Raw genomic sequence first — 268,652 nt, 5'->3', positions numbered from 1 at the left:
AGGTGGGAATATATACAACACATTTTTAGGTACCCTGAGGCATAAGGAACACATGAAACAAGTTTTATGGTTCTATCTTTACAAAATCTACACAGTCCTGCACCTAAGATAAGCTGATTTGATTTTTAGGACGGTTTTTGCTTCTGTCACATTTTTACTCGATGTGGACTCAATTTTCACTGCAATATGAACTTCTATACTTCTATGAGGTCAGGAGAACCAGGGCTAAAGGCTAAAAACTGTGAGGAACTATGTACAAAACACTTTTTTCAAGTCTTGGATCAAAGAAAAGTGAAGTATTTTCAGTTTTACATGCTCTGAACACACAAACTGTTGCTGATTGGTGCAGAGCAGCCCCAAGCTGAAACATGACACCAGGAAGATGGAAGGAAATTTTCAAAGAATTCTTTAGACTTAAATACAGGATACATATCGATCATTCAGGGCTGGTTTAATGCAGTAAAGAGTGTAGAATTATCTTTTTTTTTACAGAATTGAGCTAGAGCAAACGGTTGATTTTCTGCAGATTTTCAAAAAGGACGTGTGAATAAACGAGATGTGGACGGCAGTCTCACAAATCACTCTTGCTTCCCCCCGGTTTAAAGAATGTTGCTGACTTCACGTGTGATACATTCAGGGACCGTCAGAAATTGAAAATCTGACGAGAACTCCTCTTTTTCCAATTAGGACAAATGGTTTGTTAATGCCAGACATTTGAAAAGTGCGTCTTTGAACGCCCCGCGGGTTTGGGATCCAGATTAATCTGCGTTAATTTTTATAACGCATTAATTTGCGGTGTAATTAATTAATCTAATTAATGTGTTAAAATGACAGCCCTATTTTTTTATATAAAGACAAATTTATCAGAAGATTTTTTTTACTGTAATTATCAGATATTTGAGGTTTTCTTGCTCAGACTTTGCTGGGACAGCAGCGCCACCTGTTGGCTCAGACTCTCACACACACACTGTTGTGAAGATGTCACTTTCAACAAGGCGTGTGTTTGTTTTGGAATAAAAGAGATCGGATCAAAACAAATTTTCTTTGTTCAAGTCAACTTTTTACCAGATCCAGCTCCACGAGGTAAGGTATTTATCAACAGTTAGGCAGAGCTACGCTTTGAAACGTGACAACAAGCTAACTTTGTCTAGTTTAGTTTAGTTTAGTGTCCGGCTATATTTCTCTCTCTTCACAGCCCGGTGCTCTGAGACGTGTCTGTAACGTTAGTGAATCCTGGTTCTGTCCTACCAGAGCTCATCTACCAACTCCAACCTCACCAAGCAGAGCTAACGTAACCTGGCTCTTCATTTTATTGATAGACTCTCAAGTTTGAACAGACCACTGCAGAATAACTGCTGACTGTGGGTTGGACTCAACATTAGCACAAACAGCTTAGCCCCTGTGTTAGCCTTAAACCTGGGTTTTAGTTTTAAGCTCTTGTTTTAGACTTTAGCCTTATTTAAGTCTGTTGCTTGTGTTTTAATCTTCAGCCCCACCTTATATTCCTGGACCCATGTTGACACCATTGGCTCATGTTTTAGACTTAAGTATGTGTTTTAGTTTTAAGCCCTTTTTTAGACTTTAGCCTGTGTTTTAGCCTCTAGCCCTTGTTTAGTCTGTAGCCTGTATTTTAGTCTGTAGCCCTTGTTTAAGACTCTAGTCTGTGATTTAGTCTGTAGCTTGCGTTTTAGCCATTAGCTCATGTTCTAGAGTCATTTCATAAAAATGTCACAATTTGCGTCCCTCTCACCTTAAAGGGTGTATTTCATCAATTGAGTCAGCAAACTATATTGAACAAGCTTTTTTTTTCATTTGACACCACCTATTTAGTCATGTCCCTCATGGCCTTGATGAAAGTTTACTTTGAAAATACCAATTAAAACTATTTAAAAGTCAATAAATTTTGATATCAATCTATATATTTATTTTTGCTCTTTTGTTGCTAATGTTTACTTTTTTCAAAATTAATGATTAATTATTTATTAAAGCCATAATTATTTTTGTCCTCGAGTAACCCCTCAACCACATTACACCAATGACCCCACCCCCATAAATACAATGCTGTGATTCAGAGTTGCATGTACAACAGTAGGTGACATCACTGGAGTCTTTTGAATGACAGGACCTTAGCCTTTAGCCTTTAGCCCTTATTCTAGACTTTAGCCTGTGTTTTAGTCTGTAGCTTGTGTATCATACTTTAGCTTGTGTTTTAGCCTGTGTGTTTGTTTTTAGATGTAGTTTTAGCCCTTAACTCGTGTTTTAGTCTTCAGGTTGTGTTTTAGCCTTTAGCCTGTGTGTTAGCCTTTAGCTCGTGCTCTATCTCTCTCCTGTTTCTCTTTCTTCTGCTCTTCTGTCCTTTTTCTGTCTGACAGTTAGGCTCCAGTGTCCACCATCACTACAAAATTAATCACAGAAATAATTTTCAGCAGAGAAAAAACACAGATCTCTCTTCTCTCTACTCAACTTCATCAGCTGGCGTGGTGTTGTCATGGAAACCGAGATGTGCTGTAAATCAATCCAGTCTTGCTTGATCCAATCAGGAAGCCAAGAAGTAGCATTTAGGTGTAATTTATACTGGCTCTGATAATCTCATATCTAACAGAGTATAAACTTTTATTATTAATGTGAGAAAAATGTTCATGTTGAACCATTTTCAGAGAGAAAATGTTTGAACGTGTATCAACACAGCTGAGTATCTGAACCTCTAAGTTTCATGTTTGAGCCATTAGATTACTCTAATCTGAGATTTCCTCCAAACACGCTCCTCCTGCTCGGCCTGATGGGGGCAGTTAAGGAGAGGAGATGGTCTTACTGTGGCTGAGCGGTTTTTGCTGAGCTTTTCTTCTTCAGTCTAAGTTTCTGTATGTGTGTGTGTGTGTGTTTGCACACATGACGTAGAAATGATGAGAATAACACGAGTCCTGTTGCTGCTTTAATCCCGCCCGGCTTGTGCTGTAATCTGGGGAGAGAAGGGGGGATTTCTCCGAGCGGCAGATTGAGCATGAGGATGTTATTGAGAGGGATGAGGGGCGATTACAGGACTCCCCTTGTGGGAATCAGAAGACGGGGGATGGGGACTTTATTCTGATTTCTGGATCACTGAAGGAGACAATAGGACTCACGTTCAGTCTGGAAACCAGTGGATGCTGGGTTTAATCTCAGCTAACAACCAGTTCAGAAAGCAGAGACGTTAGAAACTGACTGATTTACATTCTGCTGACGCTCCAGCTGAGAGTATCTGACAGGAAGTGAGGAAAAGAAGGTCGAGTGTTTTACGCCAGGGCTTTAAAACCTGACACACGAGCTCAAAGTGTGACCTTTTTATTTACTGAACAGACTCTTTCTCTCTGCTGTCTGCGGACATGCTGACATGAGATGAGCACAGTGGAAATGTGACGTTCACTGAGCTTTAACCGTCTCTCCCCGTCATGTTTACATGACATGAGCGGAGCTGACAGCAGAGTTAAATGATTGACGTGTGTCTGTTGAAATCTGTGATGAGGGGAAATCAGGATCTAATTTTTCTCTTTTTCTGTCGCTGTGAGTCGCTCATACAGGCAGGAAAAATATGACTCTCTATGTTATGATAGAGTATAGTTATAGTATAGTTAGCCATGTCTGTGAATAGCATGATGCCACTCTCCCTTCTGGTATTCCCTCTGTTGCTGGGTTAGCACAGCTAGCTCGTCCATCTTATTGGAGATAGATCTTACGTTCCCAATAACAATGGATGGAAGGACAGGTCCATGTCGTCACTTCTTAGCTCACACCTGAGAACCAACACTTCGTCCTCACCTCCTTCTCCTCACCTTGTGGGGAAACATTCGGCCTTGCACCAGTTAGCATTGACATGTTACAGACTGCTAACAGCTGATTTCACATGTAAACAATGCAGCCATGGTTACATGTAGGATCTCCAGACAAACACAGGAGAAAAATAGTAAAAATATCACTGAAGACAAAACCAGTTTGGTGTCCACGACCAACAAATGAGCCATACAAAGTGATGATCCACTCCAAATACAAAGATGAAGAAAAAGAGACGAAAAAAACAATACAGACAAAGAAGAGAGAGCTGCAGCAACAGGCAGCCACAACCAACAGGGCGGCGCCTAGCAACTGTTGTGTTGTTGCTTTTGCAAATCATGACACCTACCAGCCACCATAAGAAGCTCGCAATTCTGATTTTCAATCTCATATTTCTGATTAAGTGTCTTTTAATTTAACTGTTTAATCCTTTAGTTCGACTTATCTCGTCATTTCTACTTTTAATCTCATATTTTTGGCGTCGTTTTCACTCATCGTCACATAATTTCACCTTTTCAACTCAATACTCCTCACTGTTTATCTCACAACTCTTATTTATCTTATAATTTTGAATTTTTATCTCATAGTTTTGACCTAGTGTCTTGTAATTCGTTTTTTGGACTAATCATGTAATTGTGATTTTCACGATTCATAATTCCAATTTTTTTTCGCCCCACAATTTAAACTTTGTCCTGTGTTTATTTTTTTTTAATTTTTGATTTTTATTAAGTTTCTCATCGTTTTGAGTAAGAATGTTATAATTTAGACTTTTAATCAAAAAATTATACGTTTTATCTCATTATTTTGCTGTTTTTTTAATCTTCCTTTTTGTTTTTTGTTTTTTTTTTTACCTGGCAGAACAAGTAAACAAAGCAAACAGGCCAGCGTACATTAGTGTCAGTAATTAATATGTAAATCATTCTTTTTTTCTCAGATTCATCCATGACTTGTGGTTGTAGCCATTTGTCAGCGCCCCCTTCAGCTGTTGGCAGCACAGAAATAAAAAAGCGAAGCTGCAGACGGTTGGTGTGATAATTGGGAGCACAAGAACAGAAATAGCTAAAAGAGTGTCCTCCAGTAAAAAGAATAAGACTTTTTGTTTTTAACTTGTCAAATTAAGACAATTTAAAAAAAAATTTATAGAGACTTTCAATTTTTTCTTAATTTTGAAGATTTCAAAAGCTTTTGAATTTCTACAAATTTTTGCAAATTATTAAACCTCCTTTTTTAATTTTTTTTTTTTTTTGCAAATGTTAACATTTTTTTAAATTTAGCAATTTCTTAAAATTACATTTCTTAATTTTCATAAAATTTTGTCAAATTTTCAGGTTTTTTTTAAAGGGTAATTTTTTTAATTTCACAGTCTGTAAATATGTTGCAATTTTTTAAATTTTATAAATTTTGCAAATTAATGACATTTTCAACATTATGAATGTTTCATTTTTTATTTTCAAATTTGTTAAAAATAAAAACACAAGACTTCACATGTAAAATTTTTCAAAATTTCAATGTATTTGACTTTTGTAAAATTCTGAAACTTTTTGAAATTTTTTTCATTTCCTGAAATTTTTGAACCTTTGTTGCAAATTTCTTTGAAAAAAAAAACAAAACTATAAATAGATTTGACTAACTTATCCTGTAGATTAGTAGTCACTAGATCTTAACTACGTTTAGAATTTTATTCACTTATTTTTCTTTATCCTTAAATTAAGTTTCTCATCGTTTTGAGTTAGAATGTCACAATTTGGACTTTTAATCGAAGAAATTCGACAATTTATCTTATTATTTTGCTGTTTTTTAATCTCACTTCTTTATTTTTACTTGGCAGAATCAGGCCTCCGTACATTGGTGTCATCTAGCTTGTTCCCACCCGTCAGCGTCTCCTTCAGGTGTTGGCGGCACAGAAATAAAAAAGCGAAGCTACATACGGTTGGAGTAATAATTGGGAGCACAGGAACAGAAATAGCATAAAGAGCGTCTTCCTCAGCTGAAGATGTGAAGTCAATTCTGATGCAGCTCTGTGTGTTCACACTAAGCGTGTCAGAAAACACACACACACACTCACACACACACTCACACACTCACAGTTTCTCAGCATGTTTCATAATTAACTCGGTCGCTCCCTCCGGCCTCCCACATCTGCACTAAATCTGCCACAGCTGATGAGCTTTACACTTCACAACTCAACCGTTCTGCTCCTCGGTCTCTGTGTTTCATCCCTCAGATCTCCTCTCTCTGCTCCTCGCTACTCCTCTCTGCTCCTTGCTGCTCCTCTCACGTCTTCACACTTAAGCTCCAACATGTCACAGAGTCACATCGTCTCCAGACTCCTGGATGCTGAACAAACTCTGAGATTTTCACCACCAGAAGCTTTGGATGATCAGATCAGAGCATCTCTGTATCCTGATCAATAAAGTGGATGGATGTGTATCTGACGCCCTGCTCTTACCTCTACCAGAGCTGTCATGTGACACACACACACACACAGAGTCAACCTGCAAACCTCCAGCCTCTGAAATCTGAATCATCAGCCCGTGTTTCTCTGACTCTGTGTTTCTCATCCTGTCTTGAATCCTGCAGCAGCTGAAGCTCCAGGTCCTTGCCCTTTTGTTGGAGGAGCTTGTTGCTATAGCGATGGTCCCTTAGTAACAGTCGATGAGCCTGTGGCGCCCAGTGCAGCGTCTGGCAGTTAGGTGTGTGAGGGCGAAAGGCTCGGTGACAGTTGTAAATGTTTTCAGTGTCGTAACCTCGAACCAGCTGCAGCTCAGAGATCATTTCACAGGATTTCTGCTGCTTCACAAACGTTTGAAAAACTCTGCTCAGAGCTGAGCTGCTGGGTTCAGACACACTGCGCAGAAATATGGTTCATACACATTCAGACGTTAGAGATTTATCTTCCTTATTCCTGGGCCTGTGCTCACGCTAATACAAGGGTCTTCAACCTGTGGCTCTTTGACTCCTTTGCAGTGGCTCCTTGTAGCTTAAGAAAATATTACTAAAATAAAGATTTTTTTTTTTTCGTACAGAGAGTATTGATGATTAAAGACACTAAATAAAATCCTGTGTTAACATTTAGTTGAACTAACTCTTCATCCCATCTGTCAATAAAGCCTGCCACTGCTCTACTTCACCTCCTACAACATCAACAGCCCACCAACTTTCCATGCACCTGTGGCTAACCTCAAGTTTTACAGCCCTGGGAAGATAACTACATCTACAAAAAGACTCATCTGGAAGAAAATACTGATTTTAATTCTGTGTGGATGGATTCATTTAGCTTCCAACTTTGTATACATGTTTGATATGTGTGTACAACATAAGCAAAAAACAAAAAATGTAATCAGATTTGAGAATTATTTTTTTTCTGTAAGTTTTAAGTTTCATTTTCTTTTTTGAATTTTGAAATTGACGTTTTTGCAATTTTTTTTGAAATTGTAATTATTTTGAAATTGTTGCAAATTATTGAAATTTTAACATTTTTTAAAATTCTTGATGATTTTTGAATTAAAAAAAAAAAAGAAATATAAACTTTTGAGATCTAAAAGATGCTTTCTGCAAATTTCTAAAATTTCAACTTTTTTTTTTTTTTTTTACCAAAAAAACATTTTTTTTAATTCATTTTATCATTGTTTTTGAAGTTTCTATTTTTTATGTAAATTTTGTAAAATTGGAAACTTTTGAATTTTTTTGCAACTTTGAATTTTTTTGCAACTTTGAATTTTTTTGCAACTTCTGAAATTTTTTAGAATTTTTAAACCTTTAAGCAAATTTAAATATATAAAAAAACGTAAAACAAAACAAAAAAAGATATTTTTTTTACTTTTTCAAATGGAAAAAAAAATCAAATATTTTTGGGAGACTTTTGATTTAATTTTAATTTTTGCAGGTATAAAATAAAATTCAATTTCTACAAATTTTTGCAAATCATCAAAATCCCATTTTTCAAAAGTTTTTCTGCAAACTTTTTACAATTATTTTAATTGAGCAAATTTTTAAAATGACATTTCTTTATTTTTTCTGCCAATTTATGAAATTTTGGCAAATTTGTGCAATTTTTGCACAATTTTAATTTGATTGTTTTTTTAAAAAATAGAAAATTTTTGAAAATTCACAATCTTTTGAAAAAATTTGCATTTTTTTCAGATTCAAATTGTGCAAATTTATGAAATTTACAACATTACAATTTTTTTTTATTTTTTCAATATTTGCAAATTTGTTAAACAAAAAAACAAGATGTAACGTGCAATTTTATGAACACCACAAACTCCTTGTAGCTATAGATAATTATTCACAAGATCTTTACTATGTTCATAATTTTATACACTTGTTGTCTTTATTGTGTAGATAAAGTAGAATTTGTGGTTTCAGAATTACTTTAATCCAGGTGAGCTGAAGAAAAACGGCTCCTTCCCTGCTCTAGTAGGAACTCTATTAAAGCTTCAAAAATCGCTTTGCATCCTGGGAAATGTAGTCTTAAACAAAGAAAACTCATGTAAAAAAAAGATCTGCTCTGAAACAAACGCTCTCCTTCATCAGGTCGATCCGTCGCTCTGAACTGTCCGTAGGTGAGAGTGTGTTTCAGTCAGTGAGTGATCATGGATGCTAGCTAATTGTGAGTGTGTGTGTGTGTGTGTCACTCTGAGGCTTGTGTGCTGAGTGTGTGCATCAGTATTTATGAGTGTGTGTCATTAAATATGTAAAAGCTTAAAGTAGGGCAGCGGTTCACAGCTCCACAGGGCTCATGGGGTGACGGAGCCGAGCACAGACACCTCCTTCTCCTCCTCCACTCCTCTGCCTTCTTCATCTTATCTTCCTCTCCTCTTCTTCTCCTCTAATCACTCCTCTCTCCTTCCTCCTCGCCATCACGGCCGTTATTTCCTCTCTTTACTTTGTGTTTGTGTCTGTCACAGCTCGGCGCACGAGCTCAGAGTAAATGTGAGGAACAGGCAGAGTGATGAAGATGAAGAAGTGAGAAACAGACGTTGCTGGAGCTCTGCTGTTTGTGGTGAAGCCCTGAATCAGAGAGTGATCAATGAATTAATTTGACCGACACTACAGCCACAATTACGACCACCAAACATCTGTAGCAGGCGTCAAAATCATGAGGGATGAACAATGTTTGACGTCTAATTTCTTTCAACACAAACACGATGCTAATCATGGGATCTTATTGTTTAAATCATGTGTCTGTCACTGGCTGCCTTTTGCTGCAGCTCTCTCTTCTTTGTCCGTTTCTTGTAATTTTTTGTCTCTTTTTCGTAATATTTGTATTTAGAGTGGGTCATTACTTTGTATGGTTCATTTGTTGGTCACGGACACCAAACTTTTTGTGTCTTCAGTGATATTTTTACTACTTTTCTCCTGTGTTTGTCTGGAGATCCTACATGTAACCATGGCTGCATTGTTTACATGTGAAATCAGCTGTTAGCAGCATGTTGCATGTCAATGCTAACTGGTGCTAGGCCGGATGTTTCCCACAAAGTGAGGAGAAGGAGGTGAGGACGACGTGCATCATTATTGGGAACGTAAGATCTATCTCCAATAAGATGGACGAGCTAGCTGTGCTAACCTAGAGACAGAGGGAATACCAGAAGGCAGAGTAGCATCATGCTATTCACAGACAAGGCTAACAGAGCTAACACTGGATACCGACGCCACATTTGAAGAGCTTCACCTGCTGTGAGCAGACAGGATCCAGGAGACAGAGACTGAACAGACTGCTGAAGAAGCTCAGTCCTGGACCCTGTGGAGGTGGAGGCTGGCTGACTGGACAATGATGGACAAGCTGTCAGCATCTGTTTACTTATAGAGCTTTTTACACTTTCTATACACTTTCTTACTTTTGTTTTCTTGATTGCTCCTGTGATTCCTCCTGAATTTCCCATCGGGGATAAATAAAGTATTTTCTGTTCTATTCTATTCTAAAGAAATTAAAACAGATCAAACTCTTCCTGTTTGAATGGTTTTATATATGATTTAACCTCTTTTTCTGTTTCTATTGTCACTTTAAAGGGTGAAGTCTGTGTGAAGTGTTTGTAATGCTCCTTTAAACCTCTGATGCATAAAATGTGGAATTCTGTGTCAAGATTTTTGGAGTGATTTTATTCTTAAAGTATCAAAATAATGTTTTCAATTTCTTTTTTTCAAATACATGATTTGTTCAGAAAAGTAACAGACACGTCTACACCAGTAGACACCGTTCAGTATAAAACAGCACGACCCTTAATGTAAAAAAAAAAAATTAAAAAATATTTTTTTAAAATAATATTGTTTATTAATATATTTTTTTAAAAAATAATTAAAAATATTTTTATTTTATATATTTTTTTGGTAATTCCATAAAAAAATGTTATGCACTGCAAAAAAAAAAAAAAAAAAAAAAATCAATAATTTTCGACATTTTTTAACCATGCATAATTTAAATTTGATGAGCTTTTTCTCTAACATTCTGAAGAAATCAAGTCTTTAAAAACACTGACATTGCTTTTTTTTCATGGTTTATAAGAATACACAGACAGATACAGTTCCACCACAGAAACCATTGGCGTTTTGTAGAAACTTATTTTTTAAAAACGTCCGCTGCAGGGACCACAATGCACCAGAGGGTGAAACCTGAGGCTCCTGTTCTCTGAACATCACAGCTCCTCTGAAGGTGAGTAAACCTGGATTTTCACAGTGATTTCAAACAAAAACAGCAGGTTTCCACAGTCAGTGTGTGTTTCCAGTAAAGAGCGTTTTGTTATTGTTTGAACGTGAGAACGTTTGTGTCACAGAACGCTCAGCTGTGATGACACAACACGGGTCAGAACCCGACTCTAGAACCCTGAAGTTCACAGGCTTCACATTTGAACCACTTCACACTCTGATGTGAGGATCAGCAGAGACTTTTATCGATTTCAAGATTCAAGTTCAGATCGCACAGATTAATCAATGAAATGGTAAGATAAAAAAAAAACATTTTCAGCTGAAACAGGCAACACTTTTTCCGACAGCTCCAACTGTTTACATCCGTTTTCATAAGTTTTAATCCAACTTTATTAACATTTAAAGCACAAAACAGACATTTTATCAGTTTGTTTCTGCTGGTAACTGACTGATAAGTTGACTTTATGTGAAACAAAGTCTGAAACTTTTCCCGATACAAACTTTAAGAAACATTTCACACACTAAACACCTGCTTCAGTGATTTTAACTCTAACAAAGCCACATTAAAACTCTGAATCTCAGATAAGAGCACGCTCAGAGACGTTTTTATTCTACTTTAAGACACACAGGATCATAGAAGTTACAACATCAGGGGAAATTCTTTATTCCTGTTTCTATTTTAAGTTTGCAAAAGAAATAAAATAGGGAAACTTTTTTTGTTTTACTCAGGAAAAAAATCAATTCGGTCTCAACAGGATTACAAATATCTTGATCAGATTTATGAATTTATGAAGATTTAAGAGGTTTCTTCTCAGCGTTCAACAATAAATGAGTATGAAAATCCACTAGCTAAAAAAAATTGTTTTAAATTTGATTTTTGACACCAGAATGTGGGATGTTTTGACAACAAAGAAGAACACAAAGTGCTTGCTGGAAACAAAAAGTTTCATTACACATGTTAACAAAATAAACAGGAAGTAAAACTTTAACCCCAGTTAAATACGGTGGCTGGTGGGAGTCAGACGATTTGCAAAAGCTACAACACAACAGAAGTCGAAAGAGGTTAGTTAACCCAACAGGACAGAAAAGTTGTGAAATTCAGTAAATTATTTTCTTATTTAACTTCATGTGTGATAAATAAATATTCATAGAACTTAATTCTTTATTCTTTACTAATTCTTTATTTCCTGGTTATGAATCAATGACGTTTGCATTTAAGCTATATTTATCAGCTGAAGATAAAAAAAAACAGTTATTGACTTACTTTCACAACTTTTCTGTCTGTTAGGAAAACTGTTCTCTTAACTTCTGTTGTGTTGCATTCATGTTGTTGCTTTTGCAAACCGGCTGACACCTACAGGCCAGTAGAAGCCTGTTTCTGCCAGAGGAAAAAAAAAAAAACCTAAAACGAGCCTCAAAAATGACTTTTAATTCAAAGTTATGAGATATTAAGTCAAAGTTGTGAGATAAGATGTCAAAACTAAAGCTGCAGCCACACCGGACGCGAATTAGCAAATTTAAACGCGCATCACGCTTGAGTCTGGACGCTGGACTATTTTGAGAAGCTGAGGGGCTGACGCCGTCACCGTTCATTTCTCCTCCATCTTCCGGCGGAGTTGGAGTCGGAGCAGGTGGCGGTTCCCCCCCAACGTCATCAAATCAATGACGTCTTGGGGGAATGTCATCATTGATTGGCTGCTGCAGCACAGCCTTCACTCGAATTCGCGTCAAAAGTTCAACATTTTTAACTCGAGCGTAGAGGTGTTTGATGCTCCAAGCATGCTGCTGACACCCCACACTTCCCGACACGCCACACATGCGGACGCTCCAAACGCGCCGCGCACTGACTTTGTATGTTATCTCGATGCCGATTCGCGTCCGTGTGGCCATATCATAAAGGTTGATGATGGTGAAATCATGTGATAAAAAGTCAAAATTCCAAGTTACTCGAACACACGTCCTCTCGTGACGGTGACCTCTGCTTCTGACTTCCATCCCATATTTTCATGTTTTTATCTCATTTGACTAAAGTTTATCAAAACTGGGGCTTATCAAGTCATTTTGACAAACTATGCCATAATTTAGACTCTTTATCTCTTAGTTTTGTCTTTTTATATCAAAATGTTGATTTAGTATCTTACAATTTAGACCTGAACCACACGTATATGGATATTTTTTTGATCGGATATCTTTTCCCTCGTTTAAAAAAAAAATCTCCGTCCACACCACAGAAATATCTCTGTCCATACGAAGAGGCCAAACTGAAATCGCTTCTGAAGCCTGCAATGCCACGCCTGGGCGATAAGTGGCAGGTTAGCAAAATGTGAAAACCATAGAAGAAGAATGTTATGAGCATGCGCAGTCAAACACAGTAGCTGTGTCCCAATTCAGGGGCTGCAGCCTACGGAGGCTGTAGCCTTCGGAGGACCCGGCCTTGATAGCCTGCGAAGACCGCAAAGGCCGAACTGAATTGAGACGGTCTGGTCTACGAAGCATTTCCTGTTTGTCACCCTCGACGTCACACAGCACCGCCCTCACCTGTCAGGCTTACAATACTTTTAAACACAAGTAAACCAAAACCTCACATTTAAACAGGATGATTTTTACTATCTTTTAATTACTTTGCGTTGTTATTATTATTATTATTATCATCATTTTTATCATTATATCATTTGTATTATTATTATCCCTATTGATAGAGTATAGATCTACCATTTACATGAGAGTAAGGCAACAACGGACATTTTCAACATTTGATCAAGTGCTGGGGGGATGATAAATACATAAGTATAAAATAAAAGCTGCTGAAATGATTTAATGTCTTTTGTGAATTCCCTGTAAAAAATACATAAATAAATAAATAAAAACTCCAAGTAAGTTTTTTTCCCAAGAGAATTTACATTTATGGACATATTTTTATAAAATAATGAGAAGATTCATAAAGAACTGTTTTTCCACAGTATATTACTTAAAAAGAGCCCAAACAGCACATTTTCACACAGAAAAACAAATATTCTTTCACGTTTTAGAAACACAATCACATAGTTGTTGCCAGAAATCCTTCATATCTGTATAAATCAGGACTCCTTTTGGAGTTCGGCCGTGTCCATCATGTTCGGCATTCATACGCAATGAATCTTGGGATATGTGAGGCTATGAAGGATTCACCAAACCCGTCCTTCGCGGCTCCCGAAATGGAGGACAGATTCGTCGGCCGCATTTGGAGGAGCCTCCGTATTGGGACAGCCTCCGACGCACCGCTGTGACGTAATCGGTCTTCAAATCCAGCCTCCGTAGGCTGCAGCCCCTGAATTGGGACACAGCTAGTGACTTGTTGCTGGGCGCTTGACGTCATCATGTCAACACCAGCTCCGTTTAACACCGCTACACGGATCCACTCAACCGGATATTTTTTTATTTCTTCACTTTTTTATCCGTTTTTAAAAATCTCCGTTTACGTGGGTGAAATCTCCATGTTCGTGTGGTTGAGAGGCCCAATCAGACAGAAAAATGCGCGTTTAGGAATATATCCATATACGTGTGGTTCAGGCCTTTGACAGAGTATCTTCTAGTTATGACTTTTTTATTTCAAAACATTGACTACATATCTCTTTATTTGTTCACCTCTTACTTTGATTTCTTATATTATAATTTTGATTCTGTAGCTCATGGTTTGGACAAAATATCTTGTGATTATGTCATTTAGAGGCCGTTTACACAACAATGGTTTTAGGGTGAGATGCAAAAGTTTTGTTGCGTTTCAGCCTCACGTTTACACGGAAACGACGTTTCAGCCGACCCTAAACACAAACTTCTGAAAACGGCCTCCAGAGTGGGATTTTTCTGAAACGTCGTGCCGTGTAAACAGAAAGCTGGCGTTTGCAGTGGAAATGCTGACGTTACACTCCACTTCGCGCTTCACGCATACAACAGTCCAACGGTACGGTTGTTACAATCGTCGTGATCTACCGTGTTGTGCTTGTGTTTCTCAATCTGCTGAATCTGTGACTGTCTTTAACAAAATGAGCATCAGTTGCTCCACTTCTGCTCTTAGCATTCACCAATTACACCAGATGATCCATGCAAATCTGGACAAGACAGTTATAGCTCCATCTACAGGCCTGGCATGCTCACTACAGCGTTTTCAGTCCCTCAGCGTTTCCGTATAAATACTGATTTTTTTCACTGCTTTTTAGCGCTTTTAGATAAAACGTTGTTGTGTAAACAGGGCCTTAATCTCATAGTTTGGATTTAGCATCTCATAACTTCAGTTCATCTCATAATCTGATTTAGTAGCTCATAATTTCAGCTCTTAATCTCATATCATCAGTTTAGTTTTTTTTGGCGCTTTTTTTTGTAACTTCAACTTTGTTCTTCAACATTTTACTTCCTGTACAGCAGACTTCCTATTTCTGTGTCAGAGTAAGAAGCTACGGTGGCTGGGAGGTGTCACACTTCTGTTAACTTCTGTTGTGTTGTTGCTTTTGCAAATCATCTGACACCTACAGGCCACCGTAAGAAGCTCATAATTCTGTGTCTTTTAATTCAACAGTTTATCTTTTAGTTTGACTCATCTTGTGATTTCTACTTTTTATCTCATATTTTTGACTCAGTATATCATTGCTCTGACTTATTACATAATTTCACCTTTTTAACTCATTATTTTACGAACCAGCTGACACCTACAGGCTACCGTAGTCAAAAGAAAATTCCAAGCAAACAGAAATAAAACAGGAAAAACAAAGTAGAAACTAGAAAATAAAATGATAGTTTTCAAACACATCTACGAACAGATTTCTGACTCCTCTCTGTCCTCCTCCAGGATACTTACAGGGATCAACCACAGTACCCCTCAGTATCATCCAAAGAGGAGGACACCAGGAAGACCTCCTGCTCCTCCTCAGACGTGGAGACAAAGACCTTCCTGGGCGTCCTCTCCTCCCCGTCCTCCAGCTACCAGGTGCAGTCGTATCTGGGGGAGGGGACTTTTGGGAAAGTAGCAAAATGTTTGAAGACGTCCACCAATGAGACGGTGGCTGTGAAGATCATCAAGCACAGACACTTCACGCTGGAGGCGAAGAACGAGGTACGGACACAGAAATGATCAGATGATTACTTTTTGAAAGGTTTTAATCTGGCTTTCCAAAGAAGAAGGAAAAAGACGATTAAGTTGACTTTTTTTCAAAACTTAAAGCTCCTCTGAGGAGATTATTTTTCTCGTAAAACAGATTGAAATCAATGCTAAAACCAACAGCTAGCAGCTAAATGACTGAAAGTGCATTCACAGAGAGTGATGTTTCTGAAAGTTAAAATGGAGTAAAATGTGGTTTTATGGTAGAAAACACTCTTAGCATCAAAGCCTAACATTAGCATACAGCCAAGCTTTACATCTGCTTTGAGTCGCTAGCTAAAACAAGTATCTCTAAACAACTAAAATACGAAATAAAAAATAGATATAAATAGAAAAAATAAAAAAATAAAAAAATAGAAAATAAATAGAAATAAAAGTTTTGTGAATGTTCAATTTGAATTATGCAATGTTGAAATATGACTTCCTGTTTGAACATTTTTGTCAGAAAAGCTGAGTTTTCTTTAAATAACTGGAGAATGGAAACAACCACAGACGTTAATCACAGACTTAAGCTTTTTTGTGCTTCTGATGTTAAAAACATCGAGTAAAGGGGCATTCCACCAAATTGGTGCCATTTACTTGTTGCAACTTTCTAAAAAATAAAACATTTTTTTTCACTTTTCAACTCTAAATCTGATAACTCACATTTTAAACTGCTCAATATGTGTAGTGGCCCATCTCAGGCAGCTTTATTCATTTTTTGAAAAGGTTTTAAGACAAGGATGGTTGTTTTTTTCTCAGTCTTGTTACCAAACCTGATGTCTAAAATCCATGTTTAAAAGTTTGTCAGCTTCTTTCTGCTGCTTTCCTGCAGCACTTTTAAACAATTTAAGTCATTAAAACTCTAAAATGTAAAAATTCTAAAAATCAGCATAATGTCAAATAATATTCACACCAATAAATCAATTGATTAGAGGACTACAGCAAAAAATAAAATAAAATAAAATAATAATAATAATAATAATAATAATAATAATAATAATAACAATTTTATATATATATATATATATATATATATATATATATATATATATATATATATATATATATATATATTCGATTCAGTGACACAGCTCATATCTGTTCTCTTGAAGGGTCCACCCCATGTTAACCGAAAGTCTCACGCTGCGTCTCCTCCCTCAGGTAAACGTCCTGCGTCAGCTCGGAGTTTTTGACGGGGACCGACACAACTTCGTCAGATTCTTTGGCGCTTTTGTTGAGAACGGGAAGATTTGTCTGGAGTTTGAAATGCTCGACGTGAGTTTGTGGGATTACCTGGAGAACAGACCCGGGTACACTCTCACCTTAAAGGAAATCCGACCAATCCTGTACCAGGTTAGTTTAAGTCCACCTCTTCCACCTTTTGTTTCTTTAAATCATTTCTGTACAGATCAGTCATGAGGTGTCCTCGAACATCCTTACATGTTCTCCATTAGGGGGCGATGAAGGGGAAATGTACCAGTAGGTTTTTTGTGTCAGGGTAAGACCATTTCAAACTTCAGGCATAGAAGAAGAAGGAAGAAGGAAGAAAGAAAGAATGAAAGAAAGGAGGAGAGAAGAAGGGATACAAGTAGGATGAAGGAGAAGGAAAGATAGGGAGAAGATAGAAGGAAAGGAAGCAAAGAAGGATAGAGGCAGGAAAGGAAAGGACAGGAGAGAAAAACATAGAAGAAGGGGGAAAGGGAAGAGAGGGATGAGGGAAGGAAGGAAGGAAGGAAGAAAATGGGTTAGGAAATAAGGAAGGAAGGGAGAGAAGAAGGGAGAGAAGTGGGCAGGAAGAAAAAAGAAAGGCAGAAGGAAGCAAGGAAGGATAGAGGAAAGGAAAGGAAAGGAAAGGAGAGAAAACATAGAAGAGGGGGAAAAGGAGAGGATAAGGAAAGGAAGGAAGGAAGGAGGGAAGAAAATGGGTTCGGAAGGTAGGAAGGAAATGGGCAAGGAAAAAAGGGGGGAAAGGACAGAAGAATGGTTAGAAGTGGGCAGGAAGAAAAAAGGAAGGCAGAAGGAAGCGAGGAAGGATAGAGGCAGGAAAGGAAAGGAAATTATCAAAGGAAGAGGGAAGAAAGGAAGAAAGGAAGGAACAGAATGAGGAAAGAAGGAATGTAGGAAGGAATGAAAAGAAAGGAAGGGAGATGGTAGAAAGGAAGAAATTGGGGATCAATGAAGGTAAAGGAGGTGAAAAAGAAAAGAACACAAGAAAGGAAAACAAGGAAGGAGTGGAGAAAGGAAGGGAAAAGACGAAAGAAGGGAAAAAGAAAAGAAGGGGAGGGTTGTAAGAAGCAAGGAAAGGAAGGAAGGAAGGAAGGAAGGATGGGAAAGAAGGAACGAATAGGATGTTCTATGTCAGGATTAGGATCTCATTTTTGGGTTGTCTCATACTCAAACTAATTTGTCCCAAAAAAAATAACATTTCTGATCCTGCATCCTGAACTCTCTTTCTGCTCCATTTCATAACTTTCATCTGGTCTTGTGTCCTCTGATGTGTTTTTGACCCGTCACATTTTCACATCCTAAAAAAAACATTCATTTACAGTTGCCAGCTGTAGGAGTTGTAGAGTTCCTACAGAATGAACAAAGCTTTATCTTAAAACAAGGAAAAACTGACCAATGACGTTTTCTGTTTGGTTTCTTCAGATGGGGATAACTCTACAGCTCTTAAAGAGCCAGGGGATCGTGCACTCAGATTTAAAGCCAGACAACATCATGTTAGTGGACCACAGGAACCAGCCCATGAAGATTAAGATGATCGACTTTGGATTGGCGCGTGACGTGTCGAAGGTGGAGTGTGGCACGTACATGCAGCCTCGATATTACAGGTAAGCTAATGGCAACATCACGCAATCAGAGGTATTAAAAAAGTCATTATTAAAGACTTCATTTTAAACAAAACAACCTTAATCTGAACGTTGTTACTTTTCCTGAAGGGCTCCAGAAATTATCGTGGGATCATCCTTAACCACGGCTATCGACATGTGGTCTTTGGGCTGCGTGGCTGCAGAGCTGTTCCTGGGATATGCTCTGTACCCCGGGACATCCGAATATGATATGGTAATTTGTCCATCTGAGGAAAATGTCCAAACTAAGGGCCAATCCTAATTGTCACTTTTTCCCCTTTGTCTACTCCTTCCCCATTAGTCGTCTGTTCTAAGGGCCGAGGGGAAGAGGTGAAAACACATCTCTTAGAAACACAACGCCACTCGATTCCCGCCACATCATCACCTCATTGTCTGAACGACTGTTTCTTCTCTTCAAAGCGAACACAATTTTACAAAGTGATGATAAACTGATGTCAGATTTGGGGCGACACATTCACAGTTAACGGACTAGACTACCATGTATGGCATGACATGAGTGATGAGACAGCTAAGCTATGAAAAGCTAATGTTAAGCTAACATGACAGTATTCTGAAGCTATATTATTTCATGTCACTTTCTCAAACTCACTCCTACGCGAAATCCCTAATTTGACCCCCTAAACGTGCTCAAAAACTCAAATGTTGAATGTGAAATGTCAAAAAAAAAAAAAACTTGACCTTCTACATCCCATAATATGCTCTCTAGCGCCACCTAGGTACTTAAACACTAAAACGGCTCTAACCAGCAGTAGGAATGTTGTAGAGAGATCAAACCAACGTCAAAATGTTCATCTCATTGCGACACACAAATTACCTCCAGGCCTTTCGAAATAAGACTTTTCCACATTTTTGCCTTTTTTACAAAACTTACCTTCTCCAAAACCATAAGTGGTATGCGCTTAAAATTGGCTCACATTATAGACTAGTTGTTTGGGATTTTGATGTTTCAGACTGGGTTTTCGAATGACGAGCCTTAAAGTTTGTCAAATGAATGGGAGCAGAAGAAACAGCGTCACACAAGCTGCTGCATTTTGGCCTCTAGACGTAAAAGAAGAAGTAAAAGTCGTACAGCTTAAAAATGACACAGATGGATTCCCGACAAAATTTACTACAAAAATATCATATTTTTACTGCAATTTGGGTAAAATTGTGGCCTCTGTGAGGAGTTGTTTCCAAAACTTCTGTGAATTTAACTCCTCTCAGTGCAGCAGTTGGTGATGATGTCACACACTGATGAGGAGTTCCGTGCAGCTGGTCATGTGACTCACTGAAGGCGGGAAAATGGAATGTTTTTAAACACACACTGAAAAGGCATGGCAAGGCTAATATTTAGGTGGAGAAGCAAAGAATTGGATATGTGATAAAAAAAAATGTCATATCATGGGAAATTTGTCGTACCCCTTGGTTTGTCTTCGTTTTACGGGCTGTGTAGCTCTTCCCTTTCACCCTACTGAGAATTGGGACACCACTTCACTAGGCGAGCACATGCAAACCCAAGGGCTAAAGGGTTAGAATTGGGATTGGCCTTCACTCTTTACAATCTAAAATGTTGTTAGTGAATGAAAAGATAAACTAAATTTGTAACTTGTGTTGCTCTGACAGATACGACGTATGGTCCAGACTCAGGGTCAGCTCCCGCAGAAAGCTCTAGACTCTGGATTAAGAACACATTTGTTTTTCGAGAAGAGGAGGAAGGGCCAGCGATGGAGACTTAAAGTACGACTCTTTGTGTATCTTACTCTTTATTATTATCTCTGTTTCAGCTCATGTTGTGACAAATTAACCAAACCAAACATTTCCCTACAGTCGCTGCCTGGATACGGACACAGTTCACACACCCAGTTCAGCTCCCTGGATGACTTTAAGAAAGTTCGACCAATTCACCACCTGTCAGACGACGACACCATGGCCGAGGACGAGGACCTGGACAACTTTGTGGAGCTACTGAAGCAGATGCTTCATCTGGACCTGAACAAGCGGATAACACCCAGTCTGCTTCTGAAGGATCCGTTTGTCACCATGACGGACCTCACAAACAACTTCCCCGACAGCTTCTAGTAAGTCTGTGATGATTGATTCCTCTCGTTGAAAATCACTCAGTACAACACGTCCACCAGTGAATTAAAGACCCCGTCACTGTCAGGGCTGTGTCTGTGTTTTGGGAACAGAGTAGAAAAAGAAATCACCAAAAGACCAAAAAACTCAAGTTTTACAGAAAATATTTACTTCGAAGAACTTCTGACAACCAAGGGCTTGAACTACTAAGATCCCAAATAACCAAAGCTAATTTAAGTGCATAAGGAAAAAAAGATGCTCATGCTAATGAGGATTTAGCATGTGCTAACTGCTGGTAGATGCTGTGTCTTGGCTGACATTGATCGTAAATGCTCTGGCAACAACTGAGCTGCTAGTGGATAAAGAGAGAGGTTCATCTCCTGTGCTCTCCAGAGATCGCAGAAGATGGACGTTCATTACGTACGGGTGTAGACCAGCGCAGCCAGTGAAAACACAAAGCTACAGTTAAAAAAATCAAAGCTGAGAAATGCAGTTGTTGGATAGACCAGTGGTTCTCAAACTTTTTTCAGTGACGTACCCTCTATGACATGTATTTTTTTCTGCCAAGTACCCCTTTACAAGCGCAAATTAGTTTTGGTTGGAAATAAAATGTAAAACATCACTGTACTATTAGTGTTAACTGGATAGAGTACTCAGTTTAAGATCTTAAACTTATTTGGAATCAAATATTGAGTGAATAAATTGTGTTAAAGGGATTTTCCTTGGTTATTTTTTTTTAATATACATTTTTGAATCTTGCGTACCCCCTGGAGTGCCCTGGCATACCCCCAGGGGTACACGTACCCCCATTTGAGAACCACTGGGATAGACCATATATCTCACTGTTTTCACTATCAGAATGACTGAAGCCATTTGTGTCTAACCCTGTGCCGGTTTGCGCTTGCCTTTCACATGTGCTAAATATAGATGCAAAAAAGCGACTGATAAATCACTCGTCAGGCGCTAAATGATTATACTTGCATCTCCTCCCCCCAGAATTTTGCAGGTTCAGATTATCTGCGTTTATTCTGCAAATTCATGAAGGGAAACACGCTAAATTTTGCTCATTTGACAGATGCAAACCTCAGTGCACCTGGTTGGTAAATCAGCTTTGTATGTGCTATCAAGTTTGCACCTGTTTTTATACATGAAAAACCTTTAGATCAGGCCCCGGTTTGAGACCTGGGTCTTAATAAAGGATCCAGAAAACTAAGTCCAAAAAGGAACGATTTAGTTTTTTAGGATGGAATAATTATACTGTAGTTTTACTGTGAACATGAAATCTGTTTCCTTTAACCAAAATTCAAACTCAGATCCTCTCAGTTTTTACTCTTTATAGCCACAGATGTCTCTGGTGTTTCAGTTTAAAGTGTGACCCTGCTAACCGGTGACAGCAACAATCAATGGCTGCGTTTCCATCACACTTTGTGACAAAAAAAAAAGGAAAGAAAAATGATATTTCTCAAGTTTCCATACAGTACAGTTGAGTCTTGTCTGTGTTTCCATTGCGTTTCAATGTGCAACAGCATTTCGATGATGTTTGCTGATTAAAATTGTGCTCACGCCTCGATCTACAATAACATTTAGAAAAACATGGGTCTTGGTTTTTTGGGTACTGATTCGATTTAAATTACAATATTTCTGATTTTTGCAATTTTTTGTTTGATTTTTTTAACACCAAACAATGTAAAAAAGTTAAATGATGATGATGTCTACAGACTACACCAGGAGCCATATTTTCCCCAAAAATGCACATCAGGTGGGGTCAGTTTTTAGGATTTATTCAAGGGATCTGACATCTCAACTTTTTGCAACCTAGCTTACAAAGACTAAAGAAAGGATTTAAAATTTTTTGAAAAAAATTAAACCAAAAAATTAGGGTTTAAAATTGTTACACAAAAAATCCTGATATAATGATGCAACACTTTTTTTTCTCCCAACCCAAATTCGTGTCTAGTGATGTGTTTTTATGAAAAGTGTTTCCATGCACTTTTGGGATAAACTTAAGTATCGAAACTTCTGATAAACCACCTCATGAGGGCGTAAAAACTTTTATTAAAAGTGGAGAGGTTTTTCCAAATTTTGGTGAATCTAATAACATTTTTTATTGCGACATTTAGGTTTTGCACCATTCTAGGTGAAACAGAAATGTGACTGCTGACACTTTTGTCTGAAGGTCTCCAGTTAGCACGGTCACTCTTTGCTCTGAAACACCGGTTGCTCGACTTGAGTTTGTGGCAGAGTATCATTTCTGACAGCCGCCCACAGAACAACCAGACGTTTTTATGCTGCTAATAGTTTTAATTCAGAGTTTAAAGAACAAAAAAATGTCTTAAAAAATGCATCGGGGTCTTTTTTTGTCTTCACATCTGTTGCTCTACTGTTGTAGAAATTCAATTTAACAAAGTAGTTTATAAATAAAGTTTCTTACTTAATGACGGTTTCTCCCCTGCAGTGTGAAATCATCGTGTGAAATCATGGAGGTCTGTCAGGACTCGGAGTCGAACCAGCAACCTTCCACCAGCACCACCAGCTCCTCCGGCCAGACTACGCCAATTTGGCACAGTTACAAAGAACATCCGGCCATCCTGTCGACCGCATCGGACATGGGCAGCAGCCTCTCCTTCTCCGGTTCATCAGCAGAACATCGGCAGCTCAGTTTCTCCCAACCCAAAGAAAGTTCTCCAGAGACGCCCATGATGGTTGACAAGGATCTAAAGGAGGGTAGGTCTAGAGATGATCTTTGAAGAAGTCTAGACTTTCTAGATCTATGATAGGAAATGGTAGAAATGGAGGAAAAATGCTCAAAATGGTTTTAAACTTCAGAAATAATAGGAAAAGTTTATTTAATTTAAATTATAACCCAACAATCTTTAATTTTCGTCATTTAGACTCACCTCAGAGTTCCAACCAGCCTTCAACCAGCACAGCAGACACTCTGTCTCTGAACGAAGATGTAAAAAAAGACTCCAAAAAACCTAAAAGTTCCAATCCAACCATCCAAACTCGCCAGCAGAAAAGGAAAAGGGAGATTTTGGACGAAGTTGGAAGCACAAGTCTTGACACTGAACCAGGACAGAGGAGGAAGAGGAGCCAAGAAAGAGAGAAGACAGCTTCAGGTAGATTTGAGACCAACGTATACTTCTATGACATCACCACAGAGCTCCACATGAGGAGACTTTTTCCCTTTGTGACTGTTCTTACTTCATACTTTTATTTCAAACTGTTTTCAGATGCAACAGAAAAAGCAGAAGAGGCTCCTGTCAAAGCTCAGAGAGAGAGGAGCTGGGTGACCTCTGTAGACGAAGACAGCAAACTGAAGTGAGTATCTTAGTAAACTATAAAACCATCAAATTAATTAAACAAATCAAGTTCCAGACATGAATAACATTTAATTTGTACAGGGAACCAGACACAGGCTCACCAGAGAGAAGGAAAATGAAACTTAAGAATGACCTAAAGGAAGCCACGCCCACAGAGGCTCCCGTCAAAGCTCAGAGGAAGAGGAGCTGGGTGACTTCAGAAGGCGAAGGCAGCAAACTTAAGTACGTATCTGACTAAACTTTATACCCTTCATATTTATTAAAAGAAAAATCAAGTTCAAGACATTAAACCGTTGATTTGTACAGGGAACCAGACACCAGCTCACCAGAGAGAAAGAAAATGAAACTTAAGAATGAGCTGATTGAGGCCACGCCCAAAGAGGCTGAGGGGAAACCTCAGAGGAAGAGGACGTGGGGCACTTATGTAGCTTCACACAGTGAACTGAGGTATCAAACTTTTCTGAGCTAATCAAACTTTTAAATAGCTAGCTAGCTAGCTAGCTAGCTAGATAGATAGCTAGCTAGATAGATAGATAGATAGATAGATAGATAGATAGATAGATAGATAGATAGATAGATAGACACTTTATTCATCCCGATGGAAATTCAATTTACTCAGAATTGGTTTCAAGACAAACATTACATGATAAGAAAAAGTCTTACAAATGAACCCCAATGATTGATACCCCCTTCCATGTATCTGACTATCAAAAGAAAAAAACTGTACTTAAAATATAAATATAATATTCAAAACCCATGCAAAATGAGAACAGGAAATAAGAACATCATGTCAACATTATCAAACTTCAAGACATAAATGTGTGTTTGTTGGTGCAGGGGAACAGAAACTGGCTCACCAGAGAAGAAGAAAATAAAACTTAAGAATGAGCTGATTGAGGCCACGCCCACAGAGGCTCCTGTCAAAGCTCAGAGGAAGAGGACGTGGAACACTTACGAAGCTTCACACAGTGAACTAAGGTATTGAACTTTTACATAGATAGATAGATAGATAGATAGATAGATAGATAGATAGATAGATAGATAGATAGATAGATAGATTTATAGATAGATACTTTATTTATCCTAATGGAATTTCTAGGCATCCTGTGGTGTTTACAAGACAAACATAACATAATGAAAAAGTGTTACTAATAACCCCAAGGACTGATGCCACCCTCTTATACACCTGATTATCAATGAAATATACTTTGAATAAAAATTAAAAATGAAATATTCAAGAACATCACATCACATTATCAAACTTCAAGACATAAATGTGTGTTTGTTGGTGCAGGGGAACTGAAACTGGCTCACCAGAGAAGAAGAAAATGAAACTTAAGAATGACCTGATTGAGGCCACGCCCACAGAGGCTGACAATAAACCTCAGAGGAAGAGGACGTGGGGCACTTATGTGGCTACACACAGTGAACTAAGGTATTAAAATTTTTACATAGATAGATAGATAGATAGATAGATAGATAGATAGATAGAGTCAAACATAACATAATAAAAAACTGTTACAAATTTAGCCCAATGATGATTTATACCCCCGTCCGACTTACCTTACTTACCTGTTTTTAAATATGGCATACTTTGAATAAGAATGAAAATAAGAATATTTAAAACTCATGCAAAATAAGAACAGCAAATAAGAACAACATGTCACACTATCATGCTTAAAGAAACTAATGTGTTTGTTGATGCAGGGGAACAGAAACTGGCTCACCAGAGAGAAAGAAAATGAAACTTAAGAATGACCTGAAAAAGGCTGGGCCTACAGAGGCTGAGGGGAAACCTCAGAGGAAGAGGAGCTGGGTGACCTCTGAAGACGAAGACTGCAAACTTAAGTGAGTATCTTAATAAAATATAAAACCATCAAATCAATGAAACAAATCAAGTTCAAACATTTAACATTTGATTTGTACAGGGAACCAGACACCAGCTCACCACAGAGAAAGAAAGTGAAACTTAAGAATGAGCTGAAAGCGGCTACACCCACAGAGGCTGACAATAAACCTCAGAGGAAGAGGAGCTGGGGCACTTATGTAGCTACACACAGTGAACTAAGGTATCAAACTTTTCTAAGCACATCAAACTTTTACATCATTTCACATTATCAGATTTAAGGAGGTTAACCTGTTTATGTTGGTGCAGGGGATCAGAAACTGGCTCACCTAAGAGAAAGAAAATGAAACTTAAGAATGACCTGAAGGAGGCTCCACTCAGAGAGGCTGATGGGAAACCTCAGAGGAAGAGGAGCTGGGGCACTTTCAAAGCCTCACACTCTAAATCAAAGTTTGTATTTTAGGATTTTTTTTTGTTAAGTTAGAACAGAGCGGTAAAGATCGGTGAATTGATTTAATGTTTGGTTTATACAGAGAGCTTCAGAGTGACTCACCTGAGAAGAAAAAGATGAAGATGAGTCCAGAGGAAGAGGAAACAGATAAAAGTACGCCCAGCTTGACAGAGACCTCTGATGACTCTAAGAAGCGTTTGCCCAAAACCAAACCATCGTGCCATGCCATGACTCTGAGGCCGAGAAAACGCACCAGATAAAGATGGAGGAAGATCAGGAAAGGGGCAGTGAGTATGTATCACATCCTGTTTCTGTGAGAGCTGTGGTCTGTGTTTCCAGAAAATTTTGTTTTTTGTGCAGGAATTAAGAACGCTGCTCCGCCAGAAAAAAAAAACCAAAACAGGAGGTAGAGGACACAGAGGAGGAGAGGATAAAATAATCAGGTGAGCTCATCTGTGTTTAAAACAAAATTTCTCCCAGACATTGATATTAACTCAAATAATCCACACATGAAGAGAAATCACAACGTTCAGGTCCATAAATAATGATTATGGTGAATTAAGTACAATAACACAGGAAAAAAGTATTGAACACACCATGGAAAGGCTGAATACTTTGGCAAGGAAATGCACCATACCACCTGAAATCTGTCAGTAATTATTACTTGAACTTCCAATTAGTGCAAACCAACATCAGCTGGGCTAGAGCAAATTGATGGTCCTATAAAAAAGGTCGTTTTTTCACCAAGCAGTTAAATACCACACACCTCATGATGGGTAAAGGCAAAGAGCTCTCTGAAGACATTCACAACCTGATTGTTGCTCAGCATCAGAATGGAACTGGTTACAGACTTATATCAAAGCACCTGAATATTCCAGTCAGCACCGTTGGGGCCATTATTCACAAGTGGAAGAAGCACCACCTTACCATCAACAGGCCACGCACAGGAGCTCCTTGAAGATTTCTGACCAGGGAGTCAGAAAGATAGTCAGAAGAGTACTCAACCAGCCAAGGACCACCCTGAAAGTGCTCCAGAAAGACTTGGAGGCAGCAGGTACGATTGTTACAGAGAAAACGATAGGCAATGCACTCCACTGCCATGGCCTCTATGGACGCTCAGCCCGCAAGACTCCATTCCTCAAGAAAAGGCATGTTGAAGCTGGTTTAAAGTTTGCTAAACAGCATCTTGACAAGCCTGTAGAATACTGGGAGAATGTTGTCTGGTCAGATGAGACCAAAACTGAACTTTTGGGCTGTCATACTACAGACCATGTTTGGAGGAGAAATGGCTCTGCACATCAGCCAAAAAACACTACACCAACAGTGAAGTTTGGAGGTGGAAGCATCATGGCATGGGGTTGTTTCTCATCTCATGGTGTTGGCAAACTTCACATAACTGACGGAGCAATGAATGGAGCCATGTATGGGGAAATTCTTGATCTGAATCTGCTGCCATCCACCAGGATGATGAAGATGAGACGTGGCTGGACCTTCCAGCAGGACAACCATCCAAAGCACACGGCAAAGTTGACTCTCAAATGGTTTCAAAAAAAGAAAATCAATCTGTTAGAACGGCCTAGTCAATCACCTGACTTCAATCCAACTGAACATTTGTTAGTGTGTTCAATACTTTTTTCCTGTGTTATCGCACTTAATTCTACATAATCATTATTTATGGACCTGAACGTTGTGATTTCTTTTCTTTTTGTCAGTGTTAAACTACAAGATGCCATAGTTTCTGTTCTTACCTTGTCTTTGTTTTCACATCATCAGGGGAGGATTTGGACCAGCCATGACTCACCTGAGAGCATCACCTGAACAGGAAGAGGAAGCAGCGAGGGATGATGTTTCAGAAACCCCTGCACAGATTAGAAACTGAAAACACCTGCGTCTCCTCTTTAGCCCGCTCGACTCCTGAATAACTCTGGGAGGGAGTTTCCTCCTGTGCGTTCCTTCCCGAGGTTTCTTCCAGGCTCAGTTAAAGGGACAGTCTGGGAGTTTTTCCTCGCCCGCAGGACGGAGGTGTCGTAATCATGTGGGCTTCATATGAGCAGAATGGAAACAATCTGGCTTTAAAACGCTGTTTCCTGTAAAATATTCACTCTGTTTGAGTGTTTTAATGAAAATTATGTAAAATATACAAATATTTTTTTAAGAAAAAGACGAGAAGAGGAGACAAAAATGATGTACATAATGTCAATGACGATATAAATATGAATTAAATTTTTATGTATATTTTTAAACTGAATGTGTGTGTGATTTAATATAATAAATACCTAGATCAATATTTAAAAAATATTTTTTTATTTTCCATTTATTTAATAATATTTTTGGGGTGAGGGGAGGATAATGAAGTGGGGTCACAAACTGTTTATTTCTGCTCTGGTTAGCAAACACAGCAGGCTGCACCAGCTGAGCCTGAAAAAAGACAGACAAAAAAAAACAACAACAACAACAAAAAAAAAACAGACCAAGTATAGAGGAACCAGAGTTTCTTATGAAGGATCAAAAGAGTGAACAGGATTTTTTTTTCCTGATACAAGTCAAAAAGAAAAAGGTTCAAAGCTGCCTCAACTTTCTCAGGAAACCACCGACCAGCTAAAATTAGCACTTAGCGACAGTCTTCTTTGTGTTTTGGTGTAGTGCTGTTAGTATGACGTGTTCCAGCTCATAAATTGACGTCAAAGGTCAAAGGTCAAAGGAAAAGGAAAAGGAAGTCCTCCATTCGTCACCTTTTAACCATCAAAATACTAAGTCTTCTTCTTCTTCCACTCATGGAAGAATGAGTTAACTGGATCCACACAGTGGACAGTCGACTTGTGTAAAGCTGAAGCTGTGTATGTTCTGCAGAAACTCAGCAGCTCTTCCAGACGACGTCTTTAGAGAAATGTTTTTATCAGGATGTGAAAATGTAAGAGTTCAAAAAATACTTCAGAGAAAAAGAGATCAAATCAAAGTACTGACATCAAGGGGAAAAAAAGCAAAAAAAAAAAAAGAAAAGAAACAAATGCAGGTGCAGAAACGTCTATTTTTTTCCTTCATTCAATTTCCTTTAACCTGACCCTCCTTCTTTCTTTCTTTCTTTCTTTCTTTCTTTCTTTCTTTCTTTCTGTCTGTCTGTCTTTCTTTCTTTCTTTCATCTCTCCCCTTTTTTCTCCACTCCTTCCTTGTTTTCCTTTCTTGTGTTCCCTTCTTACTTTTCATTGTTTCCTCTATTTCTTTCTTCTTACCTTCGCCTTACCTTCCTTGTTTTCTGCCTACTTTCCTCCCATCCTCTCTCCCTCTCTCTTCCTTCTTTTCTTACTCTTTTTCTTCCCTTCTTCCTTCCTTCCTTCCTTCCTTACTCTCTCCCCCTCTTCCTTGTTTTCTTTCTTTTCTTTCCTCTATTTCATCCTTGCTTTATTCCTCCCCCTCCCTCCCATCCTTCCTTCCTACTTTCCTCCCATCCTCTCTCTTCCTTTTCTTTCTTACTCCTTTTCTTCCCTCCTTCATTCCTTTCTTACTCTCATCCTCCTTCATTTTTTCTTTCCTTTCTTTCTTAAATTCCTTTATTCTCCCTTCCTTTTTTCCTTTTATACAAATTTTCCCTCCCACCCTCCTTTTTATCCTTCGTTCCTTCCTCCATTTCTTTCCTTCCTTTCAACACTTCTTCCTTGTTGTCCTTTGTTGAGTTCCTTCCTCTTCTACCTCCTTTTCCTTTATTGCTTCCTCCATTCTCCCTCCTACCTTTGCCCTTTTTTTCCTTTTTCCTCCTTCCTACTTTCTCCCATCCTCTCTTCCTTCGTCTTTTCCTTTCCTTTCCTTTCCTTTCCTTTCCTTTCCTTTCACTTTTTTCTTCCTTTCTTCTTTCTCTCCTACCTTTTCCCCTCTTTTCTTATCATTTCCTTTCTATTTCTTCCTTCCTACTTTTATCTCTTCTTATCCTTCTTCCCTCCTTCCTTCCTTCCTTCCTTGCTTTGTTTACATTCCTTCGTCCTTTCCCTCCTTGCTTCCTTCTCTCCTACCTTTTCCCCTCCTTTTTCTTCTTCCTACTTGTATTCCTTCTTCTCTCCCTTCTTTCCTTCCTTCCTTCTCCCATGCCTGAAAGTTTAAACAGCCTAATCCTGCCATAAAACCATCCTGTCATGTTTCCCCCATATCGCCCCCTAGTGGAGAACATCTTCCTTGGTCAGAAGCAGAGTTTGTTGATGTTTGTGTTGTTTATAACTTTAACTGTCACTGAGGAGAAAAAGAAACGGTTATAAAAAGCCCCTCCACTCAGGAAAGCAGGCGATCACTCAGCTTCTCATTTCCATCTGTGCTGCTAACACCGTCCTTCATGGAAGGAGCTGGGAGGTGAGTTTCTCTCCTCGTTACCTTCTGTCCGTCAGAGAGCGCGATAATTAGACCTGATACAGCTCAACCTATGGAGGCAGATATAGGTCATGAAATGACCCCAGGTCTGCTGCGTACAAACATACGGGCTGCTCCTCTTCCCAGTAACAAATCAAACTGGAGGTTTGAATCACATCCTAGAGTCTTTGTCCAGTTTCATCTGATTGACAGAGAACACAAAATTGCTGGATGTCTTCCATCGTTGCTCTTTGTTTACTGTGTTACATTTTTCTTCTTTGTTGGATTTATTAACGGGGTACACCTTATCACACTGCCATGGTGTAACGCTATTTTGTTACTGATGTAGCTATCGACATCTGGCTTAAACACCGGCTACATGAGGGGACACAGTTGACTGTGGAAACACAAACAGGATCAGGCTTAACTGATCCAACCCATACCAAACTCTACACTGCAAAAGATTAAAAACTTATCAAGTGTTTTTGTCTTATTTTAGGTAAAAACCAAAACCGACTGTATAAAACATGGACGTAGTCTCGATGACGTCACCCGTCTGTTTCTGAAACGGAAAATGAAGCAGATCGGCTATAGCGGCCGTATTGGTAGCGACAAGGGTTTCACGTACAGCCATAGGGCCTTTTTCAAACCGCCCCCTACACTCTCTCCCTACCCACTAACCCTCCGTTTGCGCGTTCTCGCGGAGGGTCCGCCACATTAAGGGCCATCCCAAACTGATCCGCGGGGAGGGGTAGTGGGCTATAAAACCCTCCAAAAGCGAGTCTGCAGCGATGCCGACTCGCTGAACACGTGCAGCGCTAAATTGTGTCCGGTGTCAGCCATGGAGGAAGCAACATACGAATGTAAGTTCCACGCACATGTGCCTGCACAAATACCGTAAAACTAACAGAAATATTTAATGAGTGCAGATGTTCACAACTTTAGATGTTCATGTCATTGATTAAGGCCTGCCTTGCATTTGTTCAGACAGTTTGTGTGTATTTGAGTGTCTAATATTTAGTGGGACTTTCACAAAAACAAAAGAATTTATTCAAGTGAGAGTGAAACATAAAAAATTCTTCAATAAAAACATAAATGCAGTCAAAGAAGCGTGGGAGTAAGTGTCTTTTGTATTTTCTACGTTATATTTTCTTTTTTTTTCTTTGTCTGTTTCCGCCTGAGATCGAGTGAAGTTTCTGTCCCAAAGCTGTATTTATACCCTACACCCTGATGAAGTGAACTTCATTCAGCTGCGAGTGTGACTCCGTGACAGAGTGCACTCCGTCGTGGAGGGGGAGTGTGTAGGGGGCGGTTTGAAAAAGGGCCATAGGGTGCCTGTCGGTCACGTGACCCTCAGCTGTGCCTCTCATTGGTGGAGCTCGCGATCTTAATATCCTCTGAACAGCCAAGTTAGAAAAAAATACACCCCTTGTACAGTGGGAGCTGATAGTAAAATTAGCGACTCAGACAGGAGACGTTTTTTGAACCAGGCTGTATATGACTTAATTTCTGCTTTGAAAACAGCTTTTTTTGGCTTGGTGTGTTTGTGACTTCCGCTACTTCCGGAGCTAGCCTCAAGTGGACACTGGAGAAACAGCAGATTTTAGCACTTCAGCATTATCTCATATTCTTAGACCGGAGGTTGCTGCTTGGTAAACACTGTCTTATTATGCTCAGTATCAACCACATATATCTGATTGGTCCAGAAAAATGTCTTTTTTCAAGTTATGTAAAGACAAAAAATGAGGTCTGAATCGTGGGATGGGTACCTTTAGCATTTGAAACGATGCAGTACTTGCCCGGTACCTGGAAATCGGTATCGATACTCAACCATACCAATTTTTGCTACTTTTTTTTTTGTTTATGTGGTAAAAAATGTCAATTTGTTTAATATAAAGTCTTATTTTATTTCAGTTTACTCTTCCACTCCCTCACAGTCACAAGGATGCATTCAGGTACCTAAACATGGTACCTTTTGAGTTTTACGTAAATCAGTACCCGTTACTTTTGACAGAATTTGGTTGGTACCTATAAAAGTACCTGATTCAGGATCCATCCCAACTTGTAACAAGTAAAGAAAAAACAATCCGGCAGTGGGACGAGAAAAATTTGCTTGATGTCGGAATAACGACTAACTACAAGAAACTTTTCTCTTGTTCCATTAGCATTTTTTTTATTTGTTTTTTAAATAATTTAAAACAGGACATTTTTTTTTTACTGAAAATAAGCCAAAAACAACTGATAAGATTTCCTTTTTATTTGTTTGTTTGTTTTTATTGTAGTGTGTTGATCTTAACACGAAGAAGCAGCAATCAGCTTCTATGCTCCAAATATCTGGATCAAACTGCCAGAAAATATCAGGTCTGCTGAAACTCTGAGCTCCTTTAAACCCACCTTCAGCTGCCTTTTATCAGAGCATTTTAACAAATTATTTTAATAACTTTTCTTTAAAAAAGAAAAAAAAATACACAATTTTGCAACTCTGCACTGCAACTCTTATCTTAAAATCTGTTTTAACTTTTTTTTTTCTTTTAATTTAATTTTGTTTTTTATTTTAGAGGAAACAGGATTTAGTTTTTAAGCAGGTATGTATTTAGAATCTGAATCTGTTTCATCTTCTGTAATAAATAAAGTAAACTATGATTTAAATAAAGTTTGATTGATTGAATAAAAGAAATTAAAGTCTATCCAATGATCTCAAAGGTTGGCTCATAATTTTATTGGGACATTTTGAGGATTTTTCGTCTTTTTCCTGCAGAGAAATTTGAGACAGTTCATTTTATTTCTTCTGATCCACTTTTGAAAAATAATGAAACTCCACTCGAGGGAAAATCTTTCAGGAGAAATTACTGTTTGCTGTGAAGTATGACGGCTCCAGAAGGAGCCAAACCTCGGTCTCACTGTTTGTTTGACTTTATTGGATCTGATTTTTTTTCCTGTTGTGGTTATGAAAAAGAGAAGAGGAGGAAAGAGACAGAGAAGGGAGAGATGAACGAACTGTGTTATGTTTAGGATTCTGGTTTTCTATGATCTGGTAGAAACAGTAGAAACGGTCTCCTGTGGTCTTTGTGTTTTTGGAGGTGAACCTGAGATTAAACGCCTCTAATCTGCGTGTGTCCCCTATTTCATATCACTGCAGCAGTTGGCGTGGACTGTCACAACAACAGCACATGATACACGTAAGAGGAATTAACCCCGAAATACTGGAAAACACCGCGCTGCCAGACGGCATTAGGCCCAGGGCCAAGAGAGTGAATCTGTGTGTGTGTGTGTGAGAGTGTGTGTGTGTGTGAGTGTGTGTGTGGACATCAGCGTACAGTAGAGCTGTTACTACACAGACTTTAAACCTGAGTCCACCGTCTGCTTCCTGTCATCAGCTGTGAGCAGAGTCTGAAAATCACACCAGTTTTTTTATCATTCTGGAGAAAGTGTCTGTTGGTTTAAAGTCAGGTATCCTGGCAATCATGTGCTGAAATATCTAAAAGTTTGGGAGAAGTTCCTGTGCACCAAAAGCCACTAAGCGGATCAGCACAGTTTGGTGCGGGTCGGATCAGTAAAACCTGATCCAGTTCGCGTCTCCACAGCCAACCTGAACTTCTGCATACCCCACTAATAAATCCAACGAGGAAGAACAACCCGTCACAGTAAACAAAGAGCAACAATGGAAGACATCCAGCAGTTCGTCAGAAGGTCGTCTGGAGATCTAAACATGGCAGCGTTTTGTTGCACAGGAAGTGGCGATTCTTTCCACCAATCAACAGACAGCAGAGTTACTAGCTCCACCTTCTGGGGTTGGATCAGTAAGTCTGGCACCCCGATAGTAGGGTCCCAAAATGTGGGACGGTACTGGTCGGTCATTTGGAGACCTGACCCTGTTTTAGTCACAGGAAACACCACAAAATGTGGGTTGTACATAGACGAACTGAACCGAACCACTTGGTGGAAATGGAGTTAAAGAGGAGAAACCTCACCAGCTTAGGTGATGATGAGTTCGCCACCTTAAAGTGATACTCTGGGATGGAACAAGTTGGGTCCTATCACAAAGTTTAGGGCAGAAATTACCCCTACAGCAGTGTTTTTGTGCAGCAGAAGCCCAGAGCGCTCACACCAAACACCCCCTCCCTGCTCCTCTGCCTGTTTCCTCTGCACTCAGACGGGGCCATATTTTACTTGACCAAAAACACAAATAAACGGACTCCCACTGAAAAAATCTGATATGGGTCTGCATTCACGCTTTATTTAGAGAATTTTCAGTGTGTTACTTTCACACAAATACACCGCTAAATAAGGCTCTAGTTCTCATCGTGTCTTTTCGTCCTGGCAGACTACCTGCGTTTGTTTTTATCTGGCACGCCGCACGCGCGGATTGATACACTAAGTGGCGAGCGCCTCGTAGCCAGCTGTGGCTCTGCAGCGGAGGTAGCACTGTTTTACGACACGATGAGAACTGGAGCCTTATTAAGTGGTGTTTTTTGCGTCACTTTTGTGTTACTTTAAGTCCAAAGTACAAAGACATGTCTTAATAAACATGAGCTTTCATCCAATGAAAACTATCTCAGATATTGCTCTTTCTTGAAGAATGAATTTCTGTAACTTTGGTGACTCTTCATTATTTTTGTCCTGAGGTTAAATTCATCTTTCGTTGCGTTTCGACCAAAGGAACCAGAGTAGAAATTTAGTTTGGGGGATAAATTTACCTCTGAAAACAGCCCTAGCTGGTGAGTAGTACTCTGTTTTATACCTCCTAACCAACGGTCTTCTTTGAGCCTGATGGTGTGAATGTGTCTGAGCTCCTGGTGTTCCACTTTAAAGAGTGACCCTGTAAACTGGAGACCTTCAGCTGAACGTGTCAGTGGAGATCCAGATTACAGCAGCTGTTCAAACACAGGAGAAGTCTTGGGGAAGTCATCCTTGTTTATTTTTATATCTGTGTCATAATCTCCTCCTCATCAGATCAGTGTTTAATGATGATCTAAAGATGTTTGAGAAGGTATCAACCCACTTGAAGTCAGCTTTTTTTTTAAACAGCTTCAACCGGCGACAATTGTGCTACTAGCGCTCGTCTCCTTTCAAGTGTCAACAAATCCATTTAGAGTTCAATAAAGTACGATCAAATTAAATGATGCGGTCCATTTACATCAAAACTGGGAAAAGGGGATTGGGAATGACACCATCTCTGAGTTAAAGCGTTCCAGTTGCCAAGTCAGAAAAATTTGCTATAAGAGCAATATTTCTATACATAAACATTGATTAATACTATGTATAAGGCTGATTTATTGTGACAAACACAAGTCAGAAATGCTAAAATAAACAGAACATAACAGGAGCCTTATTACTGTTTACACTTGGGGCAGCCATCTTTGATTGTAAACTCGGGACTGGTGTGGATCCACCGACCTCAGGGGATGTTTCAGTTTAAAATTCCCACTGGGAACTGGTAAATTCTGACTTTCAAGTAGAAATGGGGTGCATCCGAATAGTCCTTTTTTGATAAGGAACCTTCCCAACTGAAGAAATGACCCGGAAGCATTTAAGCGTCGGCCATGATAAGTGCTGTTCGAATTCTCTAAAATTTAAGGAAAGGAGGGTCGTTGCTTCCTTTAATATCTCCTTTAGCTTAGGAAACACCGGACCACCCTTTTCAAAAGGAAAGGAGAAGAAAATGCCCCATAATGCCTTGCTGCATGTGACTTGTAAAAACACGGCTACTGCCGAAAGTTTACGGAAACTTACGATGGAGAAGAGACGGAAATTATGTGAGAGACTGTTGCTTTTCTAACATTCACCATCATGTGTCTGCCTGAATGTGTTTATTGTGTTCACGATGTATGAACCTCAAAAAGATTTATAACCCGAAACGTTTGGTTGCTATTCCGAACTGAAACAATGAATCACTAGTGAAAGAAGTAATAACGTTTATTAACATCAATAAAAGAAGGACAAATGAGGACTTTTACAATACTCCAAATATAATAAATTCAAACAATGTTCATAATGATATATGTGAATGAAACAGGGGGTATAGTGTTTCTGACAATCTGCTGTATTATCCACAGTCCTCTTGTGTTATCAGGCTTCAGACTGTCAACATTTATAGATGTTCTCACGAAGCTCACAGCTGTGAGCAGGAAACACACACTGCATGACCAAAGACAAAACACCGTCACAGGTAAATCCTCTGATCATGGATTGTTGATGTTAACCGGTGAAGACACGAAGCGACCCTGTGAGATAAGGCAGAGGACAAATGCGCTTCTTGTAGTTCATTTTCGAAACATTGTAGTTCGTCGTGGCTTACCTACGTCACAAGTAATTGTCGTCACATAAATGTGACATCAAAGTGAAAGTGCAGTCGAATTCCTCTTTGGCCGCAGTTCTCCTTTCCTCTCATCTTTCCCCCTCCTTCCCTTGACCCTGTGACGTTTTTTATCGGGGTTAAGGTAAAGTGGATAGGAAAGGACTAATGAAGGACTATTCGGATCCACCCATGGAATTCACCATTAGTTCTGGGGAATGTTTTAACAGGAACCAAAAAATTCCTGGACCATCTAATCAAAATGTAACATTTGTGAAAATCTTAATTTATGACCTAAGCCAGCAAAACTTACAACCATTAAGTCTCAGTTGTGCCTTGAGGAGATAAATTACTAAGATCATCTGTAGAAAGATTCATGCATCAAAGAATTCCAACAGTTATTGCTGTTGCTTTCATAATTTCCGATTTTCCACCATTTGAGGGTATGATTTTAATGGTAATATCTTGAGAAATATGGGACGGACTTCCTTCAAAAATGCTAAAAAATATAAATCTTTCTTTCATGATGAACTGTAGAAACTTTGGTGAACCTGCTAATGAACAGTACGTTGAGCTCAGTTGGCAACCTTGTCTGATACTACATTCAAATGTTGTCAAAATGATCCCAACATGATTTTTATCTTTTAAAAATATTCTGGTGAGAGAAAGATTAAGGTAGCAGAGAGCTGGTTTTTATCAGGGCTGAAGAAACGAGGCTCGGGTTCAACAAATCTGGGAAGATGGAGCCAATCAGCAGAGGCCGTCACATGATTTATGATGTGGTTTGGCTAAGTCCAGCTCCATAAAATATCTCTTCATGTCCAAAATAGTTTCCGAAATAGAGATCTTTAAAGGCAGTCAAAGAAAGACCTCCCAGTGCGGGTTGTAAAGCTAAAGGGCAGATAGTGCGGCAGCAGATTGAAGCGTTGATATTTAGCTCTGACTGTTCAGTCAAACAACGACCAGAGGACGTTAGCATACACATCGACAGCAGAGAGACGTATTAATAAAACGCTGGATGAGGAGGCACAGATCCTCTTTATTAGATTTCAGGAGATTGGAAGATGTGAGTGAAACGTGGCCAGATTTGAAGTTCATAACAGATGGAGGGCTTGGAGTTATTGTTCCCCGTCCAACGCTGCTGTCAGCTCATATTCAGATCACACAGCGGAGCAGATAAAACCAGTCGCCCGGTGAAATCAGATAAAAGCACAAATGAGCAGGAAGGTCGGCAGCGTGCTCGTAATGAGTAAACTGATGGTTGTGTGGATCCGTGCCCGCGGCGAGGGAGAGAAGTTACTGGAAACACAAAGACAGAGGTGATTGGTGCTGATTCAAGATCTGCTTTGACAGCGTACTTAGGAAGGATGGACGTGACGTTTGGAGGATGTTTCCATCATCTTCAAGAAATCACTACAAATGTTAGTCAACCGAAAATCCAGCAGCGTAAAACACAAACACAACAATCACATCTAAATACAAAACACTCAAAAAGTGTGAGTCCATACACCAATGGCTGACTTCACTGTTGCCATGACAACTCTTTATAATTTGGGTGGAACTTTTAGTCCCTGGTTCAACAGTCCCAGGAACTACATGGATCCTGTGGCCCACTATTTTCCAAGACCCACTACAGACCCAGGTAGATTATTGAATTCAGGCTAATGAAAAAAAAGGTAGTTGTAACACACTGCCAGACCAGTAGAGGGCGGCAAGACAACGACAAAGGCCATTCAGCAAAAGCGACACCAATATGCCTGTTAGCTAATGGAGGCTATTTAGCCTGTAGGATTTCAGTTTTGGGTGGGCCAGACAAATTTTATAAAATAAAAAAAAATTACAATATACTACTTTTACAATGTGTGGTTTGAAGCAGATTTGGTCGCTTTTTTCACCTTAAACTGCATTTTTATAACCTTTTTGTGCATCCAACGGATCAACCTGCAATCGCTCTTCATGGTACTGACCAAAGGGTGGCGCTCTAACACGCAAGTAGGCTGCACCACATATGGGGTTCCTACTATTATTATCATCTGTAAGAGCAGAGGCATTAACCATGGTTAAATAAAATAAATAAAATGATTTTCTGATCCTGCCCACATGACGCTACATGTTTCGTAACTCAGTTATTTTCCCCAACAGGCTAAAAAAGCAGCAGCTCTCTCTTCTTTCGTCTCTTTTTCGTAATCTTTGTATTTGGAGTGGATCATTACTTTGTTTGTTTCATTTGTTGGTCATGGACACCAAACTGGTTTTGTCTTCAGTGATATTTTTACTACTTTTTCTCCTGTGTTTGTCTGGAGATCCTACATCTAACCATGGCTGCATTGTTTACATGTGAAATCAGCTGTTAGCAGCCTGTAGCATGTCAATGCTAACTGGTGCTAGCCCGGATGTTTCCCACAAGGTGAAGAGAAGGAGGTGAGGACGACGTGCTGGTTCTCAGGTGTGAGCTAAGAAGTGACGACATCGACCTGTCCTTCCATCCATCGTTATTGGGAACGTAAGATCTATCTCCAATAAGATGGACGAGCTAGCCGTGCTAACCCAGCAACAGAGGGAATACCAGAAGGCAGAGTAGCATCATGCTATTCACAGACATGGCTAACAGAGCTAACAGCAGACACCAAGGCCACATTGGAAGAGCTTCACCTGCTGTGAGCAGACAGGATCCAGGAGACAGAGACTGAACAGACTGCTGAAGAAGCTCAGTCCTGGACCCTGTGGAGGTGGAGGCTGGCTGACTGGACAATGATGGACAAGCTGTCAGCATCGATTTTCTTCTTATGGAGCTTTTTGCACTTTCTATACACTTTCTTACTTTTGTTACCAAAAGTTCTTACTCTTACACCAAAAGTTATATTGTTAACTGAAAATAAATCTGAAAGTATTTTTTATTTTTTACAGCTGATGGAAAAACCACTTCTATATAATCCATGTATGGTTTAAAAGTGAATAAGTGGTTTATATGGACTCTAATGAATTTACAGAAGTAAACGCCTATTTTACGACTGGAAGTAACAAGATTTACTGATGGTTTTTTTTCATCATTTCACTTCTATCTCATGGATGGTCTAACGCTAGTGTTGTGTTGGAATTATAATTCCGACTTGTTCCAGTAGAAGGCACTAATTCACCAAAACCTGTCACCTACATAGACAAATAGCGTTAGCGCCATGCATTGTGGGAAACAGTATGCCAGGTAGACTGGTCGGTTGCATACTGAGAAATTGCACTGTAAGTGCAGTGGGCGGTTCGGAGAACAGCCAAAGTTTGTATTCTATTTAATCTTAAAGCTGCTGTGAGGAGGATCTGTTTTAGCATGACTGCAGCGCCACCTTCTGGCCTGGAGTCTCACTCACACTGTTGTAAAGATGCAACTTCTAATCAAGCGTGTGTTTGTTTTTGGAAAAGTTTTCTTTGTTCAAGTCAACTTTTTTCACTAGATACAACACGACAAGGTTAGGTGTTTATCAGTGCAGTTACACTGGCTATATGTAGTGCTATCGGCAGCCCAGTGCTTCGATGTATCTGTAGGCTAACGTGACAACAAGCTAACTGTCAGTTTGTAAGTAGTTTAGTAGCTGTTTATATTCAGCTCAGCTGGCAGCCCGGTGCTCAAAGACATGTCTGTAATGTGTAACGTTAGTGAATCCTGGGCTTTTATTTTGAAGGCTGGGTTTGTATTTCACTGACAGGAATCAATTTTAACAAATGTTCTTGGGTTTGTTCTTAGTTTTCTTTCTATGAACTGATTTGATGACATTAACGAGGCCCAGATGGTTCTTATATTAATAAAACAAATCCTACTTTATCCAGAGAAGACTTCACTGGCTCAGTGTTTTGATGGAAGTTGGTTTGTTTTTGGAGAGCGTGTGAGCAAAGAGTTCATGTTTGATATTATTTAAATAGAAGCTGACCTACTTTTCACATTTCACCAAACACGTTTTCTATCCCACTAAACATTTTGGAGTTCACCCTGGCAGTGCCACATGCGCACACACACACACACACACACACAAATCAACAACAAACCTCCACACACACACACACATTTACACACACAAACATCGCCTGTTGCCCAGCCCCTCTTTCTCTTTATGCTTTTTTTGTGTGGAAGAATGCCCACGACCCCCACCGCCATCATTACCCCGAGGCCCTTGGGCATTCATCACCATGTGCACCCCCCCATTTACCCCCCCTGTCACCCAGACACCCCCCCTAGTCCTCCTGCCCCTCTTCTTCTTCTTCTTCTCCCCCCTTTTGTTTGCTTCTCTGTGTCACACTGTTAGACAAAGCTGCTTGTTTTGACGGCATCACACACACACTTATTTTTTTTTTTTTATACATAATCTCAAAATGCTGCATCGTCTGACTCTCTCTCTCTCTCTCTCAGACACACACACACACACACACACACACACACACACACTGGGGAAGTTAAGCTCCTTCAAAACAGATCGAGATCCCTCTGAGAAAAGAAATAAAGGCGAGCAGAGCAGAGCGTGCACCATTGAGATCCAACACACTCTGATGAATGAGGAATAACTGAAAGCTTTGGGAAGCAGGCACAGGGAGGGGGAGGAGGGGTCGGGGTGGAAAAGTTTTGGGAAACAGAGATGGGAACAAGTGTAAAGGAGGAGGGGGGAGGAGGAGGAGGAAGTTTTGGGATGCAGCTGGAGGAAGGAAAAAGAATTAGAGAGAAGAGCGGGAGGAGGAGATGGAAAAAGAAAAACAAGTTGAGGAAAAAGGGAAAAGTAAACTTTTTAAAACAGGGTAAGGGCCATGGACACAAAACTTGTTGTGTCTTCAGTGATAATTTTACTACTTTTTTCTCCTGTATTTGTCTGGAGATCCTACATGTAACCATGGCTGTATTGTGTACATGTGGAATCAGCTGTAAGCAGCCTGTAGCATGTCAATGATAACTGGTGCTAGGCCGGATGTTTCCCACAAGGTGAGGAGAAGGAGGTGAGGATGACCTGTCCTTCCATCCATCATTATTGGGAACGTAAGATCTATCTCCAATAAGATGGACGAGCTAGCTGTGCTAACCCAGGAACAGAGGGAATACCAGAAGGCAGAGTAGCATCATGCTATTCACAGACATGGCTAACAGAGCTAACAGCAGACACCTACATCACATTGGAAGAGCTTCACCTGCTGTGAGCAGACAGGATCCAGGAGACAGAGACTGAACAGACTGCTGAAGAAGCTCAGTCCTGGACCCTGTGGAGGTGGAGGCTGGCTGACTGGACAATGATGGACAAGCTGTCAGCATCTATTTTCTTATGGAGCTTTTTACACTTTCTATACACTTTCTTACTTTTGTTTTCTTGATTGCTGCTGTGGCTCCTCCTGTATTTCCCCACCTAGCCCTGTGTTGTAGTTTCCTTGTGTTATTTCCTGTTTTATTTTGTAGTCCTTGCTCCCTGTCTGCCTGGTTCAGCTTCCTGCTCTTCTGTGTTTCCCTCCTTTTTTGATTTCACCTCATCAGTTTCACCTGTGTCTTGTTACTCGTTACACTTGTTGTGTTTATTTCCTCTTTTCTTTGTCAGGTTTTCACATTCCTCTGCAGCTCTTTGGACCAGGACTTTATTTATTTGAATTTACTAAGTTTTTGTTGATTAAACACTTTAATTTCATTCTGCAGTCAGGTCTTTCTCCCACTTTGTTTTTTGTCTCCTCTTTGTGGCAAAAAGAGGAAGCAGAAGAAAAAAGGATTTAATTATAGAATGAAAGAGCTCTGAAAATAAAGGTTGTTCTTTGTGGCCTAGACTGTTTTTTTTTTTCTCTTCCCATGTATATTTTATCATGGACACTGATGAGCATGATGTCTTTTTTGCCCCCCAAGCTCTGTAATATTATTTTGGTAAACTGTTAAACTTTAAACCAGGGGTCTGCAACCTTTACTTTCCAAAGAGCCGTTTCGCCTCACCTCACCTGGAAAAAAGTCATTCGTGAGCCACAAAATCTACTTTATCTTCACATTAAGACAAAAAAGTGTATAATCAGGTGAATAATTATCTAAACGAGAAGTTTTTGTGTTTGTAAATTTGCACATGTGATTTCTTAATTTTTTATTTTTAAATAATTTGCAAATTCATGAAAATGAAATATAAATTTGTAGTGTTATAGATTTTATAAATTTGCAAAATGTATGAAATTTCAATAAGTTGGAAATTAAAAAAAAATCAAAAATTTGCAAAATAAAAAAATAGTTTAAAAATGTGCAAAATTGTAAAAAAAAAAAGGCTGAAATGTCGTAAATTTGCAAAAAAAAAACTAAATAATGCAATTCCAAAATTTTGCTTGATTTAAAAAAAATGTAAAAACTTCCTCAAATTGCAAAAAAGAGGGATTTTTATTAAAATTTAAAAAAAAATGCCAAATCCAGAATTTACAAATTAAAAATAAATAAAAATGTGCAAAATTATTTTAAAAAATGCTGAAATTTCATAAATTTGCAAAGAAAACCTAAAAAAAAAAACTGAAAAAGATGCAATTATAAAGTTTTGCTTTAGTTTAAAAAAATTGTAAAAACTTCCTAAAATTGCAAAAAAAGGGATTTTTAAAAAAAAATAAAAAAATAAAAAAATGCTAAATCTTCAAAAATGTGGAACCCTTATTTTATATTAAAAAAAATTCCAAAGAAATTCAAAAAACTGCAAAAAAAAATCACAAAAAATTAAAGGCTTTGCTTCAAGAGGTGATGCATTTTTAGTTTAAAAAAAAATCTATTATGTTTTTACTTAGTGTCTGTGTCATTATCATTAATACCCTGTGTAAGAAAAATATTAAAAGACCTTTATTTTAATGATATTTTTAAAGCTACAAGGAGCCACTGCAAAGGAGTCAAAGAGCCACATAAGGCTTCAGAGCCACAGGTTGAAGACCCCTGCTTTAAATTAAAAGTTGATCATGAAAAAAGAAAAGAAATCTCTGGAAATAAAGGGAAAAGTGTGAAGGATAAAAAAAGGAAGAGAGAAGAAGAGTCTTGAGGAGGAAATGTTTGGGATGTTTTGATTTTAAGGAGAGGAAAAGAGGAGGAGCAGAGGGGAAAGGAGGATAAAAGTGTTTCACAAAGAAAGAAAAGATGAGGAACATCAAGGAAAAATTATTCTTAGTCTTGGGGAAGAATAAAGAAAAGGTGAAGAGGGAAAAACTTGAGAAAGTGTTTTGTGGTGAAGCCAGGAATCATTATTTAAAGATTAGAGTGTGAAAAAGGAAACAGGAGATTTATGGAGGAAAATATTTTCTGGATGCTTTGACCGGAAGTGAAAGACTCTGAGGTGACACAGGTGAAAAGGACAAAAAAAAGTCAAATCCAGGGAAAGATTTCAGGAAAGGATGGAAAGAGGAGAGGAGCTTCTTGGGAAAAAGGGGGGAGGATGTAGGAGGGAGGGGGTGAGGGACATTAACAGCCCCTCACCCCCTCCCTCCCCTGATGATGAGGAGGCTCCTCCGTGCGTTTTGTTCCCTCTCAGTCACAAAGTACCCAACAAGCACCGATCCGTTTCCGAGCCAAACCAAGCCAAGCCGAGCTCCGGCGTGCGTCTGCGCCCCTCCAGCACCACCCCCCGCCTCCAACACCACCACCACCACTACCACCACCCCACCCTCGCCTCCACCGTCTCCCACCGCCGTCTCTCTGGCAATGGAGCCGTGAGCAGCCTGTGTGTGCTGAAGTGAGCCGAGCGAGTGGACCCGGACACAGCTGAGACCGAGCGGCTATGGAGGAGCAGCGCAGGGAGCCTGGAGTCTAGACTGAGATCAACAAGAGCCGCTTCTCCGGATTACTTTCTGCAACATTTCTGAACTCTCTCCCTGAAAACCAGCTGCGGGATTTCATTTCTCCTCCGTCTGATCATCTTCTGTCGCTGCACGGTGAGGATGCAGGGGAAGGAGGCGAGCGGTTTCTGCACGGGATGCTGGAGACTAACGCTGCTGTCGTGCGTCCTGGCTCTGCACTTGATCCCGCTGAGTGTGCACGGTAAGAAACCTGCTCTTTACAGTGCTTCTCCATCATGCAATCACATTTACACACGGTTCGTCCGTGCAGCAGAGGCAGCGTGTCCTCTGTGGCTCCAGGGTACCTACACACACTCCCATGGAGCCGCCAGAAAGGAGGTCAGTGAGGCTCTGGATTGTGGGTTAGGAAATCACTTTACACTCCAGCAGCACCCTGGGAGCATTTCTGAGTGAAAATATCCTTTTCCTGTGACTGGAGATTGGAAATAAATTGGATTTTGGACAATCTGTCAGGAAAAAATGCGAGTGTTTAGAGAGAAAACTCGCATTAAAGGAATATTCCCACATTTTTTTTGACATTTCCATCGATGCCTTAGGGACAAAAATCTCCAAAACGCGTTTTTATCCAACCCTTTGTTCGTGTAGGACGATTCTGAGACAAAAAAGCGCATGAAGCGAAATTAGGTCACATTAAAGACACAAGTAGACAATCCTAAATCCTTATGAATATTATGGAGACACAAGAGGAGGCAGCATTTAGGTCACTTTAAATTCACAGGACACGCTGCAGAAGCAGAGATGATTGGATATTGATTCAAATATTACGAGATTTAGGTAATATGAAGATATTTTCGCACAATGAGGTCACTGTCAGCTCCACGCTGAGTGTGGCAGACATTGAAAGTCATCAGACAGCATGGGGGGTTAATGATGTCATTTAACTCCATCCAGACAGCCAGCAAACACCGATAAGACGCGATGGAGGGGACGCAGAGCAAAGACAGGTCACTGCGTGGACACCGTGGCGCGCTGTGTGTGATTTTTAAGGAGGAATCACAGAGATGTGTGAGGATGTGTGAGATGTGTGAGAGTGACAGCGGCCAGCCGATGCGGTAAACCGGATCCCCGGAGGCGCACTGGCACTACAGCGACACAAAGGCGAGGATTAGAGCCCGGGGACCTGATGAATAATTCATGAGCGGATCTGGACGCACATTCTGATACACACACACTCACACACACTCTGGTAAACATTAAAAAAAACCTCTCTTTGTTTGAGAGTCATCGCGCGCGTCACTGTCAGATTAATAATTCAGGAGCGTGCACGAGAAGGAATCACTGTGGCGTTATAATCCAATATAATCTGGCTGATTCCTGTCATTGCATTGGCTGAGATTCATGGAGTGTGATGGTAAGGTGTTGTCTCCTCCTTTGCTCCAAATTTACCCCCCAAATTCAAGATTTCCACCAAATTCACAAGAGCTTCATCCTCTTGTTCCGCCATAAAGGACACAAACTGATGGACCAGTTCTCCAAAACCTGTCCAGCAGAATTTCTCATGAGTTTAGAATAGAATAGAATAGAAAATACTTTATTTATCCCCGAGGGGAAATTCAGGAGTCACCGCAGCATTTAAGAAAACAAAAGTAAGAAAGAGTATAGAAAGTGCAAAAAAGTCCACAAGAAATTAGATGACGACATCCCGTCCACCACTCGTCCACCACTCTCCAGCCCAGCCAGTCTCCACCTCCACAGGGTCCAGGACTGAGCCTCCCCAGAAGTCCATTCAGTCTCTGTCTCCTGGATCCTGTCTGCTCACAGCAGGCGAAGCTCCTCCAATGTGGCGCCAGCGTCCGTGAACAGCTCGATGCCGCTGGGTTAGCACAGTTAGCTCGTCCATCCCCCGGGGCTAGATCCCACGTTCCCAACAACGATGGATGGAAGGACAGGTCCACGTCGTCACCTCCCAGCTCACATCCGAGAACCAGCACGTCGTCCTCACCTCCTCCTCCTCAGCTCGAGGGAAATCATCAAGCCCTACACTAGTTAGCATTGACATGCTACAGGCTGCTAACAGCTGATTTCGCATGTAAACAATGCAGCCATGGTTACATGTAGGATCTCCAGACAAACACAGGAGAAAAGTAGTAAAAAATATCGCCGAGGCCACAAAAAGTTTGGTGTCCGTGACCGACAATGAGCCATACAAAGTGATGATCCACTCCAAATACAAAGATGACGAAAAAGAGACAAAAAAATTACAAGAAACGGACAAAGACGAGAGAGCTGCTGCAACAGGCAGCTACTTGGGTAGCGCCTAGCAACGGAATTTAAGAACATCATGAAGAGAAATCAGCTTAATTTGGTGTCGCCCTGTTGCCAGAAGTTGAATTAAAGTCAAACAGTCGTGGGTCTGTTTGCAACCACTTAAGACAGTTACAAAGTCGGCCTACTGTCACTTAAAGAATGTGTCCAGGATTAAAGGACTGATGAGTCAGCAGGACTTGGAAAAACTGGTCCATGCTTTTATCTTCAGTAGGCTTGATGACTGTAACAGCGTCTTTACAGGTCTCCCTAAAAAATCAGTCAGACAGCTGCTGCTCGAGTCCTCACCAAGACCAAGAAAGTGGATCACATCAGTCCAGTTCTGAGGTCTTTACACTGGCTTCCTGTTTGTCAGAGGATAGAGTTTAAAACACTCCTGTTGGTTTACAAAGCTCTGAATGGACCAGGGCCAAAATACATCAATGATCTTCTGATCCCGTATGAACCACCAAGACCACTTAGGTCTTCTGGATCAGGTCTGCTTTCAGTCCCCAGAGTCAGAACTAAACATGGAAAGGTAGCATTCAGCTTCTATGCTCCACATATCTGGAACAAGCTGCCAGAAAATATCAGGTCTGCTGAAACTCTGAGCTCATATAACTCCAGGTTGAAGACCCACCTTTTTACAGCTGCCTTTTATTAGAGCATTTTAACAAATCATTTTAATATCTTGTCTTTAATTTTGCACTGCAAATTTTATCTTAAAATCTGTTTTTCAAATCTTTTTTAAAATCTGTTTTCATCTTTTTGTTGTTTGTTTTATTGTATCTTTTTAATTAATCTCATTTTTAATTGAATTTTAATTGTTTTCTATAATTTGTTCTGCCTGTAAAGCACTTTGAATTGCATTGCTGAAATGCGCTATAGAAATAGACTTGCCTTGCCACTGAGGTCTTTTTGGTCTCCTGATCCGGTTTGCAAGGAACACCTTCAGGCCTTGTCCATACTTAGCTGGATATTTCCAAAAACGAAAATCCCCCCTTGTTCGTTTTTAAAAATACTTTCTTCCAATTGGTCAGTGTGGCTTGAAGCATGCCAAACCCATAATGAGCAGCATTTTTCCAACGCATACCCGTGCCATCCAATCAGAACGAGCCCCCATCATTCAGCTGTGACGTTTGAGAACCAAAAACTCAGTTTTCCTGCGCCTACATGAAACCACAAAACTGAAGTTTTCCAAAATCTTCACTTTGTTTCAGGGAATATTGTTTTCAATGACGTAAAACTTCAGTTTAGTGCGGACATCAGGCCTAAACATATAAAAATACACGTGTGGACATGGCATATAGACTTAACGTCAATTTGGTGACACTGCACCAACTGGGAAAGTTCAGCAGTGAGAAGTAAAAGCAGTCATGGCGAACACTGAAGACCACGCCACAAACTGAGTCTACTTAAGCCTCGTTTCCACCAAGTGGTTCAGTTCCGTTCGTCTCGGTATAGAACGCATTTTGTGGTGTTTTCTTTGACTAAAAGTCGAACAGGTCCCCAAGTTACAGACCCCTACCATCCCACTTTTTGGTACCTTTCTGTTGGAGTGTCAGACATACCAATATGACCCCAGAAGGTGGAGCTAGAAACACTGCAGTCCGCTGATTGGTCGAAAGAAACGTCGCTTAATCTCCAGTCATGAAGAGAGATTTCTTTCTTTCTTTCTTTCTTTGGAAACATGAAAAGGATCAGGGTTTACTGTTCCAAAACTGTACCAAACTGTACTGATCCATACTGGACTGATTGGTGGAAACTGGGCTAAAGTTTGCTTGTTGTCACGTTTTAAACATTAGTGCTATGTCACTTTGTCACTTTGCATTCTGGGAAAAGTTGACGGTACAGCTTAGCAAGAGTCACATCTTTATTACAGCAGGTGATGGTGCTCATGGGAAACAGTGTCTTCATCCCTAATAGACAGTACCAGTGCTGGCCACAGGTGTCACTGTAATCAACAGATAGTCCTCACAGCGCCTTTAAAAACCAGTTCAACCGGCACTGAATGTAAGCTACATTTATTTAAAGTCTTTCATGATCACAAACAAATTTTTTTCCTTGAAAATGTAAATTTTCTTACATTTCCCCCTGTTTCAACTACATGCAAGAGAGAAAAAAATTAAACAGAGATAAAAAGCAAAGGAAAAAAATAAATATGTATCAATACTTATAATACTTGTAGTACAGCAAAGAAAAGTCATATGAAAAGAAGAAATATAGAAAATATTGGTAGAGAAGAGAAAACTTCAGAAAAAAACAGCTTCATAAAAAATAATTATCAACAAATAAAAACGGACAATTCAGACAAAAAAAAAAAAGACGGGTGCATGTGCAGTCACCAACAAGCTGCCTCCACAGATAAACTTGACATATAATAAATCTACATCCGCTCTAACACATACAAGAAAAAAAAATAGTAAAACAAAGAAACTTTTCGTATTTTTTAAAATGTGTCTCTGACCTAATGTTTGAATGAGACTGTACAGTTCCTTCGTCTGAGATTTTACATCGGGTTGAAGTCTCTTCTACTGATCCTGAGCCTCATATCACATCATTTTTGACTGTCGCACCCATTGAAACATCCTCTATTCCTGCAAAACCTTAAGTTGAAATGATCTAAAGATGCTATGAGGAGGATCTGTTTTAATTGCACTCCCTCGCCACCTAGTGGCCCGGAGTCTCTGCACACTGTCGTAAATTATTTTAAGTGAGGCGTGTGTTTGTTTTGGAATTAAATGGAGATCAGATCAAAACACATTTTCTTTGTTCAAGACAATTTTGTAATGGATACAACACGCCGAGGTAAGGTATTTATCAGTACAGTTACAAAGTTTTACGGTTTGAAACGTGACATCAAGCAAACGTTTTATATGTAGCGCTATCGGCAGCCCAGTGCTCTGACGTATCTGTAGGCTAACGTGACAACAAGTAAACACTGTCAGTTTGTAAATAGTTTAGTAGCCGTTTATGTTTAGCACAGCTGACAGCCCGGCACTCTAAGATATGTCCGTAATATGTAAGGTCAGTAAATCCTGGTTCTGTCCTGTCAGTCATCCACCAATCAGAGCTAACGTAACCTCACTCTTCATTTTATTGATAGACTCTCAAGTTTGAACAGACCACTGCAGAATAACTGCTGACTGTGGGTTGGAATCAACATTAGCACAAACAGGTTAGCTCCTGGGTTAGCATTTAGCTCGTGCTCTATCTCTATCCTGTTTATCACTACAAAATTAATCACAGAAATCGTTTTCAGAAGAGAAAAACACAGATCTCTCTTCTCTCTGCTAAACTTCATCAGCTGGCATGGTGTTGTCATGGAGACCTATTTAAAATAACCTGTAACCTGTAATATTGGTGCTGATAATCTCATTTTAAAGTGTGGATTATGATCAGGCATATATCTAGAAGGGAGACTTTTTCAAGATCACTTTAAAACTCCTCACAGCCGCTTTTAAATCTGTCGTCTTCATCAAGACACTAGAAGTAGCTGCTCTTTAAAAAACAAGCAATACCAAACTTCCGTCTGCAGAGGAGCAGGTTGGAAACCCTCTTCTCTGTGATGCTGTTCTCTGGCGCTTTGAGCTAAATGATGCTGAGCAGGTGTAATAAGCACCTAAATGTTTCTGGCTCCTGGCTTCACGTCGGTGGGATGGAGCTTTCTTGTTTCTCTCTCTGGCTCGGGCCGCGAGTCTTCACTTTGCCAACAGACACTGAGCCTGCTTCTTATGTCCCCACACAACCAGAAGCCTCACAGAGAGGTTTGCAGAAATGTGACTTTCTGCTGCTTCCTGTGGTCACTTTCACTTGGTTTTAATGCAGGAGGTGAAAATAGAGATCTGCTCTTTCAGATTCACCTTGAAGCATGAATAAGCAACGTTTCCAGCAACGTGCACTTCCCCCCTCAGGTGTGTTTTTGTCACCTTGCATCAGCGCACAGGTGGAGCTCACACAGAGAGATGTTGGCAGATCTGGTGCAGACGCTGTAAAACAACCTTGGGCTAACCCTCCGTCTCCACACACACACACACACACACACAGATGTACACACACACATTCTCGCTTCACTGGTGGAGTGTGGAGGCAGCAGCTTGCCCCACATCTGTGTGCGAAGCTCAGACGACAAAGACGACATCCAGCTGACCACAATTCTGTCGTTTTTCTGTTGATATTTTTCTCCGTTTGCATTTCATCCGTGTGTCTGATCATAATTAACTCCCTCATCTTCCCTTCCCTCCTCTCCTTCCTTCCTCCTCCTCCTCCTCTCTGTCTCTCTGGCCTGCTGACACATATCTGCTCGCTGGCAGATCATCTTTGATGTGCAGTGGGTTAATCTTCCAGCCAAATCCTCCCACCATGACTCCACTCACCCAATCTTTCTCATCGCAGAGTATGCAACAAAAAGAAAAAGAAAAAACACGTTTAGAAGAGAAAGAAAAGTCTGAAACGCATCCTGCTACGGCTCTGGTTATTTGTGAACAATGGCTCTGCACATTCCCCCTCCGCATCCTCTCTGTCGCCATGGAAACCACACACATCCTTCAGCGCCGGCTGGCAGAACAGCGCGTTCATATCTTCGCACTTTGAATTCCATTAAGGCTGAAACGTTGGTCGGATTTTGGCACACGCGAGGATTTCTCGCCTGAGTTTGGTGGATTAACGCCCACTGACCATGCATGTGTGTGTGTGTGTGTGTGTGTGTGTGTGTGTTTGTGTGTTTGTGTGTGTGTGCAGCCACCAGCGATGGGTGTAGTCCATCATTACCAGCTCCAATTTGTGGATGATATCAGTATTCATGCGGGCGTATTCATTATTTCTGCATAATGATCTCATGAGTCGCTGGTGGTGTTTGAGTTTCAGCAGATGCACGTTTTTACTGAGCAAATATTAACGCTGTGACTCAGACTGAAATACACGATAGAGGAGAGCGTTTTCAGATCCAGATCACAGATTATTCACCACATCAGCTGAGCTGGTGTCAAATCTGAACTGGGTGTGGTTACGCTTAGGTTTTCAGTAAAAATGTCTTTTCAAACAGGCTTTCAGACCTCATTTTTGTCTTCAAATAACTCAAAATACGACATTTTTCTATACTAGTCAGGTGAATGTGGCTCATACTAAGTCTAAAAAGACATTTTCTACTGGAAATAAGACAAAAACACTTTGTAAGATTTCATTTTTTTGCAGCCTAACTATTACTTTTTGCAATCGAATCAAAGGATTTGATCGTTCACAGTGGTTCAGGAAGCCACATCTGTCAGGAGCATCTATGGGAAAACAAGAGAAGAGGAGGACCCAAATGCAGATGTAACAAACATTTGATTTTTTCCAAACTTAAAACTCAAAACTTGAACAAAAGAAACAAAAACACTTGAAAATTTACACAAGAAACCAAGAGGATGCATCACATATATCTTTATACTAGTGCTGGGCAAGTTAACGCGTTATTTTTGCAATAACCCGTCAATCTACGCTGTTGAATATTTTATTGCACATTAGTGCGCTGAAAATTCTCTAAATAAAGCGTGAATGCAGACCGATATCAGAGTTTTTCGGTGGGAGTCCGTTTATTTGTGTTTTTTGGTCAAGTAAAATATGGCCCCGTCTGAGTGCAGAGGAAACCAGCAGAGGAGCAGGGAGGGGGTGTTTGGTGTGAGCGCTCTGGGCTTCTGCTGCACAAAAACACTGCTGTAGGGGTAATTTCTGCCCTAAACCTTGTGATAGGACCCAACTTGAGTATCACTTTAAGGCCCTGACAGTGACAATAAGCTTTAATTTTGTATTTACATTTTTTAAATTTGATTTGCACTAAATATGTGATTTAACTATTACTGTATAACAAGTACTGATTTAGTGTTTGCATGACAGATGTTATGGCACTTTCGTTCATACGGCAGAACATTCCAATAAAAGTGCACTATACACTGGTTTTGAATTCATTATTAGATTTTGAATTTACAATGCAATTAATTATGATTAATCAGGGAAATCATGCGATTAATTACAATCAAAAGTTTTAATCGTTGCCCAGCCCTACTTTATATATTGTTGCCTGTCATCCACATGAAACCGCAGCTTTACATCACTAAAACGATGTTTTCTCAAAACTCTGGCCAAAGTGAAGATTTTGGAAAACTTCGGTTCCGTAGCTTTGTGTAGACGCCAGTAAACACGGTTTTTGTTTCTCAAATGTCACCGCTGAATGATGGGGGCTCATTCTGATTGGCTGGCACAGGTTTCACATCTGAAAAACCCTGATAAATATGGGTTTAAAATGCCTCTATCTGCACTTGTTGACAGATTTGCCCACAGCGTGTGGACAAAAGTAGTTTTAAAAACAACCGTTAGGGATGGGTACCCAATTAGGTACTTTTATAGGTACCGACCAGATTCTGTCAAAGTACCAGGTACTGATTGATGTAAAATCAAAGGTTCCATGTTTAGATACCTGAACACGTCCTTGTGACTGTGAGGGAGTGGAAGAGAAGGAGATTTTCCATGCTAGACACGAACACAGCACTGCAAGTTTATTCATTGAAGAATAAATATGTTAAATTTAAAAGAATTTACATTTTATACAGCATAAACACATACAGTAGCACTGAAAATTGGTACTGTTAAGTACAGATACAGATTGCCAGGTACCAGGCATCAGTACCGTATCGTTTCAAATGTGAAAGGTACCCATCCCTAACGACCGCATGATTGAAGTTGCACAAAATGGTAAATTACTGCCGTTTTTTTGTTGCACTAATCGGTCAGATTGAGAAAAACACTTCATATGCTTTTCACAACCAAAAATGATCGCAGATCAGAGTGAGGGGTGTAAACAATCACCTGGAGAACGGAGAACGTTGTTGCTAGTTTAACTCCATCAGGCAATAATCTGTCATTAATCTCAACATTCAAGTCTGTTCACAGCATTTCCTGTCAGGTAGTTCATGTTCTCTGCCCACAGCATCTTAAAATCACACTTTAGTCCATCCATCCATTTTCTGAACCGCTTATCCTGTTAAGGGTCGCGGTTGACTGGAGCCTATCTCAGCTGTCATTGGGCGAGAGGCGGAGTACACCCTGGACTGGTCGCCAGCCAATCACAGGGCTGATACAGAGACAGACAACCATGCATGAACACACTCACACCTATGGACAATTTAGAGTGACCGAACACACAGAAAAGCCCATGGCCAAGCTGGGAATCGAACTGGTGACCTTCTTGCTGTGAGGCTACCCATTGCGCCTCACACTTTAGAAAAAGTAAATAAATTATGTACAGAATATAGTATAGTACAGAAGTCAAACTCAGTGTCTTTCAGAGGCTTTCATTAAAGTGAGCCTCTCCCGAAAGAAATCATTTATTCCATGAATCTCCTTTTCCATTAAATTAAAGCAGTAACATCTTTGTTTCCATACCTTTAGGTAGATGATGATAAGGATGCTAACTCCGAGCATTTTTCCACACTTGTTGGTGGATAAGACATCTTAAAGTCACATTTTACCGCGCACTTCTAACTCTGTCCTTTCAATATTTACATTTGTGTACCTCCAGTATGACCACATGTCAGGGTAACTACCCAAATCATGACGTCAGTGCAAACCCTCTGTTTGTTTTTGAAAACATCCGGCTACGTGTGCACAAGGCCTGAGACTAAATAGATACATGGCCAAGCAACACAGTCCTCTAACTTAAGACTCAAACTACCACAATGCCATGCAGACACTTAGGAGAACTTTCTGTTAAGGAGCACTTTTTGACTAACATACTACATTACCCAAAATTCCAGGGGTCATATTTGCATTATACGGAGTCTTAAAGGCTTTAAACTCTTTAAATGTCCAGCAGAATCAGAGAGAGTGTCGTGCAGATAAGGTGTTTGGCTGGAGTGACATCCAAAGCAGTCACAGTTACTCCCTGATGAATCACCAGATCCCGTCTCCAAACCGCTGAAGCCTTAAAGAGCCCGTTAGCAGAGCGATTAGCAGTAACAGGCGTCATGTTAGCAGAGCGACTGCAGACGGGAAAGCTGCAGCGACTGAGTCAGAGGTTTCACTCTGATGCTCTGTGACTCTAATGTGAGACAAACAGCAGTGTCAGGGAGTGTGGGAACGAATGACTGAAATGGAGAAAGATTGGTGCAGTTTTGTCTCCACAGATCACATAAGGACAGAAACTGGGATCTGTGAGCGGCTAATAAAACTAACCCCGCCCAGATAAAGTCATGATCCTAATCTCATTTGTGATATCCTCCCACCTGGATCTGCGTGCAGGCAAACGTTAGCATACGCAGGTTTGCCACAGGCTCGACCCCAACAGCTGCTGGATCCTCTGTGTGCCACTGTGTGCTGCAGCGTGCACGCTCACAGATGTTTGCACTCAAACTGAAGCTGCAGATTTACTCACACAACGTCTGAAATGCATGATTGTGTTATTATATTCTTCATTTCAGCAAGAAATGAGCATGTTAATACAGTAAAAGGTCGTTTACACGTAGGGAATCCAGAAAAGAGTTTAAACTTCAGTAATTTCCCTCCATGTTCTCCTTTCTGTTGATGTCTCTGTGTTGTGTCTTATTTGATGTTTTCCACCTCCAAGATTAACCATTCTTCATCCATGCTGTTGGATTACCTCTGGGTCTCTCTGACCTGCTGATGACACCTGGCCCTGAGCCACTGGTAGTGGTTAGTTTTGATTCACAAGGATGAGATTTACAAAACCTCCTCCTTAAAGTCACATTGATGTGATTTAGAGTCCTGATCTAATAAACTGAGAATCCATGGGCTAAATTTAAAACCACAGCAAGCCAGTTTGGGATCAAGAAAACTCTCCGTCCATGGTTATTTCAAAAAGAAGTTAAAGATCCTTTTGAGCTAAAGAGACTGTTTAGGAGACAGATACACATTGATTGCAGCGTCTCGTTGTGACCATCAGAAGGAACATAAACTATCAGTAATGTAAGAGCGTGCCTAGGTTTACAAAGTTCCCACATTTCTGAGATTTTGTTCCAAAACCTGGTTTTATTTGTCTGAAACATGGAAATGAAAACAAACGTTCAGCATTTATAGGATCTGCTTCAGCCCCAAACTTTTTCCATCAGCCGGCTTTAATTTTACTTGGAATGACTCTGATTGTGACAATTATTAGGCTGTAGGAACAAAGAGCTGTGGGAACATAGAGCTGTGGGAACATACAGCTGTGGGAACAAAGGGCTGTGGGAACATAGAGCTGTGGGAACATAGAGCTGTGGGAGTGAAGAGCTGTGGGAACATGGAGCTGTGGGAACATAGAGCTGTGGGAGTGAAGAGCTGTGGGAACATGGAGCTGTGGGAACATAGAGCTGTGGGAACATAGAGCTGTGGGAGTGAAGAGCTGTGGGAACTTTGGGCTGTGGGAACAATGCGTTGTAGGATGACATGGGCTTTAGAATGATAAGAATGTGGGAAAATTTGGCTGTGGGAACAAAGGGCTGTGGTAATGTAGAGCTAAGGGCACATTGGGGTACAGGGACAAAGAGTTGTGAGAAAACATTGTGCTGTTGAAACACTGGGCTGTAAGAACATATGTCTGTAAAAACACTGGGCTGTGGGAACAAAGAGCTGTGGGAACATTGGGCTGTACGAACAAAAAGCTGTGGGAACATATAGCTGTAAAAACATTGGGCTGTGGGAACATTGCGCTGCAAGATAAAATGGCTGGGGGAACATACGGCTGTGGGAACATTGGGCTGTAAGAACAAAGAGTTGTGGGAAAACATTGTGCTGTTGAAACACTGGGCTGTAAGAACATATGGCTGTGGGAACATATGTCTGTAAAAACACTGGGCTGTAAAAACAAAGAGCTGTGGGAAAATATGGCTGTGGGAACATTGGGCTGCAAGAACAAAGAGCTGTGGGAACATATGGCTGTGGGAACATATGGCTGTGGGAACATTGGGCTGTGGAAACATTGGGCTGTGGAAACATTGGGCTGTGGGAACATTGGGCTGTAAGAACATATGGCTGTTGGAACACAGAGCTGTGGGAACATTGGGCTGTGGGAACATTGGGCTGTGGGCATATTGGGTTGTGGAAATATTGGGTTGTGGAAACATTGGGCTGTGGGAACATGGGGCTGTGGAAACATTGGGCTGTGGGAACATTGGGCTGTAAGAACATATGGCTGTGGGAACATTGGGCTGTGGGAACATTGGGCTGTGGGAATATTGGGTTGTGGGAACTTTGGGCTGTGGGAACATTGGGCTGTGGGAACTTTGGGTTGTGGGAACATAGAGCTGTTGGAACACAGAGCTGTGGGAACTTTGGGCTTTGGGAACATTGGGCTGTGGGAACATAGAGCTGTGGGAACATTGGACTGTGGGAACTTTTGGCTGTGGGAACTTTGGGCTGTGGGAACTTTGGGTTGTGGGAACATAGAGCTGTTGGAACACAGAGCTGTGGGAACTTTGGGCTGTGGGAACATTGGGCTGTGGGAACTTTGGGTTGTGGGAACATTGGGCTGTGGGAACATAGAGCTGTGGGAACTTTGGGCTGTGGGAACATTGAGCTGTGGGAACATAGAGCTGTGGGAACATTGGGTTGTGGGAACATTGGGCTGTGGGAACATTGGGCTGTGGGAACTTTGGGTTGTGGGAACACAGGGCTGTGGTAACACAGAGCTGTGGGAACTTTGGGTTGTGGGAACACAGAGCTGTGGGAACATTGGGCTGTGGGAACATAGAGCTGTTGGAACACAGCGCTGTGGGAACACAGAGCTGTGGGAACTTTGGGCTGTGGGAACATTGGGCTGTGCGTAGTTATTTTTAATGTCTGTAATCAAAGTTTTTGCTTTGTGTAACGCAGCTTTGAAAGCGTTTTACATGAAAGATTTGAAACTTTTGATACTCACTGAAAGTGCTGTGTCATCCAGGAGCCCTTTGCTGTGTTTCTCCTCAATGTCATCAACCTTGTCAGTCTCCAGGTGTTATTCCTGAAGCTGTAGCTCTGACGCACAGGTGTAACAGCTGTTTTGGATGTCATTGTCATCGTCCTCTTCCATGTTTTGTCCAGAAGGTTGTTTTTTTTTCTCTCCTCACAGGTGGGAGAAGGTCACGGAAAGTAAAAGTGAAAGTGAACAAAGTTTCCTGAGTAGCCGGACAGTGACGTGCAGCTCTCTGTCCTTTTTCTGCTCAAAGTCGAAACAATTAGCGTACAGTAGGAGTGCTTTTTCCTTTAGCAGTGCTGAGTTGGCGTTGTTCTCAAACTCTGGCTGCCCTTGAACGGTAATTTACATGTTTGTGTGTGTGTGTGAGCTCCTGTCGGTGGTTTGTGTGGAAGGTAAGATGAAGGGAGAGCTCATCTTTTTGTTCATGCGTAGGCTTGCACCTGTCTCTGCGAGTGTGTGTGCTACAGTAAGCTTCTTTCTTCTGTCTACAACCATAAAATGTGTGTGTGTGTGTGTGTTAGTTAATGTGTTGTGTAGGTGTGAGTCTGTCTGTGTGTGTCCTTGCTGAAGCGAGTCATTGAGTTCACGCTCGTGCACACGCTCCTCTCTTCTCTCCTCCGTCTGGAGGCCGTGCACGCCGCTCGCGCTTCCTCAGCTCGCTTCCTCTGCAGACTGTCATATTAGCATTCAGCCTGCCCATCTCAGCTCTGTGTGACCACACACACACACGCGTACCAACACACACAAACCTGTCATCGTACGGCAGAAAACTGCTTGATACAAATGATTTCATCCAGATTCTGTCTTCTCAAATCTTACGCCTTCACTGCCTCGCAGATGTTTGTTCTTAAAGAGGAGGTAATCTACTCTCTGATGTTTTAAACACAGATCTAAAGAAGCGATCCTGGATGTTCAGACTGAGCATGTGCAGATTTTCAATGTTGTAGGAATCGCTGAATCCGTCTGTAAACTGATCAAACGCTTAACTCTGAAAATAACAGACCAGACAGATGTGGGTCCATTGAGTCTTAAAGAGACAGAAGCTGAGGCTGAAAGAAGAGTTTTCTAAAACACCAGGATGAAAACAAACAGGGGATTTTTTTTGAGCAGTAAACCATGTTAAGCCACTACGGGGTCACCAAAGGGACAGGGTAGAGCCTGAAAAAATGAGCACAACATCCCCTCATTCAACCAGCAGAGATAAAACACAGAAACAGCTTGAAACAAAATCAAATTCTAAATCTAAAGAGACTGTGAGAGTTTCTACGTGATCTTGAAAAAGTCTCCTTTTGATGTTTATACTTGATCATAATCCACACTTTAAAATTAGATTATCAGCATCAGTATGGGTTATTTCAAAATGCTACTTCTTAGCTGGACTGGATTGATTTACAGCACGTCTAGGTCTCTATGACAACACCACACCGGCTGATGAAGTTTAGAAGTGAGAAAAGAGGAAACACAGAGATCTGTGTTTTTTCTCTTCTGAAGATGATTTCTGTGATTTACACGGCAACTTTTCACCCCAAAATACTAGAACCACAGTGAAAAAAAAAATCTGTGTTAACACAGAAGAGGAACTGAAAACGCTGTAGTGCGCATGCCAGGCCTGTAGTTGGCGCTATAACTGTCTTGTCCAGAAGCCGCTTTTGGTAGATCTCCACCGAAGTAGAGTTGAGCCGATCATCTGGTGTTTTGGTGAATGCTAAGAGCAGAAGTGGAGAAACAGATACTAATTTTGTTAAAGACAGTCACAGATTCAGCAGATTGAGCAGCACAAGCACAACACAGTAGATCACCACGATTGTAACAACGGTACTATTGGACGGTTACTGTCGTATTTGCAAATGACCCCTAATTTTGTAGTGATGGTGGACACTGGAGCCTAACTGTCAGACAGAAAAAGGACAGAAGAGCAGAAGAAAGATAAACAGGAGAGAGATAGAGCCTGAGCTTAAGGCTAAAACACGTGCTAACCTGTTTGTGCTAATGTTGACTCCAACCCACAGTCAGCAGTTAATCTGCAGTGGTCTGTTCAAACTTGAGAGTCTATCAATAAAATGAAGAGTGAGGTTACGTTAGCTCTTATTGGTAGATGACTGGCAGGACATAACCAGGATTCACTAATGTTACACGTTACAGACACGTCTCAGAGCTCCGGGCTGTGAGGAGAGATAAATATAGCAGGCTACTAAACTACAGTACAAACTGACAAAGTTAGCTTGTTGACACGCTTCAAAGCATAGCTCTACCTAAATGTTGATAAATACCTTACCTTGTGGCGTTGTAGCTGGTAAAAACGGTCCTAAACAAAGAAAAGAAGAGTTAAAAAGAAGATCTGATCACACACCTTGTTCAGAGTCAAGTCTTCACGACAGTGTGCGTAAGACTCCAGGCCAAAAGGTGTCTCTGCAGTCCACTTGAAAAGTGCCTTTAAGGGCGTATTCAGACCTGGACTGTTTGGTCCACTTTAAACGGACCAGGCTTCGTTTCCCACGCTGGTGCAGACTTTTCATGCAGGTGTGAATAGACACAAACGAACCATGGTGCAGACCAAACAACCGGACCGAGACCCACTTTTTGAGGTGGTCTCCGTCCGCTTACAAACGAACTCTGGTGCGGTTCGTGGTTCTCCGGTGCAGGTCTGAATATAAACCAAGGTCCATCTGAACTAACTACAGGATACATGCGCCTTTTGGGCCTCTAAAGCCACCGTAACCTAACCGTCTTTGGTTCATACCTGATCCTCCGTCTTCTGTTTAGCCACGCTGTTGCTAGCATGTTGTGGGTCAGGACACGCAGCGTCTTCGCTGTTCCTAAATTGTAAACGGTGTTGTTAAGCTGCTTTGAAGGAGCTGCTCTTGAAACTGAAAATAATTTAGCAGCTCTAATAAGAGCACAAACACACGTTTACCTCCATTTCCAGGTCTGTACTCTGTGTGTCGCCCTTTGTCAGTGCTGTCCAATGAGAGCACTGATCGTCACACACGTGGATGTGTTTACAGAATATAGTCCACTTGCAAAAAGTACAATATGAAGACAAACTGCACCAAACGACAAAAATAAAGTCCGCTTTTGGTCTGGACCAAACAAGTGGACCAAAGGACTTTTCTGGTCTGAATACAGCCTTAATTATTAAAGGGATGAATTATCAAATTATTAACTACTAAAAAATACAATGCCTTAAATAAATCCCCACCAAAGAAGCGCAAACTCTCAACTTCAAGAATTTCTTTCACCTCATCCTTAAATTTCCAAATATGGAAATTTGCAATAATGATATTTATGACCATATGGAAAAACAAACAACTTATTATCAGCGGTTGCTGCTTCTGAATAACAGCATTTTATTGTACACACAGTATAGAAGCCACTTTTCCAATCATTTACTACAACTACACAAGCTTAAAATGTAAACATAGTGAGTGGGTCAGATCCAGAGGAAATCTGAGGTTTTGGAGGACGGAAAGTTCATCTTGGAGGTGAAAAACTTCATAATTCTATACGACACAATACATTCTTTCTGTAAAGACACCATCATCAAAAAAGTTAAACCGGTATTACCGTAAACATTATAATATGGCACACCCCTGATCCTCATAGTTTTTGAAACTAAGCCTTAAAGCTTCAAAAACTGATCACTAAGAGGAAAGTGGTCTCCATAAATCAGTTTTTGGTTCAGTAGATTTTTTTTCACAGCTGATGATCAAATTATCCCTGAGTTGTTGGATTCTGAGTATCAGCGTTTTTATCTCTGTCTTTCTGATAACACTGATCAGTTTTTCTGCACAAAGCTACTCCAAACTCACAGCGTGGAGGGATTTACAAAAATTGCGTGTGTGCAACATGTTGGAGGTTAAACTGACTGACCGCTGGAAAAACCAGGTCACTGGAAAAAAAAAAAAAAAAACGACTCTGGGTGAAGACGCATGGATGCACACATATAACATGCATGCACTTAACTGCATGCATGTGTATCATATGCATGACCGCACACACGTGTTCCCACACAAACACGGCGAAGAGGAGCATCGCATCACATCCTTCAACCTTTTAAAGGTGCAGTCCTTCAAACCCTGCGACCGTGTGGATGCAGATCTGGTTGCCATTTGCACAACGGGAGTGAGAGACCGGGAACGGTTTCCATGGCAACACATCCTTCCACCATCCCACCACCTGTGGAGTCAGAAATGAAAGGATTAATGTGACGGACGGAGATGTAAAAAATAAAAAAAGGAGAGGAGTACACAGAGCGGGGGAGACGGAGGGATGATGTTTTACAAAAAGGGAAGAAAAGAGCGGGAAAAAAAGGGCGGATGTTTGCAGAAAAGAAAGGAGAAAGAGGAGGACGGATAGAGGGAGGCTGGTCTGAAAAAAAAAAGATGAGTAAAAGAGGACAAGAATGAGGATGAGGGAGAGCGTCTGGTGTAAAATCGATGCAGAGGTTTTCAATTAGCGCCGAATGCAGAGCGATGCATTTCCTCCTTATATCGATATTAATGAGCGGCGTTAAGTAAAGATAAAAAGCCTCATGCGTTATTCATCAGTGAGTAAGTGTGGGAACGAGGAAAGACAGGCGTGTGTGTGTGTGTTAGTGTGTGTGTGGTTCTCCTGAGGTTTCGGCATTTGAAGCTAAAATCAATGGGAATGAGTTAAAGAGGCTTTTTCTCCTGCAGCTTCTTGTCGTTCATTCAGCATCATTACTCTGATCGGGCTGCAGCCGTGTTCATAAACAGTATTTAAATCATACAAACCAGAGACTAAAGCGTTTCTGCCAGTGGAGGGAGCCACAGGGGCTGTCTTAGAGGAAGAGGTTTAAAAAGCCTAAATTAGGCACATACCAAGAAAGGTGATTTAAGGGACTTTGAACGTGGCATGGTTGTTGGTCTGAGTATTTCAGAAACTGCTGATCTACTGGGATTTTAACCCACAACCATCTCTAGGGTTTACAGAGAATGGTCCCAAAAAGAGAAAATATCCAGTGAGCAGCAGTTCTGTGGGACAAAATGCCTTGTTGATGCCAGAGGTCAGAGGAGAATGGACAGACTGGTTGGAGCTGATAGAAAGGCAACAGTAACTCAAATAACCACTGGTTACAACCGAGGTCTGCAGAAGAGCATCTCTGAACACACAACACGTCCAACCTTGAGGCAGATGGGCTACAGCAGCAGAAGACCACACCGGGTGACCCTCCTGTCAGCTAAGAACAGGAAACTGAGGCTACAATTCACACAGCAACACCAAAAACTGGACAATAGAAGATTGGAGAAACGTTGCCTGGTCTGATGAGTCTGGATTTCTGCTCCACATTCAGATGGTAGGGTCAGAATTTGGCCTCAACAACATGAAAGCATGGATCCATCCTGCCTTGTTTCAACGGTTCAGGCTGCTGCTGCTGGTGTAATGGTGTGGGGGATATTTTCTTGGCTCACTTTGGGCCCCTTAGAACCAACTGAGCATGGTTCAAAGTCCACAGAAAAAAAAAAGAGAAAAAAAATTTAAAAAAAGAGAAAAAAAGAAAAACGGGGGGGGACAAAAGAAAAAAAAGAAAGAAAACAAGAAAAAGAAAGGGGAAAAAAAGGAAAAAAGAAAAAAAAGAAAAAAGGGAAAAAAGAAGAAATAAGATAAAAAGAAAAAAGAAAAAAGACAAAAAAGGAAAAAAGAAAAAAAAGGAAAAAAGAAAGAAAAATGGGAAATAAGGAGAAAAAACAAAAAAGTGAAAAGAGAAAAAAGAAAAAAAGAGTTACAAGAAAAAAAAAGAAAAAATTGGAAAAAAAGAAGAAAAAAGAAAAAGAAAAAAGAAAAAAAGAGCAAAAAGAAAAAAAAAGAAAAAAGACAAAAAAGAAAAAAAACAAAAAAAAGTCCACAGCCTACCTGAGTATTGTTGCTGACCATGTCCATCCCTTTATGAGCACAGTGTACCCATCTTCTGATGGCTACTTCCAGCAGGATAACGCTCCATGTCATAAAGCTGGAATCATCTCAGACTGCTTTCTTCAACATGACAATGAGTTCCCTGTACTCAAATGTCCTCCACAGTCCCCAGATCTCAATCCAATAGAGCACCTTTGGGATGTGGTGGAAACAGGAAGCTCCATGCAGGCTGGACATTTGGGCTTCTAGACAAAAAAGTAAAAGTCCTACAGCTTTAAAACTCTCATGGATGGATTCCTGATCAAATTTACTACAAAAATATTTCACTTTTGGAGAGATTTTGTCAAAATTGTGGCATCTATGAGGACTTGTTCCTCAGTCAGTTTCACTCCTCAGAGGGCAGCAGTTGGTGATGATGTCACGCACTGATGAGGAGTTCCGTGAGCTGGTCATGTGACCCACTGAAGGCGGGAAAATGCTGTGTGTAGCACACAGACATTAAAAAGGGACAAAACCTTGAAAGTGGAGGTGAAACAGGCATAAGGGACTTTATTTTTTAGTAAAGATTGTTTTATTGTACTTGATATGAGCCAGATTCAACCAACAAGTGCAGAAAAATGTCTTATTTTAAGATATTAAGAGGAGATATGAGGTCTAAACCTACCGGCCACCGTAGATGTAAGTCCATTAGTCAAACTGAATGGCAGTGATGAGACTTTGTTTTGAATTCTTCCACAGGAAAAATTGAGGATCGAAATATTTTATTTTGTCACCAATTTGTCGTGTAAATCTTGTCGTAGCCTCTTCTTGCTCCCATGACATTTTATGTGGTGTGAAAGAAGTTTAACCTCATTTAAATACATTTTCTCCTCATCTTAAAAAGTCTGTTGCCCATTTTGTGAACTGATACCTCTCATTGCATGTCAGTATTTTGTTTCACAGAAACACGTGTCAGTAATCACTCATACCTGATGTAACCAGTTAAAAAAATTAAAACATTTAAATAAAGATATCAGCCCCACAGTGATGATAAACCTCGGCATTGTTTCGAAAGGAGCCGTAAATCTTTTGTTCGTCTGCCATCCGCCGTCCTCGCCCCTCTCCCCCCTAGTCTGGGTCAGCAAACTGGCCGCCGGGTCTCAACTGTCACAACCAATCAGGTTCCTCTTTACAGTCTGTCACGGCCAATCAGAGCGCCCCAGGTCTGTGGGTGGTTTAGTGGCTTCCCCTCTCCAAACTGATCTGCAACAGACAAAAGCAGAAGCCTGAGGGCCGGCGGCTCGCCAGCGCAGGCCAACAGCACTTGGCCTTGAGGCGCCATCACCCCGGAACAATCAGTCTGACACACACACACACACACACACACACACACACACACACACACACACACACACACACACACTGTAGAAGAGCCAAAAATCTTCCCATTATGACCATCCACACCCTACACAAGAGGAGTTGGAAGCCACCCTAATTACCAGTGGGCTATACTGGCAGAGAGACAAACACACACACACTCACACACACACACACACACACACACACATACGGTCACTAACATAAACAAACTAACAGTCTCCTTATGCCATGCTGTTTGATTACCTCATGTAACGTGGGAGAAAAACAAACAAAGCCTCTTTTATTCCCTCCGTCTCGTCTCATTTGGGTCTCAGCTGCTCCGTCCTGGACCCAGACCGAGTCTGACACCCTGAACCGGTTCGTCCTGAGTCGACCCGGCTGCGACTCGGTTTCAGCTGCCAGCTCCGAGGCTCTAATTGGGAGAAAAACATGCTGGTCATTGTTGGTTTGGACAGGCTCTCTTTTTGGAGTAACTAATTGCAGAATCATGTTTTGTGAAGTTGAAAACTGAATTTTATCGACTCATTTAATCTTTTATTGAGTTCTGGAGTGTTATTTTTCCTGTAATGGTCAAAGACGCCGACACAAAGTTCAGTCCAGTTTCTGACGGTATTTAGGGTAAGTGATTACTGACTCAGTGAGCAACAACGCAGAAAAATATGTGGATCCAATGTGACGATGAGGTTCTCACCGGGACACTGAACTACGTTACAAACTGAGTTTACAAAGTTTGCTTGTTGTCACATTACCTGGTCGCGTTGCATTCTGGGAAAAGCTGCCTTGAACAAAGAAAAGTATTTTTAAAACTAGAAAAACTCTCAGAGCGCACGTATTGTGATTGTCACCAACACTTTAGTCCTACTTTAATGTTATACTCCCTTTCAGCAGACTGTCTGCTACAATTTGGTGTTAGCTGCAGGTTTGTACAATAATTTGTTTCCTGACAGTGTTGAAAATTATGATGAACCAGGACATATTTCATATTCCAGATCTTAGTATCCAGAATATTTCCAGGATCTGGATCGTACTTTTACATCTGTCAGAAATTATGGTGACCTTGTCTTGTATTGTTTTGCAAAGCAATCCGACCATTTATGGTGGAGTTATATACACATGTGTTGAAAATGGCCCTATCTCACAATGATAAAGAATCCTTTAAAAAAGTCCTGGATCCAGATGGTGATCCGGATCAACTCCAAAATTTAATCACTTCTTCCTTATCCCAGTTTGAACATTTCCTGAAAATTTAACAAAGATCCGTTTGTTAGTTTTTGAGTTATGTTGTTCACAAACAGACCAACAAACTCTCCCAAAAACACAACCCCCTTGGGGAACATAAAGATCTGCTCTCCAAAACAAATGCACACCTTGGTAAGAGCCACAACTTTACGACACGGGGTGGTGATGGGTGTCTTCATCCCGTTAAAAACACTACCAGTTATGGCCACAGGTGTCACTACAGCCAACACCAAAGGGATTGTCATCACAAAGGCTTTAATGGAGAAAGCTTAGGGGCCGTTTACACGACAACAGTTTAAGAGTGAAACGAAAAAGTTTTGTTGCATTTCAGCCTCGCGTTACACGGAAACGGCGTTACAGCCAACCTAAAATGCAAAGTTTTGACAACAGCCTCCAGAGTGGGAAATTTCTGAAATAACTGTGTTTCTTTGATATGTTTGTACGTGTTTGACTGTCTGGATCAATAAATCATGCAATACTTTAATATGTACAGCCCTGTTTCCACCAAGCAGTTCAGTTCCGTTTGTCTCAGTACAGTGCCCATTTTGTGGCGTTTCCACTGACTAATCCAGGGATAGATTCCAAAACAACCGAGACGAGCCGTCCCACTTTTTGGGATCCTTCTCTTTGGGTCCCGATCTGATCCTGGTTGGTGGAGCTACAACACTGAAGTTCGTTGATTGGTCAGAATTATCGTTACTTCCTGTGCGACAGTTGCTGTATTTCTCCCACCATCACACAGTCTTCTCTGAAACAAAACTAGATTGTGCTTTGTACCAAAGAGCTACATGCCAATCACAGAGAAGATGAATTACTGGATGTCTCCCACATTAGCTCTTTTTTTTACTGCGTTGCGTTTTTCTTCTTCATTGGATTTATTAGTGTTGTATACTGTGTCGCACTGCTATGGCATCACACTATTGTGTAACTGCTGTGGCTATCTAGATCTGGCTTACACCCCGCCTACCACAAGGGGCACCCTTGGCTGTGGAAACACAAACAGGACCAGGCTTAACCGAGCCAACCCATACCAAACCATACTGATCTAAACTGGACTGCTTGGTGGAAACGGGACTTAAAGGGACAGTTCAGTTTTTTTGAAGTGGGGTTGTATGAGCTCTATGTGACCACTAAGGACATTAGATACAGTAGAAAGTTGTCTCCTCTCCCTCAGTAAGACACAGACTGTAATCGATGGTGACGAGGAAATAGGCGCTAACAGGGAGAGACCGTACCAGATTCAAAGGCTATTTTCTCTGCCTACAAGAACTAAAACCAAAAAGTAAAACCACAGTTTAAGAGAACGCTACATAAAATATTTTTTAAGTGCATTAAGTCTTCGGAAATATAAACATTTATCTGGACCTAACTAACTGGTCATGTATCCTTCCGCGCAGCGCTAGTGCGCTCCGTCCCCCCTCCTTCTTTCAGCTGTAGGGAATGTAAACAAGCTATGCTTCGGGCGCCGGTTGTAGCCTCGTGTAAGTTTGATCAAGTATCGTAATTCTTTTGTTTGTACTCTAAGGATTGTGAGGCAGCGTATGAAATTCAAAATGAGTGACTATGACAGCGACGATGAAGTTTCATTCACTTTGGAACCAAAAGGATACCTGTATGAACCGGAGCACACAGAAGAAGAGCTGCTACAGATGGCGACTGAAAGGAATACAGAGGAAACATCCATGTATCTAATGTCCCTAGTGGTCACATAGAGCTCATACAACCCCACTTCAAAAAAACTGAACTATCCCTTTAAGTCAGTCTGACGTCTGCACAGTATATGTACTTTTATAGAAACAGTTTTGAACGTCATATATGGAAGATATCTTGATTCCTGCTCTTTCTCTTTGACGTCTTTTAAAAAGCATCTTTTCCAGTCCATAAGTTTTAGTTTGCTCTGTGATGACAACAATCGTGGCTCAGTGGATCTGTTACAGACTTAATGACTCATGTGTTTACAGTAGTTTCAGGATTTTATGGACTGTTTTGATACCATGATTGGACTTCTTGTCTTGTTTTCATCAAACAAAACTAAGAGGAAATAATTAGACATCAAAATGTTTGTCGTCTTGGACTCACATCTGTGCAATTATGCTTCATTTGGCATGACTCACAGCGAGATAAATCATTCAGAAAAGTTAGAAGACACAACATCATTCACTGTTACTGCAACTGAAAAACAAGGCGGCTGTGTACCGAAGTGTCTTTCTGGAGCCGTCACACTGCTCCTAAACCAGCTGTCCATCAAAAGGTTTCTCCTCGTTAATCCAATTAGGCTAACGAGGGAGTGAAAGAGAGACATCTCCACTTAACTGGAGCTCAGTCCAGAAGTGCACAGAGAGGACTTTGGCACAACGACACCACTGAGTCCTGGTAGAGTGTCTGACGATTAGGTCATTTTCTCAAACTGTCTCTGGTTAGTTTTGCGTTGTGAGTGTAGAGCTGCAGTGACAGAAAGGTGGGGTGTCCTGGGAAGACTCTGAAAGAAATGACTTAGTGGAGCATGACAACCTCAGTTCCCATAGATATTACAAACACATGAGCCAGAGCTGCCTCTCTCTGCTTCTGGCCTATTTCTAAGTTTGTACTTTTTTCTTCCTGTAATGGGAGTCTGCTGGTTTTTCCTGCTCCACCTCAAACTGGCTCGTTGTCAGTCAGGCCTCCAGCTGTCGCCAGAAAATGATACAATGGTAAAAACCAAACACACAGTAAAGATCTGCCAGGAATAAGACAGCAGGGTAAGAAAGTGATGTCAGTGATTTTCACCTGATGGTCAGGAAAATAAAGCAACAGGTCATTTCTTTACTGAAGGCTCAAAGGAAATGTGGTTTCAGAAGATTTAAAGGGGAATTACACACCACTGTCGTGTGTCAGCAGTCCAGTGGACGATAACTGATATTCGGGGCAGATAATCATTTGCAGTAAATGTGAAAATATTGGCATCAATATTTGGGATAATACGAAGTCCAACACTTAATTTTGCTGAAAGCTTTTAAGCATATGTTTATTGAAGAGCTCCCAGCTCCAATATGAAAACTTGGAAAAAAAAAAAACACTCCCCCAAGTTTTCAATCACGTGTTACTGTAGATGGGACAATGCTAGAGACAGAGTAAGGAGATAGAGAGGCGCGGCTGCATTGGAGCCAAAATACACTGTCTGAAATGTAATTTGAAGCATATCAGCCACTGGATTAGAAAAAGGCAGATGCCGATATGCTTCAAAATTCTAAATATTAGCCTGGTTAAAAAATAGGCAAGCCTTATTTTCTTTCTTCCTTTTTCTTGCTTTCTTTTTGTTTACAACCAAGAAATAAAAACCTGCTCACTACCGTTTAAACCTGATTACTGTCATAATCATGCTCATATTTTTCTCCTGTTGAATTTTATTAAATTATATAGTCATATCCAGTTGCATTTGATGTTATCCTATCTTATTGTAACGTGTTGTTACTTGTTTTATCTTATCCTATCTCATCCAATGGCGTCAAAGTGTCCGACTGTGTTATATAGTGACATATCGAGAAATGCAAAAAGCTCCATTAGAAAATAGATGCTGACAGCTTGTCCATCATTGTCCAGTCAGCCAGCCTCCACCTCCACAGGGTCCAGGACTGAGCTTCTTCAGCAGTCTGTTCAGTCTCTGTCTCCTGGATCCTGTCTGCTCACAGCAGGTGAAGCTCTTCACATGTGGCGTTGGTGTCTGGTGTTAGCTCTGTTAGCCATGTCTGTGAATAGCATGATGCTACTCTGCCCTCTGGTATTCCCTCTGTTGCTGGGTTAGCATGGTTAGCTCGTCCATCTTATTGGAGATAGATCTTGTGTTCACAATAACGATGGATGGAAGGACAGGTCAATGTCATCACTTCTTAGCTCACACCTGAGAACCAGCACGTTGTCCTCACCTCCTTTTACCCATCCTGTGGGAAACATCTGGCCTAGCACCACTTAGCAATGACATGCTACAGGCTGCTAACAGCTGAGTTCACATGTAAACAATGCAGCCATGGTTACATGTAGGATCTCCAGACAAACACAGGAGAGTAGTAGTAAAAACAAAAAGTTTAGTGTCCGTGACCAACAAATGAGCCACACAAAGTAATTATCCACTCCAAATACAAAGATTACGAAAAATAGATGAAAAAAATTACAAGAAACGGGCAAAAAAGAGAGAGCTACTGCAAAAGGCAGCCATAGCCAAAAGGTGCCTGGCATACTGTATCACATCACACCTCACTTTACTGTCCCATACTTTCGTTCATCTTATCAGAACAAATCTTATCTTATTACATTTGTATCGTGCTGTTTCATGTCTTATTTGTATCTTATTTATGTTTATATCTCATTGTATTGAGTGGGTTTAGCAACAGATCCTTTAGAAGCTGAAACGAGCAACAGTTCGACGTGTTTAATGCACTCACTGTTGCAGCTTTAGAGCCAATAAACTCAACAGACTCTCCTGCAGATAGATCATGTTTTTATGTCCGTGCCTGGTTTGAAGCCAACAGCAAACGCCCGCATTGAACCAGCATCAGAGTCCGGTATCACGGGCTGCCTCCTCCTCAAAATCATGACGTGTTATAACCCCGCTGCAGCCGTGTGAGATGAAGATCTCTGATGAAAAGGTCCAAAAACCCTGAAAGTGTCCCCCTTACTCTCTCTGTCATCATTTCTCTTCAGCTCCCACTCCGTCACATCCTTCACCTGTTTCTCCTCTTTCTGTCTTTCTTTTTCGTCTCTCCTCATCACCTCCTGTCATCCCCTGTGGGTGTGCATCAGCCATTTACGTGTGTTCCCCACTGTGTGTGTGTGTGTGTTTGTGTTCGTTGGACTGTTGCAGCATCAGGATGATGAGTGTCAGCTGTGTTTGTGGCGAACTGGTTTCCCCGTGGGATTCAGCCTAACTACATGACAAAGTGTCACTAAGTGAGTGTGTTTCTGGAGAGGTAAAGGAAGTGAAAGGGACTTTGTTTGTGCTGAATCCTGATTAATATCAATCACTGAGTGTGTAAAATCCTGTCACTCATACGAGTGTCTGTGTGTGTGTGATGTTGGCGTAGTACTCCAGGCTGCTCAGTTGATGTATTCAACAGCAGTGGATTGTGGGACTGCTGCAGGGATTAGCCCCAGCACGACCCCGTCATCAAAGACGCAGCTCGATGCTGCTCCAGAAAACAACTCCCTCATAAAACTGTCAAACAGCGCTGCAGGAAAATGACGGCTTCACGCCTAATGACCACGACGTACGGCTCGTGTTTCTCTCTGATCGTGATTCGGTGAAGAATAAATTCATACAGTAGGTGCAGGAAATGTCCTCCGTGCAAGAGCTGCACTAAGGCTGACATTTCTTGAGATATTGCAACTAAACCAACAGTTTTATAAATATTTGTTCTACCAGACGTTAATATTAACTCAAATAATCCACACATGAAAAGAAATCACAACGTTCAGGTCCATAAATAATGATTATGGTGAATTAAGTACGATAAGACAGGAAAAAAGTATTGAACACGCTAACTGAGACTCATCTAATACTTAGTGGAGAAGCCTTTGTTTGCAATGACAGCTTCCAGAAGCTTCTTGTCAGGTGATTGACTAGGCCATTCTAACAGATTGATTTTCTTTTTCTGAAACCATTTGAGAGCCAACTTTGCCGTGTGCTTTGGATGGTTGTCCTGCTGGAAGGTCCAGCCACGTCTCATCTTCATCATCCTGGTGGATGGCAGCAGATTCAGATCAAGAATTTCCCCATACATGGCTCCATTCATTGCTCCGTCAGTTATATGAAGTTTGCCAACACCATGAGATGAGAAACAACCCCATGCCATGATGCTTCCACCTCCAAACTTCACTGTTGGTGTCGTGTTTTTTGGCTGATGTGCAGAGCCATTTCTCCTCCAAACATGGTCTGTAGTATGACAGCCCAAAAGTTCAGTTTTGGTCTCATCTGACCAGACAACATTCTCCCAGTATTCTACAGGTTTGTCAAGATGCTGTTTAGCAAACTTTAAACCAGCTTCAACATGCCTTTTCTTGAGGAATGGAGTCTTGTGGGCTGAGCGTCCATAGAGGCCATGGTGGTGGAGTGCATTGCCTGTTGTTTTCTCTGTAACAATCGTACCTGCTGCCCCCAAGTCTTTCTGGAGCACTTTCAGGGTGGTCCTTGGCTTGTTGAGTACTCTTCTGACTATCTTTCTGACTCCCTGGTCAGAAATCTTCAAGGAGCTCCTGTGCGTGGCCTGTTGATGGTAAGGTGGTGCTTCTTCCACTTGTGAATAATGGCCCCAACGGTGCTGACTGGAATATTCAGGTGCTTTGATATAAGTCTGTAACCAGTTCCATTCTGATGCTGAGCAACAATCAGGTTGTGAATGTCTTCAGAGAGCTCTTTGCCTTTACCCATCATGAGGTGTGTGGTATTTAACTGCTTGGTGAAAAAAACACCTTTTTTATAGGACCATCAATTTGCTCTAGCCCAGCTGATGTTGGTTTGCACTAATTGGAAGTTCAAGTAATAATTACTGACAGATTTCAGGTGGTATGGTGCATTTCCTTACAAAGTATACAGCCTTTCCATGGTGTGTTCAATACTTTTTTCCTGTGTTATCGTACTTAATTCACCATAATCATTAGAATGCATCAGAATGAATGAAGTTCTTGAGGAAAGTTCCTGTGGTCAAAAAGCATCTGAAGATAGACAGATAAAGTTTGGCAGTGACCTTTTTCTTTATGTTAACAAATTGTGTAGAGTTTCCCTTGGTATTTCTGGTTTCCTGCCCTCTGCTCCAGTTTTTAATTAACGCTTTTATAACAGTGTGTCTCGTTACAGTCGGAGAGTCTGCACCTTTTATTTCTGCTCCTCTTTGATCAGACATCACGTCATGCACATTGTAACACTTTTTAGCTGCTGTAATAAAAGATACATTAAAGGCTGCATAAATGCAACCTCGCTGAGCGTTGAGGGGATGTTTTACGGACAAAGAGATTAAAATCCCAGAGGGTCAGAGCTTAACTGCAGCCAGGGAAGATCCCCAAAGATACCCTCACATACGTTATTAAGTGGAAGCTGTTTACCAAAGCTCCTTATTTGACCCCGAGTCCGGAGCAGTCGTTAATTTTCAGTGAGTGATGAGGGAGGAAACTAAACCCTGAAACGCTCAGACGAGACTGTTTGTTCTCTTGAATGTGGAGGTACACAGCGCTGATAGGTAATGATGGCGTAAATGGTTTTAATGAGAGGACTTGACCAGATCTCTGACCAGTATTGGGGCCTCGACTTGGATTATCCCTTTGTGACTCAGATTTGAGATTCAGTGACTTGATTACCACACCGGTATCAGTATCATCCCAGTGTAAAAGCAGGAGGAATAGCTTTTGTTTGGTGTGCTCTAAAATCACTTTTTGACATTTTGAGCCAAGGAGGCAAGACTTTCAGTTCCTCTTACGTGTCACTCAGTGTGGCACACAGTCTTTAAGGGAGTATTTTGACTGGCAAGCAAACAAAAACATTTCTACCTGCTGTAATGTAAACAAGAAGCAGGCTTGTAAAGGCAGGAAGTGCAAAAACACACTTTTCTTAACACTACTCCAGATACCTCATGCAATTTCTTCTTCAACAAAATGAGAAGCAAGTCTTCAAAACTACTGGATAGACACAAAATTACAGATATTTACAAATCCTGAAACATCAAATGGCTTTTTAAAGGATTTCTACGGTGGCCAGTGGGTGTGAGACGATTCGCAGAAGCCACAACATGAATGCTAACTCCAAAACAAACTGAAATACAGCCATAGTGGAAGTTAAACTAGGTTCGCTATCCCAACAGACACAGAAAAGATGTGAAAGTAAATAAATGATTATCTTTTTTAACTTCATCTGAGATAACGTCGGGGTCTCGCCTTTGAATATCCTTCGTAGTACTTATACTTTTTTATTTACTGTAAAAAATTGTCATCTTATATAAAGCCTTATTTACCAGTAGCGTTAGCATTGAAGCTATATTTATCATAGCTAAGGGTAACAAACATTTACTTAATTTCACAAATTTTCTGTGTCTGTTAGGAAAACTGTCCTCTAAAATTCTGTTGTGGCTGTAATTTTGTTGTGGTGTAATTTTTGCATTCATGTTGTGGCTTTTGCAATTGTGTTGCAGCTTTTTCATACATGTTGTAGCTTTTGCATTCATTGTGGTGTGATTTTTGCATTCCTTTTGTAGCTTTTGTATTCCTGTTGTAGCTTTTACAATCATGTTGTAGCTTTTGTATTCATTGTGGTGTGATTTTTGCACTCATGTAGTAGCTTTTGCATTCATTGAGGTGTGATTTTTGCGTTCATGTAGTAGCTTTTGCATTCATTGTGGTGTGATTTTTTGCATTCATGTAGTAGTTTTTGCATTCATTGTGGTGTGATTTTTGCATTCATGTAGTAGCTTTTGCATTCATCGTGGTGTGATTTTTTTGCATTCATGTTGTAGCTTTTGCATTCATTGTAGTGTGGTTTTTGCATTCATGTTGTAGCTTTTGCATTCATCGTGGTGTGATTTTTTTGCACTCATGTAGTAGCTTTTGCATTCATTGTGGTGTGTTTTTTTTGCATTCATGTTGTAGCTTTTGCATTCATTGTGGTGTGATTTTTTGCATTCCCGTTGTAGCTTTTGCATTCATTGTAGTGTGGTTTTTGCATTCATGTTGTAGCTTTTGCATTCATTGTGTTGTAATTTTTTTCCATTTATGTTGTAGCTTTTGCATTTATTGTGGTGTGGCTTTTTTATACATGTTGTAGTTTTTGCATTCATTGTAGTGTTACTTTTGCATTCCTTTTGTAGCTTTTGTATTCTTGTTGTAGCTTTTACATTCATGTGGTAGCTTTTGCATTCATTGTGGTGTGATTTTTGCATTCATGTAGTAGCTTTTGCATTCATTCTGGTGTGATTTTTGCACTCATGTAGTAGCTTTTGCATTCATTGTGGTGTGATTTTTTGCATTCCCGTTGTAGCTTTTGCATTCATTGTAGTGTGGCTTTTGCCTTCTTCTTGTGCATTTTGCATATGTGTTGTAGCTTTTACATTGGAGTTGTTGCTTTTGCATTCATCCTAATGTGCCTTTTACGTTGGTGTTTTAGCTTTTGCATTTTTATTGTAGCTTTTTCATTAATTGCAGTGTTGTTTTTGCGTTCAATGTAGTGTGGCTTTTGCATTCGTGTTGTAGGTTTTGCATTTATTGTAGTGTGGCTTTTGCATTTCTGTTGTACCTTTTGCATACATATTGTAGCTTTTGCATTCAATGTAGTCTGGCTTTTGCATGCATGTTGTCGCTTTTGCATTAATTATGGTGTGGTTTTTGCAATAGTGTAGTAGCTGTTGCATTCAATGTAGTCTGGCTTTTGCATTTGTGTCATATTTTTTGCATTTATTGTGGTGTGACTTTTGCATACATGTTGTAGCTTTTGCACCCGTGTTTAGCTTTTGAATTGATTGTAGTGTGGCTTTTTCACTAATGTTGTAACTGGTGCATTTGTGTTTTTGCTCTTGCGTTTGACTTGTTACATTTGCTTTTGTGTTTTAGCTTTTGCAAATGGGCTGACACCTACCAGCTACCGTAGATCTCACTGGAGCAAACCATTTTCCAGTTAGAGTTTTTTTTATCTCAATCCTTCGATGTAAGAGGTACATAATTACATCACCTCAATTTTCTTTTTCTTCTCTGGACTGAAACAATTTTGCAAGTTTTTTACTCCTCAAATAGTAAATTTTGAACATGTGACAACTGAAATAAATGTACAATATTCCCTTCGACTGCTCCAAACAGGGAGCAAACATGGGGAAACATACGTCTTTCCTGAGTCAGATGCTCGTCTGCTTCTGGAGAAACACTTCACAAGTTGTTTTTAGTGAACTGAAGGAGTTCTTTCCCAGTTACTTCCCAGCTCGTTATGTTAACCAAATTAAAGTTCACTGCACGCACAGCAGGGGTTACTGAGTCCAGTTGGAGTCCTGTCAATTGTGATCCTGCAGGAGGAGGCTTTACAAAGTCCTGAGACCCAGAAGTCTTGGAAATGAGAGACTGTCAGACTTCAGTTTATTTAAAAACTTGAAGCCTTGTTCCTACAGATGATAATCCCACTGTCATCAGATTATTTTACAGCTCAGGTGACTTTTTACATGAGAAACTTGATTTGACGCCAGACGTGTTCGTGCCATCAGAGCATCTTCACCTCTTTCTTCTGATTGTCCAGACTCTGTTTCGTCTGTCTCCTCAAGATCATCACTGCCCCCCCTGTAGAGAGACCCCCAAAGTCTCCCAAATCCCTCCTTCTCAAACCCCCATAATCCATAATCCCACTGCTCCGCACCATTCAAGTACATTAGTGAATTATTCCTTTAATCCAAAGGAGGGAGCGTCCGGACATGAGTCAACCAAGTCAACCAACCACCCGGGGACGGAGTAATCAACGGGGGGATAAGCACACAGCCAATCACGTCTTGTTTTAATTTGTTTCACCCGGTCAGTGGGGTCCAGTACCAGACCCCTTGAGCCCCCCTGGGTCTTCGTCATAATGCTGAAAGACCCGGGTCACTGTGGGGGCGTGGATCTCTGATGTGTGAGGCTGGACGCTGTCTTTGAAGAGAACCAGTGGTTGATCAGACACAAACAGCAGCAGATGGTGCGTTCAGCAGCTCAGACGTTCACGGCAAATATTTGATTTTCATTTTTAGCTCCTGTGTTCTCAGTCTGTACAGTTTAGGAGAAGAAACATCCCGATTCATTCACTGAGACAAACTCAAATATCCTGACTCCTGGAAGTGACAGCAAGACATCAGGTGGTGCTGCCAACGAGGCGACAAGGCGTTCATCTTACAATATATTAATTATGAATCAGAAATTCAACAACTCTTCCAGCTGACGTCTTTAAATGAATGTTTTTATCATGTTGGGAAAATGTGAGAGTCCAAAAAACACATTAGAGGACACAAAATGAGGTTAAAGTTGTGAAACGGAGTGGAAACATACGCAGGGTCAGAAACATCAGAGGCTAAAAATGTTTGCAGGCTAAAATAATCTGAATATGAAAAACAATCTGGAGAAAAATTAAGATCCTGATCCTGCCATAAATAAGTCAGACTTTCCTCAAATATCCTCGTCTCTGATGTGGGCTGTCAAAAAATTCTCGATCAAGTTGTCAAAATTAGTTAAAAAAGGCAAAATTCTTCACGTCTAAAGAATTTGTCTCAGCATAATCAAATTTAAAGTGTCCCTCCGGGATGAGGACAAACTAATTATCTGCAAGTCAGAGCTCTTATAATGTTGTTTTGAATATTTTCACAACTTGCTAATTTACTAAATTCCTAAAAGACACAGGCGGATTAATAACTCTTGTTGCAGCTCCACCAGACTGACTCTTTCTCATCCACAGTCTCTAAATAAAAGAAAGCAGTAAAATCTAAAAGTATGTTCACCCTCATGTCTGTCAGATTATGCAATCACCAAAACAAATATTTAAAAGACATTTTTTCCAGCTGGTGCCTAAAGAAGAGAGTCTGTGATGGAAAAACACCTGGGAACAAATCTGTACACAAACATCGACGTCCAAAGTAGTTAAATGATGTTTGTTGTGTTCAGAAAAACCTGATACACATGAAAACTTGTCTTCTGTCTGAATTACTTCCACTTTGCACCAAAATCATTATTAAATATCGACTTCTGTGTTTGTATGTGAAATAACGCTTGAACGTAAACGTAGACACACAGTTCACAGTTTAACCTTTTGAGTGTGTGTCTCTTCTGTGCAACAGCAGGCAGGAAATGCATAAAGAGTAATGAAGAGTACGAAACGATAAAGTGACAATCACCAGTCAACAGTGCAACTCAACTAAAGATGGGTACCTTTCACATTTGAAACGTCATGGTACCAGGTATGCCCGGTTCCTGGTACTCAACTGTACCAATTTTCAGTACTTTTTTGTGTTTAGGTGGTAATAAATATTAATTTATCTAATAATAAAATCTCAAAGTTTTTCAATTTAACATGTTAATTCTTCAATGTATAACCTTGCAATGCTGTGTTCATGTCCAGTATGGAAAATTTCCCACTCTTCCACTACCTCACAGTCACAAAGATGCATTTAGGTACAATAACATGATACCTTTTAATTTCATGTGATTTAGTACCTGGTACTACAGACTGAATTCGGTCTGTACCATAGACTGTATAAAACATTGACGTAGTCTCGCCGACGTCACTTGTTGTTTCTGAAACGGAAAATGAAGCAGATCAGCTATCGCGGCCATATTGGTAGTGGCAAGGGATTCCCCTACAGCTATAGGGCACCGGCCGTCACGTGACCCTCAGCTGTGCCTCTTATTGGGGGAGCTTGCGATCTTAATATCGTCTGAACGGCCGCGTTAGAAAAAAATTCGCCCCCCGTACAGTGGGAGCTGTTAGTAAAATTAGCGACTCAGACAGGAGACGTTTTCTGAACCAGGCTGTAAATATGTTAATTTCTGCTTTGAAAACAGCTTTTTTTTGGCTTGGTGTGTTTGTGACTTCCGCTACTTCCGGAGTCAGCCTCAAGCGAACACTCGAGAAACAGAAGATTTTAGCACTTCAGCATTGTCTCATATTCTCAGACCGGAGGTTGCTGCTTGGTCTGTCCCTATAAAAAGTGACTAACTTCGTACCTATCCCTAATCTCGACAATGTAAGAACCTGTACGGTAGTTTCTGATTCACTTCCAATGCAAAAAGAAGAACTGATTGATAGAAAATGTTTATTTTGAAAAATGTAAAAGGAAATGATAAGCAAAAGAAAAAAAAACTTGTCAAACAGAAGTTAGAACATAGAAGCTTTGCAATTTTGGAAACAATGTAAGATGTAAACAAAACAAAACAAAAAAAAGAATCACCAATCTAACTTGTTTTATATTTTAAAAAAGGAGTGGAGAGAAGTAAAACTTATTAAGAAACTTAAGAAGACTGGAAATATACGAGCCATCATTCTTCTTTTGTTTACGCTCCTAACTTTATGGTTTCGTTGGTCGACTTTTCTGACGGGGTGGGATGCATCTTCAAAATGAGGAAGAAAAATCAAACATTCACGACTTTTTATCGAGGCACGGTGTCCTACATGTTCGTTCCCTGATTTCTGAACCTCTGCACTTGCCGTAGCGGGCTAAAACTGAGCTAAAAACAAGTAGCACTGACAAACCCATGATTGTCAACCTTTGTGGGGATGTTTATGGGACACATTTGTCTTGTTTTTTTGTTGTGACCTTTTTGAGGGTCAATATTTCAAAACCCAAGTCCAGAACATTCAAAACAATCTTTTTAAAATCCATATTGACATTACACAGAAGCTGCAAAACTTCATGTCTGAATCTTGCTGAGTCTGTTGATATTTTAAGCAGATCTGTTGTAATTGAGTCAGTATGAGACAGAGCTGGAGCTTTAAGTCAAACCACATGCTCTACATCTACAGATGTCTCACTAACGAGCTCTGCGCTCCAGTAACTCGCCTGTTAGAGAGTGAAACGTCTCTCCTGAGCTCATCGGTGCAAACTGTGCTCCGTGTTTTACAGAGACCTTTACGCCTCTTTACATTTTTACTCTAGAAAGCTTCAAAACAAACTCAGCTAAGTTTTCTTTCCTTGTGTTTTTAGGGAACACTGTGGGGACCAACGCCACTGAGCCGGACAGCGTGGCCAATGTCACCTCGCTGCTTAACGAGGAGGAGGGGCCTGACAAAGTCAAGGAGGTGAGCGTCTCAGCCAATCCCGACCCAATCAGCACTGTGACCCCGAGGGCGGGCCGGATGCCGCGCGCAGGCGAGGAGGACGAGCAGAGCAGCGGCATGTTTGGGGAGCCGGTGGTCCCCGTCCCCGTGGAGGAAGTAGGCGTGGCCGCCCCGCCGCAGCTCAGCCCTGATTCTGCTGAGACAGAGCACCTGTTACCCAGCAGCCCCCGTGAAACCGAGGTGGTGGAGATAGAGGAAGAGGAGGAGGAGGAAGAGCGTCTGCCACACACTGACCCACCTTGGATTCACGCCAAGGATACGGCCGTGTTTGACCTGGATCGCCTCTTCACCACCACCCCTCCACCCGTCACCAACCCTTCCAACCCCGACATCCTCCACGTGGACTTCTTCGACCCCTCCTCCCGTGGACGCAACCTGGACCTGGCTCCGCCCTCTCCGTCATCACTGGCTCATGAGCTGCAGGGCGGAGACCCCACCTCCTGGGCCATGCCGGACAACTACGACTACCTCACCCCTTACGAGGACGGAGCGTCCCCCACGGCTGACGAGTACACCTACAGCACCACGACCGACGCCTACGAGACGGACGAAGACCTCCGTCTCTCCGCTGGGTCCCCGGCTCGCTCCAAGCCTCGGGCCCCGGGGTCCGGCTCCTTCGTCCCACAGGCTCCCCCTGCTGCTGCGCCTGTGGACGGGTCGGACGGGATGGGTGGGTGCCGTGTGGGCTACCAGATGGTGAATGGCAGCTGCCGCTCGCCCTGTGACATGTTGCCTAACTACTGCTTCAACGGGGGACAGTGCTACCTGCTGGAGGGCATGGGAGTCTTCTGCAGGTAGGAAACACAAACACACACACGTTCCGCACAAAACATGCTACAGCAAACTGTTTCCTGGTTGTAATCCAAGGGTCTGCAACCTGTGGCTCAGGAGCCTCATGCGGCCCTTTGACTCTTTTGCAGTGGCTCCTTGTAACTTTCATTGATATTTTTCAAACCAAATGTGGGTCACATCTGTCAATAAAGCCTGCCACCGCTCTACTTGACCTCCTACAACATCAACAGCCCACCAACTTTCCATGCACCTGTGGCTAACCTCAAGTTTTACAGCCCTGGGAAGATAACTTAATTATAAGTCTTTGATAATTCAAAATTTTCTTACATTTTTTTCTGCGAATTTACAATATAATTTTTTTTAAATTAAATTGGAATTTTAGTTTTTTAATTGAAAAAAAAAATAATTTATTCACTTTTTGAGATTTGAAAATTTTCTGAAATTTTTGCATATTTACTTCATTTTTTTTGAATATTTCAAAATTTGAGAAATTTCAAATTTTTTTTATTTTTTGTCAGTTTTTGAAAGTTTAAAATCTTCTAATTTTTTTGCACATTAACCACATTTATTAAAAAAAATGTTTTCAAATTTTAGAAATTTCAAAGTTTTTTAAAAAATATTTTGTCAATACTTGAAATAAGATTTTTTTTTTTTTTTTTTGCAATTTAACTAAATTTAATTGTGAATATTATTTTTTAAAAAATTAAGAAATTTCAAAGCTTTTCATTCTTTGTCAATTTTTAAAATTTGAAAATTTGTGTTTGGATATTTACTTTATTTAATTAAAAAAAATAAAACTTAGTAAACTTCAAAGTTTTTCCATTTTTGTCAATACTTGAATTTTCTTTTTTGCATATTTATTCATTTCATGTAAAAAAAAAGAAAATTTAAATAATTATTAGGTGTTTTTTTAATCAATTCATGAAATTTTAATTCTTCTTCTTTTTTTTTTTTTTTTTTTTTACAATTTTCTAGCCTAGGGTGAGAGTTAGGGTTAGGATTAGGATCACCCTGACCCTAACCCCTCACCTCTAACCCTCACCCTGTAAAAAAAAAAAGTCCCTTCAAAACAAAAGCCCAGGTTTTTTTCTCGCCCTGCCATAGGCCAGTGTCCCACTTTTAGAGACTGATACACAGTAAACATGAAGTGTCATTTATTCCTGATCATATCCTGAGACAAACTCTGACTTTAACTGAAGAAAGGAGAAAATCTGAGCATATATTGAAGGAACTAATGACACAAAAAAGGATTTAAAGTCTGCTACTCTCCCTGAAAGCATCCCCACATGCATCTTTAATCACTGATAAACACAGAACCCACTGTGGGTTCTCCAGAGCAGTCAGACGACGTATAAAATAAAACGCTCTGTCACATGACGTGCAAAGCTCCATGAAACTCCAGATTTATCCTCTTCTGCTCTGCTCGTCAGGAACATGTGGAACAGCTCAGCTCAGAATACAAACCAGCGCGTTATTGTTGCTTTAACGAGAGCGTTTTATGAGGAAATGTCCCGACTGCTGCCAGGCTGTGTGCTGACATTCGGTTTTATTGTGAAGGATTGGGTTTTCTTTTGTCAGGCAAAGTGGACACAAACATATATCAGAACACGTGCAGAGATACAGGAGCAAACATTGTCATTACTCTGATGAACTTACAGCCAGTCATCGCTACAACACCGCAGTCATGACTTCCTCATCCAATCAGGCCGCAGTGATGATGAATCTGGGTCAGGAGTCAAACGGATTAACAGAATTATTTATGAAAATATGGTGTAAGCCTCAGAGTATTTCCAGTCTGATGTGAATTCTCTGCCAATGCAAATAAAAGTTGACAACCACAGCGCATCTGTTGATCAAAACATCACGACGGCTGCGTTAAAGAGAAACACAGCCGGGGATTACAGCTGCAGCAGATGGAGGGAGGGTGATGTACGGGTCGTTGGATGGCTTTATACCATTCATTAGTGCAGTTTGTCATTTGATGTATTGTATGGAAAATGAAATAGTCAATCATAAACGTTAAGGATTATCAGAGTGAATCACTGCCTGCTTCAGCATTTTGCTTTCCTTTTCTAGTTTTTGCTCGTACAACTTTGAAATTTACCCAAAGTCTTTCTAATCCTGGTGTTTTGGTTGGTTGAACTTGAGCCCCGTTTCCACCAAGTGGTCTGGTATGGATTGGTTCAGTTTGGTGCGGTACAGGCAGGATTGGCAAAGCCTGAAAAAGAATCTGATGGGCTAAAAACTGGCGCAAAGTAAGAAGTAAAGACTGATTGAAACATAAAAGTATCGTCAATACTTTACAGTAACAATTGCTCAATAAATAAGTAAAAAGAAGCTTAAAATGTTTGTGTTTAGTTCACTGAGGTAGGCATTTTTGTTTGGATTGAGGTGAACCTGAACCTGTTGCAAAGTAATCTAAAAAAAAAAAATAATTAGGCAAATAATCAAATCTAATATATTATATTGCCTTTGTCATTTCATTTATTTTTTATTTTTATTTTTTTCCTTTATCATTCTGTTTTTTCTTCTTTTTTCTTTCAACATATATCATTATTCCTTTATGAAAATTCACAAGCACAATTATTGTTAATATGCATCTTGAAAATCTCGATTAAGAAAAAAAAATGTATAATTTCATGTATTTATTTTCAATAATTATTTCACTTTAAGTTTTATTTTTCAGCTTTAGTCACTTATTTTTCCTTTTTTTCTTTCTTCAGTTTTTTCTTTTTTCTTCTGTTTTTTCTTTCTTCTGTTTTTTCTTTCTTCTGTTTTTCTTTCTGTTGTTTTTCTTTTGTATTTTCTTTTTCTTTCTTCTGTTTTTTCTTTCTTCTGTTTTTTCTTTCTTCTGTTTTTCTTTCTGTTGTTTTTCTTTTGTATTTTCTTTTTTCTTTCTTCTGTTTTTCTTTCTGTTGTTTTTCTTTTGTATTTTCTTTTTTCTTTCTTCTGTTTTTTCCTCTTTTTTCTTTCTTCTGTTTTTTCTTTCTTTTGTTTTTTCTTTCTTCTGTTTTTTCTTTCTTCTGTTTTTCTTTCTGTTGTTTTTCTTTTGTATTTCCTTTTTTCTTTCTTCTGTTTTTTCCTCTTTTTTTCTTTCTTCTGTTTTTTCTTTCTTTTGTTTTTTCTTTCTTCTGTTTTTTCTTTCTTCTGTTTTAATCTTTTTTAATCTTTTTTCATTCTTCTGTTTTTCTTTTTTCTTCTATTTTTTCTTCTTTTTTCTTCTTTTTTTTCTTCTGTTTTACCTTTCTTTTATTTTTTCTCCTTTTTTCTTTCTTCTGTTTTTTCTTCTTTTTTCTTTTTTTCTTTCTCTTTTTTTGTCTTTCAACATGTATCATGTTTTCTAAATAAAAATTTATAATCACAATTATTTTTATTATGCATGTTGAAAATCTCAATAAAAAATAAATAAATAAACAAAAAAAATCTAGGTATTGCCTCAAAACTAAAAGAAAGGGAAAAATGGGAGCAGTAGTGGGAGTAGGATTCTTTTTTGCCAGGATTGGGACTGGACAGGGTTTTTTTTCTGTGGGAATGGGACAGGAACTGACGATTCTTTCAACCAATTTACAGACTGCAGTGTCTCTAGCTCCGCCTTCTGGGGTTGGATCAGTACGTCTGGCGCCCCAACAGGGTACTAAAAAGTGGGACGGTAGGGGTCGGTAATTTGGAGACCTGTCCCGTTTTTTTGTCAAAACAAACTCCACAAATACATCCCGTACCACCACAACTTTAAAACCCAACCGAGGGCTGGTGCTCCCATTTAACGAGTGCTCTTTAAATTACCGTTACTCCTCGATTGTTGGGGCCAGAGAGGATATTCAAACAGCTCCTTGGAGAAGAAAAGACAAACTACGTGATGATACTCAGGGTATTACGGTACTGCATAGGTATCCATGTGCAATAATGTTCCACTCACAGACAAATATTGATGCAGGCTCCTCTAATTACCGTAATTCTTAGACTATTTGGGCAAGAGGAAAAATTCAAAAGGTTCCTGAAGATGACCTCTCAGGAAGCGCCACAAATCACATTTATCTGTTCAAATTTCCTCAACAAAAGCAGGAAAACACTTCTCCACTGCTGACACGACTCATTCCAGTCTCCTCAAACTGATCAGGACAAAGTTTAGAGAAGTCACAGAATTTAAAGATAGAAATAAATGCTAAAAAATCAGAGATAAATGAACAACTTTTCTCCACCACCAACAGGATTTTATGTAGCTTTGTCTGAAAAACTGATGGTGGAGTTTTAAGACAGCTCCGTCACCTGTAAATACTCCATCTGCATCGTGATGAGATGAAAATGGAAAACGTCCGTCAGGTTTTATCTCCCTGTCAGATCAATCAGTCCCTCAGAAAGGAAAAGACTTCTTTCTACATCGGCCATTTTGTTCTGCAGGTCAACATCTGTACTGAAAGCAATCCATCAAAGCAGAGCAAGAAAGATCAATTTCTACACCCACACGCTCAAAGCGCCGGCTGGAAGAGCAATTTTACCTCCAAAAACACCCGAACGGGGCCTGATGAGATCCAGCCATGTTTGATCTGAGACAGGTTTTCCTCTCCGCTTGTGTGTGTGTGTGTGTGTGTGTGTGTGAGTGTGTGTATCCTTTACATAAACACAGGCTACAGATTTCAGCATGGTTTTACATACATTCCCCTATAATCATGAAACAAATTAACCGACCAATCAGTGAGCGGAGACTTCAATCAGAGAGCAGCTGCTCGCCTCAACATGCAGATTTATGCAGAGGTGACAACGATGGAGGAAAACATCTTCCTGACAACAGCTGCGTGTTTAACAACGGATCAGGGGGATTGTATCAACTTTGAAAAGGGCGATTGAGTTTTTGTAACCATGTTTAAAAGAAACAGCCTGTTGAACAAAACGACAGATAGGGTGCACGTGAGTATTAGGTCATAAAACTACAGTATAGCCTTAAAAATATGGAGTTTCTTCACTTAAGGAAAGTCTGATGGTTGGATGTGAAAAAAAGTGCTTTAAAAGTTGATGTAGATGTTTTATTAAATACTTAAAGATCCAAAATGATGACTTCTCTTTGATTGTAGGCAGAAAAACTCTCAACAAATGGCAGGAAATCATGAGCAGTAAGGCACATAGTTTAGTGTTAATGTCTTAATAAAAGACAAACATGTTATCTGAATTTTTTGTAAAGAATAAAAAAAATTCTGTAAGGTGTTTTTTTGACAAGATTCTTGAAATAAGAAAAATATCTTGCAACAAGAAACAACAATGGTACATTTTTTTAAATTTCATGGTAGATTTATTTTTCCTCTTCTCAGGGATTTCAGGCGTCATTTTTGTCCTTAAATGTCTTTTAATTAAACATTTTCTGGACTTGTCTGGTGAATGTGGCTCAAATTAAGTCTGAAAAGACAATTTTTATGTAACATAAGATGTAAACACTGCAAAATGGACCAGGATCTTTTAGAGCAGATGCATGTATTAGTTCTACCTACAGTGCCAGGAGATAGAAATAAACTGGGAAAAATTGGCAAAAAAATCCAAAAGTGGCTTAGGAAAATTGATTGTGGCAGCAGTATTGGGAATTAAGTTTTTAATTAAATTTCAAAAACCATGTAAAAATTCCAAAAATGGTCCTGACAGTGGCTGAAAAAAGATGAATTGCTGCAAAATAGGCCTAAAGTTGTAAAATTGGGTTTGAAAAATGTAAAAATGGTCCTAAAGTGGGAAAAAAGTGTTTATATTGAGGTAAAAAAAAAAGGCATGAAATAGTAAAAAATGGGTAAAAATGGTATGAAAGTAGAAAAAGGTTAATATATAGGTGCAAAATAGGTATGAAATTGCAAAAAAAAAAAAAAAAAAAAAATTGGCAAAAAATCCAAAAGTGGCTTAAGAAAAATGATTATAGCAGCAAAATTGGGAATTACATTTGATATTAAATTTCAAAACACAAGTGAAAATAGGCATAAATTTGTAAAAAATGGGGTCAAAAAGAAGGTAAAAAGTGATGTTTTATTTAAAAAAAAAACATGGGGTTAAAATTGCCAGGTAATTTATGAGATGGTTTTATTTGTTTGTTTTCTTTGTTTCAATTGTTCGTTGTTGAGTTGGTCTTAAATTTTTATTTCAAACGACTTTAAAAAAGTCTTAGAAAGTCTTGAATTTAACCTGGGTTGAGCTGTAGGAACCCTGAATTTATCCAACTGTTTTTAAGACATTCAAAGGTTACAGCATCCTCTTTCCCTCTTTGCACCCTTTGCACAAATTTTCTTATCAACAACAGCTTTTACATCCAGGTTTTCAGGGCGGCTCTTCAGAAAATGCGCTGACTTTTGTTCCTACTGAGCGAGAGGAAATCACGGCTTTCCTCGCACAGCTATTTCTCGCTAAACGGACCAACTTGATCCAGATATTTAGGGCACATTTTGGTCCTCAGTCAGCAGATATTAGCAGCGCTGAAGCTCCAGAGAGTGAGTCAGGCGAGGCTGAGGCGGAGGGACCAGGAGGCGTTTCACTGCTGGGCAGGAGAGCAATATGGGTCAGTGGAGCGCTGGCACAGATGAGCTCCAATATGCTCCTCTGTTTGAGCGTTGGGCCGTGATTTGTGAGTCTGCTTACACATGCCGCTGAGTTTTGCGTGCACATGTGGAGCTGTGAGGCGGTGCGGGTGTGTGCGTGCAGCTGAACTGGAGCCGCTTCATACATCAGACCAATTCAATTACAGCAGGATGGATGTGCAGGCCTTTCGCTCCACGCAGTAAAACACACGACCCTTTGAAGAGCTGTTCGCTGACCTCAGACCCGCCTGTCCGGTTTCTGTTCTGCAGGCAGAAATATGTACCTGCAGGGCCGAGGAGCTCACCTTGCTCTGTGGAGCCGTGGAGCTTTGAACAGGAAGTTATGACACATCCAGAAGATGGTTTTGGATTTATTGCTCCACCATCTTTGTTCCTCGACTCTGCTGCTTTCATTTCTAGCCAAAAAGTGTATCATGTCGCCTCTTAATGTTGGAATTTTGAATGAATTCACTGAATCACAAACTAAAATCTGCATTTCTCCTCACATGACACAGCTCAGCGCGACACGTCGGGTGTGTGTTTCACTCTAAGCCAGATTTGTGCCTGATGCTTGGTGTCAACTGCAAAGCTTTTCACAGAGCCAGCTGCCAAAAACACGGCCAAATACTCATTTATGTCCAGCCAGCTTCATCATCAGGCTAAGTTAGCACAAAATAGTTTGACTGAGAAGTCACAGTCCAGACCAAACACATTAAACTCTGTATCCGATGAAACTGCAATGGATTATATATTTTATTACTGTAATGCTACTGTACACTTCCCTTTGTGGGACATATCAAAGTTTCGATCTCATTTCACTGTATCATCTCCTATGATCATGGCAGTAAACCCCTCAGCTGAAGCGTAAATAAGAGTGATTGCTCAGGAAGGAGGTTTGGCAACTAAAAGGTGCTTTCCAACCACTGGAACTAGGGTCTTACTTTAGTTCTGGGTGATAAATTCATCTACTTGAGGGATAGTAATTGTCCAGGAAGCTGGACATTTCTGATTGGTGGATCATTCACAGTGTAATTTTTTCCCTGTCCCTCTGTCCAAAACAAGGCCCCCGTTTCCATGACAACATCTCACCTGGAGACGCTGAGGGACTGAAAATGCTGTAGTATGCATGCCAGACCTGTAGTTGGCGATGTAACTGTAGAGACACACCCCTGCAGAGACTGGAATAAGTCCAATCAATTTAGTACCTCCCAATCGATGGTCTTCTTCAAGCCTGTTAAGCCCCACTTCCACCAAGCAGTTTGGTTTAGATCAGTACGGTTTGGTATGGGTTGGTTCGGTTAAGCCTGGTCCTGTTTGCGTTCCCACAGCCAACCGTGCCCTCTCATGGTAGGCGGAGTTTAAGCTGGATGCTGACAGCCGCATCAGTAACAACAGCGTGACGCCATAGCAGCGTGACACAGTGTACCCCGCTAATAAAATCCAACAAAGAAGAAACTCGCGACACAGTAAACAAAGAGCAACGATGGAAGCGTCTAGCAATTTGTCTTCTTTGTGATTTCCATGTAGCTCTTTGATACAAAGATCAATTAAGCTTTGTTTCAGAGAAGACTGTGTGCCACCAGGAGAAATACAGCTGCTACTGTCGCACAGGAAGCGATGATTCTTTCCACCAATCAACAGTCTGCAGTGTTGTAGCTCCACCTTTCAAGATCCGATTGGTTTAGTCTGGTACCTCTGTGGAAGGGCACCACAAAGTGGGACAGCTCGTCTCGGTTATTTGGGGATCTGCCCCGGGATCAGTCAGTGGGAACGCTGTAAAATGCGTGCTGTACCAAGACGAACGGAACTGAACTGCTTGGTGGAAACGGGGCTATAGTGTTAATGTGTCTGAGCTCCTGGTGTTTCAGTTCAAAGAGTGACCCTGTAAACTGGAGACCCTCAGCTGAATGTGTCAGCGGAGATCCAGTTTACAACAGCTGATCAAACACAGAAGAAGTCGTCAGGAACGCTTCCTAGTTTAGATTTATATCTATGTCATAATGTCTTTATCAGATCGGTGTAAGGATGGGTGCTGAATTAGATACTTTTATAGGTATTGACCAAATTCTGTCAAAAGTACCGGGTACCATTCATGTAAAATGAAAAAGTACCATGTTTAGGTACCTAAATACATCCTTGTGACTTTGAGGGAGTGGAAGAGTAGGTGATTTTCCATGCTGGACATGAACACAGCATTACAAGGTTATATAATGAAGAATAAATATGTTAAATTGAAATATATATATATATATATATTGATATTAAAGAAATTGACATTTTTTACCAGGTACTGGGCATCAGAACCATATCGTTTCAAATGTGAAAGAAGATACCCATCCCTAGATCAGTGTTTAATGATGATCTAAAGCTGTTTGAGAAGGAATAAACCCACTAGAAGTCAGCTTTTTAAATTAGCACCAACTAGCAACAGTTTAGCCGCTAACACTTGGCTCAAATCCAGTGTCCTCCATGCTAAAAGGCTAAGTGCAGTGCTAAGGATGCTGGTCTGTCTTCTTTCTCCTTCTTTCAAGATTTATTTTGCTTAGCGGCCTTTGTTGTTGTCTTACTGCCCTCTACTGGTCTTGCAATGTGTTGCAATTACTTTTATTTTTTCCTCCATATGTCACTGATTACGTCACTTGTAGCTTTTTCAATTTGACCGGCGCGATCAAAACCATGAATTAGCCGGCGAAGCAGGTCTGGCGTTGCCACTGCCAGCTGATCAGAGCAGAGCTGACTGTGGGCGAGGCTTTGCCTTTCTCGGCGTGTCTTCACCAGCTCAGTTTACAACGCTAAAGATGCAAGGCTAACTTATGCTAACATCTATTGACTGAGCCGACCCGTTCCGACCAGCAGCGTTCAGCCATTAGCCAGTACAGGCTCAGACTAACCAGAGTTAATCAGCTGACATCTCCCACTGTGGTAAACAAAGTAATTACCTGTTCAACAGAAACTCAGCTGTCTCTGCGTCAGTCTTCAGTTGCAAATCCCTCTGCAGCTTTTTCCACTGGTCGTACATTTCTCCAATATTCAGTCTCCGTTTTCACCTGTATCGCACATAATTCTTCCTTGCTTCAGCCTTTTCCTTGAAACTTTTTCATTTTCTTCCCTTCCCTGTGGAGGGTAACAGTAACAGCTTCCTGGTTTCGGTCTCCTGCGGCTCCATGACGCTTCAGTAGCTGAGCAGCTAGCTGACGTGAGAGGGGTGGTGGGGAAGGACGAGGCGAGACTATGGGAAGACAGGGGATTGGATGGACTCAATCACAAACCCAAAATAAGGGGAATGATGGTTTGGATTGGTCAATTATTATGCTGTTTTGCAGCTGATGGATTTTTTTCACTCTTTTTTCTTTTTATATTGTGCAGATCTGACTGTTACGGCCTCATAAACAGGGTTATTAATAATTACCAAGCTTTCAAATTGTGGACCATAGCTTTAAAGGACACTCTGGATGCACTCAGGACCAAACTATCTGGATTTAAAGGGGGAGGAAATACTTTTCTGAGCTGTCTCTGAGTGTGTGACAGCAGAGAGTTAGTGATTTAAACCTCACAGAGTCTGCTCCTGGTTTACCCTCACGTCACGTGTTTCAAATCATCACTTCTTGACTTTATTTGTGTCTGCAGAGTTTTTCTGTTAAACTTCAGACGAGATGGAAACCACCTCTTTAAACTCAGTCTGAATAAACACACGGCTCTGTGATCTCCTCCCTTTTGTTTTTGAAGCTTTCTACGGTATCTCCTCCTCTGGCTCGCCTGTCCCTCTGAAGAAAGGCATCTGACGGCGTGAGCGTCGTAAATCGCTTCTTCCTCTTAAAGCTGCGGGACTGACGACCATATTCGGAGAAACAGATGAGGAAACTCAGAGAGGAGGAGGAGAAAGAGGAGAGTGTGTTTATATTCTGAGTGTTTATCAGATATTGAAAAGGAAAGGAGGAGAAATAAAGGAGGAGGTGGAGGAGGACTGAGAGAATGAGTCAGAACTTTAAAACGCCTGCCAGTATGGAAACGACTGGAGTGAGCCAGGTCCAGTTAAGAGTGTGTGTGTGTTCGGTGTGTGTGTGTGTGTGTGCTGCAGCTTGATGTAGTTAAGAGACGTTTTGAACACCAACAACAGTTTGTATCCATTTTGGATTTCATGACAACATCATGGAAACACATTCATACACACACCCACCATCACACACACACACACACACACACTCACAGGATTATGTGTGTATCAGGGATCACATCCAAGTCAAAGAGCGTGGGGTCAGGGAATCAGGCCAGAGGTCAAACGCAGATTTATGGGTGCCGGGAAGGACAAAAGACACACACACACACACAGTTTGTTATTGCCAGAGGTAGCCTGGCCTGTCATACTCAATTGTTGACACACACACACACACACGCACACACACACATGCACAAATTTGTTTTTGGCAGAGATCTTTTTGCTGCAGGGTGACCAAGTTTGGACTGCTAAGTTCACAACACAAACAAACACACACACATATAAAACCAAGATACACTTTGTAGGATCTTGATGTGGGCGGGGCTAAAAGGCTCTTGGATCTCACCTCCTATTGGCTCAACAAGGTTTCCTCCTGCTATCAAAGATGGTCTTTAAATCTGGAATATTCTTTGGTGCCCTCCGGTGAACCCTTTTCTTTACTTCTTTCCACAAATGTTCAGTTGGATTGAAGTCAGGTGATTGACTAGGCCATTTTAACAGATTGATTTTATTTTTTTGAAACCATTTGAGAGTCAACTTTGCCGTGTGCTTTGGATGGTTGTCCTGCTGGAAGGTCCAGCCACGTCTCATCTTCATCATCCTGGTGGATGGCAGCAGATTCAGATCAAGAATTTCCCCATACATGGCTCCATTCATTGCTCCGTCAGTTATGTGAAGTTTGCCAACACCATGAGATGAGAAACAACCCCATGCCATGATGCTTCCACCTCCAAACTTCACTGTTGGTGTAGTGTTTTTTGGCTGATGTGCAGAGCCATTTCTCCTCCAAACATGGTCTGTAGTATGACAGCCCAAAAGTTCAGTTTTGGTCTCATCTGACCAGACAACATTCTCCCAGTATTCTACAGGCTTGTCAAGATGCTGTTTAGCAAACTTTAAACCAGCTTCAACATGCCTTTTCTTGAGGAATGGAGTCTTGCGGGCTGAGCGTCCATAGAGGCCATGGCGGTGGAGTGCATTGCCTATTGTTTTCTCTGTAACAATTGTACCTGCTGCCTCCAAGTCTTTCTGGAGCACTTTCAGGGTGGTCCTTGGCTGGTTGAGTACTCCTCTGACTATCTTTCTGACTCCCTGGTCAGAAATCTTCAAGGAGCTCCTGTGCGTGGCCTGTTGATGGTAAGGTGGTGCTTCTTCCACTTATGAATAATGGCCCCAACGGTGCTGACTGGAATATTCAGGTGCTTTGATATAAATCTTGATTCTACATAATCATTATTTATGGACCTGAACGTTGTGATTTCTCTACACGTGTGGATTATTTGAATTAATACCAATGTCTGGTAGAAATTTTGTTTGAATTGCAGCTTTGGGAATAAATGTAATGAGAAAAAAGTTAACGCGTCAATACTTATTTTCCCCACTGTAAATGAAATGGACTGGCTCAGTTTGCACGGCAGCCAATCAATCATTAGCGTTAAACCCTATAGGGAGGTCAATCCACTTACTGCAGTCAGATCCTTAAAATATGATCCGGCTGTTTCTCTGAGCTCTGAGGCTTCGCTCTCTAAGCGTAGGAAACAGTCAGATTCAGAGCGAGGTTAAAGGTAACCATGTGTCAGCTGCCTACAGGGCTCCGTGAGCGTCTTGACGGCTCATAACCAGCCTGGTGATGGTCACAGTGAGTCAAAGTGGGGACACATCTGCAGACCACTAATTGGTTCACAGTTTATGGGATGGTGAGGGCTCTCTGGGGACTGCGAGGTTTGTCCTAATAGGTTTTTGGTCTCAGTCATGTCCAAACATCCTGAGCGTGATTGGATCGTGTTAGGCGTTAACCAGTTGTTGTAAATGATGATGGGGGTTTGTGCATCTCATGTGTAAGAGCACATAAGGAGGAAGTTCATTCTCTGTCTTTGCTTGTTTGGTGGAAACTGTGGTAAAAATATCAGCTTCTAAAACAAAATGTCTGAAAATAACCCACTATTATTACCGTGTTTGAAATCAGTCGTACTCTTCTGATGCCAAATGTAGTCCACAGATTACGCCGTAGTTTTTCCAGATTGGAGGATTTAGCATTACAGCCTGATTGGATTGAACAGTCTCCATCCACTGCAGATATTAATAAGGTTATACTGGATCCATCTGCATAATGAAGCCCAGGCACTGATGTTTTATTTAAGCTGGTTTGTTTGGAACGTGCAGCAGAGGGGCGGCTGCCTCGGGGAAATCTCAGCTTGTAGCTGATGAAAGACAAAAAGCATCTGACCTAAAATGAAAACATGAACGCTGTCAGACGGAGGCGGCCTGGTTTGTAGCGTCACTTTCTTTCTGCTCTGTTTTTCTTTACGGGGTTTGTTGAATTGCTGAGTCTTTCAGACATCCTGAACTCTCTGTGGCACAGACCTCCAGGGTTCATGATCCTTTTATAATGTTTCATCACCTCGTTTCTGTCTGATAAAGTCAAATTAGTTTTTAAGTTTCTTGTATTAAGACATTTTAATTTAAAAAAAACTTGACAGGCAATTTTTTTCTTAACTCATTTGTGCTTTTATTTATTTATTTTTTGAAGAAACTCAGGCCTCACTTTTAGCTTTTAATATCTTGAAATAAGATTTTTTTTCTGGACATGTCAGGTAAATGTGGCTCTAGGTCTGAGAGCCACAGAGACATTAACACTTCCTTAAGGCTGTGTTATGTTTTCCGCGCACATGACGTATGGAAATAAGATGCACAAGATCCACGTGAGACCCCACACGGCATCCATTGGTGTCCATTCCCAAACTGCAGGGGGCAGTGTATATTTGCTTTGTTTACAACATTTACATATCTGTCCTGGGGATTTTTCTACGTTCCTTGAAACCGATTTCTCTTCTCTGACGAGTGTGGCCGGAATTTCTTGGCATGAATTATATAGCACTCGGTTATCGCGATGATCTCTGTGTGAAGAGTCATACAGATGCCTGTATTTCTGCACTTCAACCACTAGGAGATCCTGTTCTTCCGTTATCTTGTCAGCATGTCTCTGTCCGGCAGGTTAGAAATTTTCGAGTGAGGGCGGCGCGGAAATTTTCCATGTGAAAGAGACCTTGCGAGGGGGTATAGGTGCGAAAATGACGTCATTTATCCACACAAAGCCATGCACACCCCGCAAACACGTCAAGCATAAATCAGCCTTCAAATTTCAGTTTTTGCAGTGTACTCTTATCCAGTAGCGGCTGGCCAATAGAGGGCGCTCACAACATTAACTTGAGTAAGAAAAAAAAAAAAAGCTGTAAGTCATGAAGTACGAGTGAGAATTGGCAAAAACCTCACAATATGTTGCATTCTATGATACTTGAGTCATGGTATGATAATATTACAATAAGGGATGGGTACCTTTCACATTTGAAATAATACGGTACCAATGCCCAGTATCTCGCAATCAGTACCGGTACTCAACAGTACTCATTTTCGGTACTTTTTTGTGTTTATGTACTAAAAAATATCATTTTTTATAATAAAATATTAATAAAATTGTAATTAAACTTATTCAATTGCTTGTATTTAGCCTTGCAATGCTGAGTTCATGTCCAGCATGGAAAATCACCTACTCTCCCACTCCCTCACAGACGCAAGGATGCATTTAGGTACCTGAACATAGTACCTTTTTGTTTTATGCGAATCAGTACCTGGTACTTTTGACAGAATTTGGTTGGTACCTATAGAAGTATCTAATTTGGTAACCATCTCTAATCAAGATATCACAGTATTGTAATATATTATTGTAGCACGTGCTGGTCTAATATACGTCTGGTATGTGGCAAGACATAAGCAAACAATAAGTGAGTTAAGCAATTATTAATATATGGCATTAAATTCAAGTTTTCTTTCAAAAATTTTAAAATTTTGTAATTTTTTTTTTAATTTCCAAAAAAAAAAAAAAAAATTGAAATTTTTTAAACATTTTTGAAAATTTTAATTTTTGGGGGGAATTTCAAAATATGTGTGAAATTTTCAAAGATGTCGGCAAATTTTTTAAAAATTCATTTTTTTTTTTTTTTTAATTTCGAATTTTTTTAAAAAAAATATTAAAATCTCAGACATCATGTAAAATTTCATTTATTCAAAAAAAAAAAGGTTTTCATTTTTCACTAGATTTTATCTTTGCACTGAATTTTATACACCTAGCGGTCTTTATTGTGAAGATGAAGTAGATTTTGTGGCTCCTGAATGACTTTAATCCAAGTGAGCTGAGGTAAAAAGTCTCCTGTGAAGTAAAGGTTGCAGACCCCTGCTTTAGAGTGATGAGAAACTTTGCTCGGATGAGTTTTTGTTCCAGATCCAGGATCACAGCTGACCCTTTATGATCCAGATTGTTATGGAAAAAGAGTTTCCAGTGACTCCAGCGTTTACTCTCCTGTCCCCTGCTGGCCTCAGATCCACCTCTGTGTTCAGTGTGTTCCCAGCTTTTCCCGCTCTCTGCAGAGATTGCATAAGAAAAACAGTCTTTGCTCCGAGGGGGAAACATTTAAAAATAGATTTGTTTCATGCAAATGGAATTTATGCTAAATTATTCTGTAAACGCGGTGACGTGTCCTCTGCTGTCGGTCCAGCTCTCACACTTTCAGGTCCGGTGTCCTGCTGCTCCTCCTGCAACCTTCCAAAGACCTCGGTGAAACTCATTTATCTGCTCGGCTTGATGTGCAGCTTTAATCAGCCCACATCTGTTGTTGGGAAAGTTTATTTTCTGTATTTTTAGAATGCACCGTCCGACATGTCTTCAGTTTGTTCAGGAGCTTGTCTCTGATTTTGCCTTTTTGCTGACGGTTGGACGTCTGCCCCTGGTGTTTTCTGTCTTTACAGTCAACATCTGACGTGAGGTTAGAGCTCAGAAACAACACCACAGAGTCGTCTGGATGCACAGATTTGTTTACGAGGATGAATAAAATCATCCAGGAGCTGTTTTTGTTCATTTTTCATAACAGATTTGTTTCTAAGACACCAGGACTTTTCCTCTCACCACAAACACCTCCTGCTGCGTGTCCTCTGCTGGCCTTAAACTAACCCAACTGTCTGTCCTGGATCAGCCTCCCCCCCTCCACTCCTCACCCTCCATTAGTCCTCATCAAAACCATCAGGGGGTCTTATTAGAGGACCACAACCCCATCTGCAGCACTGTCACCCCGAGCAGGAAGAATTAAAGCCTCTCTCTGTCCTCCTCCCCGCCTCGCGCCCCAGCAGGCCGGTCTAATCAGGTAAATATTGAGAGCGTTTGTTAGCTCTCTGTAACGCGGCCCACGGCTGACCTAATACTGAGTTTGCTGTGCTCCCGCCGGGCTACGACCACGCTTTGAACACGCCTGTGATGGAGATAATGACAGGTTGGGGAGGCACAACGGGGAGGCCTGAGGGACTCAGACTCAGGGATCAGGTCTTTGTGTGAAGAGAAGCGATCTGACAGGAAGAGGTTTCTGTCCCTGATGAGGAGTCGTTTCCAGCTCTGTGCGTCCGTCCAGGAACAGAGGCTGAGGATGGGAGGAAATTCAATCCTAATCTTTAAAATTCATCCAAGAACTGTTCCCAAAATGATGTTCCAAAGGATTTTAACAAATAAGAACGCTGTGATTCTTAGTTTGATATGAAACGTCCAAGAAGAAGAAGAACCAGCAGTGTGTTGGCACAAACACAACTCAGAGAGGAGCGTTTCAGCTACAGATTAACACAAACCGTGTCCCTCAAATCCTTTAACAGCCAAGAGGAAACTTTCAGTCTCAAACCAGCACAAGAATCGTTCTTTAAGAATAATGTTTAAACTTCAAACTCACAGACAGCAAGGCAGCAATCCTCGATGCAGGAGACGGTGGCGGGATTGATGCATATCCACTTGTTTGATCGCTGTTTTGAAGAAACATAGAAACAGTGCAATGATTCAACACAGGGTTTTGATATTTGTTCATTAGCTAAACACTTTGGTGCAGTTTTCCTGATCACCATGGCAAACATTGTTTGACATAAAAGTAGTTTGGAGATTTTTGAAGAATAACCATTCTCAGGTTTCCCAGATACTCAAACTTAGCAGAGTATCTGGGAAACCAGGTCTAATGCCGCGGCCACACCAAACGCGAACACGCGAATTTACTCGCGCGAATGGCCTGTCACGCGCCGCGTGAACGCCCGAGTCTCGCCGCTGGACTTTTTTGACAACCTGAGGCGCGAACACGCGAATGCGCGGTACTGCGCATGCGGAGTAGAGAGCTCATTCATTTAAAGACCGAAAGTCCAAAAGAGCATCTGAAAAACAATGAGCTGTGGTTTCCAAAGCATGACAGGAGAGTGTGTGAAAGCTTTGGAGATCACAATCAATGCCTGCTGCCTCTCCCTGGTAATCCACCAGCCCTGCTTGGCTGTTCCCTGCGATCTCATCCCCGATCCCCCGAACCTCCGACACCCCGTACCCCCGACCACCCGAACCCTCGACCCATGTTCCCGGAGGTCTCCCTGGGGATAATGAAGGGGTGGAGGAAAGAGAGGAGCACAGAGAACTTTCATCTTTTCCCTGGCTCTGCCCCTGCTCCACACTTTCCTCCTCTCTATCAGGCTTAAAACTCCGCTGAGGAAAACACAGTCAGACTTAGTGATAGCCCGTACAGGCAGATCCAGCTGGGAACGAATGTTTTCAGAACTTACATTCAAAACCTGTCTCCTCAGAGACTTTCAACCAAGCCTGCTCCTGTTTTTCTGGTCTCTGTAGAGTACACACGTCGTATCGTATAACTCTGGATGATGACACACCACACAGATTGTTTTCTCCTCCATCCTCCGGCGGAGTTGGAGCTGGAGCAGGCGGCAGTTGCCCCCCAACGTTGTCAAAACAATGACGTCGTGGGGGAATATTTTGAACTCGAGCGAATTCGCGTCTACCGCCCAAACGCGTGAACGCTCCAAACTCGCCGCGCCAAACGCGCGAATCGCGCCGCGAGAGGCGAATCGGCGGCTAAACGCGTCTTTGCATAGACTTTGTATGTAATCGCGCCGCAAATTCGCGTTTGGTGTGGCCACACCATAAGGCCTGTCATCCATACGAAACTGTTGTTTTGTGATAAAAAAAAAAAAGTGTTTTCTGAAAACTCTAGCCAAAGTGAAGAATGATAAGATAAGATAAGATAAGATAAACTTTATTGTCAATTGAAAAACTCAGTCCGATATGGGTTCAGCATGCGTCGAGCTGCACCCAACGGTGATTTTTCCTGGTGTGTGTGGACGTAAGAATTTTTAAAAACGAATGAGAGGGGGGGTTATTTGTTTTTGAAAATGCTCAACTTCACTGTATCTGCAAGGCCCCAGTTTTGTGCCTTAGCAGGAACAACTGGTAATCTCCTTAAACTGAGTTTTTATCCCAGTATCTTAGTCTCCGAAAACGATAAAAATTACTGAACAAATAAAAAAGGCAGCGTTAATCAAGCCCTTACTCTCACCCTGAAATGTCTCTGCTTTCACAGTCTGGTAAAACAAACAAACAAAAGAGTAAGTTTGCAAGGTTTGCTTGTGGTTTTTGTCTCTAATGTTTTGTCTTCATGCCTGATTCTGCAGGATTAGCAAAAAGATTTTCTGTAGAAGTTTTGGTTTCAGACAGAGAGACTGTACAATAAGGGCTTTGGTAAAAGATCAAAACATCTATGAGCAGGATTTAATGTTTTTTTTTTTTTCCAGCAGATAAATGCTCCACTGATTTAAAAAATAAATAAATGAATAAATAAAAATGAATAATAATAATATAAATTATAATTTACATAAAAGGATAAATAGGTAAAGCCCTGTGATTGGCTGGCCACCAGTGCAGGGTGTACCCTGCTTCTTGCTCCTTGACGGCTGGGACAGGCTCCAGCCACCCGGGACCTTATATGTGAGTGGTTCGCAAAATAAATTAACGAATAAATATAAAATAGAAATAAATAAACAAATCTAAAAATATGAGAATATATATAGGAAAAAAAATTATGAATTAAAAAAAAATTTTAAACCCTAAATTAATAAGAAATATAAATAAATAAATAAATAAATAGGAATTTAAATAAACAAATAAATACATAAATAATAATAAAAATTAAATTAAAAAACTAAATAAATTTGAATATAAATAAGTAAATATATAGTAGTATAAATAAATAAAAATGAATAAAAATAATAATAAAAAACCTTTATAAATTAGATTATAAATAAGTAAGTGTATAGGAATATAAATAAATAGATAAACACATAAATAAATAAATAGTTCCAAGCCCTTGGGTGCTTTGAAAGGAGCCTATAGAATAAATGAATATTTATGATTCATATTATATTTAACTTTAAATATATATATATTTTTCTTATCCCTCGTCTCAAAAAATAATAGTGAAAATGTGATTTAAGAAGTGCAGATGGTGAAGTAGCCTGTGAGGTTTGCTGGGCCTAAGGCTTGAATCCAGCCTACGACCTCTTTCCTTCCTGTTTCCTGCTTTAACCACTGTCTCTTCCTGTCTGATTAGAGGCATAATCCCCAAAAATAACTTTAAAAAAGAAAATGTGTGTTATTCTTTAAAGATCAAGTTTAATCTTCTTGTAAGTGCATTAATCAAACTATTATATCTATCGGAGTAGTTAAAAAATACATCCCCACATCTCTCCAGAAGCAGTTTTTAAAAAGATGGTCTTTGCAGCAGTGGGTGATGGTGCTCATGGGAAATGTAGTCTTCTTCCTGGGCCTTTTCAAAATGACCAAAACATGAAAACACCTCACAGCTTCCATGAGTTAACATTTCAGTTTGACCTTATTTTAGGAAAAGTTGCCGAGTTAAATCAGGATCCAGGTCAGAGCTGCTGGTCCGGCTGAAAACTGAAGCGTTCTCGCTCCGAGGAACTCTGCGTCAGGAATTATAAACACAGGCGGCTCGGTGGGTACGATCCAGCTCGATTGTTTGGTCATTCCTTTGCAATTACAAATGTAGCAGGACATTCACCCTGGGCTGCTGCTGCGTTTTTTTTTTTTCCCCAAATGTCAAAGAAAGAGGGGGAAAAAAATCAGCCGCACAATGTCAAAGCCAAGGCATGATTCAGCTGGAGGCGCTCGGCAAAGTGCAGGAGGAGGAGGAGGAGGAGGAGGAGGATGAAATGGGGAGGTAAAGAGCCAGTGAACAAGAAAAGAGATTTTAAAGAAGACAAGCAGCAGGAGAGGAGGAGGAGGAGGAGGGAGCAGAGAGGAAGAAAGACAAAGAAAATTGGAAGTAGCCTCCAAAGCACCGCCGTGTCCCCGTGGACGGCTGAGCCAGGATTCATGTGTGTGTGTCAGTGTGTGTGTGTGTGTGTGTGTGATGGAATGACATGTCAGCGCCGCATCTGCTCCGTTTACTGCTCAGCTGGGTTGCCATGACGACCAGCACCATCCTCGCTTGCCTTCTCCCTTTGTGCCCCCCTCCCTCCCTCCTTCCCTCCTCCTGACTCCGGCTTACATAAACCTCCTCTTTGTGTGAAGGCAGAGCGGCTCTCGGGTTGAGTGCATCGACGTCTCCTTCAACATGTGATATCAGGCATCATCTCTTTCTGTTTCACATAAACCGGCGCTCAAAATGTCTCCTGGCGTGTTTCCAGCTTTTTGATTCAGCTGACCGACTCAAAGGATAGAGCGTTCAGGAAGGATGGAGGAAAGTCGAGGCTGAAAAGGAGCCTGACTAGCATGGAGGGAGTGGCCTGACACCTCCGTTCATTAAAGGCCCTGTAAGGAGGTTATAAGTCATCTTCAAGTTATCTCTGTTTTAAAGTGGGGAAAATAAGAATTGAGGGCGTCAACTTTTTTCTCATCACATTTTTTTCCAAAGATGCAATTCAAACAAAATTTCTCCCAGACATTGGTATTAACTCAAATAATCCACACATGAAAAGAAATCACAACGTTCAGGTCCATAAATAATGATTATGGTGAATTAAGTACGATAACACAGGAAAAAAGTATTTAACACACCATGGAAAGGCTGTATACTTTGGCAAGGAAATGCACCATACCACCTGAAATCTGTCAGTAATTATTACGATAAAAAAGGTTGTTTTTTCACCAAGCAGTTAAATACCACACACCTCATGATGGGTAAAGGCAAAGAGCTCTCTGAAGACATTCACAACCTGATTGTTGCTCAGCATCAGAATGGAACTGGTTACAGACTTATATCAAAGCACCTGAATATTCCAGTCAGCACCGTTGGGGCCATTATTCACAAGTGGAAGAAGCACCACCTTACCATCAACAGGCCACGCACAGGAGCTCCTTGAAGATTTCTGACCAGGGAGTCAGAAAGATAGTCAGAAGAGGACTCAACCAGCCAAGGACCACCCTGAAAGTGCTCCAGAAAGACTTGGAGGCAGCAGGTACAATTGTTACAGAGAAAACAATAGGCAATGCACTCCACCACCATGGCCTCTATGGACGCTCAGCCTGCAAGACTCCATTCCTCAAGAAAAGGCATGTTGAAGCTGGTTTAAAGTTTGCTAAACAGCATCTTGACAAGCCTGTAGAATACTGGGAGAATGTTGTCTGGCCAGTATAAAGCTCCAGGCCAGAAGGTGGCGAGGCAGTCCGATTAAAACAGATCCTCCTTATAGCATCTTTAACCTGACTGAGTTTACAAAATTTGGTTGATGCCACAGTTCAAACAATAGCTCTTTGTAACTAGAAAAGCACTCAGAGAGCACAGACCTCCACCAAGCATATTGTGATTGTCACCAACACTTTAGTCCTACTTTAATGTTATACTCCCTTTCAGCAGACTGTCTGCTACAATTTGTTGTTAGTTGCAGGTTTGTACGATAATTTGTTTCCTGACAGGGTTGAAAACGATGATGACCCAGTACATATTTCATATTCTGGATCTTAGTATCCAGAATATTGTCAGGATCTGGATCGTACTTTTAAGTCTGTCAGAAATTATGGTGACCTTGTCTTGTATTGTTTTGCAAAGCAATCCGACCATTTATGGTGGAGTTATATACACATATGGTGAAAACAGCCCTATCTCACAATGATAAAGAATCCTTTAAAAGAGTCCTGGATCTAGGCAGTGATCCAGATCACCTCCAAAATTTAATCACTTCTTCTTTATCCCATTTTGGACATTTCCTGAAAATTTTATCAAGATCTGTTTGTTACTTTTTGAGTTATGTTGTTCACAAACAGACAAACTCTCCTTGGCGGAGATACTTTTCCTACAGTGTGAGAAGGTGCTCATGGGAAACTGAGTCTTCATCTCTAGGAAACACTACCCATTCCAGCCACAGGTATCACTGCAACCAACATCAAACAGATGCTTTGTGTGGTCTTCTTCAATTACAGCTGCTCTGTTTCTAGCATTCACCCACATCTCCATCAGGGGCTGGCTCATTAAGATTCTCTGTAGTCCTTTCTGTTACGCTGACACCAGCGAGCTCCGAACAGACGGAAGAAACATCTTTGATACGGATGAAAAATACATGAGACACTTTAGCCTTCACGCTCGAGATACTTTGAGCAGTGTGGTGTTTTCTCTTTGTGCGTGTTTCTGTCAGACACTTTGACAGCTTCATGGACGAAAAAAGAAAATATAACGCACCCATGAGGACGACCTCTGGCTGGATCTCCTCTTTCTTACAGCGACTGTCAGTTAGAAAATAATGTTTACAGAAGGCACGATGCACTAAAACTTCAGATGAAGGATTTAATTACACAGATAATTCATAGAAATGATGGGACAGTTGAACGTAAACCTTCACATGGTCTACTTTTTTAAAGCCGGGCATCAAAGCGCCGCAGATCCCCCCACATGTCCGTCTCCGTCTCATTAAGACCTGAGTTATATTTGCCGTTTTAGTCGCCGAACAGTGTGTAGACAAAGCCATCTGCTGCTGTCATGACGTCCCCGGGCGGACTCTGCATCCTGCCAAACGGCTGCAGAGAGCGTCTGGGACCCTGATGGCAGCTGTGTGTGTTTTACTGTGTCACATATGTACATCACATGGATGCTGAATGCATTGTGTGAGATCTTACTAACGCACATGTTTCATGATGGTGTGTATCTGTGACAGAGTGTGTGAGTGTGTGTGTAGCTAGAAAATCCCCTGGGCTCTGTTTTTTCTCTTCTTCTTCTTCATGTTTCTATTTCCAGACTCACAAAGTGCTGATGTTATCCCCTCTTTTGAATTCAGCGCTCGAAAAACCTGCCGTCCGCTCTTTCTCTCTGCTCACCAGCCGACAGTCGATGGATTCACAAAAACAATAATGATTTTATGTAACAGCCATAAAGCGGGAAGTTTTAAGAGCTAAATCTGAAGAGATCGAGGAGGTTAATCCTGGGTGTTGATTTACAGCACGTGAATGTCTCTATGACAACACCACGAGAGCAGAAGAAAGATAAACAGGAGACAGATAGAGCACGAGCTAAAGGCTAACACAGGAGCTAAACTGTTTGTGCTAATGTTCGTTCCAACCCACAGTCAGCAGTTATTCTGCAGTGGTCTGTTCAAACTTGAGAGTCTATCAATAAAATGAAGAGTGAGGGGCTGCTAATAGCGCTACACTTAGCCGGCTACCGACACATGGTGCAAACTTGTGTTAGCTTGTTATCATGTTTCAAACAACAGCACTACATAACTGTACTGATAAATACCTTATGTTGTCGCGTTGTTTCTGGTAAAAAGTTGTTTTGAGCAAAGAAAATTTGTTTCAAAACAAACACACCCCTGGTTAAAAGTCACACCTTTATGACAGTGTGTGTGAGACTCCAGGCCAGAAGGTGGCGCTGCAGTCCAAATAGAAGAGATCCTCCTCACAGCAGCTTTAAACAAATCTACATCTTAAAAATCTGAGACAGTTATCACAATTATTTATTCATCTTCAGTATCTACATCTTAAAAGGGGCATAAGTCCAGCGTAGTAGTCCAGGTTGGGTTCAAACCATAGACTGTATAAAACATGGACATAGTTTCTCCAACGTCACCCGTCTATTTCTGAAACGGAAAATGAAGCAGATCGGCTATAGCGGCCATATTGGTAGTGGCAAGGGCTTTGCTTACAGCCATAGGGCGCCTGTCGGTTACGTGATCCTGAGCTGTGCCTCAGACAGAAGATTCATTGTGAACCAGGCTGTAAATAGGTTAATTTCTGCTTTGAAAACAGCTTTTTTTGGCTTGGTGTGTTCGTGACTCCCACTACTTTTGGAGCCAGCCTCAAGCGAACGCTCGAGAAACAGCAGATTTTAGCACTTCAGCATTGTCTCATATTCTTAAACCGGAGGTAGCCGCTTGGTTCAAATCCTCTCCAGTTAAAGGTATAAAAAGCCCAAAAACAACTTGGAAAAAAGAAAATGCAAATAAACCATTAGCAAACTGTTAGCAAAATAACCTGGAAGTGTGTTTCTACCACCAACTGGACTCAGAGGGGCAGGGAGCGCTCATGGACAACTTAGTCCTACACTTTTAAAAACATATTTTGGGCTTTAATGCTGGTATTCAGAGAGGAGAGGACAGTGGAAAGAAAAGGAAATCGAAACTTCAACACTTTTAAAAATGGTCTTAAAACCCATTTTTATTCTTTGGCTTTTAACCTCGGCGAGGCTTAATTTCTTTTCCCGGTCTTATTCCCTTTTATTTTCTTTTATTCCCTTTTATCTGCTTTTATTTGCTTTTAGTTGTTTTAAAAATGTTTTGTTTGATGTGTCTGTTTTTCCTTATCTGTTTTTATCCTTCTAATTCAGTCTACCTGTACAGCACTGTGTTTACAGCTGTGGTTGTTTTTCAAAGTGCTTTATAAATAAAGTTGGCATTGTATGATATGGATACTGATTGCCAGGTACCAGGTATTGGAACAATATTGTTCAAATGTGAAAGTTACCAACCTTATTTCAGACCCCTTTAGCGACTCGTTGTAAAAAAAAAAAAAACTGACAAATGTAGTGTCTTATTCTGGAGTTGGGAGACTCTGGCATGTGAAAGCACGTATCTATCTTACTCTTCTTGATGAGCAGATTGCTAACACCTAGCCGTTTCTAGCGACTTCTGCTAGCCAGTAGCTGCATTGCTTCCTGAAGATTTGGTGACACTGTTTCCATGTTGCCCTGAACGGTTTGAGAAACGTTTCCTCACTAACTCCTGCTCCTCTGTCTCCGTCTCCTCTAGATGTAACGTCCAGGACTACATCTGGCACAAAGGCGCTCGCTGCGAGTCCGTGGTGACCGAGTTCCAGGTGATGTGTCTGGCCGTGGGCGCCTCAGCCCTGGTGGTCCTGCTGCTCTTCATGATCATCGTCTGCTTCGCTAAGAAGCTCCACGTGCTCAAGACGGAGAACAAGAAGCTGCGCAAACGCAGGTAAGGCTCCATCAAGGCGAGGTTTCCCTCAGGTCTTTTCCTCGGGCGTTTACTCCTCTGGTTTATTTGGAGCGAAGCTGATGAGTAATTTCTGCTCACATGCTTCTGATGATAAACAAACCAAAGTTGACTCCACCTCTAAAGATCCTGTTTCAGCCTTATCCCACCTCCAAGCTCCAGGCTCGGTGGATTCATTCAGCCAAGTTTAAAGGATCAATCCAGCAACAGGAAAAAGCCCAGTCTTTATTCTTTGCTCAAAGGCACGGAGCAGCAGCAGCACGTTTATTATCAGACATGCCGAGCCTCAGCTTCAGCACATTCCTCTCATCGATGTTAGAGAGTGACAGAGAGCGCTGTGTTTCTGGGACTGGAGCTGCCTCTGAGCCAGACCGCTGCCCCGCGTCGTGTTTAGTGTGAAGTTAATAAAATGACAGAGACTTACTGGTCCGTGGAGGGAGGGAGGAAGAGCAGAGGGGGAAAGGTTTAAAAAAAGAAGCTTGGCAGAAAAACTGAGGCTTCAGAAAGTGGAAAGAAAAATCAATTTGTCTTTAGTATCCAGAGATAAATCTTACAAAGAGACGCTCGTTTAGAAAATAAAGTAACTGGTGGCACTGATGTATTACACCTGGTTTGTTTTTCTGTTTTGATTCTGAGCACTTCTCTCGCTCTGCAGTACTCCTCCCAAACACAAGAGGGCAGTATGATTGGATCAGATTTGCTTTATCACAGCTTTATCATAAAGCAACTGATACAAGAGAGGATAGAGAGGAGACGCCAGAGGAGATGAAACGTATGTTTTGGCCCATGTGCAGAAATACTGGACATACAGGAAATACGTCTCACTCAGCTTCCATAGGTGGCGCTGTGTCCTTTTTGAGAAGTGAAGAGGAAACAGTATTCTAAGGATCATGGCTGACATGGATGCAGCTGACTGAGCTCATAGTCTGATTTCTTAATCAACATGTAAACGTACTGACAGTGACAGGAAAAGGAGAGGAAGAGAGGAGGATCCTTTACTTCCATAGGAGCCATTTTTCCTCAGCTTCATGTGGATTAAAGTCATTCAGGAGCTGCAAAATCTACTTAATCTTCACAATAAAGACAAAAAAGTATGTAAAACTAACACATAGTAAAAAATCTAGTGGAAAATGATCAGAGAAGTTTTTTGTGTTCGCAAATCCAATCCAATCCACTTAATTTTTATAGCACATTTTAAAACAATCAAGATTCCCAAAGTGCTACACAATTAAAATGTAACATAAAAATCAATAAAAGAAACAAATAAATAAAAAAATAAAAAAAGAAACCAATGGGAGATATCAAAAAAACAAAGAGGTTAAGACTATAGAAGACATAAAAGGACAGACATTGCACAACTCTCATGGTGAAAAAAGTTTTACATGTAATGTCTTACTTTTTTTTTTTTGGATCAATTCACAAATAATATTTATAATTTAAAAATGTCACAAATTTTCTTCTTTAAAAAAATAAATAAATCAATAAATGTGCAAAAAATTGCATAATTCAGAAAATTTGAAATTTTAATTATTTTCCAAAACTTCATTAATTTGAAAAAAATGAAAATAAAAAAGGTTGTAATTCTACAAAAAAATGCCAAATTTCAAAATAATTAAATTTTCAGAATTTTTTTTAAAATTCTTCAGACTTGAATTTAATTTATTTTCAAAATTTTGCAGAAGTTAAAATTTTCCAAAAATTAGAAAAAAAAATATCTTCAAAAATCTTTAGATTTTTTCCTTAATGTGGAAATATTGAATTAAAAAAAAATCTCCAAAATTAAAAAAAATATATATGCAAAAATCAGAAAAAAAATGATAGCTTTATTGCAAGTTTTGATGCATATTTAGTTCAATAAAATTGTTTTATTTAGTGTCAGTGTCTTTAATCACTAATATTTTTTTTTAAAGCACTGCAAAGGAGTCAAAGAGCTACAGGTTGAAGACTTTTGTGCTTAAGAGTTACGTGGGCTGGTGATTACATCACATTTGGCATAATAACAGTAATATTAGCAACAAAAGTGACTCAACCAATGATTCCAACATGATTGGTTAATTAAAGCTCTGATCATGAGCTGTTGAGTTGCGGATATCTTGGACAGATGCAGCTTTCCAAAAACATCAGCAGACTCATAAGAGATGGAGTCGCAAAATCTCAGAGTGAGTTTTACTCTGGTTTCCTTTTTTATCCAAAGATTATCTGAAAATACAACCCAGCTCATAACAGATGCTTTTTTTTTTCTTAGAAAGTCTCTGAAAGTCAGATACATTTTGGAGAACATCCTTTAAATTCTCACATCGATTCATCGCCTTCTCCCTGTTTCTCTTCTCCTTATTTAGAGGAGATGATATATGATAAAATATGTAATCTAGACCCCTGTCAGAGTTCATCTTTCGGCTAAAGGAGATCCATCGAGCGTTTATTTCTTACGACAGCTCATCCTGCTGAAAACAGCCTTTCTATTCTGGATGTTTCTTGTTAAATCTGGTGTTTATTCCGTCAGAATAATCTTGGTTTTTAAACTTAAACAAAGAGGTAAGATCGTGTCTTATCGGCTGTGGAAATGAGGTTTTAGTCATCTGGTAAAAATGAAGAGAACGTCTGAAATCCAGAGGAGGACACAGTCCTTCACAGGAGCTGAGGAAAAACAATCAGCTGATGCTTTTGTCTGATTTCTCTCTGAAATCACTTCTTTTCACGGCACCAATGACTCAGACTGACGGAGGCAGGTTAGAGCCTTCACTGAGGCTGGTGCTTTATATCTGTGGAGCAGTCACACACACACACACACACACACACACACACACACACCTTTAGCCTGATGCAGACTCACAAAGATGAAGAAGGCTGTTACGACGGGATATCAAGGTTAGAAAACTGCAGGGAGGAGGGAGGAGGAGGCGATAGAGGAGGATGAGGAGGGTCTATGAGACAGAGGAAGATGGGGATGGGGGGATGGGTGATGGAGGAAAGGAGGACAGTCTGAGGGAGGAGGAGGGATGGATCAGCTGGGATAGGAAGCAAACAAGTGAGGAAGACGATGGAGGAATGCAGGAGGCAGGTGGTGAACACCTCAGGAAAAAAAGGTTCAGCTCGGTTTCTTGTATCGAAACAGAAGCAAAGAGACGTTTTCACTCGAACAGCGTGAGTCAGGAAGAGGCAGACCTTGAAAAAGACTCTGAACAAAAACTCTTTGTGTCCATCGAAGGTGCAAAAAGGTTGTCGTGACCACCTGTGACGACTGTTTCTTCATGCAAGGAAAAATACACGATGAGCAGGTGATGATGCAGGAATCCAGACAGGGAGAGATCATCCACTTATTACGCAGCTACTCACTCAATACATAAACAATCCTACACAAAATAAAGATGTAATAAAGATTTTATGGATGTTTTTTTTTTTACCGGACACAACGTGACGAGGTAAGGTATTAATCAGTACAGTTACGTAGTTGTTTGAAGCGTGACAACAAGCAAACGTTGTAGGCTTGTACCGTATGTCAGTATATGTAGTGCTATCGGCAGCCCGGTGCTATGACGTATCTGTAGGCTAACGAGACAACAAGCTAACTGTCAGTTAGTTTAGTAGCCGTGAGGGTTTCCAACCGTCCCCTAAAGTATAGAATCGTCCTGTATTTCACACTTTAACGTTGCGACCCCTTTTGAATACAGGATGCTAAACTTGCTTCTGCCCACCAGTAGCGACAGTAGATTGGTTGATTTTAAACATGGAATAAGTGCTCCTCTTTAATTGTGTGAGAGAGGTATACAGAGCTGCTACCATTATATATATATATATTTTTTTGCAATTTTTTTAAAAGGTTAAAGTTAAAAAATGAAGTGAACTTTTTTTTAATTTTGAAAAAAATGAAATTTTGTGAAGCTTAAATTTTTTTTCTGACAATTTGCAAATTTCTTATTTTTGAAATTTTTTATTTTTTTGCAAATTCTTTAAATAAAAAAAATAAATCTTGCCAATTTATTAAATGCATTTAAAAAGAAATAATACTGCAAATATACTTGAAAAAAAAACAGTGAAATGTAATTTTTAATTAAAATTTTTGCAAATTTTTGCAATAACATTTTTTGAAACGACAAAGTTAAAAAATTCTGTGAACTATTTTCAAATTTGTAAAAAATAAATTAAAATTTATTGAACCTTCAAAACAAAAATGGAAATTTTGCATAATTTTTTTAATGTTTGAAATTTCACACTTTTTTATCAAATTTTTTAATAAAAAAAAATCCTTCCAATTCATAAAATATATATAAAAAATAATAATTCTGCAAATATGCTTGAAAATTTTTTTTTGTGAAATTCAATTTTTACTTGAAATTTTTGCAAATTTTTGCAATTACAAAATATTTATTTTGTGTTCCACTGTAGAGATAATTAAAAGCTGCCCACTGCAGCCACCACAATGCACCAGACGGTTAAACTTGTATTTTTAAAATTTTAAATGTCACAGTGATATGAGCTACTTTGATTTTCTTCTCTACGTCTACCAGAAGAATTAGAAAATGCAATTTCATGATTTTATGATGTAAATTGGAAGTGGGAAAAATTGCCCTCAGTTTTTCAAATGTGTCTTTTAAGGTTTGATCGATCATATGAGGCTCATTGTGAGGTAAAGAGCTGAAAATGTGATTTTTATTGACCTCGTTAATTTGAGCACAGCAGCAGACGATGGATGAGGATCTGCAAAAAGGTTTTAAACTGAAATGTTTGCATTTCAAAGAATCGATCCAAGAACCAGAAAGGAGCCGTCAACCAGGAGGTGAGCTGAGCAGTCATTAACTGACAGATTGAAGAGCAGAATATAAAGAGGAGTGAAGGATGGAGTGGAGGATGGAGGATGGAGGATGGGGGTGGGGGTGTTGCTCTGGCTTTGCTCCACCAGTGTTTCAGCGGCTATCTCCCTAGCAACAGAGCAGCCGCCCGGCGATGGAGCGAGCGCTGAGGATGCAAATGTGAGCCCAAGCACCAGATCCTCAACGCCGGATCCTACGCTAACAGGTCTATTTTTATCCGCACTGGGAGGGTGAGCGCGCTGGCGATGGTGGAGGAGATCATGGGCGATGAAGATGAGGGTGAGGAGGAGATAGACGACCAGCTCGCAGAAATAAAACGGGGAGAAAATGGTGATGTCATTGGTCCTCCGCATCCAGCTGAAAGTAGGGCAGTCTGAGCAGGAGGGGGGAGGAGGGGAGGCGCAGGGGGAGGAGGGGTTGACCTACATACAGCTGTGCGACCTGAGGGGTGTGTGTGTGCGTGTGTGTGTGTGTGTGCAGCAGCGGCGCAGCATGAAAGAGACAACACAGCCTCATCAAGTGGTCGGCAAAAGGAAATCGAAGAGGAGGAGGAGAGGGGAGATGAGAGGAGTGAAAAGGAGGGCAGGAGGAGGAGGGAGGAGAGAAAGAGAAAGTGAAAGAGGAGAAAAAAGCTCAGTGTGACACTTTCAGGGGTGTGTGTGTGTGTGCTGACAAGGCTCATGAATATATGAGACTCCCACACACACCCATCTGCTCTGTGTGTGGATGCAGTGTCAGAGCTTCGGTGCCGCAGTCGAATCAGGAAGAAAGGAAGAAGTTTAAAATCAAGAAAAGAAAGAAAAAGGGATGAAATGAGATTTGTGTCCGTGCACAGAAAGTCTGCAGAGTGAGAGGTCCAAAGCTGGTTTATAAAACCTGAGCTCACCAGGAGCCGACAGCTGATCAGAGTCCTGTCCCTCATCTCTGATTGTCCTGTCACTGAGATCATCAGTTTTAAACACAGACGCTCAGAAACTCACCGTCTCTTCAAACACACGACGAGAGGAAGAGGAGGGAGGAGGAGAGACATCAGAGCGTGAAATTTTAAGGTTGAAAGACGGCGTGCAGAGATGACAGCTCGCCGTGATAGACGCAGGATGAGATGAGAAGAGAAGAGCACAAATCTGTGACATTTTGACAAAGTCTCCTCTGAGGATTCAGTGAAACACTCCCAGAAAACTCAGATCCTCCGTCGTCTGACTGAAGAGCATCTCTGTGCTCTGAGGTTTCAGCCGTCAGGGTTAGGATCACCAAGTCTCTGAGCTGAAGTTTTCTGAGTGACAGCTGGCCAAACTCACTGTACAGATTAGTCCACAGCTGTGAGCAAACACTGGGACTGAGAAGACTAGATCAGGACGATAAGAATGGGGATAAGATAGAGATACAGACTCAGAAAGTTAGATCAGATATCTGCAACAAAAGGCCGATGCAAACAGCAGATCTACTCAACTCAGGTCTACGCTGCTCTGTCATTACCTTTACTGTCATAGGCGACATTTATCCTCAGCTCACCTGGATTAAAGTCAATCAGGAGCCACATTATCTACCTTATCTTTATAATAAAGACAAAAAGTGTATAATATGTATATGTGATGTCTCAGTTTTTGATTTTTAAAACAAATGTTAAATGTTAAAAAATAATTTTAAAAAATCTGCAAAGGATTCACATATTTTTGAAATTTGCAGATTTACATTTTTTTAAGTAAAAAAATTTGCAAATAAATATTTGTTTGAAATAATAAAATTCGCAAAAAATGATAAAAAGTTGCCAATCCCAAATTTTGTAATATGAAAAATTTAAAAAAAAAACTACAAAATTGTTATTATTGCAAAAATTTATAAAACCAACAAAATTGAAGAATTTCCAAAATAAAACATTAAAATGTTGAAATATTAAAAATTGCTGAATTATTTTTTAAGTTTTTTTTATTCATTTGCAAAGATTACATTTAAAAAAAAAGTGAGAAATGTAAATATAAAAAATACTAAAAATATTCCCAAAATTAAAACAATCTGAAATTTAATAAATTTAAATTTTTTTAATATAAAGAAATCCCCCCAAAAAAACACAAAATAGTTATTATTGCAAAAAAAATATAAAACCAATAAAATTGAGGAATTTGCAAAAAAAAAAAAAAAAAAATTGGAAATATTAATGCATATCTGAATTTTTTTTAATTTTCTTAATTCATTGGCAAATATTACATTTAAAAAAAGTGGAAAAAATTTAAATATAAAAAAAACTTAAATATTAAAAATATTCAAAAACTATAAAAATCTGAAATTTAATAATTTAAAAAAATCTACTCATCAGACTTAACTAATATATTCTTATATTGATAAATTAAGAATGTTAAATTATTTCTAGTATCAGATCAAATCAGTATTAGTATCAAATCTAAAGTGTCAGTTTGGGTATTATGACTGAATGCTCGATAGGTGCATCCATTTCCACAGATGATGATCTATTTTTAAATGTGCCTGAAGGAAACAAAAAAACAACTCATTGTTTTCTCACAATTTATCAAATGGAGTATATTTCACATTTTGTCATGATGGAAATGAGAAAAAAATAGCAGATTAAGGCGCCAAAATGACTTGAAGTTTTGCCTGAGGTCGAAAAGTTATTTTAAGGAAGCTTTGAAACAAAATGTGTGGATGTATGGATGTAGTAATTCCAGGGGAAAGTGGGATTAGCTTTTTCCACAGCTTAAAATTGACGAATGAAATGATATGCGTCAGTATTTTAACCGTTTGTGACCGAAGCCATCAGCTGTTTGACTTGTTTTAAACTCTTTGTTTTTAAATCTGATGAAAAGTTTGATTCTCCGTTTGTTGCATCACAGATTAAGTGTTTGTGTTTGTTTGCCAGCTGACAAACAGACCACCTGCTGTCCAACTAATGCTGCTTTCTCGCTTTTTTCTCCCCTCTTTCCTCCTCCTCCCCCTGTTGATCCTTTCTGTCTGTTGTTTTCTGACGATAAACTTTGTCCTTTCCTGTCCTCTGTCTCTCTCATCCTCCTCCTTCATCCTGTTTCACGTCTGTCTCCCCCTCCATCCTCCATCCTCCATCCTCCATCCTCCATCCTCCATCCTCGTCCCCCAGCAGTAAGTACCGGCCTACATCGGAGACGCACAATGATAATTTCTCGCTGTCCACCATCGCTGAGGGCTCCCACCCAAATGTAAGGAAACTGTGCGACACCCCTCCTAACGTCCCTCATGCCCGTGCATTGGCTTACTATGATAACATTATCTGTCAGGTAACGTGGTTCTCGCCTCTATCTCACCCCTTTTTCTGCATCTCCCCTGCAAACCCTGCCCGGGCCCCTGCTTCTCCAAACCCCTCCTGATGCATGGGCATGAGTGTTTTACTCCGAGGTGTGCTAAGCTGAGGAGGCGGGCGGGGAGGGGGCGGAGTCTCAAGGAAGGTGGGGGAGTTTTCTCACACAGGAGAAGATCTGAAAAATATCTGATGCTTAATTCATGGAGATGAGGATGATTAACGCCTGGTATAGAAGACAGCAAAGTTTGCACCAAGTCTTGTTTTTAATTTTAGTTCCTCCAAAACTTTTTGATGCTGCAAAAGTCTCACAGAGCCAACTGGCACCAACACTTTCTCATGTTTTTATTTCACCAGGGAGGTTTTTCTGTTGATAAATGGAAAAATCAAACAGTTTCAGATGCCCTACAAACACCATCTGGTGTGTTTTTTATTTCACTTTACAACCAGGAGCTGGTAAAAACAGTTGACTAAATACATTTTGTTGAAATACTTCTAAAAAAAGAGAAAAAGACCAAAGGAACCAATGACAGTGTTTGAATTTGTCATGTGACCCTCTGGAGGTCAAACAGAATCCGTTCGCTCATTTCCCGTCTCAAAACTGTCTATTAACTTTTTTACCGTGTCTTTCTCAGTCCAGAATAAAAATGTTCATATTAATCGACAAGTAAAGTTTAAACTTTGATAGTTTAATTTACTTTATTTGCCAATTAATTTAAGGAACGTGAAGTCTATCGTTAAATAGTTCATGTAAAGTTAGTTAAAATATTTTCAGACCCATTCATTTCAATGGGGCATTCCTCAATGGTACAGTGTTGCCTGCAGGCAACGTTCAGACATAAAAGCTTATTAAAAAAGGAGTTATTTTTTAAAAGTTTTTACACTTTTTGTGGCAGCCATTGTAAACTGTTGAGGCCATCAGGTATTATCCAAGTGTTTTTATTTATTTATTTATTTATTTATTTATTTATTTATTTATTTATTTATTTATTTGTATTTTTAATTAAATTCAATTTAAATCAATTTTTTTTTCATTAATTTTTTTTATTATTTTTTTTTAATTTCTTCAGATTTTGTTTATTTAATCTGTTTAAAGACAAAAAAACAAAAACAAAAACATTATTTTTTGAACTGGTATCACTATGAGTAACATAGAGGGTTAAATCATTAAACCTTTTCTTTAATAGTGTATATTACAACTCAACCAAATTATAGATAGCAACTGAAAAAGATGTTTCAAAGTGTTTCTTTTTATTTATTTATTTATTTATTATTTTGCAAGCACAAGATCATCAACATAAATCTATAAGTCAGTGTTTGTCACTGGGTCATGTCAGACTTCTTTAAAGCTCAGCTGGGGAACTTTCAGTTTGTCCTACACTCCAAAAAAACTGATATCTTAAGTGTGTTTGTCTTTATTTATTTATTTATTTATTTATTTATTTATTTATTTATTTATTTATTTTTTACAGTAAAAAGTGTCTTTTTATACTTAATTTGAGCCACATTCAAGAAAAAAGTCATATTTTAAGTTATTTTAAAACAAAAATGAGGGTTGGATTGCTTGCAATAACTAAATTGAAAAAAATCTGCCACTGAAATAAGAGAAAAGCTAAGTTTCAAGAAACTTAGTGAGCATGTTTTTCTTTTTTTCTGGACTGGTCGGGTGAATGTGGCTCATATCAAGTATAATAAGACAATATTTACTTTAATTAAGACAGAAACACTTGATAAGATTTCAGTTTTTTGCAGTGTATTGTCCCTAATGATCTAGGAATATTTCTTTTGATTAAAGAAAAAATCGTCCTGCTTCAGAAGAAAAGCTGAAAAGGGTTGAAAGTAGAGGAAAAAGAGATAAAATGAGATGGATTGATATTTCTCTGCTCTTTTAAGCCCAGTTTATTATTAGTAATTATTAGTTATTGTTGATCCAACACAGGCTAAAGAAACATCAGAGTGAAAACAGCCCAGAAGCTTCTTAAAATCCAGCCTCATGGAGTTATTTAAGCGCTGTAGACGGCGTCTCTCTGCTGTGTTTCAGCGCACGGCGTCGTCTCTCTGACAGACAGCAGACACAGCAGCTCACTGCATTAACCGCCCTGAGGTCAGAGGTCAAACTCCCCCTGAAACCACGCAGTCTGAACAGTAAAGCTCTCACTCTCCTCTCAGAGCGCTGACAGCAGCAGCCGGGCTTAACCCTGACCCCTTTAAGAGAAAACTCCCACAATCCACTGCTCTGCCCCCTGCCCGACCCGCCTCTTCCTAACCTGCTCTCTCTTTAATCACCTCTTGCATCGGTATGTCATGGCATTCCTGGGATGTCGCTAACATGCGCCACCTGGTGGACATGCTAGCTCCTGCAGCTTAGCTTTGCTGTGTGTTTACGACTGTGGGAAACGTTTGTTTATCCTGAAAACGGGGTTTTATGTTTGGGTCCGGATCACAGACAGGTAAGATCAACGTCCGGGACGTGGTGTGGGAAATATCGGGCTCAGGATAAACATCTGAGATGCAACACCTCGCTGCTGCCTGAGGGCGGCAGCAGCGAGCTAACAGACGCCTCACTAACCGAAGCATGGGTAGCTCGTAGCGGCTACGCTAACGTTGTAGCAGCATGGGTAGTTCTGTGCTACAACTGAGGTAGAAAGTGTTTTGTTTTTGTTTTTTAAGGTTGTGGTACCACCCTCTATCTACTCCATCAGTAGTTTTACTCACGTTGAAGCTAAAGACGCTAACTGTTCTTCTTCCTTTGATGCTAACTTGATCCTTTTAGATGAAGTGTCTCCTTTAATATCATCCAAAACCATTTTCACTTCCCTGAAAGACAAAAATTCCTTAAAGAGTGTTTCTTAAAACATCCATCATCCCCTCTTAACAACATTTCTAAAATCTAAACTTTCTAACTCAACACGATTTACGCCTCCTCAAACACCGCTCCTCCTCTGGACTGAACAGCTGCTGTGAATATTTCAGTGGAAGTTTTTCAACATTACTTTAAAGCCCCGCTATGATGAGGTATTTTTTTTAACCAACCAAACATTTATGCCCCTATTTTCATCCTCAGTATTTCAGTTTCTTCACATAAATCTCTGTATTAAACCGATTAACATGTTTGGTGAAGTTTGGAATCAGGTCAAAGTTACTGTCTCCTTCTTTTTCCTTCTTACTTTTCTATCTTTACCTAGACTTAGTTCATTTTATAGGTAAAAAGTCCTGATACAAGAGATAAAATATCTGTCCTTGACCGCTCTTATGAAGCAGAAGTAGACAGACAGCTAACAAACTCAGATGTGAAGGTGGTAAAACTGCGCGGAGCACCAGAGCTCAATTTAACTGCTTTATATTTGTGGCTCATCTAAAATCCAAAATTCACCAGGACAAAAACACTGTTTAAAAAGTAAACATTACATGACATTGAACAGAGCTGGTTACTCATCAACCATAGCTGTCACATCCAGTAAAAGACAAAACACAGCTTCCCAAAGTGTCTAATTAAAGGCTGTAATTATCTGTCTGCTGTGTAATTCATCAGTCAGAGAAAACGTCAAGAAATGACCGTCTCCTACTTAATCTGGATGCTTTATTGTGATTTCAGAAGTCTTAGAGGCAACTGAAGCCTCAGATATTTGGGGATAGTATGAGAAGAAATTCAGGATTTGATTCAGATTTAATTAAAGGGTTTACGACCAAAACTCATGAATATACGGTAAAAACTAAAAGCTAGACAAAAGTTTTAAAACTAGCTTGGTTAATACTTCCGTGTCGATGTGTTTGCACCACTCTGCAATATTCCTCCCAAACACATGGGGGCAGTGTGGTCTGTATGACCCGCAGATCTTCTTTTTTCTAGTCCTACTGCTTAAATTTTTTTTGGATTTCCAGAATATCACGTTAAATTTACATGTTTCCATTTATCATACAGCAAATTTTACAAGGACGGACAGAGAGGATGTGGAACGATTCTGAATAAGCTGTTTCTCATCATTATTATTTTTTATTTATTTATTTATTTATTTATTTATTTATTTATTTATGTTTTAATATTATTTATTATTATTCATTATTATTTATTATTTATTATTATTATTATTATTATTGTTATTATATTGGTGTTTTTTAAATTATTTTTTTAATATTCTTTATTATTTCTTTATATTTTGATTTTTTTATATCTTATCATTTTCTTTATTCTGTTTTACAGTGTAAAGCTTGTAGTTCTGTATTATGTAAGCAGTTGCTAATCTCGCATCATTCCCTTGTTAAATTGTTAGCACCAAAACACCAAGTCAAATTCCTTACACATGCAAATGTACTTGGCAATAAAACCTGGTTCTGATTCTGATATTGGCTTAAAAATAAAAATATCAGATATCGTCCGACTCTCCAAATTCTGCCGATATAATGAACGGATAAAATAATGTGCTGAAGCTACGGATATTTTTTGCTCCTTTTGTGATTTTTTTTGCAAAGTTCGAGGCAAGTTTGTTTATATAGCATATTTCAGGAAGGCAGTTCAAAGTGGTTTACAGACAGAACAAATTAAAAGAAAGCAATAAAAAATCAAGTAAAAAATAGATTTAAATTGATAAGATACAATGAAACAAAAAAGATTAAAAGAAGAAAAGAGTCGCAGTGCAGAGTTGCAAAATTGTGCAATTTTTCTTTTTCTTTTTTTTTTTTTAAGAAAAGTTATTAAGATGATTTGTTAAAATGCTTTAATAAAAGGCAGCTGTAAAAAGGTGAGTCTTCAACCTGGATTTAAAGGAGCAGAGCGTTTCAGCAGACCTGATATTTTCTGGCAGTTTGTTCCAGATATTTGGAGCATAGATGCTGAAGTCCCATATTTGGCTCTTGTTTTAAGTTAAACTTGATTTTCTCAGGGAGAGCATCGTCCAGCTCTCAAGTAGGATTTATCTTTAAGATTTTTTTTTTGTTCGATTGAAAGCAATTTTTATATCCAAATATACAGTTTTAAGTATATAACTTTCTCATTTTGCACATTACATGAATATTACATGTGACTAGAGTATGCAGCATAATACAATATGCTACTTCCAATACCAAGTTTGTGTGTGTGGATTATGTGTGCATAAAAAATATCAGTATCGGCTAAATGGGTTGTTAAATATTGGCATATCGGTAAAACAATCCAATATCATGCATTTCTGATTCTGATTCTGAAATACAGGAAGTATAATCCTACTCAGCCGGCCAATCAGAGGGCTTGCAGCCATGTGGTTGCATTTTGGAGAAAGTGTACGTCATGCTAGGCGTGCAGGTTTTACTCAGTCAGTGCAGATTTGACTAAGTTTAAACCAGGAAATTTCTCTTATTTATTATTATTTCAAGACCCATTTATTGAGATAAACTTGTGAATTAGTTTAGTCAGTCAGAGAAAGGTCACTGAAACCCACTTGTCTCTGAAAAATACACATTTCCAGCAGCTGTTCAGTCCAGATTTATTTCCTAACACTCACCCCGACCACATGCTCAACTCACCAAGTCAGTCGACCCTCCTAAACCAAAAATCATGACACCTCACCTTCTTCCTCCAATAAACCCACTAATAAAAAAAACAACCCTGACTCCTTCCCAAACCCTGAGATGGTAACGACCTCTCCAGAAAGATCCAGACCTCTCTGGGACCTGGGACACAGACTAACGTGGGTCTGCCTCAGATCCTGAATCCAGCTGGGAGTATCAGCTGACATCCTCCTGCTGTTCTCTGTTTAATCTGCTTCGTCTCCTGCTCTCAGTCCGCTCTTCTCTCTGTCTCTGTCCTCTTCCTTCGTCTGTCTCTCTGACGATGCCTGATGTGCTTTTTTGAGGAGGTTAACCCTTTGCCCCGTCCCCCTCCCCTCAGAAAACCATGAGCAGATACACCTGGGAGTGTAAGACCAAAGAGGAGTCCGACTGTGAGGTAAGACCAAGATCCCAAGCATCAGCTAGCCCCGCCCCCTTTTTCTCTTTCTCTCACCTTCCTGAACAGCTCTGTCATCGTTACTGTGGCCCCGTCAATCAGTCCGAATCTCATCCCCTTCACTAAAGAAAAACTTCATGAACTCTAAACTACAAACTGTCACTTTCTATAATATAAAAAGAAACTCTTCCTTCATCAAAGTCTGAGTTTGAAAACAGAATAAAAACAAAACATCTTCCTGTTTGCATCACATTAAAGGATTGATTCTGATCATTTGAAATGTTGAAGTGTTTATCTCTGCTACAGGCTGCAGAAAAACTGGATGCTGCATTATCTGCAGCTTACGTAACGCCTGCCCACCTACAGGGTCACAATGCAAAATGCATTCACTGGCAAAGGCTTCTGCTGCCTTTGTCTGACAGTTAATAAGTTGGTGGAAAAGCATTTAAAGGGTCTTCACCCAATTTTAGAAGTCAACCTGCAGGTTATACGGAGGCAAATGTGTCGCAGTAAATTTCTTCATCAGTGTTTGGTGAGTTACCCATCTGAGTAGCAGCTCTTCTGATTTGTTTTCAGAGGCGGGACCTTCAAAAAAAATCAGCAGCTGGTCATTGGATGACCGTTTTGGTTGTCACACTCACCACGGACCAATCCACATCAAGCCACAGTATGATGTAGCTTATGTACGCCGCTGCTGAGAAACAATAGGCGCACAACTACAGGAACATGAGAAACAGCTGTGATGGTTAGCTAGCTTAAGATTTAAAGGAACAATGACACGTGCAAAAGTCTGCTGACGTCACGTCTGCTCGTCACTCCCGCAGCTCCCGCCTCTCTTTCCTGATTGGGCCAGTTAGAATTTAGACGAGTGAATTCGTTGATCAATTGAGCCTGTTAAGATGGATCTGCAGGATTTCAGAAACTGGATCAGGCAGGTAACCTAACCCTAACCAGCCAATTAGGAACAAGCTATCCAATGGGACACAAAGTTCGTCTCGTCTGAGTAGAAGTGCCACAAAGGTCTAAAGGCTAATTTCTCCTCCCTTTATGTAACAATGTTACCATCACTGCTCACATACTTCCGTACGTCCGTTATGTTAGCGGCTGCTGTTAACTAGAGGTCGACCGATATGGGTTTTTTGGGGGCCGATGCCAATGCCGATGCTTTCCAAATTTTGGCAGCCGATGCCGATATGCATAGCCGATTTTTCCAATTTGATATTCAGGCCGATTGTTAAATAAATATATATTTATCACATTTTTGTGAAACGCAGCAATTTCTGAGCAACTAAAAGAAATCTATTACAACAAGTCGTGTCCAGTCCTCTGAACATTTATTCAGCTTTCAAAACAATGAAATATTTTGTCTGAGTAAACACACAATGTAACAAGCAGTAGTTAACATTCACACTCTTCTTAAAATGTCAAAAAAGAAATTTAAACTTATCAATATAATTTGAACAAAAGTATGTAATGTATCCAAGTGGTTCCACAAGTTTGAGGTGCTCATCTTTTTTGTGCCTGATCAAAAATTGCGTCATTTTATACAACGGATCAAAAATCGGCTTTTTAAAAGAAAATACGGCCGATGGCCGATAGAGACAAATGTCCAAATATCGGGCCGATATATCGGCCGGCCGATATATTGTTCTACCTCTACTGTTAACCAATGCATCCACCAGGGGGAGCAGCCCAAAGTCAAAACTTTATGACAACGAAACTCACAAACAAACAAATAAGGGGACTGTGGAGGAGGTGTTGCGAATGTACCGCTTGCATAAAAGACAAAAATGGAGGCAGTGTTGCTCCATTTTTAACCTTCTGCATGTCTCAGTAAAGTCTTGTATCAGGAAGTAACAGCAACACTGCCCCCACAGTTTCCGGTGGTACTGCACCGTTTGATCTGTATCCATAAACTTCATGGAAACATGCGGAAACATGGATGAAATGAGCGCAGAGCATGAACAGAAGGCTCCGTCTCTATCCGGATTCGTATGTAACGTTGAGCAGAAATGGGCCTTAACATGTTTACCTGAAGTTCATCCTGCTATGATTTACTCGGCGTGGTAGCATAACACAAACTTTGTTTGACTACAGCCAAAACAAAAAAGAGCACCAGCACGAGAGCGTTTCCTGCGGTGACGTCATCTCTATAAAATAAAGTGTGTACAATCTATAAGAGATAGACCTATTATCGGGGTTGATATTTGGCATTTTGGGGCATATCGGCCTTTTTTTAAATCTGACGGCTGATATGAAACCCATTCAAAACTGTGTTGTTTTGGCTCTGATGCTTTTCTGCACAGACTTTCTCCCTGTCTATACTTTGGCAGCACAAACTCAATTCTGTCCAGTTTTATTGCAGTTACATAGAAATTTTGGAAAACTTTATTTACTGTAGAAACTTTAGCTATTTGTTTTTTCAAGTTTTCATTTAACTTTATAAAACATGCGGCTGAGCCTGGGAGCTGTTTAATAACCATATGCTTGAAAGTATTAAACGCAGTTAAGTGTTGGAGTTTGAATTGTGCAAAATTTTTACGCCAATATTTTCACTTTGACGGCAAGTTAACCCTTGTGCACTGCTTAAATATACTGTACGCTTGTACTGTTAAGGCTGTTTTCAGCCAGTAATTTTTTGACTGCTCTAAAAACATATCAGATCAATATTTTCTTCTACTTTTTTCACACAAATCTCTTAATTCACTTCTGCCCTGCTCAAAACTACCAAGCATTGAAAAATAATTTACAAATTTTAATACCTTAAGGGCAATTAAACTGATAGAACATCACTGATTATGGGAGGGTTAAAGACGAAATGACCTATATTCTATATAAAAAGCCATCAGAAACCAGAGATTTTTTACTTTCTTAAAGTCTATATATAAGTCTATATAAAAAGCCATCAGAATACCCCGTAAAAAATCTCTGGTTTCTCATGGCTTTTTATATAGAATATAGGTCATTTCGTCTTTAACCTCCCATAATCAGTGATGTTCTATCAGTTTAATTGCCCTTAAGGTATTAAAATTTGTAAATTATTTTTCAATGCTTGGTAGTTTTGAGCAGGGCAGAAGTGGATTAAGAGATTTGTGTGAAAAAAGTAGAAGAAAATATTGATCTGATATGTTTTTAGAGCAGTCAAAAGTTAGTGGCTGAAAACAGCCTTAACGGTATGAGTGTACAGTAAAGTTGTCCACAGTGGCTTTTAACCCTTTGAAAATTTTTAAAATCGTATTTTCAAAAAGCATGTAAAAATAAGGTTCCTGCCAAAAATTCATTCAATTTGCTGTAATACAAGTAAAGTTATGGTCAAATAACTGATAAAATTTTACCCCAAGTGGCTGTTTTCAGCCATAGCAGTGCACTGGCTTCAAATATCGGTTATCGACCTCCTTGCCTACCAATAATCAGTACCGGTATCGACCCCAATAAATCCACATCGGTCTATCTCTATATCTATAAAACCACAGTAGCACAAACGAAAGGTGCCATTTCGAGTCTGTTTGGAGCAAATGGAGGCTGTATGAACTCTGGTTGAACTATTAAATAATACGTAAAAACTTAAAAACGTAGCTGCACAATCAACAATTTTTACGACACATACCAGCACAAATGAAACAGACTATCTTCCTGAAATTTTGCATAAGGTTGGGGGGTTTAATGCAGACATCCTGATGCATGAACAAACTGATACTAAAGACTAAGGAGAGGAGTTCACAGGAAGTACGACTGCAGTGGATGTAAGCAGATAGATATCCATAAAGTTGCGTTCGACCATAAAAATTCAGCCAGATTTCAAGTTTATCCCTCATTATTGAAATAAGTAAAGCCTTTAAATTCTCTGAGCTGACATTTTCTCAATCTTTGAGTTTGTGTTTGTGTTTTAGCCTGAAGCTTTAATGTGATGCATACAGAAAAATATTTCTTTATCTTCGTCTCTTTCAGCCTCGTGGTTTGTGTCCTGTTGTTCACGGTGCAGCCTCAGAGCTGAAATAAAACCATGAACATCTTGTAAAAATCACACTTTAACCCTGAACTGACATGAAAACTGCGTCAGACCTGCAGGGAGAGTCCGGAGAAGCATCGCCCCACCTCTCGCTGAAACACTCCCTAACATGCTTTCAGCAGGGACAGAAAAATCTCTGCAGTCGGTGGAAAAACACAGAATCCACAACATGTGCACGTCTAAAACAGGCGTGCAACGAGGACATCAAAACAGATATTTGTTTACAAACACACGCAGACCTCCTGTCTCTCTCGGTAACGGCGCTTTCTGCGCCCTCCGCTGAGGCAGATTGAACCCACTTGTCCTCAATCTTCCCTTCACAGTAATTTAACCGCGTCCAGCCGCACAGCTTCCTCTGCAGAAAACACCCAGATTTGTTTTTGTTTGTCAATACTAAATGAATTGGACACAGAGAATGAATGGACCGAGCAGAGCTGGCTGAAATTTCACACGAAATGTCGTTTCTATCGACTGAGCGGGCTGCGAGGTGACCTTAAAGCTCAGACGCAGCAGAACCGTGAGCTTCCTCCTCATCCTCAGCTCCTCACAGAAACACGGGGACGCAAACACACCTGACGCAAACACTCACACCTGTGCAAACACAAATATATGCTCAGGGAGAAGAGCCAGTCTGTAAACACAAACAAAACACCAGCAAGTGTACACACACCCTCACACACACACACACACACACACACAAACATATTCAAATATTTGAAACTTTATGTACCCAGACGTTAAAATAACCAAAGCTAACAGACGCACAGAGCAGCAAACAATCTTCATTTAAACACAAAACCAGAGTCCATAAAACAAACAGAAACTCTCAGAATACCTGCACACACACACTCACACACACACACACACACCTTGTTTTAACCTCGTGAATCAACACTTTATGACTTCAGAGAAGAACACTCTCCTAAGTGAACACCTCCTGTCCCCAAGGTAGGTCACTTCGAAGCCAAGGTGACGACTCTGGACTTGAGTTTAGACTTTAGAGTGATCAAAAGTGACAGACTAAATAGAATAGAATAGAATAGAATAGAATAGAATAGAATAGAACAGAATAGAATAGAAAATCCTTAATTAATCCCTGAGGGGAAATTCAGGAGGAGCCACAGCAGCAATCAAGAAAACAAAAGTAAGAAAGTGTATAGAAAGTGTAGAAAGCTCCATAAGAAAACAGATGCTGACAGCTTGTCCATCATTGTCCAGTCAGCCAGTCTCCACCTCCACAGGGTCCAGGACTGAGCTTCTTCAGCAGTCTGTTCAGTCTCTGTCTCCTGGATCCTGTCTGCTCACAGCAGGTGAAGTTCATGTCAAGTGTTAGCTCCATTAGCTCCGTCTGTAAATAGCATGATGCTACTCTGCCCTCTGGTATTCCCTCTGTTGCTGGGTTAGCACAGCTAGCTCGTCCATCTTATTGGAGATAGATCTTACGTTCCCAATAACGATGGATGGAAGGACAGGTCCATGTCGTCACTTCTTAGCTCACACCTGAGAACCAGCACGTCGTCCTCACCTCCTTCTCCTCACCTTGTGGGAAACATCTGGCCTTGCACCAGTTAGCATTGACATGCTACAGGCTGCTAACAGCTGATTTCTCATGTAAACAATGCAGCCATGGTTACATGTAGGATCTCCAGACAAACACAGGAGAAAAAGTAGCAAAAATATCACTGAAGACAAAACCAGTTTGGTTTCCATGACCAACAATGAACCATACAAAGTAATGATTCACTCCAAATACAGAGATGATGAAAAAGAGACGAAAAAATTACAAGAAACAGACAGAGAAGAGAGATCTGCTGCAACCAACAGGGCGGCGCCTAGCTCAAAGGACCTTAGGCTGCAAATAGGTTCGTTACAGTTTGTGTTATATGCTCTGTTTTCCAGAGTGAGGAGGTGAAGTTTAACCAGCAGCAGCAGAGTCTGAGTAGCAAAGGTGTAGCAGGGCTCAGTTAGAGTGAAGACTGGTGGTGTTTAAAGTGGCTGTGAGGAGTTTCTAAGTGATCCAGAAAAATGTCTCCCTTCTAGATAAATGCCGCTTTAGAGTGAGATTATCAGCACCAATATTGCTGGTTACAGGTTGATTTAAATTGCTACTTCTTAGCTTCCTAAATCTAAGTCTCTATGACAACACCGCATCAGCTGATGAAGTTTAGTAAAAAAAAAAAAAGAGAGAGATCTGTGTTTTTCTCTGCTGAAATCGATTTCTGTGATTAATTTTGTAGTGATAGTGGACACTGGAGCCTAACTGTCAGACAGAAAAAGGACAGAAGAGCAGAAGAAAGAGAAACAGGAGAGAGATAGAGCACGAGCTAAAGGCTAAAGGGGCTAAACTGTTTGTGCTAATGTTGACTCCAACCCACAGTCAGCAGTTATTCTGCAGTGGTCTGTTCAAACTTGAGAGTCTATCAATAAAATGAAGAGTGAGGTTACGTTAGCTCTGATTGGTAGATGACTGGCAGGACATAACCAGGATTTACTAACGTTACACGTTATGGACATGTCTGAGAGCATCAGGCTGCTAGTAGCGCTACTAGATCGCTACTAAACTACGGTACAAACTGATATTTGCTTGATATCATGTTTCAAATAATTTACGACAGTGTTCAGAGACTCCGGGCCACAAGGTGGCGAGAGAGTGCAATAAAATAGATCCTCCTCGGAGCATCTTTAAATTACTGAGATCTTGCTTTAGACCTGAAAGTGTCAACATGAAATCACAGCCTGAACATAGGAAACTACATGAAGCGTAGACGGCACATGAGCTATCGAACAGATGGAAACACTGAGGGTCGGGGATCACAATCACCAAGGCAGGAAGTGAAGTGACATGAAGCAGAAGGAGAGATTTGACCACAAAGTAAAACCAGAAATTGCAAAAAAAGACACGACTGAAGTAAAAAGTGAAAACTGAACGCACCAAACCCTTCAAAATTATCAAATAATGAACGAAACACTTTTGTCAACAAATTAAAAACATAAAGAAAAGTCAACGTTTAGACCCTGATATTATTTTATATCTATAAAATCCCCATAAACAAACTCAAAACCCCTCAAAGACAAAGTGTCCATGTGCCATCATCATCATCATCATCATCATCATCATCACCTTCTTTATCTCTGTTCCCAGCCCCCCCCAAACAACAACACCCGCTCTAAAGTCCTCGTGACTCCGTGTCCCCCTCCCTCTGCCCGCCCGCCCAGTCCCCCTCCACCAATGCTCTGCAATGAAATCCAACAAACAAACGTTTTCCAGTTTCACGCTGACGGGAGGACAGAGGGCCCCTACCCCGTAACCATGGAAGTGACGTATCCACACGTCCTGCCCGAAGTTACAATCTAGGCCAGCGACCAGCGGGTAAATGCTCTCACTGCTCTTAAATCCATTGATCCAGACAAAAACATTCAGTGAGGGTGTGTTTCTGTGGACGGCATCAGCCCTCAGGGTCAGGAATATGATGTGTGTGTGTGTGTGTGTGTGTGTGTGTGTGTGTGTGTGTGTGTGTGTGTGTGTGTGTGTGTGTGTGAGAGATGCCCTGGGACGCCCGGGCACAGCAGAGTCGATGACGCCTGCAGAGTTAATGGGCGATAAGAGGCTGGAAAAACACAACTAAAATCAATCAATTTATCTCCTGCTCTGACCTTAATGAAGTTCACATGAACCGACCCAAACCTCCTAAAACACACTGAAGCCCCGCCCCCCGTCCCCCAGAGACTGCTCGGGTATGTTCGACGGTGGTACCCACAGATAAAAAAGCCAGGATGGAGAGTTTTATCTGCATTTTCTCTTTGATTTTTAACAGTTAGAAAAACAAAAGCAGGAGGAGATTCTGCATGAGCGACTGTTTCTGACCGTTTGGGGGATTTTGTGTTTGCATGTGGACGTGCATGTGCTTCCTGCCTGAGGGGGAGGGGAGGGGAGGGGGGAGGTCAGATGGTGTCGCTCATGCAGCTCACCTCACTGCGCCCTGAACCAAACACGAGCCTCCAAAGATCGGATGCTTTAAGTAACAAAAAAAATGAAATTCATGAATTTTGCAGCATCCTGAAGAATCAGACCAAACTAATCCAGGTGAACACATTTCTGTACGATGTGATCTGATCCACGTCCAAACGATCTGAGTTATTCACACCGTACAGAAATTACACTCTTTGTGTCTGTAACAGTGAAGCTAGCCTTTAGCCACGGTAAGATGAAGGACAAAATATTTTACACCAAAGGAGCTCCAACTTTTAAAAAGCATGAAAGTCAAACTTGAAGAATTTTTCAAGTGCATGAATTAAGTGCAAGCAAACTGAGCCACAGGTCGTCTTTATCCTCTCTGATCCAATCACCAGACAAAAACATCGATATCGGAAAATTCTGCAGAAACAAGTCAACAAATCAACACCGATGTTAACAGCAACAACAATTTAGTGTAGGTTTAGCAAAATGTAGTCGAGGTAAACATGCGTTTTTTGAGAGCTAAACACCTTGAAATGTCTTCAAAAATAGATTCAGAAAGGTGCAAAAAGAAGATTTATTGATTGCAGGTTTGTTTACTGTTCTGCATGGAAATAATGGTACGGACCACTGAAAGAGAATTGACCCACAAGTGTCACCTTCTGTCAGCTTTTCTTCCTCAATGAGTTTAAAGATGATGGTTATCATTAACTTTAGTGATCACCAGCCACTGTGGCTAGTGGTTTCCCAAAGTAACTAGCCAATCAGCATTTTCACTAGCCACAATTTTGTTGTTGGATTATTATGTTTAATATGATTAAAGCAGATGATGACATACTTAAGTTTACTTGAAATAAGTATATATATAATAAGTCACTCTGGAGTATAATCATGCATTTTTTTGAAGTCGTATCAGTCAGAGAATGCGTCATGAAGAGGAAAACAACAGATATGAGTCACACTGGACCATAAGTTTCATTTATTTAAAACAACTTGGTTCGTTTACAGCATTCCCAGAGTGAACTTTTTACACTGGGGGCTGTCACGGTGTCCAAGACAGAGACCGGAGATAAGCGGGTCTGGGCGCCTGTCAGCAGAAGACTTCGCGAATGGACCAATGAGCTAGCAATGTGTGCAGGCAGTGCTCATGGGAGTTGTAGTGTCCTAGTCTCATATCGCAATGGGTTTAGTATTTCAGATGCCATTTCAGAAAAGTACAATTAAATAATTCAACCCGCCAAAGTGGCTAGTAGGAGTTACAGTGCTACCCACCACAGCTGGAATTCACCCACATTTGGTGGGTTGGCAGGTGTTAATGTCAAGCCCTGATGGTTATATATGGTTCCTTCCATCAGAGTCACAGTATGCTGCTTCAGGTATGATGTCAGCTTACGTTAAAACTAGGGCTGTCACTTAACTTGTTAATTAGATTACTTAATTACACCACAAATTAACATGTTATAAAAATTAACGCAAGATTAACTCATTGGTTTACCCCAATAATCTTGGTTTCTCTGATTATGTAAACACCAAAACTACCTAAGAAGTGTTTTTGATCCAAAAAATGACATTTCCAATAACGATGGATGGAAGGACAGGTCCATGTCGTCACTTCTTAGCTCACACCTGAGATCCAGCACGTCGTCCTCACCTCCTTCTCCTCACCTTGTGGGAATCATCTGGCCTTGCACCAGTTAGCATTGACATGCTACAGGCTGCTAACAGCTGAGTTCATATGTAAACAATGCAGCCATGGTTAAATGTAGGATCTCCAGACAAACACAGGAGCAAAAGTAGTAAAAATATCACTGAAGCCACAAAAAGTTTAGTGTCCATGACCAACAATGAGCCATACAAAGTAATGATCCACTCCTAATGCAAAGATTACAAAAAAGAGACAAAAAATTACAAGAAACGGACGAAGAAGAGGGAGCTGCTGCAAAAGGCAGCCATAGCCAACAGGGCGGCGCCTAGCAATTGAATGATTATGATTGTTATTATGAAAGAGTCTGGGGCTTAAAATGGGCGTTAGGCAGATTTTTTTGAGATGCAGAATTGTTCTTTATTGATGTTTTTCTTTGTTACTGCCTTTTTAAAAAATGAAATTTGTCTTTGAGGATAAAGATTTTATAATTTGCTCAGATTTAACTGAAAAAGAAAGACAGAAAGTTTCACCAGAGGCTCCAAAGAGGATGTAGACAGAGGAGTGATGTGTGTGTCATGTGGTGGTTCTAACTGTACTCTCTGCCCCCCCACCCTCCACCCTCCATCTCCGCCCCTCCCTGGGCAGGATGATCCTAATTCCCAGAACAAGCTGGAGGACCCGGTGAAGGCCCCGCCCAAGGAGGACGACTCCCTCAACATCCACAACTCTCTGACCCCCAAACACGAGAACCACAAGGTCCTGGGCGAGGAGAACTCCTCGGAGGTAAACTCACTGCAGAACAACATGATGTGAAACAAAAACAAACAACCCCAGCAACCTGGCAACACGACAACGAAATCGTCAAGGTGTGCCGGCGACGGAAGCCCCAGAATCCCCACCCCCTGCCCCCCCTGTCCGTCCGTCCGTCCGCCTAACCGGTCAACCAACAACCAGCCTGTCAACAAACCAGCCAACCAACCCAGTCTGCAACCGTCTCCGACACGGCAACACTGCCACCAAGCGGCTTCTACCGCTGCAAAAAAACGTACACCACCATCACCACCACAACCGCCGCCACTGCCCCGGCTGAGAGTCAAACCCTCCACCAGCCTCACCCCGCCGCCGCCTTGCAACCTCCCCCTCCCGTTTACATCCAATCACATCCCTGTTTCGCAGCCCCGCCCCCTTGTTGCTGTCACTCTTCTCTTCCTTTTCTCTTCCTTCCACACACACACACACACACACACACGAGCAGCATACACACACAGTAAAAAGATGACAACATGACCACGCTTATATGTAGACACACACAGACACACACACACACACACAGACACACACACACACACACACCTCCCCCTGCCTGCATTGGTGTATTTTGTAAAAAGAAAGAAATCATACAGAAGTTTAAAACGTACGTAAAACGTCATTGTAAAAAAAAAAAACAGAAAAAAACGTAAAGATAAAGCTACTGAGAGGTTTTGATGTTTGTCTGACTAATCCAGTGAGTATGTATAAATATTGGAAAAAAATTTGCTTGGATTGATTTAAAAGAAAAAAAAAGAAGCAACACAATGTGTCTTGGTTTTCATTGATGTGATTTCTAATCCTTTGATGTACTTGTTTTTTCTTTTTTTTTTTTTTGTACTTTTTTGGGACTATCGAACAGAGAATAAACAAACAAGATTCAGACAGTTGTTGAAATAAACCTTTTTAACATGATCTTCATGGATTCTGTGGTTTTCCTCTGTGTGGTGTCCCCCTTATTAACCCCCAATCCAGATCTGTCTGCATGGCTTCTAACGCTGCTGCTTAGACCTGTGTCCTAGAAACGCTCCCCTGCTTACACACACACACACACACACACACACACACACACACACACACACACACACACACACACACACACACACACACACACACACACATACCACCAAAATCTATGTTTCAAATTATGCCCAATGTGTTTTTCATGTTGTGAAAATGGGAGCTTTTAGAAAAGGAAACATGTCAGAGGACTTGAGGTGAGACTGAAATAATTGAATGGTTAAATAGTTCAGGGTCACCTGGGTCACCTGCACAACGGCAAACCTCATGGAGCACAACCTTTAACTCGAGGCCATCAGTACTCCAAAATAAAACAATTAAGATTAAATTAGATGAATAAATAAATGAATAAAATCAAAATAAAAAATATAAGATAAATAAAATAAAATTTTAAAGAAAAAAAATTATTAATTGATCCAAAAATTGTTGTTTTCTGGTTAAAATTATCTGAATAATAAAAATAATATGGAGCCCAAAGTTAAACACTATGCCATCTGCACTCCAAAATAAAAAAAATAAAATTAGATTAAGATAAATAAATAAATGAATAAAAATAAATAAATTAATTGAATTAAATAAATAAAATAAAATAAAATAAAAACACCTTTTAAATTAATCAAAAAATGGTTGTTTTCTGGTCGAAATTATCTGAATCATAAAAATAATATGGAGCACAACCTTAACCACTAGGCCATCTGCACACCAAAATAAATAAATAAAATATAAATAAATAAATAAATACATAAGTAAATAAAAGAAAATTAATATTATTATATGATTTAATATAATATAATATTAAATAAATAATAAAAAATAAATAAATGCACAAAAATTAACTCATTAATTAGAATAAATACATAGAAAATTAAAAAATACATACAATAAAATAAAACATTTAAATGAAAAATGTAATAGTACATAAATAATAAATAGATTAAAAATGTTTTTTTTCTGGCCAAAATAATCTGAATAATAATAATAATAATAATAATAATAATAATAATAATAATAATAATAATAATAATTATTATTATTATTATAATAATAATTATAATAATAATAATAATAATAATAATTTCATAGCACTTTTTAAACAAAATTACAAAGTGCTTTACAGTCACGTGCAACAACAAGGCTATTGATTTTCCAACAAAACAGTCAGTAAAACCTGATCAGATACAAAGAAAGAAATATAGATATTATATTAAGACAATATGGTAAAACAATATTTAAATAGTAGAAAATAAAAATCAACGTAAAACCACAAAGGCTCTTAAAAATGACACAATATCTCAAGCCCCGGGTTTTTGGCTGGTGTTCATTTTTTAATTTACCTTGATATTTGGGATTAGTAAGACCTAATAAGTTTTAAAACTGGTGAGTAGTTTTACTCAAATATGTTTTTTTTTTTTTACTTAAATGGTGTAATGTAGTTGTGCCCCATTCAAGTTTGAGGTCACTATCAAATAAAACTCCTGGATTTTTTTTTTGCAACAATAATCCTGATAAGATCCAGATTTCCTCATGGAGAACATGGAAAAAACGAACCACCTATCATCAGGTATCTGAGGACACCTCAGGAACAGGTGAGCTTTGATTTCATCAGACTGTGATGGTGGAATAAGGATGTTTAATGAATTCTTTGAAGTTTTAACGACAGAGTTCTGGTTTGTTGAGCTGCTGATTTTAGCAGAGGAGAAACTGTTAGTGATCAACTTTTTGGATAACAACACTCACATACATTTTGTTATTGTTGTTTGTGCTTCATGAAATCCACGGGGAACCTTTAACAACTACCTCCACTCTGCGAGTAATACGGGTCGAACAGGAACATGGAAAACCATGCAGCTGGCCCGGAGTCTGCCCACTATATTACCTTAATGAAAAACATTTGTTCTGCTCCATAAAAACACAGGATTAACTTATAGCATGTGGAGGAGGAGTTCTTGTATCAAGATGCATTTTTTAAAAGATCTTAATTAGTTTGGTGTCCTTTAAAGATCAGACAGGAAACTTTAGGCCAGGTTGGATCTCATCCTCAAAACCAGACAAAGACTGGTCCACGCTCAGCGGAGAGAAAGATACAAACCATGGTTTCTGAAAGGAGGAGGTTTGATTTTTACGCTGGCAGCTGGTTTACGGATAGAAAAATGTCCACACAGCACATAAATCACAAACAGGAAAACACACCAGGCACCAATCTGCTGCTTCTGCATGTTTCCTGACTCCAGAGACGCCTCCCTGCTTCCAGCTGGACACTCATCACACACACACGGCTCACACACGGCACACTTGCAGATTAGAAAACGCGTAAGGATGCATACAAAGAGTGAAAACTGTGTCGTCTTCTAGACGTTGAACTTATCCACACATGCATTCATACCTTATATGTTCCTTTAGAGTCAGCAACGGCACAAACTATGACACATTTTCCCATCATGCTTTGACTCCTGTTGGGTGATGAAGTTTCATTTATGAGAGCATCTTCGTTTGAGAATGTTTAAGGCAACAAACGCTGAAAATGATATTACTGACAAAATGGCAAAGATGAAACTGTAAGCTGCACAAACAGGTGAGTTTAACACTTAAATCATGTCTAATACAAATGCTGTGAGCACTGACCTTGAGACATCTTTGCGTCAATGAACCCAGACTGCAAGACTTCAAATAAGAGGGCAGCTGTGGACGGTTATGGTTGATCCTTCTAGAAATATTCCTGATCGTAATCCACACTTTAAAATGAGGTCATCAGCACCAATATTGCTGGTTACAGCTTATTTTAAATTGCTACTTCTTAGCTTCCAGTTTGACAACACCACGCCGGCTGATGAAGTTTAGTATAGAAAAGAGATTTGCTGAAAATGATTTCTGTGATTAATTTTGTAGTGATGGTGGACACTGGAGCCTAACTGTCAGACAGAAAAAGGACAGAAGAGCAGAAGAAAGATAAACAGGAGAGAGATAGAACACGAGCTAAAGGCTAACACAGGAGCTATTATGTTTGTGCTAATGTTGACTCCAACCCACAGTCAGCAGTTATTCTGCAGTGGTCTGTTCAAACTTGAGACTCTATCAATAAAATGAAGAGTGAGGTTACGTTAGCTCTGATTGGTAGATGACTGATAAGACATAACCAGGATTCACTAAGGTTTAGCTGTGCTAAACATAAACAGCTACTAAACTACTTACAAACTGACAGTGTTTACTTGTTGTCGTGTTAGCTTACAGATACATCCGAGCACCAGCTGCAGATAGCGCTACATATAGCTGGCTGTTGCAACATTTGCTTGATGTCACGTTTCAAACAGCAGCGCTACCTAACTGTACTGATAAATACCTTACCTTGGCGCATTGTATCCAGTAAAATATTGTCTTGAACAGACAAAATTTGTTTTGATCCGATCTCTGTTTAATTCCCAAACAAACACACGCCTCGCTAAAAGTAATTTACGAGTTCAACTGTACTCAGACTCAGGGTTGGTTTACTAGTGCACATGTGGGCTTAACTGGTAAAGCTAGTAACCCTTATATGCTAATAAGGGGGTGGGGAAAAACAACTCAGGCTTCCTGTTGGCTTTTGAAAATATCACAAACCAATCAGGGTGCTGTATTTGTTCAACAGCCCTCCAACTTTTTTTCACATTAGGTCTACTACTAGTGAGACATTTTGAGTTTACAAGCACTACTAGTAGGCAATTTTGTGTTTTGGGTTTTTAACATAGACTGTATATAGAGTGGACGGCATAGCTCCTCCATTTATCATCGTACGGTTTTGAAGCCATTTAAGCAGTTGTACCGCCAGAGTCTGCGCAGTAGAGACTGTGAGGGATTCTGGGGGAATCTGAGTGTAGCTGGGTGACAAAAATAATATTTTTTTTTCTTTCGAGAGTCTAATCACTTCCTGACTCTACCTCCAGACATATTTTACGATACCCTAAACAAATATACAAAAATGGCAGCTGTCAATTATTGTTAAACGTGACGAAAAACCTTGTTTTTAACCTCTAATAACTAATGAAAACGAAACTTTTCAGTAAAGAGAGGACTTGAATACAAGACAGTCAAATAATATCTTCAAATCACCACAACAATCGGACGTGAGAAACATTTCTACCAGGTGTATAAATTTTTTAAAGTTGGACCACAGCCCATCTGGAATGACTGGAGAGACAGATTTTTTGACCTATACTGCAGCCAGCCACCAGGGGGAGCAGTTTTTGTGGCGACCTCACTTTGAACAGAGCATTTGACATCCATTTTTTTACAGTCTTTGGTTACAGGTAACATTTCCTAAGTTCTGGCCTGTGGATCAGGTAGAGTCTGATCCTCCTGATGTTATAGAGGGCACATCCACAAGATGAAGGAATCAAGGTCACATGACCCTTAAAGGTCAGCTGGTTATCGATCAGGAAGCCCAGATTTCTGTCAGAGTTTGTGGCACAGGTTGACTGATGCTAGACGCTGATCTGTGGCTGAACTGACGGACACATTAACCACCTCGAAGCTGCTGTAAGTTTTTCCGTGGGAGGGCTACAGACACGATGAAGAGACTTTCCACCTCCTCATTCTCTGCGCTGCCAGGCTGGAGAATAACTAAAGTACGTCACAAGGACAAACTCTGAGCTTAGGTATGGGCTTTTATCACTTAAGTGCTGAATCCAGGAGCTTGTTGAAGAGTTTTCTCACACCGTGCTTCAGATTCTTCTGCTGATCTGATGTTTGATGTTTCAGAGGAATGTTTGACGTCAGAGCTGTCTGCGTTTGTGAGTCCAACTATTTCTCTTTAGGGATGGTAAAGAAATAACCTCTGCATATTCATCCTGCTTCCACTGAGAAACACACACACACACACACACACACACACACACACACACACACACACACACACACACACACACACACACACACACACACACACACACACACACACACACACCTCCCACGCATGTTTCAGCTCAGCTCTATACAACTTTTCCCCCTATTCAGGAGGCTTACAAAAGCACACACACACTCGGACACACACATATGCACACTTACATTCATGCATTCACAAAGCATCTGTCACTTTCCCATGCTCACTGCCACTCTCTTTCACACACTCACACACACACACACACATTCATAATGCTATTCATGTGAGGACATTCAGTAGAGTTATGTAGCGCTGAAACCTAAACCAAAGCTTTGTTTGAGTCATTCACAGATCTGTTCACACAGGTCTGATTAAAGTTTGAGTCAATGGATCCGATTTTTGAGTCAGTTTGAAAACATTTATGCTGAGTCTAAATCACTTAAGACATTTGCAAAACTTTTTTCAAGTCCTGTTACAAGTTTTCTTGAGACAATTTAAAATTAAGTCTAAGTGTAGCGCTCTAATGCACCAATGGGCTGCGCCGCGTCAACTTTCCCTGTATTACAGTCTGCAAGAGCAGCAACATTAACCACAGTTTAAAAAAAAAGACAAAAATCTACAATCATTCCCAAAATCACTCTCTAGTCCTATCAGTATAACATGAGGCTGAATGATTTATAACTTTTTACCAATAGGCTAAATTATTACCAAACTGGCTCATTTTAAACAGACAGGGCATCTAGCAATAACAAAAAAAATGTAAAGTGACAATATTTTATCATTTTTCTTTTGAAAAAAAAAAAAAAAATTCAAAGAAAAGTTTGGGGTGGGCCTGGGGCTGCTGGGCCCACCCATGACGCTGCCCCTGAATCTAAGTCTGGATACTTGTTTTGCTTGTTTGCTATTCACATGAACACCCTCATGTTCAACCAACCATTAAAGGTCCCATATTATGCAAAAATCCTTTTATTAAGTCTTTTAGTGAAATTTGTGGGTCTTTGTCTTTCCTCCCAGCCCATAAAATGTGATATTTAATGACCAAACCTGTTCTTAGTAGAGCTTGTGAATGTAAAATCCTGACCTAAAACGAGCTGTTTGGATTTTGGGGATTTGCCGACGTCAGCGATTCCCTTTTTTGACCAATCAGGAGCAAGTCTGACCTGATTGGTCAGACTTGAGGAGAATGCCAAAGTTGAAGAACCATCACTGCTCTGTTTTTGGCTGTAAACAGCCACATAGTTCCATGCACAAGCTTCCCATCTCTGAAGAAGACAGACTAAGTGTCTAGAGTTCATTTATCAAGGAAATCTTCCAGCTACACTCAGTAAAACTGTGCATGTGTGTGCTAGTCACCTCACGGCCGACTGCTTTTCCAACTTTGGACAGTCCAACAGAGGGCTAGCCAATAGACTGGTCCTGAATCCAGGTGCATTACCAACCATCCACCAACAAACCTGGGACCCTGGAAATGTGAGTATTTTAAATGCTGTGTGCTGTGGAGCAGATGGAGGAGCTTTTCCTCAGTGTCCCCCCGTCTCTGTGTTAGCTTCAGGATGCTAACTTTAGCTGCAGTTAGCCTGTTGTTTTAGTCTGTCATGTTACGGTAAACGAGCTTTGCTGTTTTCTAAACATTGTGCACTCAGAGCTCGTGGCACCGCTCTCAGTGACGTGGAAGAGCGGGGCGGTATCAGCGGTGGCTCATTTACATATGAAGGCCACGCCCACTAAATCAGAGCGTTCTGAACAGAGGGGCTATGAGAGCCTGGAAACAATGCTGCTGTGCTTGATCTATTGGCTTTTTGGACCAAAACATGTTACTACCATTTCATGAAGACATCAATGATCCAGATTAAACTGCAGGAAAGGAGCAGAATATGGGACCTTTAAGCTTGGTTGTTCACATTACGTTTTAAATGTGCCCTTTTTTTACAGTCCTCTGTGAACTGGACACAGTCCTGGAGTGTGACCCTGTTCATGGTTTCATGTTTTAACTTGTGTCTTTAATTTTACTTAATCCATGAAAAGTTTTTGTGTTTGATGGTCAAAGTATATTTTTTTCTCACTGATGTAACAGTATCAAACCCAAATTGGTTCCCACAAGGATGAAAGTGTAACATCCATGCACACACACACTCACACACACTCACACACACATGTCCCTCATGTGTCTGAAGTGTCTGCAGCTCTGCCAGCTCTTTGTCGGCTCTCCTCTTTGCTTTCCTGAAAGCAGCGGGTTAAACCGCGTCATTGTGGCCGATCCTTCCCAGGGTGGAGGGGCAGATGAGAGCAGGATGGGGGGAAGGTCTGAGTGCCCTCTGTTTTTTTTTTCTCCAGATAAATAAAGAGGAGGGGTTGGAGAGCGATTCAGAGCCCAAGGGACGAAGAGAAAAGACTTTAATTGAGAGTAAACATCAGGAGAGTCACGAAAACAGCAACAGCGGTGATTATCACCCTGTAACTCCTGTCAGACCTTTTTTTTTTTTACTCATACTCAAACGGAGACTTGTGAAAGTTGGCACAGGCAGAAGGACATGACTGCACATGCTCAGACACCTACACAGGCTCTGACAGAGGGAGGCAGGGAGTCATGGCAACAAGTGGGTATTAAGCAGCGAGAAGTGAAGCACAACGGGGGAGTTACTGTCATCCTCTGAGAGCAGCGCTGTGTCTATACGTCCGTTTTCATGAGGAGGAAACTCAGATTTATTTCACTCAGAGGGATGAAGCATTTCAACACAGCTTCAAGACAAAACACAGCTCTTTAAGTATCATCAGTCCAAGAAACACCTCATCTCTGTTTTTAAAGGTTTTCTTCAAACTCTAATCGATAGTTTCAGACATGATTATCTCCGGAAACAGAATGAAGAAAATGAGCTATTCAGACAAAAACTGTTTTTCAAACCAGGCTGTAAACATATTAATTTCTGCTGAAAAGACCAACTTTCTTTAATGGGTGTGTATGTGGTTTCTGGTGTTTCTGCAGCCAGCCTCTAGTGGACACTCCAGGAACTGCAGTTTGCAACACTTTCACATCCGCTTCATACTTCAAGACATGAGGGTGCTGCCTGGTTTCTGTCCATTTAGTTATTAAAAGAAAAAACGTGTGTACAGCCTTAAATAATGAGCTATTTTTTTTAAATGTATGAATTACACCTCAGTGTTTAGAGAGGGTAGTTAATAGAACAGAATAGAAAAGAATAGAATAGAATAGAAACTACTTTATTTATCCCTGAGGGGAAATTCAGGAGTCGTCACAGCAGCAATCAAGAAAACAAAAGTAAGAAAGTGTATAGCCATTTCTGTGAATAGCATGATGCTACTCTGCCTTCTGGTACTCCCTCTGTTGCTGGGTTAGCACAGCTAGCTCGTCCATCTTATTGGAGATAGAGCTTACGTTCCCAATAACGATGGATGGAAGGACAGGTCCATGTCGTCACTTCTTAGCTCACACCTGAGAATCAGCACGTCGTCCTCACCCCCTTCTCCTCACCCTTGTGGTAAACATCTGGCCTTGCACCCAGTAGTGTGGCATGGGGAATTTTTTTGAGGAAGCACACACTTACACACGCTTAGTCCTCTTAAATTCCCACTCAAATGGGCAACTGGCAGCTTCATGCACAATGCTAACGTGCTAATCCTGATTACATTCAGTGGCTTGATGATGATGATACCGGTATTTGATTGGTTTGAGGCCAAAGTCGGGGTAGCTTCCCTTGACACAGTCTTCGCCAATCACAGGTGAGCCATGTTGAGACAGCAGCCTCATCTGATTGATTAATCATTCTTGTTTTCTTTCATCAAGGGATGCCAATTCTACAAGCTTATCAAGATGCTGTTTAGCAAACTTTAAACCAGCTTCAACATGCCTTTTCTTGAGGAATGGAGTCTTGCAGGCTGAGCGTCCATAGAGGCCATGGCGGTGGAGTGCATTGCCTATTGTTTTCTCTGTAACAATTGTACCTGCGGCCTCCAAGTCTTTCTGGAGCACTTTCAGGGTGGTCCTTGGCTGGTTGAGTCCTCTTCTGACTATCTTTCTGACTCCCTGGTCAGAAATCTTCAAGGAGCTCCTGTGCGTGGCCTGTTGATGGTAAGGTGGTGCTTCTTCCACTTGTGAATAATGGCCCCAACGGTGCTGACTGGAATATTCAGGTGCTTTGATATAAGTCTGTAACCAGTTCCATTCTGATGCTGAGCAACAATCAGGTTGTGAATGTCTTCAGAGAGCTCTTTGCCTTTACCCATCATGAGGTGTGTGGTATTTAACTGCTTGGTGAAAAAACAACCTTTTTTATAGGACCATCAATTTGCTCTAGCCCAGCTGATGTTGGTTTGCACTAATTGGAAGTTCAAGTAATAATCACTGACAGATTTCAGGTGGTATGGTGCATTTCCTTGCCAAAGTATTCAGCCTTTCCATGGTGTGTTCAATACTTTTTTCCTGTGTTATCGTACTTAATTCCACATAATCATTATTTATGAACCTGAGCGTTGTGATTTCTTTTCATGTGTGGATTATTTGAGTTAATACCAATGTCTGGTAGAAATTTTGTTTGAATTGCAGCTTTGGAAATACATGTGATGAGATAAAAATGACGTGTTCAATACTTATTGTCCCCACTGTATTTTGCAATATTTCTCTGAATCTGCACAAACAGTGTTTTTTTAAAGCTAAATGTGGAGAAATGTTACTTGTAGTAGGTGCAACTTTACAATCAGCGCCCCATATGATGTCAGTCCACAGATATCCAGGATCAGATTAATTCAGATTACAGGGTTCAAGGACAGAGCTGGAAATATGTGACACAGCGTTCGTGAGAATGTTAAAGGGAGGATCGTTGATGAACGCCATGACACCTGATCCTCTGAGATAAGCAGCTGCAGTTGTCCCGTATCAGTCAGAGCAGCGAAAGGACACATTAGTGTGAGTGTGTGAGTGTGTTTAAGTGTGAGTGTGTGCATTTTCCACTGCTTACCACTGACCTTCCAAACATTTTAACTCCATCACCCTCTCTGTCTCTGCTTCACCCACTTATCGGCTGCTGGCGGCAATTTCATGCATCTTCAGACAGAGGGAGCGGTTTCCATGGAAACCCGCTCTGATGCTACAATCTCAGCAAACAAGATCCAAACTTAGTGACCTCCGGGCTCCTCCGCCTTCACACACACATACAGTAAAAAACACACTTATACGGGCTGTACGAGGCAGATTAAGAGTCTCTTCTGCAGCTTTACAGACGTCGAGTGATAAAGTGTCGCCTCTCTGAGCTTTAATGCTGCTCTTGACTCCACATCAGGTTAAAAGTTAAATCCTGCCATCTCTCCAGACGACCCTAATCCTCTCCTCCACAGCTGTGCGGCTGTCACTTACAGTTGTCTCACTGCGCTTACACACAAACACACGTATTTGCAAACACACAGGGACAGGTTTTAGCTTCCACAGAGTTTTCACTTTATTTAAGGCATTAATACTCAACACTGAGGATTATAGACTCTGAGAGTAGATGGACGACATGAGAGCCTTTCCAAAGTGAAGCCGAAACATGAAGAGCTCCCTCTACTGGCTGGGTGTAGTATGGGTTTTATGGAAAGTTGGCTTCTGTCTTCTGTTTGTACTTGTGCTGATTCATGTGGATTTTTTTAGAGATTGGTTTTATGTTTTTTTTTTAATTTAATAATAGGAAATGGGGAACTGGGCCGTGATTGGCTGCTTTGCCGCCAATTGAAACTCCTCTAGTCTCCAGTTTCTGCTTCATTCAACACATGAATCTGTTCTCTGCAGATTTTTGTGATGTGGTTACGCCTGCATGCTTCGCTCAAACTCAAAATACGTTAGCGATAGATAAATTGGAAGTAGTGTAGTGGTGCAGCAGGAAGCAGGAAGATGCTGCAGTGGCTTAACTACGGTGTGCTGAGGGGGACAAAATTATGGTCATTTCTGAGCTTAGTTCCACCATTATTTAGGTATTCATGCGAATATAAATACCTTCTAGGAAGTCGTTGGAGACGAAGATTAGCTCATGATGGCTTCGGGAAATCTAAATACAGTCTGTCCTTCAAGTGTGGTCACGTTTCTCAAAAAAAAAAAAGACTATACATTAAGGCCACATTTACACAATTTATCCAAAAACGCTTAAACTCAGCGAAAAAAAATCTGTGTTTATACAGAACTGAAAACACTGTAGTAAGCATGCCAGGCCTGTAGGTGGCGCTATAACTGTCTTGACCAGAAGCCACTTTTGGTAGATCTCCACTGAAGTAGAGTTGGGCCGATCATCTGGTGTATTGGTGAATGCTAAGAGCAGAAGTGGAGCAACAGATGCTCATTTGGTATAAAGACAGTCAGCAGATTGAGCAGCACAAGCACAACATGGTAGACCATGACAATCGTAACAACGGTACTGTTGAACTGTTGTATGCACACGCGTGGAGTGTGACGTCAGCATTCCCACTGAGAATGGCGGTTTACTGTTCACACAGCAACGGTGTCGGCAGCGTTTCAGAAAAATCCCACTCTGGCTGTTTTCAAAAGATTGCGTTTTAGGTCGGGTAAAACCCTGTCTCTGTGTAAACGCAAGGCTGAAACGCAACAAAACTTTTGGATTTTAGCCTAAAACTGTTGTAGTGTAAATACAATTTGACCTTTACTTACTGTTACCTTTACAGCATGGTTTACACCATTAAAGTGTTGAAGCCCCCCATGACCTCTGTGTAGGGGATGGATACCTTACACATTTTAAACCATACGGTACTGATGCCCGGTACCTGTCTTTCGGTAACGGTATCAACCTTGGGTACTAGTAATATTAAACTATATGTAATATAAATTCATTCATTCATTTCTGAACCTGTCCTGACCTATCCTGTTCAGGGTCGCGGGTGGCTGGAGCCTATCCTAGCTGTCATTGGGCGAGAGGCTGGGTACACCCTGGACTGGTCGCCAGCCAATCACTGGGTTGACATAGAGACAGACAACCATTCAAACACACACTCACACTTACGGACAATTTAGAGTGATCAATTAACCTGATGAGCATGTTTTTGGACTGTGGGAGGAAGCCAGAGTACCAGGGGAGAACCCACGCATGCACAGGGAGATGTAATATATTTCAATAAATATTTATTTGTTTAATGATAAAATCTCTTTTTCTTTTCATTTTAACATATTTATTTCTCAATACATAAAATTGCTTCGCTGTGTTCATGTCCAGCATGGAAAATCACCTACTCTTCCACTTCCTCTCAATCCTAGGGATGTGTTGAGGTACCGTTTGATAACTACAGTCAGAATTTGGTCATTACCAATAAATGTACCAAATTTGGTACCCATGGTGACAAATATGTCCCGTACAGTTTTAAGGTACCCCAAAACAACCCATGCGTGACCCAGGCTGGGGGATCCAAAACCTATTTCTGGACACTGAGTCAAATTTGACCCTAAAACAGTATGTATGGTTTAAAACAGCAAGATGTGCAGAATTGAATACACATCTTCACTCTTCATTCACCATTTTTAAGATTATAGATTTGTATATTATACTCATATAGGGCGTTAGGAAGAACTAGGGCTGCGACAATATGCTATTCTTGTGATTTGTTTCTGTCACGACTTTTGGAGCGCTGATTCGATTTACATTGTAATTCTTTGATAAATACGATTTTTGTGCATTTTTTTTTGCTTTTTTTAACACCAGATCATGAGAAAAAGTTAAATGATAATTATAATGTCTACAGACTATATCAGGAGCCATATTTTCCCATCAAATCCACATCCTGTGAGTCAGAGAGAAACATTTCGCCCTCTGCGGTAGCGGTAACTTTGTCCAATCAAGTTAATAAACAAAGACTGAAATGAAGAAGTTGAATTTGAAAAAAAAAGTTTTTTGAGAAAGAATCCTGATTTGATTCTGTCAAACAAAAAATCCTGATAGCTCGTATTTTGATGATTTCTTCAACTCCTAGGAAAAACCCATACATTTTGATCCAGGTCAGGGGTCCTCCTTAAGCATGTTGCGATCATAGACTGTAAAAAGATGGACGTCATCTTGCTCGGCTCAAAGTGAGGTCTCCACAAAAACTGCTCCCCCTGGTGGCTGGCTGCAGTATCAGTCAAAAAATTCATCTCCCCAGTCATTCCAGATGGGCTGTGGTCAAACTTTAGAAAATAAATACACCTGGTAGAAATTTTTCTCACGTTCGATTGTTGTGGTGATTTGAAGACATTATTTGACTGTCTTGAATTCAAGTCCTCTTTTCTTGAAGTTTCATTTTCATTTGTTATAAGAGAAAAATGAGGTTTTATGTCATGTTTAACAACAATCGACAAATGCTGTTCTTATGTATTTTTTTCGGGGATTGTAAAATAGAAGTAGAGTCAAGAAGAGATAGAAAGATGACTATTTATGCACACACTCACACCCACTGGAAACTCAGAGTCACCAACTGACCCGTCCAGCAATCTCCACACAGACAGGTAACCCACAAACCGGGGATTCAACCCCAGACTTACAGCACGGCATCTAGCAGTCTAGAGTTTGATAAATGTAGAAAAGTGTGATAGAAACTACAACATTTCAAGCTGTAGAAAAAAGAACTGTATTAAATTTCATTCATTTATTTCAGCCAAAACGAAGCATTGGTCTGCAGACAAAGAGTCCACTGAGGTAGAAAATGTGTCAAAGGAAACTAAGGGTATAAGGGAAGGAAATAGGAAGCAGAGAACATGGAGAAAGCATGACGAGATCTCTCCTTTTTTTTTCCATCTGCTGCTCCGAGTCAAACCTGCTGGGACTCGGGATTCATCAGCAGGCTGTGATTGGCTGACGGTGTGGTGGAATGATGGTGTTCGGATCTTGAAGGAGCCGCCGTGATTGGCTGATGCTGGCAGGCACACATGCATGTTGGAGCCACACACTCCAAACACACACACACACACACAGAATCATGCCTCTATGTGTGCTGAAACACACACATATGAAAGTGCTTAGATCAACACAAGCTGTGCCAACACAGAAATCTCCAGAAAACTGCGCCGTGCTCTTAATTTAGAAAGACATGCATGCACGCACACATGCACACAGTGTGTCTTACAAAGCCGCCTGAAAAGAAGGGACTGAAACCCAAAGGGAGGAGGAGGAGAGGAGCGAGGGGGTGGTGGTGGGGGGGTGAAGTCTAATGAATCGTTCTGGCAGCGTCTAGTTTACTAATGAGGCTCTGAGGAATGCTGATGATCAGAACAGGACCCTTTGGATTCTTTTCTGATGGAAATGCAGCGATATGTTACCCGTCTGAAGCAGAGTAACCCCCCCAGAGCCCTCTCTGCTGGGCTACGTGTTGAATGGGCGTCGGGTTTGGCAGCAGGACAGTTTGATGGCTGTGACTTCAGAGCGCTGAGAGTAATGTCAGAGTACTGTTCTCCTCAGGAAGACGAATGATACAGAGAAAGCTCGACTTCATGAAGTCTCACACTGTGATGGGAAAGGGTTGGTGCAAAGGTGGTGTTTGTTTACATCTAAGGTTTAATTTGGTCATTATCTACAGTAGCCCTTAAGATGACCATGAAGCTGGGGTCTGAAAACAGCAAGTCAGATCAGCCCTGCATAAAACCAGAACTTGAGCTCCATTTCACCTTAAACCAAAAGCCCCAAGTGGTCCGGTACGGATCAGTACAGTCTAGCCCCGCTTCTGCCAAGCTGTTCAGTTTGGCTTGTCTCGGACAGATCCTCAAATAACCAAGACAAGCTATCAAACTTTTTGGCACGCCTAAACAACACCACAGACCGTTGATTGGTCGAAAGAATGGTCACTTCCTGTGTGACAGCGGCTGCTAGATTGGGCTTTGTTCAAAGAGCCACATGCCAATCACAAAGGTCTTTGCTTACTGTGGTGCGTTTTTCCTCCTTGTTGGATTTATTAGTGGGGTACACTGTGTCGCGCTGGTATTTAACTGTTATTTAACTGATGCAGCTATCGGCATCCAGCGTACACACAGCCGACCACAAGGGGGCACTGTTGGCTGTGGAAATGCAAACAGGACCAGGCTTAATCGTACCAAACCGTACTGATCTGAACCATAAACTGTATATAGAGCGGACAGCGTGGCTCCGCCATTTATCATTCTACGGTTTTGAGGCCATTGAAGCAGTTTGGAGCCAGAGTCTGCTCAGTAGAGACGATGAGGGATTCTGAGAGAATCTGAGTGGAGCTGGGTGACAAAAATAATATATATTTTTTTTCTTTCAAGAGTCTAATCACTTCTTGACTCTACCTCCCGACATATTTTACGATCCCCGAAAAAAATACACAAGAACGTCAGCTGTTAATCATCGTTAGACGTTACGTAAAGCCTTGTTTTTAACCTCTAATAACTAATGAAAACAAAACTTTTCATCATCTTTTCCATCAGGAATGACCGGAAAGCTGTATTTTTAAACCTATACTGCAGCCAGCCACCAGGGGGAGCAGTTTTTGAGGAGACCTCACTTCGAGTCAAGCAAGCGGACGTCCATTTTTTTTTTTACAGTCTATGATCTGAACTGGACTGCTTGGTGGAAACAGGGCTTTTGGTACAGGTTGGATCAGTAAAGCCTGACGCTGCTTGTGTTTTTACAGCCAACCGTGCCCTTCATTGCAAAAAACTGAAATCTTATCAAGTGTTTTTGTCTTACTTTAAGCAAAATTGTCTAATAAGACTTAATATGAGCGAAATTCACCAGACCACTCAAGAATAATGTCTTATTTCAAGTTGTTTAAAGACAAAAAATGAGCGCTGAATTGTTTGTGTCAAGTAAAAATATAATTGCCAATGGAACAAGAAAAATTTGCTTAAAACTATGTCTTAATACAAGTAACTTTTCTTATATTCCATTAGCAGATTTCTTTTTACCCGTTACAAGCAATTCAGACCTCATTTTTGTCTTTCTATAACGAAAGAAATGAAAGAAGACTTTTTCTGGACTGAAAATAAGACAAAAACACTTGATTAGATTTTATTTTTGGAATCGGTATGTCTGGCACCCCAACGGAAGGGTACTAAAAAGTGGGATGTACTAGAGCCTTGTTTCCACCAAGCAGTCCAGTTTGGATCAGTATGGTTTGGTACAATTAAGTCTGATCCTGTTTGTGTTTCCACAGCCAACAGTGCCCCCTGGTGGTAGGCGGGGTGTAAGCTGGATGCCGATAGCTGCATCAGTTAGATAAGAGCGTGACGCCATAGCAGTGTGACTCAGTGTACCCAGCTAATAAATCCAACAAAGAAGAAAAACTCGACACAGTAAACAAAGAGCAACAATGAAAGACATCCTGAAATTCGTCTTCTTTTGTGATTTTCATGTGGCTCTTTGATACAAAGAACAATCAAGCTTTGTTTCCGGGTAGACAGTGAGAAATTGAGTAGCCACTGTCGCACAGGAAGTGACAATTCTCTCGACCAATCAACGGACTGCAGTGTTGTAGCTCCACCTTCTGGAATCAGATCGGTTTAGTTTGCAAAAGGGTCCCAAAAAGTATGACGGCTCATCTCGGTTATTTGGGGATCCGTCCCAGGATTAGTCTGTGGAAACACCGTAAAATACTTGCCGTGCCAAGACGAACGGAACTGAACCGTGTGGTTGAAACGTGGCTCTAGGGACCTGTCCCGGAAATGCCACAAAACAAGGCCAAGGTCTGACCCCCTCATTTCTTTTCCTCTCTACCCTTGAATCAAGGAATCAAAAACAGTCATTGAAAAAAAATTCATGGTGTCTCCAGTTGATCCAGTCTGTTTTTAGAGTAGCACACCTGTCCGTTTATTCTCCACCTGCATGCCGTTAACTCGTGATTTCTGCACTGCCAGGTGTCCATCGACCTGGAGATCCACCTCGTCAAGAGGACCAAGCTCCAGTCCTCCAAGGGTCCTTTGGCCCACTACGACGTCTACCTCAGCAGGCTGCCTCAAAGCAAACCTAAAATCAAAAACGGGCCTCGCACCAAAGCCGTGAACATCACCAGCAAAGCCAAGGGCCGAGTCCTGCGGTGGGAGGACGACGTGTTTCCTCCTTCTCCACCGTGCTCCATCTGCAGCCCCGTCAGTACCCGCTCCCTGCCTGCCTCCGTCATCTACGAGAGGCCCATACCCTGGACTATAGACCCCTACACGCCCTGATGACCTCATATCTAGTCCTGATGTCAGCTTGAATAGTGAAGGGAATGTAAACGTAGCACTTTGACGGCGTTCATGTGAAACAGAAAGAGTCCTGAACAAGTCTGGACGACGCTGGTTTGCACTTTGCTTTAGAAGAACGGTGACCTCCTCTGGCAGACGTCATACAAAATATATTTTACGAACTGTGGTATGTTTTGAAAACTGTGATGATATATTTTGTGTGAACTGAGTGATATATTTTACTGTGTGACTGCTCGGCCTGGAGGAGCGACCAACATTAAAGGATTTCTGTGCAAGAAATTTATGCTCTTTGCTTTTATTCTTATTTATTTGTTTTTTTCCAGATGTTTCATGAATTAAAGTTGGAATAAATAAATAAAGCCACAACAAACTGCAGTCAAAAAACCTGCACGACAATATGAATCTGAGTACGATCTGTCAACATAAATACCCTTACTACACTCGCTTGGACTGACCTGTGCATTGTGACGTTGTTCTTCCTTGGTGTTATGCTGGAGATCACTTCAGGGACCGTGGGAGTTTCCAACCCCAGCTGACCTTTGCAGAGACGAAAACACATGAATTCACTTATACATACATGTTTCTGTGCCAACACGTGCAGGGCAGGCAGTCTGCTCTCTCAAAGACTCAGGTCTGACTCAGTCACGTCTTCCACAGCCAAGTGAAATAAATCTGGCGTCTGGTGCTTAATGAATCTCTGCTGGAAGAGTTACAGACCCTGCACGTGTAGGAACTCAATAACTATATGATGCCTGTGTGCATGTCCTAATTAATAGCTTGGTATGTGTTTGGTAAAGCTAACAGGCTAACATGTAGACAAGGGGTCTGCAACCTTTACTTTCATTGGAGCCATTTTGCCTCAGCTCAAGTCGATTAAAGTAATTCAGGAGCAACAAAATCTACTTTATCCTCACAATAAAGACAATAACATGATTAAAATGCTATACAAAGTTAAAATCTAGTGAATAATTATCTTAATGAAAGTTCTTTGAATTTATGAAATTGTACATGCAAAGTCTTAGTTTCTTTGTTTTTATCATACCTGGAAAAATGTTGAAATTTTTTTAAATTTCAGAAATTAACAAAAAAATAAAATAAAATAAAAAATAAAATAAAAAAGTAAAAAAAATATATATATATAAAAATAAAAAAGACTGACATTTCAACGATTGCAAATATTAAAAAAAAAATCAAATTTAGTAAGTTTGCATAACTTAAAAGAAATGTCAAAAAAGACTGACATTTCAAAAATTGCAATTAATAAGTAAACCTGCAAAAATTAAAAAAAAAAATCAAATTGCAAAAATTGTCAAAAAATAAAGGACTTTGAAATTTCAAAAAATTGCAAACATTTTTTAATCAAATTTAGTAAATTTTCAAAAATTAAAGGAATGTTCAAATTAGAAAAATTGACCAAAAATAAAAAAAATGTAATTTCTTGAATCTGCAAAAACAAAAAACAAAAACTTGAATCAAGTTTTTTTTTAATTAAAAAAAAAACAATTTTTTTTCAAAAACAGGCAAAAATTAAAAAAAAACATTGAAATTTATACAATTTGCAATTTGAAAAAAAAAACTTTAGTTTAATTTGCAAATAATTTAAGAAAATTTTCAAATGTCAAAAATTTGCAAAAACCTAAAAGAAAATAAATTTTAATTATGATATAAAAAAAAAAATAACAGAACAAAACTTTCAGAATTTTTTCAAAGAATTTCAATCTCTATTTTCTTCCAGATGAGTCTTTTTGTAGATGTAGTTATCTCTCCAGGGCTGTAAAACTTGAGGTTAGCCACAGGTGCATGGAAAGTTGGTGGGCTGTTGATGTTGTAGGAGGTGAAGTAGAGCGGTGGCAGGGTTTGGATCTTTACATTTAACTCTCTAAAAACATATTTACCAGTGTCTCATATTTGATAATAGTTCAAACGCTTAGGTATAAAATGAAAGATGTTTGTCGTATAGATGACGTCTTCACTATACACCGCTCTAGTCTTTCAGCATCTTCCAGTTTTTTCATTCTCATCATTTTGTTTTTGAAGACTTAATTTTTGGTGTTTAGGTAAGACTCACCCCTCTCTAATGCTCAATATAACAGCTGAATATAACACACAAATGAATACTGATGTTGCTCTGAGGTCAAAAAATGTCAGTTGAATCATCTTATTTTACTTTTTTTCTCTGGTAATATGAGAACAGATGAAAAATTAACCTCTCATATTGCTGTGAAGATGATCAGGTGTAAATACTGAAGCATGATTCATGAGCTGCAGTGCAGCAGCTCAGAAATGCTATCACTATGTCTGAGACGTTTAGGAGAGCTCTGTTATTAGTAGGTCATCATGAAACATGGTTAAAGATTAAACTTCAGATTCACCGCAGCCACAGCCTTGGTGTGTCGCTGATAGGAAGCTGCTTCAGAGTGACACACTGCCATCTGCTGGCTCCAGAAAGGATCCTGTGTAAATGTTCTCCCCTGTTACCTTTGTGTGAATTATTCAGCTGTTAGAAATGGAGCTCCAGTGTAAGATGGATTAATACTAAACAATCAGAATCAGAGCAGCACATTTCTTTTGCACTAAATGTTTATAAAATATGCATTAAATATTTATAGAATATGTTACTAGATAGAAACTGCATCAACACAATGTCAGCATTTAAGCTGTTAAAACAAGCCTGGCAGCAGAAAGTTGCATAATAATACTAATAATCATAATCAACTTTTATACTTAGTCACATTTCTCTATGGTCGACTCATTTAAGCGTATTTCTGTGCCATTGTGCAAAATACTCAACTATAACATTAGAAATTTGATAACAGTGGCAGCTTTCTACAGATGAGCTTATACACAGCTGCTTTCAGTGTCTAAAAGTGAAATTATAAGATAGAAGAAGTTGTTGAATAGACAGCTTAACTATGAACCAGGTTCATATAAACTGAATACAGCTGCAGATTGAAGAAATTATCTTATTTAGGCTCACCACTGTGTCGTTTGTTAAAACAGATTTCCATATTAAAGATTGTCATAAGGAAGATAAATATTTATTGATTGTTTGTCCTCCAAGATATAAATCTGTTAACCTAAAAAAACGTACTTACTTGTGTTGTTTTATACACTCATATTGCGCAGCTTTTTCTATGTATAGTAAAAACTAAAAGTTTATGTTTATCACATGTTGGATGGTAAAGTTCACTGTAAAACCAGCAGGTGGCGGTGACGATTTGATTACAAGAACATAAACGCAACGAAGAAGTCGTAGATTGGCAACAAAGATTGTTTATTGAGAAAGACGAACCTTGGTGTCAGCGTTGCAATCAATCTCCAATAAAAGATCTTATTTAATATAAAAATTGCTTCTAGAAATTTCGTTTTAACTTACTTAAAAAAGATTAATAAAATTAATTATTTATGATAGCGAGTTTGGTAACGGCTTTCTTGTTACGCGACTTGTCTGAAAGATACAGAGTGAGACATCTTCTTGAGTATTTACTCATCTTGGTAAGCATGCTGCACCGCCTTAGCATAGCAGCTAGCATAGTAGAGAGGGAAATAGTCAAATAAACCTAAATTTGACGCCCTGGCGTGGATTTAAACATATTACATTTTTGACACCAACGTCTGCTGACACCTCCAGTGCTGACACGTAATTTCTGCTCACCTGTACACGATTTATATTGTTTTATGAGCAGTTGAATTAGCCATGTTTACAGAGCTAAACAGCATCCTGAACACTACTCCTGACAGCATCACACAGGTAAGGAGTGAAATTTCTTAATTTTTTGGAAAACATGATGTACAAAGCTTCATAAGACACATTTTGTTGATGAATCTTTGTAATTTATTTCTTACCTTCAGGGAGAATTCATCTTAATCTCAGACAGACAGAGTGATGCCTCTTTCCTCATACATCATTTCCTCTCATTTTACCTTCGAGGTGAGTCAGTAACACCTGTTTTTAATTATCACTAAGTACATGTTAACCAAATCTGATGTGTTGTTATCTATATTTTTATGTTAGCACGCTGCAAAGTGTGTTTCCTGGGTCTGGTACAGTCCTTCAACCACTACCATGCTGTCAGTCAGAGATTAGTGAGTCTAACATAATTTCTCATAAATGACTTATATTTACATTTTGTTTGAATTTGGGACCATAGTTCACAGGTTGAATGGTTGATATAGCTGGTCGCTTGTCTGGATAACTTTGCACTAACCTGTTTTGTATTGGTGTCCTCAGGGTGTGAGCTTACTACAAGCAAAGGAAAAGGGTCAGCTGGTCTTTCTGGAGGGCCTGAGTGAGTCCTTGTCGGTTTTGATCCCTCAAGAGAGCAACACAGGAAGTAAAGCCATGGACTTCCTCAGGTATTAATTGAGAATTCTGCTAATTAATTGATATTAAATTGTAAACTGGTGTTAAACTTGCATTAGTTAGTCTAACAGCTTGCTACCACTCTTTTCTCTGGTTGTCTGTTTTCCGTCAGGGATCCTGCTGCTGGCCTGAAGAGTCTGTATGAGTTCATCAGGTCCAGTTTGAGCAGTTCTGATGAGGCAGAGGAGTGGGGACCACCTGTTCTGCTAGTGGACGACCTCAGCGTGCTGCAAAGTTTGGGGGTCAGCGTTGGAGCTGTGCTTGACTTCAGCCACTACTGCAGAGCCACCGTCTGCTCACTGCTAAAGGTTAGATTACAGCATCCCAAACGTGCGTATATACCTGTCACGATAACAAATTTTGCTAGACGATAATTTTCCAAAATATTATTGCCAATAAACTTTATTATTGTTAATGATATTTAGATTTTTTTCCCATTTTTTCATTGATGTAATTATGATAAATGGGATAATAAAGTGAGTACACCATATCAAAAGCAAGAAACTCTAAAGAAAAAACGAAACTCCCCCCCAAAAAAACAACAATAAAAACTATAGCCTAAATAAAAGGGTGTTTATACAGTTCCTGAATTGTTTGTAACATGTACTTTTTCCCAGTCAATCCGTACTGTCTGTCAAACATTTTTAACATTTCTGGCTTTCAACCGTATTGAAGGGCTGCATTTCTTTGGCAATGTATCTGTCTTTGAGCGCCACCATTTGGCGCTTTTATTTCTATTTACTTTGCAGACCAAAAGCCTCGGTAAGAGCGGACTGTCAAAGAACAAGGCTCCGCTGCACCTCCCCTTCTTCTTCTTCGTTGCCACTATTTTCAAACAAATGCAACATATCAGCTCGTTGGTGTTCATGAGCTCACACTTTGTTCATTCTGATAAAAAACAAAATATTCCCACACTGGGACTGTGGCAGGCGGCTTAAGAACCGTATCTTTGGTGCCATCACTCATATTAGCGTGTGTTCCCTCCTTACCCCTCAGGACGCTTGCTTCAGCTCTCTCCGTGTGTACACGCCAGCAGCCCCGTCTTCACCCCAAAGATCGCATTTTTGCTGACACTGCATGTGTCAATTTATCGAGGCTGGCAAACTTACCGAGGACGTTTTTATTTATCGTTCCGATAATTGATTTATTGATTATCGTGACAGGCCTACATGCGTGCATTGTTTCACATCAGATTTTACTGAGATGTTTGGGGTTTGTTCTCAAACTGGATTTTTTTGTGGCTCCAGGGAAATGTGGTGATGCTAACGCGCTGTGATGTGGAAGAAGAGGAGGATGATGGCGACGATGAAGGCTCAGAGAGACTTCTAAAGGGTCTGACCCACCAGTGTAGCCTCACCCTACATGTACAGGGTCTCCCCACTGGCTACTGCAGGGACATACATGGGCAGGTGTGTTTTTGTCTGTGCAGTTCTTTTCATGTTGACTTCTTTTTCTTCCAGATACTTTTCTGGTCCCACTGTTTTTCTATTGTTAACATTTATGTACAGAAATGCAACTGAGACAAATATCAATATTCTCTTTTTCAGGTTGAGGTGTGCTGGAGGCGGAAACAAGATGTTGGGCAGCACACTCCAAAGAAACTCTTTCAGTATAAAGTCCATGATAAAGGAGCCTCCTTCTTTGCTCCTGGGACGTCCAGCGCCGTTCTTTAGTTGCACCATCAACATTACTGATTGTCTTTTACTTGCAAATGGACTTTTCATATTGCCACAAAATGCAACAGTTTGTTGATTTTGTTGTAAATGGCCCAGTTTGGACCCTGGGTTGACTATAGAGCGACACACAGACCCCTGAATTACTGCCTTTTTCTTCTTCTTTAAGAAAAACACAACATGTCATCTGATTGTCATGTTGATCTTTGGAAGGTGTGTGATGGCTATGGTGCATTAAAGGGAACAGTGCCTACTTTTAACCTTACTTTAACATTTCACAGTAAGGGTTTTACTGTAAATACAGCTGCAGGTCTTTAGTTTCATCTTGGCAAGGCTACAAAACCTGATGCTCCACTGTTAGCAACACTTTCTGTAAGGCTATATGTGTGTAGACGTATTTATTTGAGCAATAATATTGTTAGCTGGAATATGTGTTCATGAAGAGTTTTTACAACTAGTCTGAAAGATTTCAGGACAAAAAAAGATCATTCTTTTTAGTTTAAAGGCTAATTTTTGCAAAACCCAACCCTAAAACCACATAAAGAAAATAACATGAAAAGAAAACTAACAATGACAACCCAAGTGGCATGTAATTATTTGTTGCCTTAATCAAACACATTATCATTAAAGGGGACATATCATGCGTGTTTCTCCTTTTCACTATGCCAGACTAGGATGCCTGTGAAGCATTTCTGCCCTCAGTACAAGTCATTTAGTTCCTTCATTGCCCCACAATAGCGTTCTCAATATCCTCAGTTTAGGCCATTCTGAAGATCTCATAGAAACGCTCCGTATCCAGAATGACCTCCAGTAACCTCGCAACGTCACAGCCCTTTGTGCTCTGATTGGTCAGTTCTATCAGAGGGGCGGAGGGGGTAGAGCCAGGGGGGCGGTTTTTGCAGCATGGCAGTATTTACAAAATCGCCACATTGAATGGAGCAGACCGAGCGAGTTTGCTGTTTGCCAAAACTTCACCGTAAGGCATTGATAGCACTAATAAAATGGCAGAGTGTAGGAAACGTCCTTTTGTATTGGACCCCGAGTCAGACCTGGATGGTTCTGCAGCTCAGGAGGAAGAAAATCCACCTGGACACAGATCATCTCAGGACGCTTCAGTGTGGTGAGTTAAACCGTTAATGTAACATGTATTGTTTATACGTGGAAATATAGGCAGACTTCACCAATAAACTATTTCTACAACAGGGCTCCATCCTGCTCCTTCACCCTTCTCTGTCTGTTTTATCCATCATGCTGAAAGTGTAGTCTAAAGATCGCCTCTACCGTCAGTTGGTCACTATGTTATTACCACAGCATTATTGTGGTCCAGGTTCACAGTGCATGTCAGAACAAGCATGCAAATATCACAGTCTCACAAGTATTACGACGTCTGCTAAAACTACAGTGTTTTAACTGCTAATTCACCATGTAAAGCCGAGCTGCTAAGCAGAGCAGAGTCCCTGCATCCAGCACTCAGTCAGTCGGTTCTTGGTGGGTGTATCCCTCGGTGGCGGTTGTGTGACTAACTGACATCACAGAGGAGGAGCTGCTTTATCAGATTACTCCAATAAAAAGACAGGATCCTTGTGTCTTCATGAAGGTCGAAATCTCTCGGCCAAATGGCAATGACCTATTTTCAGAGGCATCAAATCTCGTTCTAGGATATCAGAAAAAATACATTATCTCATTTTTTGAAAATTCAGGGGGTGAAAGGTCTTGTTTTCAATTTTATTATATTATATGTAAGTATTAAATCAGGGGATCAGCATGATATGTCCCCTTTAACCCTTACAAGACAGCCACACAAAAGGATGTTGAGTTTTTTTTATGATAGACAGTGGGCTGAGTAATATACAGTAGATTAAAATGTGAAAAATCACTTTTTACACTAAAAGAATAATAACGACAAAACATGTAATTTCCCTGCTTATATGTATTATCACAAAGTCTGTATTTGTGTAATAAAGTCTCATTCAACCCGTTGTAATCGTCTGTATCGACACTAGAGGCCGCCCTGTCCCTGCTGTACTCGCTGCAGGGTGAGAGGTCGGAGTGGAGAGGTCCCTGAAGGATTTGACAACCAGTAGATTTGAAACGCTGCTCCTGCATGTCAGCATCATATTCGAGTTAGCTTCAGCTAATCTCCAAAGCAAAGGAATACTACAGCGGTCTCTCTTCGCTTGTTACCGAGAAAGGCTTGAACGGATCTACCTTTGAGGATCTCTTTTTGACGTTTGTTCAGGTAAGAGTGTAAACAGTTGATGTCTTTAGCATTAGCTGCCAAGCTAAAGCGAGCTAGCTGCCTGTGTTACGGAGGGAAGCATGGGGCTGTTGAATTATCTGGTGACATAACATTAGCCGCTTAGCGTTGTTACAGCCATGGCAACGAGATAACAGCGCTTTGGCTCGGGAACAGCACTTTTATTTCGTAAAATCAGACAACAGCTCTGGATTTGACTAACCATATTGTACAATTTAACGTCGTCACCATGCTAGTAAAGCTATCTCCAGAATATAAATTAACTTTAAACTATTTAGAGTGTCACATTAACTGCTTCGAGTACAGAGGCTTTCTCCTGTGGCACAATAAAGTTTTTTTCTGTACTTTTTTGCAACAAAATTCGTTAAACACTGTTTGGGATTCAGCTTTACTGGTGTTCTGTCAAATAGTGCTACCGTTTGAGAGGCGCTCCGGACATGCGCAGAGCCGCAAACCAGGGTACTGTAACCATACCCATAATTGATGCAACCCAGTTTAGCGACCTTAAAAACTATTATAAATTTCTTATTCAGCCTCTTAACATACCTTTAACTTTATATATAAACATTTAATTTTCTTATAATTTCGGAAGTGAGCGGATAATAGTGGGTTTTTTTTTTTAATTATTATTTTAGCCACAATGAAACGTTAATGTACTGGAAACATACATGAGAAAGCCTTCTTCTTGAATCTTAGCGTACGACTTTTTTTTTTGAATGGTTTCTTTTTATAAACTCAACGCTGTTTTTTTAATGAGAAAACATGAATAAATACACCATAATAATTCGAGTGTCGAATAGCTTTTGGTTGAGTAGCAAAACTCGGCAGAACATCAGGTTCACCAGGGGCATTAGCGAATGCTAGGCACCTGCTAACTAGCCGTGGACATTAGCCTTTAGCTGAAGTTGCAGGTATTAGGGAAAGTGACAAAAATGAGTGGTAACGTTGTAATCATATGTTTATAGTAAATTGTGGTTATTAAATACACAAATACAACTCATTACGGTATTTATTTGGTCTTGTAGCTATGATAATTGAGAGCTGTTTACTCAGTCATGTACCGTAGCAAGCAAGCTAACAGTTAGTGGGTTTGTTGTTAATCATACGGAAGCCCTGAACGGACATTTACCGTACTTTGCAATTAACTTGCTTTTGCCCTGATAATAAGTCCATTTCTGTTGTGAGATTGGGATCTGTATTGAATGTCAGTTGATCAAAACAAAAAAAATTGCAGAGTTGTAAATGCATGAAACCAACATTAAAGCAAACAAAGCAAAAAGAAAAGTGATTAAGATAATTGAGGGATGGAGAACCAATTAGAGCATTTTTATCTAGCAAAAATAGGACGAAATCTTTGAAAACAAGCAGGATTTATTACAGCAGAATGGGGTCCATACAAGTCAACAAAAGGAATTCAGTTATGAAAATGTCTTCCCATCATCAGGCTGCACAGTGAGGCTTATTTCCATGTTATCTTCAAATATTTAAATTGCATTAAAATATAATAAACTAGAATATCTTTTGCATGTTCCAGCTCAGTGGTATTGTTCACTTTCACGTCAACCTTTGACGTGAGAATTGACTCCTTGTTAGTCTAGGTGTTCCTGGACAGAGAGCAGCATATCTAACGTTTCCATCCTAACACAAACCTTAAGTACATAATTTCTTCTTTAGGACACAAATTCTCGGAGAATGTTCATCTCTTTTGCCGTGTACTTTGGTTAAAATCTCATAACCCTGCATTGAAATTAAAACTTAAATCATTTGATGACAGAGGCTTGTTTGTCACTGCTGTACTAGCGTGTTCCTGGCAGGTGATGTTGCGACATTGTTGCGTCACCCCCCTTACATCCCTGCACGTGTTCACTGTCTTATGAAAGTGATTTCACCATTTTGGCTTGTGGACTAGATTTTTAAAAGCAGTTTCTTGGCACCTTTCGACCCTTAACCAACCTAGGGGATAATATAAATATGATGATAGATAGTTAGATAGAAGTGATAGTTTTTAGATTGGGACAGAATAAATTTAGCTTCATTTGAACCCTGAAATATCATAGGGAATAGTAAGAATGTAAACAAAGAAGACATAATGTAATCAGATATGAGTGAAATAAGAAGATATAAAGTAAGGCATCATCAATAAATGCGTCTAAAGTCGAATAAAAGAGCTGTGAAGTTGTGCAAGATGTTGCACATTGAGTGAGCCTGAGTTTAAAGTGTGAAAGTTCTGTCCTGATGAAACATCTGAAACGCTCTCACTGTCTCACATCCTTATTATTGCAATATAGTTACTCATTGACAGGACGTTTCCCTCCTTTCTCAACAGCTGTGGTTGTAAAAGGCTGCGTTTCTCTAATCAGCCCATCCGCATGGAGCTCGTCTCTGCGTTTACAGCTCCACTAATGGGAGTAACTGATCAAAGGAGCATGCCTCCACATTATGCAACTATGGGACCGAATGGTGATGCAGTAACGCTACAGAAAGTGGACACAGCCTGGCCTGACGCTCTCAGGAATGTTTGAGGACATGTTTGGGGATTTTGTCCCACAGGTTTTCACTTGAGGGTAATTCATTTGGCGTGTAGATGACAGGGAAAGTTATAGAGCATGACGTTTGAATCTATTAGCCCCGGGGATGCCTTCAAGCTGGGCATTTTAGGGAGCGTGGAAAAGAGGTAAGCTGCTACTTCTTCCAAAATCCTCTAAATCAGTGTAACTTATTTCCCGAACCTGTTCAGTCAAGCTCCATTTTAATCTGCGAGCCCTATAACTAAGCTGCAGTGACCCACACTGATCTGCCTAACTTAATTTGTGCTCGCAATGTGACACACTGTCATGCTGGTGGCCGTATTTTTGTTTGCAAGCGATTCCTCACATGGGAGCTGTATAGACTGGTCTTTGTTTGGCTGTTAGTTGTGTAGCATGTGTAGGCCAAAGCGTGGAGACATTTTGCATGCTTTGTCATAAAGATTTGTTTGTGGTTTGTTGCATTAAAAAAAAATCATAATAGTTGACTAAACTCAAAAAATTATGGAAATTTGTTGCCTCAAAAAATGAAGTTTTGCTGACTTTAATAAAACAAGGAAATACAACTAGATTAGTTTAAGGTCAAGCTTTGTGATAACTTTGCTAAAACCTTTTTCTGCTCATCTGACTTTTATTTATTTTTTGTTAGTCCAGCTTAAAACATTATTTTTTTGGAAAAAAATTGTGTGAGTTGGACTGAGTTTTTTTCAGTGCATGTGGATAGGGATGGTACCAAATTAGGTACTGTTATAGGTACCAACTGAATTCAGTCAAAGTACCAAGTACTGATTCACGTTATATCAAAAGGTACCATGTTTAGGTACCTAAACACATCCTTGTGACTGTGAGGGAGTGGAAGAGTAGGCGATTTTCCATGCTGTGCATGAACACAGCATTGCAAGATTATATACTGAAGAATAAAGAATGATAGATTAAATATGATAGAATAAATATGATAGATTGAAAAAAATGAGATTTTATTATTAAACAAATTCATTTTTTACCATATAAACACAAAAAAAGTACAGAAAATTGGTACCGTTGGTAGGGATGTCCCGATATTACATTTTCACTTCCGATACGATACCGATACTGCAGCATTGAGTATTGGCCGATACCGATATTAATCTGATACGATATCAGCATTAAACATGCATACTTTTATTACTTATTTTGTAGTATGTCTGTCATGTTAGAAAAGGCTTGATTAAGTGATATTATTCAAACAAAGAACAGTAATCAGCAACAGTAGGTATGAAGAAAAACTGACCCATTTATTTTTAACCAATGGGTAACAGAAACTGCTTATATCGGAGATTTGACCACACCGATACTTGTTTTTTTTGCTGATATCGTACCGATATCCAATATCAATATCGCACTGGGACACCTCTAACTGTTGGGTACTGGTACTGATTGCCAGGTACCGGGCATCGGTATCGTGTTGTTTCAGATGTGAAAGGTTCCCATCCCCACATGTGGACTTGCCCACAAATGTTCCAGAGATGAATAAATCGCCAAGTAGATCAGGGCTTATTTCTGCATGTGTGAAGTGATCAATTAAAAACATCTTGTGGGGAAGTTTACTGTTCTATGTTGACCCAACTCAGAAAAACTAAGTCTCTCAACTTTTCTCAACTTGTTGAAAATGAGTGTTAACAACATTCTGATGAAAAGTGAGTTGGGTTTGTTTAATATTTTTGATATGCATTAATTAGATTAATTAATTACACCCCAAATTAATGCGTGAAAAAGATTAATGCGATTAGCTTATTTCCAGCGCATCTTCAACGATCTTTCAAGACACAAATAATCTTGTTTTTTGTGACTTTGTAAAAACCAAAACTACCTAAGAAGAGTGGACTCTCTTCTTTGATTCTCTCCATGATCTCCGTCGTCTTTTCTCACGATGGCGCCGCTCTTTCTCTCTGAACGACCGCTACACATCCTCAGTTGGAGCGTGAGCTGCCTGAAGTTTTCTGACTTGCAGCATCTCGTTATGTCTCTGTCATCTCACATCTTCTCCTCATATCCATGCTGAGCTCTCATCCAAAGAGCACACCGCTCTCACCCACAGTAGTTTACGAGCAGGATTTTGATTGACAAGCTGCACCAGACCCCACCTCCCCCTACTGAAAAACATAATTTACTTCCATACTCTACAATTTTGTAATGAATTCAGATTCTTTATTTGGGGACCATGAGCAGATATAAGATTAAAATGTGATTAATTAGATTAATTAATTACAAATCTTGTAATTAATTAGCTTAATTTTTCTAGATTGTGCTTTACAGAGTGGGTTATGCAGAAATTTCCTTTTGCATGTCTCTTATCAAACACTTTTTGACCTGAGATAATAGTTGCTGATTTTTGCTCAGACTAATCATCAAAAAGCAACAGTTTACCTCCTCTCAGTGGGTGTTTGGTGTAAAGTTTTGCATGTAAAGCCTCCCTCAGCCTGTCATACTCCTGGCTGTCTGGGCATGCTGCGACACACAGAGCACAAACTGCCCACAGGCTGTGCACAGCGTTGGAGGGAGGCAGCAGGGGGTGGCCACAGGCCCTGAGCCCTGCATGTTGTGTTTCCGATCGGCTCAATCCCGGATTAGTTCACTGACGGAGATGCTGCTGAGCCCTTTGCCGAATCAGGTCTCATTGCTACACCCACCGAGCAGCGCGGCACGCAGCGGACTGGACCCACAGCGGAGAGATGGAGCCTTTCACTGAAACTTTTCCCTCTTTGGACACTGAGCAGGACCAGACCCTGGCTGAGAGCAGGAATGGAGATCAGAGAGGTTTTACTTCAAAGCCGTTTTTGACCGTTTTAGAAGCCATTGTGCGCGCCTGCCAGGAGTTTGCTGTATTTACTGTATAGGGTATTTATAACAGCAGATCAAGAGACTCCCGAGGTGAATTCCTCCCAGGGAATGTTTCCGTCGCTCCCCGGAGGACGAGACGAGCAGTCGCACACTCTGCCTGAGTCCAGAGGGGAGCTGTATGCAAACCACAAGGCACTGCTTCAGCCCAAAAAACCCAGCGCTGCTGCTTTCAAGGGACACAAATGGCTGCGAGGCAGAGACGTAACCTGGCCTCCCGTTAGCAGGTACGGTCTCTGAACAGTTCAGCGCTTGTATGGTGGATACAGCATGGTAACAGCTGATGGGACAGAGCGGCGTTGTTGTGTTTTTGGCGTCGTTAGCTCCTTACTGGCATCACATGAGAAGCTGTTAAAGAGGTAATGTTGGATAGGATTAGGTACAGGACAAATCCAGCAGCATGTGTGCCAGCAGGGCGGCCGGTTAAACATTGTAATAGAGCAGTGTGTAACTACAAACACTGATAGGCAGCGCTGAACCTGTCTGCTGAGCAAACAGAGACAAGAGCTGAGATTGGGCAGAAAAGTCAACAGGAGATTAAGTTGATATGAGGAACTGGAGGGGCTGATTTTGTTTGATGGAGCAGCCGGTGGGCACAGATTTCACAGTTTTCACATGTTTATCTTAAATCTGTGGCTAGACGAGTCGCAGAATTATGATTTAGATATAGTTTTAAATATGCCTCTTTTTGGTGAAGTCTTAATGTCGCAAATGAAAAAAAACTCTATTGTTGAGTCACAAAGTTTTAAAACTCAACCTTAATCAGATGAGCTTTTTACTTAGTTTTTAATTCACTTAAAGAAGGTATCAGGATAAAACCATGGAGAATGAGGTCAAAACTAAAAATGATCCAAGAAATAACAAGTTCAATGTCCACATTAAAACAAACAACAAAAGCTGTTTTGTTTTCTTGGCTCAGTCTTGTTTAGAATACATGATATTGTCAGCACATTATCGGTATCGGCCACTTGAAAATAAGATATCTGATATCAGCCAACTCTCCGAATTCTGCCAATATAATAAACCAAGAAAATAATGGGCTAAAGCTGCATTTTTTAACACTTTTTGTAATTTAGTTTGCACAGGTCTGATTGAAAAGTCCCCTATTTGGCTCCTGTTTTAAGTTAAACTTGAATTTGAGCAGCAGTCTTTAAGACACATGTATCTGACTCATTTAGGCACATTTACCAAAGTAAACCATTTTATTCAATTTGTGTTAAATAACTGTACAGTTGCACTTCTCAAACTGTCAATTGTGAAATTGGCATAAATTTTCTAGGTTGTAGGTAATGTTATGATTTTCTCAGGAAAAGCATCATCAAGTAGGGGTGGTAGAAAAATTGATAAATTAATAATAATAATAATAATTTATTATGAAATTTGTTATATATATATATATATATATATATATATATATATATATATATATATATATATATATATATATATATATATATATATATATACATATATATACATATATATATATATATATATATATATATATATATATATATATATATATATATATATATATATATATATATATATATGTGTGTGTGTGTGTGTGTGTGTGTGTGTGTGTGTGTATATATATATATATATATATATATATATATATATATACAGTTGTATAGGCAATATCAAAATCGAGATTCTTTGTCAAAAAAAAAAAAAAATCTAATTAAAATTCTTAGTTTCAGTCTTTGTTTATAAACTGGTTTGAAAAGAAGTTACCACTTTTCTCCAGTAGAGGGCGAAATGTTTCACTCTGACTCATCTGATGTGCATTTTATGGAAAAATATGACTCCTGATAGAGTCTGTAGACATCATCATTTAACTTTTTCACATGGTCTGGTGTTAAAAAAGCAAACTAATAATTGCAAAAATCGTCATTTTCGATGATTCGCAATTTAAATTGTATGCGCACACCAAAAATCGTAAATGAATCGAATCTCGACAATAGCATAACATCCCAGCCCTATCATCCAGCTTTCAAGTAGGATTTATCTTTTGTAGTTTTTTGTTTAAAAGCAACTTATATGAATAAATACACGACAACAAAACAAGCATATATTTTTCTGATTTTGGACAAGAAATGAATATTATGTAACAAATGTGACAAGAGTATGCATCATGATACAATATGCTGCTTCCAATACAGAAGAGAGTTGATGATCTCTGCAATTTTGTGCTCAGAAAAAAAGTATTAGTATTGGCTAAATGAGTTGAGGCATATCAGATATTTGCAAAAAATTGTTCTTTTAGTCCAAAAACTGAAAGTGTTCGGTTTACAATCACAAAGGTAAGTGAAATAAACCACATTTGAGCTAGCATCATCACCCTTCGTACCAAAATGCTGGCCATTTGTTGCGTCTAAGCCGCTGTAATGCTATAATGCTCTACTACCTGGATGTAATCGGGCACAGAAGATGAATGTTGTGTGTTTTAGCAGTATTTTGATCTCAAGCGTGTAGATGAAGTATGTAGGCCGGGTCAGGTTAAACTGACAGAGCAATGAGTGTGGATGTTAGCCTGCAAGGCTGGTGGAGCTAGCTCTGCTAATGTTAACCACACGCCAGGCAAACAACATGGCATTCCTCAACCCAGAGAATCTGTGATTCAACCATTGATGATGCTGAGTTCAGCTCTTTATCTGAGTGTTTTCTTACCTTTAGGCTAGCTCTAGTCGCAATATGTTTCAGTTTTTGATGATTTGGTGTCTTACTAGTCTTTTCTTTCCCACACAACAAATCTCATCCTGTTGTTTTTCAGTAAAATGCACTCCTTTTGTGAGTCTGTAATATTGAAATTTTAAGAATTACACCAGTTTCTCTTGGTTGAAGTTGATTTCTTGGTCAAACCTCACAGTTTGTGGCATTAAGTATAAAAATATAGCCTTCAGTAGAAACTCCAGTCTGTTTTATTCTCACTGTTTCAGAGATTTCTGGTGGAACCTGAATGTTTCCTGGGTTTAACGAGTTCATAAATGTGTTCATGTAAGAGCTGCATTACTTATTTAAAAGATGTCAGACGTCTACTTCAGAAGTCAGAGCAGCCAAAGATAATAAACTCTTACTTAAGAAGTCTTCATCAGGGATGTGATTTTTCTGTGTGTGTGTGTGTGTTCGTTATACTTACTCAATGTAGATTTAGTGTCATTCCATCATGAGTAAACAAACTTAGAGAACTTTTATTTAATGCTGCTGCTGTGGAGAGTTTGACCCTCCCTCCTGTAACAAAAGGCTCTTATCATGAGGAAGCCCGTGGTGTTTTTCTCTCTGAGCCAGGTGTGATCGATGAGACCGACGTGTGTTTGCTCGAGGGGAGCTGCTCAGCCGGAGTGGCTTGTTTCCTACTGGTGGGAATGTGTCCACACCTTTTTCTGCTGCTGAATGAGCTGTGTGTTTCAGTTCTGTTGGGCATGTGATCTCAGTATGAGCCAGTCTGAAGGAAAAACACACCATGCCTGCCGTCAGCAGTATGTGGATGGAGACGTGGAGTGTGTGGCTCATTAGGACTCTGGGACAGAGGCTTCCTATAAAACCTGGAGATGTCTGTCTGTGTGTTTTAACATGTTCTTTTATTTTTTAATTTATTTTAAACACTTAAAACCCATCCTAAAGTGATTGCTTTTGTAACGTATCTCCTCATTAACACCAGGTCGGCTTAAAACAGCCCAGAAATAAGACATAAGCAAAGATAATGAACTCAACCTCTTAGTTTAATTGCATCGTTCATGTATCAGTTAAATATGGCTCAAGTTTGATTTGAGAAATCCTAGAATTTTTTTTAAAAAATCTGGAAAACCGAGTCCTGAAATGACCTCCAGTGTTTATTGTTCTGACTTTTTTTTTTTTTTTACTATCAGTAATTTTAACCACGAGAAACTCTGAATGAAGCAGCGTCTTGTTGAGCGTTCTGATGGTCTGTCATTCAGACAGAGCTTTATTAGAATTATGTCATTAAATATGATGCTTTACACTTAACAATAAGTGGTGGACGAACTTGTCGAGACTTGCAGTCGTACAGAAAAGGTGTCTGTGTTTATTACTGCATCTTCTGAGTTGGACAACATCAGGGGTCTTCAGAGCTGAAGTGGATAACAACACATTACCTTCGTGTCTGATGATCCAAATATTTAAGTAACTGTCTCATGCAAGGAAAAGCAACAAGTTTTCTGGCATTGTTTGAAAAAAATAAACTAGAAAAGCACTCAGAGAGCGCAGACCTTCGCAGACTTTGGTGTCAGTTGCAGGTTTGTACGATAATTTGTTTCCGGACAGTGTTGAAAATGATGATGACCCAGTTCATATTTCATATTCTGGATCTTAGTATCCAGAATTTGCCAGGATCTGGATCATACTTTTACATCTGTCAGAAATTATGGTGACCTTGTCTTGTTTTGTTTCGCAAAGCAATCCGACCATTTATGGTGGAGATATATACACATATGGTGAAAACAGCCCTATCTCACAATGATAAGGAATCCTTTAAAAGAAGTCCTAGATCCAGACGGTGATCCAGATCACCTCCAAAATTTAATCACTTCTTCCTTATCTCATTTCGAACATTTCCTGAAAATTTCATCAAAAACATAACCTCCTTGGCTGAGTTGATAATAAATAAAAATAAACAGATTTTTGCTGAAAGTGAATGTTTCCTTCAGAATTATTTATTTTGATTTTATTTTTTTTTACCTCCTATTCAGAAAACTTTTTTCCCTTTTGAAATATTGGTTATGCAACTTCTATTTTTAACTTTAAAACAAATTTGTCATATTAAAAAGACTGAGTTTGAAGCATTAGGGCCTATTTTCTGCTAGAAATAAAACCTGAAATAAGAATTTTCATTCTTGTATTTACTTAAATATATTTTATATTTTTGTTTGTGGATTTTTTTATAAGAGTAAATTTAAAACAAAATCATTTCTAAAGCTGAGACAGTGTAGATGGTTTGTATTTCATCATTATTTAAACGTTAAAGGCTGTTGAGGTTTATCCTTTACATCACCTGAGGATTATTGACCAGCATAACAAAGTTTTGACAACCAACTTTTGGCCTTTACTAAAGAAAAACAAAAAGTTGATAACAAGAGTGATAGTTTCTTTCTGAGTTTCAAAACCAGATACTCCACAGTTTCCCCTTTGGATGAAACTTTTAGCAGAATAAGTGATGTTTGTGAGTGCGTGGAGGATTATTTCACTGATTTTTTATAAACCTCCTGTCTTCCTCTCCAGGTCCTTGGATGCTCCGCGGCGCACCGTCCACGGCCGCGCAGTGCTTCCCAATGGCCGGGAGTTGACCCCGCCCACCAGGATGACGCTGCGCGAGCAGCTGAGAGAGAAGATCTCGGCGGCCTTCTACCGCCACGGGCTGCTGTGTGCCTCCTACCCAGTACCCATCATCCTCTTCACCTCCGCCAGCATCCTCACCTGCTGGTAGGCGTCTTGTCTTTGCTTGTTCGCCTGTTTTCAAAGTTTGATGATGACTTCTGAGATTTCAAACACCAGCAAGAAAAAAACAAGAAATTACATGTCGAAACGGTTTCAATTTCAGAGGCAGCTTTGAGTATCTGTCACGTCAGATGTATGTGTGTATTCTTTCTTATAGATACTTTTTTTTAGATTACTAAGCTAAAACTGCAAATCATGTGTTGGAATTTGCAGTTTTTGTCCCATTTCTCAAATGTCAAGTTTACTCTTTAAAGTTAAGGCTAGAATACATGTTTGTGATTAATATTTTCAGTAATATTTGTTTGAAATAATCATTAAAATATGACAAAGGTTTTTTAAAAACTATTTTAATAATTTATATGGATAAAATAATTCATTTTGTGTGTGTCTGAGAAATCAGCGTCAACCGTGTTACCTGTTGTAAAAAAAACCTATAAATCAACAATGGTTTGCTCCAAAGTCACATGACCTAAATCAGCTGAGGTCCCATCCTTTTTGATGGGAACCTTGAAGAAAGTGTGTCATGTTTCAGCTCCTCCTCATCAATATTTCATCAGAATGATTGTCTGTACATGGGGTGCAGTAATTGATAGAAATGTTGAATAACTCTAAATTCAGTATAATATGGGTTTATGTTGAAAAAATAGTGTCAACCCCAAATTTTTTTTGTTACTTAGATATTTAAGAATTCATTAGAGCTTAAACTTGCTAATTAATGAATTATTATGGTTAATTATGAAACAAAAAGCACAGATTTTTATCACTTTTTTGTACACCTGAAATGTTCCCCTGAACAGAATCACTCAGGTGGATTTTTGGCCTCTGTTGTGTCGTATTTTTGGTGCAACTTTCATTTAAATCAGAGAGAAAGGAAGTCATGTTTCCAATACAGACTGAACTGTAGACTTCTTGGAAAGAGGAAACCATACCCCAGCTCAGCTCAGCTCGTCTGAACTGGAGCCATCTGTGCACGCACAACAGCCCCCCAACAGCTCCCTGACACAAACATTCACTTAACAGACGCACACATCTCCACTCGGTCAAAAGAGAGAACAGAGGTCGCGGAGTTGGCCCGGCTTCGTCTGTAAAGGCATTGTAAAACAATCCGCATGCACCTGCTGCGTGCTGTCCTCGAAGCACCTTCCAGCAGGGGTGCTGACCACATGGACCACTGACCACCACCCAGGGGGGGAGTGAAAGAAAAGGGCCTGACGAAGGGGATGTTTAAGGCCGGACCAGAGCAGAGGGCTGTGAGAAAATGGCCCTGTGAGAATAGGAGGTCTGTCCCTCCATCTGCCTGACAGGAGGGGGCCCGGCCGTGCACAAAAGAGGCCTTTGTGGAGGTACAGTGACCTTGGAGAGGAGGCGGTGTAAACGGAGGGAGGGAAAGAGGGAAAGAAAGGAGAGGACGACTTACAGGCACAGTTTTCAAAAGGATACAAGTCAATTTTTGTCAAACGGTGGACGTGGAAGCTGAGGTTGTCAGGGATCAATAGCATGACTCAGCACTTACTCTTTACATGCACTTTTAAAACCCTCAGCCTCAAACAAAACTGCATTTTAACTCTATCAGATTTGGATTTTTTTCAAGTGTGCAGACAGAAAATATAACACAGAAACACAGAAGGTGTTTGTGATAATTCCCCTCTGGAGTAATTCACTGTCTCGTAATACAGTGACCTTCTCCTGTCTGTGTTAGCAAACCACTCTCACTACTCCTACTGTTCTCATTGATTCAGGCTGTCTTTCCCATAAAGGCATAAAACGTCTTTTACAAGACTCTGACCAATAAATGTGAGAGCGAATAAGAAGTTTCCAGTCACGGAAAATGAGCATTTACTGGTCCAATAATCCTCAATCCTATTTTTATAATCCTCCACGCTTACAAATAACCTAGTTTTATCTACTCTGACTAATATTTTGGAGGGGAAAAACTTTGAGAGCACAAACAGCAAAGGTTTGAGGAATGACATACAAAATTAGAGTGCATGGCTGTAGCCTGCAGCTACTGTTAGGAGTCATTTGAGAACAGAGCAGATCATGCTGTACTCAGTTTAATAACTTCAGAAAAAATGTAAAAAATTATAAAAGAAAATTTGAAACTAATTCAAAAATTTAATTTAAGAAATAAGGAACTCAGATCCCCAAAATAGGCTCCATATTTCATGAACAATACAGGGTTGTCTCAAACCTGATCCCAACGATTGGATCTGAGCCAATCTTAGCATTTTTTAATTGTCTGGTCTCATGAGAGTTGCATTCAAAGCAGACTGTATAATTAATGGACGTAGTCTCCCTGACGTCATTTGTCTGTTTCTGACACGGAATTTTGAAGCAGATCAGCCGCTGCAGCGATATTGGAAGGGGTTAGGGTTTGAGTTTTTCCACACTGACAGTTTTAGGGCAACCGTCATTCACGGGAGCTGAGCTGTGCTTCTGATATGACAAATTAGGGATCTTAATATTACAGCTGTCTCAAATGATTATTTTTCAAACGATTAATCTGGCGACTATTTTTACGATTAATTGATTAATCTAATACCAATTTTCTGATTAATCGATTAATGTAGCGGCTATTTTTTCAATTAATCGATTAATCTAATACCAATTTTACGATTAATCGATTAATCTACTGGCTATGTTTTCGATTAATCAATTAATCTAACAACTATTTTGCAATTGATCGATTAATCTTATGACTATTTTTTGGATTAATGTTGCGAATATTTTTTTCATTTAACAATTATTTAGCATTACTTGATCAGGGTAGCTACTCACACAATAAGGATGTCAGATTGCGCTTATCATGATAGAAACTCTGGGACACGTTGTAGCTACAGCTGCCACTAATGATCACTTTATTTTGTGTTTTAACCTAATTTGGACTTTTACATCAGTGGCTAAAATTCAACCTGTGTGAATCAAACCATGGAGATGCATGCTAAAATTATTTCTCCTTCCTTTATAAGTCAAATGATTAAACAGATGACCCAGCAAATTACATGATAAATAATGACTTAAACCTTGGATTTAAGCCTGCTGTATGACTTGCACAGACATTTTAGGGCCTTATACCAGAGAGCCTGTTAAATAGAAGATTTTTGAAGCAACAGTAGCCGACTAATTTGACTGGAAGAAGCCCAAAACATATTTCAGTCATCATTTTTAAAATGTTGCTTCACTTTTTTTTTATTAACTTAGCAGACTCAAATATCAGATCAGGACTTGGTGTCTGCAGATATTCAGCTTTGAAAAATAGGATCATGATATTCTGTTTTTCAAGCATCTTAGCTGAAAAAGGGCAGACCAGAATCCCCAACATCCAAATCACCTTACATCCAATCCACTTTATTTGTATGGCACATTTAAAAAAACAGTCAAGTTTACCAAAGTGCTGCACAGTAAAAATCAAATAAGAACATCAATAAAACAAACAAAATTAAAATAAAAAACAAAGAAACAAGTGACTAGCATGATGCCACTCTGCCTTCTGGTATTCCCTCTGTTGCTGGGTTAGCACGGTGAGCTCGTCCATCTTATTGGAGATAGATCTTACGTTCCCAATAACGATGGATGGAAGGACAGGTCCAAGTCGTCACTTCTTAGCTCACACCTGAGAACCAGCACGTCGTCCTCACCTCCTTCTCCTCACCTTGTGGGGAAACATCCGGCCTTGCACCAGTTAGCATTGACGTGGCTACAGGCTGCTAAAAGCTGATTTCACATGTAAACAATGCAGCCATGGTTACATGTAGGATCTCCAGACAAACACAGGAGGAAAAATAGTAAAAATATCACTGAAGAGAAAACCAGTTTGGTATCTCTGACCAAAAAATGAGCCATACAAAGTAATGATCCACTGCAAATGCAAAGATGACCAAAAAGAGACAAAAAACACCAACTAAACTCTGTCAAACTATGGTGACAGTCCAAAAGAATAGCACAAGTTGTACAAGAGCAAATCAACAATTTTTGAAAACCAACCAACATAACATGACCTTGATTTAACTTTGCAAATCCATCATCAAAAGTTCCTCCTTTGATTTCTCAGACTTGTCATTTTTCCATGCATTTTCCAGTTGTATCGACACATCATGAACACGGTGTTAAACTTTAACCACCAGATAAACGGACTGGATTGTCCTGATGTGACGAGGCCGGACAGAAAGCTGCCTAAACTGAATGGAGACTCGAAGCATCTGCCAGAGCAAATAAAACACGACCCTGGAGGTTTTTCTGGTTCCCAGGCGGCTAGTGTTACTCAGCTGAAACACTCCTTTTTCAGAAATGCTGTTTTATAACACAGATTTGCAGAGGAAGCTTGGAGTATTGTTACAGTACTGTAGCTCTGGACTTAGTTTTTCAGTCCTTTTTCTCAGATCAGGCCCTTCAGGAGTTAATCTGTGAACTTTAGCTCGACTCGTCTTTGTCTTGTTGACAGCCCTGTGGCTAGCTTTTCTTCTGCTGTCCCGGATCGACCGCCTACTGTAGGAGCTGATAATGTCATCAGACTTGAATAACGCCGCTCTGACACCGAGGCTTAGTAACGCTTGAATGCTGAAGGTTTCTCTCCCACGATTTAAGGTTAAGAAGTGATTTTTACTTCCTTTCTGGGATGTGTGTAAACATTATCAGTAAGCAGAGGAAGAATGAAAGCACGGAGCTCGGTAACACACTCGTATCTCCATCATGAAAACACTGCGTGAGAATCTGCCTCGTTATCTTTCCATCTCTGCCGCCACTGAGAGATCAGTCTTTCAGCTATGTGTCAGGGTTGCTCAACACTTCTTCAAAATGAACCTGTTACCCCTTCACACACACACACACACACACTCTCGCAGAGGACAAGAAAGAAGCAGTTTCGAGCTTCAGGAGAACTTGTTTCATAACCACCTGTTTCCAGGAGAAAGAGGGAGGGGGTCTCTCCAGGTTTAACGCCTCGGGCCTTGGTGTCAGTTTTCAGAACACACACACAGTCTTACACACACTTACAGAAACACACAGCCCAGAGGTGACTTATAACTGTCCACCTGCACCTTTGTTCGTGGTCTTTATCTGTTTTAATGAATAAGATTAATTTTATCTGCTGGGTTTAAGCTGTTGTGAAGCTTCACATGCACTAACTCAGTGGTTTCCCAACTTTTCAGCCTGTGACCAACAAAACAGCAACTGGTGACCCCTGGCCCATGGGATTATAACAATAAGCAAATCCAAAAACAGATTAAGAAGACCAAAAAAATGCCTAAGATGCTTAATTTACCTGATCCCGGTAAGATTAGACTACCTATGTGTGCACTGTTTCCTACATCAAGCTGCGTCCATTGAAACCATCATTATCCCGGTTCAGTCACCTCAGAGCTCTTCAACACAGAAATGTGGAAACTGATCAAATATTTTCAATTTGCATGCTTTAAAATCAAATTTAACTCCTATTTTGTTTTTATTTTTACAATAATTAATAAAAAATGAAATTGTAAATAATTTGAGTCAAGTCAATGCTTGAATTTACCTTAACTTTTTTAATAGGGAACAGCATAATCAGGTTTGTTATCAAGTATGTCAGGTGAAGAGCTCAGAGTAACAACCAAATTAAAGTTTGTAAAGCCTGTGTACTGAATTTTCCGGACTATAAGTCGCATCATGAAGAGGAAAAAAAGCATAAATAAGTCACATTTATTTAGTTTACAGTTTTTCCAGAGAGACTTATTTGCATTTAAGTTTGATAAGTTTTTGTATATGAGGAGTAGGGCTGAACAATTTTGGAAAATAATCAAATTGCGTTTTGTTTTTTTTTCAACCAATATTGCGTTAACATGGATTTTTTTTTATTGCAGTCTTTGCCATTTGAAAACTGAATTGTAATATATTTCAATGACAGTTTAAATCCATTTCATTGTTCAGCCCTATTTAGGAGGTTTCAATATTTTTCCTACCATGACCATAGTTAAGTTTCAGTTTCTCTTCTCTACGTGCCCCCATCTCACTTGCTTCACTCATGAGCATTCCACCTTTCTCTTTATCGCCTGCTCTGCCATGAGTGTTGCTGGTTATGGTTGAACTGGTTCAATGTGAGCTTAACTGATCTCCATCAGATTCAGATAAACATCCTCATTTTTAATTTATGGGAGTTTGGACTCTAGTTTGTGACTCAAATCCTGAAAAACTGTCAACAACGGAGAGGGAAGATGCGAGTGACCTTTGACTTCTTTAAATCACGTTATCTGTGAGGCTGTGGAGCCGGAGATGCCGAGCCTCCGACAGTGTGTCAGTGGCGTCATAGCTGTAGAGATATTTCCTCATCAGTATTCTTTATTAATGAGTTTAGCAATCTGTTTCCATAAAAGTCAATCAATCAGTCACGTTTAATATAGCATATTTAAAAACAACCAAGGTTGACCAAAGTGCTGCACAGTCTTAAAACACAATCAAATAAAAGCAAGTTTTAAAAAGAATAATAATAATAATACAAATAGAAATTAAAAAATGTGTTAAAAGAGAATAAAAACAGTAAAAACAACAAAAAGACAATAAAAGTATCCAAGAATACAGCATCTCATTTATTTGAAATTGCGGGACCAGCCACACTGCAAAAAAAGTCTGACTTTTAGTCTGGAAGATACAGTAGTCTGTTTTTTCAGGTCATAAAAACATGAAAAATTGGCCACAAAACTTGGCAGGTGCTGCTTCCCAGGTTTGTTGATAGCTTATATTTCTGTTTTGCCGTCAGAGCGTTTTGATATTCTACGTCCTGCTGTCTGAGCTTCCATATTTTGTGATCTGTGTTTAGTGGGCGGAGTTATCCAAACATTCTGCAGATATTTTGATGAGGGGCAAGAGTGAATAGAAGTGGGTTATTTGGCAACACTCAGCGCTCTGTGAATGTTCACACGACAAGACTGGATACAGCTACACACACTCTTGGCCAGGCTTGAAACACTTGGTGTAACTTTGAGTGAAAGAGTTGGTTGTAGCAAAAAAGAAATTTGACTTATTCAAGATTCATGGGTTTGTGGTTCTGTATTTCAGACTGATACAGCGTTAATGACCCAGAACTGAACGCTCCTTCTTCATTCTCAAATGTGTGTTTTATGTCTGTGATGCACTCTCTGACCCCTCCTCCTCCTCCTCCTATTATCTCCCCTTTCTCCCAGCTATCCGTTATTGAGGCTCCCCCTGCCTGGGACGGGTCCTGTGGAGTTCACCACGGGGGTGCGAGACTACAGCGTCCCTTCCCATGAGCCTCAGGGAGACCTCGGTGAACGTCCCGACTGGGTACATCAACAGAAAGCACATTCAGAGAAATAATAAATAAAGATCTTTGCGGTTTTTATTTCTGTGACTTTGTTCCTGAGCGATAACCAGAAACACTGAAGTGTGTTCGGCCTCACAGCAGGGACTGAGGCACATTAATAATACAGATGAACACACAGCAGTTTTAATTTACCTTCAGTACCTGTTCATGGTGTTTACAGCACACCTGTGTAACATGAGAGCTAGTTTTCAAGCCGTCACGTTAGATTACCTGCCCGTGTGGCTGACTGTGTGATCGTGTTGTGTCTAAACGTGTCACCAACGTGTTTGTGTTGTAGTACCGAGGGCCTCCAGTCGCCTACATCCAGCAGGTGTTGGTGAAGGCGGCGGTGTCTCCGTGGGACAGCAGCCTGGTGCCGGTGGACGTGTTTCGGTCGCCGCTTGGTCGAGTCTTTACTTTGCTGGAGGAGATACGCAATCATGTCCAAACTGATAGGTAAACACACCCAAAGTGACAGAGACAAGGATTAAATCTCTGACACATGACCCTAAAAACTGAAGGAGGACAAATGTTTTTAAATCAGAGCTCATGGTTTTGACCATACGTCACGAAATCTGGCTTTTGTGTCTAAGTTTGGCCTTGTACTGGCAAAAACTGAAATCTTATGAAGTGTTTTTGTCTTATTTTTAGCAGAAAATGTTTTTTTAGACTTATTATAAACCACATTCACCTGAGCCGTCTAGAAAATTGTCTTATTTCAAGTTATTTAGAGACTGAATTGAGGTCTGAATTGCTTGTAATAAGTAAAAAAAAAATCTGCCAATAGAACAAGGGAAAGGTTTCTTGTATTGAGACATTATTCTAGATATATGGTTTTACTATTCAAAGACAAGCAATTTAGACCTCATTTTGTCTCTTAATAACTTGAAATAAGACATTTTTCTGGACTGATTAGGTGAACATGGCTCATATTGAGTACAATTCGACAACTTTTACTACAAGTGAAGATGTTAAAGCACCAAAGTACAGCTTAAAATGATAAAGAACTTAAAAAATATCTGACTTTTATTGTAGACCAGTTTTGTTGTTGTTAGAATGTGTCTTCAATTCTTCTAATTCAGTGGTTCTAAAACTTTTCAGGCTATGCACCCTCAATGCCCGAAACATGAAAAAAAAAGATGGTATCATGCTTAAAAGTCCCATATTCTGCTCCTTTTCTGCAGTTTAATATGGATCATTGATGTCTTCATGAAATGGTAGTAACATGTTTTGGTCCAAAAAGCCAATAAATCAAGCACAGCAGCATTGTTTCCAGGCTCTCATAGCCCCTCTGTTCAGAACGCTCTGATTTAGTGGGCGTGACCTTCATATGTAAATGAGCCACCGCTGATACCGCCCCGCTCTTCCACGTCACTGAGAGCGGCACCACGAGCTCCATGTGCACAATGTTTAGAAAACAGCAAAGCTCGTTTACCGTAACATTACAGACTAAAACAACAGGCTAACCGCAGCTAAAGTTAGCATCCTGAAGCTAACACAGAGACAGGGGGGACACTGAGGAAAAGCTCTTCCATCTGCTCCACAGCACACAGCATTTAAAATACTCACATTTCCAGGGTCCCAGGTTTGTTGGAGGATGGTTGGTAATGCGCCTGGATTCAGGACCAGTCTATTGGCTAGCCCTCTGTTGGACTGTCCAAAGTTGGAAAAGCAGTCGGCCGTGAAGTGACTAGCACACACATGCACAGTTTTACTGAGTGTAGCTGGAACATTTCCTTGATAAATGAACTCTAGACACTTAGTCTTGTCTTCTTCCGAGATGGGAGGCTTGAGCATTGTATTATGGCTGTTTACAGCCAAAAACAGAGCAGTGATGGCTCTTCAGTTTCATCATTCTCCTCCCCGCTGCTGGAGAGATTTCTCAGGAATCCCTGCTTTAATTTAACATATGTGTAAAACAAAAGAAGAAAGCTTGAACACTGTTTGAGAGCTGGAGAAAAGACAAGCTGCTTTCTAAGAAAATACTTGTTTGTCCTCGAACACATTGTGCGAGTCCAGCCATGAACCAAAGTATTTTGCCTTTGGCGTGAGAAGAAAATTGTCCATGACCTTTAAAAATGACTGGGTGCAAACTTTAACTCTTGAAGTCCAGGTGTTGTGTTTACGGCTGTAATGTACCAAAACACTGCTTTCTAAAAATGTTTTCCTGGAAGTATTGCAGTGCAGTGATCTTCACAGATAGTTTTTTAGGACTTGATGCTCCTTTATTGTTCAGTTTCACTCTTAATGAGACAGTTAATAGTCTTTCGTACTCCTCTCCCTCAGCTCTGGGATTCGGGGTCTGGAGTCGTTGTGTCTTCAGGTAACCGACCTGTTTCCGGGGCTGCGGCGGATGCAGTCTGTGCTGCCGGAGCACGGATGCCTGCTTCTCTCCCCCGGCAACTACTGGCAGAACCAGCGGGAGCTGTTCGACTCGGACCCCGACCTCCTCAAGACCATCCAGAAACACGAACCCAAAGGCCTGCATACCTCGGCCACGCTGCGAGGTGAGGACGGTGGATATTTTAAAACAAACAGCAGAGTTTATTCTGAGACTTTGTACTCTGGCTGCCAACATTCAGCCGTAATCATAGGGAGGCATTGAGCTGGGGATTAGTGGTATCAGGAAGTTAAGAGGCTTTTACATTGACAGAGAACAAGCAGTTTCATTCCTTGGAAACTTATTGAATTCTCTGTGAAAGTTTACCCACTGACATAGTGACCAGTCCCCTCCCTCCTTCCCTCCTTCCCTCAGTAAAGCCAGCTCAGCACTCTGCCTCACCGTCCAGCTCCAGTGATTTAGAGAGGGGGCGCTTTTTCAGGAGCTGGAGTCAGAGACAGCCTGGCTGCCAGCTCCAGGCAGACTGATAACTCTTATTCACACTGAGGTGGTCAGATCTGAGTGAAGTGTCTCCCTGCAGCCCCCAACCAGGAGAGACACCTCATCACTGTCCACCTCACTTCATCATTGACTCAGAGATCAATTCAGGCTCTCTCTTCACTCTCATGAACCCAGGTTTTTACACAAATAGAGGATGCAGGCTTTGTCAGATCTAAACAACGGCGCTTTGATAACTCATTTCCATTGCACTCCATGAAGTCATGAAGTCTAAATGCTGATAGGCCATCACAACACAGCGTCATGCAAATTTGATAAAAGATCTCAATATGATTTTCTCACAGATGTTTGAGGAAATAAATTAAAAGGTCCCATATTCTGCTCCTTTCTGCAGTTTAATCTGGATCATTGATGTCTTCATGAAATGGTAGTAACATGTTTTGGTCCAAAAAGCCAATAAATCAAGCACAGCAGCATTGTTTCCAGGCTCTCATAGCCCCTCTGTTCAGAACGCTCTGATTTAGTGGGCGTGGCCTTCATATGTAAATGAGCCACCGCTGATACCGCCCCGCTCTTCCACGTCACTAAGAGCGGCGCCACGAGCTCCGAGTGCACAATGTTTAGAAAACAGCGAAGCTCATTTACTGTAACATTACAGGCTAAAACAACAGGCTAACCGCAGCTAAAGTTAGCATCCTGAAGCTAACACAGAGACAGAGGGGACACTGAGGAAAAGCTCTTCCATCTGCTCCACAGCACACAGCATTTAAAATACTCACATTTCCAGGGTCCCAGGTTTGTTGGAGGATGGTTGGTAATGCGCCTGGATTCAGGACCAGTCTGTTGGCTAGCCCTCTGCTGGACTGTCCAAAGTGAAGAGACTTGCACACACTTGCACAGTTTTAATGAGTGTAGCTGGCACATTTCCCTCATAAATGATCTCTAGACACTTAGTCTATCTTCTTCCCAGATGGGAAGCTTGAGCATGGAACTATGTGGCTCTTTACAGCCAAAAACAGAGCAGTGATGGCTCTTCAACTTCAGCATTCTTCTCCTCGCTGTTGGAGAGATTTCTCACCAGCAGCAAATCCCCGAAAAAACAAACAGCTGGTTTTAGGTCAGGATTTTACATTTACAAGCACTACTAAGCACGGGTTTTGTCATTAAATATCACATTTTGTGGGCTGGGAGGAAAGACAAAGACCCACAAATTTCACTAAAAGACTTAATAAAGTGATTTTTGCATAATATGGGACCTTGAAATCCTCGTCAGATGACTGCTAATCGAAGCTTAGATGTCAGTATCGTGGATCGCCTGCTTTTGCTCCCCATACCAACTGTTTTCCTGTATCACAGCCCGCTCTGAGGCCGAGACAAAGACAAGGCAAAGGACAATTGATTTCGGCTTAAACAATATTTGTTAAATTAAACCCAAAGGTGGGAGTAGCCTCCAACCAGCCTCTTGTTTTATATCTCTACTGAAGACTTATTTTTTCATAAAGGCTTTTGTTATGTGATTCTATCTTATTTATTTTATCTGGATTTTATTGTTTTTGCTTCATTAATTTATTGTATTGCTTGGCTGCTTGTCTTATTTGTTTTTATTGGTTTTTACTGTCTGCTGTTATTATTTTTGTTTTTTTACCGTACATTGTAAAGCACTTTGTTACTTGTATTGAAAAGTGCTACATAACATATTATTATTATTATTATTATTATTATTATTATTATTATTACTATCATTATCATTATACCAATTATATAATAATAATTATTAATATTAATATTATTTATTTATTTATTATTTGTACTTATTTATTAATTTTTTTTTAATTTATTTTATTTTAATATATTTTCATTTATTAAATTACCTATTTATTTTAATTTATTTTTTATTTTTTATTTTTATTTTATTTAATTTATTTATCTATAATTTTAATCCCCTCATATTCGGTCCTATGCCAATTCTGCTCCCTGTTCCCTTCACTGCCTGTGGGAAAAAATAGCGAGACCCTTCTTACCACGCTAGGTGGGGGGTTGTCACCCCTGTGCACCCTGAAGCCCTTTCCGAAATGTGATTGGTTAAAACCCTTCCCCTCATGAGATCCAGGCTCCATCTTAAAAAACAGCCAGTGTGTGAATGTTTCATTTTTTGAACCATGAAAACATTTTTCCATTTCACATGTGTTCTCTAAACTGTGTGTTTCAGATCTGCTGTTTGGCGTTCCTGGAAAGTACACAGGGGTCAGCCACTACAACAGGAAGAGGGTGGTGACGTACACAATTACTGTAGTGCTGTCCAGCTACGACGCAAGGTGAGTTTCTGTTACAGAAGATGAGAAAATTCAAGGTGTGGTTGTATTTTTTATTTTTTATTTTATCCAACTTTTGTTTTTGTTTTGTATTAAGATCAGATTGATTTAGTTTGTTGAATAAAAAGGATTTGGATAGACACCAGTAATTGATGATGCCAATGTGTGTGTGTGTTTATGTGTGTATCCAGGTTCCTGGGCAGCCTGCGAGCCCGCCTGAAGCAGCTCCACCCGTCAGCCAACTGCAGCCTGAGAGACGACCACATGGTTCACGTCCACTTCAAAGAGGAGATCGGCATCGCTGAGCTCATCCCCCTCGTCACCACATACATCATCCTTTTCGCCTACATCTACTTCTCCACACGTCAGTCTGACCCCCTGCTGATGTGATCTATCTCTGTCCGCCTCAGTCGGCCCAACTTTCCGTTCAGTCTTTAAATTTGTGTCACAGATCCAGATTTAGTCCTGCTGAAGCTTTGTGCACGTGTGATTGTGTGCCAGAGTTATTCCTGTCTAGAGATAATCCTCACACAAGGAAAGGGTTTGACTTTACTGCAGCACTGTGGAATGAACTGAATTAAAAGCTGATTGGTTCATTTGTTTTTGGCATGTCCTGATTGGTTGGTGCGTTTAACAACACCTGCCTTTTGTTATAATCCTCCACAAACTCATAACAAAATCAGAATCAAACAACGACAGCTGTGTGATTGGCTTTGTCCTCATTTATTCCTCCTTTTCCTCCCTGCAGGTAAGATCGACATGGTGAAGTCAAAGTGGGGTCTGGCTCTGGCTGCTGTGGTCACCGTGCTCAGCTCCCTGCTCATGTCTGTGGGCCTGTGTACTCTGTTTGGACTGACACCAACGCTCAACGGAGGGTAGGAAACCCCCCAATGTTTCTCTATCATAGATTCTTATCGGCGTGTAGATAGTTCAGTTATATCTCATCAAAACGTCTCTGTGGGTTTGTTAATGACTCGATGGTGTGACTGTGCGGCATTTGCTACATGCAAACTGGAACTTTGACCTTAATCAGTTCTTCTCAGTCGTCTCTCAGCTTAAATTATCGACTTTGGAGAGACTTATTTTAGACAAGGGCCTCTTTAAAAGTCTTTGGTTTAATGAATTAGTCAAACTGTATGGATGAATTTAAGGTCGTGACTCGTGATCCTAAATGCTAGATGCTTCCTTGAATGGCACAATGAGACTGAAATTGTAGCTCTTTAGTAATTTAGTCAAAGTTTTGCAGTGAGGAGACAGAGCTGACCTTTCTCTTGATGAAAATGATTCCTCGAATTTATTTTGTGGTGATGGTGGATGCTGGAGCTGAAAAAGGAGGTCAGAGCAGAAGAAAGCCAAACAGGAGAGTGATAGAGCACGGGTTAAAACACGGGCTAACCTGTTTATGCTAATGTTGACTCCAACCCACAGTCAGCAGTTATTCTGCAGTGGTCTGTTCAAACTTGATATATATCTCGATATTCTGATTTCTCCTCTAAATCACTATATTAATGGTAAATCCAACCCATTGATGCATAAAATGACATCAGTATAACTATTTAAGCAGACCTTTTAGTTGGATTTTTAAAATTTGAAAGCAAAAAGAGAAATCTCAATCAGGTTAAGTTGAGAAAACCTTTTATTTTAAACCAAACTTTATGTAGTTACATATTTTTAGTTGCTGTAAAATAATTCATTCAGATTTATTTAACTGGCTGATTATATTACATTATATTATATTATATTATATTATATTATATTATATTATATTATATTTTACTATATTATATAATATATTATTATATTATATTATATTATATTATATTATATTATATTATATTATATTATATTATATTATATTATATTTTACTATATTATATAATATATTATTATATTATATTATATTATATTATATTATATTATATTATATTATATTATATTATATTATATTAGTTTATATTTTACCACATTGTATTATATTATATTATATTATATTATATTATATTATATTATATTGTATTATATTATATTATATTATTATATTATATTATATTTTACTATATTATATTAGTTTATATTATATTTTACCATATTATATTATATTATATTAGTTTATATCACACTTTGAAAATATAAACTAAACATGGAGATAATATTACTTTTATTTCCATAAAGCAGCTACCTGGATAATGTTGGTCATGCTGAAAGGACTCGAGTGACTTCTGTCTTTGAGCCTGGGGTCTGGCTGAACTGTATGTGGGTTTGTCTTCTGATAATACCCCAGCAGTATTTTGGTATTCAGCTGTAAAATAGCATCAAACTTATCCCCCGTCAAGTTTCGAGCAATGATCAGCTGATTGCTTCGACTGAACTGCACTCAGAGAGGGGGGCAGAGTGTGCTGAAAAGTGAAAGTGAAAGTTAAAAATATGCCGCGTTTGTTTATCGTTGTGGAGAGCTGGAAGAGAATCAGGGATCATACAGGCAGCAAAGCAAACAAAATAAGCAACTTCACTCTAGAAAACAAGCCCCAGGAACCTGCAACCCAAGACTGATGAGACGTGCAAGCGACTTTCCTACTCTCCTCTCCTAATATCATAACACGCATGCGCCGGAGAATTTTTCTGGGTGGGCGGGGGAGCGTGGTGCTCGCTGTGAGAGGAGCATCGGCTGAGCAGCATCACCAAAGAGATTTACTTTCTGACGACTGAAAACATTTAGTTTTCTGATTATTCTTGATGATTGCGATATAGCTGTTTTATACATCTCACGTGCAAAAACCCGTATACATCGAGTATACTTGATATATCCTCCAGCCCTACCTGAGAGTCTATCAATAAAATGAGTAGTGAGGTTACGTTAGCAACAACATGAAAGCATGGATCCATCCTGCCTTGTATCAACGGTTCAGGCTGCTGCTGCTGGTGTAATGGTGTGGGGGATATTTTATTGGCTCACTTTGGGCCCCTTAGTACCAACTGAGCATGGTTTAAAGTCCACAGCCTACCTGAGTATTGTTGCTGACCATGTCCATCCCTTTATGAGCACAGTGTACCCATCTTCTGATGGCTACTTCCAGCAGGATAACGCTCCATGTCATAAAGCTGGAATCATCTCAGACTGCTTTCTTCAACATGACAATGAGTTCCCTGTACTCAAATGTCCTCCACAGTCCCCAGATCTCAATCCAATAGAGCACCTTTGGGATGTGGTGGAACGGGAGATTCTCATCATGGATGTTCAGCTGACAAATCTGCAGCAACTGTGTGATGATACATATATGTCTATCTCTAGTATCTGGGTCACTGTTGAAGCAGTTTTGCAGACCTCATTACATTCTTTTGTTGACTTTAAAAAAGGGCCCCGTTGATATCTGCAGCCATTACCATATCGTCTTTATCTCTCTCTGCTTATTGACTTTCAACTTCCATCGAATCGACTTCTCTCTGTGTTAATGTTTAAAGTGAGTGGGCAGAAATTCAGAGTATTTGTGTGAATAAGGAAAAGCAGAAGTGAGTAGGTGGGCTGAGCTTTAAAAGGAGGCGGAGGAATAATGGTATTGACATTAAACAGTCGTCCAATCACGCCAGGATCCCTAGAAAGCAGACTTCATGGCGTGATGACAGCACACTGTTGTCCAACCACTGATCGGGATCCACACAAACACACTATGGGCTGGGCCGTCCTCGCTGTGTGTTTGCCTAAACCGACATCAAGGCTAACACAACCATGACATGCATACAAGCTAAACATTGTGCTTACTCATGGTTGTGTACACACACTGGGCTGCTGAGATAGTGTGTGTGTGTGTGTGTTTATTATGTGCAGTGTTACTGAGTGCGTCTGATGTAACCTGCAGACTTCTCTGTGACCCAGTTATACACCAAAGAACAGGCTTATCTGGACTCTCAAACTAATCTCTCCGTACACTCAAACACTGGAGGGAAATTCCCCGCAGACACATGACAAATATTGATGGAAAGGGTTCCTGGAGCTCCTTCAAAAGTCTGAAAGGGTTTTAATGAAAACTTAGAGGAAGGAAGCCAGCAGCACATCTGACCTCCTGCTGATCTTTCCTGGACATCAGTGACCTCACCCCAATCATCAAGACAACATTTCGCCATAACAGCCCAACTTTCTGGAACTCTTTCCCTCCAAACATCTGCAACTCTGACTCAGTTTTCTCATTTAGAAATCAACCTTTTCAAAATAAAAGCCTTTTCCTTCTGTTGCTGGGTTAGCACAGCTAGCTCGTCCATCTTATTGGAGATAGATCTCACGTTCCCAATAACGATGGATGGAAAGACAGGTCCATGTCGTCACTTCTTAGCTCACACCTGAGAACCAGCACGTCGTCCTCACCTCCTTCTCCTCACCTTGTGAAACATCTGGCCTAGCACCAGTTAGCATTTACATGCTACAGGCTGCTAACAGCTGTTTTCACATGTAAACAATACAGCCATGGTTACATGTAGGATCTCCAGACATACACAGGTGAAAAGTAGTAAAAATATCACTGAAGACAAAACAAAGTGATGATCCAAATGCAAAGATGATGAAAAACTACTAGAAACAGACAAGAAAGACAGAGGAAAGCGGCGCCTAGCTAAAAGCGACATAGTCGTCCTTTCAGTCGTTCTAATTACATTTTTTTTGCATGGTTTTGCTTGAGTCTCAAAGAAAAAGAGCCACTCTGTTTGATGGATAACTCAATGATTCTCTGAAACTCTTTGTAAATGATCACCTCGGTGGCCAAACTTTGTTTCTGAGAAACGGCTCCCAGTGAAATGACTCATCAATGTGGTTTTTCTTCAGAATATGACGAATGAATGAATAATCACACTCAGTTTTACTTCCTACATCCCTTCTTTGGGGATTTACAATGATCCAGGAAGTGAGGTATGATAAGAGTTAGATGTTAGACTTGGCCTGAGTATCTTTTTCTTTTAACTCTGTATTATAAAGTTTTATAACTTGGCAGAAATGACGTATAGTCTTTGAGTAGAGGGCTTGAAACCCCTCTGATTCTGTGGCTTCCTCCTTTTGATTTAAATGTTGTGTGTAAGATATTGTGTGATAAAGTGTGTTTTTTCTCTATCTGTGTGCAGAGAGATCTTTCCTTACCTGGTGGTGGTGATCGGTCTGGAGAACGTCTTGGTCCTCACCAAGTCTGTGGTGTCCACGCCAGTCGACCTTGAAGTCAAACTGCGCATTGCTCAGGGTAAGAGAAGATGAAAAGCGACTAAATGAGTCTTCACCTTTTTTTCTGAGATTCAGTGTCCTTACAAGTATGTTTTACCATCATTTTATGATTTTCAATGCTGTTTTTTTTTCTTTTTCAGGCCTAAGTAATGAGAGCTGGTCTATCATGAAGAATATGGCCACTGAGCTGTGCATCATCCTCATTGGATATTTCACGCTGGTGCCGGCAATCCAGGTAACGAACACAGTTAAACTGAATTCAGGGTATAAAAGATCTTTTTCATTTACTGTAAGTCAAGTGTTATTCCTACAGCAAATTTCAGCAACAAGGCAAAGTGACATGGGAAAAGAGTTATTACAAATGTAAACAAAACACCTTGAAAGAAAACATTTAAAATCAGTTAAAAGAATACAAAGCAAGTAAAAATACTGTTGATAAATGTGAAAATCACTGATATATTTTGACCCTAAACCTTTAAAAGCTGGATTAACCACAGCAGTACTGGATCCTCTTTCTAGTTTTTTTAAGGGAGACCTGTAAAAATGTTACAATACTCAAGTGGACTAAAAAGTCCAGGTCCTGCTGACACGCTCTCTTGTGTCGGTGGTTTTTAACTTCAACATCTGAAGCTTTTCACTGATTTTTGATCCCCCTCTTTGGCTCCAAAAACCACGACCTCAGTTTCATCTTTGTGCAGTTGGAGAAAATTTGAAAGTTTGCATAGTTTCGACAGCTTCCTTTTTTGTCTATAATCTGAGCCATTTGAAGCCTATAGATGTTAAACAGAAGACACAGTTTCTGCTACATGTAAATGACCATGGCGCACGGCCACGCCAAAATTAAAGCCGCCATGCCCTCAGAACTATGATCCTTTTTTTTCCAAAAACTCGGCGAGTTTGACATTAGAGGGCTCCCGTGGAGATTTGTTTGTGATGCAGGACAGCTGCGCACTCCAACATCCTAAACTTCCCTTATATACTCATCTAAAAAGCAGAGCTCTCCCCTGACTCCTCACGTCAAAAACACATCGTTTTATATGGCCTATCATATAACAGGCATTAATTACCTTGTCGGTCGTCTGTATCTGCGTCTGATGAGGATCTCGCAGTACATGGTAAGAATCATTATTTCTGAATTTCCCCTCGCGGATAAAAAAAAAAAAAAAGTGTTGGTGTCTCCAGTGCATCTGTATGCTTTTTTCAAGCCGCAGCTGCGCTTCATTTTCAAACACTACCGTTTGCAGATGGTTATACACACAAACAATATAGAAATGAATTTTAAGCACTATAAAAACTCGGCGTAGGCCTATTTGACTCTCCATCATCTCTGATTTAAGCAAACAGTTCTCGCAGCGCTTCCAGACTCCAACTGAAAGTACGCTGCACGCGCTCTAGCCGTTGTCGTCATGGAAACACGACGCTCTCAAAATACTGCGGCGTTTGGCCCCGAGTGACAAAAAGCAGATGTGAAAGGAACCGCACTAACTGCAAAATGGCAACTAAGTATCAATATGACATTCCAAGCCGCACCAGGGTGCGCACTATCAGGTGTGAAAACACCCTTATACACCTCTGGGAAGGTCTGACAACCAGCCATTGTTGATTTTTTTCTCTGAGACCTAAAAATCAGGACACCTTATTGGTTGTTTAAGTTAAAACATAAAGATTTTATTGTTTCAAAAGTATTGTTCAATGATTTTCAATAAAATAGGATTGGAACATTGAAGGTTTATGCTGTCAGTTATAAAAAATGGAAAATCGGTATCGGCAGATTAGGCTTTTTAAAGATCGGGGATCTGCCAGAAAATTGTGATCGATGCACCCCTAGTCAAAGACAGAAGTTGCAGTTGATCTATCTTTCCCTTCATTCTTTAAAAATAAACATAGGAGTTTTCCCTCCCTCTTCCTTGAGGGGCTCCTCCACAATTTAAAAAAATCCTGGAGGAAACCCTGGAAGAGGCCCCAGGATGGAGCCTTGGGGGACGCCACCTGTATTTTTTTTTTTCGTCAGCTACAGACATACATGACTTTTATGAAGTATGACACAAGTTTGAACCTCAACTGATGTAAAACTACCATTTTAAGCTGGTCTAACAGATTGTCCAACTCTGGTTTTTGTATCTTGTAGGAGTTTTGTCTGTTTGCCGTTGTGGGGCTGGTGTCTGACTTCTTCCTGCAGATGTTTTTCTTCACCACAGTCCTGTCCATAGACATCAGACGCATGGAGGTGAGAAGTTACATCACAGAAATCATATGTATAAACCTTAATGACTAAACATGAAACCTGCCTGTGGGTCACACAGGAGGTCAAAAGGTCGTCACAGGTCCACATACATTCACTACATAGTTTTCAGATTACTCTGATTAACCACATGTGCACTTCTTATTTAAAACCTCTTATTTTTCCACTTCTGCTCCTGTTTCCTCCCTCACACACACACACACACACACACACACACACACACACTGAAACCTTTCTTCAGAGTTTAGCTCAGTGCCCTGGTAACTAAGCATCAGCTCTGTAAGCCTATACATTAACATGCTCAGAAAAACTGGATTTAAGCTCATTTAATCCCTTTATCCTTGGAAGAATAAGCAGCAGAAGTAAAACAGGGATTAATTTGACTGCTCCTTCACATTTTTCAGCCTTTGATTCAATCAGTTTAAAAAAGTGGAAAGTGTTTAACGTGTTTCATATTCAGTTGGTAGCTCAGTCTCTGAATCAATCAGTTAGTTAACTAATCTATGACTTCTCTCAGCTGGCTGATCTGAACCGCCGCCTGCCCGCCGAAGCAGGCCTACCACCATCCAAGCCTGGCCCGCTGCGTCCACGGGAGGTCCCCCCACCACCCCGGCCCTCCCCACACACCATCACCCTGCAGACCCAAGCCTTCAGGACCCTGAGGCTCCCCAAGAGGCTGCGCGTGGTCTACTTCCTGGCACGCACACGCCTGGCACAGCGCATCATCATGGTGAGGTTATACTTCTGCCTGCTGTGCCTGTAGTATCTGTCCAAAGCTTTTGTCCAAAGCGGCGTACAACACAAGCAAGAATTCAGACAGAAGGAAAAACCCAGTTAGTGCCCTTTAATAGTGTAGAATAATCTAGTCAACAAACCATAATTAATTGCTGCAACAATATACTTTAACCTTCAACAATATTCAGTAATTAGTGCTGAAAATTCACTTAGAGCTGGGTCTTAGACCTTCTGACTCACTCTCCTCCTGAGGACAAAGAGGAGAAGGGTCAGATTAAGTGCCCAAGTGTTTCCAGAACAGATGAGTCTTCAGACATCTCTCAAAGTAGAAAGGGACTCTGTGGATTGTATAGAGTTTGGTAATTCATTCACCATTTGGGAACAACAGAGGAGAAGAGTCTGGCTAGAGATTTGGAGCCGTGCTGGGCTGGGAGCACCAGGCGTCTTTTACAAGCAGAGCGTAGTGGGCCAGAAGGAGTGTAGACCTGGATGAGGGACCCCACGTTCTTGTCAATGTTTTGTAAGCCAGAAGAAGAGCTTTGAATTTGATTTGAGCTGCTACTGGAAGCCAGTGAAGAGAGATTATAGAGATTTTCATGTGGAAAATTCCTTTGCCGTGCACACTCGAAAATTTCTAACCTACCTTATGGAGACATGTGGACAAGATGGTGGAAGAACAGGAGCTCCTAGTTGTCGAAGTGCAGAAACACAGGCATTTGTATGACTCCTAGCACAGAGATCACTGTGATAACCGACTGGTAAATAATTAATGGCGTGAAATTGTGGCCACTCTCGTCAGAGAAGAGAAAATCGGTTAAAAGAACTCTGAAAAAAAATAAAACAAAGGCAAACTTCTTTGACTTTCGTTTAGTACTCTAGTAGACGTATGTATGTGATACAATGCCACCTGCTGTTAAAAAGTATAAAAGCCTTAAGTGTTGTCTCGTGCAAATCTCGTTCGTAACACAGCCTTATTCATACAGCAACTTTCATACTAATGAATTCAAAGTGTTGAACAGACGTTACAACAAGACGATGCATCTTTCTGAGCTGATCAGCGTCTCTCCCCCAGGTTGGCACTGTGATCTGGATCGGCATCCTCGTCTACACCGACCCAGCTGGAATACGCACCTACCTTGCAGCTCAAGTCTCCGAGCAAAGCCCCCTGGGAGACCCCGGAGGAGCCGGCCTGCCTCCTCACCTGGGGGTGGCCCCCGTCTTTCGCGGAGGAGACCCCACCAGCACCCTCAGCATCCACCCTGCACCCGACCCGACTCCCATACCTGAGAACCAATCACAGGGCCACCACGGCCCAGCCAGGGCGGGGCTTCTGCCTCAGGCCCCGCCCCCTGTGCCGCAGATCACCTGGGGGGCTGAGGATGAGGAGGGATGGAGGAGGCTGAGCTTCAGGCACTGGCCGTCTCTCTTCAGCTATTACAACGTCACGTTAGCGAAGAGGTGAGGAGCTGAGGAGTCGCTCTGGTTTATTAAATGCAACATCGTTTGGTTGTCGCCTTGATTACAGCTGTGCTCTTTCCACTTCTCTAATTTTACAGCCAGTTACTTATTTACACAAAACACAAACTGTATTTGTTATGTTTGTGTTCAGGTACATCAGCATCCTGCCCGTCATCCCCGTCACCGTTCACCTGAGCCCCCAGGAGGCCATCGAGACACGTCACCCTCAGGACACCAGACATCCTCCTCCACCCATTCCTAAAGTGTCTGCAGATCTGCAAACAGACCTCACCTTATACAAGTTAGTACAGAACACACACACACACACATCCTCACAAAGCACATTTGAAAGATGGCCATACTTCCTGTTAAGTTCACACTGGATTCTGTTTTTTTTTTAGCAGGCTTCAATCATGAATAACTGAACAAAACACCAGGTGGAGAAAGTTAGACATCTGAAATTAGCCAAATTTGTAAAACTTCATGTTTATGATCACAGCATGCTGCCTGCTGCAACTCTGTGGCAACGTTTCACTGACTTCTCAAACCAGGAAACATGAGTAGATGATTTTTTAAACACTGACTTTTTTTTTTTAAATATACTGTCAGTCTTTTAGGTTTTGCTTTCTGTGAGATGAAGTAGACTTTAAGATCCTATGAGGAGGATCTGTTTTGATCGCACTCCCTCGCCACCTTTTGGCCCGGAGTTTCCACACACCGTCGTAAATTATTTTAAGTGAGGCATGTGTTTGTTTTGGAATGAAATAGAGATAGGATAAGACAAATTTTCTTTGTTCAAGTCAACTTTTTACTGGATACAACGCACCGAGTTAAGGTATTTATCAGTACAGTTACGTAGCGCTACGGTTTGAAACATGACACCAAGCGAACGTTGTAGCAACTGGCTATATGTTAGTGACAACAAGTAAACACTGTCAGTTTGTAAGTAGCTTAGTTGCTGTTCATATTTTGCACAGCTGGTAGTCCGGTGCTCTTAGACAATCATTCCCAAAGTCTGGGTCCTGACCCAAAGGTGGGTCGCCAGAGATTTTTTATGGGTCACCAAATTTGTTTTTAAAATGTTGACTCTCAGAGTTTAAAAGTCAAAAGTCACTGCTGGATCTTCGACAGACACCAGCTGCAGAAATGGGTTGTCACAGCTTGTTACAGCTTGTTACATTCTGAAAAGCACGAAAGATGTAAGATGATGCAGAAACTTGATTAAAAACCTTTGTTTATCCTGTCAATTGATTTACAGATGTTATATTTTTGATTGGACTGTGGCTTGTTTCCCCAAAAATGTGGGTTACCTGAAAAATATTTGGGAAACACTGCTGTAAGATGTGTCTTTAACTTGTAACGTGAGTAAATCCTGGTTATATCCTTCCAGTCATCCACCAATCAGAGCTAACGTAACCTCACTCTTCATTTATTGATAGACTCTCAAGTTTGAACAGACCACTGCAGAATAACTGCTGACTGTGGGTTTGAGTCAGCATCAGCACAAAGAGTTTAGCCCCTTTAGCCTTTAGCTCGTGCTCTATCACTCTCCTGTTTATCTTTCTTCTGCTCTTCTGTCCTTTTCCTGTCTGACAGTTAGGCTCCAGTGTCCACCATCACTACAAAATTAATCACAGAAATCGTTTTCAGCAGAGAAAAACACAGATCTCTGTGTTTTAGAACTTCCCCAGCTCCTGTATGAATTCATCAGTGTTTGTTTCTTTGTTCCTTCACACATCAGATAGAGACGTTCGTCCTTGTCCTTTCCATCAGGCGTCATTGACCTAATTTCACAGTGAACACTGAAACATTTGCTTCCATCCTTTCTGCATTAGTCATCATTTGAAGGTGATCTGTGGTCAAGGTCACGCACGCCTCTCACGTTCATCCTGAAGCACAGATCGTAGGCCGGCTCAGGGCACAGATTCAGAACGTTAGAGCTTTTGTTCCCTCGTCTTTAACTCGTGGTGATGTTCACGCTGTCTCAGTCGTCTGACTGTTATCCTACCTGAGGAGAAATAGAGACAAGAAGTTACACATTGCTATTTTTTCTGCCTTCAGCAAGTATTACCCCTCCCTGACCGGAGCAACCGGTCGGACTGGTTTCTTTAAAATCCCCCGTGGTTAGCGATGTACCAGCAGAGAGGAGGAGGAGGAGGAAGAGGATTCATTGCATCAAGAATTCCTCATGATTTGTGTGTTTAACGTATTTTTTATTTACTTCCAGCAGCTCTTTAAAAGATTGAGTCATTTTTCGTCACAGCCTCCCCGACTTGGTTTTGGTCTGACATGTTTTGCTTTGTCCGTGCTCTTTAGTGAGATTTTATTCTTAAGCAAGAAAGTGCTGCATCTTGCATCATCCTTGGTTATTTCACCAGATTTTTTTAGCTTTATTTTTGCAGAAAGTTTCTAAAAGTTGGTGAAGAGTCAGACAAACTTGCAGCAACACATCACAGAGCAACACAGAGTTGTCTTTTTTTGCAAAATGATGTGAAAAGCAAAACAGGTTTCTATTTAGAAATCAAGAAGCAAACTTTGTTATGCTCTGAGTGAGTTTTTTAAGTTGTTGCATGTGTAAAAAAGGAAGTTGCACATCCAAAACTGAGCTTTCAGACCTCTACAGATGTCCGGTTATTGGCAGCCTTTACTACCGCTCTATCTGTTTCAGTCAAGGCCAAATTCAACAGAGTCTTATCTCTGAGAAATCTGCAGAATAGATTATAAAGTTATTAAACTGCACATTTATCTTGAAGGTAACTTCCTTTCTTGGTAAGCACTTCATTAACCTCCTCATTGGGCATTTTTTATCAGATGTTTCAGCTCCTGTTCTTGATTCAGCGGATGTGTGAGTGTGTGCAGAGTTGTGTAAGGAGGCGTTTAGCCACCAAGAGGAAGGTTGTGTTCTCTGTTTCATCTTTGGACAGCAGATACCAAGGCTATCGGCTGGAGTCAGGTCAGGGTCAGGACCTTGACGGTGGAGAAGTGTCAGCTGAGTTTACAGGCTGTTTAGATGACCCTGAAATGGAGAGAGGGCCTCTGTGACAAAGGTGAACACGCCGGGAGGAGCAGATTCAGAGGATGTTGCAACATAGGGGGGGCACAGATTCAGAAAATGTCTTTTTTTAGTGAAACAGGATCGAAAAGTCTTAGATTACATTCAGGCGTTTAATCAAACAAAGCTATATCGACTGAATCAGGAGGATCCATGACCACAGGGGCTGTTTTTCTTTGGTAAAAAGGGAATCCAGTAGGGGTGGGAGAAAAATTTAAAAAATGATATATCAGGATTTTTTGTTTGATATTATCAAAATCAGGATTCTTTATCTAAAATCTTTTTTTTTTTCAAATTCAAATTCTTCATTTCAGTCTTTGTTTATAAACTGGATTGGAAAAAAGTTACCACTTTTCTGTGCATTTTATGGGAAAATATGTCTCCTGATATAGTCTGTAGACATTATAATTTAACTTTTTCACATGGTCTGGTGTTAAAAAAGCAAATTAAGGATTGCAAAAATCGTAAATATCGAAGAATTGCAACAAAAATCGAATCGGCAACCCAAAAATCGTTAAAACAATGAAATCGGGAGAACAGCATATCACCCCAGCCCTAGAATCCAGGCTTTGACTTGGTACAATGAGAAAAAATATAAGCATTTCATCTCAAAGAAAAAAAGAAAAAGAAAAAAAAAAAGTAGCATGAGATTTTCCAAAGTCAGCCTTTAGCTCCACCCCCTGGACAAGCCTCCAGAGGGCTGGCCAATCAGAGAGAAGGTGTTTTGTGGGAAAGGGAGCTTTAAAGAGAGAGCAGCTAAAACAAAGGGTTTCAGACAGAGGCTGAAATAAGGATTTTCTAAAACACCAGTGAAAGAAAAAAAGGGATTTTTTTTAAGCTGTAAACCATATAAATGTTCTACAGGGGCACCAGAGGGACAAAATGAAGACTCAAAATGTACTTGGGAGTATGAGAAGACCCCAGTCAGATTTGGGGTCACTTGGGACAGATTTGCTGTAGACTTGGAGCTATGCTGCCTCAAACTTACACAAAAAAAGCAGGATCAAAGGTTGTCACCTTTTGTGCTACATCTTTGAATCTTTTTTTTTTTAAAGGTCCCATATCATGCTCCTTTTCTGCAGTTTAATCTGGATCATTGATGTCTTCATGAAATGGTAGTAACATGTTTTGGTCCAAAAAGCCAATAAATCAAGCACAGCAGCATTGTTTCCAGGCTCTCATAGCCCCTCTGTTCAGAACGCTCTGATTTAGTGGGCGTGGCCTTCATATGTAAATGAGCCACCGCTGATACCGCCCAGCTCTTCCACGTCACTGAGAGCGGCACCATGAGCTCCGAGTGCACAATGTTTAGAAAACAGCGAAGCTTGTTTACCGTAACATTACAGTCTAAAACAACAGGCTAGCCGCAGCTAAAGTTAGCATCCTGAAGCTAACACAGAGACAGGAGGACACTGAGAAAAAGCTCTTCCATCTGCTCCACAGCACACAGCATTTAAAATACTCACATTTCCAGGGTCCCAGGTTTGTTGGTGGATGGTTGGTAATGCGCCTGGATTCAGGACCAGTTATCCCAGGAAAGTCAAAGACCCACAAATTTAACTAAAAGACTTAATAAAGTGATTTTCGCATAATATGGGACCTTTAAAAAGAAGATAAAAATGATGATCAGGCTCAAAATGAGGCAAATATTGGCTCTCAGATTTTTTAAAAATGAGTTGCAGTGACCAAATTTCTTCTTCTTGCATCTAAGAGTTGTTATGTTTTGGTTCCTGACATGAACAGTTTTAATGCTCAGTGAGTCAGAAAGTCTGACTATTGAAATCTCTAGATTCTGCAGATTTTTGTAATTTTTTGTAATTCATTTAAAAAATCAAAGTTTTTAAGTGGTTGAACCTTAACCCAACGTCTTTCCTCAGCAGAAATTTCTAATTTTGGGTTAGCCTTACAGATGGATCACTAAAATAGTCCCTAATTTGATTAAATGAAGGATTAATAAACTTTATTTAGCTCTGTCTAATCCCATTCATTCTGACTAAAAACACACTTTGTTACTCTTAAAGTTATATACGATATATATGAGTTAGGAGTGGAGGGATCATTGCACGAATAGCGTCACAGAAACTGATTTCATTAAATGTGTCAGAGACTCAAATTAACTTCACATGACAAATCAACACAAAGCTGCTCAGGTCTCTGAGTTCAGTGAGTCAGACTGTGAGTTTAACAGAGCAGCAGACAGTTTTTCAGGTCCTTCAGGCAGAGCAGGTCACACCACTCCGACAAGTTTCATCATCACAGGCACGCCAAATTCCCCAGCAGACAGCAGAGCGGGAAGAGATCCCTGCTGTCCTCTGGAAACAGGCTGGAGTTTAAAGTTTGTCCATGCTAACGTAGCTTTCTTAGAGCTCTGGGTTTTATCCTGTAACAGCGCGATACAGCATTTTATCCATATCTCCATATCTTAAGACCATATACGATATTTATCACAATATTCTGCCTTAGCCTTTAGATGTTGCTTTGATACATACGATTGAACCAGAATGTCAACACTTGATATGTATTTATATGTCTTTTCATTATTGATATTAATTATGTATTTATTTTAATCTATGAACACTCTGGACCTAAAATTGAGGAAAACACAAAATCAGAGTAATGGCTCCACTTTGGAAGCCACAAACATGCCAAGATTCATTTTTATAACTTAATGTGAATATAAATTGTAGATTTCAAAAACCAAAATACAAATACTGCAAAAAACGGTTAAATATAAATATTTGCATTAAACAGGAAATGTCCAGGTGTTTCTGTACAACTATGTACACTTGTCATGAATTGCTTCATTGCTCTGACACATAAAACACAAAGACTACACTACACTGCAAAAAACTGAAATCTTACAAAGTGTTTTAATCTTCTTTTCAGTAGAAAATATCTTTTCAGACTCAATATGAGCCACATTCATGTGACCAGTTCAGAAAAATGTCTTTTTTCAAGTTATTTAAAGACAAAAATGAGGTCTGAATTTCTTCAAACAAGGAAAAAAAAATCTGCCAAAGGAACAAGAGTTAGTTACTTGTTACTTGTTACTTGTGTTAACCATCTGGATCCCAAGCACATTTTAAGCGTTTTTTGCTTCTGTCACATTTTTACTCACTGTGGACTCATTTTTCACAGCAATATAAAGTTATACACTTCTATGAGGTCAGGAGGCTTAAGGCAGACAACTCAACAATGTTTCAGCAACATAACTTAACCAGAATGCAATAAACTATTCAAAAAAGAAAGGCAGGAATAGAGTGTTTACTCTAAAACAATGAAAACTGTGAGGAACTATGTACAAAACACTTAATTCAAGTCTTGGATCAAAGAAGAGTGAAGTATTTTCAGTTTAACACGCTCTGAACACACAAACTGCTGCTCATTGGTGCAGAGCAGCCCCAGCTGAAACATGACATTAGGAAGATGGAAGGAAATTTTCAAATAATTCTTTAGATTTAAATACAGGACATATATTGATCATTCAGGGCTTATTTAAAGCAGTAAAAAGTGTAGAATTATTTGTTATTTACAGAATTGAGCTAGAGCAAACGGTTAATTTTCTGCAGATTTTCAAAGAGGACGTGTGAATAAACGAAATGTGGACGGCAGTCTCACACAAATCCTCCTTCTTTCCCGCCGGTTTTTGATACATTGCTGACGTCACGTGTGATACATTCAGGGGCCGTCGGAAATTAGAGAATCTGACGAAAACACCACTTTTTACAGCTTTTGAATAGGACAACTGTTTGTAAATGCCAGGCATTTGAAAATAGGTGCGTTTCTGAACCCACATGCAGTTTTGGGATCCAGAGACATTATTCTAGTTTCAAGCAAATTTTTGAGCATACTTTTCTTGTTCCATAGGCAGATTTCTTTAACTTGTTACAAGCAATTCAGACCTCATTTTTGTCTTTAAACGACTTGAAATAAGACATTTTTCTGGACTGACCAGTGAGTTGGTCCTACTTTAATGATATACTCCCTTTCAGCAGACTGTCTGCTACAATTTGGTGTTAGTTGCAGGTTTTTACAATAATTTGTTTCCTGACAGTGTTGTAAATGATGATGACCCAGTACATATTTCATATTCTGGATCTTAGTATCCAGAATAAAGCCAGGATCTGGATCATACTCTAACATCTGTCAGAAATTATGGTGACCTTGTCTTGTGTTGTATTGCAAAGCAATCCGACCATTTATGGTGGAGTTATATACACATGTGTTGAAAACAGCCCTATCTCACAATGATAAAGAATCCTTTAAAAAAGTCCTGGATCCAGACGGTGATCCAGATCACCTCCAAAATTTAATCACTTCTTCTTTATCCCATTTTGAACATTTCCTGAAAATTTCATCAAGATCTGTTTTTTTACTTAAACACTAAATTACTAAATTTGGACAACCCCTCTTTTCTGATTTCTGTCCTGCAGGGTTGCAGCTCTCGGCCTGGCTGCCGGCGTCCTCCTTGTCCTCCTGCTTTTCTGCCTCTACCGCGTCCTCTGCCCACGAAACTACGGGCAGAACGGCATCCCTCACGGCCGCAGACGCCGCGGGGACCTGCCCTGCGACGATTACGGTTACTCGCCACCGGTCAGCGAGATCTCACCGCTGCTGCTCAGAGGCCACAGCATGGTGAGAGAAGGATGGAGACAGAAACGGGAGCCTGGGTCTCAAAAATTAGAGAATGTGATTTTGATGCTCTGTGTCTCGTCCTGCAGGACATCGAGTGCCTGGCAAGTGACGGGATGCTGCTGGCCAGCTGCTGTCTGGCGGGACAGATCCGGGTTTGGGACGCTCAGACCGGAGACTGTTTGACTGTTATCCCCAAACCTGGGTGAGATGTCGCGTTTTGATTTCTGGTTTCTTCAGAGCTTTGACGAAGTTTGACCCTAAATTAAAACCCCACAGAGTTTCCAGTAAAAAAAATCCCTGCCTGATTAATCCTGAGTCTGTTTCCTCCTCAGGCTGAGGCGGAGCAGCAGCAGTGGTTGCTGGGAGCAGCGTGACGGCTGGGACTCTGTGGGCGGAGCCACAGACTCTGAGTGTCTGGGCTCTGACGCCTGCAGCGACGGTCTGTTGGAGGAGGACGGCTACCCGCTGAGACGCCGCACCGCTCCCACACGCCCCGCCCTCTTCAACGACCAACCCGACCTCACGCCGCTCATCGACACCAACTTCACCTCCACGCCCCCCTCCCACCTCCTCTCCACCCCGCCCAGAGCGGGCTTTGACTTCGGGGGTCTGGTGGAGCGGGCCTACATGGAGCACGAGCCCCCGTCGCCCTCCACGTACCCGTCTCCTTCCTCCACCTCCTCCTCCCCGCCCACAGGGGCCCCGCTGCAGAGGAGGCCCAGCTTCGGGGACATGGCGGCAGCTTTGCCTCAGGAGAGGCCGTCCACGTCGGGGCCACAGGCGGACTGGGAGAGCTCGGTGTGGGCCATGGAGCTGAGGGGGAACCTGATCGCTGCTGGGAGGAGCAGCGGGAAGCTGGAGGTGAGTGAGGAACGGTTCTCGCTTTGTGTCACAAACTTTATGTCACAGAAAAAGCTTCTTGTGTTTGCACCAGGCTGTTTTTTTCTTCAAATCATCTGACTAATGGTGAAGTTTTCAGTGTTATCTGCTCTGTGTGTATTTTAAGACGTCTAACAGTCGTTTTCAACAATGAAACATCTCTTAATCTGGACATTTGATAAGATTTGAAGTTTTTGGAACAAGTTTAGAGATGTTTTGTCTCCTAAAATAGTGAAAACAGTGCAGTGAAACTTTTTAACTTTTTTATTTTACAAACATCTGATGTCCTCCCTGTTCCAGTTGTGGGATGCAGTGGAAGGATCGTTGCGCTGCAGTAATGAAGACGGAGTCTCTGGGATCACGGCTCTGGCCTTCCTCAACAACAGGTGAAACCAACACAGTGTTTCCTCTTGGACCGGACTGACTTTTGTGTTTTATAACAATTCCTGGTTTGTGAATCCTTTACTCAAGTACAACCTTATAAGATGCTCCAGGGTCCTAATTTTCTTACAGGCGCTTTTCTTATTGCCTATATCAGGGGTCTGCAACCTTTACTTTCACATGAGCCATTTAGCCTAGACTCAGCTGGATTAAAGCCCAGTTAATTTACACAAATCCCAGTTAAGACTAGGGAGTTAGTGTACAAAATTCTATAAAATCTAGTGAATAATTAACTAAACAATACATTTTTCGAATTTATTCAAATATGCATGTGCTATCTAAGTTTTTCATTTTTAATAAATTTGCAATTTTTTTTTATTTTTTTTTAAAGAAGAAATTTAGAAAATTAGTGAAATCCTAGAAAAAATGTCAGGAATTTTTTAAGAGGTGTAAAGACAAAAATTGCATAAATCCCCACAAAAAAATACAGCAATTGAAAAAAATGTTCAAAGATTTTTTTTTAATTTGAATCTAAAAATTTGGCCAACATTTAAGGAGATTTTATTTTGAAAAAAGAAAATGCAAAAACTAAAAAAATCTTTTTGAAACTATCCATATTTTGCAAAGATTAAAAAAAATCGAACTGTTAACACCTGAAAAAAATTGAGTCATTTTAGAAGTTACAAAAATATGCAAAAATTAAAATATTTGAAATGTAAAATCATAAAAAATTGAGTCGTTTTAGAAATTCCAAAAATATGCAAAAATTAAAAAATTAAAATTTAAAATCATACAAAAAAATTCACTTGTTTGAAGAATTGCAAAAATAAACAAATTTTTTTAAAAAAATGAAATGTAAAATTATGCAAAATTTTAATTGTTTTAAAAATTTTGAAATTATGCAAAAATTGAAAAAAAAAAAAATGAAATTCTAAAAACTTCTAAAAAAATTGAAATATTACTTGAATTTGGTAACATATATTGATAATATTGCTCAACTTGTGCTGCATATTGCAGATCCTTGGCATTTAGCTGTAGAATTTAATGTGTGACTCTATTATGGTAAATTTATGAGATTAATCTCTTGGATTAATTGAAAAATAAATAAATGTATAAATAAAAAACATGGCCCTTATCCTTTGTTGTAAGACTCTGATCCTGCCATTAAAAAAGAAAACAAATATCCTGACATATTTGTCCACAATGCCCCCTATTGGAGAACATTTTCCTTGAGCTGAAGCAAAGTTTGTGGAGGTTTCAGCAGCTGTTGGATCACCTGCAGCTTCATGGTGTCTTTAATTCCTATCCATTAGAGCTAAAGGAAGTAAAAACTGACTTTTCTTAATCTTTCTCCTCAGAATCGTGGCGGCTCGGCTGAACGGGTCTCTGGATTTCTTCACTGTAGAGATCAACAAACCTCTGTGTCTGCTGCAGTACAGAGGTGAGGATCAGTAACATGATGGAAATGTTTTTGTCTGAGCGTCTTTCTGATCTTCAACAACCTTCAGGTGTTTTATCAGAGTGAAGTAATTGACGAATGAATCATCTTTGGTGAAAAAATTACTTTCCTCATCTCAAGAATGTAGAACATCCAATACTTCTTAGGCTTTAGACTGATTTTGTCTGATAAAACAGAAGTTTTGCTTGTTTCCTGGTGTAAAATCTACCAAATATTAACAAGAATATAATCTTTAGGTTAGAGGAATTTAAAGATATTCATAAACCCAGGTGATTCAGGTGAAACAGAGTGGAAACAGAGCATATATTAAATTGAGGATGCGTTGACGTTAAGAGAGACCCTTTAACTCCTCCTCGTCTCCTCCTACAGGCGCTCCTGGGCGAGGCAGCGTGCCTCCTTCTCCCTGTTACAGCAGCGAGGACGTGATCAGCTGTCAGCTCACGCGCTCCGTTCAGTGCGCTCACCAGAAGCCCATCACTGTGCTGCGAGCCGCCGCCGGGAGGGTCGTCACGGGCAGCCAGGACCACACTGTCCGGGTAAAAGACTTTTCTGTGGTTAAAGCTTACCTGATGTAAAAAATCAGTTTCAGTTCAGTTTAAGCTTAACATTAAAACTGTTCTGGGACATTGTTATTCTTTAATGTCTCTCTTCCTGATTTTAATTTAAAAAAAAATACAAGACATGCTTTTTTTTTGATCGCGTTCATCTCTGCGCTCCATCCTTTGATTCTTTCCATGATCTCCGTCGTCTTTTCTCACGATGGCGCCGCTCTTTCTCTCTGAACTACGGCGACACATCCTCAGTTGGAGCATGAGCTGCCTGAACTTTTCTGATTTGCAGCGTCTCTCTGTGTCTCTGTCATCTCACATCTTCTCCTCATATCCATGCTGAGCTCTCGTCCAAAGAGCACACCCCTCTCATCTACTACTAGTTTATGAGCAGGATTTTGAAAAACGTAATTTACTTCTATAGATGCAGCCAATGATTACAATCAAAAAGAGGTCCATAGGCGTGACATTGCAGTGGCATGCGAGAGTCAACAAAAACACGTTTTTTTGTAGCTTAGGTAAAAATGAATTTTGATTTCACTGAAGCTGCTTCAGCCTGACGTATTATTATAGAAAAGAGAACTTTTTGGACAAGATGCCCTGACTTAGGTTTTATTCAATCACTGATAAAAATGTGGATTTACAGATCTTCACCATAGTCTGTATAAAACACAGATGTAGTCTTCCCGATGTCACCCGTCTGTTTCTGAAATGGAAATTGAAGCAGATCGGCTACTGCAGCCATACTGGTAGTGCCAATTTGACTCGGACAGGAGATGTTTTTTGAACCAGGCTGTTTTGTCTTGGTGTGTTTGTGACTTCTGGTACTTCCAGAGCCAGCCCCAAGTGAACACTTGAGAAACAGCAGATTTTAGCACTTCAGCATTGTCTCATATTCTTAGACGGGGGTTGCTGCTTGAGCTTCTCTTCTTTGTGTATTCATTGGATTAGTCATCACTACAATGTTATAATGTCCTAGAATTCAGATTCTTTATTTGGGGACCTTAAGCAGATATGAGATTAAAATGCGATTAATTAGATTAATTAATTACAAATCCTGTAAAAAAAATTAAATTAAAAAAAAAATTTAAATCGACTGACAGCACTAGAATTTTCGTTTTATTTATTTATTTTTGCTTGTTTCTGTTTTTTATGTGTTCAAATTCTCAAATCTTTTTCAGATCTATCGTCTGGAGGACTCGTGTTGCCTCTTCACCCTGCAGGGTCACTCTGGAGGGATCACAGCCATTTACATAGACCAGGTCAGAGATGAACCACCTTTTAATTCTGTTCTGTAGTCTCCTTTACTATTTGTAAACACTTAAATTAATTTATTTATATTTTATTTATCTATTTATTTTCCTTTTTTTGTATCTAATCCATGTTATGACTGTTAAAAATCAACAGACAGAGGAAGAGAAAAAAAAGGAAAAATTTAGTCTAAGATGTATTGAATAAGTGATATGACGATGCAATATTTCAACAAAGTAAAAAAAAAAAAAAGAAGTATCTAACGAGTTGTTTTAACATATAAAAGTTAAGTTTAACAGTTTCTTGCTCTTGTGTTTCCCCAGACGATGGTTTTAGCAAGCGGCGGGCAGGACGGCGCCATCTGCCTGTGGGACGTCCTCACAGGAAGCCGCGTCAGCCACGTTTACGGTCACCGAGGTGACGTCACCTCTCTGGTCTGCACCACGTCCTGCGTCATCAGCTCAGGACTGGATGACCTCATCTGTATCTGGGACCGCAGCACGGGGATCAAACTCTACTCTATACAGCAGGTACGTACGGCGGCGCCGGAAACCAGACGCTGCAGGAACAAAACCTCAGAGTACGTTTTAACCACCTTCTCTCTCCTACAGGAGGCGGGATGTGGGGCCAGTCTAGGTGTGATCTCAGAGTCTCTTTTAGTGACCGGGGGCCAGGGCTGCGTCTCGTTCTGGGACCTGAACTTCGGGGACCTTCTGCAGACGGTTTATCTGGGGCAGAGCAGCGACGGGCAGGGCGTGCGGCAGCTCCTGGTGCTGGATAACGCCGCCATCGTCTGTGACTTCGGCAGCGAGCTCAGCCTGGTGTACGTGCCGTCTGTGCTGGAGAAACTGGACTGAGGCGGGTGATGAAGATCCTCCTCCTCTTCATCAGTTGAGACTTTTTGGGGCTTTTTTCCGTTGAGGAGCAAAACAAACAAGCGCCGGACTGATTGTTGCCGCGTTTCCTCGGAGTTACCGGTTTGTGCTTTTTTTTCTGCGTGTGTGCGTTTCTTTCGTGGCTCTGCCCTCGATGCTGCTGACGTGGGCGGGGCTTCACTGTGTCCTCGCCCACCCTGAGAGGAAGATAAACTGTCTCCTTTATTTTTTAAATATTCCTGCTGCCTCTTGCGCTGAACGGCGGAGCTGCAGCCGCAGCGAGCTCAGCGGTGAGACGTTAACGCTCGATGAATGAATCAGGACGAAACCTGCTGAGAACAAAAACTGTTTATTTCTGTGTGTGTGTGTGAGTGTGTGTGAGGGAGAACAGATGATTACTGTACAGAGCTGTTTTTATATGTATAAATCTATTATTTATTAGTCAAACTTTTTGGAATAACACTTTGTTTATGACGCGCTAATCCCGGCTCTTAAAGAGAAACACGATGTGGAGATGTAAAGGTAGGGTTAGCGTCAGCGGAGTGGGGGGCTGGGCTGATGAAACGTGTTTGTTTTACTGAACTGGAAACTTTGAAGTGTTGTTTTGGAGTCGAGGGCCTGCAGGCCTCTGATTCTGGGGTTACTGATGCTGTACGGGGGGCCCCAGTGGCCCCTACGCCCTGCGTGCTACACCTTCATCAGGCTACCTCCATTGAATACTGACGTCATGTTTACAGTGACTGAGTTTTTGCATTTTGTGCCCTCTAGAGATTTTATTTTGAAATCCCTGTTCACCGTTAAAGGCTTCACCTTTTCTAATCCACACACACTTTTTAACTGCGTCACACACTCAGAGGACTTCACTGTGCTGTTGGTGTTCACTTTGAGGAGTTTGTCTTTAATCCTGCAGAGCTTTTTCTGCAGAGAAAAAACAGACGAACAATGATCATATTACCCAGAAGCCCCTCTTGTTTACAGCTGCCTCTTTAAAACTTTAATTATTTATCCCAGTCCATAAGCTCAGGGGTCTGCAACCTCTGATTTACCTCCACAATTAAGACGATTCATTAGGGGTGGGAGAAAATTGATACTTTATGATTCTTTCTCAAAAAATTGATTTTTTTCTGAATCCAAAGTCTTCATTTCAGTCTTTGTTTTTAAACTGGACTGGAAAAAAGTTCCCACTTTTCTCCAGCAGAGGGCGAACTGTTTCTCTCTGACTCACGTGATGTGTATTTTATGGGAAAATATGGCTCCTGATATAGTCTGTAGAGATTATCATGTAACTTTTTTTACATGGGCTGGTGTTAAAAAAACAAACTAAAAATAAAAGAAAAAATAAATATCCAAGAATTGCAATTTAAATTGAATCGACACCCCAAAAATTGTAATATTGAATCACGTATAGTGTAGTATATCATCCCAGCCCTACAATACAGTGTATAAAAGTTAACACATAGTTAAAAATATACAGATTATTTATTTAAATAAGAAGCTTTCTAATTTTTTAAATTGTAGAAGTACAAAATAAACACTAGAATTAAATAAAATATATTTTATTTAATGTCAGTGTCATCAACATCTACAAGTGGTCAAAAAGCCGCAGGTTGCAGACCCCTGTACAAGTTAATAAAACGCAAAACTTGGTTTATTTTTACCTGTTACCCACAATTTTTCTGTGCTTAAATCCTTGATTTAAATCTTGAAGAAAAACACATTATTGTAGATTTTTATCAGGTGTTATTATTTCCTGTTCTTAAATTTTTCAGCCCACTTTAGCATGAACCATAGACTGTAAAAAAAAAAAATGGACGTCCTCTTGCTTGGCTCAAAGTGAGGTCTCCACAAAAACTGCTCCCCCTGGTGGCTGGCTGCAGTATAGGTCAAAAAATCTATCTCCCCAGTCATTCCAGATGGGCTGTGGTCAAACTTTTGTGTGCTGTAGGATGTGATGATATTATTTGGCTGCGTTGTGTTTAAGTTCTTCTTTCTTTTTTCCTGAAAAGTTTCATTTTCATTAGTTTTTCAAGGTTTCAAAAAAGCGGTTTGACCTCTCGTTTAATGATGATTGACAGCTGATGTTCTTGAGTAGTATTGAAATTTGTCTGGAGGGAGAGCACAGACTTACAGCGGTGTATCACGTTCACTTTTGAATAAAAAAATGCTCCTGTTTTTACAACATAACTATTTTGTAAAAACAGAACATAGTAGAAAGATAGTATCTTACAAAAACAGGAAAATTTAAGATAAATATTTTCTTTTTCTTTTTGTTTTTTACAAGATAATATCTCATCAAAACAGAAACTCAAAAGTAAATAAAAAATCCTGTTTTTATAAGATAGTGTTGTTGTAAAAACAGGAGTTTTTTTTTTTTTCTTCGAGTGTCTGCAACACGCCACTGGAGAGAAGAGATTAGACTTTAAAAAGAAAAAATGAAATGATCTTTCTCTGTGAATCCCTCATCGTCTCTGCTGTGCAGACTCTGGCTGCCAATGGCGGCGCCTATGACGGGAGTATTTTGTCTTCACAACCGTACGATGGTAGAAGGCGGAGCCACACTGTCCTTTCTCTCTACAGTCTATGGCACAAACCAACAAACTCCAGAAATGTAAAAATAAGATGATCTCAGCTTGAAAACTTCACACCAGGAAGATGAGCTTGACTCAGGCTTCTCTGACTGCTCTGATAAACTAAAAGTTTGGGAAACAACAAATCTTAAACTTCTATAAATTAATCCTAATGATGGAGGATTTTAGTTTAACCTGTTAAAACCTAAAACACCTGCTAGAAACAGTCTTCAAAACCTCAACATAGGTCGCATACAACGTCTTACAACCTTCAAGTTTTATTGAAAAATAAAAATCTTAGAGTCAAATTTCACTAAAACCTTTGAGACATCTAAAACCTCCTTATCTCTCCTTTTCACCTCGACACGTTTCGACCGCAGACTTCCTGTAGACTTCCTCAGAAGAACGGCGTGGTGTGATGACTGGTCTGTCAGCTGATGGTTAAACTTTCCGTGGCCCTTGTGGTCAGTTTTGAAATGAGTCAGCTCAGACTGCTCAAGAGAAAAAAAATCACACCATAGACTGAGAAAAAAAAGACACACTGTCGACCAGCAGGGGGCGTGTGTGAAGTCGAAACATGTCGAGGTGAAACAGAAATCACTCTGAATGAGTTATAAAAACTTTTTTACTCTAATAAAAAGTTTCTGATCAATTAAACCTTTTTAGGTAAGATCAGATATCACTGATAGATCTATTAGACACAGTTCTACGCTCTTCTATTTTCACTAAATCATGAAGGAAGATAAAAACTCAGCAGTTTGGAGATATTTCTCACTTCTTTCACCCAAAACTCTGAGGTCAGCTAGAAATATCTGCAAGTTTAAGTCCTGACTTATCCACTCACCTCACATTTCGGCATTTTTAATCCAATAAATATAAGAAACAACCCTGGTTTACAAAGTTAGAAAAGCCTGAAGCCACCAAATCATGATTCTTAACCTTAAATGAAGAAATAGAGGACGTTAAATGAATGCTGGGATCAGATCAGATCTTTATCAGCTGATACTAAAGCCCAGATTTCCGTCTTGGTATCAGGATTTAAAAGTTGGGTGGGTGCAGCCCTGATGTTAATTTTACTTTAGTTTATTCATTTTTCCTGGTTTTCCTTAAAAAAAAAATCCCTCAAAATCTAAATCATTCACACTTTATTTGATTTCTTTGTCCAGTTTGAACATATCAACCAGAACCCGTGCTCACTGGAGCCGGTCTTTCTGTCCTCGTCTCTCTGAGGCCAGGCTGGAAGAAGCTCTGCAGGTTTAAGACTTCCACCAACACCACACAGAATGTATCCCCTCTTTAATCCTCCAGCGTTGGTCTGCTGCAGCTTCAGTCTGAATGTTAACCCAGCGTCACATCACGACACTAACCCCATGCACTACTTCCTGTCTGAGGCTCGCCGACACCTGTGGCACTTTGGCAAACGTCTGCTCACTCGTAGGGAAACGTGGTCTTAGCGGACTAACAGGAGAACTTCACACCTGCAGGCAGCACGAGGAAACACGCACACTGCAGACTGGGTGAGCTGGAGGGTCCCTGGTCTGGTCTGGTCTGGGAGCAGTTCCTGCAGGAAACAAGCAGCTGACAGCGAGTGAGGAGTGATGGAGACGAGTAGCTGCTGCAGCTGCTTTGAAACCAGACCTCTCAGTGATGTTACCTGTTAATTTATTAGCTTTGTGTTTTTTATTAACGATAGTTTGAAGCTTTAGAAACAGGGAAATGTAGTTTTTTATCTTGGTTTTGTAGCTAAAGTGGAACAAAGGGGGGATGGTCTTACTTTGTGGTGGAGAGTTGAAACGAGACTTTGAAATCTGCTGAGCTGAAACATGAAGACATGAAGAGTGTTTAACTTTTTTTACTCTAAAGTGTAGATTAAAGAGTATAAACAAAGCATGGAAAGTACTGAAAAGTGTGTTGGTTGGTAGGTTGGTCTGTTATTTCTCTTTTAAGTGGAGCCACATTCGTCAGGAACATGTTTTTGTGGGATGAGCAGCAGAGCTGAGTTTGTGAATTGCGCCAATGAAGCATTTGCCGAATCTTCTCTGTCGATGCCAAACAGCTGATTTCTGCTGTTGATACATGTTTGTTGTTGTTTGGTGGTTTAGAAAGATCTGACATGTTTCCTTAGACTTTGATCATCTGATTCACCAATAATGACAGCAAAAGAAAATAATCAGTGGGGGAACAAGCTGGCGGAGAAGATTCAGCAGCTTTTTCATACAAAGCTCTGCAGCTCATCAAACAAATCAATTTTTTTAATTATTATTATTATTTTTTTTTTAATCTATCTAATTTTTAGAAATGTGGCACAGTTTAAAAGTAAAACAGGTTTTCCTATAGAATAAGATTTATTTACCATTAAGCTTTGTGACAACATAAACAAACCTACCAAACACACTTTTCCTAACTTTTTGTGCTTAAGTTTAGACAAGTTTTGTTGATATCAACTCTCAAAAAAATAAGGGTAAGAGAAAAATTCACATGTTTTGTTAAACAATTTAAAGGAAAAAAGATTTATTTATTTTTTTCAAATTTGACCAAAAAAGTGTTGTTGTTGTTTTTTTTTTAATTTAACCCTAAACAAAGTTGTTGTTGTTGTTGTTGTTTCAAATTTGGCTGGTTTAAAAAAAAAAAAAAGAGAGATGTTTTTTTTTCTATTTTTCAAATTTGACAAAAAAAAAAAGAAAAGTTTTTTGGGGGGGTCAAACTTGGAAAAAAAAAAATTTCAAAAATTTATTTTTTATTTTTTTTATTTTTTTATTTAACAAAAAAAAAAATTTTTTTGTTCTTTTATTCAAATTTTACCCAATTTTATTTTATTTTTTTCAAATCTGATAAAAAAAATAATAATAAAAATAAATTCTAAATTAAGGATTACAATCTGGTTCAAAATTAAATCCTTAATTTTAAGTGTTTATAAACTTGGATAAAGAAAAAGTTCCCACTTTTCTCCAGCAGAGGGTGAAATGCTTTTTCATGACTATCCAATAACATGATGCCAAATCCCCTGATTAAACCCTACAAACTGACTCACTTGAAATATGTGAATTTTCACTTTTTCACATGGTCTGATGTCAAATAAGAAAACTACAAATTGCAAAAATCAGAAAAATTAAAGAATTGCAACTGAATTATACTCCAGAAATCATCAAATCCCCCACACTGGCCAACTTCAACTTGAAGTGCAGGATTTTAGTCTTTCTGACTCCAGAAATCAAGAAAGAATCAAATCAAGAGAAAAGCATGTTGTCCCAGCCCTTTAAATTAAAGTTGTCTTTACAATCTGAGGAGAGACTTAAAATTAAACAAGCAGTAGGAGGTTTATGTTGAGGTTTTCCCATAACTGTCTCACAAAACCTTAGAACAATGAATTGAAGCTTTCTTCATCACAGCGCACTGAGGAAAAAAAAGGAAGTGGGTTATTTCAAGTTAGTTTGCAGATTTGTTTTTTCGTCTTCTCGTGAAACTCTCCATCACAAAGAGAAATCACACTGAGCTGTTCCTTTAAGGAGAATGGTGGAAACATCTGAGGAGTTTCAGCTTTTTGAATGTTTGGCTTCATCACATGGACTCGGCCTTGAACAACCACCCACATCCAACAGCGCTGACCTGAAGACTTCTTCCCCCAGATCCACGCCGCAGTCACGGCGTCATATCAGCTGTTTGTGGACGCAGCGGTGTCTGCTTATGTTGCTCCTCCTCCTCCTCCTCTTTCCTCCTCTTCTCATTGGCTAGCTACAATCTACGCAGGCTGTAGTCGTGGAGGTAACTTATTTACTTTTTTGTAACACAGAAAGTGCAAAACTTTTTACTAATTTTCAAATAAAGAGGCTTTGATACCACATCACTTTTCTGTCTACTGGGTTTATTGATCAATTGTACAATGAATGGATGATTGAATGAATGATTAGTGGCATCCTGTCTGTTATAGTCTAATTTTATTTATTTAAGATATTTACAGTGTTACAGGATGAGAAATCAAAGTTAACGTGCTGATTTGTTTACTGCTCTGTTACCACGGCGACCGAGCTACACGCGCTGATTGATTTAACGGGGGTTTCGTCCAGCTCCGCCCGGCTCCTCTCTGTGCATCACAGTTAAAAACACCATCAGAACGTAGTGAAGACCACCGGCTTTAAAAGAGGAGTGCATGCTGGGAATTCTTCCTTTGACGGGCCCAGATCTGGTGCTTTTAGTGCAGAACATCCATACGTCACAGATGTTTTAATAAAAGACAAAAAAAAAAGGAAAAGAAGCAGCGAAATAAAGCGAAAGAAGGAATGGAGGAACACAGACGAGTGCATAGTGATCTGGTCCCAGAAGCCACGAGTGATGGAGGAGAAGCGAGTGTTTCAGGCCCCTCTGAAGCAGAACAAGTCCACCTAAAGGTCCGAACTGATTCCTACGTCTGCCACCAGGCACGTCTTGGTAATCAACACCCCGAAATGTTCAGTTTTCTTCTAAAAAGCAGGATTAGAAAGAGCAGCGAGAGAACAGCGCCCCCTAGGACCACCTCAGGTCTTGTTGAGGCTCCACAAAGGGTCCAGGCTGCTGAGGGGGTCGTCGCCCTCCTCCCCTCGGGTCCCGTGGAGGCCCTGACCTTCGGCCGGCTGCAGGAAGCTCTGCTTGGTCACCCTCTGCTTCCCCTTCCCCCCTCCCTCCATGGAGAAGGCCTCAGGAGTCAGGGAGGCCAGGAGCTCCAGCGACGAAGGAGCCGGAGCCGAGGAAGGAGGAGGTGGGCTCAGGCTGGGCGCCGCCTCAGGGAGGAGCTCGTGATTGGTTGGAGGTGTGCAGGGGGAGGCGGCATCCAGGCCGTTTGGTGGAGGCGGGGACTGAGTGGGGGAGGTGAGGGGAGGGCTGAAAGAGGAGGGGGGCTCTGAGGGGGGGGAGAGGTCCTGGATCTGCTGGACGTCGCTCAGGGAGTAGAGGTCGGGTAGGGTGGAGCCGACCTGCTCGTCCAGGCCGAACGGAGCATCCATGGTGGGGTCTGTGGCGCTGGGGGGGCGGATGCTGAGCTTGGCGATGGTGGCCTGGATGGAGCTGATGGGCATGTCACCACCCAGGACCAGGTCCTGCTGAGATTCCTGTCTGGAGTAAGGCTGCGGGGGAGGAGAGGGACATGTTCAGAGAAAACCAGGACTCTGCTTCATCTGCTGTGACGGTGTGAGAAGTGGAGCCTGAAGAAAACAGGATCTGAAGACTAAACTGGAGGATCTGCCTCCTGCTCGGCTCTATAAATAAAGTTAAACTGAAAAAATAAACTTTTACACTTTTAAATCACATTTTAAATCCATTTTTATTCTGTTTCTTGTCGGATCTTATTTGCTTTTGTTGGTTTTGATGTTTTCTTTTGTGTGTGTCGGATTTTTTTTTATCTTTTTATTTTAGCTATCTGCACAGCACTGTGTTTCAACTGTGGCTGTTTTAAAAAGCTTTATAAATAAAGTTGAATGGTTGGTGGATAACAATGCTGGATGTTTGGACTAAATGTGCAGATTTTTAAACCACTACGTATTCCTATGTTGTAAAAATCCCTAATTCTGACTGTAAAATGATCAAAACACAACAAAAATTCTAAAATAAAATAAGATATCCACCAGATTGGCTTGTGTCTGTTATTGGCAGTTTACCTGATCTGAATTAATGTAAACTAACTTGTTGATTAAGGAATACTGGAAAAAGTGGAGTAGGCCTGGGTGATAAAATGGTAAAGATTTATATCAGGAAATAACTTTTCCTGGATAGAAATACAAGACACGGCCGACAGAATTTGGATTGAATTCATCCTGAATCTGTTAGCAGTCGCTGTTTTTGCGTCTATATTTATCATGTTTGACATGCAAAGAGAGATGAGGGAGAGGGAGAATCTCCGTATCGACGAAGTTGGACTGTCAGAAATAAAAAAAGAGGAGACATATGGTCTATCCAACAACACCAATTCTGAGCTTTGATGTTTTTAACTGGGGCTTTGTGTTTTCACCAGCGGCGCTGGTCTCCACCCGTGCTTAATGAACGTTCATCTACTGCTTTCTCCAGAGAGCGCAGGAGATGAACCTCCCTCTTCATCCACCGGCAGCTCGGTTGAAGGTTTACTGCCACTGAGTGACCTTGGACTGTTGATCAATGATCACTGTCACAGACACAGCACTGACCAGCTATTTCGTGTGCGCAACGATGGCGTGGAGCATCACATTGGAGAGTGTGCTACATAGGACACGGCTCTCACTTCCTGTGCAGCAGCCTGTGATCCTTACGTCTGGTTTCCCCACCTTTACAGCTTCAAACTTCATTTTTCGTTTACTGCCTCTGCTCTCCAAACTCTCCATGGTGTAAATCCTCAATTAAAAGAGGGCGGTTTGTTTTCCTGTGAGGCTGTCAAGGAATGTTCTGTATTATTTCTCTTTGCTTAAAAAATTGGAAAATAAAAATAAAGTAAAAAAAAAAATAAATAAATAAATTTAAAAAAAAATAAATAAATAATAATAATAATAATAAAAAAAAGAGGCCGGTTTGCACTTGTTATTGATTGCACACACAGTCTGAGTAGATCACCTACTAATGACAAAGTAAAGTAGATGTACCTGTTTTATTTCTCTAAATAAATTGTTTGATGTTCTTCAGTTCATCTCTGACAAGTCAAAATTAACCTTCTGACGTCTTAACCGCTCACTTACAAGTAACAGAGCATTTAAGCTTGAAAAAACAATTATTTGATCTATATCGTGATAAATATCGAGATAGACTAAAATGAAAAAAAAATTATTCTGATGAGATTTTTTCTCATATCGCCCAGCCCTAAGAAGACAAACTTTGACACCTCATCAATGAACATAGTAATTTAAACTTATTCCCCCTCACAATGAGGGTTTATGACTTGGAAGAAAACAAACCTTCGTGGATGCAGCGGCGGTGTTCTTGCTGCAGGTGGCAGTAGTGATGCCATGTCTCTGAAGAACCAGCTCAGCGTGCTTCAACACGGCTTCATAGCAGAACTTCAGGTGGAGCTGGAGAAAAACAAAAGAGAGAATAAAACAAAGCATGAATTAAGAGGAAGATTGATTTAATTCTTAATTAATGACTCAAAAATGACGACATCTGCAAGTTTGTGTCTCTGACCTTCTCCTGCAGCATGTTCTTCCTCTGTTGTCTCATCTTCTTCACCAGGAGTGGGAGGTCAGGGATCCCGTTTCCCGCCTCCAGCTCCTGCAGTGCAGCGTAGAGCAGGCAGAAGGCGCCGGTGCGTCCCACGCCCGAGCTGAAAACAGAAACAAGCTCATTAAAACACGTTTCACAACATCGATACATCCTGAAACATTCACTCACCTGCAGTGCACGACCACAGGTGTGTGTAAGGGCCTCTGGTGGAGGTAGTGTCCGTGAACCTCCTGGATGAAGCGCAGCAGGTTGCTCTTGCTGTCAGGAAGACCCCTGATGAAAAAAAGCAACAACAAAATGAGACTCGTCACAGAGAAGCGCTGAAGAAATGACGCTAACAGACACTCTACTCACAGCTCTGGCCACGAGGTGAACTGAAGATGGACCACGGTCCGCTTCAGGCTTTGGTCCCGGTACTGCAGGCTGATCATGCGCTCCACGTGTGTGGGCGTGGTCTTCTGTGTGGTGAGGCTGAGCGTGATTGGTCCCTGAGAGAGCTGCTGCCCACGCTCTGTTGGGAAGTAGCGCATCACCTTTCCCTGCGAGGGAACAAAGAGACGGCGTTATAAACAGAGATGCTAACGACGGCTAACGAAACACAGCTGAGTGGTTCTTTAATAAGGAGTACATTTAAAATCCATAGGGTTTACTCATCAATTTTACTCAATATTAATTTCAAGCAGTGACCAATTTAACAGTGGGACACTTTGGTGATATTTCACCTTCTAAGTTTGCTCTTCAAAATTAACACTAGAATACATGTTTGTTTTTATTATTTTTTGTATTATTTAGTATAAAATAATCATTAAAATATGACAAAGATATCTTTAAAAATTATTTAAATAATTTATATTAGTGTTGTCAGGGGATTAAAAAATTAATCAAATTAATTACAGGATTTGTAATTAATTAATCAAATTAATCGCATTTTAATCTCATATCTGCTTAAGGTCCCCAAATAAAGAATCTGAATTCTCGGACAAATCTCGGAAATCTGCTCTTTCTCCAGTGTCCGTTTGAGGCTGGCCCCAGAAGTACCAGAAGTAACAAACACACCAAGCCAAAAAAAGCTGTTTTCAAAGCAGAAATTAACCTATTTACAGCCTGGTTCAAAAAACGTCTCCTGTCTGAGCCGCCTACAACTGCACGCGAAGCCCCTATCACTACCAATATGGCTGCAGTAGCCGATCTGCTTCAATTTCCGTTTCAGAAACAGACAGGTGAGGTCAGGGGGACGACGTCCATGTTTTATACAGACTACGGAGAAGATTTGTAAATCCACATTTTTATCGGTGATTGAATTACACCTAAGCCAAGGTATCTTGTCCAAAAAGTTCTATTTTCTATAATAATACGTCAGGCTGGAGCAGCTTCAGTGAAATCAAAATTCATTTTTACATAAGTTACAAATAACAGTGTTTTTGTTGACTGTCCCGTGCCACAGCCACATCATGTCTACAGACCTCATTTTGATTGCAACCATTGTCTGCGTCTATAGAAGTAAGTTACATTTTTCGAAATCCTGCTCATAAACTACTGTGGGTGAGAGCTGTGTGCTCTTTGGATGAGAGCTCAGCATGGATATGAGGAGAAGATGTGAGATGACAGAGACATGGAGAGACGCTGCAAGTCAGAACAGTTCAGGCAGCTCACGCTCCAACTGAAGATGTGTTGTGGTAGTTCAGAGAGAAAAGCGGCGCCATCGTGAGAAAAGACGATGGAGATCATGGAGAGGATCAAAGGATGGAGCGCCCGAGATGAACGTGATCGAAAAAAGTTTGTTTTGTCTGGTTTTTGGATCAAAAACAGGAAGAGAAACATAAAAGAAGAGAGTCCACTCTTCTTAGGTAGTTTTGGTGTTTACATAGTCAGAGAAAACAAGATTATTTGGGTCTTGAAAGATCGTTCAAGACGCTCTGAAAATGGCTGGCAGTCAATGTGTTAATCTGCATTAATTTATATATCAGGTTAATTTGCGATGTAACCAATTAATCAAATTTAAAAAATGGAGGAAATGTCAACTGTGTTAGCATCACTTGAGAGTTTGAGCTTGCCCATTAATGAATTTAGTAAATTCCAGGTATAAACTTTGCAAACAAACAGAATATAAAGCAAAAAAGCTCAGATTTTTCACTTTTTGTATATCTGAGATATTCCCCTAATTACAGAATCACTCAATATATTTTAATTATCATCGACAGAAATGTTTACCTTATCCAGCTCTTGTTCCGAAACCAGCATGACGATCAGCGACACCTTCTGCTCGTAAACCATCAGCCAGAAGTCGGCCGCCGTGCCTGTGAGTGGAGCCTGAGTGGCGATAAGGCGTGGACAGTAAGGGGACAAGTCTTCCACGTAGCTGGCGTTGATGTAGTCGTCTTTCCCTGACTGCAGCACCACCCGGTTGAGGTCGTAGGGCATGACATCCTGGTGCCGGTTCTTCATGGTGTAGCAGCGGGCGATAGCGATGGAGAGTTGTCTGGCATCCTTCTCCTGCTGGTCTTGGAGCTCTTTCCAGCGGGCGTCCAGCACGGACAGCCCGCCTTCACTCTCAGACGGGTGCTCCAAGGAGTCGACCTGGGCTCTGTAACGTTCCAGTTCGCCGTGCAGGCGCGCGACTCGCTCTGGGGCTTGATACGGATCCCCCTGGATGAGGAGGACTCCCTGGGAGCTCCTCCTGCGGCGCTCTCCGTCTTGTGGGTCAGCTTTGGTCGGTTGGAGGACGTTGGTCGGGGCCTTGGTGCCTCCTGGTTGGCTCTCGGGGCTCGAGGAAAGGAGGTCGTCCGTGCTCGAGTTCTGGCGCTGAAACAGCGATGTGGAAGGCGAGACGGCAGAGGGGGAGGGGAGAGTGGGTGGGGCTGTGCTACCAGGGGTGGGAGCTGGAGTGGGTCTCTGCAAGGAGGCAGGACCAGGGGAGGGTGCTGGGGAGGGGGCCGGTGAAGGAGAAGGAGGGACGGAGTTTGATGGTGGAGCCACAGGGGGCGCTCCAGGAGAGGGCTGCATCATGTGTGGGGCAGGGGGGACATGTGGACCATGTGGGCCCATGGCAGTGGGCTGCTGTTGGGTACCAGGAGGTACAGTAGCTCCTGGACCTGAAGGGTACAAAGTAGGGGGGCGCTGATGTGTCATCGGGAGGGGAGCCTGAGGTTGTTGAGGGGCTGCAGGTTGAGGTGCCAGAGGCTGCTGAGGAACCATCGGGGCCCCTCCTGGGTAGCATACTCCCCCAGAGTGGGGGGGCAGAGCCTGTGGCTGGCCAGGCATCCTGATGGGCTGCTGGGGCATGTTTGGTATCGGTGGCTGTTGGTGTTGTGGGGGTAGTGCACCAGGAGGCATCTGTGGCATTGGGCCCCGTGGCACGTGGACCTGAGCACCAGGGACCATGTGAGGTTGTGAAGCAGGAGGCATCTGTGGGCGCAGGGTGGGGTGAACAGCCTGGTTAGTGGGGGGCAGATAGTTCTGAGAAACGGGAGGCATGTGCTGGCTCGTGGGAGCCATGTAGTTCTGAGAGACCGGAGGAACTGCTTGATTTGTTGGGGGCATTGGGGCTCTGGGACCCCCTGGTATCTGAGCGTGGGGAGGGATCTGCTGAGCACCAGGGGGCACTGACATGTGCTGCTGCTGTTGGGGCATCATATGTTGCTGAGGAAGTCCCTGGGGCATCTGTTGGCCTGGGTGGGGCATGTAGGGTTGAGATGCTGGCTGAGAGGTTGGGGGGATTTGTGGATGAACAGTCTGAGGTGGCATCTGGACCTGAGGAGGAGTTGGCATAGAGCCGGGCATCATCTGAGGGTGCTGCTGTGGCATGTAGCCCTGTGGAGTCTGGTAGCCCTGGGGGATCTGAGGCCGAGCCTGGTAACCATTCTGCTGATGCGGCTGCAGCTGACCAGGGTACGCCTGCTGGTACTGGGGAGGAACACCAGGCTGAGGGGGCATGTACCCATGTGGGTATCCCTGCTGAGCCTGAGGGCCAGGAAAGGCTCTTGGACCAGGCTGGTACCCCCGAGGCATTGGTTGCACATGGGTCTGGGGAAACTGCTGCTGTGGCTGTTTTGGTAACTGTGGTTGGGGTGCAGGAGGTTGGGCTTGGCCGTGCATTGGCACTCCTGTTTGAGGGATAAACTGGGGGTACGCCCCCATCTGTGGGGGGACGGTGTAGCCAGCAGAGGCTGCAGGGGGTACAGGATGGTGTTGTGTGGGGGCGTAGCTTGGGATGGGAGCCTGGATGCTGTCGATAGTGGAGGTTGACGGCCGGACTGGAGCAGGAGCTACAGGGCCAGGTTGGGGGGCTTGTGGATGTGGTGGCCGGTAACCTGGCACAGCCGCCTGGTTTGGCATGTGAGGAGGCATCTGAGGGAGCGGTCCACGCGGCAGAGGTCCAGAAGTAGGGAACTGAGCAATCCGTGCCAGGAGCTCCGGGGGAGGAAGGTTGGCAGGGAAGCGAGGAAGACCAGCGACTTGAGGAGCTGGAGCACCAGGCCACGGCAGAGAGCTGCTGCCGCCCAGGTTAGCACCAGGGGGGATGTAGGCTTCAGGACCTGGCATACGGACTGCAGAGCTGGGCAGGGAAGGGATGTCAGGGGGGAGGCTGCGAAGCTCTTCAGGTAGGTCGCCCCCCAAAGCCAGGATAGCTGCACTGAGCTGGGCCAGCTCAGGGTCATCGAGGCTGGAGCAGGCAGAGTCGACATCAGCGGGCTTTGTTATCAAGGTGGGCTTAGCTGCTGTGGGCCGCGCCGGAGGTTTCTTGGTCTCTCTGAAAGAGGAGAAACAAACATCACTGGATCATCACATACAAGTCAAACACAACATTTCTCACACCTCCTAATGTCATCAGCCGTACTTTTCCAGGATGGGCTTCCTCTCCTCAGCCCTGGCCTGACACAGGGTCTTGGCTCTCTCCAGCAGACGTGACGCTTTGGCCTCGAGGTCTTCGTAGAACTCCTTCCCCTCCTGAGACTTCTTCATCAGGTCCTCGTAGGCTTCATATGAGCCCACCAGTCCCTGCACGGTGCTGTTCCACTGCTGCTCGGTCTGGCTCAGGCCCTTGCGGACTGTGGCGTACTGGACATTAGCTTCAGTCAGCGCCTTCAGGATGTTCTCCTGAGCCGCCATGTTCTGGTCGATGTAAACCTTCACCTGCTCGTACTTCTTCAGCTGCTCCTCGAAGATTTGCTGGAGGGACAGAGGTTCGTTAGAAGTTTCAGTAAATAAATAATAAGTGTATAATTTAGAGCTTAAATCTGCACCTTCATGTCCGCTCTCTCTGTGGTGACCAGGGTAGAGGTGATGTCGTCCTGCTGGATCAGGTCCCGGAGTTGCTGCTCCAAAGAGGTTCTCTGTTCCCTCATTTCCTGCACCTTGCCGAGGATTCTCTTCATGCACTGCAGCCCTGCTACTTCCTCTGCAAGGACAAACACAGAAACACACACACAAAGGTTTTTTTTTTTTTTAAGTCAAAGCCATGCTCTAAAGCAAATGCACTGAAATGCTGAAACTGAAGAAGGAAAAGGGAAAGACATGCTAAAACAGTGAGACAGAGCTGAAAATGTGGAATGGAGAAAATGAAGAAGCAGAATAAGTATTAAAAACAGAAAAATAAGTTAAAGAAGTAGTACTAGAAAAAGAAGAAGAAGTTGTGGAAGAAGATGTATAAATAGTGGAGAAAGCAGAGTGAATGAATGTTTTGTTTCGTTATTATAAACAGCAACTGAAAGGTTTCCATGGTAACCTGCTCATTAGGCCGTGGAGAACTACAACGTCTGTTATTATCAGATGATGAACAAGCAAAAAGAAGAGTCTGAATCTCATCTAGCTGTGGCAAACCGTAAGGGCTATTAGAAAAACAGTTAGGCCATAAAAATCTTAAGACTATGATGAACACAGTGATGTGCTTCTGATGTCTGTAGAGCCAGGAATGAGCACAGCACGGCGAGCTACAAATGTAGTTATGAATGGAGCTGAGCTGAAGATGAAGGCCAAAATTAACATTGCTGCAGATTACAGAAAAATTAGGTTTTGTCTCACATTTGGGCAGTTTTTGACCAAACAGTAGCATCTTTTGCTAAGATAATCCCTTTGTTAGAAGAAGGAGAAGCCATGGAAGGTTTTAAAATATCTCTTAAGTTTCTAAAGTGAAGATTCTTGAAGTTATTACTGTTTGTTTGAGAAAGTTGTAAAGTCTCAGCAGCAGCCTCTTATACACTGCCCTCTGAGTACAGCGAGTTTGTAAAAGTTTGTGCTGCTATAACAGTAAAATTTCAAAAACTGTATAAGATATTTAAAAGCTATGTCATAAATTGATAGCCCAAAGATTTGTGAACATTTTAAAGCAAAAATAAAGTCTGTAAGTTAAAGTATGCTGAAGTTTTAGCATCTCAAAGTTTAGGAAGATTTAGGCGGTAAAGCTGGAGTTCCCCATTCATTTTATTGGGGGAAATTTAGTCAGAAAAAGCTGAATAAATCAAAAAGTTTGAGGGTTAGAGGTGAGAAAAGTCACAGCACACATGTCCTGAAGAAGCTGGATAGTTTTTCATTTGAATGGTGACTCAGCATTTCAACATAATGAAAATGACTAGTTGTTAATCCCCCTTCTTCAAACCTCTTTTAATAATCAAGGCGAATGTAAACTCATGTAACACCACACTCACACAAACGCTTTCTCACCTTCACTGAGCTGAGGCCGGGGCAGAGCCTCCTTCAGACTCTCCAGCGGACCCCCCAGGAGGCGCAGGTTGCTGATGTGCAGGTTCATGGCTCGGTGGAGCTCCGTGTTGGTAAAACTCGCCTTCTCGTGGGCCTCCATGTATTTCTCCAGATCCCTGCGGATTTCAGCCAGAGCCTGGGCCTGGGCTGCTGGGTGAACCTCGGCTGCACTGGGGCCGCCAGCCTCCAGGAGAGCCCGCTCACCGGCCTCATCCACCTCCAGGACGTCTCTGATCTCCTTTAGGGAAGATTCCACGTCGGTGAAGACACCAGAGAGTCCTGCAGGAGCAAGAAATGTGACAGGAAGTATTCATTTAGTTTATTCCAGCATGTGTCATGGGTTAGCAGTGAGGGCCTGTGTTTGTTTTGTTGACATCGTGGAGCATCAGTCATCAACTGACCCTGCATGGACTGGATCAGGCTCTTAACGGTGTCAGGTCTCACACTGAGAGCTGCACACTTCTCCATCAGGATCGGAGGGATGTGGCTGTACATGTCCAGGTTGTCCACCGACTCTGGCTCCAGACCCAAAGAGTCCATGAACTGCCTGCAGATGAAAACGAGAAGAGTCAGTGGTCAGGCCTCTAAATTAATTTAAAACTACACCCATGGGCAAGAAAAACTCACTCTAGTGTTTCATTCTTTCCCTCAATCTTCATCATGACGTCCCTGAGCAGTTTGGCCTTCTCCTCACTGGAAAGAAGAAGACAGTAAAAACCGTTTATTTGCTTTCTTCATGTGTAAAAAGCTGACTCATGCGGAGAGAAACTAAAGGGGCTCACCTGTAAAGTGAAGAGGCCTCATGTGCCGCCATTGGCACCAGCTTGGCGAACAGGTCTGGTCCTGTGACACTGGGGTCTGTGGGGTTGACTGGAAGAGCTCTCACCAGCGGGGCACCTGAAGGGGGCACAGGGTGGTTAGGGTTACAGACAGGCTAACGTGAGCTTTTTTAACAAGTAGATCAGGAGAAAAACTGGAACCAATGCCAACATTTCTGGCATTAGACATGGTTACGTTACTTATACATTTTAGCAAATTGATCATGCTTTATTTTTCCAGAGATGGATTTTCTGACACTATAAAGGAGAGAAGGCCTAGGCGAAGTTTTTTCAGAAAGCCCAGAACCCGGACCAATCTGCCTCTGCCCCCCTTGAGGCTTGAAGACAGCAGATAGACCTTAAAGACAAGCCCTGATTGACAACTTTCAGTGGGATGCATCTTTTTCAAACCGCTTTAGATCATCATTAAATACTGATCTGATGAGGAGATTATGACACAGACATCAAAGAAACTTGAATGACTTCCAGAGGACTTCCTTTGTGTTTGAATTAGGAAACTAGGAATGGATATTGATTTCCGACTATTCAAACAGTCATTAACAAAAAATATTGAATACTTCATGTGACGATGGCTTTGTCTTATCTGCAGCAGATCTAAGTTTTTGCTGTTATGCATCAGTTTCACAAAAAACAGATTGAGCAGGACAGGAAGTTGTGCATGGAAACCGTCTGAAATGCCCAATGATTTTCAAAATAAAACAAACTGTGTCTAAACCAGATCGTATTTTACATGACCACGGCAACAAACTGACATAATGGACAGAGCCTTTGAATAATCTTCGAATAGTTACGAGAAAATATTGAATAGCTCTTTTGCTTGAAATGCCAATCTCTAGTTGGATCAGCTGTTGTAAACTGGGTCTCCACTGACACGTTCAGCTTAAGGTCTCCAGTTTTCAGGGTCACTCTTTAAGCTGTAACACCAGGAGCTGGCAGAGACACATTCACACTATCCGGCTCAAAGGAGACCGTTGGTTAGGAGGTACTAAACCAAGTCCATCACAGCTGGGGGTCTTCTTACTGGAAAGTACTTCCCCCCAATTAAGGTCATTTTCAGGGTTACATTTTTTGCCCGGGTACTAAACTTAGACCCTAGTTCCTCTGGTCCAAAAGCACCAAAGTACAGAGGAAATGGGCACATGATCGAGGATTCAATACAAGCTGATTTATCTGAGCTTTTAAGGCTGTTACCAAAGAAATAAACTCGCTAACCCGTCCTGTAACTGAAGCTTTAAGGCAACAAATGCAGCTGAAATTTTGGATCAGGCAGCTTTGCCCTGATCAACTAATTCTTATTCTAACTTATTATATCTTTAAGTATAGATTTATATAAGAAGAAATAATACAGTAAAAAGAAAATCTGTAGAAAAAATACCAGGAATCATCTAGAAAGAATCTGACTTGAAGCTGCCTTTTCCCTTAAGGACAGGATGAAACGAAAAAGGAAAAGTGGGAAGAAATGATCCATGAATCGATCCAAGATAGAGTCGCTCTCTTAGACAAAAACAAAGTCATCAAAACCAAATCAGCTCATCCGAGAGTCCAAGTGGAAGTGTTTGCTTAATCTGAAGTTTTCCCCTCGGGACATTCCTGAGATATTTCTTTGACACGATGTTGGACAAACAGACTGATCAGAAAAAAAGAAACCCCCCGGCTGAGGCAGATATGAATGAAGAACTGTTTCCTACTGACGTTGGCCACGTCGTAAATGTGAGTAAGTCACTGATTTAACACACAGGATGTTCTTAGAAACACGATGCACCCAGTCAAAGACAGTGAAAGACCAACCTGCACAGTGAGCATACATGCATTCAAAGCGTGCGTCATGTAAACGCAGCTTTGCGTGCTAATGAGAGTGAATTGTACCTTTGACGGAGCCCAGAGTCTCCAGAGAAGGAACCGTCTCGTGATAGATGAAGTCGTTGTCTTTTTTGGCCGAGTTGAACCTGGAGATAAAGTTTGAAGATGATGTTTTGACTCAGAGCTGAGCAGAAACTACAGATAAAAATAAAAAGTTATTTAAAGCTGGAGGACTCACTTTCCCCCGATAACATCCATGGTGAATCTCAGGGCCTCCTGCACGCTGTCAGGCTGACCCTGGATGGAACAGGACAACACAAAGCAGAGATTAGTTTGAGGTTGAATAATGGGAGGAGTTACAGTTACAGTAGCTGTGTTTCCAAAACACCTTTTCACAAAACATCAGTGATATTTCTGTCACTTTCTATAAAGTACAATTGCGTCTTGCTTGTGTTTCCAGAACTGTGTACAACTCGAGTAAAATCGCGTCTCTCAAGATTCAATTTGTGGACAGCAGAAGGAGGAAGGTGGACACAAAAAGCAGGTCAAACGGGACAGGAACTTGTGCACGGAAACCATCTGAAATGGCCAATGACTTTCAAAATAAAACAACCAGGGTCCAAACCAGATTGTACTTAAGATGACCAAAGCAACAAATTTACATAATGAATGTGATGGAAACGCAGCTGCTGACACTTCCAGGATTAAACGTCATCCTACCTTTGCTAGTTTGATTGCTTCATTGAGTTTGTCCAGTGAGCTCTGCAGGTACGCCAACTGTTGACACAGGAAATCAAAGTAAGCAACACAAAGAAAAGCAGATGAACATGTGTGTATGTAAGAGCATCAAGCAGAGGAAAAGATTTGTGGGAGAAGCTTTAGTGACATCAGATCAAAACCACAACTTGGTTCATGGCGAAATACAAGGGAGGGCTGAAAAGTTTGTAGCCGTAGCACTTACAGCATGGTTTATTTTCAGATGAACTGACGCTGGTGTAGTGTTTGAGGACTTTGAAAAGTAGAACCAGAGACGTTTTAGTGAATATAGATGAAAATTTGGCACCATGGTGTTTTCAAATATCTTCACAAAAAGAGATTACGCTTTGTGCTAATATGTTACAGGTATTTGCTGTATTTTGCTTATGCAGTTATTAGTTTTTTTAATTATTATTTGGAAGTGTGTTCATTAAATAACTGAATACTAATGTAAAGTGTAGGGGTGAGACTGGATAAGTTCCAACTTCCTTTCACTCCTTTTGAACATGCAGATGACAACTTTATTAGGCTCCTTTGTTGTAGGTGTTGTTTTTTTGTCGGATTACTTTTGTTTATGCATTTGTTTTCTTCTGTTTTAAATGTTTGCTCATGTTCTAAGAAAGGAAGGATGAAAGAAAGAAAATTAGAAAGATAGAATACAAGAAGAAGAAAACAAAAAAGAAAGAAGAAAGAAAGAAAGAAAGAAAGAAAGAAAGAAAGAAAGAAAGAAAGAAAGAAAGAAAGAAAACAGGAAAGAAAAAAGAAAGAAAGAAAGAAAGAAAGAAAGAAAGAAAGAAAACAGGAAAGAAAAAAGAAAGAAAGAAAGAAAGAAAGAAAGAAAGAAAGAAAGAAAGAAAGAAAGAAAGAAAGAAAGAAAACAGGAAAGAAAGAAAGAAAGAAAGAAAGAAAGAAAGAAAGAAAGAAAGAAAGAAAGAAAGAAAGAAAGAAAGAAAGAAAACAGGAAAGAAAAAAAATGAGAAAGAAACAAAGAAAAATATTTAAAAGAAAGAATGCAAGAAAGAGCACAAGAAACACAAAAATGAGAAAGAAAGATAGAAAACAAGAAAAAAAAAAGAAAAAAAAGAAAGAAAAAAGAGAATGAGAAAGAAAAAACAAGAATAAATTAAAACTAGACAGAAAACAAGAAAAAAACAAGAATAAATCAAAACTAGAAAGAAAACAAGAAAAAAACAAGAAAGAAAAAATGTGAAAGAAAGAAAGAAAGAAAAAATGAGAAAGAAAGAGAGAAAGAAAGAAAAAATTGAAAAAGAATGAATGCAAGAAAGAGCACAAGAAACAAAAATGAGAAAGAAAGAAACAAAGAAAGAAACAAAGAAAAACATAAAAAGAAAGAAAGAAAGAAAGAAAGGAGGAAGAAATTGAAAAAAGAAAATGAGAAAGAAAGAAACAAAGAAATAAAAAATAAAAAGAAAGAAAGAAAGAAAGAAAGAAAGAAAAGTGGTATTGCTTTTCCAATTTTGCTTGTCAACAAAGACTGAAATGAAGGATTTCAATTTGAACATTTTTTTAAACAAAGAATCACAATCTTAATATTGTGCAACAAAAAAATCCTGAAAAATATGTGAATATTTTTTTTCCACCAACCCCTAAAAAACAGTCAAACAAACACGTGAATGATTTCTATGAGAAAGCCAGTTTTCCTTGTTTAGTTGGATTTGGGGACTTTTAAGAATCTTAATTAACTCCAGAGCAGACAGCTTTTCTCTGAATGTGCAGTAACCATCAGTAAAAGTCCAACAAAAAGAAGTCAGAGCACTGGAAAACCATATCATGACGTGTGATCGTACCCGCTCTCCAAACTTCTGCTGCTCCTCGGCTTGTTTTCCCATGTGGAGCTAAACATGACAAACAAACAAACACAGAAGTTCACGTGTCAGTGTGAGAGGAATCAAATAGCAGCGACCTCCGTCACATCCTGCCGTCTGACTCACGTGTGCAATCGAAGCAAAGTAGTAGATCTTCATCTGGACCAGCTTCTTCCAGTCCTTCTGGATCTTCCCCAGCATGGACGCCGTCTCAGAGTTCTCCAGAGCTCTGCACGCCTCTTTGTAATAATCCACCACCTGCAGCACAACACACTCATTAACCTCCAACATCTCAGTAATTTAATGACAGGGTGTTATCAGTGACGAGGAGCAGACCTGAGCGCTGATACGAGCAACCAGGAAGCTCTTCCTGTTGTCCAACATGGACTTCTCCAGAAGACACTCCTGAGCCTGACCCTGAAAGACACACACACACACAGACTGTGAGACAGTTTTTATGAGTGTGTCTGTGGGTTTTCCTGTGTGGATTTACCGACCAGCATGAGGTTGATGTTGAGGTTAAGGATCTGGTGGGACATGTCCACGCTGAAGTTGTGGCTGAAATGGTCTCTCAGGTAAGAAAACGCCCCCGCTGAGCACTGGAAGTGTGTGCACGACACCTTCATGCCCTGGACGGAGAGCAGAGAGTCAGCTGGAGTGTTTAGGAGCATGATTGATGTGAATTTATATGTGTGTGTGTGTGTGTGTGTGTGTGTGTGTGTACGTGTGTGTGTGTGTGTGTGTGTGTGTGTGTGTGTGTGTGTGTGTGTGTGTGTGTGTGTGTGTGTGTGTGTGTGTGTTACCTCTTCAGATACTCTGTTATCCATGGCTCCCAGCATGGAGTGCAGGGCCCCTGCAGAGGATTCAAAGAGAAGCAAACTTTCAGTTTCCTCAAGATGTATCCTTCAATCTGTCAGATTAAACCTCACTCTAGTTTAAATCAGGGATGTCCTGAAACAGATTTGCGGACTTCCAATCCAATTTTTTCATGATGTGTTTTCCCGATACCAATTCGATACCTTTCTCTGATAAATCTCATACTCCTTTGGGTGATTCCGTTGTAAGTGATCAATCATATTTGTTGTATTAAAGTGAGCCCTGTTAGTGCCTCCTGGAGGAACACTCACTTTACAAAGCCATAAAGCGTGACAGTGCTGAAAACACTGGATCGGTCCTGATTGCATAACAAAATTCGATACAAACTGTATTTGCATAAGCATATTTGTCTGATTGAGGTAAAAGTTCAGTCATCCTCCATAACCCACATCATCTTCTCTGGTCAGCACATACCCCTGTCATCAACAGTCACCAACCTAGGTGTAACGTTCAACAGTCACATAAAACATATCCACAAGACCTCCTTTCATTTCCTAAGAAACATTGCAAAACTCTGTCCCGTACTCAGTCTATCGGACACCGAAAAAAGTCGTCCACGCCTTTGTCTCCTCAAGGCTCGACTACTGCGACGCACTCCTCATCGGGACTCCTTGCAAGGGCCTACAGAAACCTCAATACATCCAGAACAGCGCCGCTAGGATCCTGATGAGGGTGTGGAAGTATGATCAGATAACATCTATCCTTCACTCCCTCCACTGGCTTCTGGTCTTATTCAGGATTCAATACAACTTTATACAATGGGTGATCGGTAGGGATGTGTACCTTTCACATTTGACACGATACAGTACCAATATCAGGTACTTGGCAATTGGTACCAGTACTCAACGGTTTTCTGTACTTTTTTGTGTTTATGTACTAAAAAATATGAATTTGTTTAATAATTTATTTTGTCAACTTAACATATTCATTCTTCAATATGTAATCTTGCTATGCTGTGTTCATGTCCCACTTACTCTTCCACTCTCTCATAGTCTTAAGGATGCATTTAGGTACCTAAACATGGTACCTTTTGATTCCACATAAATTGGTACCTGGTACTTTTTACAGAATTCGGTCGGTACCTGTAAAAGTTCCTATTTTGGTACCCATCCCTTGTGATCAGGCCTTTAGCTCAGCCACTCCTCATTTGTGGAATACCCTTCCTGGCCACCAGAGGGCTCTACAAGCAACAGACTCTTTCTTTTTAAAAAAGCTTTCTCCAAAAGCATTTAACCTGTTTGTTTTTAATCTTGCTTTACTGTTGCACTTTGAGATCATTTTGATGAAAAGTGTTTTACAAATAAAATTAATTACACTTACAATAATAATAATAATAATAATAATAATTATTATTATTATTATTATTATTATTATTATTATTATTATTATTATTAATAATTTTTATTTCTATTTTTATTTTTTTAAGCTGCTTTGGGCTGTGCAGGATTTAAATTTACACATTTCTGCAGCTTGTAACACTGCTGCCATTAAAGTAATTAAATAGAAATTAATAAATAAATAAATAAATAAATAAACATATATATATATATATATATATATATATATATATATATATATATATATATATATATATATATATATATAGGCAGATAAATCAGAGAACAGTCTGTGAGTTGGATTTCTTACAAATGTGTTTGAAAAAGAGAATTCTAAAAAGCAGATGTGAAATTTTACCAATTGAAAAAAGTTAATCTTTGTCCAGGGTTTGATCCTGTGAATTTGAACAACCACATCCTTTTTTAAAACAAAGTCAAACAAAAAACAAAGGAATCCAAAGCATTAAAATCTGATCAAGATTAGTGTCTTTTTTTTTTTTTAACTGGTTGAATTTAAATGTTAAAACTTTGTTTTTGTTCGACTGGTGTTGACAATTACAAGGGAGTAAATTGCTCAGCGTGACTAAACTCACCCAGATTGTAGAGGATGCAGGCTTGCTCATAGCTGATGTCATCGTGGGTGACTGTTTTTCCAGAGAATATTTCTGTCCTGCAAGCAAACAGGGATTCATCATACAACAGAAATATGTTACAACAAGAATCTGTGTAGAAATCCAAGGGGAACAATGTATAGTTAAAAGTCAAACAACAAATTTATCGAGTATCTTAGAACCACATGCTCCTAATCCAATTTAAAATAACTTTTTTTTTCTTTTTTTCAAATAACTTTTAAATTTGTGCTGCTGAAAACGAGGAGTCTCATAGATATTAGAAGAGAATAATAATATTAAATCAAAAACAGTTAATAACAAAAAAAACAAAACAAAAGTCTGATTCTATTGTGTTTAAGGGGGAAATGGGAACAAACAGGAACAATTTTTCAACTGATCCTGGATGTGTGTGTGTGCTGCGTCTACATGTATGTGCGTCCTCACCATGAGATGGGTACAGCGGCCTCCTGACCCGTTCCCATGGGGACCCGGCTCTGGAGGTAATGCAGCTGGCCGAAGTACTTCCTCAGAGTGCTGCAGCCCTCGAAATCCCTCGTCACGTTTACAGCGCTCTGTGAAACACACAAAAACACTGTGTTTACATCTGTACTTTCACTCAGATGAACTTCATAAAGTCCTGACGGAGATCACATGAACAACGGGCTCTAACCTGAATACCTGGGGACATAAACACACCACCAACAAAAACAGACAGTGCCAATGAAGAGGCGTCCATCTCAAAGCCAAAACATCAAACCGTTTAAGGATTTGAGAGAATCTGATTCATTTTCTATCACCTTTTCAAAACTGACAGCTGTTGTTCATGTATCAAATGAACAACAGCTTCCTCACAGGTTTAGAGGCTAAGGCACATCACATCTTTAGAATAAAATCCACAAATATGTCCTGACAGACTGATGACGAACTGATGTGACAGCATTCAAATATCACTTGGCTCTAAAACAGCTGCTGCCACAGTCAGAGGCTGCAGCAGGCTTCAAACAATCAACAAAGTATGATACTGTCATACTATTTGCATGCTTCGCTGCAACTTGTAGAAACAGTCAAATTACAAACGTTATCTTTATGTTAGGCTAAGTATGGCCAAACTGGCAGTTAATTACAAGCAATAACACGTGTGTTTCTCTGTGGATGTTTCACACAGTGCTGACCTGCCGCAGTGTCTCCAGCTTCTTCATCTGTTCGTTGTAGTTGTCTGGATTCTCTCCATAATTCTTCAGGATGAACTGGGAAGGGAGAGAAGAATGTAAGAGAGGGTTGAAGTGGAAAAAAGAAGCTTTAATGAGGTTATACTAAAAAAGAGTTAAAGTTAAATAAAAGATAAAAACACAAATAATGTTTCATTAAGAGTTTAGGCTCAACAGATTTGCTTCAAGTGTATTCAACGCTTTATTTAATCAATACTAAGATCATTAGCCATCATTATTGTTATTGCTGTTATTTCTTCAATATTGCTGTTATTAACAATGATAACCCAATGGTCAATATCACTTTCAATATTATAGCTAACGATAGCATTACAAAACTTTTGCCATTACTGTTATTGTTATCTTTCTTTTTCATTTTTGTTAATGTTTTTTTTATTTATTTGCCTTTATTTTTTGTTTCATTTACAAGTAATCTTTGCCATTATATTAACATTATTGCCATAACTTTATCACCACTTCACAACATTTTGTCTATCTATGTCACTGTCTTTTATTGTTGCACAATAAGAAAAAATAAAATAAAAATAATTTGAGTCAGTGCTTAAGTACCCAAAAAATAATAATAAAAATAAATAAAACTATAATATTTTTATTATAATAAATTTATTTTTATTTCCATTATAATAATAAAAATAAATAAAATTATTATTATTGTTATCATTATTATTATTATTAATATATCTAGATATTCTGCTGATAGAGCCAAGATTTTAAAATCTTATTATAAATTTATTTTTATTTCCATTATAATAATAAAAATAAATAAAATAATAATAAAATATAATAAATAATAAATAATAATAAATAATAAATAATAATAAATAATAATAAAAATAAATAAAATAAATAAAATTATTATTATTGTTATCATTATTATTATTATTAATATATCTAGATATTCTGCTGATAGAGCCAAGATTTTAAACTGCCTTACAGGCGCCAGAGTTTTCCCATCATGCTTTGCCCCAACTTTTTGTCTCTATCTCACTTGATTTAATTATAAAAGCAAGGCTTGGGGATAAAATACACAATGACGCAGCAACAAGAGAAGTATTGTCCCTAAGTGCTCTCCTACATGTGCTGTTTGACCTGTTGTTTGGAGAAATGGGATAATAAATACACTAATTTAGAGATGTGACAGATGATCATCATAGACTATATGTTTATTTTTCAGGTGTGAACTCAATATTAAACTCTTATCCATTATATATTTTTTTGTTTTGTTTAGTTTTTTAAAGGAGATGCAAGATTCAAAGCTAGAAAAACTTCCAACATGCTAAAAACTATGAGCTTCAGTTATATATATAAAAAAAAAAAATTGGGGATTTCATAGTTTTTTAAATAATAAAGAAATGTAGAGGACAAGATTAAATTCCCCACAAAATAAGAGAAGATAAACAAATAAATAAAATTCAAATGAAAGGTTAAAGATGAATTATCCTGTCCATGACACTGGATGAAACATGCTCAAATAGCATCTTTTAAATAGTTAAATTGATTTTAAAAAATGTGTTTTAAAAAGAGATTTAAAGGAGGAAAAATAAATTGATTAATAAATAATAATGAATTAGAAATCTTAGCACATAATAGACTTTATTTTGCTGCAGGAACCACTTTGTTGCACTGGCCTTGGCATTTTGGAGCACCAGGCAGTGATTTTAACCCAATGAAAGCCCGGATGTGAAAGTTCATCTTAGTCCATCACTCCCAGGTGCTTTTCTGGAGGAAGTGACTGTAACCCAAGAGAGCAAAGGTCTCTTATGTTATCACCATGAGAAAGCTTGTTGGAAAAATGGGTCACCAGATTAAGACGAAAGTGAGTCACCTGTGCCTTCTGCTATCCTTTAACAAGAGGGTGAGCTAGTTTGGATACAGGACATGTCTTTTCCTGGTGTAACCTCAGTTAATAAATACATCTGTAGATGTACAAAGGTTTTACTGCTATCAAATGTTAAGATATCATTATGATCAGCTAAGCTTAAATGTAGGTAAATAAACTGTATCCACGTTTAGAAACTGGTTTAGCTGTTGGTTGTGTGTCTTCTTTCCTCTGGCAGAAAGCCTACATTTGACACAGGTGCATGTGACACTGAGATCACAGATAGTTGTTTTCCTGTAGGTATCCTGACGGGGCCGAGAGGAGCTATGATCCCTGTTTTAGCTCCGTTTACCTCTGACTTTACAGCGTTACCCTGCTTTGTTTACATCCCACACAGCCAGCCTCTAGCCTAAGGCCTAATTATGAACTTGGACTCATGCTGCTCGCTTATTTCCAGCTAACATGAGGCTAACGTTAGCAAACAAAAGGCGGTGGTCAGGGGGATTTCACCAGACCCAGACCTCAGCTAGCTGGAACCGTTCTGGAACATTCCCCGAAAGACAGAGGCAGCTATCTGGTTGTGCTAACATGTGCTAACGTTAGCTTCTTGACAGGGTTTATCCAGGCGTCCATAATCCCTGTTTGGTTGACTTTCGACCTCAGCCCTGTTGCTCCATTCCCCACCCAGCTCACCTGCCTGACGGACGGGCTGAACTGGAACTCCCCTGCCTCTTTCAGATCCAGCCAGATCATCGGCATCCGGGGGACTGCCTCCATTGCGGCCGGCTCTACAAGGGGCCGTGGGCCGTTACCGTGTCAGGATCACGTCGGGAGTTTTGTGGACGTGAACGGTTTTCAGAAAGATAGCTTTCCTCCAAACAACTGTGTCATGAATCCATTTACACTTCAACCGGAAGTTCTGAGCGCAGGTGACGTCTGCTCGCAAAACGTGCCGCATGGGTTCCTGGGAAACGTAGTTCAGTTACTATTTGTGTACGTTTTACACATCCCAAACATATTAAATGGTGCTTTTCGTTATTTTCTCCGACGATTTTTGTGTTTTCTTCTTCCCTTTATTGTCCTTCTGTTTTGGTGATAAAATTTCGGCGTTTGCGGGACATTATGATCATAAATTGTGTTTATAAAACCTTTTTTTTTAGACTCAATGAGTCTTAAAACTACAATTTAAGGAGGAATATAGAAAAAAAATACCCAGAAATCAAACAAAAAGTGCGTTATTGTGACATTTTCTTATCTTCTCATTTATTTATCTATTTAGTTAGTTTAGTTTAAAATAATTTATGAGGATACTTACCAAGAATAACTACTGTATTCATGTCCATCCATCATCTAAACTACTTTTAATTTTTGGGGTTATAGGGGAGCTGGATCCATCCACTGCACCACTTTGCAGCCTTGTGATCATACCATTCATAATTATAACTAAATATTGTCTTATATTGCTTTTTTTTAATACTGCACTTTGTAGTGACCATATAATAAACAAAGTTCTACACTGAATACTCAATGCTACTTCACAGGAAACCAAAGCTGTCCACAGCTGCTGTAAAAAATGATCCCAGAATAAAAAATCTTTTTTTTTTTCTTTTTTTTTTTTTTTAACTTCAGATTATTATCATTTTCTGCCTACCCAGGTATAGATGGATAAAATACTTAGTTTTGGGATAGTTAAAGCTCAGAAAGATCATAAAGTGTACTTATAAAATAAAAGTTGTGCGTCACAGTTTTTCCCTCCTACCAGCAGATGTCACTGATGTGCCACTAGGAGCCGCTCTGGGTGCTGCTGGAGGTGGACAGGCTACTGAAGTCAAAGCTTTGGTGACCACTGGGGCTTTTTCCACACCCTGGATAGAAAATTATATGAGTGAATTGTGGAATCATTTTTAGGCTAATCCATAATAAGGTGGATGTGAAGGCTCCTGTGTTGCCATTAAACAGAGATTATGTTGTGCCAGATTTCACAACAAAACAAAGTGACTTACCTTGATACGGTTCTGTGCAACTGAAACAGACTATCTTTATTTACCTCGCTATGATGCATGCACTTTTTCTAATACTCATCCAGATCAGATTCCTGATCCCACATTCCTGATTCTTGTTTGGTAAAAGAAAATCCAGGAATTATGAAGCTGAAGATTTTTAACTCATAGCAGATGTGAACCCGAACCTTAAAAACCATGACCTTACCTTAACCCTCAGAAAATTTGACTGAACCTACATCCCCTTAATCCCATATCTAACCCCAACCCTACTAGTTCTAATCCTGCATTTACCTGCCCAATCCTGATCTTAAACCCCACCTCTGAAAAATAAATGAAAAAATTAATTTGAATTTATTTAGGATAGCCCCTTGAGATGCAGCATCTCGTTTTCGAGGGGGTCCCAACAAAAACACACACAAGTACAACAACAACACATAAACATACATAACAATAATACACAAACACAAAATGTACATTCCAGTAATACACAAAACACACTGCTCTACAACTTCTACAGCCCCCACACCCACGCCCTTCACTCCTCCCACCCCATCACCACATCACAAAAAAAAAATTAAATAAATAAAAATATAAATAAATAAATAAATAAATAAATAAATAAATAAATAAACAAATAGAAAAATGTGCCCAGGCTTATGCACATTCCCAATGCAATACAATGTAATATAATCAACAGAAGCAGCTGAATGTCATGGCAACTTGAAGAAGGAAAAATAAATAAATAAATAAATTAATTAAGCTATTAATGAGTAAATTAAATAAATAATCAAAATCAAAATCATGTACACCATGCTTGTAAGTGTGAAAATAAATTCGACCTAAAGATGAAAAAAGAGGTGATTGACTTTAACGAGGAAGGAGATTATTCCAATCAGATGGCGCTTTGAACTTGAAGGACCTACGACCTACTTCTCTACAGATTTTTGGGGCCATGAAAAATGGATTGGTCAATTAATAATAATAATAATAATAATAATAATAATAATATGATAGTAAAATAATTTCTTGAATTACTAAATTTTAATAAATAATAAATAGCTTTATAACATAATGATATTTATCTATTTATTTATGTTTTTCAATAAATAAATAACCAAAAAAATAAATAACATTTAATTATTTGCACATTAAACACAATAAATAACTAAAATGTTAAGTAATTTAAAACATATTTAATATGTTATCATAAAGGGGATTTAAAACAACTTGGCTGTTGTAGGGTTATAAATAATAAGCAAACTTAATTTAGAAAAGAAATGTTTGAAGAAGAGAATAATTTTCTGAGCCTATGAATATAAGGAAAAGAGTAACAGCCTTGCTTTGCTCTCACCTTACACAGAGATTATTACTTCTCACAGGCTGCCTGCAGAACCATTTAACCCTTTGTGCCTGAGCCTGAGGAAGACGTATTTGATTTTATTAAATCAAACCTTAATTAAATAAATTAACAAATACTCAATATATAAATACATACATATTTTTTTAACAAAATACCACTGTCAGGACCTTCATGGGGACTGACAGGGGAAAGGTGGTCACCCCCATTATTATACCAGTTTTGCAAGAGAACCACCAGAAGGCCGTCCTTGGCCGAACCAACAGAGATGGGGTAACTAGAGGGAAGACCTGGGCACCTCCTGCCTCCTAACAGTGGGAGAAGATTTCGCTTCCCACCACCTAACCTTCACCCCTTTTTCATCCACACTTTCGACTTTGTTCTCTTCTTAAACTCTAAGGTCAGATCTGTCGTCCCTGTGCACTCAGCTCCTTAACGTTCGGGAAGTTCGACAGTGTGAGGAATCAGCTCAAAGAGCAAATGTGAAGTGAAAGAAATCTAAAACTTTTTTTTACGTGATTACAGGTTGTGGTTTTGTTTTCTTAGCTAGGGATTTTGTTGTTTTGGAAAACAACCCTGCTTTCAGAGTCGCTGAGGCTTTAACTCATTTGACTTTCAAATCTTATCTTTCCTCTCTCCTTAAATCCTTCTTCTCATTTCATCCCCCTCCTCCCCCCAGCTCACCTCCACCTTTACCTTTTCTAATTTCTTTTAATTTTTCTTCTTTTTTTTTAATTCAAAAAATTGAACACAACTTTCCTTTTTAGCTTCTTCACCAGACGCCTTTGTCCTTCAGCCCTTCTTTCTTCTCTCCTTGTATCCTCCTGATCTCCCTGATCCTCCCTTTCCTCGTCTTCCTCCCATCAACACACACACCCAGATATATCCCTCCGATCTAATGCAAACTTTTTCCAAATCAGTTTGTTTGACTGACAAATGTTTGCTCCTAAACCTGCAGAGACACGATGAAGGGCGTGCTCACTGGGACACTCGTTGGATGGCCGACAGACGGGTAAGATGTAGATTTCATACCAGAAACAGAATCATTTACTCAAACGTTTCAGTTTTGCACAAAATCCCAGAATTTTCTGGGAAAGATTGAAACATGCCAGAGGTAAAGGTGGTCCAACCTGACTTCTGGTTCTTTATTTCAGGTGCTGAGTTCTTTATGAAGGCTCGTCAGGGCTGATCCACTTCCACCATGATTCCTGTTCTGCTGCCGCTGCTGCTGTCTGCAACTCTGAGCGCAGGTAAGACAGAAAACAGCTGCAATCAGAGGAAAAAAACGGAGGAAATCAAACTTTTTTAAAGTCGCCTCTTTCTGTGCTAAACAGGTTTATTTGTTTATTTATTTATTTATTTATTTATTTATTTATTTATTTATTTATTTATTTCAAATGAACACTAAGCTGCCACTTCAGGGGTTGAAAACTGAAATGTATGGAAGCTGAAGTTCCACAGATGTCCACTAGAGATGGAACCACCATCTCTTTTTAATGAAATATACGGCTTTAATTCCATACCTGCTTTTATGAAATCCAACAATCGTTGAAAATATTTGAAATAAGATTGACCTGAAAGATTTGATGGATGCATTGGAGCTCATTTCTGCCAGTTAAAAAAACAAAACAAAACAAAACAAAACAAAAAAACAGGCAAGTCATTGTTATGGGATCCTAAGTACTCATCATTATGACTTAGTATCTCATAATAATGATTTTTCCATATTTGTCCTTGTTTTTCTTCAACAGTTTTACATTTTTTTACCGGCAGAAATGAGCTTAAATAAAAAAAAAAAAAAAAGAAAATAGAGTTTTGAATTTATGAGGTCTGCAAAGACTTCAGAGACTCTTCCATGAGTTCATGTCCTGCTTTCTTTATCACTTCCTAAATGTCAAATACTGTGAACAAAACAGCTCTGACCCATCATTCAGGTTGGTACCCTATGGGGCGCCGATTGTAAAATTGCACGCACCACAAATAACAACATTTCTCTATGTTTAGCTCTAAAACAAAACATTTTCTGCAGATTTAGAGAAATATTTGTGAAATATATTCATCAAATATTATATTTAAATGTTGAATATTTTATCAAAATGTAAAATGTTATAGCTTAATTTTAAATGTCATTTATAAATGTTATAAATGAATGTCCCAATTTCAAATATTTAGCTACGTTTCTAAACATTTAGTTTCATTCTAAAAATTTAGCTAAGACTAAATATTTACCAAAGATTTCTGAATATTTAGTCAGGATTTATAAATCTTTTGCAAAGATTTCCAAGTCTTGAGGTACGATTTCTTTACGTTAGCTAACGTGCAAATTCAGACTCCCGCCCGCCGGAGGTACCAAAATAAAAGTTCGAGGAATCGATCCAGTCGAGCAGATTTTGATAAAGTCAAACACAGTCGGCTCAATCAGCCGTTAGAAAAGAAACGTACCGAGTGCTACGATGGCGCTGTTGAAGATCCTGTTGTCGACATCGAAGAAGAGGAGCTTGACATTCTCAAAATCGTTTCCTCGAACTTTTATTTTGGTACTTTCGGCGGGCAGGAGTGTGAATTTTCACATTAGCTAAGGAGCATTTTACATAACAATGGTTTTAGGGTGAAACGCAAAGTTTTGTTGCTTTTCAGCCTCGCGTTTACACGGAAACTGCGTTTTAGCTGACCTAAAACGCAAAGTTTTGAAAACGGCCTCCAGTGTGGGATTATTCTGAAACGCTGCCGACACCGTTGCTGCGTTTTCAGTGGAAATGATGACGTCACACTCTGCTCCTCGCGAGCGCGCACAACAGAACAACAGTACCATTGTTATGATCGTCAAGAACTACCGTGTTGTGCTTGTGCTGCTCAATCTGCTGAATCTGCTGACTGTCGTAAACAAAATGAGCATCTGTTGCTCCACTTCTGGGCCCTGTTCTACGAAGTTAGTTCAGCCTAGCGAGATAGCCTTGGAGCTACCTCGCTGAACTGAGCGCGGTAGCCGGCAGTCTCGCTACACGGTTTTACGAAGCTGGTATCAACCTCATAAGTGGATCCAGCTAGGCAATGAGCGCGTGCACGCATATAAGGCGGAGCCCGCTGCATCTGACCAATCACGAACATGGAGCGGTCTGGAGCGTCAGAGCAGGCCGGAGAGAGAAGGACCGCATACTTCACACAGGAGGAGCAGGAGGTGATCATGAGGAAGTGTGACGAGCTGAAACATGTAATTAACGTTAAAAGCAACACCGTCGCCGCTGCTAAAGCACGGAAGGAGTGCTGGCAGAAAATTGCTGACAGTCTAAATGCGTAAGTGTAGTGCAAAAAAATATATTTTGTGCAATTATCATCCTGAAATAGCACTGTTCACCATGCACTTTTACTGTAACATGCACCATACCTAATTTATTTCTTAGATGAATTTATTCATTTGTTCATTCCTATCGTGTTTACATTTTTTGTGTGATATGTAGCCCACATGAGCCCTACATGAATTCCTGTCACAGTTTTAATAGGGGGGATGAAATATTGTCATGGAACAGAAGTGTTGACATTGAAGATCTTATTAAGGCAATGAGAGTTCTTCATTCCCTTTAACTACCTGTAGAAAGTGTCATGCACTGTGCGTGACGCGCCACACACCGTAGCTTTGCTGAGGTTCTCAGCGTCACCAACAGTATATAGATATGTACCCGACGCATAAAAGCGAAGGGTGATACACACACTCTGCAGGGCCGTTAATGCACAGCTTCTATGAGTGTAGCGAGCCACATACGGCTCCAAAAACTGGCAGATGTATACCAACCCCTCCCTGGAAAACCGGTACCTTTCATAAAGGTGGTCATCTTAAAAAGAAAGGGTCGGTGCGGTCCCTGCTCCTCGGACAATGCGAGCTCCGATGTCCACGGGATCCTCTAAGAACGGACAAGCCATTTTTTCGTGAGGGCTCATTGGTCAGTGGGCGGGGTTTTTATAGTCCGCTAGTTCAATCTGGAACCTAACCTGCCCCGGAGCAGGTTAGCCGTTCAGCATATGTTGCCATGGAGACTCGCCTCACCTAGGAGTGATCCCGTGTCGTAGAACAGGGAATCCTGAACCTATCCTCAAAGCTACCTCGCTAGGCAGTAATCCTGCTTCGTAGAACAGCGCCCTGCTCTTAATATTCCTCAATACACCAGATGATCGGCCCAACTCTACTTCGGTGGAGATCTTCCAAAAGCTGCTTCTGGACAAGACAGTTATAGCGCCGACAACAGGCCTGGCATGCTTACTACAGCGTTTTCAGTTCCTCGTCGTTTCCGTGTAGAAGCAGACTTTTTTCACTGCGTTTTCAACACGTTTCAGCGTTTTCAGATGAAAACGCTGAAACGTGTTGTCTTGTAAACAGGGCCTAAATGTTTAGAAATCATGCCTCAAGATTTAGAAATCTTTGCAAATATTTAAAAAAAAATTTCCTTAAGATTTATAGATCTTTGATAAATATTTAGTCCAAGCTAAATATTTCAAATGAAAACTGTTTGGAAATTTCGCAAAATGTTTAGAAATTGCACCTCAAGATTTAGAAATCTTAACTTCATATTTAAAAATCTTAGCAATTATCTTAAAATCTTTGCTCAAGATTTATAAATCTTGACTAGATATTTAGAAATCTTTGCTCAAGATTTAGAAATGTTGACTGAATATTTAGAAATCTGCTTAAGATTTATAAATCTTTGCCAAATATTTAGTCTAAACTAAATATTTAGAATGAAAACTAAATGTTTAGAAACGTAGCTAAATATTTATTTATAACATTCAACATTAAGATATAACATTTTAACATTTAAATATAATTTTGACAAATATATTTTTTACTAATTTTTTTCCAAATGTGCAGAAAATGTGATGTTTTAGAGCTAAATGGGGAGAAATGTTATTTGCGGTGTGTGCAACTTTACAATTGGCTCCCCATAGTAACAGAATACCGCTCGACGTAGGTTAATATTTTTTAGATAAATATGGATTTGATTTATTTTTCCTACCAAATCCAGATAAACTTCATCAACTTTTCAGTCATTTTTAGCCAGAGTTTTATTGGTAAGGTGTTCAACAAGCTTTGTTTCTCTGTCAAAGGTCAAAGGTCAAAGGTCAGAGGTCTACGAATAAATGAGTGCTCAGTTTTGGGTATTTTGAAAACTGTAGGATTGAGTTTTTGTGCATCAGCAAGCTTTGTTTCTTTTCTCAGGATCTGCAAACACACCATCTGGAAACAGCAATGGGAAGAAACACATTGTTGCTTTTCCAGAAAACATCGCCTATTTTCACCCAGATGTGTCTCGAAACATGATCTACATCACTGCTTTATCTGGCAACCCAACCGTCAATATCAGCTCAGCTGTTCACGAAGCGTCCATAAAAGACATGAAAGAAGGTCAGACTGAACGCTTTTTATACGATGAAAATGTGGAGCTGAGCAATGCTGAGCTCTCGGACCGATCTTTCCAGATTACGAGCACCCAGGAAGTCTCTGTCTTTGCTGCGAGCTTCAGAAGCATAAGCATCCAAACAGCTCGGATCATACCCAATGACAAACTGGGAACACAGTACTTCATCCCGCCGGTGCCATCAACCCAAAAGGCGACAATCGACGTCTATGCTGCTGTAACTGAAAGAAAACCCTTCAAGCTCATCATCATCAACACAGACAAGCAGAACAGTGTAAGTGTTGAAGCGGACTATCCTCAGACTTTTTCTCTGACACCCCACCAGGTGCTTCAGGTCTATATACAAGACGACACGTACCGAGCCGTGACAGCTGAGCATCCAGTGGCAGTCCTCTTCGGTCACACCTGTGCACTTCGCCATACGTGCCTCTGCAGCCTGCTGTACGCCACACTGTCACCCCAAAACGACCAAAAACTCAAGTACTACGTCCCAAGTGTTGTGCCCATGGGTGTTGAAGATGAAACATACCTTCTTTCGACAGATGAAGGGTCCCCCAAAGAAGAGAAATACGATTCAGAAACCCCGCTGGTGGAAACCGCTGGAACAGCCATCCTCTTTCGCCCAGGTCTGCTCCTCAACCTGATCCCAGAGACGGATTTTGCCGCCTGTTATTTAGTCAACGGCCTCCCTGGTGTTGGCAACTTCTCTGTGATTGTGGTCCGCAAAGATGCTTCCCAAGGAGTCCACATTGGAAAGACCCCTCTTGTGGACCCACAGTGGGAACCAATGGGATCAACAGGTTACGTCTCAACCAGAGTTTCCCTGAACGACTCCGCCCAGACTTTGATCTGGCATTCCTTCTCCACGATGGGTGTCTACTATCAAGGAGAAAGTGACCAACTGGTCTTTGGGAATCCAGCTACAGTTATCAGTAAATACCCAGGTGAGTGTCGTTGACTAAAGCAGGACACGGTCTGATATGTTCTCTGTCCTGTCCATCAAAACCGCTGTGGCCAAGGCAGTTTACAGGCTTAACTGGATGAGGGCTGTCTTAAACTTTACTGTGGGCAGGATTTGGGATCAGACTTTGGTCAGATTCTTCAGTGATGGTTCAGAGAAAAACATTAAAGTGTTAAAATATTCAAATCTGTTTGATTTTCATGAATTCATTTGAAGGTTGAGCTGCGTGCTTGTTGGTTTGTACAGAGATGCACACCAGCATCTAGCTAATTCGTAGCAAGCTCAAAGAAAACAGTGTGCCTGATACACATCAACATCAATAAACCTGGCTAGCAGTAACAGTGTGACATTAATATACAAGAATAAACAAACAGCTACTACTAGGGAGTCAATCAGAAAAAGAGAAAGCAAACGTTCGGCGTCAGATCTTGAACGGAATATGTGCATAAGGTGTTCCCGAGCGTACAGTAGAGGACCTCAAAACTCAGTCAACTTTTCACCACACACAACTTGGAAGTACCCAGACAGTTCATTTTCGATCAATCCCTAAGTATCCCATCTTGGGATAGTTTATCTTAGACGGTAACACATTGCATGATGTCCACCTTTAAGTAGTCCAACAGTAATCCTGCTGTGGATTAGCTGTGATTAGCGCCTGTAATGTAATCTGACACTGTTTGAGAGGTTAACCTGGCTCATGCATACTGCTAATCAATTTTTTCTGCTGCTATTTTAGACTCAGAATTCTTGAATTTTCTTCAAAAAAGTCAAGAGTTCTGATCATAGACTGTAGAAATTATGGGCGTAGTCTCCCCGACGTCACCCGGCTGTTTCCGAAACGGAAAATGAAGCAGATCGGCTATCATGGCCATATTGGTAGTGGCAAGGGCTTTGCGTACAGCTGTAGGGTGCCTGTTGGTCACATGACCCTGAGCTGTGCCGCAATTTTAATATCCTCTAAACTGCAGAGTCAGAACCCCCCCCCTTCAGTGTGTGCTGATAGTAAAATTAGCAACTCGGACAGGAGACGCTTTTTGATCCAGGCTGTAAACAGGTTAATTTCTGTTGTGTTTGTGACTTCCTGTACTTCCGGAGCCAGCCTCAAGTGGACACTCAAGAAACAGCAGATTTTAGCACTTCAGCATCGTCTCATATTCCTAGACCGGAGGTTGCCCCTTTCGGTCTGACCTCAGTGGTAGAATTTCGAGCCCAAAGTAAGGAATTGATGGATTGTAGAATCCTGAGATGACAGCAAAGAGAAGGTGGGTTCTAGAATTCTAACTTTAAAGTCAGTGGATGATTGATTCTAGAACTCTGAGATTACAACCCAGTGGATTCTAGAATCCTGAGATTGAAGGAAGATATTTAACTTAAACAGAATTCTAGAATTCTGACTTTAAATTCAGAATTCAAAAGACAAAGTAGGAAATAAAACAAATCTATGTTTCCGCACTTAAAAAAAAAAAGCAGCACATTTCCATTTTCCATTCTCCTCCTCTGCTCTTAATAACACAGTGATGAAGGCTAATCTGAAGTCATATCTAACTTTGACAGAAAATTTCTGAGAAAAAGTCTGTTAATTTGAATGAGAGATCATTTTCAGGACTCTGAAAAACTTCACAAAATTTCAGGTCAAAAATCTGGAAAAAAAAAGAATCAGAGCTGATACTTTTTTTAGTGAAACATTAAAAAAAATATCAAATAAAAGGTCAGGAAGCAAACTTTCAGTTTAAATGTTCAGAAAAATAAACACCTTTTTTACTTTTTTTTTTAACATTTTACGAGAGAAAATTCAACATGTAATCCAAAAAAATTGAAAAAGTCAGAATTCTGAAAAAGGAAAGCTTCTAAGTTAAATATGTTCCTTCACACACAAATGGTTTAAATCTGCTTTTTTGAAAAAAAATTATTTCATGTAAAATAATGTGAAGGCTCGACTTTTCAGTGGCCCTGACTTGAAAATGCATACAGGCCTTGTATTTTACTCTAAACTGGACATGAGGACTAGCAGAGCATTAGATCCTGTATGGTTTTTTTTTTTTTTTTTTTTTTTTTTTTTGGAGGCTGGTCCCAAATAAGACAAACTCTGACAGTTTGATAAATGTTAGCTTCTTTGCCTGAGAAGTAACATGTAGTTGGTTTCATATTTAGCTTGGAAATGCTAACACTTGTGGCACATAGAGCTACTTCTTTGGACTTGAAAACAAATGAGATAAAACACTAAAGTTTGAGTTTTAGTTATCCAAAGTTTGAAATCGTGAAATGCTAACCCCATTTTTTTAGGGAAGCGTGGCCAACTCAAAGCATTCTTGCAGAAGTGAGCCTTTTCGGATCAAAGCTGCTTTTTATTTCAGTTTTCATTGTGTTATCTGAACCAACAGATTACAGAGGCTGCGTCACGGTTCCAGAAGAAATCATAATCGGGGATGCAGGAAGTTGGCAAGAATCTGTGGAGCACTGCAGAAACAAAAAGATGGAGCTGATCAGCTTCCCCGACGCCGATCATCAGAGACAGGTGCTCACCAAAATCAACCAGGAGGAGGATCCCAACCTGTGGGAGGTCTGGATCGGCATGCGTCGGCGCTCCCTGTATGGGTGGTGGTACTGGCTGAACCAGGAGCCCATCAGTCAAACCAACTGGGCCGAGGGAGAACCGGGCAATGTGGAGGAGGGCCAGTGTGCAATCATGAGTGCTCAACGTAGTAAGAATTTTGGCTGGAGGGACGAGGACTGCTGTGTGAAAGCCCGTCCAGTCTGCTACAAACAACCCGTCTTTTTTAACATAAATCCACCGGGAGCTTGATCGAGGTGTTAGCTTTAGGCCTTCAGCTGATCTCTGTACTTCAGACCAACGATTGTGTGACACTTTTAAGTCTATCGTAGCAAAAGCCTGAGTTTAGTCTTTACAAAGCGCTGCCTAAATTTTGCTTTTGTTTCTGGTTTGGTAAGGAGATAGAGGTTAGGACTTTATCAAGTAGTTCTCACAGCAACATATATGTGCAGTAAAGTAAAATGATGTCTGTGGAAAAGTAAAAGATACTTAATATTTCTGATGTTTATTCATGCTATGTTTGTTTGAAATAAAAACATGTAGGAAATCAAAAAGAGAAAGAGCTGTCAGAGTTTTTGTCAAGACTTTACTGGAAATTAACCACAACAACAAACTTCTTACAGCTTCCATCACACATTGAACTCACTTTACAGACGCAGACCTTCAGTGTTTAATGTGAGTCTTTGAAGCACAACTCCACTGACTTTTCATCCTGTTCATAAATGCTACAAAATGGACTTAAAAATTAAAGGTAGGGTCTGCAGGAATTTGCATTACTTGTTAGTAAACACAATGTTCAAAATGCCCCCCCCCCGCTCAGTGCCAGCAGCAGCGCACACCCACTGCCTCCAAAAATAATAATCATTTTCATCCATGTAGAGTCTAATCTTTTCTTGGCTCTACCTTCCAACACATTTTACAATCTCTGAAAAACCTTAAATGTGACGTAAAGCCTTGTTTTTAACCTCTTATAACTAATGAAAACAAAACTTCTCAGGAAAAAGAGGACTTAAGCAAAAAGCAGCTAATGATATGTTCAAATTTTTGAGTTTGAGTTTATAGAAACTGTTCAGTGTAGGTACGAGTCAATGCAACCTCCTGGATGTTGGATGAGGTCAAAAACAGGAAGGAAGGACAGGACAGGATACAACCAAAACATCAACATACAGGCCGAGGAAAGGGTTTGAGGCAGATACAGACACTGACACTTGTGTATAGAGGCCCAGAGGTGTTGACTTTTTATTTTTAGGAAAATCCTGCAGACTGAACCTTTACTTCCACCAGCAGCGGGGTGCCTGCAGAGCTCCTCCCTGTACCATCCAAACACCCAGCCCCACCAGCAGGATGACCTTTGCCCCCAGCGACAGGGACAGGAGGAGCAGGAGAGGAGGTGAGGCCGCGCCCACAGACAGCAAGGGTTTGGGGGTCAGGACGTACAGGGTGGCCTGCTCTCGGCCCAAAGGGTTGGAGGCGCTGCAGGTGTACTGCTGGCCCGGCTCCACGTCCCTCAGCTGGCTAACGGTGTGGTAATTATGAGGCTGGGAGCCCTGAGCCAGCGGACCCAACAGAGAGCCCTCCAGGAGGTCGTCGGGGCCGAGCCACTGGATGTCCGGGAGGGGGGAACCCTGGACCTGACATACTGCTCTGAAGCCAGACTGCTCAGTTCCCTCCACGGTCAGAGCCAGGATCTTTGGAGGAGCTAAAATACACACACGAAGAAGAAAAACACATGAGAGATGCCCCCTGGTGGATAATCTCAGAAGTCAGTGTAGACCTACTCTCAACTCTCAGCTTCGTCCCCATCTTGTCCTCGAAGCTGATGTGTTCCCGCCCCAGAATCTCCACTCGGCAGTAGTAGCGCCCACTGTCTTGCAGGGTGGCGGTGTTGATTCGCAGTGACAGGTCGTGCTCCCTTGGGTTTCCCTCCAGGCGGTAGCGCTGGTCTTGCTGAGGCCCCGGGTCACAGGTAGTGGTTCCTGAGTGGCTGGTGCAACGGTACAGGACAGTGGCGCTCTGCCCATGGCCCAGACGCCACAGTACCTGCAGCGAGGAATGCTGGGAGTGCTGGGGATGGCTGAAGGTGCAAGGCAGCACCACAGGATAGCCCTCGATGGCGCGAACCTCCGACTGCACATACATGGACCAGCTGTCGTCCCCAGAGCTGAGAGCTGCTGGGAGGGCAGAGGGGGGAGAAGGTTGAAAGCCTTTTATCATTTGACCTCTCCTGAACATTTCACACTCTCAGAGGAAAGTGGACCAAATATTGTCAGATTGATTATGTTAGCAACCTTAATTCACGTTATCTAGTACACTGTTCCGCTGAATGCTGACGTATAAGGTTGACCCAGTCCAAAGTTCATCTAAAGTCAAATTATAAGTCAGGAGTTTCTGGGGGAATGAATAAAATTAAGGCCCTGTTTGCATGTTTCAACTTTGAAGGAAAAAAGCGCAGGGAAAAAAAAAATATGCGTTTACTCAGCAATGGTGTTTCGGAGAAATTCCACCCTGGAGGCTGCTTCAAAAGTTTCCACTTTGGGTTTGCTAAAATGCTAGTTCCTTGTAAACAAGAGGCAGAAACACAACAATACTTTTGTGTTTCACCCACTGACTGTACATAGAGTGGACAGTGTGGCTTTGCCGTTTACCATTGTACAATTTTGAAGCCAAATTACCCTCGTCACAGGTGCCGCCATTGGCAGCCAGGGTCTGTGCAGGGACTTCGAGGGAATCTGAGAGGAGCCGGGTGAATCATTTTTTAAAGTTTGACCACAGCCCATCTGGAATGACTGGGGAGATGTATTTTTTGACCCATACTGCAGCCAGCCACCAGGTGGAGCAGTTTTGGTGGCAACTTTACTTAAAGCCGAGCAAGATAATGTCCTTTTTTCTTTTTTTTTTTTTTTTTTTAACAGTCTTTGGTTTATATATATATAAATATATATAGTTACTAGGCCTTAGTTATTTACAATGTATTTATTTACTAAACTTTTTTAATACCAAGTTGAGTTGTTTGATTTAATACAGGGTGGGCTCTATATGGGAATTACATATTGTTGGGTTTGTATGTTCAAGTAAGTATGATTGTTGGTATGTGATATGTGTGTAAGACCAGTGGCGGCTGCTGGTCAGTCAAGGAGGGGAAGCTCATTTTTTTCCGGCCTACATCATAAATTTGTTTATTTAATTAAATGTAAATTCTACCCTCCGTGTCAGCTTGTTAGCAGCTGGAGCTGCTACGTGAGACTATGACAGGCTGTAAGTGTGAGTGACAGGGGGAGAAGCTCCACAGCTGGAGCTGTAGCTGCATATTGGTGAAAAGAGAGAGAATCTTTAAACACAACGCTCGTCATTTTTAAGAAAAGTAAACTCGCTGGGGATCGATAAATCCTCCAGATCAGACCAGAACAACTTAGAAGATGCTCCGGTGGAGGGTTATACTTCAAGATCGCTGACTGGCTCATTTCACTGTCAATCAAAAAGGGACTCGGCCTCAGACAGATCATCCAATCATCATGCAGAAGCTCAGCGTCCAGGCCAGCCCACTGCCTCATAGACCCCCAGAGACGCTGAGCGTCCGATGGGCGGGACAAAGCCCAGCGTTTATCCAATGACCGTCCAGTTTCCACAGTGGAACAACCCACTCTACGCTTCCCCGCTGAAGTCAGAAGACGCTCAGCGTCCAACCGTGTTAAAGCGCTGAGACGCTGAGGAATGAAGGAATTCTAGCGCAAATTTTGTCAATGAAATGTAAACACAGCAGAACATATCACCACTTTTTTTTAGGACATTTTAGGGGAAGCTGAGCTTCCCTTGCAGTCTCAGAGTAATCACCACTGTATAAGATGTGTGTGTTAGAGTGTGATGTGTGTAGTATGTAAGTATGTGAAGTGTGTGTGTTAGTATGGGATAGTATGTGAAAAGAAAATTCCAGGAAGCTCATAAAATCCCACATTGATGAGCAGATTAAGGATGTGGCAGACATATAAACTTCATGGAAATAACTCCAAGTTCCCACTGTTTGCTCTTCACTGAACATTGTTCGTGTTTAGCTTTCCTCTTGTCAGTCTGAAACTTTCCTAGCTGTAAAAAGCAGAAATCTGAAATGATCCTGGTGCCTGTTGGTGTCACTGAAGACACCAGCTTTAAATAAACTTTAACTAACTCACTGTGATAACCTGCTGCCACATTCCCTTCCTTTTTATAACATCAGGCAGCTCAGAGGTTATAGTTTGATCTACTTTATGTAACTCTGCTCTGACACTCTTTGTTTGTCAGTTCACGAGTTCAGTGTTTGCCTCAGAGATCTCCTGAAGATCTGAGTGAAAAGGAAAAACTTTAAACCTAAATCTTTTTTAATGACTACAAAATGTCAGAAAATTAAAGACACCACCAGTGTGTGTGTGTGTGTGTGTGTGTGTGTGTGTGTGTGTGTGTGTGTGTGTGTGTGTGTGTGTGTGTGTGTGTGTGTGTGTGTGTGTGTGTGTTTGCTCACCTGTAACAGGTAACATCAGACTCAAAGCACTCCCGACCAACCAGACATCCATGATGAGACTGCACAAAGAAGACAATGTGTGTGTGTGTGTGTGTGTGTGTGTGTGTGTGTGTGTGTGTGTGTGTGTGTGTGTGTGTGTGTGTGTTTGTGTGTGTGTATCATCCATGTGACTCAAAATCTCCAACAGGACTCTGTGTTTCAAGCTTTTTTTGCACTTCCTTGGTTTATTTTTGTTACCATGTGATCAGTGTGTGCATGTCTGTGATTGGCTGATGGAACCACACTTACTCTCCGCCCAGAAACAACCAAAACATCATCATCCAGGCAGAGGAAGGGGTTGAGGCAGACGCAGACACTGACACATGTATTAAGGCCTGTAGGAGACGATTAAACAGGATAATGCAACAGATAAAATTAACAAAACATTCACTGGGTTCAAGTCCAGTAACACGTTTTATATTTCTAGATTTTATTCAAATAATGTCCCGAGTCATTTTTTGACAAAAATGAGTTTTTGGCTCTCTTGAACATGCTGGCCATCCCTGGTAAAATCGCTTTAACCTTTAGCTAAAAGGATCATGCTCTTTATGCCCTATAGGACAATGGCCTTTGACAAGAAGGTGACTTATGCCACTTTATTTCCAATAACGATGGATGGAAGGACAGGTCCATGTTGTCACTTCTTAGCTCACACCTGAGAACCAGCACGTCGTCCTCACCTCCTTCTCCTCACCTTGTGGGAAACATCCGGCCTTGCACCAATTAGCACTGACATGCTACAGACTGCTTACAGCTGAGTTTACATGTAAACAATGCAGCCATGTTTACATGTAGGATCTGCGGACAAACACTGGAGAAAAAGTAGTAAAATTATCACTGAAGCCACAAAAATTTTGGTGTCCATGACCAACAAATGAGCCATACAAAGTGATGATCCACTCCAAATACAAAGATGACGAAAAAGAGATGAAAAAAAAAATACAAGAAACGGACAAAAAAGAGAGAGCTGCTGCAAAAGGACCAACTACCAACCAACCACTACTGGTGAGTGATTAGGTTCACTACCATAAAGGCTGGGGTATAATGTTGTGTAGTGATTAAGTCTAAATTTCACAGGTTATAGCTTAACTACAGATTTAGCCACTTGTTGGTCGCTACTTATTCTTGGCAATATATATCCCTCAAAGTTTAAAAATAAAGACATGTTTTTGCTTTTTGGTAGGAGATGTATGAGAATGCAGACTCAGCGTAGGATTAACCTGACATTTGTTCAGTTTAGGTTGGAGTTATTTATGTTTTAAGTTTGTTTTATGGTATTAAAGGACAGTTAATGGTCAGGTTTCAAAAAGTTGTCTAAACTGGAAGTTGGAAATGGGTTAAGTTCAATAAAAAGCAGCAAAGAAGACCTGGAGAAGTGAGGAAAGGGACTTCTACTCGCAGACACTTTGAGAAGAATCAGAATCAGAATCAGAATCAGAATCACCTTTATTCGCCAAGTATTTTCAAGAATACAAGGAACTTGACTCCGGTTTAAACTGCTTGCCTGCAAGACGCAAACAAAAGCCAGGCTGAGTTAGAAACAGAATGTGTCAACATTTGTTCTCTTTTTTCATATGCTTGTTTATAAAGAATGAGTTAAAGCTAAGGTTGTGTATTAATTGTTCATCTGAATGCAATTTTACTGTTTAAAAAAAGTTTATGCTTTGTGAACTTAAAAAGGATTGTTTTCTGATTTATTTTATAAATGAAAAGAGAAGTGAATATGTGTGGGTTTGATAGCAAATACTGAACAAAATGTTCGGATTAACTGTTTACAAAGAAGGTTTTCTCAAGAAAAGAAAAGGGGTGTAGCCGTAGGAATTGCTTATATGTTTGAGTCATTTGGAGACACAGCAAGCTGAAACACACCTGACCAATCTGATTTACCTGACATTTGTTTAATTTAACTCAGGGTAACTTCAGTTTTGAGTTCCTCTCATGGAAGGAAAGAGCAGTTTAAGGCAGGTTTAAAGTTGCCTAAGTCAGACTAGGATGTTAGAAAAATTGGCCTAAGTCACTTTATTCTTTAATGTTACATGATCGACACACAATGATCCATGCATGTCAACAATCATCCACTGTGAAGGCCTTTTTGATTGAGTTGATTAATAAATATAATCTGCTCTGTGTTTGGTAAAGTTTTTGTGTTGTCCCCAAAATTTGAAAAAATGACTCAGGCCATTATTTTAATAAGGTGACGATTTTAGTATTTAAGATCTGGGGGTTTCCTGTGAGGCAGAACTCAGGGCTCAGAAACAGAAAGGTCGTCAGCCCAACCAATCAGGTGACTCTCCTCAAACAGATCATCTGATCTTAAATGACATAAAGACCTCTGTGGTTTGGTGAGAGCGGCTGCTGCCTGTGGTTCAGCTGAGGCTTTCACTGCTGCTCTCTGACCTGCAGATCATCCTCCTGAAACTGAAACCTGAGGTCCAACAGAAGTCAGAGAAGCTCTCAGGTCTTTAGAGACCAGATACCCTCAATTCACGTGAAGGATCAGGATTAAATAAAGTCTCAAAAAAGAAATATAATAAATATTGTCTACCATGTAAAACAGTTTTTTTTCGTGTTTTCAAGTCAAAATCTTTCAACATAACATCACAAAAATATACAGAAGTTGCTGTTTTGCAGTTCCAGTTAGTTTTTTCTTTAATATTGAATATTATGCTCTTTACTCAGTTGTATGGCTCTACAGGTTTAATCTGAACATGGCAACACTCTAAGATCTTCAGACACTGTTGTTTTAAATATATCTCAACACTTTGCTGATCTTTATCTCTGTTTTAGGGGGAAGTTTGTATTTCAGCTTCACATCCTGCTACTGAAACCATCACAGTGTTTTTCGGTGTTTTTGTGTGTTTCCGCTGGTGTGTGTTAGACCGCGCTGCAGCCACAGGATGTGGTTAAGGTTACGGTATGTTTTAGTCACGTTTCCATGGTGACGTATAAAACTGTGAAAGACGCTCAGGGTGTCAAAATGAAGACTTTTCACGCTAATGTCAAAACAAGCAGGTAAACGTTAAACAGCTTCAGCAGAGCCTGGGAGCCTTTTCCAGTCTGCTGCTTTCCAACCGTGGCCCATTTTGCCCTTTTCCCTGTCTGACTGCCTCCTCTCTGTGGGTTTGCTGCAGTTTGAATTATTTATGAGCACTCTGAGAGTATTTTAGTCAAAAATTCAGGAGTTTTTTTTTCAGCAGCTGAGCTCTATGAGTCATTGCTCTTCAGAGGTTACAGCAGGAGATTATGCTCATCCTAAACTGTCTGTCAGTTTTTAGTGGTCATGTTTCAAAGACCTGAAGGACTTGGACCTGTAACTAGCCCTCAAATACTGAAGAGTTAATTTTTTTTTTTCACCAAATCTTGATTTGAACTTGGTGCAGGCTTAGAGTCAACACAGCTGATTTCTAAAGACGTGCTAGACGTGATTTCAGACTTGAACTCCACGGTCCTGAGAAATGACCGGCCTGTCTCAGAATTTCTTGCGTTTTTTCCCCTTTCTCTCTCTCTAAAAAAAAAAAAAAAAAAAAAAAAAAAATTAAAGAATAATAACAAAAAAATATATAAAATAAAAAACAAAAAATTAATAAATAATAAACAATAAAAATAAATAAATAATTAAAAATAAATATTAAAAAATAAATAAATAAAAGATGTCCAGGTTTTCACTGTTGTCTCCTAAAAGACAAGAATTGCTCTGACTTCACATCTGAGACTCCATACTGGACTTGGACTTTGCCCCAAAAGACTTGGAGATGAATCCTGAATTCTTCAGAATGACCTCTGCAGGATAAAACATTTCATAGTCTCTAAGTCCAAAAATTAGCAGCTGAGGACTACACACACACACACACACACACACACACACACACACACACAGTCTCTGCAGAGATCATTTTCCGTCTGTTTGTCCTCTGTTTGTCTGGACGGTCTGTCCTGAGCTCAGCGTGTCGGTGAGAAGACAAACCTCTGGACTGTGTGTGTGTGTGTGTGTGTGTGTGTGTGTGTGTGTGTGTGTGTGTGTGTGTGTGTGTGTGTGTGTGTGTGTGTGTGTGTGTGTGCTCACTGATCCACAGAAGACCATCCCTTCCTCTCCCTTTCTCTCCACCCCTCTCTATTTCTCTCTCGGCCATCACAGTCCGGAAGCTTCACTCTGCTGCAGTGTTTTCACTGACACAGACCACACCTTCGACACACACACACACACACACACACACACACACACACACACACACACACACACACACACACACACACACACACACACACACACACACACACACACTTTATCAACACTTATAGACTGTGACATGACTATAGTTCCAGACACAGGATGTTTATTTCAAAATAAAAGCATGAGAACGTGTTAGTAAAATACGATATAACAATCATAAGGTTAGCAAAGACAAAATTTCTTAACCCCATTTTACAATTATTCTTATTATTCTTATTGTTTTAATTATTATTATTATTATTATTATTATTATTATTATTATTATTATTATTATTTTTACTATTATTATTATTATTATTATTATTATTATTATTTATCATAATGATAGTAGTGCTAGTACTTGTAGTAGTAATAATAAAATAATAATAATAAATATTTATAACAACAATAATAATAAAAAAGGAAAAAACTGAGAAAGATGTTTACATATATACATGTGCACATACAGTACATATACACAAGAGGTGTTTGAGAATATATTAAAAATAATTTTTTTAATATTTAAAAAGATATTTCAGCAAAATAATGAAAAATTATTATGAGAACAAATAAAAAAATAAACATTTGACAACAGTTAAAATAATGTAGTTGTGCTCTTACGATCAAGATTTATTAAACAATAATTCTGATAACTTTTTTGAACACTGAGTGTTACTGTGGTTGTCTAACTGTAGAAGTATTTGGTCAATAAAAAGGTATAATATTGCATAATTAAGCTTTAAAACAACAAGTTTAACAATTTTGTCAAAGACTTAACTCTTATATTTTCACAACATGGTTATCCTTTACCTGTGTGTTTATGAATATTATCAAAATCTTAAAATCTAATGACTTCTGTAAAATCACAAATCAATCTTAAAACGGTTGTTATTATCACATTTATTTATCAAAGATATACATTTTTTTCAATTTTGAATTAAAAAAATAATAATAAAAGAGGGAAATCTTCTGGTAGAACCCTTGAAAAAACGGAGACATCCGTGTGTGTGTTTGTCTTTATGTGTGTGTGTGTGTGTGTGTGTGTGTGTGTGTGTGTGTGTGTGTGTGTGTGTGTGTGTGTGTGTGTGTGTGTGCGTGTGTTGTACGTATTTTACCGAAGTCAAGCTGCAGACAAACGTTGGCTCTTAATTTGAAATGCTACACCGGAAGTGTGGCTGTTTTACGGGTGTGTATTGGTGCGGTGTGACGTCACACGGGCTGTACCGTTACTGTGTGTTCGGACTGTGAGCTGCAGTTTAACTGCTTTAAAGATTACCTGACGGCGTGATTTACCTTTTGATGCCAACATGTCTCACACCGTCATCACCACGACGACCACCACGACCCGGACCCACGGGGAGGGAGGCCTGAACCTGGGCTACTCCCGGACCATCCCGGGACTGCTGAAGATCGGGCAGATGGTGAGTCCGCGCGAACACAGCTCGGTTTATCCCGGAGTGAACCCGGAACATCACCGTTTACACTCGCTGCCGGTACCGCTGCACACCGAGACGGTTTGCAGAGGCTGTTAACCCGTTCACACCTTTACCTGTACCTGCCCACGTCAAAAAGCAGGTAACCTTTACATACAGTTAGGCTAGAGAAAGGAGACACCTCTTTGTGTCTAGACAACACAAAACAGGTAAATTAAACACCTGTTTGTGTACTAAATAATATTATACAGGTAAGTTTTACACATTTTTACACAGAGATTATATAATACAGGTAAATTAAACACCTGTTTATGTATGTGCAGCATAATATAGGTAAATTTAACACCTGTTTATGTAAAAATAAGATAATACAGGTACATTTAACACTATTTTTGTGTAGATAATATCTGGCTGAAGCAGGTGACTGAGCTCAAAAAGGTGTTGTTCCTGGTTTTATATGTTTCTGCTTTCATATGATCCTGGTTTAATAATTTGCCGGGCTTGTGGTTCAGCTCTCTTTCCTGTATCTCTGACTTTTAACAGTTCCCTCGGCTCAGAGCTCTGTGATGTTATTGATCCACTAATGTTCTCTGTATGAATTAATGAACCTCTCTGATACAGTGGATTCATGTGTTCATACAGTGGAGAATGTGTTTCTGTAAAGTTGTTTCAAACTGTTGAGAGAGTTTATCCTACTATCTGCTGCAGGCAGAAGTTTATCTTAAGGACAGGAGGCGCATGCTTTCACTTCTCATTGCACAGCGTCCTGAGATGGTTTTAACAGATTTTAGAAAAAAGAAACAGTTTTAGTGTCTTAAAGTAAAGTCATTACAGTTAAATAAGACAGTCACGTGTAAACAAAGTGTCTGGAATGAGACATCTTAAGAGAATAACTGCTGTCTTCAGACGGTCTGGTACCTTCCCTTACTAAAGAAAAATATATGTACCGATATGTTTTTTGAAATGTATTGTAAAATATTGTATTATGTTATTTTTCCAATATATTATATATTTGATATACATGGAATAATATATTGAGGGCACATATACAATATATTATATATTCATGAAATATATTGCAATATATTGCAAAACATACAAATGATTGCCGTTTAGACCAATGGTTCTCAAACTTTTTCACTAACGTACTTTGAAATGCTTTTTTTCCTCTTTTTTTTTCTGCTAAGTACCCCCGAACAAGGGCAAGGAGTTATGGTAGGAAAAAAGATGTACACAGTGGTTTTTGTCTCCTTTAGCATCTCTAGAGTCCCTGCTGTTAGATTTTGTTTTTATCCCTAATTTTGGGGGTATAACAGATTTGAATAAATAATTAGTTTATGAAGATGAACTTATATTTGATTCTAACATTGATTGAGTAAATAGTGTTGTGTATAAATAGAGAATTTTGCTTGGTTGATATTTTTTTGAATACATTTTTGAATCTTGCGTACCCTAGGGTACCCTTGTGTATCCCCAGTGGTACGTGTACCCCTCTTTGAGAACCACTGCTGTACACAGTCCGGAACCTTCAGACATTCCGGAACCTTCAGACATTCCGGAACCTTTTGGACAGTCAGGAGCCTACAGACTAGGGTTGGGTTTTAATGATATTTATTGATATTAATGGCCTTCTCGGTTCGGCATATCAGTTTGATTCTTTATCGATTCCCTTATGGATTCCTCATGTGAATTATCTGTGTTCAAAGCAGGCTTTACAAGTTTTTCTCTGTCAATATTTTATTGAGTTTATAAGTAAAATTGGTCAGTGAATTCTGATATCTCTTGTTGAAATACATTAAGATAAGTAAAAATTAGGGAAAGTCTGATTTTCGGCCGGGCTGAAATTTTTTTTACGCCAATATTTTCACTTTGACTGCAAATGAATATCAGCTTCAGATATCGGTTATTGGCCTCCTTGCCTACTAATAATCCATATCGGTATTGGCCCCAAAAAATCCATATCGGTCGATCTTTAGTAAAAATCACACGTCATGTGACATCGATGTATTTTGTGATATGTTGTTGGCTTAAGTTGTGTCTTGAGATGTAATGCTTTAAGCTGTTTGAAGCCTTGAGCTTGCCGTAGTTATGCTGAAATCAGCCATGAGCCTGGAAAACATTTCCCTGTTAGTATTAAGACATTTAGAGTTTTCAGTATTGTTTATAAAGAGTAATATCTGTTTTCAAATCAAAAGTTATGATGTATGCTAACCGCTTGCATATCAATGCAATTTCCCATTTTTGTTAGCGTCAAGCTAGCGCTATGTTTTCTTTATCGTCATTGGTACATTAGGAGATGTATAATGTGTTGAATGTATTAAATATCTGGTGTCAGAGAGTCATGGTTCAGGGTTCAGGTTTTACAGTCTCCTTATTCTCCCCCCTCAGCTGGCTCTGCTCGTGGCCTTCCTGTGTGTGCGCTGTGCCCGGGGCTGGCCCAGCTGGTACGCCTTCCAGTACTTCGAGGTGGTTTCTCTGTGGTTCCTCATCGCCCTCCTCATCTTCTTCCTCATGCATCTGTTCAGGCTGCAGGCGAAGATGCCCTGCATCAACTGGCCCCTGACGGTGAGCGGCCTCACACCTCTGTGCATGTGTTCCTGTGTGTGTGTGTTTTAAATGTGGCGCATATTTTCGTCTCCAGTTCTGTTTTTAGCTGAATTTTGTAGCTAATCTGTCAGTTTGATCAGCAGCGTTACACAACAGGAAGTTATGTGATGTGTCCTCTGAGGTTAAAAGATGACAGAGTGCTGTGCAGTCCACTAATCCCCTACAGGGGTGTTGTCCTGTGGTTTAAAGTTGGAGCTTGAGATGAAAGTGCAAAGTTAACATCATTTTTGCTGTGAGATAACTTTTGTATTTGTTTCTGATCATACCGTGCTGTTTTATTTTTTTGTTTATCTTCTGGCTGGTTCTCGTCCCTCCCCTCATGCATCTCTTCTGTTGTTTCAGGAGTTTTTCCATTACTCGGTCGGCGCTGTCCTCATCCTGATCGCCGCCATTGTTGCAGCTGCAAAGAGTGGAGGAGTCTCAGCGCTGGTGGTTGCTTCGGTATGTAAACAGAGAAGGTTTGGTTTGACCGTGTAGGGGTTTGACAGGCAGTTAGTCCTAGTCTCAGTCCCGGTCTTTGTGTAAATAAATGATCCAACCTCACTGCTGCTGCTGGACTGATGAAAACAGGAACTGGGAGTTGTTTGCCCCGAGTACAGACTTGAAGGAATCATGGTTAAAATAGTTTTGGATTTGTCATTATAGTTTAGTTGTAGTTAGTTTTGGAGCGGGCATTCAAGTTTTTATGTAGTTTAAATTTTTGCAACAAGGCTTAGTTTTAGTTTAGTTTTAGTTTTTTCATACCTTATTTACCAGGTGCAGGATTCAAAAAGGTCAGAGTAAATATTTTTTAATGCAGTTTATTTTCCAGTTCAACATAGTGCTCACTGCTCAGTTAATGCTGATACTGAACTGTTAGCTGCTGCCTTAAACAAAATCCATGTGTTATACAGTCTGTGTGTGTTCTCCAACCAGAAGTCAGATCAGGGCTCAGGACCTGGCCTATTGGTCAGGAGACTGGCTGCTCGTACAGAATTGCGTCCCCTTAGTGAAAGCCATGTAAATCTGTTGGGACTCCCCCCCTCCTGTCCTTCCTTCCTGTTTTTGTCCTCAACCAACACCCAGGAGGCTACATTGACTCCTACCTACACTGAATGGTTTCTGTAAAGTCAAACTGTGGCTTTGCTTTGGTTTTTATTTAAAGGGAAATTAAAAAATAAAGAATTAAAATCCCGCTCAATTGTCTCCTACAAGGCCTCTGTACACGTGTGTCAGTGTCTGTGTCTGCCTCGACCCCCTCCTCTTCCGGTATGTTGATATTTTGGTTATATCAGGGAGTTTCTGGGCAGACAATAAGTGTGGTTACAGCAGCTAATCACAGCGTGCGAAGTGCACAAGTGACTTTGGTATTATTGATAGCAAATGGAATAAGCTAGCTTAGCAGCTACGATAGTGGAAGTAGCAGGAGAGAGGAAAAACACCAAAGCGAAACGAAACACCAAACAGATAAAGTTTTTTCTTAAACGAGGGTGAAGCTTGGCTCGACTTTCCCTCACTTTCAGGAACTTTGAGAGCAGCACGGGACGAAGAGCGACACAAGTTAGCTTCCTGCTAACCAGGTATGTGTCAAATAACTCAGTGATTAGCTTGTGCTAACATGCCAAGTTGGGTGCACGGCTCTCAAGTGTCCCCCATCTTGAACCGCAATGCTACAGGTGGTTGCTGGGCTAGTGAGTGTGTTCACGTAGTCACAGTTAGAGGCAGTGGGTGTGTGCTGCTGCTGGCACTGACCCAAGGAGGAGGAGCCTAATTTGAATGCTGTGTTTACTAACAAGTGAAGAAAATTCCTGCAGACACCACTTTTTAATGTTTGAAATATTTTCGGGTCCCTCTTGTAAACTGTTTGTGAAACAAAATTAAATATGAAATTCTTTGTAACGTGTTTTTAAATGTTAATGTGTCCCTTTGTGTGTGTGTGTCTACAGGTGTTTGGGTTCATAGCTACGTTTCTCATGGCAGTTAGTTTGTGGTCGACTTACAGCGTCACCTGTGGCGTCCATCAGACAGGTACGTCTCATAGCTCTAATACCACCTCCTCAACCCACCTTGTGTCTGATAAAACCTGCTCACTCAGGAAACTGTAATCTTTGAAACAGTGGCAGAGTCATTTTGTACGATGATATTTCTGATTTGAAATAAAAATATCACTGTCATCACTGTGATCTAGCATTTGGAAAATCAACACAGACTGAGTTTTATTTAAAGAAAGCTGGAAACGTCTGAGGTCAGGCTGATGTGGAGATCTGTGGATGAAGTGTGATTGATTGATTAGTTGGTTGGGAGAGTCTCTGTCCCGGTGTCATCTGACGCTCGCTTGCTCGCTGTCAGAGTATTTGTGTCAGTGTCAGAGTAAACACTCATCCTTTGTATGAGGAAGGAATGCTAACAATGCTAACAGAGCTAATCAGCCTTTTAGAGGAACTGAAGCAGAAAATGAGCGTTTCCTCTGAACACTGAGCGTCTGTGTTCTTCAGACCGTAGAGAAACTCTCACATGACGGAGGTCATTTAAACCAGAGCAAGAACTTCTTCATACCTCCTTCTGCTCCTTATCCTTTCCTACTTATTCCATCCTAACTTCTGGGAAACTTCCTCCTTTCTTTCTTTCTTTCTTTCTTTCTTCCTTTCTTTCTTTCTTTCTTTCTTTCTTTCTTTCTTTCTTTCTTTCATCCCTCTGCATTTCATCCTTCTTCAAATATCTTTTTTACTTTACCACTCTTTCCTTTCCTTTCCTTTCCTCTTCCTTTTCTCTTTCTTTCCTCTTTCTTTCCTCTTCCTTTCCTCTTCCTGTCCTTTCCTCTTTCTTTCTTCAATGTCCCTTCCTTTCCTTTCCTTTCCTTTCCTTTCCTTTCCTTTCCTTTCCTTTCCTTTCCTTTCCTTTCCTTTCCTTTCCTTTCCATCTCTTCCCAATAATTTCCCTTTCTTCCCTCTCTTTTTCTTACTTATCCCTTTTTCTTTCTTATTTTTCCTTCTGTCTCCTTTCCTCTCCTTTCTTCTCCTTCCCTTTCCTTTACTTCATTCTCCTTTTGTCTCTTTTCTTTTCCTTTTGTATTCATTTCTACTCCTTTCCTCCTCCTTACCTCTTTCTCTCCTCTTCCTTTCCTTCTCTCTTTCTTTCTTTAATGTGCCTTACTCCCTTCTTTCCTTTCCTTTCATCTCCTTTTCTTCCCTTTCTTCACTCATACTGTCCTTTCCTTTCCTTTCCTTTCCTTTCCTTTCCTTTCCTTTCCTTTCCTTTCCTTTCCTTTCCTTTCCTTTCCTTTCCTTTCTTCAATTCCTGTCCTTTCACTTCCTTTCCTTTTTGTGTCCTTTCTTTTCCTTTTTGTCTTATTTCCTTTACTTTACTTTCCCTCCCTCTCCTTACTTATCCCTCCTTCTTTCCTTACTTCTTCCTTTTCTTCTTTTTTCCCTTTTTTACTGTCCTTTCCCTTCTCTTCTCTTCTCTTCCTTTCCTTTCCTTTCCTTTCCTTTCCTTTCCTTTCCTTTCCTTTCCTTTCCTTTCCTTTCCTTTCCCTTCTTTTCCTTTTTGTGCCTTTTTTCTTTTTTTTTTTTATGTCATTTCCTTTCCTATTCTTACTTATCTCTCCTTCTTTCCTCACAACTTCCTTTTCTCCTTTTTTTCCTTTCCTTTCCTTTTTGTGTTCTTTACTTTTTTCCCTGTTTCCATGTATCCTAAATCCTTCCTCCCACCCTCCCTGCCTCCTCTTCTCCAGGTGCAGCAGTGTAAAAATACTCTCTGTGAGCGAATCAGACGGCTGTGTGGGCAGTTTCCTGGAGTCCTGGTCTATTCTCTGCCCAGCAACAACCCGGATCGTCAAACCTGATTGGATAAGAATTTGCAGCTCTGCAGAGGTAAAAGAAACGCTGATCCAGGACCAACATAAACCTCCCTGATCATCACGGTGAATCCTAAGAGGACTGTAGTTCTAGTGTTACTCAGATACCCAGAATTCATTTTGTCCTCCGTCATGTTAAAGGTGCTTGATGTCACAATTTAAACCCTCTGTGTGTCGGTAACCCGTCGGTTAGAATCAGAATCTGAGTGGCACTGAGATGAAAACAATCAGTCACTTGGTGTTACTGTAATGACTACATTTCCCAAAATGCTCCTGGCCCCATCCTCCCTCCCTCCCTGACACAGTGGTGTCTCTGTCCTTCAGACGTCTGCTTTCAGAGTTTACAGAACATTTTAGAGAAGCTGATTGTGTTTGACGAACTCACTGCTGTGTGCCATAGGTCGATCTGGACGCTTTCCCGCCAAAACTTCCCGCCAAAAGTCTGAATGCAGCTGCCGTCACATGTGTCATGATGCTGATGCTAGCTAAGTTAGCTTGTTTCATTCATTGCTGCTTGTTTTGATCTTCCTTTGATGTTCCTCGCGCTCAGAGCAGTCTGGACCACGGATGTATTCAAACTTTTTAAAAACACTTTTCTAAACAGGCCACAAAATATCCTGCGAGTACAGCCCTGTTAGCTTGGTATGCTAGTATTTGCTAGCACACTCAAATAGAGGTCAAAATTTGAGTGTGCTAGCAAAACTTCTTCAAAACTTTCTTTTTAGAAACACTGCATGCTAAAGATTGTTAGCATGTTCAGACATTTCTCAGGGCTAGTACACATTTGTGCTACAAAAACAACAGCATGCTAAGAATAATGGGAATTCAAACTCTGCGAATCATTAGCATGCTAATAATGCTAACAGACACAGCAAAAAAGGCTGAAAAATGCATCTGTGTGTGTAATCACAGCAGATATATTCTCCCCACAGAGACGTGTTTGTTTCTTTTAAAGAATACTTGATAATTTCAGTGATAAATCTTAAAACTACTGCTTAATTTTCTAAAAGAGGCTGGATCTGTCTTTATCAGGCCTCAGAAAACATCACACCATCCTCTTAAAGTAAGATTTAAGAGCCTCACTGTCTGCTGTGAAAATCCGTTTACGATTCTGCTCCCAGCGGCCATGAGTTCAGACTGTTTGCATCATTTATTCCAGTTTACAAAACGACTGTCTTTGGTGCTCCCAAAAACGAACCATTTAAAACTAACCTTACACTTTGAAAGCACAGCAGTTAAAGTGACGCCAAAAAGAGCAAGAGCAGTGTCTTCTTATCACTTTAAACAGACTTTTATTAATGATGAGACCTGGTCTGATCTGTGGTCAGGAAAAACTGCTGGTGTGGAAATCTGTTCACACAGATTAAAAAATAAACTTCATAAAACATAAATACAGCTTACAACAAAGATTAGAGAATAAATCATGAATAGATTACTCCCCTAAGTAGTTTAATTTTTTTTTTATGCCAAAAGTGCTGTGAACAGGTGAATGATTTTTTAACACAGCTTTTCCAAACATCCTAGTTTTACTTTGGAGGCTGTGATATTTTACTTTGCACAGCCAAAGCACAAACGTCTGTTGTGCTTTCATCCTGTAATCTCAACTGAGGGTTGTCCTACAATATTTAAGTGTTAATCCAACAGAGGTACCCTCAGATTAGAAAATTTAAACTTGAAATCTCTCAGAATTTAAATCTTCTGCACAAAGTTTATGATAAATAATTCAACATAGATTGATGAAACAAAAAATAACATTTAAATTAACATTGTAAGATTAATGAAAATGAATTCACTTAGTTGATGGTTTTAGGTGTGTTCAGATAAAAAACAATTTGTGAGCACAGTAATTTACACACATGGATTTATTTTTTTTATATAATTAAAATTAAAAATTTTATTAAAATTTACAGGTCTAGACCTTTAAATGTTTTTGTAAAGTGTCTTGAGATAAACTTTGTTATGATTTGGCACTATACAAATAAAGATTGATTGATTGATTGATTAAATAAAAAATGCAGGCACCAACACATGTATGAACAAACCAACAGAATATCAAAAAATAAAACAAATGCATTAAAATTAAAGATAAATAAAGTTACAAAAATTAAAAAGAGAAAATAACAAAATTGTAAAATTTACCTGAGAATTTTTAAAACCAGTTAATATAAAAATATTCTATACAAACCAGTTTATTAATGTAACATAATTATATAAAAATATAAATATCAGGAAAATTTAAAAAACGAGGTGAAATAATTAATTTAAAAATAAATAACATGTACAGAGTATAAATTAATATCAGATAAGCTAAACTCAAGAGAAATACCTCTTTAAATCCTTTTGTTTGAAATTGTCAAAGCACAAAGTTGAACCTCAAAGTTAAAACATTTTCAAATCTGTGCCAATAGATTTCCAGATCACATGACCGTCAGCTGTTTTTTGACCAATCAGATTGTCCGGGGCCTTGGGCAGAAGTTAACCCTCAAATTGGAACTCCTGATCATTGCACTTTTTATTTTTTACAAACAAACTGAGGGACAGAACATAAAAAACACTGTTAGCTGTTAGCATTTAGCTGTTAGCTTTAGATGATTTAATTTTCATATGTTTGAAATAACAGTTGAAAAAAGGGACCAAATATTTCAAACTTGGAGGTAAAATTGACCACACCTGCAGACCTAAAGTTTTCTTTAGTAATGCTTTGCTCTTTTAAAATTACTAGTAGTAACACCAACTCATTGATTAATACATAAGCTAAAATAAAAACTTGTAAAAAGTAAAAGTTGTTTGTAGAAGTTTAGAGTTCAGATGTGTTTAAAAAACCCAGACTGAAAGTTAAGGTCTAAAAGTTCAATCAGAAAATATTTTTAGAAATGATGCCAAGGTTTGCTAGCATTACATGACGTTTATTTTGAGTAATGGCAAAATGTTTTGCTTGGAAAATGAATTAAAACTATTTTTAATATGTTTTTTTCCTGGTTTAGTTTTTTTATTAGGTTAGAGGTTGTTGGTCAAGCCCACATGATGAAAAAATCTCTATTATTTAAACCTTTTTTCTTACAAATTTTTAAAATAAATTTCTTTTAACTGTCAAGATTTTGCTGATGAGAAGAAAAAAAGACAAAAAGAAATTAAACCAACCTCCTGAAATATTAAAGTATTTTGTGAAAAGCCATAGAGTTTTTGGTAAAATCATTATTTTTTTGGTAGATTATGACAAAAAAGTTGAAGAAGAGTGCCAGGTTTTATTTATTTATTTTTTAATTGTTTTTCTTTTTTCTTTCTTTTCTTTTCTTTTTTTTCTTTAATTTTCTCTCGTAGGCTTCAAAGTCATTTAGAAAAAGAAAGCTAAGTGGCTAATGTTAGCTCTATTGTAAAGAAGTGTAAATATTTATAAATATAACAGGATATAAAATATATAGACTATAAAATATAGGATATTACAGAATATAAATGAAAAAAGATAGCATACATTTATACAGGACAAAAATGATAAAGAATACAGAATATCACGGCTATCATAGCCTTACGTTAGTAGTTTTGTCAAAAAAAACTCGCCGCAGTAACTTTTTTCATTGTTTTTAAAGTTTTTCAGGCTTATGGCACTCATTCAGCGGAGCTAAGCTAACTCTGCAGAGGCTAACAGCAGTATTAAAGTGTGTTATTCAAGAGGTTTTCACCTTCAGTTTTGAGCTTTGATGCTCTGACTAGCTTCTTATTATTTCACTGTGAAGGTCTACATTTCAGAGCCGTTATTGTGAAAGAAATTAAATTATAAACCTTTTTAAAGTTCACGCACTATTTCACCTGTAAAAGCTTCTTTAACTTCACATTATTCCTGCTGTGAGGGTCATTCTGTCCTTTAGTTTGTCTGTAATCAAAGCTTTCAGTCTGTAGAGAAAGATGCTTGGTTGTGGCAGACGCAGGCTGTGGAAATCTCTCCTTCAGCTTCTCGTTTTCAGAAGTTAAAAACCGAACCGTTCGTCCTCAGATACTGCCTTACTGACGATCAGATGCCAAAAAACACTCGATGTGATGCTTCAGATTTTGCACTGAATGTGACCTTACACTCCTCTGAAGCAGCTTTGAGCACAGAATGAAGGATTTTTGTCTAATTGGCCTGAAAATGGAGTCAGAGTTCAGATCCGGCTGGATTTAAAATCCCTGGTGCATCCTGAAAACCCGATACACTGACATATATCAGCTGATTCCTACTGTAACCATGGAAACGTCAAGATCAACAAATCTGAATGTGAGTTTTTCTTTTAAAGTTGAGTTTAACTTTTGGTGACAACCGATCAGTGTTTTCCTGAACTGCTCTCAGAGGCTCTGAACATCTCGTCTACATCTCGAGTAGACACTGACACTGGATTTTTAGCCTTATTTAATTAATCGACGCAGAGTTGATTCCTCCATGTTGGTCTCGGCGTTTTTGAATGTTAACGGCGTCGGCTAACGTCTGTCAGTGTGTCGGGTCTTTACACACTTTAAACTATTTTAGTCACGGCTATCTCAAGCTTATTTCTACAGATGCTATGTTTCACTTTCAGGTATTATTTTGCTCTGATGGTCCAACATGTTCACACGCTTTGTATTTGCTGCTTCACTGTATTATATTTTTATACATTATGTTTATTCAATCTGACGTCTTAGAGCATTCAGACAGATTTATTTGACCTGCTGCCTTTTTTTTTCTTTTTGCTTTTCTGTTTTTGAACTTTTGATAAACAGGTTTTCATCAGTGTTGGTATAAATATTTGTTGTATTCTTACTTTTATATTGCTGGACATTCGTTGTGGCACCAGAATAAATCTTTTTCTGCTTTCTGATAAAATCCGAAAACACAAACTTTGGATTTAGATTTATTCTGTTTCCATTTCAGAACCAAGCAGCTTGTTTACATCAGTTATTTTATTTTATTGTTTCTTCAGAAGCTGGTTAATGATGTTTTCACTGCTGAAAAGTGACATGATGTAGAGGAGCCATCAAGACTCTTAATAAGTGCTGATCCAGGACCACTGTCTGCTTTTAGATTGTGGATGGACATTAGAGAGTGGATGAAAGTCTTTGCAAAATGAAATCTGATGGTTAAAAACTTTTCAAGTTGATGCAAAAATGTAATTCACAGACAAAATGTCTCAGTGAACTTAAACAGATACTCATGTTTGAGCCGAATCTAAAGAAATCCCATTCAGACTGGGGATAGACTAATATCTGGCATTTTGAAGCATATCAGCACCAGCCATTTTTTTTTTAATTTAATCCGACAGCCGTTAAAAAAAATCCATTTCTAACTGTTTTTTTTGGCACTGACGCAGCCACAACTCTCCGAATACAGTCACTGGCTTTTTTCCAAACCGCCGTTTACACTAGCAGTGCCGACTATTTTGGCCAAAGTTCAGTCTATAGTAGTCAGTATGCGAAAACCAGCAAAATCTACAGTATGACAAAAATCCCTGATGTCCTACTGATCTGGGAAAATTTCTCAGTCTACCTGGCATACTGTTTCCCACAATGCACGGTGCTAACCTTGTTTGTCTATGTGGGTGGCAGGTTTTGGTGAATTACTGCCATCTACTGGAATGAGTTGGCATTACAACTACAATACAACAACACTCATGTTAGACGGGCCTTGGGATACACTGGAAAAAATGAAATCTTATCAAGTGTTTTTGTCTTATTTTCATTAGAAAATGTCTTTTTAGACTTCATATGAGCCACATTCACCTGACCAGTCCAGAAAAATGTCTGATTTCAAGTTAATTAAAGACAAAATGAGGTCTGAATTGCTTGTAACAAGAAAAATAAAAGTTGCCAATAGAACACTAGACAAGCTACTTGTATTAAGACATTATTCTAGTTTCAAGCAAATTTTTCTTGTTCTATTTTTTTCTGGACTGGTAAGGTGAAAGTGTCTCAAATCAAGTATGATAAGACAATTTTTACTCAAAATAAGACAAAAACACTTGAGAAGACTTCAGTTTTTACAGTGTAGAAATGAAATGATGTGAAAGAAACATTGTTCAATTTTGTCACTTCTAGTCTTTGAAGAGGTGTTTACTTCTACAAATTCATTAAAGCCCATAAAAACCACTAATTCACTTAAGAAGATAAACTAATCCCTTCTAGATTTATTTTGAGAAAACAATATAACTTAAGGTGTAAGAAATAAAAGTCAAATATGATGATTCTGCTATGACGGTTTGGGAAACAGCCACGACTCTGTCTCCAGAATGGTCCCACCCACGGTACCGTACCATCTGGTTGGTTACATGCAGAGCCATGGCTCAGGTAACAGCCAATCAGCTGTGAAAGCTGTGCGTGCACAGTGCTCTCGCAAAATGCTTTGCAGAGTGGAGAATCTCTGGAGAGCAGATTAATGTTTGGAAAGTGAGTTTAGGCTGCAGACTCTACTGAAATTTTATTAAACATCCCAGTCCTAGAGTTTTTTTTTTTTAGTTTTTATTTAATTTTACAAGACTTGCTGCTGAGCCTGGGAGCTTTTTAATAAACATACGCTTAAAGGCATTTAAATAAAGTTAAGTGTTGGAGTTTATATTATTCAAAAGTTGAAGCCAATATTTTAACTTTTACTGCAAATGAATTTCAGCTTCAAATATCAGTCTATCTCGAATCTAGACACTCTTCAGACATAACGTTCACTGCAAAATGAAAATAAAACACCTTAAGACAGGAGGACTGGATCTAAACATGTAAGGATTTTTATTTTTTTTTCCTGTATGATTTAAAAATGTAAGATCTTTGTTCATCAGATTGACATGGACCTGGATCAGCACTTAGAAGCTGGATCATGATGGCCTGGGTGAGGGTCTGGTTTCTGAAACCAGAGGATCTCAGTGGACTCTGAAGGTTTCACATTTTTAGATTTTATCCAAAGTGCCTTAAAGTCGTGTTTCAGTTCTGCTCGCTCCGTTAACCTGCATTAATCTGCAGTTTGATGGACCTGAGCCGTGTCAGTGAGAGGAAACGGGTCCACAGGTGAGATCCTGGTCACCTGATCCTGCTGGAAAGATGAAGATGTCCACAGTATTATACGTCACCTCACAAAGAGCTCACATGTTGTTTTTTATATTTTTAAAAATGTCTTAAAACAGAAGTTTGTGATCTGCTGCATGTCATGAATTAAAGGCTCATTGCACCATTTCTGTGTCATGCTATTTAAGTTTGTACCAAACTATCAGTGCTGAATAAAGGGACTATTCTGATGTAACACACGCATGATGTGTTTCATTTATGGAAATAACCACAGAAAGGAACGACAGAAATGAATCAGGAGGAAAACAAGGACCTGAAATAAAATAAAATACTGATGCTTCAACCCTGACATTAAAATACGAACAAAGACAAACAACCAGAGCCAGAAGAGACTTATAACACATCGGAGTGTCTCTACAAACACTGCCCAGTGTGTGTTTGTGTGTGTGACTGTGTGTGTGCGCTCTGTGGGAAAGTATGAGCTGGTCCCCTCTCAGGGGATGCTTCATTTCCCGGATCCAGCTGCAGCTGACCAACAGCGCTCACTTTAAATATCATCTTCACATCCACTGATAATATGTGGTTTATGTCATGTGATGTATGGAATAAGTCGTGTGATGTGTGGTTTGTATCATGTGATATGAGATAAGTGTCCTGTGACATGCAATTTGTGTCATGTGAAGTATGGTTTGTGCCATGTTATGTGTCATGCTGTGTTGTTTGTGTCATGTGATGCGTGGTCTGTGTCATGTGATCTGTGATTTTTGTCATGTGATATGCGGTGAGTGTCATGTCATGTATTGTTTGTTATGTGATCTGCGGTTTGTGTCATGTGATGTGTGGTTTGTGTCATGTGATGTGGGGTTTGTGTCATGTGATGTGTAGTTTGTGTCATGTGATGTGTAGTTTGTGTCATGTGACTTTTAGTTTTTTTCAAGTGATGTTAGATTGATGTTGTGTGATGTATGGTTTGTGATCTGTGTCATGTGATGTTTTATTTGTAATGTGGTGTAAGATTTGTGTGGTATGATGTGTGCTTTGTGTCATGTGATATGAAGTTTGTGTCATGTGATTTTTAGCTTGTGTCATATGAATTATAGTTTATCGTTTTATTATAGAACGAATTATTGTTTGTCATGTGATGTGAGATTGATGTTGTGTGATGTGTAGTCTGTGTCATGTGATCTGCAATTTGTGTCATGTGATGTGTATCATGTGATATCTGGAATTTGTCATGTGATGTATGGTTTGTATCATGTTATATATGGTCTGTGTCATGTAATGTGTAGTTTGTGTCATGATATGCGATGTGTGTCATGTGATGTATTGTTTGTCATGTGATCATTGGTCTGTGTCATGTGATGTGTAGTTTGTGTCATGTGAAATGCAATGTGTGTCATGTGATGTATTGTTTGTCATGTGATCATTGGTGTGTGTCATGTGATGTGTAGTTTGTGTTATGTGATATATGGTCTGTGTCATGTGATGTGTAGTTTGTGTCATGTGATATGCGGTGTGTGTCATGTGATGTGTAGTTTGTGTCATGTGATATGCGGTGTGTGTCATGTGATGTGTAGTTTGTGTCATGTGATGTGCAGTGTGTGTCATGTGATGCTTTGTTTGTTATGTGATCAGTGGTTTGCGTCATGTGATGTGTAGTTTGTGTCATGTGATGTGCAGTGTGTGTCATGTGATGTATTGTTTGTCATGTGATCAGCGGTGTGTGTCATGTGATGAGTGGTTTGTGTCATGTGAATTTTAGCTTTTTTCAAGTCATGTGTTGTTTGACATGTGATGTTAGATTGATGTTGTATGATTTGCGATTTGTGTCATGTGATGTTTTGTCCATCATATGATGTGTGCTTTGTGTCATGTGATATGCAGTTTGTGTCATGTGATTTTTAGTTTGTGTCATATGAGTTTTAGTTTATCGTATTATTATAGAATGGATTATTGTTTGTCATGTGATGTGAGATTGATGTTGTGTGATGTGTAGTCTGTGTCATGTGATATCTGGAATTTGTATCATGTGATGTGTATCATGTGATATCTGGAATTTGTCATGGGATATGCTGTTTGTGTCCTGTGATGTTTAGTTTGTCTCATTTTATGTGTGAGATGTGAGGTTTATGTCATGCAATGTGTGTCGTGATTTATGGTTTGTTTCATGTGATGGGTTATTTGTGTGATGTGTGGTTTGTGTCATGTCATGGGATTGGTGTCATGTGACGTGTGTCATGTAATGTCTCGTGTGTCAGATTTTATTCTGAAAATCCTTAGACCTGTCTTCTCTCAGGTGTTTGTTACTACTGTCTTTTTTTCCCTCTGAGAGTCAATGAAGCCTTAGTTCAGCTGAAACCACTAGATGGCAGCATCGACTATTTAAAGTCACAACACATGCACACACACTAACACTGTGTGTGTGTGTTTTTGTGTGTGTGTGTGTGTGTGTGTGTGTTTTAAGTGCCTCATTCTTCCTTGGCATGGGTGTGTTCTTTCCAGTTTCCTTCCAGTGTGTGTGTGTGTGTGTATTTGTGTGTTGGAGAGACTGGCTGGGTGGAGACGGGTTCAGGTTGACCCCCCTTTGACCCTGACTACACAGACTGGTTTATTAACATGTTAATCACTTTTTATCTG

The 268,652-nt window shown here is 40.2% G+C and overlaps 5 protein-coding genes and 1 long non-coding RNA gene across 18 annotated transcripts; 3 read left to right on the top strand and 3 right to left on the bottom strand.

Moving 5' to 3' along the window:
• Positions 1-44,208: 44,208 nt before the first annotated feature.
• cspg5a (chondroitin sulfate proteoglycan 5a) lies at positions 44,209-131,189 on the top strand. Of its 11 annotated transcripts, none has more exons than XM_074684408.1 (6): positions 44,209-44,730; positions 79,842-80,769; positions 105,638-105,826; positions 113,765-113,840; positions 119,802-119,858; positions 130,113-131,189. In XM_074684408.1, exons 1-6 carry the CDS (start codon positions 44,631-44,633, stop codon positions 130,278-130,280), a joined length of 1,518 nt encoding a protein of 505 aa, XP_074540509.1. In that variant the 5' UTR covers positions 44,209-44,630; the 3' UTR covers positions 130,281-131,189. The 11 variants fall into 11 exon arrangements, with proteins under 11 accessions (XP_074540509.1, XP_074540510.1, XP_074540515.1 ...); XM_074684409.1 differs by having other exon boundaries at positions 113,762-113,840; positions 130,131-131,189; XM_074684414.1 differs by lacking the exon at positions 130,113-131,189 and adding an exon at positions 127,136-127,346 and having other exon boundaries at positions 113,762-113,840.
• On the bottom strand, positions 65,283-152,585 carry LOC141801391 (uncharacterized). Of its 3 annotated transcripts, none has more exons than XR_012599393.1 (4): positions 152,515-152,585; positions 148,762-148,843; positions 97,291-97,360; positions 65,283-65,362 (listed from the first exon to the last, which is right to left on the bottom strand). It is a non-coding gene; the product is annotated as an uncharacterized LOC141801391 (long non-coding RNA). The 3 variants fall into 3 exon arrangements; XR_012599392.1 differs by lacking the exon at positions 152,515-152,585 and adding an exon at positions 152,153-152,225; XR_012599394.1 differs by lacking the exons at positions 65,283-65,362; positions 152,515-152,585 and adding exons at positions 68,615-68,668; positions 152,153-152,225.
• Positions 151,648-155,124, top strand: elp6 (elongator acetyltransferase complex subunit 6). The gene is made up of 7 exons (XM_074684415.1): positions 151,648-152,057; positions 152,159-152,237; positions 152,322-152,392; positions 152,538-152,662; positions 152,782-152,977; positions 153,917-154,078; positions 154,217-155,124. Exons 1-7 carry the CDS (start codon positions 152,004-152,006, stop codon positions 154,340-154,342), a joined length of 813 nt encoding a protein of 270 aa, XP_074540516.1. The 5' UTR covers positions 151,648-152,003; the 3' UTR covers positions 154,343-155,124.
• Positions 155,125-156,399: 1,275 nt separating this feature from the next.
• Positions 156,400-207,682, top strand: scap (SREBF chaperone). Its single transcript, XM_074683497.1, has 23 exons — positions 156,400-156,581; positions 167,243-167,443; positions 174,610-174,730; positions 175,048-175,205; positions 177,036-177,256; positions 179,798-179,903; positions 180,092-180,264; positions 180,649-180,775; positions 185,004-185,116; positions 185,238-185,332; positions 187,226-187,324; positions 187,857-188,069; positions 189,147-189,532; positions 189,684-189,833; positions 197,018-197,219; positions 197,306-197,421; positions 197,552-198,080; positions 198,399-198,484; positions 199,838-199,920; positions 200,308-200,474; positions 201,668-201,748; positions 202,061-202,267; positions 202,349-207,682. The coding sequence occupies exons 2-23, from the start codon at positions 167,322-167,324 to the stop codon at positions 202,592-202,594; spliced, it is 3,801 nt and encodes a 1,266-aa protein (XP_074539598.1). The 5' UTR covers positions 156,400-156,581; positions 167,243-167,321; the 3' UTR covers positions 202,595-207,682.
• A 1,292-nt stretch (positions 207,683-208,974) lies between these two features.
• On the bottom strand, positions 208,975-231,067 carry ptpn23a (protein tyrosine phosphatase, non-receptor type 23, a). The gene is made up of 24 exons (XM_074683156.1): positions 230,817-231,067; positions 228,248-228,322; positions 227,520-227,647; positions 227,058-227,134; positions 225,055-225,104; positions 224,749-224,880; positions 224,588-224,668; positions 224,378-224,509; positions 224,234-224,281; positions 222,390-222,446; positions 221,908-221,966; positions 221,736-221,815; positions 219,813-219,927; positions 219,658-219,723; positions 219,432-219,577; positions 218,992-219,309; positions 217,575-217,729; positions 217,169-217,500; positions 214,543-217,081; positions 212,686-212,870; positions 212,500-212,604; positions 212,293-212,431; positions 212,067-212,180; positions 208,975-210,275 (listed from the first exon to the last, which is right to left on the bottom strand). Exons 1-24 carry the CDS (start codon positions 230,898-230,900, stop codon positions 209,691-209,693), a joined length of 5,802 nt encoding a protein of 1,933 aa, XP_074539257.1. The 5' UTR covers positions 230,901-231,067; the 3' UTR covers positions 208,975-209,690.
• Positions 231,068-243,350: 12,283 nt separating this feature from the next.
• LOC141801153 (sialic acid-binding Ig-like lectin 15) lies at positions 243,351-252,570 on the bottom strand. Its single transcript, XM_074684103.1, has 3 exons — positions 252,438-252,570; positions 244,182-244,574; positions 243,351-244,102 (listed from the first exon to the last, which is right to left on the bottom strand). Exons 1-3 carry the CDS (start codon positions 252,451-252,453, stop codon positions 243,675-243,677), a joined length of 837 nt encoding a protein of 278 aa, XP_074540204.1. The 5' UTR covers positions 252,454-252,570; the 3' UTR covers positions 243,351-243,674.
• Positions 252,571-268,652: the final 16,082 nt, after the last annotated feature.

Source organism: Halichoeres trimaculatus, unplaced genomic scaffold, assembly GCF_033239565.1.
Source record: "Halichoeres trimaculatus isolate MK-OKI-2021-1 unplaced genomic scaffold, fHalTri1.1 fHalTri1_scaffold_12, whole genome shotgun sequence".
Lineage (NCBI taxonomy): Eukaryota > Metazoa > Chordata > Actinopteri > Labriformes > Labridae > Halichoeres > Halichoeres trimaculatus.
This window is presented reverse-complemented; position numbering and strand designations above follow the sequence as displayed.

What these genes read in the sequence shown, in the direction of transcription:
- elp6 (XM_074684415.1), top strand. Translation starts at nt 152,004, where the DNA reads ATGTTTACAGAGCTAAACAGCATCCTGAACACTACTCCTGACAGCATC. An exon ending in CTCCTGACAGCATCACACAG is followed by an intron (nt 152,058 to 152,158) that starts GTAAGGAGTGAA and finishes TCTTACCTTCAG; the next exon opens with GGAGAATTCATCTTAATCTC. An exon ending in GCAGGGACATACATGGGCAG is followed by an intron (nt 154,079 to 154,216) that starts GTGTGTTTTTGT and finishes TCTCTTTTTCAG; the next exon opens with GTTGAGGTGTGCTGGAGGCG.
- LOC141801153 (XM_074684103.1), bottom strand. An exon ending in GACGAAGCTGAGAGTTGAGA is followed by an intron (nt 244,103 to 244,181) that starts GTAGGTCTACAC and finishes TGTGTATTTTAG; the next exon opens with CTCCTCCAAAGATCCTGGCT.
- ptpn23a (XM_074683156.1), bottom strand. Translation starts at nt 230,900, where the DNA reads ATGGAGGCAGTCCCCCGGATGCCGATGATCTGGCTGGATCTGAAAGAG. An exon ending in GGAAAGAATGAAACACTAGA is followed by an intron (nt 219,578 to 219,657) that starts GTGAGTTTTTCT and finishes TTTCATCTGCAG; the next exon opens with GCAGTTCATGGACTCTTTGG. An exon ending in CCGCCGCTGCATCCACGAAG is followed by an intron (nt 210,276 to 212,066) that starts GTTTGTTTTCTT and finishes CCTCCCCCGCAG; the next exon opens with CCTTACTCCAGACAGGAATC.
- scap (XM_074683497.1), top strand. Translation starts at nt 167,322, where the DNA reads ATGACGCTGCGCGAGCAGCTGAGAGAGAAGATCTCGGCGGCCTTCTAC. An exon ending in TGCTCAGAGGCCACAGCATG is followed by an intron (nt 197,220 to 197,305) that starts GTGAGAGAAGGA and finishes CTCGTCCTGCAG; the next exon opens with GACATCGAGTGCCTGGCAAG. An exon ending in AACTCTACTCTATACAGCAG is followed by an intron (nt 202,268 to 202,348) that starts GTACGTACGGCG and finishes TCTCTCCTACAG; the next exon opens with GAGGCGGGATGTGGGGCCAG.
- cspg5a (XM_074684403.1), top strand. Translation starts at nt 44,631, where the DNA reads ATGCAGGGGAAGGAGGCGAGCGGTTTCTGCACGGGATGCTGGAGACTA. An exon ending in GGCATGGGAGTCTTCTGCAG is followed by an intron (nt 80,770 to 105,637) that starts GTAGGAAACACA and finishes CGTCTCCTCTAG; the next exon opens with ATGTAACGTCCAGGACTACA. An exon ending in ATGATAACATTATCTGTCAG is followed by an intron (nt 113,919 to 130,112) that starts GTAACGTGGTTC and finishes CTCCCTGGGCAG; the next exon opens with GATGATCCTAATTCCCAGAA.